Genomic DNA, 204,008 nt, shown 5'->3' with positions numbered 1-204,008 from the left:
TACAGCTATTTAAATATCACCCAATGCGATAATAATCCTCTGTCGTTTTGGACATTGGAATATCACCAATCAGTGTAGAGTGTTCCTTTCGGTTCAAAGCTAACTACAATAATTGTTTACCCTTCCCTGTTAAAGTCCTTGCAAATATATATATATATATATATATATATATATATATATATATATATATAAAATAGTTTCAATTCCTGCTACTCCTTGTCACTTTTGGTGATCATGCACTGAAGAAGAGCTAGTTTTGCTCGAAAGCTCTGCAAAAACCAAACATGGCTTTGACATTGGTTTTACTTCCAATCACTCACCTAATTTAAATATTGTACCTCACTCAAGATGTAGACAATGAGACCCAAAAAAATGAAAAAGCTAGATGATATTTCATGTGAGTACAGCAACATTTATTTGTACAAAATACACTTTTGATTTTCAAAAGGAAGTGCAAACTTTTCTATATAATAATGGTTTTAAGTAATAGCAGTAATCAGTGGGTTTGGTGTTATGGAAGAAGAAAAGTCTGTGAATACACTTGATTTAAGAAAAAAATAGTAATAATAATAATATAAATATTCCTGAAGTTTAGATATTCTCACCAAAATAAAATTGACTAAGGTCTTTGTTATATCATTAATCAAATATGTAACAAATTTCCCTAAAATTATTTATTACAGAGAGGCAAAACGGTGCCATATCTCGTCAGGAACAAGATACATAATAAAAAAAAACTAAGGGGTTCTAACTACCTTTCAGTATGGGTCACATGTGATATCAATGAAGTACCTCAGGATTAAACAAAGTATTCAGATTGTGCCCTTGTCCCACTGAAGTCACATGTCTACTTTCCATCCCCACCAAGCACCCCCCTCCACCCCTCGCCTTACCCAGAGGGAAGTTAACAAAAATATATTGAGAAATGATCTTGAAGACCATTTACCCAGACGCCATCACAAACCACCCACTGCAATTCATTGCTCGCCGAGTCACCTCCGAAAGGATTATTAGCAAAAATGTTAAGCAAAGGCCTTCAAACAAGGATACCCACTGTTTGATAGGAACGAGATTGAGGTGGGCTTGACAAGCAGCAGCAGTGCAAAATATTTTAAGTCTTTTTAGTCGTTGCCAAAACTGCCTCTCGAATGGCACAAATATCAGGGTTGGCTTTGACTGTTTTGGAAGCAGACAGACTGAAACACAAAGTACTGTTCTATAAAGAAATCATTACTTGAGCTGGCAGAAAAGTACACCACTGAAATACAGACAACCATTAACTGGTTCCTATCTATTGATCTCACCAATTGATTCACACTTTTCTATCCCTTCCCTTCCTTCATCCAATCTCCACATCCTCTAACTTTGTATGGCATTTGATATTCCACAGCCTTATAAATAAACGAAGAACTACAGAGGGTTCTCATTAAATTATAGTAAAAAATATAGATAACTTCAAACATAACTACACCACAAATTTCCACAAGGGTTAGAACTGAACAACAGCTTCTGTGGACATATGATTAATTTGTCAGATATGAATATTAATTAGAACTTATCTAGACTTATCTAGTCTTATTAGACTTATCTAGTCTTGCCTACATGATGTGCTAAATATGACTTACATAAGAACAAAAGAAATGTAATTTACATACATAATTTAGAAAATATCATTGTCATAAAAATTAAACAAAAAATTACAATTTCAAGGTGTACTTATTTAATTTCATCACATTGCTAGTTCATCAATAAAGTTACCATATTATTTTCAAATTGCTACCAAGAAATAAAAAAAAAAATCTAAATAACAAACACACAAGAAAACATGGAAGTTCTAACTGGCAGATCTAATCCAAAACTGTATTCCATTTTTAAAAAAAAAATGAAAATATGAGTTAATGCTTATTTGTTATTGCATATTTTGGAGCAATGCCGACCAACTAACTATGAACCCATAACTAACTAGTCTACAATCTGACATGATTTAGAGAAACAGAAATGTTGTCTCTCTAACACAGTTTTTCAGAACCTATTACAAAACCTCTCAGAAAAAGACAAAACTAAACATGAAACAATATCGATAAAATCACACAAAAAAAAATTACTGTGATCTGAAAGATGTGAACAAGCCAAGGAAATGTGATGTGGTTGTGAGTCCAAGAACTTAGTCCAACTACTAATACTTGCTCTCAATTTCATGACGATATTTGAATATTTTGTGGAAAAACAAAGGTTATTCTCTGAATACGAAGACTCCTCTATCCAAACAAAGAGGTACACATGGAAAAAGTTAAGTCAATCAAATACTAATAATAGCTTCCAGTCATAGCATGAAATAAACAGAAATGAGCCTCCGAATAAAATAACAATAAGCAAGAAGGCAATGATCATAAACAGAGATGAATGAACTTATCTTGTAATGTTTTTTTTTTCAACTTTTTGGAGATGTGAAAACTTGCCCCTGTTTTGGTGTGGGTGTTTGCATGTGTGAATAATTCGTACATTTTCTACCTCTTGAAAGCATTTTTATAATTGCTGTGCTCATATCTCGGACGTTTGGTTCTTCTTCCTCGTGATTATCTCAAAATAAGATCCATTCGGCTTTTTCTCAATTTCAAATTAAATTTATTTCTGAGGGTCAGTACCAAATGGACTAGTGCTTCCTTCAGAATGCGAACACATCACTAAATGAATTAATATCCGTAAGTCTTGCAATGTTACCAAAAATGCTAGATATTAAAAAGGGATGTATAAAACGGTTAATGTATGCAGATATGCAAAACTTCAGAAATGATTCGTAATCAGCGTGTCGCGAACTGCCAGAAAAGATACACATTTATCGCCTTCGCGACAAAATGTTTTTTTCACCTGAAAAAAACCGTTCGCAGTTTTTCCCAAAATTTTTCCCGAAATTTGACCCATTTATTCATAAATGTCAAGATAAAACTCAAGATGACAAACAAAGGTTTGATTTGACTGCTTTGAAATCACGTATCACTGGCAAGATGCGTCGAGCGCCCTCATCTTTCGCTCAATTTGCAACTTCAGATGAACAAAAGAAAAGCGAAAAACTTTTAGGGACAACAAAAGATTTTAATCCTTTGTTCGTCGTAAAAGTTTTTCGGTCTACCTTGTTTTTGAGGGGAAACATTTTTTTGTCGTAAAAGCGATAAATGTGTATCTTTTCTGGTAGTTTGCGACACGCTGATTACGAATCTGAAATTTATTTTCGAATTGGGTGTTGTGTGGGGGCGTGGGGGGGGGGCAGAAAACTGATTTAAAAAACAACCGTAAGGGTATTTATCACTTGCAATTTTTGCAAAAAATTGACCCAAACTCGATTTCGCCCAAATGACTCAACAGGGGGTAATCGATGCTCAGGAGCCCAAATCTGCAACTCCCAGATCCATATCTGCTTCCGTTCGGGAGATACGTGGTCCCAGAGTACAAGATAGAAATACGTGTTCTTTATAAGACTGTGCACAATTTGGAAAACATCCTCTTTTCAGCCCCCTCGCTTGTCCTCTCTGAAACATCCATCGACATTTAAATAGGACGTGGAGTAGAAGACACCCTTGTCTTTGTTATACACCAATTTCGTGTAATTATCTGACCGGGAAAGGCTTTTGTCTATATTATTTCTATTTGCGCCAAAAATAGGTGTTTTGTCTTTCAAAGTTAAAAAAGTACCTCATTTTGGTACCCAATTCGAAAATAAACTTCAGATTCGTAATCAGCGTGTCGCGAACTACCAAAAAAGATACACATTTATCGCCTTTGCGCCCTCTTATGGCACTTTTTTCGCTCAGTTTGCAACTTCAGATGAACAAAAGAAAAGCGAAAAACTTTTAGGGACAACAAAAGATTTTAATCCTTTGTTCGCCGTAAAAGTTTTTCGCTCTTCCTTGTTTATGAGGGGAAAAAACTTTTTGTCGTAAAAGCGATAAATGTGTATCTTTTCTGGTAGTTTGCGACACGCTGATTACGAATCTGAAATTTATTTTCGAATTGGGTGTTGTGTGGGGGCGTGGGGGCCAGAAAACTGATTTAAAAAACAACCGTAAGGGTATTTATCACTTGCAATTTTTGCAAAAAATTGACCCAAACTCGATTTCGCCCAAATGACTCAACAGGGGGTAATCGATGCTCAGGAGCCCAAATCTGCAACTCCCAGGTCCATATCTGCTTCCGTTCGGGAGATACGTGGTCCCAGAGTACAAGATAGAAATACGTGTTCTTTATAAGACTGTGCACAATTTGGAAAACATCCTCTTTTCAGCCCCCTCGCTTGTCCTCTCTGAAACACCCATCGACATTTAAATAGGACGTGGAGTAGAAGACACCCTTGTCTTTGTTATACACCAATTTCGTGTAATTATCTGACCGGGAAAGGCTTTTGTCTATATTATTTCTATTTGCGCCAAAAATAGGTGTTTTGTATTTCAAAGTTAAAAAAGTACCTCATTTTGGTACCCAATTCGAAAATAAACTTCAGATTCGTAAGCAGCGTGTCGCGAACTACCAGAAAAGATACACATTTATCGCTTTTACGACAAAAAGTTTTTTTCCCCTCATAAACAAGGAAGAGCGAAAAACTTTTACGACGAACAAAGGATTAAAATCTTTTGTTGTCCCTAAAAGTTTTTCGCTTTTCTTTTGTTCATCTGAAGTTGCAAACTGAGCGAAAAAAGTGCCATAAGAGGGCGCAAAGGCGATAAATGTGTATCTTTTTTGGTAGTTCGCGACACGCTGATTACGAATCTGAAGTTTATTTTCGAATTGGGTACCAAAATGAGGTACTTTTTTAACTTTGAAATACAAAACACCTATTTTTGGCGCAAATAGAAATAATATAGACAAAAGCCTTTCCCGGTCAGATAATTACACGAAATTGGTGTATAACAAAGACAAGGGTGTCTTCTACTCCACGTCCTATTTAAATGTCGATGGGTGTTTCAGAGAGGACAAGCGAGGGGGCTGAAAAGAGGATGTTTTCCAAATTGTGCACAGTCTTATAAAGAACACGTATTTCTATCTTGTACTCTGGGACCACGTATCTCCCGAACGGAAGCAGATATGGACCTGGGAGTTGCAGATTTGGGCTCCTGAGCATCGATTACCCCCTGTTGAGTCATTTGGGCGAAATCGAGTTTGGGTCAATTTTTTGCAAAAATTGCAAGTGATAAATACCCTTACGGTTGTTTTTTAAATCAGTTTTCTGGCCCCCACGCCCCCACACAACACCCAATTCGAAAATAAATTTCAGATTCGTAATCAGCGTGTCGCAAACTACCAAAAGAGATACACATTTATCGCTTTTACGACAAAAAGTTTGTTCCCCACATAAACAAGGAAGAGCGAAAAACTTTTACGGCGAACAAAGGATTAAAATCTTTTGTTGTCCCTAAAAGTTTTTCGCTTTTCTTTTGTTCATCTGAAGTTGCAAACTGAGCGAAAAAAGTGCCATAAGAGGGCGCAAAGGCAATAAATGTGTATCTTTTCTGGTAGTTCGCGACACGCTGATTACGAATCTGAAGTTTATTTTCGAATTGGGTACCAAAATGAGGTACTTTTTTAACTTTGAAAGACAAAACACCTATTTTTGGCGCAAATAGAAATAATATAGACAAAAAGCCTTTCCCGGTCAGATAATGACACGAAATTGGTGTATAACAAAGACAAGGGTGTCTTCTACTCCACGTCCTATTTAAATGTCGATGGGTGTTTCAGAGAGGACAAGCGAGGGGGCTGAAAAGAGGATGTTTTCCAAATTGTGCACAGTCTTATAAAGAACACGTATTTCTATCTTGTACTCTGAGACCACGTATCTCCCAAACGGAAGCAGATATGGACCTGGGAGTTGCAGATTTGGGCTCCTGAGCATCGATTACCCCCTGTTGAGTCATTTGGGCGAAATCGAGTTTGGGTCAATTTTTTGCAAAAATTGCAAGTGATAAATACCCTTACGGTTGTTTTTTAAATCAGTTTTCTGGCCCCCACGCCCCCACACAACACCCAATTCGAAAATAAATTTCAGATTCGTAATCAGGGTGTCGCAAACTACCAGAAAAGATACACATTTATCGCTTTTACGACAAAAAGTTTTTTCCCCTCATAAACAAGGAAGAGCGAAAAACTTTTACGGCGAACAAAGGATTAAAATCTTTTGTTGTCCCTAAAAGTTTTTCGCTTTTCTTTTGTTCATCTGAAGTTGCAAACTGAGCGAAAAAAGTGCCATAAGAGGGCGCAAAGGCGATAAATGTGTATCTTTTCTGGTAGTTCGCGACACGCTGATTACGAATCTGAAGTTTATTTTCGAATTGGGTACCAAAATGAGGTACTTTTTTAACTTTGAAAGACAAAACACCTATTTTTGGCGCAAATAGAAATAATATAGACAAAAAGCCTTTCCCGGTCAGATAATTACACGAAATTGGTGTATAACAAAGACAAGGGTGTCTTCTACTCCACGTCCTATTTAAATGTCGATGGGTGTTTCAGAGAGGACAAGCGAGGGGGCTGAAAAGAGGATGTTTTCCAAATTGTGCACAGTCTTATAAAGAATACGTATTTCTATCTTGTACTCTGGGACCACGTATCTCCCGAACGGAAGCAGATATGGACCTGGGAGTTGCAGATTTGGGCTCCTGAGCATCGATTACCCCCTGTTGAGTCATTTGGGCGAAATCGAGTTTGGGTCAATTTTTTGCAAAAATTGCAAGTGATAAATACCCTTACGGTTGTTTTTTAAATCAGTTTTCTGGCCCCCACGCCCCCACACAACACCCAATTCGAAAATAAATTTCAGATTCGTAATCAGCGTGTCGCAAACTACCAGAAAAGATACATATTTATCGCTTTTACGACAAAAAGTTTTTTCCCCTCATAAACAAGGAAGAGCGAAAAACTTTTACGGCGAACAAAGGATTAAAATCTTTTGTTGTCCCTAAAAGTTTTTCGCTTTTCTTTTGTTCATCTGAAGTTGCAAACTGTGCGAAAAAAGTGCCATAAGAGGGCGCAAAGGCGATAAATGTGTATCTTTTCTGGTAGTTCGCGACACGCTGATTACGAATCTGAAGTTTATTTTCGAATTGGGTACCAAAATGAGGTACTTTTTTAACTTTGAAAGACAAAACACCTATTTTTGGCGCAAATAGAAATAATATAGACAAAAAGCCTTTCCCGGTCAGATAATTACACGAAATTGGTGTATAACAAAGACAAGGGTGTCTTCTACTCCACGTCCTATTTAAATGTCGATGGGTGTTTCAGAGAGGACAAGCGAGGGGGCTGAAAAGAGGATGTTTTCCAAATTGTGCACAGTCTTATAAAGAATACGTATTTCTATCTTGTACTCTGGGACCACGTATCTCCCGAACGGAAGCAGATATGGACCTGGGAGTTGCAGATTTGGGCTCCTGAGCATCGATTACCCCCTGTTGAGTCATTTGGGCGAAATCGAGTTTGGGTCAATTTTTTGCAAAAATTGCAAGTGATAAATACCCTTACGGTTGTTTTTTAAATCAGTTTTCTGGCCCCCAACACCCAATTCGAAAATAAATTTCAGATTCGTAATCAGCGTGTCGCAAACTACCAAAAAAGATACACATTTATCGCTTTTACGACAAAAAGTTTTTTCCCCTCATAAACAAGGAAGAGCGAAAAACTTTTACGGCGAACAAAGGATTAAAATCTTTTGTTGTCCCTAAAAGTTTTTCGCTTTTCTTTTGTTCATCTGAAGTTGCAAACTGAGCGAAAAAAGTGCCATAAGAGGGCGCAAAGGCGATAAATGTGTATCTTTTCTGGTAGTTCGCGACACGCTGATTACGAATCTGAAGTTTATTTTCGAATTGGGTACCAAAATGAGGTACTTTTTTAACTTTGAAAGACAAAACACCTATTTTTGGCGCAAATAGAAATAATATAGACAAAAAGCCTTTCCCGGTCAGATAATGACACGAAATTGGTGTATAACAAAGACAAGGGTGTCTTCTACTCCACGTCCTATTTAAATGTCGATGGGTGTTTCAGAGAGGACAAGCGAGCGGGCTGAAAAGAGGATGTTTTCCAAATTGTGCACAGTCTTATAAAGAACACGTATTTCTATCTTGTACTCTGGGACCACGTATCTCCCAAACGGAAGCAGATATGGACCTGGGAGTTGCAGATTTGGGCTCCTGAGCATCGATTACCCCCTGTTGAGTCATTTGGGCGAAATCGAGTTTGGGTCAATTTTTTGCAAAAATTGCAAGTGATAAATACCCTTACGGTTGTTTTTTAAATCAGTTTTCTGGCCCCCACGCCCCCACACAACACCCAATTCGAAAATAAATTTCAGATTCGTAATCAGGGTGTCGCAAACTACCAGAAAAGATACACATTTATCGCTTTTACGACAAAAAGTTTTTTCCCCTCATAAACAAGGAAGAGCGAAAAACTTTTACGACGAACAAAGGATTAAAATCTTTTGTTGTCCCTAAAAGTTTTTCGCTTTTCTTTTGTTCATCTGAAGTTGCAAACTGAGCGAAAAAAGTGCCATAAGAGGGCGCAAAGGCGATAAATGTGTATCTTTTCTGGTAGTTCGCGACACGCTGATTACGAATCTGAAGTTTATTTTCGAATTGGGTACCAAAATGAGGTACTTTTTTAACTTTGAAAGACAAAACACCTATTTTTGGCGCAAATAGAAATAATATAGACAAAAAGCCTTTCCCGGTCAGATAATTACACGAAATTGGTGTATAACAAAGACAAGGGTGTCTTCTACTCCACGTCCTATTTAAATGTCGATGGGTGTTTCAGAGAGGACAAGCGAGGGGGCTGAAAAGAGGATGTTTTCCAAATTGTGCACAGTCTTATAAAGAACACGTATTTCTATCTTGTACTCTGGGACCACGTATCTCCCGAACGAAAGCAGATATGGATCTGGGAGTTGCAGATTTGGGCTCCTGAGCATCGATTACCCCCTGTCAGGTAGGTAGGTAGGTAGGTAGGTAGATAGAGAGATAGACAGATAGGTAGATAAGATAGATAAGATAGATAGATAGATAGATAGATAGATAGATAGATAGATAGACAGACAGACAGACAGACAGACAGATAGATAGATAAGATAGATAGGTAGGTAGATAGGTAGGTAGGTAGGTAGGTAGATAGGTAGGTAGATGGATTGATGGATGGATGGATGGATGGATGGATGGATGGATGGATGGATGGATGGATGGATGGATGGATGGATGGATGGATGGATGGATGGATGGATGGATGGATGGATGGATGGATGGATGGATGGATGGATGGATGGATGGATGGATGGATGGATGGATGGATGGATGGATGGATGGATGGATGGATGGATGGATGGATAGATGGATAGATGGATAGATGGATAGATAGATAGATAGATAGATAGATAGATAGATAGATAGATAGATAGATAGATAGATAGATAGATAGATAGATAGATAGATAGATAGATAGATAGATAGATAGATAGATAGATAGATAGATAGATAGATAGATAGATAGATAGATAGATAGATAGATAGATAGATAGATAGATAGATAGATAGATAGATAGATAGATAAGACCAAAAAAATGAAAACGCTAGATAACATTTCATGTGAGTACATCAACATTTATTTGTACAAAATATACTTTTGATTTTTCAAAAGGAAGTGCAAACTTTTCTATATTATAATGGTTATAATAGCAATGGTAGTAATCAGTGGGTTTGGTGTTATGGAAGAAGAATAGTCTGTGAATACATTTGATTTAGAACAAGAAAATATTAATAATAATAATAATATAAATATTCCTGAAGTTTGGATATTCTCACCAAAATAAAATTGACTAAGGTCTTTGTTATATCATTAATCAAATATGTAATATATTTCCCTAAAATTATTATTACAGAGAGGCAAAACGGTGCCATATCTCGTCAGGAACAAGATACATCATAATAAAAAAAAAACTAAGGGTTTCTAACAACCTTTCAGTATGGGTTACATGTGATATCAATGAAGTACCTCAGGATTGAACAAAGTATTCATATTGTGCCCTTGTCCCACTGAAGTCACATGTCTACTTCCCATCCTCACCAAGCACCCCCTCCACCCCTCGCCTTACCCAGAGGGGAAGTTAACAAAAATAAATTGAGAAATGATCTTGAAGACCATTTACCCAGACGGCATCACAAACCACCCACTGCAATTCATTGCTCGCCGAGTCACCTCCGAAAGGATTATTTTCCGAAAATGTTAAGCAAAGGCCTTCAGACAAGGATACCTACTGTTTGATAGGAACGAGATAATGAGGTGGGCTTGACAAGCAGTGGCAGCGCAAAATATTTTAAGTCTTTTTAGTCGGTGCCAAAACTGCCTCTCGAATGGCACAAATATCTGGGTTGTCTTTGGCCGTTTTGGAAACAGACAGACTTAAACACAACTACTGTTCTATAAAGAAATCATTACTTGAGCTGGCAGAAAAGTACACCACTGAAATACAGACAACAGTTATCTGTTTCCTATCTTTTGATCTCACTAATTGATTCACACTTTTCTATCCCTTCCAATCTCCACATCCTCTAACTTTGTATGGCATTTGATATTCCACAGCCTTATAAATAAACAAGAACGAAAGGATTTTCTCATTAAATTATATAGTGAAAAAAAGATGACTCCAAATATAAATACACCACAAATGTCCACAAGGGTTAGAACTTGCAAACAGCTCCTGTGGACATATGACTAATTTGTCTGATATGAATATTAATTAGAACTGTTATCTAGTCTTGCCTACATGATGTGCTTAATATGACTTACAGAAGAACAAAAGAAATGTAATTTACATACATAATTTAGAAAATATCATTTTCATAAAAAAATTACAATTTCAAGGTGTAATTATTAAATTTCATCACAGTGTTAGTTCATCAATAAAGTTACTATAATATTTTCAAATTGCTACCAAAAAAATATAAAAAACGCTAAATAACACACAAACAAGAAAACATGGAAGTTCTAACTGGCAGATCTAATCCAAAACTGCATTCCATTTTAAAAAAATATGAAAATATGAGTTAATGCTTATTTGTTCTGGCATATTTTGGAGCAACGCCGACCAACTAACTATTAACCCATAACTAACTAGTCTACAATCCGACATGATGTAGAGAAAAGTAAATATTGTCTCTCTCACACAGGTTTACAGAATCTACTACAAAACCTCTCAGAAAAATACAAAAGACAAAACTAAACATTAAACAATATCGATAAAATCACACAACAAATGAAAAAAAAAAGATGAAAAAAAAATGAAATGTGATTGGGTCGTGGTTGCGAATCCAAGAACTCGGTCCGACTATTGATAACATTCCTTTCAATTTTACAATGATATTTTGTGGAAAAACAAAGGTTTTTCTCTGAATACGAAGACTAATCTATCCAAACAAAGAGGTACACATGGAAAAAGTTAAGTCAATCAAATACTAATAATAGCTTCCAGTCATAGCATGAAATAAACAGAAATGAGCCTCCGAATAAAATAACAATAAGCAAGAAGGCAATGATCATAAACAGAGATGAATGAACTTATCTTGTAATGTTTTTTAAACTTTTTTGGGATGAGGAAACTTGCCCATTTTGGTGTGGGTGTGTGTGCATGTGTGAATAATATGTCTACCTCTTGAAAGAATTTTTAATAATCGCTGTGCTCATATCTCGGACAGACAATTTACACACACGTTTGGTTCTTCTTCCTCGTGATTATCTCAAAATAAGATCCATTTGGCTTTTTCTCGATTTCAAATTAAATTCTGAGGGTCAGTTCCAAATAGACAAGTGCTTCCATCAGGATGCAAACATATCACTAAATGAATTAATATCCGTAAGTCTTCCGTTGTTACCTAAAATTCTAGATATGCAAAAGTTTGCAACACATTTTCCAGCCATCTTTTATTATTAAGGACTGTTTTTTAAATATCCTTTCAAATGGGATTCACAAATTTGTGACAATCAAGTTTTCATTGTAACTAAAACTAAGCAAAGCAGTATTAACTGATATTCAACCATTGAGACACAATAGTTCACTTTATAGTCTCAAAACCTTAGTTTCTTTTTTTTCGATGGATATTTGTTCTTTCTTCTTTTTCGATGGACCGTATTAGACTAGCTGAATTCCTCAGCAGAATTCAGACATTCCCATAACTCTCTTTCACTGAGGCGAGATCTTTTTAAGGTGGGTTTCATTTTGATAAAAAGAGAAAAACAATATATTGGAATGATTACATTTACTTAACATATAAATTGATATATTTATCCAGACTAGAGCCAGTCAATAATATTGGCATTATTTTAAGGTAATTTATAAGTTTAACTGACCATCTTAATACATTTTTTTGCTTTTATTACTTTCCAATAAAATTAAACTATAACACAACATAACAAGACTTTCTTTTATCATTACTGGAAGACATCTTTACACTACAATAAGTGTAGCACTTGCAGGGGGTTATTGCTTCAGTTCATACAATTATAATTTAATCAAATCAACACAAAAAGCAAAAATATTAACACCACAAAGATTTAAATAATAAATCAAAGAATGATTTCTATGTACCACAACATAAATCAGCCAAAGGTTAGATAAAAATTTGATAAAAAAAAAAAAAAATGATAAAAATTCAATGATATAACGTTGTGAGCTTAAAACACAAGACTTAACATTAAAAAAGGTTTCAATTGTTATCTCGGAAACAAATGTAAACCAAGAGACTAATTACTTTTTCTTTTTGTTCTGAGCGATAACAAAATAAACAAAATGGAAGTTAGTAAGCGGTATATATATAACTCTATAAGTAATATTGAATATTCATGAAATATATATATATATCTATATATATATGCATATAATTGTAGGCTATATGCATGGGTCTAACATAATGTACTAAAAGATCTGCTATTCATACTTGGACTAAGCAACAAAAAACCACCTAGAAACAAAGGATACTTGTGGAAAGTAATTCATCCAATGTCTGAATACAAGTTCGATGCTGGAAACCAAATTTCAACTGGCGAAAAGCGCCTGATATTTACATTCATTCAGACCCAATGTTTACAATTTCTTTTGGATCTATAGTTTACGTAATCTATTCAACCAATTATTATTTTATTTTTCTTTCATCTTTACTCTCGACTATGCTACAACAATATTGTATTTTAATAATGACTTCACTAACAGCAAACAGGCTTGTTTTTGCAGAAAAACAAGAAACCTTTTTTTCAAACAGTCATAAAAATAAGAAGTGTTCATATAAGGATTTTCCTCACTTTCCCAACACTAAGCTAACCTTCAACAATTCAAGGACTTCCAAGACCCAGAAAAAAAGAGGCTTTTTCTTTTCATTTTTGTTACTTTTCCCGTTCTATTCCCATTTTCCAGATTTCTAAGAAAGCTACTTGAAGATCTGGGCAATTATGATCATTGATCACACATAGCTTGAATATTCCATTCTCAGCATGACGTTTGTACAGCTGCACAGGTCTGTGCAGTGTACAGATGAATATATTTATAGAATATATATATATATATATATATGTATATGTATATATATATATATATATATATATATATATATATATATATATATATAAGCTGTATAGCTAAACCTTGAATGTGTGCCACAGTATAAGATTGTTCAATTGATAGCAATAATTTGCAGTCTCTCAAATCTGACAGGAATGTGCAGTCCAACCTGAACTGTACAACTCAATTCCTTCACAAAATTGGTGTGTTAAATATATAACTTGTGACTTTCAAAATGTTGATATTGCTAGTAAGTCTTTAGAACGAATATCAACTACTTTTCCCTCTCAATTTATTGAAGTTTAATCTAAAAGCATCTTCTCTTTCTTCCTATGACAAGAAAAGTGAGGAAGTGGGAAATGGGACATAAAATCCAATTCTTGTCAATAGATATATGAATCTAAATCAAAGGTATTCCTCTCAGATGTAGGGGGAGGAGGGGGGTAAGTGGGTAGGGTGAACATATGAGAGGTCTCAACCTAGAGGTCTCTAGTAGGTGCTTAGAGGGATGTGGGATGTGCTTGTGGTCATGCCGGTGTTTTGGTAGGTGTTCAGCTCCACCATCTCCCTGGACTTGCGGTCGTTATAAATCTGCCACTGGCTACTGGTTTTGATGTGAGCTAAGTTAGCGCTGTGACACATGGTAAGATTCACCTGAGAATAAAGAAAATATAATTACTAATTATTAATTACTAATTATTAATATTTTATTTATGTATTTATTTATTTATTGAATAATTAATTAATAAATTATTAATTAATAATTACTAATAATTATGATGTCATAGTTCTCACACAAAAATACAGTGTATTATTAAACAAGTTCTTATTTTTTGTTATAAAGAAATATGCTATAAAGAATAAGAAGGAAAAAAATATATAGCCTATAGTTATTGTAATAGGTCCAAAAAAAAAATAATAGTAATTATACAGGGTAAAAAAAGTTTCTACAGTGACAAGGAAATTATGTGTGTATTGATTTTTAAAATGTAACAAAATAATGCACAAAAAAAACAGAGAATTTTATAATTACAACAACACAATTTACTTTACCCAGAGGTGGTGCAAACCATAGATAACATTGAGTATTTTGAAATAATTTTTCAAAGAAACAATTTGATAATGATCAAAAATTGAAGTGTAAGTGCACTGTTTTTTCTCATATCAAACTGTAAACATCACAATATGCGGCTTTGGAAACGGAAAATAACACACAGGTGACATTTGACATCAAAATCACTCTGGGGACACCACTTACCATTCCAAGGAGAACGATGAACGAAGATCCAAAGCAGATGGCAAACATAGTGTACGCCTGCTTCATCTATAGAATGAAACAAATAGAGATGAAAAGTCTATTCAGAAGAGCATTTAACAAAGTGTACCCCTGCTTCATCTAAGAATGACACAGATACAGATGAAAATTCCTTTCAGAAAATTCCATCAAGATTAAGAAGAGCATTTAACATCGTGCATGCCTGCTTCATCTAAGAATGAAACAACAAACAGATGAAAATTCTATTCAGAAGAGCATTAACATGGTGTCCGCCTTCTTCATTTAAGAATGAAACAAATAGAGATGAAATTCCTTTCAGAAAATTCCATTAAGATTAAGAAGAGCATTTAACATAGTGCTTCATGTAGGAATTCCCCTTCCATTCTTAGGTTTAAGTATTAGAAACGAGCATTATTTCTCAACAGTTACAGTGGCGCAGTTGGTAGTGCTCAAAAACGCAAAGATTCAGATAAATGCCATATCTGCGGTTCAATTCCTACTTGAGGCTTTTAATTTTCTGATTGTAATTTACCCTTCCATTCTGAGGTTTAAATATTAGAAAGGCGTATTATTTCTCAACAGTTACTGTGGCGCATTTGGTAGTGCTCTGAAACGCAAAGAGTCAGATAAATGCCATATCTGCGGTTCAATTCCCAATTGAGGCTTTTAATTTTTCTGATTTTTTCATTCCTTCCATTCTGAGGTTTAAATATTAGAAAGGAGCATTATTTCTCAACAGTTACTGTGGCGCAGTTGGTAGTGCTCTGAAACGCAAGAGTCAGACAAATGCCAAATCTGCAGCTCAATTCCCAGTTGAGGCTTTTAATTTTCTGATTTTTTTCATTCCTTCCATTCTGAGGTTTAAATATTAGAAAGGAGCATTATTTCTCAACAGTTACTGTGGCACAGTTGGTAGTGCTCTGAAACGCAAGAGTCAGATAAATGCCAAATCTGCAGCTCAATTCCCAGTTGAGGCTTTTAATTTTCTGACCTTTTCTTCCTTTCTTTCGGAGATTTAAATATTAGAAACGAGCATTATTTCTCATCAGTTACAGTGGCGCAGTTGGTAGTGCTCTGAAACGCAAAGAGTCAGATAAATGCCATATCTGCGGCTCAATTCCAGGTTAAGGCTTTTACTTTTCTGATGTTTGGAGAAGGTGGAAGTATAAATATAAGAAACAAAGTTTTTCCAGTGGGAACCAAAATGGTGAAATGGGTAGCTCTGCTACCTATGAATCATTTGATCAATCCTGCCAGTGTGAGTTCAAGTCATAGGTGAGCAATCGCTGCAAAAGGACTTCGCTGGATAGGTTGGTCTGGTACCCAAAACCCCCCCTCCCCCTCCCCCTGAGGTGAGTTGCGCGAACAAAGTGAGTTGAGCAGACCCCTTCCCCCTGACAAGGTTCCAGCGCGGACAAGATGAGTTGCGCGGAACCCCTCCACCCTGACAAGGTTCTAGCGCGGACTAGGTGAGTTGCACGGACCCCTCCCCCCTAACAAGGTTCCAGCACGGACAAGGTGAGTTGTGCGGATCCCTCCCCCTGACAAGGTTCCCCCCGAAGGCCCCTGACAAGGTTCCCCCCCCCCCCCCCGAAGGGGAAAATTCTTTTAATGAAAATATACTAAGTACCAACAATTGGATGTTTAAATATTTCTAATGAAATCAAAATCAGTAGTCCACCTTATGGTCTGGTGGTAAAAAAAAAAATTTGGATCATAAGATCCCTGGTTCAATCCCTACTTCTGCCTTCTTTTACTCTGTTAAAGATCACTTGGATGCCACATTTTGGTGGTTGTATGAAGTTCAATGAAGATGTACTTTTGAGTTACCGTGTTTACAAACTTATCAGACTTTGAAATCTGAAGACCTCAAATGACCTTTGACCTTCACAGAAAAGAATAGGAACATCGTACTTAATAAGAATGAACCACATGCCCAGTATTTAGTTAATCCACCATGAACTTTAAGAATTACCATGTTTACAAGCATAGGTCACATGCACACACGCCATCACCATCACAGAGATTCCATTCGCCTCCGGCAAGGAATCAAAAGTCTAAAGAAATGTAACAAGCCACTTCAGTTTAAGGTCAAATTGGACCCCCACATGTGATTTTTCAGACTCGCGTCACTTTTAAATTTCTACGACAGGAAGCAACACAGACATACTGGGAGTCTCTCTTTGATTGCAGATAAAGTGGTTCCAATCATGACGATATTACCGAACAATTGACCGCAAAGTTCTCACGTTTACAACACTTGTTCACGGCAAGTTACAAAAGCATGAAAATGTCAATCATACATTAATGACACCAGGGGCGTCAATCCGATTTGAAACGTGGGGGGGACGGAATCGATTCGAGTATTCCGGCCGTAAGTACTATCTAAGCGGAGCGCCACCATCGGTTGGCGCGCAGCGTACAAGAAAATTTTTCTTCTGGCAGACCCCTCAGATTGCAGGAAACGGCACTTCCCGTGCATTATGGCAGAAAGCAACACCCCTAAAATTGATAAAAATTTCCGGCAATTTTTTATTTTGGGAAATATTCTCGAAGGAAGTCATCGCCATTTATTCCTAAGTTTACCAATTCCTCGTCTCCCAGAAGCGCCCAAAATTTAAGATATCGAAACATTTTCGTGTTGGCTGATATCCATGATCACCGCCCATCAAGGGCTGCGGAAGCACTTTTATTCTGGGGGGGGGGGGCACCGACATCAAAGGGCACTTTGCAGCAATTCGATTGGACTGATGCAGCCTTATATTTAGTACGGTACCCTTTACAACTCTTATTGTATTATCTTATTTGTGTACACACATCACTCCATCAACGCCCCCCTCCCCCCTCTCAAGGAAAATATGCATACTAGCACTGCAATATCCAATGTGCAAATTGGGAAACAAGGAACAAGTTTTCTTTTGAGACAGAATGAGGCGAAATCATGCTAATTGTAATGTAGGAATCTTCCGAATTAGAGTTTATTTCTTGTTAATATCTTAACAAATTTGTATCATTCGAAATAGCTTTGAGTTTGACCCACAGAAATTCACTAAGAGTCAGAGGCGTAGCCAGGAGTTGCAAAGTTGTATGCACGACTATCTGAGCGGAGCACCACCATCGGTTGGCGCGGAGCGTAGTAGAAAATTTTTGGTTTTACAAACCCCTCAGATGGCCGGAAAAAGGCCCTTCCCGAGGGTTCATTCTGGTTCCCTGGCCTCTCGCTAACTTGAGACACCTCAATTTTTATGTAGAAAATGGGCACAATTTTAACCTGGGGAAAAGTGGGGGCACATGCCCTCTGTGCCCCCCGGTTCCGCCGCCCATGCCCGTGAGAAGTGGTGACTGGGTGAAGAAAAAGCCATGCCGTTTGAAAACATGGGCAGAAAAAGTGAAAGTAGCGAAACCTAAGGTAAAACGCGCGATAACGAAGTGAATATTTTCCAGGTTAATTGAGACTGTATCAAACGCGAGCTTAGGACAAACATATTCAAAGGTAATGGCATTACTAATCCCGATATGTCGTCTTTGAGGTGTGTGGAAAATCCGCAACGACCATCAAAGAGCAATTGAATATTTAGTCTACTTTTCGATTTCGAAAACACTTTTTTTTAAATTGTGACAAGATTTTATGACACCTTTGACAATTTTGGGGGGGGGCTGTGCCCCCCGGGCCCCAATGGGCACGACGCCACTGACCCCAGGGCCTCAGATATAGGCCCATTGCAGGGGTGGGCAACCTTTTGAATGATTGGGCCAGATTTTAGGAGTGAAAGATTGACAGGGCCGCACCTAACCAACGACCTGCTGCTGATTTCAAACCTTTGATTCCGAGGACGTTCAAGCAATAGGTGTGTGTACTTAATCTGTATTCACAAAACCATAATGTCAATACAGTCCTGTCGATAATTAATGGTGATAATAGACCAACCTGACAGCATCATAAGTGCAGATAAATTCTAAGCAGCTAGCTCGTTTTTGGTGATGATGCAAAATAGATTGATTTTTTTCTTTTTCTTGAGACATCTCACGGGCCGCAAAAAAATCACTGGCGGGCCGCATGTGGCCCGCAGGTTGCCCACCCCTGGTCTATAGGAACGATGTCCCAAAATTTCCCCGGACATGTAGGCGAAGGAAGCTATCCGCCGCGACTGCATGTGAGTTTTTCGACTTTCTGTCCTGGGAGTCATACCACAAAATGGTGCATTTCCTCCCGCCATTATTAATAATTTAAATAACTAACTAATAAGGCACAGCCCATATCCGAGTTCGTATAGCGAGCTTAGCGCAAATTTGGCGCCAGCATGTTAAACCAGGTTGCTAGGTCTACGAGAATACATTTACATGAAATTTGAAAACAAGGATAGCAAGACAAACAACTTTTATTATGTTTTCAGGACCTCACACATACGCATGTATCGTCAGACTTAGAATAGGTCCCATGTGAGTGGTGGCTAAAGTGATGAAGGCATGAAATTAAATCAGTGGTTGTTCGTTGGAGTCCTCAAGCAAGTTACCTCGGTTGCTAGGTGGATTTGCATCTGGTTATCGGGTGAATTCTGGTCGGAGCGTACTATGTAACCACCATGTACCCAGGGACGTAGCTAAGGCCTGATGATTGGAAGGGGGGGGGTGTAGTGGCTGAAAATCGGTTTTGAAGCCAGAAAGTTCCAACTGCTGCTTTGTACCCCTACCCTCCCGCTACTCGTCAACGATACGGTCAGTGTCAGTCAGAAAACCCAATCTTTCGCGACTGCACTTCTGTTACGAACTTGTTGCGATACATTTGTACCCACTGGCACTCATTTCAAAAACTTATTGCCCCCCCCCCACCCCAAGCAAATATTTTTGTGAAATTCGGGCAATATGCTGATAGCTTTTTTGATAATTTGCAATGTGTTTTTCAGTGGTTATACTGATATTATTATTACCCAACAATTATCACCAATACGGAAGGGTAATAAGACGGAAAATGATTGTATGCTATTTGCATGCGATGTAAAAACCAATGCATGCCTGTATGATATGCACATGATGATGAGGGATGCGCGCGTAGCGCGCGAAAAATTTTGGTTATATTTTTCGGGCAAGTCGTTACAACCCCCCCCCCCACAAAACAAATTGGGCTCCTACGCCTATGACGGTAGATCTATTAGGCATTTTTTTGTAGTATTCAAAATCATAAGAAGGTTTGTACGGTGGAGTATAAGAATCGCGAGAAACAATTTCCCAAAGTGGCAAGGAAAACGTGGTAAATATGACAGGTTAAAGGTCAATTTTGACCAAAATTTAAAAAAAAAAATTAGGTCATGCACAATCACAGGGATAAATGAAAAGGCCTAGATAAACTAGAGTGCGACAGTCGGAAATTCCGACTGTCGCACTCCAATTTTCCAACTAGCGTCAGTTTTACCATGGCTTGGGGTGAGACACACCCGACACCCCCTCTAACGACGTCCCTGCGCGGTGAATATGGAACACGATCACATGGTTCAGCCTCTGTTGAGTCATGGTGCTCCGTAGCCTTGTCTTCAAACGCCTCAAAGCACTAAAAGATCTCTCGGCTTCCGTCGAACTGGCGGAGGAGACGAGGAGCAACCGCAAGAGAGCTTCGACTTCACCAAACATAGCCGGTACCACTGGATTCATCAACTTGAATATTTGTCTATACCCTTCAACCGACGACGAATGGAACTGGCCTCGAAATAAAGGCAGACTAAGCTTAAGATTGTTGGAGAGCTCAGGGTACCAACTCACGAGATCTGGGTGGAATTCTCCATTCAGCAACATTGAGTGATATTCGAGGATATGAATCCTAAGATGTGTAAGCCGTAACCAAATAGAGCCACGACACTACTCTTTATCCAAATGTGTGGGGGGGACATTTGATATTGTTTCCCCCATCCATCGAAATGTGGGGGGGACGTGTCCCCCCGTCCCCCCCTGGATTGACGCCCATGAATGACACAATACCAATACCATCTCCAGCAGGGCCCGGGAGTCCAGCTTAGACAATAACTCCCTCACCATGCACTGGCATAATTTTCAGCTTGGATACCACCGAGGTAACTCAATCGCAGTGTTCAACCGAATGAGTCACAGATTACTTTTAATTTTGCTTGTTGTCAGTGAATGTTACAAGATGCTGGCCAGTCTGGCATGCCATGGAATAGAAATTTGTCCAATATGGGTCCTCTATGATTTGAAATGTTGATGACTTTGTCATGACCAAATATGATGGTATCATTTCCCACACCTAAGTCAGTCATCCCCTTTCTGATGCTCGTTGGGAACGGACATTCACCATTTACAGTGGTACTGGCATATCTACCGAAACTGATGGAGCAGTCCTGAGATAAAACTTTCCTTAAGAATATATCAATAGTGAAAATCAAAACAGACAAACTAAAATGAGCACTTTTCTTCTTTTCAATGACTAAACCCCCCCTTACCCCCACCGTTCCCCCCTCCATATCCACCCCCCAGTAGGAGAAAAATATCATTTATTAATAAGCTTTCCCATAAACGAATAGATTTTAACCAGATGGAATATTAACCATCCATTATTGTAAAATTAAAAGTCTGTAACGACAAAAGCAACCACAGTTGTGCAATATATCGAATCTGATTTATTTCTACTCTCTAACCTCACAAGGTACTAAAAATAAAAAGAAGTTGCTTACATAATCCCTGAAGGCTTCTGCTTGACCATCGCTGGAAAACTTCAACTCACCGCCTTTCAATCCTACAACAAAAGAAAGAAATACCAAAGCCATGACGAACTCGATCAGTTATCAATTTTCATAGATATAAAAGTGGATTCTTCAACTTCAAAAGTAAACCTCAAGCTAGGTCACTACTAAGGGGTATATAATATTCAAATGCTAGGTATTTTGGTTTTCAAGACCGGCAAATCATTTTAATCATTTAAGTGATAACAATGTCTGTGCATTAAACTATTTCAGTACACTATTTTAATAATTTGCTTATCACAAACTTTGTGAAATGAGTAAATTGTTGTACAAAGGCAGTAGAGGAGGAGCAGGTCGGATATTATTTTCCAATTAACTGATTTAAACCCCCTTAATTCGAATTCCCCACCAGATTAAATGCAGCAGTAACTTTGAAATTGTTTAGTTGGAACTGAAATCTCTTCTAACCTCGATATTAAAAGAGCAACAAAGTTTCCCAAAGAGATAAGAGGAGAGAATGAGCGAGAGACAAAACATAAATTGCAGAGCAGCGAACTTTTCAAAATGACATGAATCTGGACAATTCTGGTTTCGCAAATTAAGGTGTTCTGAACATTCATTACTGGCGCAAGCCCCAAGAACTTGTAATTATTTTGCTCCATGGTGTTTTCCTTGTCTGTCATAACTCTTTCCAGCCATGCTTTTCCTTTAAACGTGATTTTAACATATTCATCAACATGTCATCCCAAATTAATCTAACAATTCCAAAAGTTTCGGAATATTTTAATTTACTCTCTGGTAGCTTCTGTATATGATACTATCTGTGGATATAATTACTGCAAAGTGTATGTATGGGGCTTGCCGATAGCGATAAGTAATGGCATATGATCCTGTAATAGCGTTGTGTTTGATCGTTTTGGGGGTGCTTTTATGTCGCCGACGCCAAACTAAGAAAGTAGACTAAGAGTCCGTCTTAATTGTTATAACTCTTGATTTATTTCCAAGAAAACATCTCTCTTCCTTCTTACAAGCACACTTGTCCTTCCTCACGATTCTTGTTCCACCCCCTACCTTGCACTCTCGGAAACTCGTCACGTAAAACACGCATATGATTGGACAATGATTCTCACATGAGTAGGGGAAATACCCCTTACGTACAACATAGTATAAGACTAGAGTCCAGAGCGCATAAATATCCCCTGTATATTTTTCGTACCGGAAGTCCGGCTAGCTTGGTAGTACTTACCATAGGCAGACCAAGCGTAGTCTGTACCTTCATGGCTAGAGATCATGTAGGTAACCAGGAAACAATAAAAGGAGCCAGCAAAGATTAGCATCCAGAGAATGGTTAGTAGGTAAGATAAAACAACAGACTGGAAGTCAAAGAAGAACGAAAGAATGATTAGTTCACCACCACCGACAGAAGAGCAATTAAGAAGAAGAAGAAAAAGATGACCAAGAAAAAAAAAAAGAAAGGAGACAGGACATCAGTTATCGTCCATTCACGCCTTAAAACCATGGTTTCTACACTTAAAGGCCATCAGTAATTATCCATTCACTCCTTAAACCACGGTTTCTATACTTAAAGCCCATCAGTTACCATCCATTCACTACTTAAACCACGGTTTCTACACTTAAAGGCCATCAGTAATTATCCATTCACTCCTTTAACCAAGGGCTCTATACTTTTCATATAGTTACCAATTATTGTGACTTTTCTTGGTCGGAAGTTGAAAGGTACCTTTCCAAACTTGATTAAGAACAGACTGAAAGGCAATGACACCGAGTATAACAACCACGTTTAAAATGGTTATTGCAACCTTTAAGAGCAAGAAATTGGGATTGTCCCACTAGGTACTCGTTTCTTTAGTTAATCAGCCCTTTTTCCTAATTTATAAGTCTCAGAAAAGCTGCATGAATTCAAGAAAAAATTTAAAAATTAGCGTTTAAATTTTGTGTAGAGGTTTCGAGGATAGTAAAATAGTTGTTTTTTATGAATTGCTAAAATAAGCTATGGTTCTATGAACAAAATACAGCTCCCTCTGCAGGTGTGTAGCAATCTGTCCCTTCCATATTAAAACCACCGCATTAAATTCCAAAACCTTTTCAGGACATTTTACCTGCAATGAGCTCACCTCTGACCTCATGTATGCATTAATGCAAAAGAAGAGGCATGGCATGAGTACCACAGGTTATTTGTGCAACCAGAACCTGAACACACAAACAAGCCAAAAAACCACACACAAAATTGGGAGCCATAACCTGGCTTAAAAATATATTTTAAAAAAAACTTCCCCATTGAAAAGCACATGTCTTTACCAAGCTATTACACCAAGCGATCTCTAGTTAATATTTGATTAGAGAAGGCCTCCCACGAATATCTGGATCCTAACCCAGTGATCAAAGATTCTTAAAGATAACATATCTAAATGACAAACAACTTCTGTCCACATTGGGTCGTGAGAGGGGAGGCTTATTCACCAACAGTAGGGATAAAGGGTGTACAGTACTAAAATCGCTAACCAGAGTGCTCTCCGCATGTTAGAGAGAGAGAGAGAGAGAGTGCACAACTTGTGGGGTGACAGGTAAGTAATAAATCAAAGTAAACAATCAAATTATCATAAAATATCCAACAGATGTCAATAGAGTATTAGTTGTAAATTAAATCCTTTAATTTAACTGTTTTGCAACCTATTTAGTTTTTCATTCACTGTACAGGTAACATTGTTGAGAAAGAAAGCATCTGGATCTCTGGATCTTTTGAGCAACTTTTTGTTTTTCCGATTAAAAGTTGGGAAATTTCTGTAACAAATGTCTTGCATTAGAACTATTTGTTCAGAGTGACATACATTTCAGAATAAGAGGATAATCCACATTCATGTGACTTAAAAAACCCTTTTCCTTTTTTTTCAACCGAAAGTGGGGAAGTTTCCCCAGAAATTGTCTTGCATCAGAACTTGTTTTGACAGACTGACTGACATAATTCCAGATAAAGGTTGAACAATTACTGAGATGGTTCAATCCTACTTCCTAACCATCATGGTCCAAGGTTTAATAATTAATGAGATGGTTCAATCCTACTTCCTTACCACCATGGTCCAAGGTTTAATCATAAATGATATGGTTCAATCCTACTTTCTTACCACTATGGTCCAAGGTTTCATAATTAATGTGATGGTTCAATCCTACTTCCTTGCCACTATGGTCCATAGTTTCATAATTAATGAGATGGTTCAATCCTACTTTCTTACCACTATGGTCCAAGGTTTCATAATTAATGAGATGGTTCAATCCTACTTCCTTACCACCATGGTCCAAGGTTTAATGATTAATGTGATGGTGCAATCCTACTTCCTTACCACCATGGTCCAAGGTTTCATAATTAATAAGAGGGTGCAATCCTACTTCCTTGCCACAACGGTCCAAGGTTTCATAATTAATGAGATGGTTCAATCCTACTTCCTTACCACCATGGTCCAAGGTTTAATGATTAATGTGATGGTGCAATCCTACTTCCTTACCACTATGGTCCAAGGTTTCATAATTAATGAGAGGGTGCAATCCTACTTCCTTGCCACTATGGTCCAAGGTTTCATAATTAATGAGATGGTTCAATCCTACTTCCTTACCACCATGGTCCAAGGTTTAATAATTAATGACATGGTTCAATCCTACTTCCTTACTACTATGGTCCAAGGTTTAATGATTAATGTGATGGTGCAATCCTACTTCCTTACCACCATGGTCCAAGGTTTAATGATTAATGTGATGGTGCAATCCTACTTCCTTACCACCATGGTCCAAGGTTTCATAATTAATGAGAGGGTGCAATCCTACTTCCTTACTACTATGGTCCAAGGTTTAATAATTAATGAGATGGTTCAATCCTACTTCCTTACTACTATGGTCCAAGGTTTAATAATTAATGACATGGTTCAATCCTACTTCCTTACCACCATGGATCGAGGTTTAATAATTAATGAGATGGTGCAATCCAACTTCCTTACCACCATGGTCCAAGGTTTAATAATTAATGAGATGGTTCAATCCTACTTCCTTACCACCATGGTCCAAGGTTTAATAACTAATGAGATGGTTCAATCATACTTCCTTACCACTATGGTCCAAGGTTTAATCATAAATGATATGGTTCAATCCTACTTCCTTACCACTATGGTCCAAGGTTTAATAACTAATGAGATGGTTCAATCATACTTCCTTACCACTATGGTCCAAGGTTTAATAACTAATGAGATGGTTCAATCATACTTCCTTACCACTATGGTCCAAGGTTTAATCATAAATGATATGGTGCAATCCTACTTCCTTGCCACTATGGTCCAAGGTTTAATAATTAATGATATGGTTCAATCCTACTTCCTTACCACTATGGTCCAACCTTTGGTGCCACAAATCATCTTCTGGGAGCTGTAATCCTCTCGAGTGATCGCTGCCGTTGCCATGAAGGCTTGGAAGAGGAAGAAGATGACGATGAAGACCATGAAACCGGAGAGGCAGCATATGGAGATGCCAACTGGATTCGTGCTGGAAGCAAGCAGGACGAAAAAAGCAGAGATTTAAAATAGTGTCTACAGTTTTGCATCTTTCGAGGTTTAGAGGTAAGTCAGTGAAAAGCAACGAGCTTGTGAAGAATTTTAAGCTGTTTTAAATCTTTTACATTTTGCGTTCTTAAAGGAATAACGAAGGCTGGGATCAAAGACAATTTACGTTATTCAGTAACCTTAAAACTCTCTAATATTTGATTTTTAAGTTAACCGCTTCTTGTTTGACTCAATACGCTCGCTTTGAAAATTGGCTCCTTAAGCCTGAGTAGTGCCTGACCACAATGAACAGTAAGCCGCTATTGATTACGTAATATGCCTGAAATTCCATATCTCAACATATTCAACATATATATACTTAGAATTTCACCAAAATCTTTTTTTGCTTTTTTTGGTTTGTGGAAATACAATTTTCTGCTTTAATATACAGTGAGTCAAATATATGAAACCAAATGCATTTTCAGCTGAATTGCTGTTGCTGTGATGAAATCAATCTCTCTGCACTGTTGCCAGATGCAATAACTACTAAGCCAAAAAGTAAAACCAAATTCATATCTTTACTACCATAATTATGATGTCTTTGTGTGACCTCAAGATGCAGGAAACTTTCCAGCATTTTTTGTAAGCAATCAACTTCAGCCACTGGGATATATGTAGGTCTTTAAAACACACTGTCTTGTTTGGAGATCAACTGCGTGCTAATGTGGACACAATCTCCAAGGAGGACCTGACATCTGTGGACATACTATATACCATCTTTCACTTAACCTGACTCTGTGGACATACTACTTACACATCTTTCACTTCACCTGACTCTGTGGATGTATACTACTTACACATCTTTCACTTCACCTGACTCTGTGGATATACTACTTACACATCTTTCATTTCACCTGACTCTGTAGACATACTACTTACACATCTTTCACTTCACCTGACTCTGTGGACATACTACTTACACATCTTTCACTTAACCTGACTCTGTGGACATACTACTTACACATCTTTCACCTCCCTGACTCTGTGGATGTATACTACTTACACATCTTTCACTTCACCTGACTCTGTGGATATACTACTTACACATCTTTCACTTCACCTGACTCTGTGGACATACTTCTTACACATCTTTCACTTCCCTGACTCTGTGGATATACTACTTACACATCTTTCACTTCCCTGACTCTGTGGACATACTACTTACACATCTTTCACCTCTCTGACTCTGTGGACATACTACTTACACATCTTTCACTTCACCTGACTCTGTGGACATACTACTTACACATCTTTCACTTCACCTGACTCTGTGGACATACTACTTACACATCTTTCACTTCACCTGACTCTGTGGACATACTACTTACACATCTTACACTTCACCTGACTCTGTGGACATAGAACTTACACATCTTTCACTTCACCTGACTCTGTGGACATACTACTTACACATCTTTCACTTCACCTGACTCTGTAGACATACTACTTACACATCTTTCACTTCACCTGACTCTGTGGACATACTACTTACACATCTTTCACTTCCCTGACTCTGTGGAAATACTACTTACACATCTTTCACTTCACCTGACTCTGTGGACATACTACTTACACATCTTACACTTCCCTGACTCTGTGGATGTATACTACTTACACATCTTTCACTTCACCTGACTCTGTGGACATACTACTTACACATCTTTCACTTCACCTGACTCTGAGGACATACTACTTACACATCTTTCACTTCCCTGACTCTGTGGACATACTACTTACACATCTTTCACTTCCTTTGGTAAGTTGTCCAATTTTTTTCCAGAGCTGTTGGTTGCTGTGAAGCCAGTTGACGTTGAATTAAATGCATCATAGACTTGTTGGCATCCCACGTAGCCTGTGCCACAGAATAGCCCAATTCCAATACAGATCAATAGAACTGCTATCAAAGATGAAACGGGAACTGGTCCAGTGCCTACAGAAAATAACAGAAGAAATAAGTATATTTGTGACCAGAAATCCAACAGGCTTCTAGGCGATTTCTTGCCAACATCTAAACATATATCCACAAAACTTGAAACCACACGCGTGGTTACGTTTCATTGACAATATCTTCATGATATGGATGTCAGGACCCATGGTGACAAGGTGAGGCAAATCTAACACTCTTCATCAAATTTGTTTCACCAAAACAATCAAATTTTACTGAGCTGATTTTTCGAGACATGACGTTTACTTCCTGGACACCACTGTGACCCTACAAAATGGCTCCCTCAAAACAGACTTGTTCAATAAACCCACGATTAAGCACAAACGACTTCCTCTTACCAAGCAGTTGCCATCCGCCGCATTCCATGCATTCGGTTTTGATTCTCGCACCAAAGAACTGTCACAACACCTCCTTAACAGACAGTATTTTCGGGGTACTATTGAAAATGCCATCAAACAGGCCGATAGCAAACCCCGTACTGAAACATTGACGTACAAAACTTGTCAAACCAGTTCCAGAGGGTATCATTGGTTACTGAATTCCACCCAGGTCTCCCACCACTGGCAAATATCATTCAAAAGAATTTCCCCACACTTCAAAGCACAGAACGCCTGAAATCAGTTTTCTCAGCACCACCTGTCATTTCATTTACAAGACCCAGATACCTACGGGACATTTGCGTTTGGATATCTTTACATGATGAAACCCCATCAGAGGCAGATAAAACAGAAACTACAGGATCACGCCCTGTACACAAACTTGCAAGACGTGCTTACTTGTCGATTCTACTACCTGTAGGGCTTTTCAGAGCAACCAACCAAACTACATGCACGTTCCGAAACAGGCAGGGAAAAAAACGGCCTACTTAAAAATGTCATTTAAGTACTGCAATATTTGCAACTTACGATATGTTAGAGAGTCACAAAAAAACATGCTAAGAATGAGAATGAGTCCAAACAAAAATGGCAGTGAGAACTTGAGTTATAAACCTGGTGCATTTAGTAGAACCTACATCTAGATATTTTCTCAATGGCAGTAAATTACAAGATATTTACAAAACAAGTATGAATACAAAAACAAGGAAAAACAAAAAACAGTACCATTAATACTTATAATATTAACATGCTTGATACAGCTTGGTGAAGATCACAGGGTGGAGGAGGAACACCACATGTATGTAAAGGTCTTCAGTATTGGCGACCAATTTTAAGCATCCTAAAATTGCTGCAAGTTCTCAAAAGTACTTTTCCTGGTAGGGCTGCATAAGCTTCAAAATTACTTCCAGACATGTAGGATCTTTTAAAATAAGACATTTTAATGTTTCAGTGAGGAGGAGGGATGAGGGAAGGGGGGGGAATACTTGAAGGCTAAGGCTGTTACCCCCCAGAGCAAAAAAAAATTAAGTATATAAGTAGACACTTCACTTTTGATTGCAAGACAAGTGTATTACTCAAGATACAACATCACACGGTGGCTGTAATTTACACTCCACCCTAAAACCAAACTTAGGAAACTTTAAAGCTTGTTATATTATACTCTCTAAGTATATATGGGCAATTCCAGGCCAGAGGAGACAAATTCATCAAAACTAAAATTGAGCAACTGCTATGGAAATTGGTATCAAATTGAAGCTAAAAGTGTGAATTTTTCAGATATGTGTTTTATTTCCCCATAATTTTTACATAAACTACCCAAAATTAGGGATTATGTGAAAATAGGCAATTTTAGAAAAAAAATCACCATTAAAATTAGCTTAAATTTAATCCCCACAAATCACCCCTGTAACAATAAATGTGGTGACTTTAAATACTGATGGATAGTATGAGACTATGGCTAAGTGTATCAAGCCATTTTAGGTGGTTTGCACGTTGTCATGCATCGGTGCACGCACATAAATGTTGATTTGCTGAAAAAGTGTCACACTGTAACCGAAAAATGCCATTTTTTCTTAATATTTCCAAAAATTGGAATTGAAATCAACTGAATGTTTTTCTCAAAATCAACTGTGTAGGCACTTATTAAATCCACATGATAGTTTTACTGTAGTAGCATCTGGGTGGGAATAATGGGAAAATGAAATGTGTCACACTGTAACTTTTTGGTTACAGTGTGACATTTTTTTGGTAACAGTGTGACAGCAACAGTGTGTTTCTATAGGGGAAACCAGCATTCAATTTAGAACCTTTCCTCTATTACATCTGTGACATGAACTTATACACCTGGGTCCCCATTAGGCTTGGTTGGCATGGTGATATTGATTTATTGAAAGCTCAGTCCTAGATAATTCTTGCTGCAATTATAGAGAATCACTAAAACTTTCATATCATCCAGCAAGACGAGATCCAGAGTGCGCACTGGGCCCATTCACAAGTTATACTGTTCACTGCATGTGCTAATTTTTATGCGAATGCACCCCCCCCCCTTAAGGACTCAAATGGACTGCTGGCGCCCTTTTCAGCTCTTTACCACTTTTTACTTATTCGCGATTATTGACTTTTTTATTGCGCTCTCATCTACATATTGACATTTGTCACATTTTGTAAGTGTAATTTGGCGATGACACCTATAGATTTATTCTTCGTTTATCTGCAAATAAGCCAGGCCCGGAAATGGTCATTTCTGGCGATCTAGGGAGTATCTTTACTCAAAAAAAATTCTGTACGCTACGCGCCAACCTGTGGTGGCGCTCCGCATAGAAAGTGTCGAAAGCGCCCCTACAGACCATTCTCGCCCCTCCTGACCAATACCCCTAGATCCGCCACTGTCTTCGATAACATCACCCACTTCCGAGAGACATATGGAGTTCAAGCATCATGGAACTTTTTTGCCACAAGCCATGGCAAGGGTGTGGTCCATGGGATCGGTGGTCAAGTAAAGCGGTTAGTGTGGACAGCCATGAGAAATGGCGCACATGTGCATGATGCTGAGTCATTTGTGGAGGTAGCAGCAGCTAAGGCGAAGGCAATAAAAGTGATCTTTGTCCCTTCCCAAAAAGTAGAGGATGCTAAGGAAGCTTTGGATAACCGATTGGAAAATGTCAGTCCACTACCAACAACCCATACTACCCACATTGTCATCGCAGTCAGGAAACATGTGCTTTGCCATGCCATGTATGCAGGAAGAGGGGAGTACCATGTGAGTTCGCTGAAGTCAGATGTGGAGTTGACTGATTCCGATCATATATTTGCTCGAGCCTATGTCAATGGAGAAGAGAGGGACAAGCAACTACCTGAACCATTGGACAACAGCGATGTACTTAACGGTGACAAATTACCCACCAGTAGTGATCATTCTGAGATCACTCTACAATCAATCAAGCTCGGGGACTTTGTGTTGGTTGAGTATATGGGAGCAAAGAAGACCTCTGGCCTATGTTGCTCAAGTTCAAGAAGAAAATGTGGATGATGGTGTGGTAGAGTTTTGCACAAATATGACAGTGATCTTTGTTGCTAAGGATCATATGGATAAGCATGGATAGGTAGCTATTTCCCAAATCACAAGGAAATTGCCGTCACCCACAATGGATAACCGTGAGAGATACCACTTCCAGGACCCTATTCATGAGGCCAACGAACAGATATCGTCCTGTCTTGAATTTGCATACAAACAATATGCAAGTGTAACCTGTAATTCCTAGTCCATGAGACCGTAATGGGATCACTTATAGACGTTATAATATCAGAATGATTTGTCTATACTGATTAAAATTAGTTTAATTAGAAAAATTAATATCAAAATTAATACTATTTTCAGGAAATTTGAAAGCTTCTAGTCAGATTATAACACTAACAGTTCCTTCTTTATTGACAGATTTTCATTTTATCTTTCAATTTTATTATAATACCTACTCACACTTGTTTCTAGGGAACATATAACTTGATGTTTCATGCTTTTGTGACATACATCTTGTGTTGCAACGTTTTGTCACACTGTAACCGTCACACTGTAACCATGCATTGATATAGTTATGATATAATATTTCAGGTTTTAATGGTCAGTCTGTCAATTTGCTCATATCACATGAGAGTTAAGACTATGTTGGATAAAATGTATGTATTTCCAATTTGGGTACACTTTTAATTTCAGAGGGTTTTAAGGAAGGGTATTTTGGTGAAAAACCTAGGTATTTTTCATGTCACACTGTAACCGAAGCATATTTTTATTAATATTCAAAAATTGACATTGAAATCTCCAAAAAATTATGCATGTTTCAAAAGTTAATTGTTGCCCCTTTTGCACTGATAACCTATTCTGAAGATATCCATTCGATATTCTGAGAAAAAACAAATTGAAATGACTAAATGTGTATTTTTTGTCACACTGTAACCGTGGAATTGCCCATATGTACACCCACTGTCCACACCCACAATTTTTTTTTTTATAACTTGAGGTAAAAGATGAAGTCCTTTGTTCTTACATTATATGTATTACAATCAAACATCTAACTACAGTAAAGAGGAGACTAAATAATATGTTTGGTTTACACAAACATTTTCTCACAAGTGGACAAAAGTGGGAATCAAACCCTTCAAGATGTCAGATGTCTAAATACTCATTATCGAAGACAATGATTGACGACTCTTTCAACAACACTTGAAAGAAAATGATCACTGGTCTTCGTGTTAATGGTGTCAATTACCTAAAGACTGTACTTTGTGGGAAAGTTCTGCTTCAAAGTGTTGGTAAAAACATAATGTGTTTATTGGAATAAGTGTAAAAATCTATTGTGTACCAACTCTTACAGCATTCAAAGACGATCTTGATGCAATATTAACAGAGAGTTTGACAAAAAATGTTTTTAATGTTCCCACCCACCGGTGAAGGCAAGGTCAAGGCGTGGTGTACAATGGGGTTTTAGTGCAAGGCGTGGTACCGTGGTGAGGTGGTTAAAATGTCTGCTCCACAACAGGTACCTGGTTCAAAACCTGCCAGGAACAAGATTCTCATGATGACCTATTCAAAAACGGCTTCTTTGTAGCATTTTTTAGCTCTGGTAGTCTTCTGTGAATGTGGTTTTTCTGGTTTGGGAATTTAGCATTGAGGTTTTGTTCTGCTCTTTCAATTGATGGTTTTGTAACAACTTCACTCACCAATGCTAGTACTACATACTCTACAGTGATGGTGAATGAGATGCCTTTAATACCTCCCTCAATATTTGAGAGCGTTGGTCAGATGTGAGGTACACTCTCTTTCATTGGTTGGGGATATTATGTGGCAGTCCCAGGAGTAGGAAATAGGTGTTTGTAACACCTGCCTCATAACTCCCCCCCCCACTCTCATTCAAAATGAGAAGGCTTAAGACATATAAGCCAGTGTTTCTTCCATGCTCGACACCTTGACAGGGTTTCAAATGATTATTCTGTTGGAATCCTTGGGAAACATCCATCTCTGTCAGAAGTCTCAGCATATGTCTTAATTTTACAGTTTACTTTTAATTTTTAACTTTTAATTTTACAGTTTACTCTAAACATAAAGCATTCAGGTCTATTCACTACGCTACCCCGTGTGGATGCTACTAAATCACATAAACCTGCCTCGGTAGAGCACGGTTTCATGTGCATTACCTCATTTACATTATGTATGATTATACAGGGAACATGTTACGTGTATGTATAAAGTAAAAAAAATTCGACACTTGAATGAATTTCCTCAATTAACTCCCACCCGTCTTTAAACTACTGTACCAAAAAAAATATATGTGTATATATACTGTAACAAAACTTTAGTTTCATTTCCTGGAACAAGGGTCAAGATACATTTAAGTAAAGTATAATATTTGCTCGGTTACAGAAAACTGGAGAGTTTACCTCGCAAAGTTGCTACATACAGTATATGTATCAAAGACTATCCATGGATACTGCAGTAGGCTACTACAATGCAGTAACCTATATTAGAGCCTGATCATACTGCACAGCTCTATGGGTGGCCTATCCTCCAATAACCTGTACAGTTCCTCTTGCTACTGTTGTTACGGCGATATACGGCATCAGGACGATTTCAAATTGTACTATATATATTTCAACTTACTGAAAAAGTGGGAAAAGGTTACAGTATTTGCTTTTGTTTTTTTAACAGATGCACACTTCTATTGGTGTTTCCACAAATGATACCAAAAATGCTATGTACAGGCAATCATTTATCTGATATTACAATTAACACAGCAAAATGCTACTGTAAGTTAGCTCACCAAGCTGCTATACTGTAGACTCGAGTCAGGCTTTTATCATGCAAAAACCTCAATTTATAGTTTAAAACCACTGACCATGTCAGTGGACTTAATGTGGTCACTCACCCATTCTGAAGAATTTTCAGTACTGCAAAAGAATGTTGATAAACCTAAAACCCTCAGCCTCTCCACAGAATTGCCTTGGCAACCACTTAAACAATGGTCCTGGAAAGAAAATGCACAAAAACACAAGTTTAAAACATATCATGTTACTGATCGTACAACTAATCTTAATACTGATACAACATATCATGTTAACTTACTGATACAACAAATCATTATTACTGATAAAAAATCATATTACTGATAAAACATACAAATAATATTACTAATAACATATCATACTACTGATAAAACAAATCATATTACTGATACAACATATATCATGTTACTGATACAAAAAATCCTATTACTGATGAAACATATCATATTACTGATGTACATATCATGTAATGATACAACCAATCATGTTACTGATACAACATATCATAGTACTGATTAAACAAATCATATTACTGATACAACAAATCATACTACTGATACAACAAATCCTATTACTGATGAAACATATCATATTACTGATGTACATATCATGTAATGATACAACCAATCATGTTACTGATACAACATATCATACTACTGATTAAACAAATCATATTACTGATACAACAAATCATACTACTGATACAACAAATCCTATTACTGATGAAACATATCATATTACTGATATACATACATATCATGTTAATGATACAACTGATCATATATATTACTGATACAACATATCTTGTTACTGTACCATTGAAAAAAAACTAAATGAAAGTCTACCAAAATCTATCAAATTTCCGTTGCCACAGTGACCAAATGTTGTATCTCCTTGGGCAATGGGAACTACTGTACAGATACTAACAGTGCAACAACAATTAAATTTGAATTTGTAAACTTTGCCAAACCTTTAGTTTACCCGCTTTAGAACAACCATAGGAACCATGTTTAAGAACAACAATCTAAGTTGAACACAAAACCAATTACACTGAGTTAAACCAATCTAATACGTAAAATGTAACACTGACGTTCCACTTATAATTGCCTCGATAACCAGTGCACAGCCATATAGTACAGTAGTATCCAACCCAGAATTAATCATAGAAATTTCCCGACTGGGAGTGTTCTACAAATTTAACGCATTATTACAGGTTTATGTGGTTCGACATCTATCCCACCTGCGTACTAAAAATAGCATGAACAGCACGCATATATGTATTTAGTGTATGCGATTGCAGCAGGCAAGAGTTAACTGTTGTAACAGAATATCACTTACGTACTTACTAATTAAATAGCACCAGGATCAAAAGTTAACAGAAATGAGAACTGTTAAGAATTCTTCAACAATATAAACCTATCAGTAAGGGACTAAAATAATGCCAGTACTCACAGTACAACTTCTCCAAAAATGTCTTCAGGAACGAGAACTGTTAAGAATTCTTCAACGATAAAAACGTATCAGTAAGAACTAAAATAATGCCAGTACTCACAGTACAATTTTTTCCAAACTGTCTTCCTTATTGTTTCTCTTGTTTTTTTTGTGTGCTGGCTAACAGACAAATATGTCCTTCGTAAATCAGCTTCTCAACGAGTCCTTTCTGAAGATGTAGTTGAAGCTCTTAACCCTAACTGCAGTGTGCAATTTAATTTGTAGACCACCAGCCAAAAGCTACCACACCTGACAAGCAAACAATGTAGAGGGCAAAGTCCCAAAAGCTATCAGATGAATCACATACAGAGCAATATAAACAGTATCTAGATACTGCATCATAAAGAGACAGTCATTTCACATACCAGCAAATAAAACAAAAAATTACCACCAGAAAAACCTCAAACTGTGTAGGGAGCCTATTTTTTTTTTTTTTTACATATTTAGCTTACAATATAGTGATTTAGAAAATGTCAGAATATTATGGGCAAATATTTGGCCATTTTATTACAGGGCTTGGCCGCCTTCAGTTCAACTTCAACCACAAGAAGTCATTTAACCTTTGTAGCATTTTCACTTAGCATTTGGTTTAGACATTTTTTTTTAAATGACTATCTAGGCTGGAGACACAGTAGTTTAGCTAGTGGGTAATTTACAGGGACTTATGGAACAAGAAGTAGGTAAATCTCTGAGAATTATTTTAATTACTCACAAGTTCACATCACTGTAATGCCAGCTCATTTTACAATTATGTAGAAACGATCAATCACAGATACTCATCAAAGAGGATGTGACAAAAAAAAAAAAAACCAAATAGAGTCTGTGGTCTTGCCTAGAAACCTACAGTAAGTCTGTAACTGTGGATTTATCAAAAGTTCCTTTTCCACCACAAAAGATACTGTGTGTGATATCAGCAGTTTTCTCTCTCTTGCTGTCAGTAATGATAATAATAACGGCACATGTATCGCTGAACATTATTCAGGATATTTAGGCAGATCTTGCCTTTATTTCTCCTCTGTGACTATATAGGCAGTCATCACTGGCATCTGTATTGTTTTTAATACATAAACTTCCTTCCTGTCACATATATTTGAACTGACACAGTTTATACACTGTTTAATGGTGCTGCAGTTGTACACATTGGCATTTTTACGATGTTTCAATAGTTTAGCCTTCATTTACGAGGTGAATCTTTGCCAAAATCATAAACATGATATACAGTCTGGATACATTCATCATAGTGGAATAATTGTTCACCATAAATAAACAGTAGCTTGGCTTCCTGAAGAATAACTGCCAGATTTTTGGATAAACTGATGGGTAAAAGATTTCCAACATTGTTCAACAAATTATGATAGAAAATAAAAAGAATTGTGGCTACAGTGTAGTTTGGATATGGGTGGCCATTATTTGATTTGCCCTCCTCTTTGCCCTATGATTCACCCTCTTATTTCCCCTTTGATTGGCCTGCCTCTTTGTCCTTTGAATAAATTGTATCCAAACATCCTAGACATGAATTTTGTAACTACTGTAGTCCACAAATTTGATTACCCTAATGATGACCAAATTCAAAGAAGCTTTTAGTGCGATGTTGATATATAATTCTCTAACTGCTCACAACTTCTTAATTTATCCCATACTTTTATACTTTTTATCCCATACAACATCACTAAAACTATAACTTATTGTCTAATTATTCCAGTCATGTATATTAATGGTGAGCCATCTTCCATATATGTAGAACATTTAATTTGTTATTATAGTGTAACATGTATATTTGTATGAATATGTTTACATTGTTACAAATTTACATATATTTTGTTTATAAATATATATTTTACATCAATTGGTATTTCCTTGGCTCGACAACAATCGATTAGATTCCAACAGAAATGGCTATTTATTACAACTTCACGTGTTCATACAGATGTTTGTAACAAAGTCTTACACTCATACTCCACTCTTGAGATAATTAATACTATTAACTAACAAGATTGAAGAAGAAAGCTCCCAGCTCTCCACTGTACAGACACTTATTTTACTTGAAGATTATAACATTCCCTACTGTGAAGAGATATCAATTCTATTTGCTATCTGAATCCAGCAACAGAATGTCCTGGGTTTACCTATCTCATTTGTTATCACTGTCAACAAGAAGCTCTTATCTTTAAAGCTTCTTATGGTATAGCCATATTTTGGGGTGAAAATGTACAGCACATACAAACCAGATGTGCCGGTTACAGTGCATTTTACTGCAATGCTGATCCAGGGACATAGTAACCCCTCAAAAAAAAAAATAAACAGTTATCTGGTTATATAAGAAACCAAGCTGCTATATTGATGGATATCTTATACCGCTTTCATCAAGGAGCACTAGTACTCTGTTTATCGGACATATAAAAATAGAGTAATTATACTAATGAATTAACTTGTACCAATTGCACAAGGGTTACATAATCATAGTACTATATATGAAGTACAACCGACTGCCTGAAAACATCAAACATGAGAAAAACACTGGTCAAAGGGCTAGAATTTGGCCAATTTCATGATCTGATCTAGTTACTAGTATGTGAAAGGTACGTTTGTGACCAGTAAATGCGAACACGATTACAGAACATAGAGTAAATACACCTCTCTGCTTCAAGTCACAACACAAGATGACTATAAATACTATATTACGTCATTTTAAATTGCTTTTAAATCTTTAGGAAATCAAAATCAAAAATGAATGTTGATGAAGTGAAGATGGTGTGAAGTTATATTTGTTAGCGTTCTGAAAGCAAGAAACTAAGGAACATGTGTATGTTTAACTCTTTTCTAGAAGTATACAGGTCTCTACTGTATCGGTATGTGACTCAATCAAACTGTACTGTATTATATATGTACAAAATGCCTGGGTATAAGGGTTTCAGACTTTGAGGTACAGGGTGTATCTCAACCTCAAATGACCTTTGAACCTCCACCAATTTTCAACAGTGGTCTTGTACTCACCAAGCAGGATCTACTGTACATACTAAGAATGAAGATCAATCAAGATGTACTATTTGAGTTAACGTGATTACAAGGTTTTCAGACTTTTGACCTTCATTGACCTCAAATGACATTTGACCTATATATACCAATTTCAAAAGGGTTTCTTGTACTGGCCAAGCAGGATCTGGATACCAAGTATGAAGATCAATCTTGAATGATTGAATCAAGATGTAGTTTTTGACATACCGTATCCTATTTACAAGCGGGGGTCGCATTTACACACACACACCCACCCATACACACACACCATCACCACTGCAAAGATTCCTTTTGCCTCCGGCAAGGAATAAAGAAACCATTGACTTAAATCAGTGATTTACATCAATGTGATTTAATGTTGGGTTGTATGGCCAATGCTGATCATGCTAAACCATATAAGGTACCTATGAGTAACTTCTGAATACTGACACAAACTATGAGAAGTCTTCTGGTGCAAGGCATTCTTGTTCTTTGCTAAGGTGGAGGAGAAAGATTGGGGGGGGGGCTCCTGAGACAGGGATTGAGAAAGTCAAATTCCCCTTTGATCATGTCACAAAGTAGTTAGTCTTACTCTAACTGCAGGTCTGCTTCATTTTCCACTTTTTATGAGTTCTTCACCTTTTTTTCCAATTTTAGGTAAAACCAATGATTCCTGGCCACCCTTCATGTGAGACCATACCAGTGTTGACACAACATTCCTGTAAGGTGGATCCACACACAGAGTATGAAGTCCAATCATGTTCTTGTTTGTAATTTAGTATTGTTTACAAAGCATTCAGGCTTTAACCCCACTTCTTTTCATGCCATTGCACGTCAGCAGAGAAATTTGGCAGAAAACCTTTTCTATTCTGTTACTTCATCAGAGACTGTAGCTACACTCATATTTGGTCCTAAATACCAAAACAAGCTCCCCCCACTATATGTACTAATTCATATATTGTGTTAATTGAATAAACTAATCAAAGACCTACAGTAAGTGATAACTCACTGTACTGTGGAAATAATAATACACTCAACTTCCCCCAAAATGACTATAACTTAAAATAATATCATAGATGATTATGAAATACGTAGACCACCGTTTTTGCAGAGTACAGTACTCTACAGTTGCTCTTAGTGTAATAACAGGATCCACTCATCATTGACAATGCTCCTTGCGGTCCAGTCCTCTAGAAGTTCATCAATGAAAAATGAAGTGGTAGGCTACCTACCTCCATGATGATCAGTTTAATACAGTTAGGGGTAGAGTGGGGTAGTGAGAGAAGCAAAGAGAATCTGTTCACACTCTGAAGACTGGATCAACTCTGTTTATTCTAGATATTATCAACATGTACTATAACAAGGTACATTAATTAGACACTTGTGACCTAACCTGGGCAGGTCACACAGTAATACAATACAAGGGGAGCATAACGCATGATCATAAAGTTAACAGTAACCTCACCCAGTGAGTCAGTACAGCATACAGTAGAACATATGCCATAATCCTAAACAGCACCAGTTGTACACCTACAGTACAATACTACATGGTGTTACATACTATTACACTATATAACAGGTGAATGTATGATATGTAGAAAACTTGTACATACAGCAAAGAGTAACAATCCAAGATTTTGTCTGTAAATTATGTAAGGCATAGCCTGTCTGAACAGATACTATAGAGGAGTGTTAGCTAGGCTGGTTCCCTACAACAAGAATGTAATGCTTATTTCTATGAAGATTGGATACTCTGTGCACTTAACTATTTAAATGCTTGGATAATCAATGGTAGATAAGTAGCATGAGTGATTGTAACATATTGGACTCATTCTATACTTATTGTATTTTACACCACCCTTTAGCAACCACAATATGTCCTGTTATTGTAACCACCAACCTACCCTAAGAAGCCTAGGGCTGTGGTCACTCTTACAGTAGGAATGTTTGTATATGACATATGACGCATGTTAGTAGAAGTAGTTAAGAACAATGAGTGTGTATAATGAGACACTCTGAATACAGAAGTCAAAGCAATAAAACCTCCTCTTTGAATCATCTCTTGTATCATTATCATCAAGAATATTACATGGTGTCAGAAGTGGGTAATGAGACACTCTGAATATAGAAGTCAAAGCAATAATAACTCCTCTTTGAATCATCTCTTGTGTAAAATTTTATTATCAAGAATATTACAGTGATCACCCTTACAGGTATTTAACAAATCCTACGAACAACAACTATGATAGGTTAGGTAAAAGTTTATCCTAGGCTCTATGTTTAGCTTTTCATTTATAAATTAATTTTAAGACTGTCAGTTACAGAAATAAACTTCAACTTTGCCCAAACCTGTAAATTAATAACATTAGACCACTAAAAGTATCAAAAACAAAATATTTTCGGAGAAGGCCTTACTGTAACGTTATGCTATTACAGTACCAGTGCTTGCACAATTTACAGTTGCAACAGTTGCAACAGTTGCAACACAGTGGACCTAAGAGCTAACAGTAACAGTTAGGGCTACCATCAAAAGTTTGGTCTAAATGAGGTATAGAACTGGCCTACTATTTGGGAAGCCACATGTTTAACTCAAACTGGCATTGCGCCCCTGTCATTTTTCAGGTATTCTTGTTAGTTTCTTGTTAGGCCTTACTCAAGCTACATATGCCTAGATACAAATCAGCGAATAAATTAACCTGGACCGACAATGTCAATGAGGAGATGCTCAAAACAATGGACCGACCATGGAGAGTCATGTGACATGCTCCCTTGTAGGACTCAACTCTTATACGTAGTACCCCTTGATTGTACATTCTACAACAACTTATGTCATGTTTTCATACAGGTAGCTACCATATTTTTGTGAAGCTAAGCAAACATCTAGTCTAGTCTAGCTAAGTGGTACATGTCCCCAATGTTAACCGCAGTTTTCATTTCCAAAATTGTTAGTTTGAGTATTTTCTTTCAAACAGTCGACTGCAGCTGGAACACTAATCAGGTCTGTACATAAATTACAGCAGATGATGGGATTTTTCGTTCCTTAGCAACACAAGGATCCTTGCCGTTTTTGCATGTAAACAAGCGTGTATGATATGATAAGACTCTGACAGTACTGTAGATGTTCGAATAGCAGCCAGGGTCCATGCAGATCAAGATTTTTATGAAACTGAAAGTTAATCTCAACAACATTATCATCCAAACCTATGCAATTATTCTCAAACTAACTGTAAATGCCTGTAACTACTTGGCGTTCTGTTGTCTACAGAATACCTATCTTAACAAACTGATAAAGGGTTAAATATTATGAGAGTAGCACCTGGGAGCACATCAAATGATCGTCGATGCTTGGTAAAATTTTCCTACTGTGGAGCACAGAAATTAATGAAACATAGAAGCCAGTTCCGGATTGTAGCTTGCAATAAATTGAAGACCAACAGTTCACGCAAAGACTTCAACCAACACTACTTCTTTACGTAGAGTCTTAACATAAGGCAATGAAGTGTCCAACTAATTTTCCAGATTGTATGATATTCTTAAAATATATAAATAAAAATAATACACAGAATTGTGAGACACATCTAAGGGTATATGTATGCGGAAAAGAAAGCAAAATTTTTAACATGTTCAAACAGTCTGTTGCTGCTCCATCTGTACTGTCAGTACCATCTACTGAAAACATACTGCGCGTTTAACGTTTTCAAGGTGCCAAGAAATTGATATTTAACTGGACAAAGATACAACTCGTAGGATGTTACCGAAGATTTCATCGTTCAGTATTACATTACCGCTAGACTGCATCTGTCCTTTTGTATTTCATTGGCAGTGACATGACAGGCAATAGCATAGACCTAGCTACAAGTTAACTTGTAGTAGTAGTAGTACTAGTTTAGTACAAAAAAAGGGATCAGGAAGGACACTCAAGTCCCTATCATGGACCATATAGGAGTTGGAAAAAAAAGGACACAAAAAATCAGACCCGATTACAATGCTTTAAGCGCTTGTCCGAAGCATTCTTAAACCCATTCACACTTTTTGTAACTTCTGGAGTTTAAGACAAAAACTACTGGTACAAACTACTAAGTATTAGCAAACATGAAAAAGTCATCTTCTAGTGCATCGATAAAGTTAACGTTGTATTATGTTAGTACTGTAGTAACTAGGCCTCTAGAGGCTATTGCTAGGATGGGAAAGTAGAACTCAACTCAAGTACTGGTGATAACAAAATTTGTTGGGAATGAGATGACAGTCTGCTCTTGCTGTTTGTGCAGTAGGCCTATATGGGCCTAACTGATTTGAAATTGCCAAGTAAGAATCTAGTGCGATGCAACACGACAGAAACCTTGTACATTCCAAGCAAATTAAATGTTTGTGGTAAATGTATGCATTCTTTTTGAGGTTATGAAGTGATAAATTGTCATTCATGACATCTTAAAGTATGCACATGTGAAAGGTATTTTGACGATAAGATCAGGATTTCTTTGAACCGTCATTACCATAACGTACTACATAGGCATCCTTTGCGCGAGTCACTGTTTTGGTATCTTTAAGTATTGAGACATACTGCTAAACCAGTAGGAAGGCCCGTGACTGGGATTGTTTTTGGTTTTGTTGACCTTTGGTCCGTGTCCGTTTCTTTGCACGTAAAAAGCACACAGGCCCGTGACTACCTTGCTTGGAAAAATAAAGTCTCAATTTAAGGACGTTAACATTAATAATTTCGAGGAAGCAATAAACCTTGCGCAAGATCGTGATACATAGTGGAGGTTAATCACTGACAGAGCATGTCGGATAGACGAGACTCAACTTTACGACTAAGATGGCACAAGAGACCGTCAAATAGCTGCAAAGCGTAGTGTTGTCAGCATGTGCGATATGGCAATTCTGTGCTATGGAGCACAGAAATTCTGTGCTGTGGAGTGATCCTTCAAGGTCATTTTAAATGGATGCCTGCACAAGGCTACAGCCTACAGTACAGGTAGTGTTATTGTTAGGCTATTTCGATTCGTCGAATTGGTACATGTATGAATGCTGCCGTAGAAGGTCTGTAGACCAAAGCTTAACTTCCAATCAGTAACCATACGATAACTGTCAGAAGCTAAGGAAATGATATGCAACCTTAACCAAAGCTTTAGGCCAAATGGCGCTCATACTTACAAGGGAGATTATACGATACCCTAATTTCATGCGAAGTCAGCTACATCAAAGATCTACATTGATTGCTTGAACAGTGCCAGAAACTAAGTTTCGAGTCAACGTATAAGTTTGGAACGCGAAAAACGCAACAATTATTTATATCATCTGTATAATTGTATCTTGATGATTTTTAAATTGAAAATAAGATCAAGTGTTCGGCCTATGTTGTATTGTTGGATACTTCCTTATGCTATCTGTTGCTTTATAAAAAAAAAAAAAAGTCACCAAAGAAGATAGAGCCTGGAAAAATGGCGCTGAATAATCATTCAATCGTGCTCAGACTGTTGTTAATATGACGTTCTAGTTGAGGAGCTGATGTCATCATCAATTAATCTTAATGGAGCATTGTAGAGATAAGCATATGTTAAATGTGAAAGTCTTGAAAACCAACATAACTGTAAACAGTTGCGTACGCAAAGGCGGCGCGGTTGAGTGATTAAAGATTCATGCCCCTACTCTCGGGAAGGTTCGAATTTCTCTCCCAGCACCCCCCCCCCCCCCACCCCGCCACCATGCAACCAATCCGCCACAACTTTGAACTCCTATCAGTTGCCACTGGCTCAAGAAATATTCTTGGACTATTACATTTAAAGGGTATCCAGTCAAAACGTCCCTTTACCAAAACGTCCCCGCTTTTTTTAAGACCAAAACGTCCCCGCTTTTTACCAAAACGTCCCCGCAGTCAAAACGTCTCCGTGAGTCAAAATGTCCCCGCTTTTATAATCAGTTGGAATGCAAGTGTGGATGTTTTTACTTCAAATCAAAGAGTAAGGATAAGTATAGTTTAGGTTGAAAACACAGTTTTTAGGAGTGGGAAGTGCCGGGTATGAGGGCGGAAACATTTCTGAGTATAATTTTCTGAGGTAAGATAATATAAATAGAAAAGGGAATGCAAGAGGGCTGTAGGGTAATAGGATTTTTTAAACACGAGTTGGTTTCTGAATGAATATATACGATATTAAGGGAAGGGAATAAAAAAGATTTTTTTTTTTGGTTTACGTACAAAAAGTTCCTTTTGGAATATGCGAGACGGGCTGGATGAAAGTGATATATATTTTCCTACAGCACATACGTTTATTTTTTTCTGAAGACACTTTATATTTTTGATTTTGGTGATTGTTTGCCTACTTTTCTACCTTTTCCAGAATTTATTCTGCCTTCTTATTTTTTGATGGTCTAGAAGGGGGAATACGGTTAAAGCGCCCAGCCCCCTTTCCCGTCTCTGCCCTAAACGATATAGTCCTTCATGATTTATTTAGCGCCTGTAATCCAATGCATGCCGTTAACTTAGCCAAATTAAAACTTAAAATTAATATATATTCACAACTGTGAATGAATGTGATAGATGGGGACGTTTTGTCTTACGGTGACGTTTTGACCAACTGGGACGTTTTGATCAACGGGAACGTTTTGACCATAAGCGGGGACGTTTTGATACGGGAACGTTTTGGTAAAGGGACGTTTTGACTGGTAAGCATTTGAAGACTAACTCTGCCTTCAGTCATCCTTTAATTGACAACTGTTGGCAATAATTTCTATGGGTGTAGATCACTTTTTCAACCACACACAAAAAGTCAAGATTTAGAAATTATATATGCCTCAGAATGCACCATTTGAGGTATTAATTTTACCAAGCAACGGAAAGTTAACTTTTTCAGATGGCCACACACGGTTTGGGGCGAGTCTTCAATGCCTTAAACCCAGGGAGTCGGTTGATCTTGCCTGAATAACAGCCCTAGTTATGTAAAGATTGATAAACGCCCATCACTTCCTTTTGAATATTTCAATGTTGGGTGGTACTCATACAATTCGCACATTGGCTAGCTGATTGCCACGACTGCCTGGTGCAAGGAATGTTTGGCACGAGTTTCATGGTTAAATATGTAAACGATTGTGAAAGGATTGCGTATCTGACTCACGTAAGGCTTACACATGAAGACCATTTGTACCCAACATCAGTCAAAGCGATTGTTGAAGAAGTCACCATCGTTCTTACAAACCACGTTCTTACAAACCACGTTCTTACAAACCACAAAGTCACCACGTTCTTACAAACACCATCGTAAAGTTTACTCTCGGCGTTCCATACTGAACATCGTTCCTAACCTCCTGAACCCCAACTTACATAGTAATAATAGTTTAGTCCTGACATTAGTATTCTATGTAATAATACAAGGAATGGCAACCGCTACGCCAATGGATGTGGATCCTCCTTCCGCGATTGCTGGTACAAGTAGTGCAAAGGGTGAAAAGAAAAGATTTGAAGTTAAAAAGGTGTTTATTGTCGATGTTTCAAACAAGCTTGTATTGGGCATATCCTACAATTACTTGAAGAATTTATCCCTTTTCATATTCTAGTAATGGTCTATGTCAGGCATTTCGCCTAACACTGTAACACGTAACATTAGGCCGTATAGAAACACCTTTGTGAATTCTATTTTTTCTTTATACTGCAGGAATGGGATGGATAACACAATAATGAGCAATATAAAATTCTCTTCATCGGTCAGGGAACCAGCAAAATATGTAGGCCTGTGATATCTGTTAGTGTTAAGGAATGTGATGTTACCAGGATGGTCGTTTTTGTAAATACTTTGAGTAACTTTGTAGCCTAGCGTGTAGTAATGTAAGTACAAGAGATATGCATGAAGTATGTATACAGGTATACATGTTTTTGGTGCTCTCATTCTTACATTCAGCCCTACACCACAAGGCCTAGGCATCTTACTACCGGACAAAGGATGATGCCTTGGTCCTAACGTTGGGGTTGGTACAAGTTAGACCTTAGTGATACGTATCAAATGCTTAAAAGTATTAGGGACTGCTTTTGAATATAGTGGAATTGTTGCATGTAGAACAAAAGAACTGCACATTTTCCTATCATCCACACTCCACAGAGAAAACTGTGAATTGAATTGAGTTCAAGTAATTTACGTGAACAAACTTAATACCAGGAATGAATTTCCATACGTGGAATTTCATGTTCCAGGGGTGAACAACATTTTAGGTCTTAAGGAATGTAATACCACCTACCATACTACCTGCATATAAATATATATGTCTGAATGTATTATATTAGCAAAGTATTGCATACTACTTTAAGTAGTTCAGTGATAAGAGCACCAGAAACGGTCCTTTCTCCATCTTGTGGAAGAAGAGGTCTTGTGTGCCTGGTGTAGATGTTAAGTAGTTTCAAGATATATGTGAATGAGTTCTGACTGTCCACCAGCTTTATGGAATAATTGAAACTATCAAGTACTTGTTTGTTTTATTTCTCAGTGGAATGCTGTTGCTCTCTGGGCATGGGATATTGTCGTCGACAACTGTGCTATTTGTAGAAATCACATTATGGACCTATGTGAGTACTTTCTTCAAACAATTAACAAGCTAATATGTTTCAAAATTTTCAAAAAGGAATGGTTAGGATTGATCTGTTCATATCAGAGTTCAAGAATGTCAATGTAAGTTAACTCTTTCCTCAAGCCTTTCTTTAGATTTTAATTTGCAATTGGTTTCTTTGTCCTTAGTACTGGTTCATGCATCTCAGAAATATTTGAAAGTGAACTGTGGGTCTCTTAAAAAACAGAGACAGGGCATGCCATGTTTTATATCGATGTTTCATTTGCTCACTCTTCAATCAAGGTGGTAGTGCTCTTGGCAAAAAAGCACCTCGTCAAAATGTTTATTATGGAACACAGAATGAGGCTTTCGATCACAAACTGTTTTGACTGAATCGACCACAGCTCCTCTGTGTAGGTATCAGTAACATCTGTCCCATAGAAAGAAAATTGTTCCTCCTTCATAAATTTTGAGGTATTTCATGAAAGTATTTTGTTGTTGTTTTCACGCAGGTATAGAATGTCAAGCAAATCAAACCTCTGCTACTTCTGAAGAATGTACGGTTGCCTGGGGTGTTTGTAATGTAAGTAAATTCCTACCTGATGTGAACATTGTGAAATTGGTAGAGGTTGCAAACTCTTGAATGTTATCTCTTTCATAGATTTCATCTTAGATTGTAATTTCTTTTCAGACTATTGCTTTGAGGGTTGCTTTTTTTATTTTACGGCAGCTCATCAAAGCAGTAGTCAGAGAAACTAGTTTGATTTTGCATTTGTATAGATTCTGGTTTTTCTCACCATTAGGAACAAACCCTTATATTTGAGTTGAAGATGCAGTAGCTTTCGATCGTTGGACAATGATGGCCAACTTAAGTAACAGTTTTGGTTTTCTGTCGAGAATTTTTTTGTAGGATCCTAGTATTCCAAGTTTTAGGGTTATCAAAAATGTGTGGAGGGTCGCCAAAATGTTCAGCAGGAAGAAGAAAGAAATAACTGATATTTGTGGCAAAAAGTTGAACATCGATACCTCAAAAGGTGCAAAATATAACACCATTTTGCAACTAGGGATCCTTATCCATGTAAAGCTTACTCAAATGGGAGGGGATACTTCCTCTATGTAGACCCCTTCTCCATGCCACAACAACATCCCCCCCTTCTCCACTGAGGGGTCACCAGGATGGTGAAGGTGAAATTGGGATCACTAAGCTAAAAAATACTGAACACCACAGATCTAAGGCCTTAAAATTCACTAAGCTAAAAAATACTGAACACCACAGATCTAAGGCCTTAAAATTCAGTCCTGTATAACTGATACTTCATCCTCTTTACCCTACTTTTCCTTCTTTTTAGCATGCTTTTCATTTCCACTGCATTTCAAGATGGCTGAAGACAAGGCAGGTCTGTCCATTAGATAACAGGGAATGGGAGTTTCAAAAGTAAGTAGCATTTAACAACATTTTAGAAACTGTCAGGGTGTTAAAGAGAAAACTTGGATGTAAAAAATGATTCATTATGTTTCTGTGCATTTCATTTTCATATGTGAAGAATGAAAGTATTATAGCAGTATTATTTTCTGCACGATGTTGCAAATAATACTTTTGTACAAAAAGTAAACAATGCAGTAGGGTGTTTATGTTTACTTTGTTTTTAAGTCAAATTAGAAAAAGAAAAAAAGTTTCATTTAAATACATATATCATGCATGGAGAAGGGATATTCCTGTTGCAGATGATGTGAAAAGTTGACAGAGACAAACATTCTACATTGTAAGTTGAAACCTAGCATGTGGTTGTTTAAAGGAAAAGTATATTACCAGATGAAACCTTCATCATCACTCCAAGAAGTGGGCCACGGTAGGTAGATGTTTGTGAAAGGCTGTTCTTTCCTTTTTATAGAGTTTGCTGTTAATTTTCCAATGAAATGTGATGTAGTTTTGCAATGTTTGGTTAGCTGCAAATTTTCTCTTCAGTTAGATTTTCATTACTAAACAATTTGTTTGTAAGAATTTTCTTTTTTCTTTGTGGATATTGAAAAGCGATTTGCATTGTTAAGAAAAGTAAACTCTTTTTATCAGCTTCATTGCCCTAATGATATCATTCATGCTGTTGCCAGATGCATAATTTACAAACTATCATTAAATTAAAAAAAGTTAATACTCGTCTTCAGCTACCAGAATATCCATTAAACACTTATGTATTTTCCATATTTAATAATTTGAAATTTTAAAACTCTTTTACAGATATGGAAGATAGCTTTGCAGCCACTTTCTGCGAGCAATCAACAGCAATGGTTTACGTTTTGACGGAAATCTTTGGATTCATGTGAGGTTACGTATCATCCTGTTCAATGGAGAGATACAAGGCATTTGGTATCTTTTTGAACGAAGTTAAAGAAAATAGACACAAAATATATTACCTGCCACCTTACTGAACTCGTAGTCAACAATGGTCAAAATTTAAAAAATGTTTGCATGTGTTACGTTAAATATTCTCATATGAAATGTGGCAAGGAATCACAAAAGTCTGGGGGCTTTCTGGTTTAATAAGGATGCCCAGATGTTAGGTTTAAAACTTACTAGAGCTCTTTAATACTTATAGTGATACTAGTTCACCGTTTTCTTTTACTTTCAAAGGTAAATTGAACCATTTCCATAAACCTTTGTATTCAGTAACAACTTCTGTTGACATAGCAAAATGTTAGGCAATCGACCTTCTAGTGCCATCTCATTGACTGGTTTCATATCAAACTCTCGCCAGAAACTTGGAACCGTTTTCTGGGTACACTTTAGGAGAACATATAAGCAATTATTTTGCTTTTGGCATGGTGCTGGATAAGTTCACAAGTATCAGGTCTTTTTCTCCTTTTATTTTTTGGTGCAGACTTTAGCATAGTTCAGAGATCCAACAGGTTTAGTGTTGAATTTGTTACTATTGAAGGAAAACGTTGCTGTTAAAGGAAAATAAGGATATGCAGCAAAGAGAAGATGGAAACGCACAGATTGATGATCGAACCACTGTTAAATTTCAGTAAATGCTCATCAGTGGACCAGATGAGTTTGTGTGGTTATGAGGGCTCATATGGTATTAGTATGAATATATGTATGTTTTGTACATATATAATAACTGAACTGAATCCATGGGGTGTTAACATCCTTGGGATTTCAGCAATCGCCTTGGGGTGTTAACATTTTAAAATTTTCTTAAAAAAGTTTTCAAAAGTTCAATTCTTAATGGTTTCAAGGTTTGAACATTGTTGAAGAGCATTGAGAAGGTCCAACTAACTTGGAGAGCCCCAGATCTTGCGAGGGTCTGATAACAGTTAATTGCTAATTTTTCAACATTTCTAGCATATATTCAAATTGAACTGTCAGCTAAAGATCAGCAAAGTATCATATTTGATACAAATATGTTTGTTTTTTGGAACAGTTTTGGACTGAAGGCAATCAGTAAATTGTAAACATGCAAAACAGATTGAAAAATGGCCATCACTTTTCCTTTTTAAGCTCTTAACACCTTCTTGGCTGACTGAAGCATTTTTCTCATTAAATATGTAGTTGTCCAACTTGATCCTCTACCAATTCTGAAAGGTTTGAGGGTTAAAACCTACAAGAATGAACCTTTGGAAACTTTCAGCAATTGTTCCCCAAAAACAGCCTAAGTTTTAGGGTAATGAAGATGATCTTTGAGGACAAGTTTAGCTGAAAGATTTTTGATTGTAAGAATACTTTTGTTTATATCCATTACTCCATCTGCTTGTTATACTTCAATGAGAAAATCAAATGTTCATTCAATATTTTGTTGAAAACAGTTAACCCACAATTCTGCCTTTGCTTCCTTTTTCGTCTGATATCTTGTTTTGAAGATACATTGCCATCTACCATTTAACAAAACCATCTTTTTGCCATAAAACTAAGAATCCTGACATAAGAAAAAACAACTGAGATATCTTTTAATATTGTTAACTTTTTACTATTTAGTTTTGGTAATATGTACTGTAATGTAAAAGACAGCAAATATCAACATTTACAAGACACTACAGAACACATGTGACCAACTTCCCCAATATGACTCCTTTGGGATCCAGTTTTTGCAGGCTCAGTTCTTCACCCATTGAATAAATCAAAGCCATTAGGTCAACTACATAAATGTTAAAAACAACATTTGTTATAATGAAGTAGGAAAGATATGCAGTTTGCCAATTTGCACATGTAACTATTCACATTGCACCCAGTTTACTTGTGGTACAAAATGTGACTTCATCATTATCTTAACACTAAACAGTCAAGTGAAGGAATTGAGTACATTTGTTTCCATGGTTACTGTAATTGTTCAGAACTGAAGTGTACCTACGTGCTATTCCATTAAATGTTATCATTCCCCCATGCCTGTGTTTGTCTTTTGACGGACAATGAAAACAACCTGGAATGCAAAATAATGAGAAAAAGAGGCAAAAGCATATTTTTATAGTAAACTTGTATTTTCACAACAAGAGGTAAATACAAAATAATTAAAAAATGTTGCACTTGCACCTTATAAAGAAAGGAATGATATGAAGAGACAAATAGGCAAAAACTAATAAAATATTAATACAGATTAATCAGTGTAGTACATCATTTCTCGACTAAATACAACTCCATGGGTGCATTGTCCATTTAACGTCTCCTTATAGGCATCAGGCTGGGTAGTTAATGCATACGCAAGGTAATTTATGAGTGAAAAACAAAACCCCTCTTTGAACACAGCCTATACCTGTAAAGTAAACAAAGTCCACAGAATTTACATATGTTGTTAATCTTGGGTATTTCTATGTCCTATGTGTGTTCTGAAATTACCTTGGCCAGCACGAGGGTGAAACTTGCTTTTTGAGGGTTGAAGGACCAGATCCACCAAACCTTGACCAGTTCTTAACTGAGTTTAGGATGAGTATGTTGGAATATATATGTCACAGATTGTAAAGCTGGGATATACGATATAGTTTCAAAGACTTTTCCTTACGTTTGTATGAATCGCATAACACGATTAAAGGAAAGACAAGGATTATTCAGCGAAGATAACAATTGCTCCATTCATATGCAGATGAGATCTGCTCGATTTATAAATGGAGAGCATGGTGGGGGCTCTCTGCTGTACCTCCTATATTCTACATTACAAGCTCAACCCTCCCGTCAAATCAATATACAGCATCAGAATATTGCATATAGTAACATTGAAATCATTTAAAAAGAAAGTTTCACATGAAATCTTATTCACAAAGTACAGTCTAGGAAATGCTTATCTAAAACTCACACTTTCAGTAAAAGACTAGCAAGATGGAAGTTACCAATCAGATTACAATGATACCTGAAACAAGGATATGTGTCATGTTTTAGGGTGGTAGTTATTTAGATTGTACAGAAGCATGCAAAATTCATGCTTTTATATGATTGTCTACCAAGTATAATTCCCTCAGCAAGATTATACTCTCTTCTATCTTGGACTTATCAAATAAAGCATTGCAAAATGAGTCACTTTCAGAACATTATAATACAATTATATCTAAAAGATGAATTTCAGTTGGCAAAAAACATAGGCGATAACATTCGTGCAAATTATACTGTGACATAAATCCACAATAGTCATACACTATAAACAAAATAAGTTTTGCAGAAATCTCTACCATATTTCCTCCTGAAGTTTACAAACCTAAAATATTTCTATACACCAATGTACTCATTATTTTGTTCATCAATCACAATGTATCAAACCAAAAGATATTAAATGTTCACTAGAATACCCCTATATATGCTCCTTGTCAAGTTATAACATTTTCCAGTATGAAACAGTTTCCCCTGGATTTACTTGTTAATTACACAATTGTTGTCAACCGAAGAAATTAAAACTTGTAGAACTATGCGCAGAGCATTCCAAAACCGACTGAAGGCCAGTATAAGAGTAAGTACAAGTCTTAACTATATTGTTCTTGGCAAAACCAGTGCTAAGATTAATAAGATAAATAAAATAGTGTTCAACCACCATGATGTATACATATGAGAAATGATTACAACTGTTAAAATCTAGTTTGAAAAGAATATGAATTGATGACTATGTTGCAAGTAGACCCTGGTCTCTATATTTAGTTGAATACGTCCAGCGATTTACTGTCATTATTGAAAGATACGGATACTGTACTATTGTTCTTTAAATGGATCTCTAATTGCCTACATAACTCTCATTGTCTGAAGCAGAGTCTCTACCATGTAGTGTTACTATACATACTAATTAAAAAGGATTGTCCCGTACTTTTGCAAAGTAAACATACTGTCCCTCCGGCAAACTAAATTGTCCCGATTTTCTTTGTGACGATGTATAAAATATCACAGGATGAATTACGATATGCATACTGAAGAGATTATGCTATGCATCACAATGCCATTTCGGAAGTATGATGTACTCATTTTTCACACAAATATGACTGATGATGGCATATTAGCAAACAAGCTTGGCACGAAGAGGTGATTAACGTGGGCTACATAATTGCAACAAGTAAACGTTAATATAGCTGTTTTGCAATAATTTAAACGCACATGTAATGTGTGTTTAAATTATAGGTATAACAGCATATTGTGGGATGCTTTATATGATTTGAATAATCAAGTTATCAACAAATTAGAAAACAAATTTTGAAAGAGCAAACAAATTATTGGTTGAAGGAGAATTCATACCAGTGACCTCTGACCTACAAATCCTGTTTTCTACTCACTGATGTAAGCAGCCCATACAGTTGGTGGAATTTCCTCTTTCAACTAATAACATTTAAATCTGTCTTAGAAACCCTAGAGGAATGTTGGAAACAGCCATGGACAGCAAGAATTCCTAACATATTTGACAAATGACATCATGCAAAATATAATACCAATCATATATATATCACCTAGGGAAACATAAATGAGAAAATTATCTTGATACCAAAAATATACAGGATACATTACATTGCTGTTTCTAGCTGCTAAGGTAATGATCAATTACAACAGTTATTGCCCAACCAAATTGAAAGTACTTCCTTCGTTAAAAAAAAAAGTGCATAAAGGTTTTGCTATGGTCTTCTTGTGTATCCTATTTGTAACCCTATCCTCCACAATACATTAATACTGTCAAAACTATTACGTGTTAAGAGTTTTTTTAGTTAAATTTGAATATAAAGCAGAACTCATGTCTAGAATGAAATAGAAACTGGTGACCGAACTCAGGCCATGGCAACTGTGCTATCTGAGACTGAAGTTGAGGCTTATACCTTCTTGAGGGATGCTATTGACAGGCCATAGTTTTTCTTTTCTTTTTTTATTTGCAATGTGCCACCAAGATTGTATCCATTATGCCCTTTTTGTGTAGAAATAAATAAGATGGAGTACTCTTGAAGCAAGCGCAAATCTAGTTACGTAAATTATTGCAAAATCCTCTCCACACTTTTTGATTGAGTGAAGTCACATTTTGATATAAGGTATCCCACTATCCCATAATAATAATAACAATAATTATTCTTATTACTAAGGTATCCCATAGTCATTTGTTGAGATGTGAATCATATTTTTGAGGGCAACATTGGAAGAAGGACTGATTTTCTGATGCTCAAAAGTAAGCATAATATATCTTCATGGCCAAACTTAAGCTACTTTAAGGTCGCATTACAACAACCACCGGTTTCATATAAATGGTCATACCTATTCCAAGAGTATTACTAGAGAATGATTACAAACATCAACTTTGATCATGATAATTCATTTCATATTAATGAGCAGAACCCTGAGATCTTCCATGTATCATGGCTGCTGCCACAACTAACTCCCAATTACCATACTATTGCAGATACCAGAGTGTTTGGTTCACACGTTAGCATCAATCTGCTAAGAATTCACTGTGTAACCTCATTCCTGGTGTTGTCAGTCTTGACAGTAGGTGAACCTTGTACAGCTCTAGGATCCTACTGAATTCCATTACACTCTCTGGCTCCTCAGCGAACCAAAAATCATGGAATTCACAAAACACGTGACCTGCACAGGGAGGGGGGAAAAAATAGAAGGCAAAAACATAGCCTGTGTAAAACTGTCATGGCATACAAGATTATTCTCTTTCAAAAGATATTCCGAATAAAAAAAAAATCTCCTAAAATGACATTTTTTTATACGCACTATACTTACATGTCCAGCTTCAAAGTACTTGTACTGACAGTATGAGCAGTATGCATGTCCTGTTACTATCAGATATAGGTTAGGAACTGTTCATACTGACAGTATGAGCAGTATGAATATCCTGTTTCTATCAGATAAAAGTTAGGAACTGTTCATACTGTCAGTATGAGCAGTATGAATGTCCTGTTACTATCAGATAAAGGTTAGGAACTGTTCATACTGTCAGTACGAGTGCTGTGAGGCATACTACGAAAGGACAGTACAGAGTGGTATTAGCATTACAATCATTGTCCCAACCTGAAAGGTATATATGGGATATGGTATAACTCAAGCAAGTTACTTGACAGATTACGTTCAGAGTGTCGGCTGGAATACTCGCTGTTTATTTATGAAAACACCACCTGATTTGTCAAACTGTCTACATACAAGGCTAGACCTTTATGAATTTATGAACTTATGAAGCCAGCGATAAAATGTATTGTATGCATTTACATAAACTAATATGTAATGCCTCAGTCACCCTCAAATAAATTAATTCAAGAAAATGTATCCCCAGATGAAATAAGCTGTGTTACTCACAATAAACTCTGTGAAAATGATACAAAGAAGGTTCGCCTGAGACCGAGTTATAAAAATGAGACTTGAGTTGTTCCTTGCAAAGGAGTTCCAATATGAGGCTAGTAAGGTTAATGCCAACCACAGCAAATGAATACCTTTAGACGAAAGAGAAAGCAAATATCATTTAGCTTAAAATAACCACCCAAGCTGAAAGCTGTAGATTTCAGTTAAAAATCATGTCAACTGTTAATGGACATTATAATACATTTTAATTAACGTAATAAATGTGTGGTTTCCACAAATGATACTATTTATGAGGGAATATCAGTCGATGAATCATGATAACGGCTAATTCAACTACACAATAGTAGCATGGGGGAGTGGATAGGTGGGTTAGGCTAGAAGGGGATGATGGGGAAGAGGATAGGGATTTACAGAAAGATGCTCTGCCTCTCAAAGATCGATAACGGTGCATAATCAGCATGGAGAAGATGACTAAATATTCAATTATTGGAATAATAACTAACAAATGCAGTGATTGAGAGAGAGTCAACCCAACGGAACATACTACCTTTGATTGGAAACAGCTGGTAGCCATTTTGTAACCAAATTCCACTTCATGACAGATTCACCAGAGTCACCTGACCAATCTTTAGTACTAGCTGTGTCTCTTCTGTGTTTTTCATCCCCTTGGTTTAGTATTTTTTTTCAAAATTATGATTTTTCTCTCCAAACAGTCATAATATGCCAGTGTTGCAGACCAACAATTTTATCTGTCAAGTTTATACCTTGCTCAGGTACCCTTGTTATACAATTGCTGTCGGCCGACTATTTAAACTGCATTTTTGAGTTTAGACTTGTTCAAGGTTTTATGCACCATTTTGTCACAAATTATGTTACTAGTTATGTTATGATGTATTTGTAAGAGAGAGAGGAGAAGTTCAACTACACATGCTACCAATTGCTTTAAGTATTGTGGTGGCAGTCCACTACAGGACACTATTAACTGGGAGTTTTGAGGGCAAGAAATACATCATAAGCAGAACATTTAAGGTTCGTAATGCTAGGCAACCTTTACAGGAAATACATCGATGCAGCCCGCTTGAGTTTTCTCAACATCACATCCGTCTCTACCCAATACAGGGAGAGCAGGTTTTGTTTTATATGAGAACATTTCATTTATAATAAATTAACAAAGTTAATTAAAAATGAACAACAACGAAAAAGGAACTTAAAGGTACATAAGCCTTCCACTTTCAATTTCATTGATGCCGTGTCAATATCATATTTGCTATTAAAAGTCCAGGTGAGAGCAATCATCAGCTCATAATGGATCAAGTTTGGCCGATTCGATCGCACACTCACCCAAACTTGGGATGAAAGGATTCTGAAAGCACTTTTCTGGCAGATCGGTTATAGTTTTCAGCAAAAAACCTGGGAAAAAAATAATGGGATAGAAAGTGAAATATGTTTCCATGTTTTTTGTTTTGCATTTGTAAAGAGCATTTGAGAATTCTGAAGGACTTTCGTCCTCTTATCGTGACTACGCTACTGAAAAGAGATTTATACTAGCTAATGGAATTTTAAATGACATCAGACAACAAACCATTAACACACAGAATGGGGGAATAATTTATCCGACTCACAAACATACATGTATACATACACACATACATACACCCATACATACATACATGTAATACATACATACATACATTGCAAAATGCTATCCAAAATGGGCAACTTGCTATACTAGTGCAAAGATGTAGCACAGTTGGTTTTTACACAGGAATAATAGTAGTTTACAAGTGACAAAATTCAGAGCTTCACAAATTATTTACTGCAGACGAAAGAAACATACTGTACCTAAACATCGATAGTTTGTAGCCTTGAATTACGTATCAACTGTTTATAAATGTATTGTGATGTACTCAAATGTTTTTAGATTGAAGGAATTAAGGCATGTCTCCTCTACAAACTAATTCCACTCATAGGTTCATTTAACTCTTTCATTCAGATTGCTGCAAACTACCAGACTGAATGCGACCTGGCCCAAATCAACTCATTGTAATCTGTGTAATCGATGAAGGTTGGGCAGTTTGTATGTGTGTTTCTACACACTGTGGTTCGGGAAGCATAACCTGAACCATTCTCAAAATGTTGGCAACGGTTCTGCAGTTCACAGCGGTTCATGACTAAAACTGAACAGTTTTGACAAACGTGACCAATCGCAGGGGAAATCATGTTGCATTTGACTTAAACAAGCACCGATTCATTAACATGAATAGAAGTCTTTCAGCTTGTGTTATATCAGTCATTCAGTGTATCAATATATACTACTCTGGGTATTGACGACTATCAAAACCAACCTCACAAAGAGTGAGTTTAAGTTGCCGAATTTTATTCTTCTTCAGTCGGTCAGTGTGCTGCCTGCTTTAGGTGAAATGTTTGAAGGATGACAAGCTAACCAGAGGAAGGACACGATGACCACCCAAGACTATTGTTCTTTCAACAAAGAGTTATCAACAATAGACCTACCGTTTGCCAGTGAATGATGACAATGTCTCATCAAGGATATTAATAGGCCACTAATTATCAACACCAACATCAACATTAACAACTCACAAGCCTAATTCAATCAACTGAGAAACCTGGTTATGTCAATTTTTGTCAACGATTCCTTCTGAACATTTCTCTATCACAAGATCACCAAGAAAATGGTGCCGCATGTCATGACAATAAAATATATAGAAGAAAATTGAACTTACACCAAATTTTGGAGACCAAGTAGACCTGACAAAATACAGAGGAAGAAGGAAAGAACTTTATTGGACAAACATTATCAGCTTTCTTGACTAGGCAAATATATTGAGACATGCAAGTCATACTACACCTAAAGAATTTTATAGCCAGAAATAAAAAGTACATTTCCACGACATAAAATAATAAGTACCGCACATCGGAGATCAAATTCATGGGTAGATCTTAAATAGTGAACTTAAAAGAAAGGTACTTTCAATGCACCTATAAACTATATTAAAAACTTGAGTGCTTTCATTGCTGAGAAAACTTGAGAACCACATGCCAAGGTTGAAATTATAACATAAATCATGAAGTTTTACAACCTCCAATAACCCCCCCCCCCCCACTACCTCCACAAGTCATCAACAGAATTGCAGTTACAAAAGGATTATAATGTTATAATACATAATCTATTACTTTGACATGAGCTGTGGAAACCATAGCAACCAAGCCTCGATGCACTATTAACTTTCATAAGACACTTTGCCGGGTATGAAACACTTTGTAATGAATATACATGTACTGTGTGGAACAGTGAGTTACATGCCATTGTGAAAGGTAAGCTCTTTGTCCCCAAAAAATTCCTCATCTTTATAGAGTGAAACCACAAGGTCGGAGAGAACAAGCGATTGCTTTACAAATGATCTCGGTTAAACTTTGATCTCCTTGTTCAAGATAATATCATAGAGTCAAAATGAATGTGAGAAAATTTCAGAAGCTCGTCTATGATGTAGTAGCAAATAAAGGGTTAGCAAAGTCACATTCATGGTCTAGGAACAAACTAAGGGGGGGGGGGGTGGGGTAACCAATTGATATAACAAAAATGTCTTTTGTTTCGAGTAAGCATGGCTAATACCAGAGTAAGTCAACAATTGCTGATGCTGAGCACAAACATTGTTACAATGAACATTATAGGCATGAAAACCATGACAATGAACAAATTCTGATTCCTGACATGTAAGTAGTGGGATTCATAATAAAGGGTCTCTCAAAGCTACCTGAGTGAATCTAGGTTACGTTAAAGTTAGCCAACCATGACTAGTTTTTTCGGGGTTTATGAAATTCTGACCGTTGTAAATGCTCACCCATTCCTCTAAAGTCTGTTGCGGGGTCGTTTCCCTGGAATCCGAGCTCACCCCACTGCTTGGTCTTTCTTGCTTCTAACGGCACTCCAGGTTTGAGCAAACTCCAGAGCTAGAGAGGAAAGTTGAAGCATTCCAGGTTACTGCATGTAATTACAAATTAGTCAAGAAATGCTCCGTCCAGACACAGGGAATGATTTATCTGGTATTGGGACTTTCGTATCATAAAATGCTATGCAAAATGATCGGATTGCTACACAAGTTTAAAGATGTGTAGCAGGTTTCTTACCCGGGATCCACCAGATTTTATAAGGAACCAAAGTCATATCCTGCAAAAATTGTGAAATTAGAAGACTAAACAACAGTACCTCTATTTGGATGTCATTGTTACTATTCACATATATAATCCCTATAACACATATTGTCTTAAGCAGTGGAGCAGTAGAGCAGTGAATCACACATTCTCTATCAATGGTAAAATTCCAAGCTTTTCATCATAAATTTATGCCCATATATTTGGCAAAAAAGGACTCTTATATTTCATACTGAATTTTCTCCTTGTTTTTTATTTTTCTATATTTTTATTCTTTTTTATTTTTTATTTTTATTCTTTCTTATACTTACTCTTTTATTCCCTCTTCACTTTTTATTTTTCTCTATTTCCACAGTTTGACAATCATTAATTTAGCTGAACATTTTTTTAAATTTTTTTTCTATCCAGTCTCCATGATCAAATGTGTCAATTATGTTCATCTTAAATTGGTAACAAATTACTGCAAAACATTCTTTACGATGTGAAATATATTTCACATTTCAAGTGAAACGAATATAATCATCACTATGTTTTACCTTTAATAGTTGTTGTTCGTGGTCGTCTATGGCTGTTGAATACTTCTCCTTCTGGAGACGGGTCACCTCCGATACAAGCTTCTGGTAGCCGCTGATGTGACGCAAACACTGCAACAAGGCTGGACGAAAACTAAACGAGAAATAAAACAAGATATCTTTGCTGAATAGGAAAGAACATCACATGCAAATTTTGTTCACAAAGATTGTATGCCAGACATAAATTAATGGTTTTTCAGCTTCAGCATCTAAAACTCTTGTCCCTTCACTGTCACCTCTATAGCTCTTTAAGCATGGCAAAAGTTGCTTTAAGGTTACAACAATTCAGAAATAGTTCAATCTTTTCTACAACTCTTGAGGGCAAACATTTATATCATTCTCATCAAGCAATTTTAAAAAGACCTGTGGTCCAAACTTTGAGAAGATTATAGAACGAATGTATCACATGCCTTTGGAATTCGGACTGTTTTCTAGATGATAGATTGCTAGATGCCTCACAGATTTTGCCATTTGCCAGTGGCACACAAGAAAAGGACGCTGGTCATTTTCTGACAGTGGAGATTCACAACTTAAAACACATGCTAAGTCGGGTTAACAATCGTCGGTCAGAGAGAACTGGCCTTATTATCTGTATCTAACATGAGCCCTGTAATACTGCTTATTTATCAGCAAATATTCATGGACAGCTCCCACAAAAGCCTGTATGCAAGTAATTGAATGGTTGTGTGTTGTGATTCAAAATAAATGCCAGGGAGAACTTGGTTTTTGTCTTTAGATTGTTTTCAAGCACTGGCATTGTGTCTCAAATTGTTTACAACTGTGATATTCTATACCTGGTAACTGAAAACTAACCCTTCGTTTCTAGTAATGTCGACGCCCTTCAGAGTGATAATGTTGTTGGCTGCATCAGAGGCATTGAGATCGTCGGAGACTAAAAGGATCTTCAGAGCTGCCAATTTAGACTTGCTTAAAGAATATTCTGTAAAGAGTTGAAGAGAAAAAGAAAGAAAGCTAAACAATTAATTCACACCTGATGCCAAGCGGGATGGGGGGGGGAGGGGATGGGGTGGTCGGTATCTACAAGCACAAACTGTCTTTCACAATTTTTCTTCTTCTCCTCTGCTCCTGTTTTCCTACTATCAATTAGTAAACACACTTCTTCCTCATCAAATCATCTCTTAATCACAATTTGTGTCCATCCACATTAGCATGTTATTTTCTTTCCAAATCCTCCCTTATGTTTTATCTTACTCCCCATTAACTTTTATTAAATAACTCCCATTTATTGTGCTCAGTTACACAATTATCTCCTCAGCCCTTTGATCTCTTGTGGCCAGTTCATATCCTGCTTCCTTTCATATTATTCCCCTTATGTGCTGTCTTATTTTACGCCACTCATCGTTTGGTGGACATCCAATTGAATTGTCTGTCCTGAATTAAATTTAAGAATTTAAAAAAAGTCTAAAATTAACTGTGTCATTACTCTTTTTTAATATCTGAAAAGAAGATCCTGGTAGGGTCGATACGTAAGGCCCGTGAACTTTTGGTACAAACTGTATCAACTTCAAATTGTGGTATCCAGGAACGAACAGCAACTTTCGAGAGGATGTTAAGATGATATACTCTTCTTTCAAGATCTGCTATCGATTTACGCTGACAAAACTTCACATTTTGGTAGTTCTGTATGACTTAGAATGCATTTCACTTACCAACTGCCCGAGTTCTTTCTGCTCCTGCTGGGTAAGATGAGCAGATTCGCTCAAGTTCACATTTTCCTGTGGTTCTACGTAATATCCATTTCAGCATTCTGTGCAACCAGCCATAGTAAAAGTACCACCAGAGCTTAAAGAACATCATGCAATTGATAGGACTGCTGCATTAAAAAAGGACCTAGCTGGTTTCCTCCGGGTAAACTATCCTCTGTATTAAATGAACAGTATCAAAAAGAAACCTTCAGCTTGCTGGTATGCTGATATCTCTGGAAATCCTTATTGTAACTCTTATCACATATTTTAGTAAAATTCACATTGGTCAAGAAGTAAAGTTTCATCGAAAAGTTTCAATAATGTGAAAAGGATGGTCTTCTGTACAGCGATGTTGGAAATGTAAGGGCATGGGATCTGGTGCCCCACCCCCCTCCCAAATGAAATTTGCCATGACCTAAACCTTATTGCTGATTTGAATGTAATATATATGTTTTGAAAATTATGAAAGCAAAAAGTTTCATGGGACTTGACCCCAACCAAGAGGCCCTAATGTCCCGCTCACGCCACTAACTTTGAACAGCATGCATTGCCCAAATTCTGTCCCCCTCCCCCCCCCCCTCCCAAAAAAAAGGTTGCTCTCATTTTGCTTTGTTGGGTGACAGAACTTATTCTTTACAATATTTTATTGAGCCATAATGCTCATGACTTGAGCCAATCGAAATGCATGACCTTTAACAAATGTGGTAGCATAGGCCTAGATAGAATCATACGGTTATGTACAAAATGACGTTTAATGACTTTTTTTGGTAAAAAATTTAAATGACTGGAAAGAAATTTTGTTGCAACAAACAAAAGATAGAATACTGATTAACATTTCCTGATGATATCTTGATCACAATTCAAAATAAAAAATGCAACAAAATATGGATGCAAACTGTTAATGATCCTCAACGGTGGTCGAACACCTTCAACTGAAATGATATAAACACTCCAATAATAAAAGAATCTCAAACACAAGTGAAACTAAAGAAAGACTTCCACAATGTAAATCAGAAACAAACAAAGCCTTGAGGTTGTGAATTAGAAATTAAAAATTGCCAGAAAAGAGAGCTGAACATACATTAGAAGTAAAAAGGTTTCAATATCACAAGTAAACAATGTGAAATTAAACAGCTGATGATTACTTCACATATTAATAGGACACTGTGAAACTAAAACCACTCTTGTTACCTCTGCCACATTAAGTTAGGTTATGCCTAAATTAGGCTTTAGCAGCAGTAAAAATTCATCAGTGTCTGCTCACTATCAATTTCACTATCAATTATCAAAGTCTGGTTATCCCTTCCCCCCCCCCCCTGCTTTTTTTTTGAGAGAGAGAGAGAGGACACAATGTTCAATAAAAGCTGCTAACTGAAAAGGTCCACAAACTTAAAAACAAACTGTCACTAACTTTGCAGTGTCACAGATAGACCTAATGTTACCCCAGGCAACTAGTCTAAAGGTTTTTAACTTCAACAAGAATTAAATTGTTGGATAATACTTCACAAAATCAACAACCCTCCACAAGATCAATTATTCCAACCCCCCACACACACACACAAACCTCCCCCTCAAAACACACGTACACAGAATTCTGCTCATCAAGAGGATGAGACTTGGACTTGGATCCTATTGAATACTCAGGTTACTTCAAGGAATATGATAGCAACTGGATCTAACTTAGGAGAAGGTGTGATTAGATTGATCTGGAAGTGTTGACTGGGCATTCACGCATCCAGATGCTAGGAGAGATCACCGAAGTGGTCCTACAACTATAGTTACATCTCTTTATAGAACACTGGGCATTTCTTACAAAAATCTTAGGCCTAGTCAAGAACTAGGTCTAACGTTTGTTCGGTCTCAATGGCAATATGCCAAACATTTAGACCTAACAGTAACACTTAGTACTAGTATAGTCAGTATTGCGAAGTTCGGCATACTGCGAAAGTTCGGACACCCTAAGAAATACACGATTTCACCATGAAAATCTACAGGAAGAGTCAAATTTCACCAAAAAGTACGAAGCTACAGTTATTTTCTCTCCAAAATGGCAAGAAAATTACTTACATATTTGTCAATAAAATGCCGAAGATCTATGAAGTCTGTTATAATTACTGAAAGAGCAACTGCGCCACCAATTTTATCACCAGCGCCACACTGTGGGTTGCGTGTCCGAACTTCGCAATACTCTAGCAAAGAAATACCAGTTCCACAATCACGAAGAATCTTCTTGGAAAACAACGTGAAAACAGTTTGCAGGAAAGAAAGTTTGGCCGTGTATTGTACTATAACAAAATTCTCCCACCATATGAAGTATATTTTCAAATGATTTATACCAGAAGATTTAGTTTTGGGGTGTTTTAAGTCTTAAGTGTCCGAACTTCGAAGTCACCATGCTACTTTAGTACACGAGTAGCAGTTAGGGCTCAACTTAGGCCTAATTATCTAGTAATGCTAAAAATAACTTTGAGTTGAAACAAAGGCAAAAGCCTGCATATTCTGCACACACAGAACCATTTTAGATGTCAATGAGTTGCAATCAGTTAAGGTATATTGCTTCACATAATTGGTAACCTTAGTCCTTAGTTTAATATAGGCCTAATGTAGCCTAAGCCATACTTAGCAACACGGTCCGTACCTTATGGACCCTGTCAAGTACTGTAACGATATCGATTGGGCCTAACTTACTGTTACTTGTGTTACTGTTACTAGTGTTACTGTTAGCCCACACAGTAAACATTGAAAAGAAATAGTAAAAATAATTATAATACAATAAACACAGCAGCGACAATAAACCTTATTTTTAGATAGAAGAAGGCTTAATACATTACAGTAACAACAGGTGCAGATGACAACATGATAACCTCGTCTGTAGAAAGACCCTCGATTATTAATTTGTTGTTTATTTTCTCTTGTTGTTTCAAGTGCTCATTTCCAAGGGCACGTATACACGTTAACTAGCTAGGCTAGTATTTTTTAATATATCGCCCTGTTGATGTAGAGCGCCACCTTTTCCAAAATCAGGCCATGCCAGTTGATGTTTCTTTGATCAATCATTTTGAGAATTTCTATGCCGTACGGCAACCGTTTTACTTTTTGCTCGTGAATTCGTGATATCAGCAATTAACTGCCATCATTTACAACAAATGCAATGAATTTTAAGTAACGTACGGTATAATAATTCCAATCTATATGACCTATCGAACAAGACTGGAAAGTACAAGTGATATATATGCTGTAGGACAAGGTGTGTAAAATATTACAGAGAGAAGATACAGAATCAACTGAATGAGATAAAAAGTGTTTTTATACTATCATTCATAAAGGCTGCTATAACTGTTGGGAAGTAGTAAATAAGTCTTTTGAGAGATAATTATGAAATGACTACAACATCTTTAGCCCACGCATCAAGTTCCTGCCAAAACCAGTGCATAATACACACAACTCGATTTACCCAGACGTCCTCACTTCCCCGAATTGTATATTATCATAACTTATCAGTGTTCTTATCTTGTTTTGGTGTGTTCTTTGAACTTTGAAACTTATGGGAATACAAAGAGAAACTTTGTCGCAAAATCAATAATAAATCTTTACAATGCCTTTTTTAATGCTTTACAATGCTTAGTTTAAGAAATGCAACAGTATTGGAGCTTTCTGTTTTGCTATGATGGAATGAAGTAAACAATTGAACATTTTTTCATGTGAGCGATAAATAGCCCCAACCCCCTTCCCCCCAAAGAAAAAAATATATATTAAGTGCGCCAGGAAAAAGCACTGTATTTTTTGGCAATTCACTATGTCGTCGAATATAATTTGTTGAAATAAAAAAGTGTTCCTATTTGTTACATTAACATAGCTTTTGTAGTTAGTAGGCCTAGTCTATGTAGCCTTCAAGCAGATAACTTATACTAAGTTGCTTACTTGCTTATGATTAATATTTACGGCAATTTTATTTTCGAACTTCAATATTGCTTCAGAGAGCGTTCACCCTTCAATTGATGAAATTTGAACTTGGCCAAAGAGATTCAGAATTAGTCCTCCTAAACAACTTCCACATTCTTCGTTTTTGCCTAATTGTGCATCTAACTTCTTCTTATTTACCTTTATCCTTTTGCATGTTTGGCTACGATAACGTGTAGCATTATGTTTCCCTTCTAGCCTGGGTCTATTATACATTGTCTTTTACCTACTGCATGGTGAATACATCAACTTTGCCACAACATTTTCATTCTCTCTTGGTCAACATTTCGTTAAGAAAAAAAAGGATCAGGAGGGACAAACAGTCACCATCAAGGAGGAGGAGGAGGAGGAGGAGGAGGGGGTGGGGTGGCGCAGGGACGTAGCTAAGGCCTGATGATTGGGGGGGGGGGGTGTAGTGGCTGAAATTCCAACTGGATGGGCAGTGAAGCCTGAAAATTCCGACTGTTGCCTTGTACCCCCCCCCCCCCCCCCCTCCGCGCTACTCGTCATTGATACGGGCAGTGTCAGTCATACACCCCATCTTTCGCGACTGCACTTTTCTTCCGAACTTTTTTCGATACATTTGTACCCACTGGCCCTCACTTCACAAACTTATTAAGGATAACCCAAAAGCCTTATGTCAGATCCAAGCAAAAAGTTAAATCGATGCGGTTGTTTCTCTGAGGGCACCACAAGCAGATAATATAGTTACTGTATTCTGAGGTCTCTTCCAAAAGCGATTCTGAGAAATTTCAAATTAATTTTGGATAAGGTTTTTTCCTGGTCTCAGGAATGGCAAATGCTTTAAATGTTATATTGAGAATTTCAAAGTGATGCACATTGTTAGTAGTAACCAAAAGTAAACACTCAAATTAACTTCGGTGGGGAGTTGCTGGAGGTCTTTGTTGAAAGACACCTAGGTATCTACATAGACTCATCTCTGCAAACTTCTAAACATTGTTTGTCGAATCTGCTGAAAGAGGTAAAAGGATTTTAGATATGATCAAGAGGAACTTTTCTGAAAAAGGACATAGTTGTTAGGCTTTATAAGCAATTGGTTAGGCCACTTCTGGAGTATGCTGTGCAGGCTTGGAACCCATATTTTTTTGCTAAGGATAAGGAAGTTCTCGAGAAGGTACAGAGGATGGCTACCGTGTAGATGATCAGTTCAATAAAGGGCGTGTTCCTTACTATAGGCGGTTACAGCTGCTGAATCTCACCACACTGGAGCTTAGGAGGTTACGTGGTGACTTGAATCAGGTTTCAAGATTGTGTATGGTTTTGACAATTTATCTTTCACTGACTTTTTCATGTTTGCTATGTTGCTAACATATGTACCAGAGGTCTTAAACTGTAGAAGTTAAGAAGTAGGATTATTATTCGGCATACTTTTCATATAGTAGGGTTGTGAATTAGTGGAACGGTTTGCCTGAGAAAATTGTACTTGCAAGTAGTGTAAATGAGTTCAAGCATGTTTTGGACAAGCACTTTAATTGAGCATTGTAATCGGGTCTGATATTTTGTGTCTTCGGTTGTTTTTCCTTTCACAAGAATTGATTTGACTTGACTGTCCCTCCTGATCCGTTTTTTTCTCTCTACTAAACTGAACTGAACTGAATTGAAATGAACTGAACTGAACTGAACTGAACTAAACTGAACTGAAATAAACTAAAACCTGTCTCATTTTTAGTATCCGTTTGGGTTAGATCGCAACATGCATATGTATTTTGGGTAAACTGGGGCGAATATAACTTCCAAATAAAAAAATTACTGCATTTATTAGATTATCAACTGATTTCATTCCTTAGATAAGTCTGACCAGGGACCCCCGTTTCTTCTTTGTTCTTCAATCAGTTTTTGTTACAATCAGTGTCTTGGTATTGTTAATAAAAAACGTGATTTTGATGGTCGAAGGACCCAGAAAGTTGTGTTTACATCGTTTTTTGTTAGCATATTTGTTCTCTCTCTGAATAACGGTAAACACGAGCCAATCGGAGTTGCAAGTTATCAGGAAACATGAATATGTATTACGAAGAGAAGGTGTGGCGTGATTACCAAGGATGTAACTTAATTAACTGGGAAAGTTCATTAACATAGTCACATTATCACGTTATTTTACTCATTCTACTGACGAGGCTGATGTTGAATTACAAAGTTGAACCGTAAAGATACTTAAATATTATTATGTTCTGTCACACACAATAATGATAAATCGATGAAACTAGGGTGATACAGTGTTATGCAAATTTCTTCAGTGATGACAACTTCAGTTACGTTATTGAGAAGCATGCGTTCAGTTTGATTGTGTACATACCGTACCGAAACTTACTGAACTTGGTACACAAACGTACACAGGTACAAACGACCACATAATACTACTACTACGTACGTACACATACTACATGTACAAAGTTAAGAAACGATGGCGGGCTGCTCACGATCGGACCCGACAGGCCTCGCTCAGATGTGGCTCACCCTGGCCTTGAGTATACTGCAAATAATACCCACACAGTTAGATAAAGCAGAGGCCCAGACGCCAGGTATTACTACAAAATATGGACAATTTGTATTTATTTTGGGGAAGAAAACCAAAGTAGTTTCTGGTGGAACTTAACTCTGAATCACCACACTAATATAGGCTAACCTATACATACAATATAGGCTTACCGTCTGTAGTACTAGGACTAACGCTAACCATGTTTCCAATAATATCACTCATTTCCCCTTATACGGTGTAGTAATAGTCTAGACTGATACATTATTGAATCTTAAGTTTCTGGCAAAGCTACTAGGAAATATTTAATAAAATCCGAAGGATGTTTACTCCAACATAGTTACCGATAATAAACGACTCGGCAGTGTTCATCATAGTCTACATTGAAAATGACTAAATTGGCACTGTCACTGCTAGGTTAGGCTATGGACATACACTGACTGCTGTAACAACAGTGTACATCATTTATCAAACTAATTCACTAATGAGTACCAATTATAAACCTATTGGCCTAACTTATAATCGGAACCAATTTTACGAATAAAAATTCGTATGGGATTTGGAAATGATTCTTTGCCCCCCAATCTATATTTGTGTAGTTTCAAGGTGCCTTGTGTTTCATTTAATTCCATTGCCAATGGTCACAGTCTAGGCATAGGCCTCAGTTCCATACTGTTTATGGTCAAGTAGGCTATTAATATTAGGCCTCTCCCCTGCCAAAAACAATTTCATTCCAATGAAGTGAAGATTTTTCATGATAATTTGTGACAAATTAATCACAATTATTTGCTATGGCTATGTATACTTTTTTTGCTTGTGTTTCTGGCACAGTTGGCCAAAAGGGTAGATAAGAAAATGGTTTCACAAGATTTATATGGTGCTGCTGCAGTAGAAATCAGCAGTAGGCATTGCAAAAACAGCTCTACCAAAATGTACCCAACATTTTACAAACTGAATGTCAGTTAAATTCCCTTCTTTTCCGAGATATTGATCATCATTAGTTGAGTTTAAGTGTTATATGTTAGTTCAATCACAAGGTCTTTCCAGTTGTTGGTTGACTTGTATCATTGGAACCTATGTGAATTGTTTTAGGCTCCACACCACTAGTGCAGACTAACCCAATTCCCACAGTTAGTCCAGCTTACACGCATTGATGCATAGGCTCACAGCCGAGTAGTAAGACATTTAATCTAAATCTATGGTAAACTATATTGGACCAAATTTTCTGATGTCCTACTTTCTTCTAAAAGCTATTTCGTCTTCTTACCTTAAATAGTAGTCTACATAATAGGCTTAGCCTATACTGTAGGATGGTTAGTATTCATAGTAGTTAGACCTAGGGCCTATCCTATTCTCTGTATTGCCTAGGAGAGAAGTCCAAATTGTTTTGATTGAAACTGACCAGTTATAATTGTAATACCAATAGCTCAAACAGGGTTTCCTGCAAGAAGGTTATACCCTTAGTTCATACTTCCATGTTGCATAAGGGCCATTCTCTGGAAAATGAAACTGGCATGAAAACATTAAAGTGTTCAGCAGGACCAAATGCTATACTTTTTGTTTTAGAGGGATTCCTCAAGTTTTCTGTTTCATATTTTTTTCATTAAAATTACAACCATAACATACTAATTTGCATAAATTTGCATTATTGTAAGTTGTAGCCAAAATTTTTAGTTTATAACTGTATATTTGTTTTTTCTACATGAGTATCTAGAAATAATATTTCAGTTATCAACTGTCACATGGAGGCAGTTATACATGGGTTCATTTATTTCATTCCTAAAGCAGAGATTCCTGATCTTAAATTCTTCGTTAATAATGGGTGCTAATTAGCATAATTTTGATGTCACACACGTGACCAAAATAACACAAAAGTTTTCGTAAAAAGTAACTGACGTGCCTTATGATGTCCACACTTGATATGCAACCGTTCTTGGTACAGACTGTTAGTTCTGCAAAATATCCAGTCAAATAATTATTCCTACGATTAATTAATAGCCTCTTATTAGTCGTCACACACGTGACCGATGGTCACGTGTGTGACAATTATCCATTGAAATGCAGAATGTCACACACGTGACCAAAAAATGTCACACACGTGACCCTCCAAGTAATGGCAGTAAAACTGTTTTAAAGTAATTCCTATGGAATATCAACATCAGTGCTGTTCTTTGGTCATTACTAGAGTCACATTTGCACTGCAAAAATTGCATATTATGGACTGAAAATTCAGAATGTCACACACGTGACCCAACAATGTCACACACGTGACCGGATTTTTTTAGCTTATGTAGTATTATGCTAATTTTAAGAAGTGAAATATTTAGGTGAAATGTCTTGTTAGAATGGAAACACATTAAGGTAGAAACATGATAAATTAGGGTTATCCAGCCCTGTTAGAAACTGAGGAATTTGCCAATGTTTTTTTGTGCAAAAAAGCCAGTTTCATTTCACGTCACACACGTGACCGACCTTTATATGACCTCTGCCAGCACATGAATGTTCTGAATTTGGCTAAGCTATATGGTTTTGTGAAAGAGTCCCCTAGTGCATACTTAAGTACTACAATCAACCTAACTTTCTTTACCTTAAAGTAGTAACTTAGTGGTAAAGTGCAAATCTCCCCATTTTTCCGTCACACACGTGACCGAGAATGGCCCACAACAGTTTTGGGATTTCTGAGTTGTATTTATTGTTACATATTGCAAGTTTGTATATATGCTAGAACTACATCTTTGTAATTATATAGGGATGTGGATGTATTTGTTTGGCAGTTTTCTGTGCAATTATTACCAGGTGTACCAATTGAGTGATAGGTATTTGCCATTCCTTTGGATATGAAATGCTGTCAGTTGAGAGAGAGCACAAGCATTGCATTCTGTGATACAGTATCAGATGCAGTACAGGGAATAATTTATCCTGTGTTGCATAGCCCAAAAATGCTATGCAAAATGTTCAAGTAAGAGAGAAATGCAGAGCCCCCAAAACTGCTACACAAAATGTAAACATTAACATCTTCTCTGCAGTATATGTTATAATCTGAGGAACAAAACCTTCTGCTTTTGGGAAGGTTTGGAACAGGATACAAATCAATTTCAATGATTAAATGCTTGACTTGTTTTGTTTGTTGCTACATGGACAAACATATATATACAAATTTAGACTATGTCTAGTTCTATCATCACTGTCGTCCTCCGTCACCAAGACATGCATACATATAATTGATTTATTCACAGTTGTTCACAGGATGTTTTGACAGCCATTGAAAGGAATTGGACCATCAATTGTAGGATAACTCGTAACACTGAAATGGTTGGGATCGAGAGGTCCCTTTGCATAGCCACATAATGCTTGAAACACATGTCTTGACGTGACATTACATAAAAAGCATAGCATAACATAAACATTTACCAAAAACATTCTGAGAAAAGCAATGCCTGGATTTCTGAGCAAAGACTATGTATGCAATTGTCTGTACTCACACACACATTGGGTATTTTGACAACTCCAGTACATTGTTAGGGACTTCCAGTCATAATCTGTGAGATTCAAGAGTCACAGCGTAATCTGCAATTAAGCTCAGAAATGTACTGTATGGACTGAAGTTCAATGCAGTGCGCTTAATTGAAAATGTGTGCATTGTGTGTTTACTGTGAATTCTGTATCTATACAGTGGGATGGAGCAATGCCCAAAACAAGTGCTGCAAGTTTTTCAAGGTTCCCTGGAGTCTTGTATAGTGTATACAAATGTATGTTACATTGTTGGCCGGTTGAACATTTTTGAAGAAAGTGCAACAAATTTGATGCCATCTCTTGTTTCTGTTATTTCCTCAGACATTGTGCAAAATGAACTGATGCAACTGATGGAAGAAGTAGCCATAAAGGTGAGAGATTGAAGCCAATTAAGAACTTTGAACTTATGATTTAATTAATTTTCTTTAAGTTTTGTTTTCAATTGCCAACATAACAACCTTTTCTGCAGTTACCAGCGTATAGTAGTACTTAGCATTGTAATGTATCAAGATGACATCATTTGCTAGTGAGGGAAGTACAGTAGCTTGCTCTAACACTAACTAGTACACTTTACATACACACATAGTGGCTACTTGAAGGTGTTTTTTCTTTCTTCCTTCTGGTATCAACTTATATGCTGTCATTTGCCTCTTACGTACGCAAGCACCGACAAATTGTCGTTTTTCAGTAAGTAATTGCACATATGGACTGTCTTTCTTTTTTCATTCAGATTAACAAGTTCTTTCTGAAACATTTTGTTTACGTTGAAGATTAATAAAGACCAAAGCTTGGATTCGTGAAGTTATTTTGCTAGCCAATGCTCCAAAATGAATTCAATGTGAAGATTACCACACATTACAAAAAAATATTATGAAATTTTCAAAATGATGACTGCCCGGCAAACTTATACCAGAGTCAGTATTGATACTTGTTGTTCTCCAGTAAAAAAATTGAGAGCAACTCTATATTGTACATATCTCACCTAAATGGGAGGTAACTTCAAATGGCTTAATATGTTGAAGGAATGTGAGTGAGGTTTCATCGGTTCCCAAAGTTTGCTTTTGTCCTCGAGAGGAAGACCAATTGTACGAGTTGGTACTCATAATTCGTGATAATCAACAAAGTCTGCTGCACTCACACGATTAAGTTTGCTGCCCAGATAGGTTTTTGCTAAGTAACATTTCTAAGGGCTGTTAGCCACTGTACTTTGTCAGTTACTGTAGGTGATAGAAATGATATGGACTTATATTAAAAGGGATTGACTCTATATTTATGTTAGATGGTTCCAGAATTCTGGTTTTTATTCGTAATGTCAGTCAAACTTTAATGGTCTCTTTCCCTCCTATTTCTTGACAAAAAGTCCTTGCATTTATTTGGTTATTTAAGTTTATCTGTTAAAATGGTGTGCTGCCTGAAACAATTGATGCTATGATGGTATACCTTGCAGTTCTTGCTGCCGTTGAAGACTAATTCTTGGTTAATTTCAACAAAACAGAGCTTGTGGGAATACTAACCTCTTATCGTACGATACGTGATAGATTGCGTTTCTATTAAACCACAAAGCATATTGTATGGTTCAATTTGAGGTCTTTCAAATCATATTCCAACTTCTTGCCTATCCTTTTCATAGGCAAAAATGTTTCAATTGTGAATATTTTTTGCTTCCTTCTCGAAATTATAAAGGGCTTTGCTTTTCACACTTGTGTGAATGAACAAAAGTTGACAAGTTTATACAATGCTTTAATGAGAGGGTTTTTTCCCCACCAAGGTCCCATAGACTAAGTGTCTTCCCTGAAATGCCACTGTCCACGATAAGTATTAAAGTCAAACATTGTCTTTTGCTTAAAGGCTCTTTAAGTGTACATGTTATGTAACAACCAATTTTATACAATTTTTTAACCTATTAATTCAAATTTAGGCAGTCAATTCAGGTCCAAAATTGTGAAGTCTATTATAAAGTTCTACTTATCGGTATCATGATCATCTTCATGAACTCTCTTTGATCTTCTATGGAGTAATTGAACAATTGAAAACTGACTGGGAAATGATTAATTTTATTAATTATTGTTAATTAATTGGAAAAGGGCATTATTTTGTGAAAATATTTTTTGTGTCGGAATACCAATACACTTAAGGTGGGCAAATACCTCAAATGATTTCTTGAGGCATTTTCAACATACCATCGGTCACAATTTGCAAAATATACAACAATATAAGGAGCTTTGAGACAAGATCGCTGTTATCGCTGCCATGATTTTTGCAAAGATTTTCATTTCACGCTATGACCCACTAGAACCCTATCCTTCAGAATCTAAGACCCACTTGACCCCTTTCCTTGAGAATCCATTAGACCCCCACCCTTCAGAATCCATTGAAAGGTAGCTTGGACGATATGTCTTGATGTTAAAAAAAATATCATAGCTAATCCGGCAAGCTCCGAAAACTGTGGATAAGTTTTCTGACATTTGTAATCATCCTGCGATCCTTTGAACAAAACATCAGAGACCCACTTTGGGTTACGTTCTCAAACCATCATGTTAATACAACATATTATTCACACATGTATGTGTACTCAACAGTTACTTTACCTCTAGCAAATGTTTCAGACAAAATGCACAACTCAATTACTAATTATTGAATCAAAAAGGAAAGAAGGAAAAGTAAAACAGAAATACTAGGCACTGGAAATATAGTATCTATTGTTCTGTTCTCTATGTTGTTAATACATTATTGATAAACGGTTTCGTTTTAGTAATGTAGTTACGGTCAACAGACAGTGCAATGTTTGTGTGGACTTTAACACCATTAAAATTGGTTTCCACACGGTATAAAGAGGTTATCTATAGTTAATGTGTATATTCATATAACCATATATCCAAAAGTAACCAACCGTGTATCATTAACTTGTTTCATTACGTGGATGTGTACACTGCACATACTCTCGTTTGCTATACAGCACGCAGAGTGTGCAGTTGAACTTCGATCGGCCTTCTATACTCTCTGCAGACAATTGACTCCGATGGGTGATTGTTGGTAATATTTAGCAGATAAAAGAAAGAAGCCTCCCAAACTATAAGATGAACAAACAAATAATAAGAGAAACATCAACAGATAAGAAGAGAAAACATCAATTGTGCACATAGAGAGAAGGCTCTCTTTGTCACCATGGAAACTAAAAGTAACCAAGTAGAAGTGGTCGACGACGCTGGGAAAAAATCTGATAATTGCCATTTAATTGAAAAGTGGGTATATCAAGCAGTGCTCTTTATTTGAGATGTAAATTTAAAGGTTTCAATCAAAAGTCAAGGCTTAATATAAATGGTAAAAATTATGCAAATAACTATATGAGTCTTATAGGCTAACTATAGACAGGTATATCTTTGCCAAGTTATGGCATATATTGTAATTTCCCAAGCAAGCCAGCCAGTCAAAAATAATTAACGGATGGCTGTTATGACCAATTTGACTGTTTTATACAAGGTGTCGATATATACATCCCTTTTGTATTGTCATGAAATTTGGGATATACTGCTTTTAAGAGGGCAAATTAAGATTCTCTGTGGTATGTGTTCAATGCAGTGTCATACGTTACCACCGTAATCTGCTACTTGCGATTGATGAAAGAGATATTACTGTGATAGAATTTTTAATCGGAGAACCTTAGTACACGAATAATTAGCATTGTCTTAAAAATGGACGATTTTGTTAACCCAAACAATTATGCATGCGACCCTACAGTATACGATATACTGTACTATACTGCGTAATGATATTGCACATAATGAACTTGCACATAATGAATTTGCACAGACTACATGTATACTTAGCACTCGTCAATGCGTGACGAAATACCGGTCGCTACTATTGAAATTTCTATTCGCATCTAACCTTTGTTCTCGTCTATAAGGATTCTTTTCGGTAAGCAGGTTAAACGTACATTTGGCCTTCTTTATAATCCCTGGTATGTTTAGAAAATGCCTCCAACTAGGCGAGGGTACAGAAACTTTAACATGTTGTTCAATTTTACCAATCAGTATCCAGGGACTGGGTTTTCTGTCACGTCAGATAAACACATGATTCTTGATAGTCAAAACGTTAAAGTGCTGGGTTTCTCAGTTAACTGTGATGCTTTTAGTCATGATTTCTTCGTTTATATTGCAAATTTTGTGAAGTTAAGTTTCATTTTACATTTTGAAGGGTTAAATTTTGAACTGGAAAGCCGGAATAGTGCGGCTAAATGAGCCTACATTCAATGCAATATTGCCCTTCAATGGTCAATAAACAACTTACGTAATACGTATATTGTGAACGGTGATATCATTGTGAATTTTTATAGTCACTTTAGACTGATTGGTATCCGATTCAGTGTGGGTATGTCATTATGGACGGCTGCTCAGTTTATATAGTAAACGTAACACTACTTGGTCAATGTAATTGCACTTGGACTCAAAAAGTGCAATGTTATTAAAGTCCCTAGATTAGTAAATCCTTTTCCAATTCTTTGCATCCTCTCTCCCATTTTAACCATACTCTAATAAGAGCTCACATCTCCAGTCATATTATATCATATATGTGCAGTGTGCTCACTATATAAATTGATTGAATAATTATTAGGCTCACAGTAGCCGTGAAGCAGAAACGAAAGAGAGATAGATGTAATGCTACTACACAAAGGAAACATTGCTGTCCTTCTGTCATTGGCTGATCCATTTACAGTGTGTGTACGGATATATTTGATATATATATATATATATGTATATGCAATATGACCACCAAGTGCTGGGTACAATTTATACTAGTATAGTAGGCTGACATTATATCAAGGTACCAGGAAAATATTGGTGTGAATTTTATACTATGAAGGGCAGGGTTTAGCAGTTATTATTGTTGTGTTGTTGTTGAAGGAAAAGCTCGGTAGCTGGGGAGTTTTATAGTACAGTAGTAAAACACATTGCTTGTACAGTTTACAAAACAACAGGTGTGTGTAGTTAATAGCACTGTACCTTCAGATGAACACAGGTCAGAGGGATCTTGGCATGAGCTGTGAAATGCAGTAAAGATAGAACCGGACATTGGACAAGGATGCAATAAAGCCGTTTGGAATTGAAATGAAATGTAGAACCCATTGTAGATTTAATAGTATCAGGACAATATGGTTTTGCTTTTCTTTATTTGGACAACCAAATCTACTGTTCGTCCAACCAAATTGTAAGAGAAGAATTTTAGTTCTATTGTTGTGATTCTGTTTTATGTATATGTTACAACGTTAAAAATTGGTTACACAGAGATAATTCTGTCCAAACCCTGGATTTTAGTTCTATTGTAGTTATTCTGTTTTATATGTTACAAAGTATAAACGCAGTTATATACACAGAGATAATTCTGTCCAAACCCTGGATTTTAGTTCTATTGTTGTTATTCTGTTTTATATGTTACAAAGTATAAACGCAGGTACACAGAGATAATTCTGTCCAAACCCTGAATTTAAGTTAGAATTGTTGTTATTCTGTTTGATGTATATTACAAAGTATAAACTCAGTTCCACAGAGTTAATTCTGTCCAAACCCGGCCTGCATTTTAGTTCTATTGTTATTATTCTGTTTATAGATATATCTATGTCACACAGTATAAACTCAGTTATTCAGTGATAATTCTGTCCAAACCCTGGATTTTAGTTCTCTGTTTATGTTATTCTGCCAGTTACAATATGGATTACACAGTATGTCGTCAGTTACACAGATAGCTACTGTACAACTGCTTGTTTGGATCAGGGAGCCTGCTTAGTAGCGGCTCCCTGTTTGGATCTGGCATACAAAATGATCCCATTCAAAGAGGGACAGGTCTCATTGTGATTTACTCAAGTGTGCAGTACTTGGAACAGAACCAACTTTTTGGGGTCTTTGCTGTTTATGTGTGTCACAGTTGAGTGGTGATGAGAGGGCAAGTGCCAAACAAACTGTTCACAGGTCTTGATATGGTCCCTGGAGAAGTTTTGAAGAGCTACATGGTGTAATATGAGTCAGAAGAAAAAAAAATCAACAAGTTTCTGAGTATTAACAAGTTGCCTTTGTTGCATTGATAACAATGTTGAACTCTACTGGTTTGCTGAACCTTGCATTAAGTTAATAGATCTATGGGTTGAGCTATAAATGATGCTGCCTTGCAACTTTCATTGATACAGTCATTTTTCCTTACATGAGGACTACAGTGCAGTAATGCACAAACTACTATGCAGTGTGTGTAGCATAATTTTGCTGCCACAGTATGCATATTGTTGAGCTACCAACATCGATCATTTCAAAAGCTGTACTGTAAATTGTATGTCTGCATGTACTGTACCCATACACTGCAAGTATACCCATGATACACTGTACCCACACAGTGCATATACTGTACCCATATGTAGCAGGAACCTTGCAAGCAATCCTGTTTCCTGTAGGCAGACATTAGGCTGCCCAGATCTGTATAATGTGGCTTTTATCTATTGTTAATTTACTTCAAATAGTACTTAAGTAATTAATTAAAGATATCATTTCAAAAGGTAAATAATAAATGACTTTGATATTTCTAACTTGGTGATACTATACATCATTTTTCAGCTCTCTGATATATCATGCCTACGTCTGATACATATTTGAATATAAATAATGCAAAGAAAAAGAAAATTTATCATGTATTTCAAAAGTAATGACAAGTTATGTATACTCAGCATGTTCTGGCTGATATTCTGTATTAAGTGTCACTCTATGTGACTATGAAGGGAAAGAAAAGTTAAGTACCTGGAAGATACCCAAGAGGATCATTGGTAAAGTCTGTTCTACATTTCTGATTCAGTCTTTACTAATTAAGAAACGAAGAAGAGACAAAGTTAAATGTACATTGGGAGAACTTACTGACTACGAAATTTTCATAAGCAAATTAATGAAGTCATCTGGCAATGATATAGGGCTGAAGGGCCCTAAAGGGCCCACTAAAGGGCTTTAAATGGCTTTTTAATTCTGGGCTTAATAATTCACTAAAGGGCTTTATAATCCAGGTTTACAACTTGTGCAGCAGTACAGGATTTCTAAATCGTGCGGTCACCAGTTCGAACCTTGAGCTTAAATTTACTAAATAAATAAAGTACTCTCAGATAATATGAAGGAGCTAAAGTATGCTACTAGTTTTTGCAAAAGGAATGCTCCACAATGGTTATGGTATGTTGCACAGATCTCATTTGCCAATTTTTGTTAACTGGTGTCAAATGACACTTATTTTGTTGAAAAGAAAACAAATATGACATATATACACCATTTAGTGTGCTGGTAATGGAGGAAAAAAGAAAGAAAATAACACAGACAGTAGGTGTGTACTGTAGCTAAAGAAAGATTTAATAATTTTTAATTTGATCCCATCTATATTTATACTATCCCATCTATATAATATGATATCCCATGTGTATAATAATATCCCATCTATGGTTCCACTTAAATTGTATAATATTGTTCATCGAAGCAATTTAAAGTTCTCTCTTTCCCGAAAAGATTATAAGATATTCACAAACGCATTGTAACTTGGCTTACTATCCTTCCATTTACAGTTATAAACATGATATTTTGCATGGAGAATCACAAAATTATACTTTGAAACCCTCAAGAGTTGGAAAGAGCCAAAATAATATCCCTTATATTAAGATTACATGGATTCTCAAGAGGATTTGCCTCTAAGAAGGAACTAAATTCAGTATAATCCCCCAAAACAAATATGTTGAATATCTTCAGTCTCATCCTAAAACAAAGGAAACTTGAAAGTAAGCTGAAGGATTCCCAGGCCAAAACAAAACACTGTAGATACAAACATTTCTACTTAATTATTACTTGTATGATTTATTTTATTTTATGTTTGTTTGTCTTTTCTTTTCCCCACAGAATGAATTTGCAAGCCAGGGTTTTCATATAGAAACTGAAAAAGAGTAAGTATACTGTACTGTTATTTGAGTTTATTACTCTAGAGGAAGTTTAGGCTATACTGAGATGGGTGGAGTTAATTGGCATACGTATCAGTTGTATACATACTTGCTGTCAACGAGCAAATCGATAAAACTCTTAATGTTTCCGTTACTTTTGAATCACACATATCCATTGCCAAGTCAAACATTGGCAGCGCTTACATTACCGCCAAAATTTAAGAGTCCGTTACAGACTGCTTGGTACTGTAGCTGAAACTGCCCGGAAATGTTGGTTCCCTTATACTAGGCCTGTAGATAGGTGTGATGAATTGCTTATAACATTTCAAGCAAATCACTATAATAATAATAGGTTTGGTGAATTGCTTATTACATTTGAACCAAATCACTATAATAAATGATAAAGGTGTAGAAAACATCCCTCTCATTGTAGCCTTTGGAAATTTTTCTTTTAAATTTATGAACATAAATAGAGTTTGTATTCCCCGCGAACAATCAATATTTTTGGTCGCTGATTCCATGCTAGTTTTGGTATGGATCTAATGGATGAATTGAACACTTTGTTTTCTGCACACATACTGTATGTTAGAACACTGTCAGTCCATGATGATGAGCAACTATATATATATATCAATAGTGAGACAGCAGTGCTACCATCAATTTGGTAAATTTTGCTCTAAAAGGATTCTTCCAGAAAACTCCAGAATTCACATGCAAGTTAGACATGTCTAGACAAAATTGTACCATCAGAACTGAAATATGTGTTTGCACACAGTATCCTGTGTTGTTGTCATGTTTTGTTTTCTCTTCACAGTTGATCAACAGTTATCAAATATCCACAGTTTACATATAGATACATGTACAGTGTACATGTGAGTAAGAGTACGGTGCAGTTTATGCTGTACTATATGTATGTGCATAGTATCTATGTTGGGATACATACAGTGAGAGCATTACAAGCTGCGTACAGTCTTTTGCTGTGTCTTACCCAAGTTGGGTTGTCAACCTTGGCAATGAAAGGAATCACATCTTCTAAAGTACTTTTACTTTCAACCAGACAAAATGCATGGCTGGAATATTAATTCTTTAATGGTGATGTGATAATCTATGTACCAATGATGACCTATAGACCTGTTGATTCTGTCAGGGGCAGCAAAGTTCACCCCACATTTATGGGAAGCTTTCTGCCATTTAGTTTGACTGATTGGTCTGTTCGCTCTGTCAAGGGTTCGAAGGTCTAGCCTTGTTGTAAAGTAGCTAGGAATCAGGTGCCTGTGATTTGTGTCTTACTCAAATTGTGTATACATACATAAATTGTGTATACATACATAAATTGTGTATACATACATAAATTGTGTATACATACATAAATTGTGTATACATACATAAATTGTGTATACATACATAAATTGTGTATACATACATAAATTGTGTATACATACATAAATTTTGTATACATAAATTGTGTATACAAACATAAATTGTGTATACATACATAAATTGTGTACATTAAGCAGTAAGCCATTGTTTTTGGTTCACTCTTCTTGATTGACTAGAAGTTGGATTGTAAATTGGAGGCTCACTGTACGTATGTTAAAGGAAAGGATACTCCTTAATATTACAAACTTCTGATTAATTTTGAGAGGAGAGACTGAGTTACTTGCACTGCAATAATAAAATCACTTTTATAACACATCCTCAGTCCTTTGTTTATATCTTCAGTAGTCCCAAACCCGTGTAAACACAGAAAGTGTGAAGTTTGCGTAGTCTTTTCTTTTTTCTTGGGCAAGTCAAACTTGATTAACCCACATATCCATGGTAGCATCCTTGAAATTGATTCAATGAAAAGTGAATAATAAAAAGACATTTTCTATCTAGTCTGTAGAATGTAAATTGTACCTCTGCTCCAGTTTTTCATTCTCTAGTTGGATAAATGGCCATCTTCATTCAGTGTGCTCTCTTGTCTGGAATGCAAAATGCATTGCACAATAATCCCAAAGTAGCTGATGTGAACATATCATTGCTACATGTTTTAACAAAACATATTACTTTTTATAGCACCTGGCACTTAACAAGTCTTTAAATGAAAGACCATGTAATAAACTAGCCCATATATAGTTATATGGTGTCTCTTCCACAGGAAGATGTTTGGTTGTAATGACATGATGTAGGCAACAGTGTATCAGTTTGCAAGCAGATATCTGGTTACTTCATGTTTACATTGGGAAATCTCCTGGCATAGGAATACATCAATTATGGAAAAAAAATATACAGTGTCAATTAATACATGTCTGAATTATAGTAACAATATGTACATGTATGTGTAATGCCTCCAGGCTTAAATTTACTATCAGCTGTATGTTCAGTATATACGTAAAGTCTGCTTAACATAATTTACATATACAGTAAATGTATCCCTGTATGATTAGAACATTTGGCAATCAGTGTAGAGATGAGGGTACTTAGACTAGAATAGCTATCAGTTTAGAGATAAGGGTTCTTTTAACATTTGATTGTGGTTAGGCCAGTGGGGAATTCTGGAGAAAGGACCACATGAAGCACCATTTACTTTAAGATCTTTGCTTACAGAGTACAATATAAACCCACTAGTCATATCAGAGAAAAACAAAAAAGTATCTATTAAGGGGAGTGGTTGTATGTGCCCTAAAAAATAATACTCCTCTGGTCTCTGGTACCGTTCTACAAGATGAAGGACACAGCATCCTCTCAGAATGTTTTGTTGTAGAGTTGGTCGCTGTGTGATGTTCATCCAATCGAGCTAGGCTTTAGTGTTGGTTGGTTACCAGCTAATGGTACAGTTTCTCAGATCTTCAGAGAACTTTTATACTGTAAGTAGATCACAAATTCAACTCTGTCATCCTAGACTGGTACTAGGAAGTTCTGCATTACCTCTATATTAATATAGAGTATAAGTTACTGTGCAAGGAACATAGTAGTAAGCTTGGATGGGGGGGAAGGGGAGGGGTAGGGAGGTGATAAACTTGACATAATTGTACAATTGGGTTGAAATTCAATAGCTGGGCGATAGGCTTGGTGGACTCCTAAATTTTGGACGATACAGTGCTAACAATGGTAGGATGATGTTCATTTGTTTAAGATTTGAAGAACAAAGTTTTGTTTGTGTCAGCGACCAATGTATGTTAAGAGGTGGTCAAACTTTCATATGATTGTTTTGGTGACGGCATTTTCTACAAGAAAGGAGAAAGAAAAGACAAAACTGAGTGGATTTTACAAACACAGCACTGGTTTGTCAAAAGTTATCTACTCAAGTGCCAATCCCCATCTTCATGAAGCGACTGTAGGCAAGGTGAAGACACAAGATGCAGTATACGTACATGTACATGAAACATTTATACAGAACAAAATGAATGTAACCTGCTGTTCGTAATATGGTGGGTCACTTTGACAGACTTCAGTAGGCTAATTTCTAAATTTATTTGAGCAAGAAATATACCTCTTTGTTTGCAGATCATCCTTAAAGTGGTGATAAGAAATATTAAAATAGTAATATGGTTCGTTGTTATTTCTGGCTTGGACTCTTTGTCTCTCTACAGAGGAAATGAAAACTGAAAGCCAAATATTAAGTCTGGTTCAAAAGTTTATTGTTCTAGCCAGGTAATTCAAGTTCATTGTTTCCCCTGTGACTACAGACAAGTTTTACCGTTAAACTGTACTAGATTCAAACTTTGTTTTCAGCCAATCGAAAATGTCACTTGAATTCCAAATAAACAACTTTAGCTGTGTGAAATGTGAACAAGGCATGGAGTTATTTTATCAGTTATATAGCATCACAAAATGCCATGTCAAATGGGCAAATCGCTAGATACAATTGCAATTATAAAGCAGTTTTGTACACAGCAACCATAGTACATGTATCACAATGAGGCAAAAATTCAGAACCCTCAAACTGTTACAGCAAAGTTGAATGCACAGTTATTCCTTGCTAGGGTCCTTGCTGCTATTGCACCTGGTATATATAGTTAGTAAATTATAACTTACAAACATAGACCACTGTATAGGTAGGTTATAGGTACATTCAGACATTGACTTTGGTCCTTAAAACTTATAAGATACAGTCCGACATGTCTCAGCTTTTGATGTTCTACAATTGAGAGTACTTGTACAGGACAGTGTATAGTATATATTTACTTCGCTCCCTGTTTACCTGTCTCCCCACAACCTTAACACCCTCTTTCTCCTTTGACTAGAATGAACTGGTAACCTTGTAACGCTGTGCGCCCTCTATGACTGGCCCCTCCGGTCAATGCCCTTCCTTCTCTCTCTACCATCCAAAGTGCCAGCATCGTGGGATTTTTTCGTCTGGATTATTCTTAACGTTATTTGGTACTGAACTGTGACCTAGGATTTCAGTTTTTCCATCTATTGGATACTGAAGTAGTTACTAAGCGTGCACAGCCCTATAAGTATCCTTTTTTTTTGCAGACTTACAACCTGGAAGTGAAATCTTGAAATTTTCCTCATTAAGAATCTCATTGAAACTGCTCTTTATTGCTCTTTAAGTATAAACAAAGCATGGCATGAAATATTTGCTAGTTTGTAAACTTTCAAACTCAGATGCAATGTTCTCTGGAATAAGTTTGTTACATAGATATGCTATACATACAACACTATGTTTAAATGCCTCATGAAGTAGTCAGGGTATCCTTGGCTACTTTCAGAGTCAAAAGATCCAACCATTTGACACTCAATCCCTGGATGATACAGCCCGGTGGATTACATGATATGTAAGGACCTAGCTGAGTCTATAGCTCTCTGCAGTTCAACTACTACTAGTAGGGACAGCATCTTTGTGCATCTCTGCTAACATTGTTAAGATGCCTAGGTAGTGTTGTAAGGTACTGGTATCATAAGGTGTTCAATTACAATTTGACCTTTCCAGTGGCTCTCTCATTCATGGTCGCAAGTGTATCGTTGAAGTCTTTACTGGTTGCTGTACTTTTTCAGTCAGGGATTTTCATAATCTGCTCTGATTTCATTCATGTTTTTTGGTGCACTGTGTAAATTTGACTCAACTTTTGTCAGTTCTGGTTGTTCATAGCCCAGGCTGCAAATTGTCAACAGTCTTATATGCAGTGTAACCTGAAATCAAAATCTACAGCAGTATAAATGTTACTAGAGAAAAAAGTTTGCTGCCTAGGAACGCGAGCTCCCAAAAAGCTTGCATCCCGTACAAAAAGCTTTGGTCCCGAGCGAACACCACTTGCATTTGTAGATCTATTTTTACTAGTGTACAGTAGTTGTAAAGATAGGATCGTATCACTGCCCATACTTTTTTAATGTTCTACACAGTATATAGGGCAGATTGCCCAGTGCCTTAGCTTCGCTGTTATACAGGGGCGGCCTGGCCGCCCCTCTTTTCGCCTGCCCTGCTCTTTCAACAAATTTTAACCCCCAGCCCTTATTTCATCTGCCCAAGTTGTACTTCTCTATTCGCCAACTCTGTAGTAGCTCGATGCTTTGTCCTTGCAGCGCGGTTCCAACAACCAACTCTTCAAAAATCCCTGTATCTACATTGTGCATACTGTATCTCTCACTAAATTCCACACAGTTCACTAAGAACTGCATACATCTAGGGCTCTTCGAACTTCAGAGTTTCAACTACACATGCACAAATCCTCAAAACCTAATTGCAGAATCCAGTGTCCATAACAATGCTGTAGTATACAAAGTAGTCCATCAAAAATGACAACAGGAAGGATGGAATTACTCTTGACATCAACTTCAAGGGTTTACGAATTAAACAATCAGACACTGTTACTACTGTATCTAATTGTTGAAAACATGATAATTACAGGAATGTGTTTCTTAGTAGTGGGCTAAATGGTTGTGCTTTAAGGTTGTTATTAGAAAGTACATTTCATTTGTGCTCTGATAAACACCTAGTTCACTTCAAATGGGAATATGTTGTTATCATACTTCATTATCCACTTTATTTATATGGACAACATCACCTCATGTTGTTGATTTATTGCATCTATCAAATATTTACAGTTATTATTTTGAGACAGAACGGAGAGTTCATAGTACAAGGATCAATTTGCTGTAGATTTTAAAAGCACACTTGTTGAGTTAACAACTTACACGCAGACTAGTTTTATGATGCAGATTGTTTGTTAACTCAATTAATACACTTAATGATCATTACAGTATTTGAATATATGCTGCACTTATTACTGTAGCACGGTAAGAGGTTGTCAGTGTGCAGTGACTAGGGACTGTCTTGTCTAACTGTTACAGTTTATCCCAAGTTGCATGTACATGTGTATTTGAATAATAATGTAACAGCCAGTGGCGGAGCTAGGGGTATTGGTCAAGGGGGACGAGAATGGTCTATAGGGGCGCTTTCGACACCGTCTTAGGGGAGCACCACCACAGGTTGGCGCGGAGCGTACAGAAATTTTTTGAGTAAAGATACTTCCTAGATCAGTGGAAATGACCCTTTCCTGGCCTTGCTAATTTGCAGATAAAAGAAGAATATGGGTGTCATCGCCAACAAAATGTGACAAATGTCAATAGGTAGATGAGAGCGCCATAAAAAAGTAAATAATCGCGAATAAGTAAAAAGTGGTAAAAAGCTGAAAAGGGCGCCAGCAGTCCATTTGAGTCCGTCAGGGGGGCATTCGCCCCCCCCCCCCCGACTGTATGGATGCTCTGCCATTGGTAACAGCCCAGTAATAGCACCATACTTTCTACCTCAGTCATGCTATGTGCAGTGTATACACACAAGCAGGGTGACCTACAGTACAATAATACCATATGATGTACCTCGGTCATGCTATGTGCAGTGTATACACGTGCAGGGTGACCTACAGTACAATACCATACTATGTACCTGTCATGTTATATGCAGTGTATACACACAAGCAGGGTGACCAACAGTACAATAATACTGTATGGTGCTTGCCAAAGTTAAACACAGCACATTGCTAGTGTAGCATTGTGAGAACCTGTATACTTTTGTGATATTTGCTGACACACTGCTTTAGTGTTTCCTTGTACACCTCCATATGAAGTATGACCAAAAAATTGTTTATTTTGACAGAAAAATGTATTTATATCTAAATCGATGCTTGTGAGTTACATTTAGAGTCCAGCACTTACAGTACATACAGTCTGTGCCTATACTGTAGAGAGAACACATAGTGTGTAGTATTTCCTATGCTTCTCGCTTACCTGTCTCCTCACAACCTTAGCACCCCATTCAACCGTGCCAGTAAGTTTTGGAACATTGCTTTAAAATGTAATACTAACAAGAGGGGGGGGGGGGGAGATCAGATGCTAAAAAATAATGGTAACAAAAAAAATTTTGTTCCTTACTCAATACACTTACGGCATATATTTATAAATTGGCTATCATCCTGAAATGTAGTCTTCAGACATATGTACAGATGTAATTTTACGTTTTTACAAAATTCCAAAGATGTGCAGTACATTGGCCTACTTAGTCTATTTTTTGATGTGTACCATACTTATTTATAATCTGAGACAAACTTCGGAAGCTTCCTGAACTGGTACACAAACAAGTGAATTATTCCCTGGTATATATTGAAGTATAAACGATATTTATATCTAATTTGATGGATTTTGTATGGCACAGTCATTTGAAATTGATTAAACAGTTTTGGTCTCTGACTTCTGCTCTGACTGATTTAGCAGAGCCTGCCAAATTCCCACTTGTATGATGAATAGTGATGAAAAGCTCACAGTCAGGGGATCGTCATAGATCTGACATAAACAGTGTAGAAACTGAACAATAAAACTCTCCTCCATTTGGCATTATATATACCAGGAATTCTCAGCTTGATTTCGGAGTATTTTGACATTTTCAGACAGGAATGAAGTTGAAGATCTGTTGAAGATTCATAAACAGTAATAATTATGCAACCACAGCGATAGATATTAAGAGGCACTGGGTATCGTGTTATCTAGAGCAAATATGCAAAAATAAAATAAAATAAATGGGTTGGCAAAGAGCATAAAATTATCAAAATTATCAACTTGAGAGATAATTGATAGAATGTGAAATGTGTAAATTGGGACACTGGTCTGCTTAGATTTTCCTACCATCACATTGATACTATTCCATTGTTACTGGTTTGCTTGTCTTACACAGAATAAGATTAATTGAACATAAAGTTTTTAATTGTTAATGGGATGAGACTTGTCATACCAAGAGAACAAACAGACTGTTAAATGTTGTCTTTTGTGTTCAGTCTCTATGAATGCACTTAATAATACAGTTGTATATTTCTATAGCACAGTATCCCCACCCTCTCCCACCCTCCCTAAAAGAACCAAGGAAAAAAACCCCTATAGCTCAAGAAACAACTTCCCTCCACCTACTCATCCCCAATCCCCCCTCACCAAAAAAGAAGTTCCAAACAAACAAAGAAGATCTCAATGCAATATTCTGTTTAAACTGTTGCCACTCCTAGGTCCCTGGTTTTATTCTTGTTCACTCTGCAAATTAAATTGTGAGTGAGATAATTTTCAGAGAATACATGTTAACTTGTTGTGTTTTTTTGGTTGACCACTGTACACATTGGAAGATCAGCATATCGAAGAGGTCAACAAGCCTATACCTGAGGCCTGGAGAGGTTTAAATTAATTTTTATTGAACAAGTTGTTTTTTGTAAACAACTAAAATGGCAAATTGAGCTACAGTATACTTGTTAGTTATGAATACTGTACAGGATTAGTACTGTAGTACTGCAACGTTAACCACCTTTTAGTATTAAAACTACACTGTGGTTCGTTAAGAAAGACAATGCCGTAAGCTAATTAGTTCATGGTGTGATTTTTTTTATGTGGGTCATTTTATGATTTATTCACATACAGCGGAGATGCTTCCCGGAATATACAACTGACTTAATATAGCAAACATCCTCATAATAATGTTCCAATAGAATAATAATCATGAAATAATAGTGAAAAATTATGGTGAAAACAGCTTACCACACTATGGGTACAGTGCATGGATTGAGGGATCATAGGTGTTTGGATTGTGGGAGACAAACTTTAGAGAGAACTTAAAGAACAGGTTTACATTCTTTGAAAACAGTTATATAATAAGCTCTCATTGTACTTGTAGCTTTGATGGTGGGACAAGTTTATTGAGCTAAAAGTTGAAACACACTCACCACCATAGTCATGACAAGATTTAACTATAAGGCCTTTGGAATTTTTGTATGGATTTGTAACCCCCCCCCCCATCTCCCATGGAGATACTTGTATAAATAAATTGCTTCTTGAGTTTGAGGTTCAAGAAAAGAGGTCTTTTGTCTTCTTTGGATTGTACGTGGATCTTCCCTTTCTTCATGTTTGATCTACTGTGTCTTTTGTATTCCTTGATGATATTGATTTTGTCTTTTTTACTTACAACTGTTCTCTTTTAATATTCAACTCCTCAATGTGGAGGACAATACAGTCTCCATGTCTGTAAGAGCTGAAAGGTGAACATGTTGTTTATTGGAAAGGATTTTAATATGATTCCTTCCCAAGGATACTTGAAGAGGAAGGGAACAAAGAGGAAATTTCGTGGATCTTATCCTGGAAGTCTGCGGCTCGAGATGCTGCACACAATACCTTTCTCAAGTAATAGTAACGTGTAAAACACGGTGGACTTATTTGGAGCGAAATAATGTTTATAGCTTCCGAAACGGTAAACCTGGAAGGTCATGCTCTGAGCTGTAAAGATGGGGATTCATTTTCAAGTCATTTTCATTTTCACAATTTAAAAAAAAAAAATTATTGAAATTTGATCAAAAGCATGCATGACGATACAAGATATGACAGTAGTGGCTTTAAAAGAAGAAAAGAAAAATTTGCATTCGATATAAGCAGATTTCTTTACCCGGAATAACGATGTTCAGTAATTAGCTATTAATTGGCATATATTGAACGGTAAAGTTGTTTCAAACGATCCATGTGAAGTTTGTTGGTCTTTGAAGCAGAGTTCAGTTAGGCTTCATTGACTGCACGTACATACAATGTAGAAAACATGGTCTGGATAGCAATAACCAGAGAACTTATTAGACTTGAAAAATTTATACAGTTTATATTTGTACACAAAATATTCTTTGATTTGTGTGAATAGGGTTGGAAATGTGAGCTAAGTTGGATCAACCACAGTTCTACAGTAGTTTGAAGAGTAGAACAGTAAAAAGTTTGCAAATGGCTAATTTTGGTGCAAAATATCCATGAAATGCGAACTACTGCCTTATAAATTCAACATCTGACAGTGGTTTTATGGTTTACTTGCTATACTGTAACTGTAGGCAGTAGGCATGCAAGTTAGCGATAAGCAATGCAGTCAGGTCACATGGTTTGCAAGCCACTTTAGTATCACTGTAGAACTGCTTGTGACCCAGCACCCACCCATCTCCCTCCCACCCCCTCCTTTCACCTCCTTCCACCTCCCCCTCCTCTGTACAAAAGTGGTTGATAGAAACCATGTTCAGCTACCTGACTGTATAGCTTGATTAGCAGTGCATAATGTTGTAGGTCCTATAGGTTCTTTGCTCAGGATTCAAACTAACTTTACAATAAACCTTGTCAGTTCTTTCTTGATCCAGGTTAGTTCAAAAATTGTAAAGAAAATTTTGCCACTAAATACTGTACTTTGCCCTCCAAATTTCAAAATATTAACCTTGTCAATTTGTATTCTTTGCTTCGAGGAAAAAAAGAACAACAAAAATATAGAGAAATTTTTGTCCAAAACAGGATTTGGATCAGTGATCTCAAACGTGTCTTGTGAGCTGCTCGACCAACTGTAATATCCAGCCATGTACAGTAGTTGACCAGTTCCAAATGCTCAATAATTAATAAAAACAAAGGGGAAAAAAAACAGGTGATATGAATTATGAGGCAGTGTCACAAAATTCACGTCAGTGAGATGGTTAAAGCATACCGTACATGTACAGTACTGTATGTACTGTAGGGATTAAAAGGGAGACTTGATTAGTACTGTTATACTATACTGTAGTCATATAGCACAGATCAGTTTAATAGTAAAGACGTCACCTTACATAATTAGAGAAACGAAGAAGGTGTATTTGTTTTGATCTCCTCGTTTTCAACATTAGTTTGCACGCCCTTGTTTTGAGTGTGTTTCGTTGACTGTTACAGATAACTCTTGGGTTACAGACGATAATACTGTGAATGCTGAATTATAGCTTAAATTGTGAATGTCTGTTTCACTTTGAATATTTCCTGGAAATAATATGTTTGTTGATGAATAAGTAGTACCCAGTTCTCATGAATCCCCCCCCCCCCCCAATAAAAAAATTAATCTGGTGGACTGCTGCAGTATATTTGATATTATGACCACTGATTTGGTGAATATGTACATCTTTGATATTATTACCACTGATTAGCTAATTATATGTTCATCTAACAATGTTATGACTAATGATTTGATAATATACCGTTGATATTATGACCACTGATTTGGTGATATGTACATCTTTGATATTATTCATTCATTCATTCATTTATTTGTTTCTTCACAATATATATACAGAGAAGTTAAACTAAGTGACAAAACATATCAACAACAGGGAAAATTGTGAAAGGAAGCACTGCAAAAAATCCAGAGGGCTTGTGTAGTAGAGCACTCCCCTAAGTAAATAGAGAGAACAATACAAGAAAACAGTAACACTTATATCCACCCACATACCAACCCAACTCGTATAACCCACCCACTCCACCACCCTCAATACATGACCACTGATTTGGTGATATGTACATCTTTGATAATATGACCATTGATTTGGTGATATGCCCTTGATATTATGACCACTGATTCGGTGTAACATCTTGGATAGTATTACCACTGATTTGGTGATATGAACATCTTTGATAATATGACCATTAATTTGGTGATATGTTCATCTTTGATATTATGACCACTGATTTGGTGAAACATCTTTGATGGTGTACCACTGATTTGGTGATAAGAACGTCTTTGATATTATAACCACTGATTTGGTGAAACATCTTTGATGATATTTAACCACTGATTTGGTGATATGAACGTCTTTGTTATGACCACTGATTCGGTAAAATGTACAGTGCAAAGTGATTGACCAGGACGTCAAGAACACACTTCCATAAATGTTCACAACTTTTTTTTTTCCCTCTTCACTTTCAGCCATTTAGGAATACCAACACAAGTAAGGATCAGCCCGTTAAAACCTTGGCAGGGTGAATTGAACTTTGACCCGCCGTTACTAGACTTTGGTGAAGTGTGAGTCCTTTCATTCTTTGTTTGTCTTTACAGAATTAGCGGTATTTTAAATTTGGTAGGTGTGAAGAAGGAAGTAGCATGTTGAATGGATAACATGTAGGAGACCTGAAACTAATCTTTGTTATGCCTTTGTGTTCTTAGTTTCTTTCATATATATCATATAATAGAAGTAGGTCTATATTCGGTATTTTGACCTCATATTCTTGCTGATTTGTGTTTAACAATTAACATACTTTACAACCCTTGGATAGTTGCATGGAGGAAGTCATTTTTAGAATGGGATACATTCAGACATACATGTATGCATGTAACTTAAATTATATCTATGCCTCCTTAGATTAGATGATGGATTTATCACAAAACCACCAACATTTGGTATTAATGTTATGTCCTATATGATGACACACCACCCCCACACACCATATACAGCAATGCTACTCTGGCTGATACCAAAGGAAACAATGTTGTACACAGTAAAAGTATTGTGACATGTTTTTTGAGAGGACAGAGCGCTATTTGATCATCTACCTATCTGCCATGTCCTCAGAGATTTCCTGATATAAATTTGTGTGTATTTATGTTTGAGGAGTCGTTCCTCGCACGTGACACTCAAATATTACTGAGCAGCATGATGGTCAGAGATAAATATGAGGCTTGAAATGATTAAATATCCTCAAGTCGGGAAGTGCGGTTTCGTCCGTCCAGATGTACCTCAAGTCTCCAGAGGACGGAGATCAAATGCATCGTCGGTTTGGTGGATGGAATTAAACGATATTAAAAGATGGAAGGTTAAAGACGATCTGCTCAAAGCATCTAAAAAAAGAAGGGAACAAAAAAATGACTTGGATACTTCAGAGCTTTCAAGAAATGAAGTTCAATAAACGTAGAGTTTCGCTGAGCATGAATTAATATTTTATTTGAGTGTGGAAGATGTTTTCCACAAATATTTTTAAATGAATCTAGTTTCTTGTTTCAATTATTATTTAGAGGTTAAGTTTATGTTGTAATGGAAAAGCGAAAACATGGACGGTAAATTGAGGGAAGCAGAAAGTTAATGATAAGATGTTGCTCTTATTTAAAGGGAGTTGAAATTCAGCTGTTGCAAGCTGTTCTGGTGTTCTGCGTACATAGACTTTGTAAACCTTATTTTTTGTTTAGCTTGTTAAGGTTTTTTTTAAGGTTTTGTTCTGAGCACCTGCATGTACAGTACAGTAGGTTGTGAAATAAATCAATCCCCTGTATAAATTTAAAACCTGATGCAGGGTTCAACACTGTGCTCTGTGTCTTATGTACACAGGGCCTCTGCCATTGACTATGAAGTGTTACAGTAATTACACCTTGGATAAATAATAATAGTTTACTTATTTATATAGCACATTATATCAACGGTCTCAATGCGCTTTACAAGATACAAAATGATGCTCATATACTAATCATTGAATATCTCAGCCTTAGCCTTAGGACAACTTACATTGTGTAGAGTTGAGTATATTTGAGGGGACGATACACAAGGCATGGTTGATTTTCTAGAAAAATATCAGATGACTTATGGTTTCTTAAACTTACTATAAAGGAAATCCTTGTGTGTGATTGCATCCTGTAATAAACTACAGTACTACTAGAGTCAATGGTATGCTGTCATGTGTTACAACAGACTGGCCTTTCCACTGAGCATGATATACTTGGTATTGGCAGCTACACATGAATTTAAAGGGTGAGAAGACTCGCGCAAAAAGAAACTAATGCCGGTAATCTGACCTAGTTTCGAATGAGGTGTAACAGAAGTGTTAGACACCACCATCGTTCCCAGAAAGTACACACACAGCTTGCTACCGTTGGTAATTAGACACTATTGTACAGTCAGTACATACAGCTGCGGTCAATACCCACAGCAAAGTGTAGTAAACGATACAGCGATGGACTTATCAGGTCCAGCTAAAGATAACAAGGTATCACGTTTCATTACTGTCTGCATTTTGTAGGGACACAAACAGAACGTCACTTGCAAGCAACAGAAAGTTAACTTTTTCAGATGGCCCCACTCGGTTTGGGGCGAGTCTTTAATGCCTTTAATACTTGGCCATTCAATAACTTCTAAATTGACTCTTCCTGAGGTTTTCAGAGATGCAGCAATTGGCCCCCCTCTCTCTCTCTCTGTCTATTATATTGTGGATGAGACTTGAGAGACTTGCTGTTTAAGGAATAGTATTCTGCATGATCCTGTCCATCAATGTATGCTAAAAGGAAGGAGAACAGAACACAAATATGATCAAGAAGAAGGATTCAAGGAAACAAAGATTACAAGGGGGGGGGGAGAGAATAGCAGGGAAACTGAAACTTTCCAAAATAAGAACCCAATGTAATAAAATGTAAGAATTACACTTCCTGTTTGGGAGGATGTTGTGGTCTGATGTTGATAAACCTCTAAAAGTTAGACTTTAGGAAATAGAGTGGGGTAGTTAACAGAATGTGGCTTCTATTTCCTTATAAATGAAACATCCTTTTGACTTTAACAATTTGCTGGAGCATTGCTAAAGTCTGTGCATATATTGCAAGGCAACTTTCATTCAGTTAGGAAGTGACAAGCTTTTGTAGATGGATGGGTATGGAAGAATGTTGTTGATGTATTTTTATTTTGAGCACAGCATGATATGACCATTATCTGTGTACAAGGGTTTGCTATTAAAAGAGAATGACCTTTGGGCATCCATGCTTTAGTACATAAGAAACAATCAGTGCATTGATGATTACTATTGGTTGGTAAATAATTTGCATGGTAATCCATCAATGGAGGTGGTAATGGATGACCAGATCGGTATAGGGAATGGGATGGAGGTGCTGAGAGGATTTAAGAGATGGCATTTAATGATCGGATTATAAAGATAAGCAACAATGTCAGGGGCTGATATGGTGTCTTTTTCATCAAATTTATGTCAACTGTTGTTAATACTTTGAGGCAGCTGGGAAACTTGGGAAGTGCTGTATACATACGATCAAATCTCCTGTAACCAAAGATAAACATTAGTTGCTAATTAATATTTCCTGATAGCTTGAGAACTTATAGTGATGCCAGTGGAAAGTTAATTGCTTTGAAATGAGATACAGTAATTTGCTTATATATTATCTAACAACTTACGAGATTATACAGAGTATCATAATAGAAGTGCCAATTAAATTAAACTACTTAGTACAGCAGTCAAACCTATATTGGTTTTGCATAATTCATGAGCATGAATACATGTATGCAGAGTTTGGAGGCCTTCTTGATGCAATGCCCTCTAGAGTACCGCAGATACGTTAAGTGCTATGCACTTTGATAGTTGGAAGGGTGTGAAAAAGCCCAATCAAAATACAAGCCCAAATATGACTTGTGTAACTTGCAAATTAGATCTCTGTAAGCAGGAAATTCATAAACTATACATGAGGGACATATGTTGGCCCCCCACCCATCTCCCTTGTAGGGGGGTTGCGTTTATGGCGGTTCACAAGTATTGGACTGATTTTGATTACAGTTCTCAATTTAAATGGCAATTATTATATTCATTTTAAATTTTTGAAGTGAGGTAGGTGGGGTTTGGGTTGATGGTCTGGTTGACGAAAATAGGGGGACGAAAATAGGGGGACGAAAATAGTGGGACGTAAATAGGACAAAAGTAGGGGGACGAAAGTAGTGGGACGAAAAAAGTTGGATGAAAGTAAGGAAGATGATAGAAGAAACGTTTAAAAAGGCTCAGATTTACTTTGCTCCTCTCCTACCCGACTCCCACTCCACATCTGCACTTTCCCATCTACCTAACTACACTTTTGAACGTTTTAGCACTGCGCCCTCGCTTCCCCAGGCACTTCCAAATCTACCACCCAGGAAGAAAACTAAACATTTGTTTAGCAAAATTTGCAACACGTTTTTCGACCAATTTTTTTACGATTTTCGGGAATCACATCTGGGACACATCAGGAACACTTCCCGTCAATTAAAAAGTATCGTTTCATGTTCCCCCTTTTTTTTTCACTTGTATACTTTGCTCTCCCTATCTGTCCATTCTGGTCCGTATGTACCTGTTATACGTATGTTTGTATACATGTACGTACAGATGAATAGTAAACTATAGATTGGAACTGTGTTTCATAACAGTTTTGGTATTTTAGTTGTGAATGCACCAATGTACCCCAAATGTACCCAATCAATGTAAACATTCTTTTGTTTCTCTTCTTGTTTACTTGCAGTCCAATTGGTATGCCACAAATAGCAACAGTGAGGGTGTTCAACCCACAACAACAGAGTTCTTTAAGAATGGTTTCAATATCGGGAACAACACCACATTTTCATTGTTCATTTTTTCAAGAAAAGGTAAGCAAAATTTTTTCTGCTCTATCCATTTTCTATATTCTGACATTTTTTTTCTTCACCGGTTTTCATTTCCAACTGTGCAATGATTCACTGCCGATGTGTATGAATTTGTTGCGTGCTACTTTAATGGATCTACGTGTTTTGGTCCCCAAAGAAAAATAATTGGTTGTATGCTTCTGAAATTGCTGATAGCTTCAAAATGGTTATATATATAATAGCACCCTCAAAATAATTGCATTTGGTTTTAAAGGTCATTTATATATGTTGTCTGTGCACAGTTTAATCACCATGTAGAAGAAAAAGAAAATAGAATACAATAGAAATATGAAAACAATAGCTTTGGCATAGAATTTCCCCAAGCTCTACCATAATTAGTGTCTTTCATTAGTCCTATTATCTAGCTCAATTGTATCAATGTTTGGAAAAAAGGCGTTGTTAAATTTCTTCTTATAATCCTGATATTTTGCTGCTGTAATGAAGTGAAATGTCTTGCAACTCATTCATTAATAAAACATAGATCTAATAAATCTTGAATAATTCTGCCATACTTTCTGATAAATTACCATCTGCAATATATATATATATAATTGAAATTGAAGTAAGTTGGAAAATCCAGAACATCATTTCTTGTGGGTGGCATTAAAATGATTTTTAGCTGATGTAAAAGAAAAAGTGATTCTGTAAGAAGGTATCAGATTAAGTTGTACAGACTTCAGAGTGTACCATCCTATTTGTTGGAGCCTTCTGGTGCACATGGATTACTCAGCTCCCCAAATACGATGATGTTTTGAAGATGTGTATGCCGCAAAAGTGACTAATAAGTAACGTGTGTGTTTTGTGCATTTGTGAACATGAAACTTGGTAGCAGAAACTTTCACAAATATTCTACTTATATCAGCCTTATATATCAATATTTACATTACTGGTGCAATATTCTTCTTAACATTGACTATTCTTTGAGAACATAACTGGATCACATTTGGTGAACCTTTTGGCAATCTACAAAGTCCGCTGCTTAATTCAAACAAGAATACCTCCCATATCATCATTAATCAAAATTTGATATTTCATATTTTATACAAATGTCTACAATGCCTCTCTGCATGTGACCAAGTTTTTGTGGTCTTCCTAGCATTATTATGGATCAATAACTGTGCTAACTTCATTATCAATAACAAATTATGCTAATAGAGCTGCAGGTAAATACTTTTGGTTTCTAAACAATTTCCGGGTGTTGCTGGTCTAGTCTGTGTAGTACAGTTAGTCTCAATGCCAAGTTCAGTTTGGCAGCAATATTGATCTCAAGGCTAGCATCCTGGCAATGTCAACAAAACATAGTCCCTACTAGCTGTACACAGTGTTCTATAGATCATGTATATAAAGTTTACAGTGTAAACAGATGGGCAGGAGGTGTTATGTGACCTTAGCTGCACATGTGATTCATCTGTGTGTGGTGGTTTTGGTGGCAATCAGTATAAAACATTGCACAATTTGTTTATAAGTCATAGATGCACTGTGGAAAAAGGGCTGAATGAATTACCAGTACATGCAGTATAGTGGGTGTTGTAATGTACAGTCACCTACTAATAGCGAAGAAGAGGGGTCCTAAGAGGTGTAAATATCATATGCAAATTGCAAGCACCCGTAACAGCTATTGACAGGTGTGTCATTAGCTTAAAATCAATTACAGTGCATGTCCATGCATTGTGTAAGATGGGACTGTATTACAATCATATATGTACAGTACATGCTAGTGGTACAGTAGTGATTAACAAACAGCATGTGAATGGGGCTTACATACAGTAGCCATGTTTTAATAGCCCTGCAAGAATACAACAATATTGTTTGCTGCTCTAAAAATTCATTGAAATCTGCGATGGAACTTCCCCAATTTAAGTTTAATTTACATCCTTAGGTTTGCTAAATATGTATGCATACATGTAAAAATTTGTTTGTTCTAATAGGTTAATTGGTACTGTAGGCTGATGTGCACACATTACAGTAGATTACTGCATATAAAGTTCTGGGGTGGGCATGGTGGTTCGGGGATCCGAACAAACTATACACTATATACACAGTAAAGCTATAAATATTTCTATTCAGAGTTTCAGAGAAATAATTTGTACATGTTTTATTGAGTCAAATCCACAATGGCACTGCTATTGATACTTGCATGTATATATTTGTTCCAACTTTCAAAATTCTATCTTAACCAAATTCAACTCCTAAACATCACTATATAGTCTCTAAAGAGAAAGTGCCAATATTCAGCACCAGTGACCACTGGTGTACAGTCTTGCACTACTGACCCTGACAATATCAACTTGCATGTATTCCTCATAGTCACCTATTGTGGGGACAATTTACACTGCCTAGTATATGAAGCAAAGTATTCAGTCTCCTTTTGTGAGGACAATTTACACTGCCTGGTATGTAAAGCAAAGTATTCAGTCTCCTTTTGTGGGGACAATTCACACTGCCTGGTATATGAGGCAAAGTATTCATAGTCTCCTCTTGTGGGGACAATATACACTGCCTAGTATGTGATTCTTAGAACTGAGTACTATAACTGTACTGTTCATAAAGTTGTGTCCTGAGCCCAACTATCACATTCTTAACTGTACTAGTATAAATTTGTTGTTTTAGAAGGCAAAAAGTATGTATGTTCGCACGCACCCTTCCTACTGTACCTAGGGCTCCGCAAAAATGAAACTCCCTTTCTCTGTTTTAAGGAACTGAACTGTAGCTTCAATAAAAGTTTGGACATGAACATTTACAACATTTAGAATACAGACGCATTTTCAATGAAAACTTATTTGATGCCGTTCCTGCCTCGAACCGCTCACTTCCTGTTGTATCATTGGTGTAATGTTCACACATTAGCTGTAACAATCTTCCGTTACTCTTAACAACATTGAGATACTGCACCGCATTGTACATTATATACACACATATATATGATTTCTATCATCATTTTCTCGACGGAGGTTCCGGACTGATCACTGCTCAATCAGGAAGTATCAAATTATCTTTGTCTGAGCCGTATGTACAGCTCTGGCTTAGCATACAGGTGAATATAAGATGGAAAGGTTAATTTGTGAATTCAATCATTGACCATTCAGCAGTTGACAGCTCTTTTAAATCTCATGAAATTAAATTGCCGTGATAGAGATCAGGTGGACAGAGAGTGTGTTTATTTAGTGGCGAGCCCCAAAGCATCAAGTTTGAGAGCGGTATTGACGTTGCATACAGCGTACACACTTCATTACTAGTTAGTTCGCTGTCGAATTGGGTTTGGGTGGGTGAATGTAATGTAGGTAGGTCTATGGGGTTTGTCTGCCTTGAGAGAGTGGGCCAAACAGTCTTTGTTATTATTAGTTCATTTCATGTTAAAGAAAGGAAGAGGAAGAGGAAGGGGATATTAAAGAAAAAGTGAAAAATTTGTAGATGTGCAAACTGTGTGCTTGCTTGAAGCTGCAATTTGTGTTTCTGATTTATTGCAGCACTGGAAATATCTCCACTTCAATGATAAAACAAATGAGTCATAAATTGTTTACATTTTACAAAACAATATATTAATATTGAACATAGGATTGAAGTTTAATTACAAGCTAATTAGGAGTAACCAAATCTTTGTCAAGTACACCAAACTTCCTGTCTTACCTGTCTATCCTGTCTCCTACACATATGCACTCTGATCTACCTACAGTATCCTACAATCTGGTAACCCACGTTATTACATTGCGCCCCGTTATTACACTCTCTAAGTTCATCACCTTCTTCCATCTGAATCAACCAATCAGAAGCTCTGTAATGCAGATCTTTGACCGACAATTTTCATCTGTTTCAATTCGCTTGGTACCATTTTTTTTTTGTGGATGTTTTGAGTAACTAGGACCGTGTCTGATTCATGCGTCACATCAACAAATCTTGCATTATTAGTTATGCGGTATCCAATTACAGAACCCATGGATCACACAGTTTGTTCAGAGTGACACAAATTATAATCCAGTGCAAACTACGGCTTTTATGGATATGAACATATTTCTCTGTGCCATTCTGCTTAATAATTCCCAACTGTCTGTTATCCTGATGGCCATGTCGTTAGAGGGAATTATGAACAAGAAAGTTTCCCTTGAGGTCAAAGCTGTGTCTGTCTGTTTGTGCGTGTGACGTTTGGATTCGTTTTATTTCTATGTGACTCTGCTTCCCAAGAAGATATTCTACAGGGATGGAAACTTGAGGCTCTTCAACTTTAAACGTATTTTAATTGGAAGAAAGCTGTCTCTTTTATAAAGTTATAAACATATCTTTTTATTTTTATTTCAGGCTATACCAGCTGGCGGTAATACTACTTTTGAAATTGTGTTCTTACCGAGACTTCCTGGCAACGTAGAAAATACCATATTTATACATTCAAACAAAGGCTCCGCGCCGTATCAGGTATGTAGTATAGTACTGTAGAAGACATGTGTTTGCTTTACACAGTGCAGTTTGTTCCTGAGTTGAGAGCCTGTTACCTGTGCATAATAAACAACCCTGGAAGAAGAATAGTTTCTTATCTTTGTTAAGGCCCCCCCCCCCCCCCCGTCAGCTTCCGAGTTCAGGAAACAAGAATGGAGAGTTTTGTGCTAGAAGGAGGGTTGATAAATGGGTTACAGTGTAAAAAGATTGCCAGTAATCACACATGTGGTGAATACAGGATTCCCGATTATATTTGTATACATGTTAAAAGTAATACATAAGGCATTACATGGTCAAGTTTGGAGGATAATATCTTCCTGTTTAAATACTGCTCTGTAAAAAGGCTAAAAGATGCTAAGTGGTCTTCCTGTCAAAATCAATGGGTACTAAAAGTTGGTTGTTTGACAAACTTTGTCTTGGATGATTGGACTCTGCAAGGCCTTGGAATTCTGGCTTACATACGGGATACGTGAAAGTTTTATTTCGCACTTTGCCAATTGTAGAAAGTAAAAGGCAAGTCCGCTGCTAATAGACATTGAGTAAATGAACATCAAATGCAATAGTAATTTATCAACTAATCTCTGTTTTATAACCACTGTCATGTTTGGGTTACGAAGCCGTTTATCACTTGGCACAGTGCCAAGATGTCCTTCCCTCCATCCTGTGTCGCGCTAATCATCTTCAGTAGAAGAAAGATGATCAATATATACAGGTATTAGAGAATGCTGAGATATTTAAAAAAAAAAAAATTATCACACTATTCTTTAGATCATTTCCAGAGAGTCTCATCAAAACATCCAAACGTCATTAAATGTAAGGCTGCGAATGAAAGTGTCTGTTTCCTGGAACTTTGTAAGCCAAAAATATGTCTTCTCTGGAACTAACCGTATGGGTAATTAGGAAGGAACTAGGAAAATTAACAATGGGTAATAAGGAAGGAAACTATCCTTGTGCTACTGCCATATATGTTAGGATATACAATGCACAAATAGGTAGGATAGTGAGGACCGATTGTAAACGTCATCATAATAATAATGCTGTCAGAACAGGCTTGTCTGATACCTGCAGATGTTATGTTATGATATCATCTTGCATTGATATAGGTATTACTGTGTTACATCTAGATCTAGGGCTCTACAGTGTCGGCAACAGTGCAATATTATATATTTGACCGTGGTGGTGGTTAAGATCAAGGCTGTGGTCTGTGCTGTGTACGTGCAGTTTACCGTACTTGATCAAATAGGAACACAACTTTCTATAGTATTATTATTATGATTATATGTTTGTAAAACTTGGTTAATTATTCACGTGGTGCTGACCCTCTATAAGTGTATCCAGACTTTTAGGGGTAAGACAGTTTAAGTGAGGAAAAGACATTTGAGCCTTTGAGTCTAGGATTAATAATATGCTTGCTGAAGCTGAGCATGGGTGACCAATATTTGACTAGCTAGCATATTTCACAGCAATTCTGATGAACCTGTTAATACCTGATGTTTGGAAACTCACCTTCCAGTAATCTACCGCTGAAAAGAATGACAATATTTACAAAGGAAAAAAGAAACTTTATGGCGCTTTTTTGCTTACATGTCTCTCCACAATCTCAGCACTCTCACTGTACGGTGTCTTAGAGTGCTCTGGTAAACTTTTAGCGCTGTACATCCGCATGTTGATGCATGAAGAGGATTTGCAACTGTCTTCTTGATTTGGCTTTAGCAATATAAGTGAACCGTTGTTAAATTGTGATAAAATATAATGAGATAAAATGTGAAAAACTGTTATTTAGAATGTTAAAAATGTTAGTGAATTATGTTGTTGGGAGGCAAAAAGAGTTAGGAAATGGGAAAATACGAGGAAAATAGAAATGATAGCAGGTTTTTTTGCAAAAGGTTCATCTCATAACCTGTTTTCTTTCTCTTTTCTTTCTTCCATTCCAGGTGTTTGGAATAGGAGTCCCGAATCCTTACAGACTAAGGCCTATTTTAGGGGCCAGGGTCCCTTTAAATACCAGCTTCTCACCATTAATAAATATGCATAACCCTTACAGCTCAGGGCTTATGATTACTGAAATGTACTCCAGTGGGGGTGACCTACATCTAGAATTACCTACTGGTTCCCAAGAAGCTCCACAAAATCTATGGGTAAGTCAAAAAAAAATTGTTCCCAATTATAGGAGGACCCAAACAAAACAGTAAATTGACCGTTTTATTTGATAAGGGATAACTGTCAGGAACGACTTGCTCCAAACAGCTAAGGAAAGAAAAAGAAATCTTATTCCAATTTGGGAGATAATATTACAGATTAGTATTTTTAATTCACAATCAAGGATGCAGATTTGATCATGTTTGAATATGACATTATAATCAAGCCATATTTGCTTCAATGATTCATGTTCTGGCTCTTTTTTATTACAATGTTAATTCTCTCTTAATGGAGTTTTTCTTCACAAAGATGTCTTTCATATAATAAGCCAAAGATGATGGTTGGATTTGTGTCTCCAATTAGATTGTGGATAAATTTTACAATATCGCTTCAGTATTAGGTTGTATGGTTATTTTCAAGTGGAATGATCAATGATATTTGATGCTTGACAATTAGTGTGTGAATTATCATGTGTGTTTGTTATGGGATTATGAAATGGGAAATCCCCTTTGGTAGTGTTGCAGTTAGCTAATCCTTTAATGGAATGATTCTCAGCCATAAATGGGACTAAATCACACATGTTGAACTAACAACTTGGTCTGACCTGAGGTGTTGCCAATCATACATGCAAAAGTGAAGAAGGTCTGTTGAAGTTGTTAAAAAGTCTTTATTTTGAATGTCGATGTTGTCAAAATGTTTCATTTTAGTGGGGTTAATGGGTAACTTGCAGAACACTGATTCAAGGGTAAAAACAACTTTGGAGGATTTGCCTTTGTTTTGAGAGTATGGTTGGGAGTTACTAGTAGAGTTACTAGTGTTAGATGGGACATTGACGAGTATTCAATGTAAATCTTGATATTTTATGAATTTAATCAGTATTTATTTAGTAACGCTTGAACACCGTGAGGTGAGTTGCAAAACAAAGGGATAGAACTTTCAGAGTTGCAGAAAGCAAAACGGAAAAAACTCTGTTAGTATACTTTATTACAAATTGGCCCGGTCAATATTTTATCACCATCTAAACCAATTTCACCTCAAACTCGGGGCATAGTAAACTCAATTTTTATCTCCTGTCTTTTAACTCCTATAATTTACAAGTTGATTGATTGTCATTTTGGTGATTTTTTAAACTTGCAAGTGTTTGTAAATAGAGCTTTAAAATGTATATCCGGTTCCGTTTTCTCGTGGCACAGGAAATTCCTCCTTACCAAACCAGATCTGTGATGAGGGCGAGTTTTACCGGTAGAGTGGAGAGCAACCATACAGCTTTCATTCGAATAAAAACAAATCATTCGGCCACGCTAGGGGTGGAGGGAGGAGAGTTTCTAATGCTTCCTGTGGAGGTTGAAGTTTCTTCTGGTAAAGCTCTATTCTCTTTCTTTTTTCTTTTCATGTATCTTGTTTTCTTACATTTTATTTATTTATTTATTTATTTATATTTTAGGCTAGGGTCAGTTTAGGCTTAATGTTGAAGTTGCTTTTGATATTTCATAGGTTTTGTTAACAGGATGTGCTGGATGAACTATTGGGATTTTCTTCTCTTTCCGAAGAGAGACCCTTTCTAACAAAGTGAATGAAGTAATGATAAGCTCCACCATTTAATATCACTAGCTAGTTCAGCACCATTGTTATATTCAAGATAGGCTAGGCTAGGCTTTGCCTATCTGCTATGATGATGGGTTATAAAAATGTTAGCTAAGTGTTGAGGTTCATTTTGAAAAGCAACAGAACTTCCTCAGAAGCTCTTCATGCCTGCTTTTGACATTAATCCAACAATCCCAAGCAGCAATACAGTTTCCATTCAAGTGTCATTTCCAATCCAAACAACTATACACTTTGGAAAATGCTGTTTTATCTGGCAATAATATCATGTAGTCAGACAGTGTGCAAACATTGTTAAGTGTATATGTTAATGTCAATGGGGAAGTTTATATGTTTATGTCAATGGGAAGTTTATATGTAATACTCTTGCATTCACGGTGTACACAACCATGCATAGTTTCTGTTGCCATACGGTAGTTAAACAGAAATGAAACTCTGTTTTCCTTTCTCTTTCTCTGACAGCGCCAGGTCTTTATACCTCTCTGGAGTTGATAGACTTTGGAACCCTCCGTTCCCTGGATGAGCCCAAAACTATTCAATTGTACCTCCTGAACACTAGTCCAAAAGTCATGCAAATAACAGTAAGTCATCATATATGCTGGCTCTTCTAGATCATACCAATGTTATGGCACTGACTTTTAACCTGTGTATATACCCTCAAGGGATGTAGAGGGTAGTGGGTCTGGAATTTGAGTTAGTTGAAAAGTTTTATTGGCTGTAGTCATCATCTCTTTGGCCGTGAATCGGTAAAGATTGGAAGCTGCCGTCGAATATAGAAAGTGATCTTGATCATCTTCTAGTTTGAGGTAGCGACAGTGAAAATGTTGAAACCAAGGAGGAATAACGGAAATGAATAAAGACATCAAAAACAATAGACTTTTGGAAGTTACCTGTTGAAAGAGGGAAAAAATTGATTGTTGAAATGCTGTCTGACATTTCCTCTGTTGCTGTTGTATTTATTGCGGATGAGGTGGGATGGGATGAAATGGGATGGGATGGGATGGGATGGGAGAATATTAACTAGTTACAAAGTCCATTATGTTATCAGTTCCTAATCATGTGGCAGAGATTGTACCAACAAATGATACAACCACTGTATTGTAGTTTTGGTTCCCGAAATGTTAGCCTTTAGTTATATTTATTACGGATGGGATGGGATGGGAGGATATTAACTAGTAAAGGCCCTTTTGTTATCAGTTCCTAATCATGTGGCACAGATTGTACCAACAATGATACAACCACTGTATTGTAGTTTTTGGTTCCCGAAATTTTATCCTGTAGTATTTATTGGTGGGTCACCTCCTTTTTTATTGTACCTTATATCCTCTCTGCACTTTTGATCTGGAATTCCATCACATTGTCTTTCCTTTTTCCTTTTCATTTACAGAGTGTCTCCTTAGTTCGTACCAACCAAGCCATCACGATAGATTTTAAACCGGTAGAGTTGTCGTCTACGCAAAAGCACAAAAACGTTGCAAACATCACCTTTCATCCCTTAAAGGCCAACTGTTCTAGGTTCTGGTCGGGGAAAATAATTGTTAAAACGAAGGATAAGAACGTTAAGATGCAGATACCGTACCAAGCGCATGTATTACCCGGGTGAGTATTGCGAGTCTTTTGTCTCAAACGAATGTTGAAGCGGTTTTCGTCGGTCTCTTTGTCTTTTACGGTCATCGCTACCCTGGTTGAGGGTATGATTTCATGTGGTGTGGTGTGGTTATTGCTCAGGACAAAGTGACGAATGTAAACAAATTTTTTGAACTTACCTGTCTCCTCACGAAAATGCACTCCCTTAGTTGGAAAAATTTGGATGAAGAAAGAAATTGCCAATATTTGTTGCAAAAAGTTGAAAACTATAACACCCATTTGCAACTTAGCACCCCTAATCGTATTAAAATATTTCAAATGAGAGGGGGATAATTCATCCATGTTGACTCCTTCCCCAGGCTGCACTTTTAGCCACTGGAGGGCCCCCGATATGAGGAAGGTGGAAATTAAGTCCACCACGCAAAAAACTTTGAATACTAGGCTGTATAGACCATTCTGATCCACCTGCCTCTTTGGCATACTCATCACTTCAGTTTTATGTATATTTAGAAGCACTTGTTGTGTGTTTAATGTGTTACAGATTTTCAAAGATTGTAAAAATGACCAACATGGTTCGTAGCTCTGACATTTACAATTAGCATGCGACACTCATAAGAATTGCCTACAATAGTTACATTGCAGTAAAATCATATAGTGAAACTTCTACACTTTGCTGTGATATTATAGTCATTGACACTTATACCATAACATATGTCTAATATTTTTTACTAAACTGGTGTTTTTTTCTTCCCTCACAGAACCTTGAGTGTGATAAAAAACAGTACATATTTCCATCTCCTGGATTCGCCGCCTCAACGACAAGCCGAAGAGAGGAAGCTTCACCTCACTAATTATTTCAATTTCTCTATCGTCATACACCAGGCAAGCCTAGTCAACAATGCCCAAGGAACGTTTGAGGTAATGCTTCCCATATTTAAGTAGACACACTCATTGTCGGCAAACAGAAATCAATCTGATCATTTTTTTATAAGGTAAAAGGGCTAATTTTAATGAGACAGTCAAGTTTATAGCAGTGCATTGCTTTTCCAGCTCTCTTAAAATGAAGTCATGAGGCCACTGCAGTAATATGATAGATAAGCACCTGCCAGGTTTCACCAGGTTTCCTGTTCCAAAAGGGAAAACTCATAAATATCCACTTCCACGAAAATGCAAATGAATCCAAATGTAGGTCTCTGTTGCATAAATTACAGATTCTGTCTGTTAAACTCAGGTCGATACCTACCACCCATGTATAAACAGGTTTTGATTTGCCGTCAGCACAAAAAACGTGACAGTAATCAGACATATGATAAATTGAATATGGAAATCATAGCTAATATATCATTTCTAAAATGGTTGTATTTAAGGCTGGGTTTATCATTGCACTTCTCTGTTAAGAGTTTCTGTGTTGCTAGGGAAAAAAGACCGTACAATGTTGTGTAATCATTGTATTGTAGGTGTGTATTGGCTGTTGTATTGTGTATGTTTGGCTGGTACATACATATGGGTGACTAAACACCTCTCCCACCCACACACACACCCACTGTGGGCGTTTCCTTGTATAAGTGGTTGAATAGTAGTCACATTGTGGTTTGGCTCTCAAGTTAAGGCCTTTTCTTATCAGTGTTAAATCTTCTAGTTTTTTTTAGTCATTAACAGGTAAGAAAAAGATTGTCCTTTGTTCCATTAGTTTCAATTGTTCCCTTTTCTTGTAACTATCATTATGAAGGACCTTTTAACTTTAATCATTGAAACAGTAGCAAACAAATATTTGATAATTTACATTGGAGGTGTATCTCCTTCATATTAATAATGAGAAAGTACTGGTGTGAAAGTGGCCTTCATTTTGTCAATGAGTATGTTTTTGTAGGAGTGCCTCTTGGCCTTGAGGCAAAGCTTCTGTTAAGTTAGGATATCAAAGCACCCCTTTGCTTTGCAATAAGTGTATAACTGTAACCTACATTCTCAAAGCATCAAAACAAGTCCAAAAAAAAAAATCAACGTTTTGTGATTGCTAAATATTGCTTAGCATTTTATTTGCATTTGTGCATGACCTGACCTCTTGTAAACACTTAAAACATATGGGAGGGATAGTACATTTCTTCTGTCATTCTTTAAGCAAGAGGGAAAAAAGAAAAAAAAGGTGAGAATTGCACATTCATGTACTGTCTTAGTCTGCAAGGGGAGTTTCATAAACGGTGCCTTATTGGATATTATGTCTGTATTTTAACTTGAAATGCTCCATGAGAGAATGTGAGCCAATGGAATGATAACAACACCATTCTAAATTATGATATTGTGTGCAGTAACAGTATTGCTGTGTAAGTAATGGCATATGAGTGTATTGGTGTGCAAGGATCAGTATGTAAGTGGTGCATTGGTGTATAAGGATCGGTGTGTAAGTGGTGCATTTGTGTATAAAGATGGTCTGTAAGTGGTGCATTTGTGTATAAAGATCGGTGTGTAAGTGGTGCATTGGTGTATAAAGATCGATGTGGTGTGATGCAATGGTGTATAAAGATCGGTGTGGAAGTGGTGCATTGGGGGATAAGGATCGGTGTGTGTAAGTGGTGCATTTGTGTATAAAGATGGTCTGTAAGTGGTGCATTTGTGTATAAAGATCGATGTGGAAGTGGTGCATTGGTGTATAAGGATCAGTGTGTAAGTGGTGCATTTGTGTATAAAGATCGATGTGGTGTGATGCAATGGTGTATAAAGATCGGTGTGGAAGTGGTGCATTGGGGGATAAGGATCGGTGTGTAAGTGGTGCATTTGTGTATAAAGATGGTCTGTAAGTGGTGCATTTGTGTATAAAGATCGATGTGGAAGTGGTGCATTGGTGTATAAAGATCGGTGTGTAAGTGGTGCATTTGTGTATAAAGATGGTCTGTAAGTGGTGCATTTGTGTATAAAGATCGATGTGGAAGTGGTGCATTGGTGTATAAGGATCGGTGTGTAAGTGGTGCATTTGTGTATAAAGATCGATGTGGTGTGATGCAATGGTGTATAAAGATCGGTGTGGAAGTGGTGCATTGGGGGATAAGGATCGGTGTGTAAGTGGTGCATTTGTGTATAAAGATCGGTGTGTAAGTGGTGCATTTGTGTATAAGGATCAGTGTGTAAGTGGTGCATTGTTGTATAAGGATCGGTGTGTTAGTGATGCATTTGTGTATAAAGATGGTCTGTAAGTGGTGCATTTGTGTATAAAGATGGTCTGTAAGTGGTGCATTTGTGTATAAAGATCGATGTGGAAGTGGTGCATTGGTGTATAAAGATCGGTGTGTAAGTGGTGCATTTGTGTATAAAGATGGTCTGTAAGTGGTGCATTTGTGTATAAAGATCGATGTGGAAGTGGTGCATTGGTGTATAAGGATCGGTGTGTAAGTGGTGCATTTGTGTATAAAGATCGATGTGGTGTGATGCAATGGTGTATAAAGATCGCTGTGGAAGTGGTGCATTGGGGGATAAGGATCGGTGTGTAAGTGGTGCATTTGTGTATAAAGATCGGTGTGTAAGTGGTGCATTTGTGTATAAGGATCAGTGTGTAAGTGGTGCATTGTTGTATAAGGATCGGTGTGTTAGTGATGCAATAGTGTATAAAGATCGGTGTGGAAGTGGTGCATTGGGGGATAAGGATCGGTGTGTAAGTGGTGTATTTGTGTATTAAGATCAGTGTGTAAGTGGTGCATTGGTGTATAAGGATCGGTGTGTAAGTAGTGCATTGGAGGTTTATGAGGATTGCTGTTTAAATTAGTACATATAAACCAATATGAGAGTTGAGCATTATATCCTTTCCCTGTGTTGTGACCTGGCTGATTTTACCATATTTTTCTTATCCCTCAAGATTTGGATGTTTTGTTTCTCTCTTTCACAGATAAAAAACTTTAGCAGTCCCATTGTCATTCCACCGCATGAGACAGACAGTAGCCTCTCTCTGGCTTTCACACCTAGTGACACCCTGACATCGTTGTCTACGATGCTCAGACTGGGAACCAATGCATCACTCTTTACCATACCTGTGCATGCATATACTGGCAAATTAAAGGTAAGCATTACTACAAATTTGTATACTCAAAGAGGCTTTTTTATCCATTCCCCCCCTTTCTTGTTTTGCCCCAGGGCAACTGATATACACAGGAGGTGAGAGGTACATTGAATAGGTATATAATACATCTAAAGAATTTGGTTACGGTTTGTGGCCACCACAATTGGAACAGTTCGAGATTTAAGTTCACCGTTCTTGTCAGGGTTTAAAAGGTAAAGATATGTTTAACATTGAAATGAACAATTGTGTCCTTTGGATGTCTGCCAAGTATTGGGGGAGTCAGATTTCAGGGTTTATTTCCAATTTTAAGTTTAGTACCATTCATTGTGTTTAATCTTTTTGTTATGTTGGATAGTTGCATTTGAATACCAATCATACTTTTTTGATCTTTTGAATTTTTGTTTTATGGCAAACAATGAAGACCACCAGACTTCTTTTAATGGAAGTATTCAATATCACATATTTAGTTTTTTTTGTACTTGTTGATATTGTTGTTTAATCCCTATATTGGAAAGATTCAGCAGTTAATAATTATTAACAGTCTGGCCTGAAGCCATCGTAATGTTTTTTTTTTCAAATTGCTTCTCTTAAAATCATAACTGACATTTTCTTCAATACCAATAATTTGAAACAACATAAACTGTAGAAAACATGACCTGCACTAGAAACAATACATTTTTTGTTGTTGCTTAGATCAAAATGCTGTGTAGGAACACCATAGTATTGCAATTATCTTACCATTGTGTAATTACAGAAAGAGATGAACACTAAGATTGCATCTCTTAACCTCTTTCATGTTTTCTGGCTGTTACTATTTTTGTTTTGTAGTTCTTTATGTACGGTCAAGAAATACAGGACAAGATCAACTTAGGTACTGCTGGCCTTCAGGATAGTCGAGTGGTCATGATGTTAGCTGTTAACGATAACCCTGTGGAGGTGAGTACTTATCATAATAGGGAAAAACTTGTTGCATTGTAAGACCCAAAAGTTCCCTCTCTCTCAAGAAAAAAAGAGAGAAGAAAAAAGAAAAAAAAAAAGATTATTAAATCCAGACTTGAGGAACTTGAAGATGTATTGAGGTAAATCGGTTAATGCTTAACATTACTTAACGACAGTGCGTTTTACTCTGTCAAATGTTTGAATCCTTTCCAAGATAATTACAACTTTCAAGACTTTGCACAACACACATTTGCATGCATGTACACAAATTCTAACCATGTGTGTACAGATCCAAAAATATGCACAATGGATACATAAAAAACTGATTAAGCTAAATTTAGATGAGGTAACCAGTAATGGCTGTTCCTGTTTTTGCTACAATTGTGTGGTTGTATCTTTGTGCAAGTATTGGTACATTAGTGTAGAACGATCGGTGCATAAGTGGTGCATTGGTGTATTAGTGGTGAATTGTTGTATAAGGCTTGGTGTATAAGTGGTGCATTGTTGTTTAAGGATCAGTGTATAAGTGGTGCATTGGCGTATAAGGTTTCCTGTATAAGGATTGGTGTTTAAGTAGTGTGTTGTGTAAAAGTATAGTGTATCAGTGGTGAATTGGTGTATAAGGATCGGTGTATATATGGTGCAATGTTTTGTAAGGATTGGTATATGAGTGGTGCATTGCTGTATATGGATCGGTGTATAAGCGGTGCATTTTGTATAAGGATCAGTGCGTACGTGGTGCATTGCTGTATAAGGATTGGTGTTTAAATAGTATATTGTGTATATGGATCCGTGTATAAGTGGCGTATTGGTTTATAAGGACTGTTATATAAGTGGTGCATTGGTGGTGTATAAGGCTAGGTGTTTAAGTATTGTGTTGTGTATATGGAATGATGTATAAGTGGTGAATTGGTGTATAAGTGGTGCATTGTGTTGTACAAGGATCAGTGTTTGAGTGGTGCATCAGTGTACAAGGATCTGTGTACAAGTAGAGTATCATGTGTCGGTATTCTATTGGTGTAATAATTTTGTGATATTAATAGTGCATTGTTGTATCATCTGTCCTACAACTTCAGTGGCTGATTTTGATTGTTTTGACTGCTAGACCGTTTGCCATTCAGTTCTGTGTACAACCGTGTGGATTTTTTCTTGATTGCTCGACAGGTTCCTGTTACGGTAATGAGGTGCACTCTACCAGACTGTGAAGTAGTCATTGTGGAGGTGAAAGAAGGAAACACAACCTATTTAGGGGACGAGTTTCTGGAAGCAGATTACCCTCCAGTCCGTTACAGTAGAGTAAGTTTAATCAATACCCTCTCTGCGAGCTATTGTTGTATTGCTTCTGTTGTGTTGCAGCTCCCTGTGGTTTTTAACTCTGGCTGCTAGCATTCTTATGAGTCATACAGTTATGTATATTAAGTTATGTAGTCACTTTTTCAAAAATAGCTCTGATTCGTCTTTGTTGCCCCACCCCTATTCTGTTACTCTTATGTATCTTATGTATGTATCTATGTATTGTCCCCAATCCTGTTCGAAGCGGGTGTCACCCTCTTCCTCTGTTTCCTGTGGTCTCCCCTTCCCCTCCCCCTGTTGTTACTCTCGTACATTTGCCCTTCCCACACTTGCCCCTTCTCATAACCCATCTTCATCACTCTTCCACCAAGAGCAAAAGCACCAGAATGAGGTTAAAATAGAAGCAAAAACAAATGAAAAAGTAGTGAATTCCATAAAATACATTCATGGAAAAATTCAGAAAAGTTTTTCTTTCATTTGGTATCTATTGCATATTGAATGTACTTTTGTTGAAGTTAAATCTCCCACTTCCCCCCCCCCCCCCTCTCTTCAATAGATCACAATTCCTGCACACCACTATGCCCTTATGCTGCTACGACTGAAGACGCCAGAGGACGAAGGACTTTACAGCGGAGTTGTCCATCTAGAGACACAGTACCATATAGAGCAGTACGAAGCAATATTAAAGGCGGTTGAGGGATATGTTACCATCAAGCCGGAGAAAGTGGTATTCGTTTCGGCGTATCCGGTAAGAATACACACACACCTCATTCTCAGAGGTTTGCTATCAGTATGTCCTTTGTGCAAAACAGACTTTTTTTAACTAGTTCCATTTGTTGGTTGCAGAACTCTAGAAGCATTTCTCCCCGGAAAGGATTTGTTAGCCCTAAAGGGCAAGCAAAGAAATTATTGTCTAAGTTTAGGATCGTCCACAGACTCAGGGCTAAGATCACTCAGTTGATAAAGCAGAGAACTTGTAATTCTTAAGTCACACTTTCGAATCCTTTTCCAGCAAAGATTTCTTTGCTTTTGTAAATTTGTGTTTTTTTGTTGGTACTGTTGTGTTCTATGACCTTGCTCCCCAAACCTATTCGGGTGACTTTGCTAGCCATATTGTGACTACCCTGAACCTCGAGTCATAAATCTCTGAGGCCTAAAATCACCCCAAAATATGTATTTACTCTCTGGTGATTGATGCTTATTTACTGATCTGATTGATATTGATTGATTGATGGATTGATTGATTGACTGAAAGTCAGTAAACAACAACACACATACACAGATTTATTAAAACTTGATAAGACAAACCACTGCTTGACACTGAGGAAGTTTGAGCTCAGATTTCATCAGAGATATCATTAACCAATTAAACGTCTCTTGCTTTTTGACGACCCAGCTCATGACCCACCGTGAATGCTTGGCAACCCATTTTTATGTAGTTTGGGGGAAATGTGGTTCTAAAAGAAGGAGCATGGCAGAATGTTCATTTTTTAATTTCATTCTCATGGTATGTTTTTCTACACGTTCTCCCTCTTCCAGGGCTTAGTGCAGACACAAAGTATCACTCTACACAACAGCTTTAGCCACAAAATGACAGTGGAAAGTTTAAAGTCTCAACCACCGGATGAACAGTTCTACTTCAAGCCTCCGAAAAAATCCGTCAGCCTCGAGATTGAAGCCTCAAAGAAGTTAAAAGTAAGCTATGGTCCATGATTTCCATTCATTATGGTACCCATCTAACAGCAGTGGCCTGTGCCTGCGATGGAATGTACTACAACATTTGTCGAATTTTTAATTTTTTTTAATTTCTTGTCGTCAAAGAAAAATATCTCTGAAAAAAAATGCAGGAGAAATTGTGTCTTATTGACAATGTGGAAAGCTGTGATATCATTGGAATATTATAGCAAAACTAAAAAAAATATGTTATGGGTTAAACTAGTGGTGTGTAAGCTCAAGGATAGACATGATCTTAGGAAGTGAGACATGTTCATGTAATACTTACTGAAACAGAAATGACAAGGGAGTCAGCAAACACGATATATCATTGGTTAAGCATTAAGCAATGAATCATTACTAACAGAGAGGTAATAATTAATCCTCTCCTCGTCATTAATTTGAAGCAGACTTGGGTCGTATTGAGCTGGTCATCATTTTCCATCTGTTTCCTACAGTGAGTGAGGTGAACTGAAAGATGGCATTTTGCATTGAACTTGCCAGGTTTTGAAGCGTTCAAAAGAGAGATAATAAGGGTACCTGAAATTACACAAAGTTTGTCACTTTTTATGGAAACTGCATTGACGATGCTGAAATTAAGTTTATGGAATTTCACAGGTTTTGTAATTGAATCCATGAATCCTAATAAACTCAATGTTTTCTGGACACAAAATGGTCTCTTTTGCAGTAGACAATTTCATAAATCATTAACCCATTAGGATTAGGAAGTCAGCCACTAGCTAATTGGAAGCCATGTTGTTTTATGAGGGAGCATGGAGGAATGACAGCTAACTTTGCAGTCTTCTCTGTTCTATGAGGGGGTGCTGAGAATTATAAGGCATATGGCAATATCGTATCAGTCTCTTACAGGTACTGCATTTAGCTTCTTTCATGCATTCATGGTTCCTCTCGCTTCCTTCTACTTCAGATCGGTAAAATAGCTTTCGACGTTCGAAAACGATGTCAAGCTGACTGTTACGTGGGTCTGCCGACAAACACACAAGGTAATTTCAACATCCCGTAGGATTGCAGAATTTCAGAGATCTGTGTTTTAGATCGTATCAAAGGGAAATTTGAAACATTCAGTAAATGTCAGAAGATGTTTGTGGAAGCCGGGTTTTTTTTGAGAGAGAGATTTATGCCATCAACTGCAGATTGGATCAAAGCTGGAAGGGATGATGACATTAAGCAAAGTAGAAGCTGCTGTTAGTTACATTCAGTGATAGACTGTACAGCCCATGGCACTGTGACAACATAGTGAACGCTAAGTGTTCTTACAAAACTGTAAATTCCTGGAAAATGAATAATCAAAAGTATTCAAAGAAATGCTTTTTAAGAGGATAGAATCAGTGTTAATATCTGTGTGATGTCTTGGCATTTTCCTGTTAGCATTTGACTTACAAAACCGCTCTAGATATCTAATGTATTGTAAGGTCACTACTCCCCCTTTCTTGGTTTTTGCTGTGTGTTTGAGAAGAGGGGGGTGAATGTAAGGAACGGAAGGAGTCAATCTTGTATCAGAGGGATCTATAACAACCTTGTCATATTCTTCTCATTTTCTAATTGCTTTCTAAAATTTTGTTGTGTATTTTCCATCATGAACTCAAGAATTACAGAGTTTATCTTAAAGGGCTGTCTCTGAGGTCTTCGAGGTAATTCCTCTCTTCCCAGAAGGCCTCCTTTTTATTTAACTTGTCGTGTTGTTCCATCTCTTCTTCCGTTCACAAAAGAAAAAGGTGATTGAAAAATTGAATGAAATATTTGAATTTTCTCCTGCAGTAACTTTGCATGCTTCCTTTTTCTGCACCAATCTCTTTTCACACAGATGGACAGATGTGGCTGGCCTCTCTCAAGTCGGACGATAATCAAGAAGTTGATAGACTCTTTTATAATTTTAGGAGAAATAAGTGGATGGAACTGCAGGAGGCTGGTCAAGTCCAGTAAGCACCGATACATTTTTATTGGTTCACGAGTGTCACAAGTTTTAGCTCAAGAGTAAATGATGGTTAGGAGAAAAGAGGATGAGGGTGTTGGGGGGGGGGGGTGGGGAGTCCTTTGTAAAGTTCAATAGAAGTTGATATCAGCACAGGTCTGATGCTGTACAACTGGATGAGGACATCATGTAAAGTATTTTTTAGCCTAGTGACAGCTGTGGAGAGTGAAGAAAAAAATAAATAAAACACAGAGAGGCAGACATAGCAATAAAAAATCCTCTGTATATAGTGTTTGTGAAAAATGTTTTATGAGCATTCCATATTTTCACCATGTAGGGTCAACACCACCATGAGACTTGCCACAAACCTTGTCCGAGATGTGCCAATTTCTGTCAGCGCCGAGCTGACTTGGCCAAAGCTAACCTCTAAGGACATCGTCAAGTTTCCCATGACTCTGGTCGATAGTGGAGCGGTGAGTATTTTGCTATGGACGGTCGTTTGTTTTTTATCACCTGTACAAATTAAGCATTATAATGTAATTTTGAAGTGTCATTGGTATTTGATTGTACCAAGCATGACTTTTAATAGTGATTGCAAGAAGGTTGGAATGATGTGTTTATGGCTGTACTTTTTACCAAGTGTGTGTACCAAGTTCAGGCAAAAAATAAAGGAAGTTTATGTACAAAGTTTGTGGAGTATATAACTGTTGATGGTGTGAAGCCTTGGCGAATTCATATGTTTTCTTGGAAGAGGATTTTTTTGGTGGAAAAAAAAAATATGAAAAAGTTTGTTTGAAGGTATATTACTACAAGAAAGTGTTTTTTTTATAGTAAAGTACATTGTGGAAGTTGTAATATTTTACCTTCAGTTGCGCTTGTATTAGAAAATGAGACAGAGTTTATATTTGATATTTGCCGTCTTCCTTGGTATCAAGGACCTACTTGAGAGTGTATTTTGTGTTCTTTTCCCGTGCCCCTACAGAAGAGCATAGTGACCATCATGAATCCCACAGAATCCACCATTTTGCTACAGCTAGTACCGATCACTGCGTACAAGGAACCCTCAGCCATCCTGGATCTCTTCTCCGATAGGTCAGTTCAAAATCCATTGTTCAAACCAACGAGTTGCATCTTAGATACTTGATATATATTTCGCCACACCAAAGAAACAAATAGAAAGGAGGAAAGAAAAAAATGGTCATAAATATTATATTGATAGTTTTGATGTGCTAGTGTCATTATCGGTGGTTAAACCACAAGAAAGTAACAATTTTCTTACAAAAAAAAAAAAAGCCTCAATAACTTAGACTGGGTGTCCAAATATTTAACCAGATTTATGCAGGTTTTCTTTCCATAAAAGAGAACTCCACTTCTTGAATGGATGGACTACAACACGTTTGAAAACTGTATAGAATTGTTTCGAATAAAGTTGTATTTTCTAGAAAAAGATACTAATATGTGTCACTTTTTATTTTTTATTTATTTATTTTTCATTCTCAGGTTTAACCCAGAATCAATTGATTTAAAAGATCCCAACCCATTTTCAGTCAAAGATATTGGAAGAAAGGTAAGTGATGATGATTTGATGAGTTGTGAAGTCAGGCTACAAAAATACCATTTTGGATATTTTGATTGGGAAAATCCATTGGGGAAAATGTGATTATATTGACAGATTGTCAGTGCTTTCAACATATGAGAACCTATTTTGATAAAAATGAAAGCAGTTCAAATGACACTTTTGAAATTCATTGTTGTTTTGACAGGACTGTCGAGGTAATTGTGTCAAGTCTCATCTAGCCACAATCGAAGACACCTTTGGAGTCAAACCAGATCCATCGTTTGTTGCTATGTCTCTCAAACCCAAGCAGAATGCTACCGTTCATCTCAATTTTAGGCCTTACGATAACAAGGAACGGGTATCGCTGTTCGTTATCAGGTAAGATGGCGCCACTTTTATTTATTTATTGATTGACGATTTGGGTTAATAAAAGGAAAGTGAATGGGAGTGGGAGAGGAAGGAAAAGGGTAATGGGAGGGGAAGACAGGATTAGGATGGGGGAGAGAAGGGGAGGGGAGGGGTAGGGTTTTGTGTTATTTTGTACAGAAAACTGCAGAATTGATACTTACTGCTTTAATCAGACAATGCCAACACTGGAAAACTTGGTCATTTACTTCACCTTTATGATTCTTTCTTTCCTGTTAGAAATAACCTCTCAGTGGTTGATGGTTTCCTCGTTCAAGGTATGGGCGCCAAAGCAGAGCTGAAACTTAACAGCAAGCTACCTGGTGCCAACAGCAATATTGTCTTTGATATGAAAGTGCAACATTTAAACGATTGTAACAGTGAGTCTTTCTCCTTTTAACTGGAATAATTTGTATGCTTCTTCTATGCTTGATCTCTCTAAATATTATTTTTTTTTAACTCTTCTACATGTTATTATTATCAAACAAGTGTGTTTGTCATCAACAAATGAAAAATTGAACTTTCATTGGGGGAAAAAACTTCTTCTAACAATGTGGTTTTGGAAACAGAAGGAAACAGACAACACTCAAGCAATGACCTGAAGTTAATAAGAATCCAAAACTTGAATAGGCTTACCACTTCTCAAACAGACTTTTATGTATTACTGTGGTATGCTTGCTCTCTCTAAATATTCAAAGGTTTTTTGTTTGTTTTACTGTTCCACATGTTATTTTCGTCAACCAATTGTGTGTGTCATCAGCAAATAAAAATTTTACTTTTCATTGGGAAAGTAAAATATTGGTAACAATGTGGGTTGTGACGGCATAAAGAAGCAAGCAGACTACAACAAAACATTTTTTACAAGTTATTGCTGTATCTCCATTTTTGGTCCACATGTATGGCTGTTATTAACATCAGCCAGTGCATGGTTATATTTAACTACTATCGTTGCATGTTATGGACGTACCAATCCGACTCAAGGCAGTACGTGTTAAGTAAAAACAGCGAAACAATACGCAGTTGAAACAATAGCCCAGATGAGGAGAAATGTTATTGTGTGCAGTAGATAGATAAAACAGAAGAAATAAAAATATTGGTTAAATTGCCTCATAAAACTCTCAACGCCAAGACTTGAAGTGATGTTTAGGGTGAGCTGAGCTATGACTACTAACATTACTGGTCATGAGAAAATATGTACCTTATGGACAGTGACAAGGTATGCATTTGTATCAGATTTGACTGATATTTCATTTTTCTCCGTTTGTTTTTTTTCTTCTGAAGGATCTAGCCCCACGGCTAGGACTCCACCTCACTTCACTGTCAAGCGGACTCTGAACCTGAAGAATACTGGTCAGATAGCTTTACACGTTAACTCCTGGTACATCAACGGCCAGCAGTGTGAGGGTTACGGGTTCAGGGTGCTGCAATGTGAACCTCTGTTTGTTCAACCCAACAGTACGGCTAGACTGGATATTACGTAAGATGTCGTCACAACTCCTTTGTAGATTTATATTGTATCTCTTTCAAGGCATGAATTTTGACAAAGGGGAGATTGCATCGCTAAAATCATTTAAGAAAAGTCATCCCTGAGAGTAGGTTTTTTTTTGTGCTACAGTCAGGTAATACAGTTAATCTTTTGTGTTGTAGTCAATGTTACAGCCAGTGGTACACAGGTTAGGTGGGGAGAGGGTGGGGGTGGTGGGGGGCTTTTTAGGTTTACTTACCGACAACTTACTTCACAAACACCATTTTCAAAAAAAGAAAACAGCAGTGTCAGGATGTTATGTTTTATGTGTTTGATTGATGAAGACTGCCACCATCAGTTTAGAACCTTGTATTTCATGCAGTTTTGTAGAATCTGCCGCCTTAATTTCCGATCAGGAGACAAATTTAATTCTATGTATACATTATTCATAAGGTGATTGATTATTTAATTGACTGGTGGATCAATTTATTGAGATTGACAAGGTGTAACACAACCAAGACGCTGTTTGACCAACCAACGTATGATTTGCAATAACTTTTACAATTTTTTTTCCCGTGTCATTTGACAGGTTTTGTCCAGATTTTTCTCTGGCCAGGGTGGTTCGGACACTTCAGATCCAGTTGGCCAATAAGGAAATCTTAGAGTACAACCTGATCGCATCCCTGCCCCACCACTTACTCTCAATGTGCGCAGCCGCAGTGCCTCGACCCGCCTGGGAGTACCCCATGTACTTTGTCGTAGCCGCGGTCATGTGCTTTTTCCTGGTGGTCATATGTATGGTGGCCTACCTGGAAGCAGTGCATTTCATGGAGCCACTGCCTGCACAGACCGCCAGCAACAACAGCACCCCGGATGGTCAGACGTGGAAGAAGTTGGACCTGAGATCGATCGGGGATACCGGGAGAGGCAAATCTGGTCCGTCAGGTTCTGGAGAAGGTGGTGGGGCAGCTGCAGACAACAATAAAAAACAGAAAACAAGGTAAGGGTTACGGAACTTGAATTTGTTATCCGACATTGCAAATATTGATTGGGTCTGTAAACAGGAAAAAAGAACCTGGGGTTTCACACTGACCTGATTGTTGTTACATCATGTAACCTCAGTAACTGTACGCATGGTATGAGTGTGTGACCTATAGGCCAGTATGTACCATCAATGCATATAACTAGTGTGTGATCTATATCCTAGGTCGTATTATCAATCGATGTACCTAGTGTTTAGCCTATAGGCCAGTATGTACCATCAATGCATGAACCTATTGTGTAACCTATAGGCCAGTATGTATCATCAATACATGTACCTAGTGTGTAACCTATATGCCATTATGTATCATCAATACATGTACCTAGTGTGTAACCTATATGCCATTATGTACCATCAATGCATGTACCTAGTGTGTAACCTATAGGCCAGTATGAACCATCAATGCATATACCTAGTGTGAACTATAGGCCAGTGTGTGGCCCATAAGTCATTGTTTACCATCAATGCTTGTTTCTATTTTGATCAGGTTACTTGAATATTTAATCTCTTCTTTTCTTCGATAGTGTCCTGGGAAACTTAAGTAGCAAACTTTCATTAAGACAAAGGTCCTCCTCCCTAAACAACAATAAGCAGTTAGATCCTAGACACACAGAATCCAAAATAAACCTCCCTCGAGAGAAGATGAAAATCAACGACCTCCAAAACAGTACTAGCAATAATCGATCGACAGGAGCCGGTCGTAGTGAAAAGCAGACACCCTCATCGAATGAAACTTTAGTTAACCAGGAAACGAAGACTGGTAATCGTACCAAGAAGAAGCAGGCGGCAGAAGAGACAGAAGTACCCGATATCAAAGAAGACCAGATTCCGGAAGTCCAGCCACCGGAGGAACCCACACAGCTGGAAGAAAACGTCTCACCGGAACGCCCTCTAGAGTCGAAGAGCAAGAGCAAGCGTAAGGCCAAAGGAAACGTAGGGAAGCAGCAATCCTGGAAGGATTTCAAGAGCTCCCTCAAGACTTCACAAAATTACGAGACGAAAGAAACCAATGATAGCGACGATATCTCCTCGACAACGACGGAAGAGTCCACAGCCGACTCTGAACAAGCCGATAGAGGAAAACGCCAAGTGAGTATCGTATAGAGTACATAAAGGGGAAGAAACTTCATCCTTTCTGGGAGATAAAATGATGAGCAACATATTTGAATTTTGAAATTTTGAATTTAATTTCCAAGTAGTCTGCTTACTCATCTTAAAAGTATCTGACTGCATTTTAAAACCATGTTCATTTCCATTTACTTCAGTTACGTTACCAGTATAAATGTCCATGGGGACCCGATGAATTCATGTTAACAACACCCCCCCCTCCCCCCTCCAAAAAAAAGCTGTTCATGAGCCTTACCAGTGAATGGCTAGAAGAGCTACAGCCTTAGATTACTCATATGTGAAATAGGCTAGACAATGTACACTTGCCATGAACTGTGGTAGTTTGGACCGAGGGGTTTCCATTAACTTTTTCCATGGGTCAAAAAAACAGTGGTTGGAGGAAAGGGCCAGAGAGAACCAGAATCTCACTATTCCTAACTTCAGCTATATTCAGGGGTAGTCTTGTTAGGTACTAAAGTTACACACTATGTTATTACTACGTTCACCTTTCAGACTATGAATCAAATTGACGACATTCAGCTGTTGCCGACCAAGTCCCGACAGACCAGCAAGGGTAACGCTGCCGTGGACTCGGCAGATACCGAGGACAACAGCTTTGAAGACGTCAAGAGCCGATCATCGAGACGAAAGTACCTCCCAAAGACTGGTGACGTAAACAAACCAAGGTAAGAAGATTCTTAGACCTGCAGCAGCAGCAGCAGCAGCAGCAGAATTTGATGAGAAAAGATTAAGACCTGATATTCATGAAATAATATACAGCATGCAATATTTCACTCAGAATGTTTTACATCTTGCAATGAGCCGTGATCTTTTTGACCAGGGTATCGCCCTCTGTCACTTTGGAGATGGTTGTAGCAGACAAAACTAGTCAGAGGGACAACTAGAACAAATCCTAAAGGTTGGCCTAGATTAAATATATGGTTGCAAGGATTGATCAGAATCAGTAGGACGGTGACATCTTTGCTGCGTCTTTTGTAGTAATCTCCTTGATATTAGAATAACATCCAGTACCGTTAACTTACATTTGGAAGCAACAAGAGACACTTGTACCATGAATACCAGCTCAACATTAGCTTATAGTGAAAGGGAAGGCTCCTTATAACCATAAATGAACACTGTATTCCTTCGACCTCTATTGTTTTGACAGCATTGCAGGTAATATATGCTTTTAGAGTCTGTGAATAAAGTTTTTCTGAGTGGTGTTGAAAACTGTCATAACATGTCACGTCTTCTCTTCTCACATCAGTTCTTTGGAACTGCCGTACACCACTTCTCTGGAAGCCGGGCGTAAGAGGTACCACCCTGCCTCGCAACACCCAAGCTCCAAGGAACCAACCTCGCCTCATTCATTGGCAGCCAAAGCTGCTGCCAAGGCAACCAGAAATATCAAACTTAAGAGTAAGTCATGTTCTTAGTTCTCTGGTCGATTTTGACGGCTGATCATGAACTGCTTCGGCAAAGAGCCGGGGAAGGTTTAGTTGACCTGAAGAATGCTGTAGAGTGTTGTATCATATCGCTATTTCCTTGTTACCATGGCAACAGTCGGCATGGCTTGTGAGTCGCAGCTTAAGTATGTTAAGTGCTGCCTATATATATATATATATATATATATATGCATTTATTTGTGATATAATGAGTATTTACTTAGACAGAATGGTTGGCTGTGAAAAGCAAGCTGATGGTGGTCTTACCTTGATCGAGGACAATCGCAAGGGGGAATAAAGACGTGTTTACCGTCATATCATATGTGCACTCAATCTGCTGGGTTGAGGACCTGTCGATAGTTTTCACATGTTTTAGCTTACTGTTTTGATAGATCTAATTTGGCATTTCCCAGCCCCTCACCCCCCCATCCCATCACCCCCCATATCCCAAGCCCTGTATTGTCTTGTTTGTACTTTATATGGGCTGTCATGTCTTTTCATGGAACCAATACCTAAGCCTTGTGTGTGTCAAAGTGTAGGTTGCAATGTTGTTGTTGTTAATCATGTAATGTATTCTCTTTCCTTCTTGGTCTGAATTTTATAGGATTTGTGTTCCAGTTTGCCATTGTTTGTAAGCTACTGTTAGTATTAACATACTTACTCACATACTTGTAAACATACTTAGTTGCCCAGATAACTAAAGTTAATTTGCCCTCGTTTGATTATAGCTAAACCATCCGATAGCGACACGACCAGCACTGCGAGCAGCGAGAGAGAGAAGGACTCGCCGCCACCTCTGTGGGAGCTGCCACGGCCCATGCCACCGCACATTCCTCAACATCCCGTGGCCTTTACCCAGAAGGCTTCCTTGGTCCAGACACCGACCAGAAACCCCTTCATCGGTCAGAGTAACCCTGCGAGTGGTAGCGGAGCTAACGAAACGACCAAGAAGAGCGGCGGAGGAGGAGCAGAGAAAACCAACAGTTACAGCAGTGTGGTCTCCGGAAAGTCATCCGACGTGAAGAAGCCCAGACTCAGCAAGACCAACTCTACTCCTAACAGCAAGGTATCCGCATTCTCAGCCGTACAAGGTGAGTTCTGTCATTTATATATATATATAAGATAAGATCAACTTGATTAAACTCACTCAGCTTTTTACAAAACCACACATTTTCCAAAATGTTTAATTTCTGCTCAGTTCCGTAAAACTAACTCGTTAGCGAGAGCCCACAATACAAAGCTTTTCATATGTAATGTCTGATTAGTTTATATGCATCACGACAGTTGGGTTTTAGTTTAATAGTAGTTTGTCTAATCTGGTTCTCTCTTTCTCTGTGGCAGGAGTCGGAGGCAGTAAATCTAACATTGGACTGATGAGAGGCCGAACTTTGAAGAACCCTCGTGATCCGGATTCAGCTTCGGACACAAGCAGCGGAACGTCCAACAGCCCGACCAAGTAAGATTATTCTATACTCCACCTGTCTTTACCGCTTGGCACTGCCATTGTATGGAAACCAAAGACTTGAGTCATTTAGTCACAGTGAAAGTCTGTCTTTCACAGACAGAGTCCGTTAGTCACTATGAAAGGTTTCCTCTGTCTGAGTGAGATAGGCCATAATGAATTTTACTGTCAGATAGGATAATACCCAGTGAACTTTAACCTGATGGTGGTTAATACTCACAACCAGTGATCTTTACCACTGGCCCACAGCACTGGTGGTCACTCGAGTAATCACCATTCGTCAAACTCTCAAATTATAATGGTACTTTCTCTTTGGGAAAAGTTGTGGAAATAATGGGAAAAAATTAATCACTTTTGGACAATTATATTTAGCTGGATATGACTTGATGTTACATGAAGAACCAAATACAAAGAACAATTGTTAGTGTATGAATGGTTTGGTGAAGTCCTTCATTTTTGCTTCTGTTTTGATTTTCCTTTCCAAAGCTCTGGAATGTTTTCCAAGATAAAGCAAATGGATCAGGGCCCTGCAAGACTGAGAGCATCTTCCGGGCTGCAGCCGTCTTACGGATATTCCGCAGGTGAGTGGACGCTAGATTGGTTGCAGTTGTTGTTTGTTTTGTGGTTAAGTACCTGAAATTGCAGTTGTATTTGGTCAAAGGCCATGGAACAACAGTGTACATTCCTTTCAAGGCTTCATAGCTCTGTGGAAGCACATAACTAATTTGTAAGCATAGTTTTGGCTCAAACTTTTGTTTTTGTTGTTGTTGTTGTTAAATATGAAGTTTTTTGAAGCAAGTGTGTGTCCACTACTATTCAAAGACTTCTGAGAGTAAGCTTATTGCCTTTTCATGAACATTTCCATCTCTCTGGGGTGGGGGGAGGGTTGAGCGGGGGGCAAGGAAACAAGAACTTCATCTCTGGGAACTTCATTAAAGTGAATACATGAAAAACGTCGTACTGGGTACGGCTGGGGACAGGGGGGAGAGGGGTTGGGGTTGGGGGATGTTGGAGTGTATATTGAATATCCATATAGCTATCCATATATCTAAGACGTCCTAGGGTAGAAGCCAAATTGCAGTTTGCTTTTGTATTTGTCACAATCCACATTGCCATATTGTACTCTTATAGGAGATATAGCATGTTCTTAGTACACTGTTAGATGGTGATTTGATTTGATTATTCATCTATCTGTGCCATTATCTTCTGTATGGGTGCATTTTCACTTCTCATCACCCTTTTGTTTCTTTCCCCCCCCCCCCCCTCATTTCTCGGCAGATGACTTTGGAGTGGGTGTCTGGGAGCAAGGGCCAAAAGGAGATGCTTCGTCCCTATCCTATCCCCACCACCACGAGGCTCCTGGTAGTCGGTTCTCCTCAAGTGGAAGAGCAGGTAGGACCGCTGTGGATAAAATACATCGGACGGGTGAAGGGATGATAGAGCTGGGATGTTTGAGTAGATGGATGGTCGAGGAATAGGATTGTGTCTGTGAAGGAATAAGGATGGATGTCGGAGGGGAACTGGATTACTTTTTAAGATAATTTTAGGGGAGGGGGTGGAAAGTTTGATTCTTGAAGGTTCAATCGGTTTAGGGATCAGGGGGATTAGTGAAATGATAGAGGTGGAATTAGTGAAGGAATAAGGATGTATGTGGGAAGGGCATGGATTAATGACTGGGGAGGGGGAGGGGGGTGATATTAATGAAGGTTCAATTGGTGAAGATGTCAGGTGGATTGGTGTAGGGATAGAGATCATCTAGTTTAGAGAATGGATAGATCTGGATTGGTGAAGGAATGGATCGGATGAGACAAGGGATATGTGTGGTTAGTGAAGGGCTAGGATGGACATCTGTTGGGAGTATATTAATTCAAGCTCTTCAAGAATAGCAGGTTGCAACCATCGATCTGTTGCTATAGTGCTTTACCTTGGCTACTAGACTGATCAATGCAGTGACTCTGTGTCATCTATGTAAGTAGTGGTAAAGTGACCTAATACCCTCTCACATCTCAAAATCCCATTGATTCAGAATATTTTGTTGTTGTTGTTGACAGCTTTGAACTCCTTGGGAGGAGAGAACTGGAAGAACTTTCCTATTAGCAAAGCGCCAGGTTCAAACAGCCTGTGGAAGTCACCCCCTGGATTCCCTAACACCCCGATTCACCATTCGCCACCAAAGTGGTCTACCGGACCAGTGAACAACCCTCCAAGCTCCCAGCCGGTGAGTGCATCACAAGAATCACTTTGAGATCTCTCTCTGAAATTCTTTTCATGTTTTTCTATCAGTTGTTTCATTATCTGTACAAATGCAAAGAGAAAAGAAGATGTAAATCTGGTATTGGTATAAAATGCCAAAAATAGTTAACCTTGCAAAAATGGAACAACATTTAAGTAGTGGAGTCTAGTACATGAATGAAGCCTCTAAGGGGCAATAAATGACATACTTGGTTGCTTGAGAAGTTACCTGTCACTTTGTACTGAAAAATGTGAATTTTTACTTTCCTCATTCCTGGAAACTTCTGCACATATTCTATTGAAAACAAGCGTAATAGTTCCTGTCCTTGTGGAATCACTCTGATATAATGTGTTGGTGTTTGACTGTCTTGGATAGCAAAACAGATCATTATATCATCTGTTTTAGAAGTGATGAAAGTTTGTAGGAAGATAGGACTGTTTATATGGCCTCTTGTTAGATGTCATTCATGGCTCCGCTATTGTCTGTGTGAAAGGGACTTTAAATTTGTTTCCTCAGTTATCAGAAATGTTTAAAACAATGAATCAACCTCAACGAGTTGGTTCATACTGAGGAACCAACAGCATCTTCGATCTGAATTTCAAGGTTCACATCGTTGGACATTGAGCATATCGTTAAAGATGAAGGAACCATGAAATAGCAGGCAATAGCTGTCGTAACGTCAGCCGCATTCCAATCTAAACCTCTGATCGGACTATGGCATCGAACACATATCTTCTGTCCACAGGCTATCCGTTAACTTTTGACCCTGTTGCTAGGCAATACTTTTTGCAACAGATGCATCTATGCATTGTCTAATTTGCAGTGAAAGATTCTAGGTGGAAGTAGCTACGGTCGTCAAAGGGAGTAATTCACAAGCAATTTGACAGGAGATGGTTCAGCATGTCATCCATCTTGTTTTCTCTTTTCTCTCCTGTTCCTTATTTTTTGCTCTCAGAGCTTCTACACACCACCACAAGGAGCCTCCTCTTCTTCCATCTGGGATCACAATGGAAGCATCAACCCCCCTACAAGTCACATGGGGTCTCCGATGGGACCTATCCCATTGCCTCCCAGCAGCAGTGCCGCAAGCGCCAGCGACTGGAGCAACTCCAACAGCAGTCTGTTCCCTATGTGGAATTCACCAGACAACAGTGGAGGGTCCTTACTGGACAACAGCGGAGGATCCTTACTGGACAACAGCGGAGGGTCCTTACTGGACAACAGTGGTGGACTGGGTCTGACGACTCAGGCTAACAGAGTAAGGCATTTTGTTTTCTGTTTGAGGAGTATTAATAGTGCCTGGGGATAGATATCGATTGTAATTAACCCTTCTTAGAATGTGTTGTTGTTGTTGATCAATGATTGTTTGTGATCCAAGTTCTCAAATTAATGATTCAAAGACCACTTCTTGAATGGTTTACAGGGAAAGAAAGGGATTGCGAAGGGGTGAGAGGGTAAGTTTGGTTAGGGAACAAATTTGCTGCGGCCCCTTATCTAGTGTCTTGTTCCCCATATGATAAGTTGGAATTTTTTCCTTTTGCTAGATATTCTTAAAGTCCGTTTATCAAAGATCTTGCTGCCAATGGGATCCAGGCTAGTTAAGTGGCTGTTTACATGTGGATGGACGAGACTGGCAATATCTCAATCAAAAGTTTTCAGGCAAGGCTAGAGTTTGAAGTGTAGGCTATCATTTCTTGTTTTTTTATTTATTGACAGGAACCGGACCGTTCATTCGGGGGGCTCTTCAGTAACAGCATCTGGAGCAGTCCATCGACCAACGGCGCTGGAGGGGGCTGGAACCTTTGGTCCAGCGGTCCCAACAATAATAACAATGGTAGTAACTTTTAGAAAGGTCAAAGGTTAAACACGTTTTAATTGTACACCACAATTCTTCATGATCTCTCTCTGTAACAGTTAAAGCACATTACTTTAAAAGCTACCGTTGAATTCAGTTTTTGGTAGACCATATTCTGGTATGTTTTTATGGCCTCTGGACGAACATTCATTCTCCTGGACACTTGATTTAATGATTGATACCCTGGTGTTCACAACCCTGATTTGTGAAATTATCAAGTACAGGGTCATTCCTTTTACAATAATACGTATGTCCATTGGATGGCTGTCCAATGTGCAAAGTGAGTATTATGTTTTCTGTGTTAAGATTTAATCAACAGTCGTAGCGATTTAATTAAGGTTTTAAGGTCAACCCAACTGATAAAAATCTAATGAAAGCAAATCACTTTGTTTGCCATGTCTGGCATAAATTTTGGTACTATTCGGAGGAGTATAAATTAGTAATAAACTCCTTTTTCTTCCCCTTTTTTTTCGGGAGATGTCAATATTCTTTCCTACAATTAAACGAGAGAGGGGGAAAGGTCCTTTTTATCATCTAGTTTTTGATCCCATTGGCATAAAATGCTGCAACCCTATTAGTTATTTAAATTGTGTAAAAACAAAAGAAGTGTTTTCTGTCTTTGTAAGTAGTGAGTATCTCAGAGTATTTATTTTTTAATTGTCTTTTGTTTTTTTCTCACCAAGACAGACATTGGTTTATATTTGTAATGTTTAGAGAAGTTTATCATAGTTGGTTGTGTTTTTTTAAAACGTTAAATAGAGAATTATATATCTATATATTTGTATATATGCAATGCTAGTGTGTAGGATAATTTGTAACTTTTCTTGATTGGAATATTTTTTTCTGTTTCAACACATGCAAAACCTCCTCTTTTGAAAGTAATTTATCTCTCTCCCGATTAACTGTTTTGTGGGTTAGGTTAATAGAATATTTTGGATGAGAAACAGCCGTTTCTTCAAATTCTCCAATCCTGACGTCTTCTCTCTACCCTACGTTTTCACATACAAGAAAAGCCGAAGATTGAATATTGGAAACTAGGTAGATACTGTTCGGTCCTCTGCATATTTTCAAAAAGTGGATGTTCTTCTTCTGCTTATCCAGCTGCGTATAGCTATGAAACTTGTGTAATTTCCTGAGTATATTTTTGATTTATTTTTAATTTTTGGCAGTTGTACTTAAGATCTTCCATGTATTATTATGTCTTGGATGATTAACAATGTGGAAGAAGAACCCTTCTCTGCTTGTTTTTAGAAAATGTTTTTTTTTAGTTCAATTGTTCAGGAGTGTGGTTACATCATGATACGGTTTATTGATGGATTATTGATTGATCAATTGTACCCTAGTAGTTGTTATCAAGCTAAAAACTAACCCCACTAAATGGACGGTTGTACAACAAAATGTATAACCCATATTGAACTGTCAACTTTTCCCCATGAACTGATTCACTTTCCTTAGGAGGGGAATATTGTTTTTGCATCCTAGAATGTTTTGAGAGATGATAAAATTTTATATATTCGAATATTCAAGGGGGATGGGTGATGGATGGGTGGGGGGAGGTTAGTTTTGTTGCCTAACAGCTTTATAAAAGCTTTCTCGATCCTTGTATTAGATTAAAGTAAAGTTACGACGATTGATTGAAATCATACCTTTTGGAAGATATTTGCAGACTGGGTCAAGGATGTGGTGTTTAATATATTTTTTTTTCAGTTTACGGAAGAGATCATGAATGAATTGTTGGTGTACAAAGTAATTAAGTTTCATTGCTTGATGTATTAATTAAATGTTTTGTTTTGTGGTGTTATTTTTCTCTTGACTATTATTAATCTTTTTCTGATATTTATCACTACCATTGCTTAATGTAGAAGATGTAGTCTGCGACTCATCGAAAGACGGTCAAGTTTTATAACTCTGACAAGTCTAAAATTTTGTTACCCGAATTCCAGCGTGAATTTAGTGGTAGAGGCATGTTGTTTTTGTGCCATCGAGAATATTTTCTCTCTGGATTCAACGAAATCCAAATCTTTCCGTGAGTTGTAAGTATCGCTATTTTATAGCATACTCTCTCATCAGTCGAAAGAAATGATTATAAGAGAGTGGACGCCTGATTGGTCGAGTTATCTCCCATGAAGCACACTCCTATTATACCCGACTACGACTTTTAAATGCCATAAACTTCGTTTACGAAGTGCGACTATACGCCTCTTTCGGCAGCGCACCACGACTGGGTGCGGCTGCTATGAAATTGGCCCAAGGAACCGATTCTGACACTGTGAAGCCTCTGCGAGTCTCCTTGTTTTAAAGCCCAGAGTGCTAACTATCAATCTTGACAACTTTAAACGTCAAATTTTCAACTTTTCTCATAAAACATGCAGTTTTGAGGTGGTTTAAGGTAGTGTTTAAACATGGTTATTATTTAGCCAGACTAAGTTTGGAGAAAGGCAACGGTAATCGGGAAAAGAGTTAAAGAAGAATGCTGCTGACAACCCAAAGGGAAAAGCTAAAGGAGTGTAAAAGCATTTTTTATTTTTCAATTAGAATTCTGCTGCTATCCACTCTAATGAGTCAAAAATTAGTGATTTAGTCAATTAAAAAATCAGTAGATGTCTGCTTGGACCAGCCCCAGTTACATCTGTTTTCCACTGCGTATAGACCGTTTGTCAATATCTTTGACAAAACTTTAACCAATGCAGAAAAAAGCTTTCATAGTTTGCCCACATCTTGCTTCAGATGTGAAATAAAAGGATGATAAAAAAGACAGATATTCAGTGAAAAGATAAAAGCTCTAATTCCAAGAGATGTTATGGTTCGTCAATATTGACAAACTCTTAACAGAAAGGGGGAAAGAATAATTCATAGATTGCCCAAATTTTTGCTTCAAATTTGATAAAGGATAATCAGGTACAGATATTCAGCGATAAGATGAAGTTTCTTTAATGACATGATGGAAATAGTACTGATTAAAATGCTTCTCTTTATTTTCCTTCGTTTTTTTGCACCGGTATGCTATGCAATAATTATTATGTCTGTTTGTTGATGGGTCACTTTGCTCCCAAATATCACAAAAATAATATCACATCACGGATGGTAGGATCACTCGCATTTGTTGACATTCACCGTACGTGTTTTTTTTTTTTGTTGCTCTCCAATCTTAGTCTGAAAATTGCTTTTAATTGTGTACGATTGTTGGCCTGATTTTAAGGTCTGGAAGAAGTTAATGCAGCGAGGAGGTTAGCCAGCAGAGGAAGAAACCTGCATGACTCTTTGAGAGGGTGTTACCTTTAAATAAAAATCGAAGAAGTGCAAACTTCTGGTTAAAAAAAAAGAGAAATAAAAAATATTACAAAAAAATGTCTCTGGTCTCTTTGTTTTGATTTTGTCTTCTGTTCATCAATTCTTTTTATGCAACTTCTCTGAACCTGTACCCTCAGTTTATGAAAATGCAGGCGTTTTGTCATTCGAGAAATACGGAAATAATATTTGCATGTACCAAATAAAGTGATGAGTTTCATTTTGGAAAAGCGCAGTCACAATTTAGGACTTTGGAATTTGATTCATTATCATCACTGTTCCAGGAAACTTTAGGCAAGATGAAACATTTGTAATGTTCTTTAAAATAATGAAATATTGTTCTTCCAGTCATGGGGCATTTTTGGGTTTTGTTAGATAGTCATGGTTCATTTGTTACCACAGCCATGGTGAACTTGTTTATATTATAGTTGAGAGTAGTTCTTGTGTTTCTAATTGGGTTTCTACTGTTTGTCTAAACCAAGTGAAACCCTTCAACGAATTAAAATTGACAACTTGCGGTCATTGTTATTATATTTATATGATCTTATGACCCAGTGGTCATGAGCTTGTGTATGATTTGGTTTTGTTGAAAGTACAATATTGTCCCAAAGTGTAGCATTTCAGGACTTACAAGACAAATTCAACATTTAGAAAGGAGGCAAAAGAAAATATTCATCATTGCTTTTATAAAATCCTAATTTTGTTCTTTTGTCATATGAAAATTTCACAACTTTCTAATAAATTTCAACAATTTCACAACCAGAAATAATTTGTGCAGGCTCTCTTAAAATCTGAATATTGAGAAAACCTTGTTTAAAAATATGATTATGAGAGTAAAGATGAATCAGAAACTAGGTAAAAAATTTGTCTGTCTTCAAATAAAGAAAATGTTTATTATCGGTCAAATGATTCTTTATACAAATACTTCAATCGTGCAGTTGAGAATACTGACATACATACTGAACATTGACATACTGACCAAATGATATACAAACCAAGTTTTGGAAAATATGATAGTATTACCCTAAAATGAAACAAAACTGTACATTACTTTCAAATTAATCTCTTATTTCTCTGTCACAATGCAAAAAAAGGAAATTAAAAAATCTATCAGGAAGCCCTATAAGTTCTCAGTAAGTTCATACTTTATCAAAACAAGTTAATTTATTTATGTAAAAATTGCACACATCATAATTGCAGATAAAATAAATCCATCATCAGCAGTGATTATAAAATGATAGGTAAACAAATATCCAAATTCATTATAAGAAACAATTTTTACTTTCCAACTGTTACGTTTAAAACTTGGAACGATGTTTTGTTCATCTTATAATTGCCTTAACCATCTCAAAAAATTCTTTGAAGAGGATTTCTATGTGATGGGATGAAACCTTGATGTACACTACTTCATACTGCTAGTATCCAAAGTGGTTAAGACCAAAACTTGTGACAATGTATTTGTAGGAATTGATGACAATAGGCGCAGTTCTGTTTCCTTTTTGGTATTAACAAGGGGGCATGCACAGCCCCCTTGAAATGGCAAGCTACTTTGGCTCAGGAAAAAGCTAACCTGAATATGTATCAAATTTTGAAGATGTCATAACGAAATAGTACCATACATTACCATTAAATCTGATTATACAAGATTTTTACAAGATCTATTAAAGCCGTCAGTCAAGATAATTCCTGTAATTACAAGTTTTACTGTACAGTGCTACACCTACTGTGCTGTTAATAATGCCAATAGTATTTAAATAATTTCTGCTACAATTTCAGATATATGACAGATATATCCTATCAAATGCATTGTTTTACTCCTGTTTCCTTTCACAATTCATTTCCAATCCACCAACCACAATTCGTCTCCTTTGCCAATCCACCAATCACAATGAAGTTTTATCCTATAATTTCTCTGAAAATTGTCACTAATATTCATTTCCTATATTTCTTTCATTACTGCTAAATTGTCATTTAAACCCCTCTACCAAAGTTGGAGGACCACAGCCCAAATTCATGTTTATTTAAGTAGTAAACTGAAAGATTGAACATTCATTAATAATATATTATAATAAATTCCCATTAATGTAGAGTACAATCTGACATGTAGTTCCTGTAGCATACTCTCAGAGTACCAGACCAGAACAGGTCATATATGTGAATCTCCCAGTACTCAAACACTTTGGGTACCAGATCAGAAAATTTTAGATATGTTAAACTATTCGGTAAATTACTGTTGTACCAGATTATTATTCTGCGGGTACATAATCCTTTCTAATGTTTTCCAAGACTTCATAACATCCCACACGTCCCACATAGAAAGAGGTAGAACAGACTATAAACAGCGCACCTTGTTGCGACTACAGTGGCTGCGGGCTATGCAATGCAAAGACCTCTTCATGCAGCTCAGGCACATGTTTAGCTCTGGGAGGACCCCAGTCCTTGAGGTCTGGCCTAGGTGACATACGGTTAACGATGTGATGTCTAATACTGTAACCGGTCTCCACACACTGAGAGAGAATGATCACAATTTGCCTGCAAATAGAGAAAAAACAAGAAGGGGGAGATGAAAAAAAAAGTTGGATTAGTCCATGTTTCTTGAAAGAAGGGGGAGATGAAAAAAGAGATGGGTTAGTTAGTCCATGTTTCTTGAACTACTGTGTGTCTGTGTGCCAGTGTTGCAATGAGTCATGACTTGTATCGCTAATGTGAGAAGTGAAGTGACTCTACCACTCTTTCTCTCTCACGAAGATGTAACCATCTGCGATTGGTGTCCATGACTCGACCAGAGTCTTTAAAATGAAGTGATCAGTTACAAATATGCAGTATGACTCAGTTCGAAATGTTCTAGCAAATTTAAAGATAATTTCATAGTGATAACTGGAAAGGAAGCAACACATGCTAAATACTGATTCGACTTTAATAATGCTGGGCTCTGTTGCTGGTGCTGTTGGTAAAACGTGGACTGCAGGAGGGAATGGTAGATGGATACATATCGGCTTGTCAAATGACATCATGTGAGCTAAAGGTTACTTCCAAATTAATTTCTTACCTATGCAACGGTGGAATGCTGTCAGCAACGACTAATGTTCCTCGTGACGACACAACGTTAAAGCTTCCGTTGCAGTCACAGCGTACGTGAAGGTGATGGTCGGGATACCGATTCTCCACCACGATGATAGCACCGGACCAGCCTTTACTCAGGTAGTAGCATGTGACACCTTCTCTACCCTACAATGGAAGGACAAGAACAACATTAAACAATCAATCTATCCAAATCAGAGATGTCAACCATAGAATAGCATCTTTATGATGGAATCATTGAGACTCAACTTAGCTATGTCGGAGCTTGAAAATTTTATAATGCCTTGCAAATGTCAGACATGTTGATTGACCAATTTACAGAATTTTGGAGAGAGTAATACAACATTATATTCTTCAAACGGGTTCACTGGAATTTGAAACCACACAAAAATACAGTTAAAGCACTGTGGATTTGTTGCATTGCACAGCATGTAACCAGGAACAGGTCAAAGCATGGTACTTCTTTGATATCCTTTAATATTAAGTCAGGATACAAGTCCCTGCTGCAAATCCCTTACAATGACATCTCACGTACTCCATTCTTACCTCATGCCGATTGCCTTTCTGAACAGCCAAAGCTATGATGGTTTGGGCGATGAGAGAATACGGTCTCATTGCTGAGGTGTACATCAATGGCCTTGAACTGTGCATAGCTACGACGTAGGGAAGAAGAGTGACTCCTGGAATATAAATCCAAGAAGCAAATCATTTTGTGAATATTGACTTCCACCAGTGGTCAGGCCGAGTGGATAAATGTTGGAGGCATTTGAAGCAATGAGGCTAGCAATCAGGAGGTTTGGGTTCGATAACTGGCTTCTCCTACATACGTGGTTCGCTTCAGCGTCGTAGAAATAACTGCCTGATTATGATTATCATTATTGTTGTGAGGAACAATAGAAGACAATAAAGCTATAGTGATTTGTTATTGTGATTTCAAATGTTGACTGAATGATATACACTCCAAGATGAAGGGGCCTCTTGAGATGAAATAGAAGAAATCTTACCAAGGATATCGAGAGAGAAAATCCTGAATGTTTCTTCAAACTAACATTGGAAATGGGAAGCAAAAGCAATAACATTAAAAAAGAAAAGCAAAAAAGAACAACAAACAAGAGGTTACCTGTGTACTGTTGATTAAGTTTTAGATTGTTAAAGCTACAGCAAAGCACAATGTAATCCCCGGGTTCTAACATCGCACTGCAGGATACGAAAGCTCTCAACTGACGGCGAGCGAAGGCGACTACTCTCGGCTCGCCGATGACTTGGTCTCCATTAGCTCTGACGACCATGATCAAGAGGTCGGATGGGACGTCTGTGAGTTTCTCGGATTTCCTAGAATATTAACACAAAATTAAAAAACCAGAATATTGATAAAAGTTTAGTTTGGTTTATAAACTTAAGCAAAGGATGATAGGTAGGACAGAAGAGAGGGAGGTAAAAGAGCAACCACTCTGTTGTCAATTGTTGCTGAGATTTAAGTTGGTGTTTATAGGAACCAGACAGTTGTACATGGTAACTTCCGATAACAAGATAGATATGCTCAGCTTAATACTATTGGAGTGTTAGCTCAGTGGTTAACGCCGGGTGCCTTTCAATCATAAGGTATCCCCGGTTCAAGTTGCTCCCAGATTAATGTATGTCGTCCTGTTACAGAGTTGTTGACAATTAACAATTCATAATCATGGACGTTAAATATGAATGTAAGAGACTGACTTCGGTCAGCGTGCGGATTTGATAAGCCAATGAGGCTTCTTCGCGAGTTCCTGCTTGCAGGAGGATCTAATATACATACATACACACATACATACATACAAACATTGTGCCATGCAGTTAGTGAAGTAGTATAAATATGCTGAAAGCCCTTCACCAGCCTTTGTTATATCTCTTAGGTTTTATAGGAACCAGACAGTTTTACATTGTAGACACTTCCCATAACACGATAGATGTCCTCAGCTCAATACTACTGTGCCATGCAGTTAGTGAAGTAGTATAAATATGCTTGAAGCCCTTAACTGGCTTTTGTTATACTTCCTATTCGGATATGTGAAAACTCATGAAAAGTACTATCATAAAATGTTTGAAAAATGACCAAAACCAAAAGTCACTGTTACCCAATTTGCACAAATGATATCTGTTGGCTTTAACTATAACCCTGACAAGAACCATATTAAAACTTAAATTTCGCAGCTTGCAAGCAAATCCTGGTACTAAATTGCTGTCTGGCTAAACTGCTATTTAACATAGTTGAAAAATCCCCTATGTCCGTACACAGGCTGATAGAAGATGCAATTATTACCTCCATGTTTGGTAAAGTGTAAAGTCAACCTCCGTCGGCCTGTCCAGTGTCACCACGGTAACCTTACAGGGATCTGAGGCGGAGGCTGGAAACGAACCGTCCACTCTCACTTCAGACCAGCCTGGATGAAGTTTGCTGATATCGATGGTGTCAAAGTACCTGTTAATGGGAGACATAGCTACACTTATAAAGGCATTTTTATAACAGAATCATGTTTACTAGTATTAAGGGCGAGGAAAATTCCCCAGGCGAAATTACGACTGCACTTCAAAATTTGAGATTAGAAAATGGAAACAGCTTTGAACCAGGTTTCCGAGTGATTGTTAACTTATTATAATATTTTCCTCTCAAGAGAGGCTTCTCAAAGTATCCCCAGAGGGAACTCCACTTTGGTCTGTTTACTATTATATTTAATTATAATGGAGTAGATAAACTGGTCGGAAAGTAATGTCTTACCAAATGCCCTGAGAACCCTGGTGAGATAGCCAGGAATGTGCCTGAATGTCGAGCAGGGTGAGAGGGAGGGTGGGAGGTATGGGAAATCTTTGATGCAAGTAAGATTATATTGCCAGCTTTCACAAGGTTAGAGGTAGTGTGCTTAATCTACAAGATATTTTAACTTCATATGACTAATAGAAATGAAATGTCTGACATGTCTTACTTGAGGATATCTGCTAAGGATATCCAAAACACGCCACCTCTTGCTTCGTGGGCCCCAAGGGCATCTCTGAGGGCAGGGGTCCACTTTGATGAGTTGTCCGACCAGTCTCCATTCCACGAGAAGCGGCCCCATGGGTTACGAAGCCTCAGGAGTCTGCATGCAAACAATGATGACAAAATACAAAGCCAATAGTCAGTGTTGCCTCCTCATAAATGCAGCAGGCTAAAAACTTGATGAAAGTTTCAGAAGGATCTGAGCTATCGAAGAACTAATACAGTATTATATTAAAATGATTTCAATGTCTCAGTGATATAGATGCTTTGTGAATGGGAATATTATATAAGGCTTATTGAAGTCTGAAGACCAATGGCAATTACTGCTCACTCTTACACATCGATCTAGTTCTCCGCTGAGCAAAAATCTGCTTATATCAGACAGCTTCTTAAAAATTGAAGTTTATGAAGGACTAACATTGCAGATGGAAGTAACAGGAAAGTAGGACGCCACTTTGGCTATGTGATTCCTTTCCTTCTTGGCATAAGAATAATAAACGGTAAAAACCGAAAAACAAGATTTTCTAAGTATTGGTCATTACTGACTTTAAGTGATCAGTAAGGTTCTAGACTTAACTATCAAAGTATGAACTTCATCCAAGCTTTACTTTGGAAGTTATCATGTTTGTCAGACTTTGACCTCTGTTGACCTCAAATGACCTTTGACCTTCAATAAGATTCTTGTAAAAAGCAAGAGCCGCACACCAAGTATGACTGTTCAACCATGTTTACGACTAGGTGTCACACACACACCATCACCATCGCATAGAATCCTCTTGCCACCTGGAAAGGAATAAAATCTGGTTAAAAATATAATAAACACAGGAACAAAGAAATGACAAACCTGTTTCCACAGATATCCTGAACATCCAGAACAGAATAGGAGTGTCTACGTCTCAGTCCCAGCGACTGGTACAGCTGTTCATCCACCTTCATATTGCCCCCACCACAGGAGGCACCCATCAGGAAGCTGAACCATCAAAAAAAGAAAACGAATTGTGAGGCAAATACCGCAGGAGAATATAGATATTACAAGCTGCTTGTGTTCCCAATGCCACATCTTCTACCTGAGCACAAAACCTTTTTTTAATTTTTTTATTCTAGCTGATATTACTCTCTCGATTAAAAAGTACTGAAGTTTGTAACTTTGCGCTTGGGGAAGGGGGTAGAGGGGGGCATCTGTAGAAGAGAAGCATCCATTTATGGGTGTATGATTGACATTGAGAGAAACATTTGCCTCATAGGAAGCCCTCCTTTCTTGAGAGCTGTCACTACATAATTAGAGTTATGAAATTATGAAACTCAATATTTTGGATGTCACATGTCCTGAGTCAATGAGAAACATTTCTCACACTTTCCAAATATCTTAATGAATAGTCATCATTATCAAATTTCTTTTATTGGCCATTGGAGAAGCTATAGAAATACTTACCCTGCTTCCTTGGAGCTGAGTATTGTCGCCCAAATCAGACTTTCATTAACTGAGTTTTCTTCGCTACCTAGTGAAAAGAAATCACGATAGAGATTGTCGGAAAACATTTAACTAGACGTGCATAAGGGACGGTTTGTCCAACGTCTATCAAAGCTGCACTGTGGTGCTGATGGAGGAGTTTGAATCCTCTATGATTGAATCATAATCGAGTCGGTAAATGACAAATCTTCCACGCTGGCGATAATCTGCTGAGGATTCTGATGAAGGACAGGAGCAGGGTAATGTGAACAAGACGTTTAAGGAGTTACGAGCTGGCATACGGCTTTTTATAGTTTCACTGGTACAAACAAAAATCTGCATAGCACAGAAGTGGGTAACTGTTTGAGACATAGGGAGCCTTGATTGGTTTAGCAATTGGAAAAGCAAAAATGAATAATTCTGAATGATACATCAAGGAGTCATTTTCAACAGTGAGTAAAATTGGGACGTTAGCGAATTATTCAAATGGTTAGCAAATGTTCAATTTGACATTTCCTTAATCCTCCTGATACAGTTCACTTTTGAGATTTAATATTAAGAGCGTGTGAGAATCATTTCATATCAAGGTGAATCCTGAGTGGCTAGCAAATGCTTAACTACTAATTATTTCCGTTCAGGTTATTTCCTCTGAAGAAATAAACACCTGAACACTGGGAAAGCCAACTTACTTGATATAAAAATTTAAAATAAAAAACAATTTAAAAAAATTAAAAAGAAAAATTTTGGTCAAATTTGACATTCTCGTGGGTACTGACTTTGTAGTTTCACAGTTTCGCAAGAAGCTCCTGTTAATGTCGCCAGACCCTCCCAGCAACGACCAGAGATGAGGGCTTCGTACGAGCCGTTCATCTTGGCGAGCGCTTTCTCAATCAGGGGCACCCAGAGCTGTTTCCTTTTAGCCTTGAAGTAGAGAAATATTGATCATCAGTGATGCAAATGTAACTGCAATCTAGTCAAGTTGTAGTTGTCTGAGATCTCTGCCCACAGACATTTCTCATAAAATTTCAACAGTCGTGCACGGGCTCGTGAGAAATAACTAAACATGATACAAGATGATAAAGATCATTTTCTTTGTGAAGCTGTTACCATCAGGGAATGATATGGTAGTCTTCAAAGTTTGCATGCAACTGGGCTGCCCGTATTTCTCTTAACATGGTATCTGCTCAATTGCTGTTTGCATTTATGAATAAACTGAATGAATGAATAATATAATGTAGGCCATGTTTTTAACAACTAACTTCCAAGAAAGTTATCGGTTTATTACATTAATAGACTACTGTATTGGCAGCTGTTTTTAAGTCTCAGAGCTAAAGAATATGAATGTTTCACACTCTAAAGGGGAAATGCCCTTTAAGAAAAACTTTAAGGACAAAATAAAGAAAATGGAAAATAGATTGCTAAACAATTACAGCATGATACCTTTGAGCACACTAGCAACCCATGATTAGTTGCTGGTAGCAAATCATCAATTAGTATGGTTTGCCAGCGTCCATCGTTGCAAAGGCGAACTTGATAGGCGCCCTCACTATTTATCTCTTTGGTTATCATGATCTGTTCCAGCAACTCAGGTTTTTCTGCTAGAACTGAAAGGGCACTGAGAAACCTGTAACATTCAGAGAATTTCCATTGTCAGATGAAAAACAAAAAAACATTCTTGTAATATTAACTGCATATTAACTGCATAACAACCTACAGTAATATATAGAAATTAAAGGAAATATAGAAATTAAAGGAAATATACAAGATAAAGGAAATATACAAATCAAAGGAAATATAGAAATTAAAGGAAATATAGAAATTAAAGGAAATATACAATTTAAAGGACATATACAAATGAAAGGAAATATAGAAATTTAAGAAATATACAAATTAAAGGAAAAACAAATTAAAGGAAATCTACAAATAAAAGGAAATCTACAAATTAAAGGAATATACAAATTAAAGGATATAAACGAATTATAAAGGGAATATACAAATTAAAGGAAATATATAAATTAAAACACCGTAGATATCTGCTGCATCGTCTACACAGTTTGCAGCAATACCCAGTCGTTCGCAACTTGATTGTCATTTCAGTGACAGCCTCTGAAAACAGTGGCATCAAACAAAGCAAGTCAACCTAAACATTAAAGAAATAAATGAACAAAATGGTGACATAACCTCTCAATCTCTTCTAACTCACCAACAATCCCCAAGAAGTCCCTGCGAGATGTCTGCCGGGGACACCGGTAAACGAAAGACCTTCCAGGGTGTGGTGGGGTTGTCTTTGTGCTCGTGTAACTCACTCGGTCTCAACCACTTGTCCACCTTTCCTGCCAGCTGGGTGCCAGGGGTGGTGCCGAACAGTGAACTTGGCGCTGGTTGGAAGGAGTCGTCGACGAATGGCAGAGCATGCTGACATAAAACAGAGGTAAATTAGACTACATAATGTCAACAGGAACTAAGTGATCTTTAAAGTGACTGCTAGTAAACATAGTCAATGGGTATACAGTAAACTCAGAACAGTGTAATAGAAAAGTCTGTGTTAAAAGTGCCTTTCAAGATACATCACTCCTACAACAATAGCTTGGGTTTGCAACAATTTGTCTCCTTCCCTCCGCATCCGCCCCCCCCCCTGGCCCTTCCACCCTGGCCCATTGAGAAAAATTACATCATCATACTTTCTTTTCTTGTTGAAAATGCTATGAGAATCAATCTCTTTCTCTTGTGGTCAAAACTAAAGATATTTTAGTTCAGTTTATCCAGGGACATTGCTCCATCTATAAGAGCTGTCATATTCTTACTAACAAGTTACTTGTAAAGAGGTAGAATTTTCTTATTACTTTCATAAATGTTACATTTATGACCATAATAAAGGCAAACTGGTTGTGTTGATTTAAAGTTAACTTTACAGATGATAATTCTTTCAAATGAAGGAAATGAATTTTTGTGTCAGGGGGACTGCTCGTACAAGCTAATGCTTTTTCAGTCCTGCTCTACCACCTTGTTTTATCTTGACTATGTACTACTCCTCTTTTATTGTTGTGGACATCTCAAACTAAAACTCAAGAATAGTCACTACTCACTACCAAACAAAAACCAACAAATTACATTAGATGACAATAGTCAATGTGATACAGAATTTATAAACAGATGAAATTTGAGCCAGAGTTTTGAAATCCCTTGCTCTGATAGTTGGAATCTTTACATACCCCCTGGCAGATAGACCTGATCCTCTTAAATGTTTCATTTGCTTCTTTGGCATCTTGCTGTCTCCTCCACTCCATAGTCATACTTTTCTCCTTCTCTACACTGTATCGTTTCATTTCCTCTTCCTTATTTTCGCCGGTCCTGTTAATTTTGCACACAGAGCAGGAGAGAGAAGTCAGACTGTTTTCAAAACTGCAATGTTTGCAAATCCACGTCTCCCTGTTTTTCTCTTTCTGGCGTTTACAAATGTTACATTTTCCATCGTTGCTCTTGTTTACAAATGTGCACTTTGAGCAAGTCCACTCTGAATCTGACCTAGGCTTTACTGGAGGGGGCCACTTGATACCTGTAAGGGATGGCTTTGGAGATTCGACTGGTGTAGTTACTGCGGTTTGTTCTTGCAAAGGTTGTGACTCAGGCTGAGGGGTGCTAGCTATTTCAACAACATTATCATTATTATCTGCAAAGGAACAGATCGGACAGGCTTTATTCTCATCAGTAGTGTACGGGTATCCGCAGCTGTCACAGAATATCTCAATGGCGCCCTCATCTTCGTCGGTGATGGTTATCGAGTCAATCGTACTTGCTGGAGGATTTTCCTCCTTTGGAAAGGAAGTCTTGAATCTCTCTGGTGCTCCACACATATTGCACTGCTTAGCTCCCGCACCGTTGATGTAGGTGCAACGACCACATGTCCATTCTGATGATTGCATATTCATGTCATTACTTTGGATTATCTCAGGAGGAGGAGAACTAGTGGTTGGTGCGGAATGGAAGTTAGCTGACGATCTTGGCGGAGAGGACTCGGGGGAAGATGAGACAAGATTCTGTACTGTGTTAACAGCTGAAGAAATCTGGTCTGGTATGCCAGAGAAAAAGCCTTGAGCTTTGTCCAGGAACTTCCTTGGGGAAAATGGTTCCTCTGGATTAGGTTTTGGGCAGTCACAAGCCACACATGTATTGACTGTTTGCTCATTGATAAGGGTGCAGTTTCTACAAGTCCAAACGTTTTCTGGCGGACCAGACATTTTGCTTTTGGCAACTTTCAAGGGAAGCCGGCTTCGAGATGCAAAAGAAAGATAAAGATTTATAAAAGTCACTCATAAATTTGCTTTAAAATCCTAGACATGTGTGCAGTGCAATATGCATGCTATAAGACTAACACCAGTAATGTTTTTTTTTAAATTGTAACAGAACACAAAATAAGTTTACAAGAATGCAGTAACACAATGCGAATTTACTTAAAACCTTGTAAAAGCATTTGTTCTGTCCAATGCACTACAGGTGCAAAATACCAGTTGGTAAATAAAAGAAATGGTCCGCAGAAATTTTCTCATGTAAATTGGTTGGCAACATTTGTCACATAATGATATCGTTGAAAAGAATCTACAAGGCTACAAAAGTGGAATTTGTTAAGTAATTTAGGTTGCCTGTGGAACTTCCAAATATTTTCCTATAATATTACCCATGTTATAATGTTGATGTACCTATATAAGAGGTTTTAAAGTTGAAAATACAAAATAATATCCTAAATGTTATTTCATGTACATAACAGTGCAGCTAAATACAACACAGGAGGCAAAGTTAGGGATACACAAATTGCCTAGTAGCATGGACACTTCGAAGTTCGGACACCTAAGCCTTAAAACACCCTAAAACTATAACTTGCTTTTATTGACAAATATGTAAGTACTTGCTAGCACACGGGTCATTTTGGAGAGAAAATAACTGTAGCTTCGTATGTTTTCGTGAAATTGGCTCTTGCTGTAGGTTATCATAGTGAAATCGTGTATTTTTTAGGAGTGTCCGAACTTCGCAGTGTTCCGAACTTCGCAATACTGACTATATAGTAGTACTTACTACTGGGCTAAGGTTATAACTAGGCCTAACCTAAGTGTGAAACACTAGGTACTGGTAAGCCTACATATACAATCATTACTGTGTTAGGACGCCAGTTCGGCTCGAAAGTTTATGCTGTGAGATATCAGCTGAAATTTTAATAGCTGGAAGAAACATGTTGTAAAGGTGGGTGATTGATCTCGATGTAAGATGTATTGTTAATTTCATACTTATGAACAAAACCTGAGACTTGAACAGCTAATTCGTTGGTGTTTATTTGGGTAACCGAGAGCCACTGTTTACCAGTTTGCCTTTGGCAAAGTTCGACGACTAAATGCAACGAGGTAAATGAATCTGGAGGATTCATGTCAATTGGGTGCGCGCGTACCATGTATGGAGGGTCATGTGATGTGTTCCAGGGTGGTACTATACTGATATTTCTCTGTAGCAGTTCGAGAACAGTGTTAGTGACTTCGTGAAAGATTGGTCGGTTCGGACATGGGAACTAACGGCATAAGAAGGTACTGGTACTTCAGGCCTACGAAATAGTGCTAATGCTAACGTTCAACCTTATTCTCTTGAATGAAGGCAGGCATTCTACATAATAGATCTTACTTATTAATACAGCTCTAGAGGCAAGCTTTGTCTCATATGGCCTAACGTTATTACAACACGCTATAAGTGAATGAAATGTGGGGAAATGTTTAGTTCAGTGCAACCACGGAATTCTCCATGGAACAGAGCCTAATGCTGCTCGACGGAAATATAGCTATCACGTTAGGCTACAAGCACGGTTATTGCTAGGTAACGGGTGTCGTCTGCTGCTCTAAGCACGCAAACACATTTACGTACTAGTTGGGTGAAATCATCATGCGTAATAGGGAGAGTAGTATATTAGTACCACCCTGGAACACATCACATGACCCTCCATACATGGTACGCGCGTACGCTCGTATTTACTGTGTGATAGTTTCTCCAGATTCATTTACCTCGTTGACTAAATGAGCAGGCGGTAGCATGTAACAATTAGCAAACTCATCAGTCATGTGTGGCTTCGCAGTGTGCGGCTTCAGTTTATTCAGTTAAAAGCGGGGAGCGTTAACGTTAATTTTCTAGCTACCAAGAAATTATGTTTCTTGGTAGCTTTTGAAGAATTGCCATATCGCGTTGAAATTTCAGGATTCTGTCCTTAGATCGTTAACATATTCTTTAAATGTGGCAATATTAGGCTGCTGCAATGCTAGGGTATTGCATGTTACTTTCAACAATATATTCAATAAATACCATCTACAATATATTTGACAAAGTTACTAAAGTTGTGAAGACATGAACAACCACAACAAATATGAAAGTGCAATGTAAGTTGCCTCCTACGAATTTTTATGGCTTTTTCACAACAAATACGATTTTTTTATTTTTTTTTGGTTCAAAGATGCTATGATCAGGCTCTCAATGTTTTCATCTTCTCGGGGTTTTCAAAGCCACTACAATATTGATGATAAGCCAGTTCAGTCACAGATTCACCAGCTGCATGGTGACCTCTTCTCTAATGAGATAAAATAATAAGGAACTACTTTATATTCATAACTGGTAGACTTTAATTCTTCGTTTGAATATTCGTGCACTATTATACCGAACTACCCATTAGAGGGCAAAATGGAACCATACTGACAAAGTGAGTTCTTATTCAACGCGGCATTTATTCAGATCAATATCATGGATGCAACTTGTCATTTTTAGCAATTAAACGTTCATCTAAAGATTTGAGCAACTTCTGAAGCAATCATTTAAGGATATTACAACAATTCATTTGTTCATTAACCAAAGACCTCATGTATCTTATTATTTTAATGAACACATAGATAATCATTTAGTTTTGCCTTACAAAAAAGTTAAGACCGAACACATGCGTACACACACAAGTCCTAAGCGCTCTGGCAAATCAGAAGCTGCATATTACATACACTTTCACTGTGCTTCTTCATTCAGTTACGTTATATATATATTATAACAAGAAAACGGAGGACTTTATAAACTGTTAAATAATAACACTTAAACAAACCCTTCAGCTAATTGCTTGCAATTTCGTTGTTTACTTATTTCTATGATTGACAATTGAATTGAAAACGAAAGCCAATGAAAGCATATTAATTTATAAGTGTGCTTATTTACCGCTTGACAAGAGCTTGTCTTGAATTGGCATGACGTTATACATACCGAATATATAACGCTTCTGTTAACAAAATCGGTGAATAACTTTACGACACGGACAGAGGATTGAATATTTATCACCTACTAACTTTGATTTGTAAGTATTTTCCTACATTTATTATGATTGAACAAATACCAAGGAGCACAGCGTCTTATAAACGAAAATACGTCTAAAATAGTGCTATAGCTTGTGCAAGTATTTCTTGTTACTCAAGTTACTGTTAGGAAATCATATTTATCTTAACGTTACGCTGGACAGGTATATGACTCATTAACGTTTGAATATGGAACTTCAGTTTCGAAGCAAAAATAGCAAAACCTCATTATCATATTAAGTTCATATTTTCAAAACGGATAATGTAGAAGTCGCTCCTTAATTCACTGTTATATGTCAGTTCAAAACTACCGCTATAGCTTCACTAGAGCGCAGTGGTGTAGCCAGGATTTTTCAGTGGGGGCGCTGGGGGCTTGAACATTTCCTGGGGGGGGGGGGCTTGACCATTTTTTTGTTACTATCTAAGCGGAGCGCCACCATGGGTTGGCGCGCAGCGTACCGAATTTTTTTAGCTAAAAAGGCCTCCTAGATCGTTGGAAATGACACTTCCCAGGCATTCTAAGCTGCTCTAAAGTTTTCCGAATATCCTTTATTTTGAGATCCCAGTTTTGATATGGTCATCAAATAGTTTAGTGAAATAGAAAAAAAAACAATCTGGTAAGTTACTCTGAAATATCATGACATATCTTTTGTGAGTTTGACACCGGCATTGACATTTTTCGACAAATCTGCAAATTGTGCGTGGAAAATAAAGAAAGATGGACTGGGCTTTCAGCCAAGTAACATACTGAAATGACCGAACTATATGTCAAACTGACATCAAAGATTGCGTCTGAAATATTATTAGGGTGATAGACTGATTGGCCGGCAGTGGCGGAGCTAGGGGTATTGGTCAGGGGGCGAGAATGGCCTGTAGGGGCGCTTTCGACACTAACTAAGCGGAGCGCCACCACAGGTTGGCGCGGAGCGTACAGAATATTTTGAGTAAAGATATTCCCTAGATCGCCGGAAATTACTCTTCCGGGCCTTGCTAATTTGAAGATAAACGAAGAATAAATATGTGTCATCGCCATTTGTGACAAGTCGGAAGTTTATATGGGTGGTGAAAGTACATGCGCTTCATCACAATACCGGTGGTATCTTTGTGAGTGCTCATGTTTTCGAAAAAATAGATCGAAAACCCCCGTACAGTTCTTGGAAAGAGTTTCGTACAACAGAATTAAGTGCCGATAAATTAAATACCGCCGTACGTTAGAGCATTTTGTCAGTAAATTACACCAACAAAATGTGACAAATATCAATAAGAAGATGAGAGTCAAGAGAGTCAAAAATCCCGAATAAGTAAAAAGGGATTAAAAGCTGAAAAGGGCGCCAGCAGTCCATTTGAGTCCGTCGGGGGGGGGGGGCATCCGCCCCTGACTGTTTGGACGCTCCTCCACTGTTGGCCGGTAGTTCTCAGCGATAGTGTTGTCTCCTTTCTTGAAAATTTGGTGTTTTAGCGGTTTTAAGAGCATCAGGGTACGTCCCAGAAGTGAAAACCCGATTGAAAATGTAACAGGGTATCGGGGCAATGACGCGAGCAATGATGTGAGAAACATGTGTATGATGTCAGCATTTTTTACCTTTTAACATCTTCTTTGGCATTCAAGTACCTGGAAACCACCTTTATATAAGTAAAGTATAGGGTATAGTATTGCTCACTAGCTTGTTTGATCAGTTAATGCGCACTGGTTACAAGATACTGATTGGCTGTTTGTATTAGTAATAGGCGTACGGGACCATTTCAGTTTGGGGGGGGCAGAACTTTTTGTGCCCGAAAGTTCCCGTGACACTATCTAAGCGGAGCGCCACCATCGGTTGGCGCGTATACGTACAAGAAAATTTTGGGCACACAATGCCTCTCAGATTGCCGGAAACGGCACTTCTGAGGCCTTGCAAGTTGCATCTAAACATTCTTTATTTTATAATCTCACGTTTTAGAAATTTACACTTCCCCAAAAATTTGGTATATTAGAAGAAGAAAAAATGGTAACATCACTTTGAAGGGGAAAAATGGGACAGTATATTTTTTAAGCTCCTATTTAGTTACCTTATTTATTATTTTAACACAGTACTCAGCTACCTCCAGAAAAACATACATTGTTCAACGACACGTAGGCTGGATAATGTCGCTGTGTCGGGTGAGACTGCAATTTGTCTCACAAAAAAGTATAACTTATAACAAAGAATATGATAAACCCGTACTTCTATGCTTGTAGGCACCCCCCCCCCCCCTTCCACCATCCATGAAAAAGAAAATGTTTCTTCTATATACACTCATGTTGGGGATATCCAGGTCAAGGGCGGCGGAAGCACTTTTAATCTGGGGGGCACCTACATCAAAGGGCACTTTGCAGAAATTCGATTGGACTGATGCAGCCCTATATTTAGTACCCTTTATAACTCTTATTGTATTATCTTATTTGTGTATACACATCACTCCATCAACGCCCCCCCCCCTAAAGGAAAATATGCATACTAGCACTGCAATATCCAATACGCAAATTGGGAAACAAGGAACAAGTTTCCTCTTGAGACAAAATGAGGTGAAATCATGCTAGTTGCTAATGTAGGAATCTTCCGAATTAGACTGGTTTTTTTCTTGTTAATATTTTAACAAATTTTCCATTCGAAATAGTTTTAAGTTTGACCCACAGAAATTCATTAAAAGTCACGGGCTTAGCCAGGATTTGCAAAGTTGTATGCACGACTATCTGAGCGGAGCGCCACCATCGGTTGGCGCGGAGCGTACTATAAAAAATTTTGGTTTTACAAACCCCTCAGATGGCCGGAAACAGCACTTCCCGAGTGTTCATTATGGTTCCCTGGCCTCTTGCTAACTTGAGGCACCTCAATTTTTATATAGAAAAAAGGCACATTTTTAACCTGAGGAAAAGTGGGGGGGGGGGGGCACGTGCCCCTGTGCCCCTCGGTTCCGCCGCCCTTGGTCCAGGTAAACAATTGACTAGTTAGAAGAAAAAAAATGATCTTGCAAAAATCGTGGTAGCCCAGATGAACTGCGCTTATACGGTGGTGTTACACGGAAATATTCGGGCATAATGATGCTGAATAAAGAAAATCATGGAATTGTCGGGCAAAAATTTGAAAAAGATTCGGGAAAGCTACTGCATATTTATATTCCAGATGACAAGAAATTCGGGCAAAAGTCCTGAAAAATTCGGGCAGCCTAAAAAAAAATATATATATATATTTTTTTCTCCTCTTAGGCTGCCCGAATTTTTCAGGACTTTTGCCCGAATTTCTTGTCCTCTGGAAATTTGGGGGGGGGGCAGTATGCCCCCCTGCCCCCCGCCTCGTACGCCTATGTTTATTTAGCTCCGCTGAAAGCTCAATTGATCGACCTATAGCGATCGTTCGATTCAACCGAATTTCATTTCATTCTCTGTAAAAGGACTACTTGGTAGATTTGCAATATGAACTTTTCCACAGTTTGTGTGTGTACGACATGTGAGAATGACCTACTTTGTTGGATCCGATCCCGATGTCCCAGTGCTCTTTAACGTTTCTCTGTGGTACGTCGATGGTAAACAAGTTGTAGGTCGTTCTATTATTTAATGGGTGCAGTTATCGCGAGCAATTTTTTTGGTTCACCACAATTCAAGCATTATATCTACAACCTTTTAGCAGATTTAGCAGAGGAATACTTTTTCTTACGTTTTCTTTCTATTATTGCATGAATGAAACCTAAGAAGTCCATATACTGTTGGTTCTTTGTTTATGCAAAGGGACCTAGTTCATCCATATAGTAACAAGTACAACGATCTATAACATCCAAAATAAGTTGGTGACAGTGTCTCCACTTTGAAGGAAATTTCCCGAAGTGCGACAACTTATATTTCGAAGAGCTTTTGATCATCCAAATTATTTAATCCATCAATTGGATGTATAAAAAGAAATTAAATATCTCAGTGACGCAAAACTGCTTCCGGGGTGGACAATGTTTGGGATTGGGTGACAAGGTTAAGGCAACAAAGCAACAAGGAAATGAAAATTGTACATGTATTCGATAGAGCATGCATATAATTAGTATAAAAGAAAGAGAGAAGTTAAAAGTCTATCATTTTCGCTTCTAGATATACAGGTTGTTTTATAGAGGCACTCATTGATAAACACGTCAGTGAAGATGCTTTTGGCAACAATTGCTATACTGTGCTTTCCTATTTTCCATGTGTGCTCGACAGATAACGGTGTTCACCTTACTAAAAGTAAGTAGGTATATATCTCCATCTATCCATCCATCTATCTATCCATCTGTCAATCCGTCCGTCTGTCCGTCTGTCTGTCTATCTGTCTATATAGATACAGATATTCAGCGATAAGATGAAGTTTCTTTATTGACATGATGGAAATAGTACTGATCAAAATGCTTCTCTTTATTTTACTTCTTCTTTTTTTTTTGCACCGGTTTGCTTTGCAATAATTATTATGTCTGTTTGTTGATGGGTCACTTGCTCCCGAATATCACAAAAATAATATCACTTCACAATGGTAGGTAGGATCGCTTGCATTTGTTGACATTTAACTATCATGATTTTTTTTTGGGGGGGGGGGGGTTGTTGCTCTCCAATCTTAGTCTGAACATTGCTTTCAATTGTGTACGATTGTTGGCCTGATTTTAAGGTCTGGAAGGAGTTAATGCAGCGAGGAGGTTAGCCAGCAGAGGAAGAAACCTGCATGACTATTTGAGAGTGTGTTACCTTTAATAAAAATCGAAGAAGTGCAAACTTCCGGTTAAAAAAAAAAATTATAGAAAATTCTCTGGTCTCTTAACGATTTTGTCATCTCTTATCAATTCTTCTTATGCAACTACTCTGAACCTTTACTTCAGTTTATTAAAAGGCATGCGTTTTGTCTAAAATGCCTCATTCGGGAATTACGAACATAATATTTGCACGTACCGGATATAGGGACAAGTTTCATTATGGAACAGTGCAGTCACAAGTTAGGACTTTGGAATTTGATTCATTATCACTGTTCCAGGAAACATTTGGCAAGATGAAACATTTGTGATGTTCTTTAAAATAATGAAATATTTTCCCTCCAGTCATGGGACATTTTGTTTTGTAAGGCAGTCATGGTTCATTTGTTACCACAGCCATGGTGCACTTGTTTATACTATAGTTGAGAGTAAAACTTGTGTTTCTAATTGTGTTTCTACTGTTGTATAAACCGAGTTACACCTCCAACGAATTAAAATTGACAACTTGCAGTCATTGTTATTATATTCATCTGATTTAATGTCTCAGTGACATGAGCATGTGAATCATTTGTTTTGGTTTAAAGTGCAGTATTGTCCCAAAGTATAGCATTCAGGACGTACAAGGCAATTCAACTTTTTGAAAGAAGGCAAAAGAAAATATTCATCATTGCTTTTATCAAAAACAAATATTTTATTCATTTGTCATATGAAAATTTCACAACTTTCTAATAAATTTCAACAATTTCACAACCAGAAATAATTTGTGCTGGCTCTCTTAAAATCAGAATATTTAGAAAAGCTTGTTTAAAAATACGATGATGAGAGTAAAGATGAATCAGAAAACTAGACGAGGAAATTGTCTGTCTGCGATTAAAAAAATGTTTATTTGCGCTTAAACGATTTTTTCCATATAAAAAAGTCAATCGAGCAGTTGAGAATACATTAACGTACTGACAAAGTGAAAAAAGAAATAAAGTTTTGGAAAATATGATAGTATTACCCTAAAATGAAACAAAATTGTGCATTTCTTTCAAATGAATCTCACATTTCACAGTAACAATGCAAAAACGAAATATTAAACCTATCAGGAACACTGTACAAGTTCTCATTAATTTCATACTTTATCGAAAATAGTTATTTTATTTATGTAAAAATTGCACAAATCATAATTGCATATAAAAAAAATATCCATCATTAGCAGTGATTATAGATGAAAGGTAAACAACTTTTAACATTTATAAGAAACATGTAAACTTGTTTACAAACGAAATTTTAAACCTATCAGGAAGCATTGTACAAGTTCTCAGTAATTTCATACCTAATCGAAAATAGTTAATATATTTATGTAAAAATTGCACAAATCATAACTACATATAAAAAATATCCATCATTAGCAGTGATTATAGATGAAAGGTAAACAACTTTTCAAATTCATAAGAAACATGTAAACTTGTTTACAAACGAAATTTTAAACCTATCAGGAAGCATTGTACAAGTTCTCAGTAATTTCATACTTTATCGAAAATAGTTAATATATTTATGTAAAAATTGCACAAATCATAATTACATATTAAAAATATCCATCATTAGCAGTGGTTATAGATGAAAGGTAAAAAACTTTTAAAATTTATAAGAAACATGTAAACATGTTTACAAACGAAATTTTAAACCTATCAGGAAGCATTGTACAAGTTCTCAGTAATTTCATACTTTATCGAAAAATAGTTAATTTATTTATGTAAAAATTGCACAAATCATAATTACATATTAAAAATATCCATCATTAGCAGTGATTACAGATGAAAGGTAAACAACTTTTAACATTTATAAGAAACATGTAAACTTGTTTACAAACGAAATTTTAAACCTATCAGGAAGCATTGTACAAGTTCTCAGTAATTTCATACTTTATCAAAAATAGTTAATATATCTATGTAAAAATTGCACAAATCATAATTACATATAAAAAATATCCATCATTAGCAGTGATTGTAGATGAAAGGTAAACAACTTTTAACATTTATAAGAAACATGTAAACTTGTTTACAAACGAAATTTTAAACCTATCAGGAAGCATTGTACAAGTTCTCAGTAATTTCATACTTTATCGAAAATAGTTAATATATCTATGTAAAAATTGCACAAATCATAATTACATATTAAAAATATCCATCATAAGCAGTGATTGTAGATGAAAGGTAAACAACTTTTAACATTTATAAGAAACATGTAAACATGTTTACAAACGAAATTTTAAACCTATCAGGAAGCATTGTACAAGTTCTCAGTAATTTCATACTTTATCGAAAATAGTTATTTTATTTATGTAAAAATTGCACAAATCATAATTACATATAAAAATATCCATCATTAGCAGTGATTATAGATGAAAGGTAAACAACTTTTAACATTTATAAGAAACATGTAAACATGTTTACAAACGAAATTTTAAACCTATCAGGAAGCATTGTACAAGTTCTCAGTAATTTCATACCTTATCGAAAATAGTAAATATATTTATGTAAAAATTGCACAAATCATAATTAGATATAGATTCAGCAGTGATTATAGATGAAAGGTAAACAACTTTTCAAATTCATAAGAATCCAAAGTGGTTAGACCAAAAGTTGTGACAATATATTTGTAGGAATTGATGATCATAGGCTCAGTTCTGTTTCCTTTTTGGTATTAACAAGGGGGCATGCACAGCCCCCTTGAAATGGCAAGCTACTTTGGATCAGGAAAAAGCTAAACTGAATATGTATCAAATTTGATAGATGCCAAACTGAAATATTACCGTACAATACCATAAATCTGGTTTAACCTTATTTTACATGATCTCTTAAAGCAGTCAATATAATTCCCGTAATTCCAAGTTTTACTGTGTACTGCTTAACCTACTGTGCTGCAAATAATGCCCACATTATTTCAGCTATAATTTCAGATATATGACAGAAATATCCTACCCATTGGCTTGTTTTACTCCCCTTTCCATCACAATTCATTTCCAATCCACCAATCACAATTAGTTTCCATTTCCAACCCACCAATCACAATTCGTTTCCTTTGCTAATCCACCAATCACAATGAAGTTTTATCCTATAATTACTCGGAATATTGTCACTAATATTCTTTTTCTAATGAAGAAATAATTCTTTCATTACTGCTACATAGTCATTTAAACCCCTCTACCAAAGTTGGAGGACCACAGGACCACTTAAGCCCCGCCCCCTAATTTATATGCATGATATCAACGTGAACATATATTACCACGTTCCCACTATCTACCAACACATTAATACCAAGTAAGAATAAATTCTGACTGTCGGTTGTGGAATTATAAGCATTTGGAGATTTTCACGTTTGACCGTGACCTCATAATTATTCATGAGATGAGCACCAAAATCAATAGGGTTCTTCCACTCACTATGGCGCATTTATGTATCAAGAATGACTTCAAGTGTTTACAAGCTATTTTAGTGAAAATAGACTTAAGCCCTGCCCCTAATAAATATGCATAATATCAACTTGAACATAAATTACCATGTACCGACTATATACCAACACATTAATACCAAGTATGAATAAATTCTGACTTTCGGTTGCCGAGTTATTAGCATTTGGAGATTTTTACGTTTGACCCTGTGACCTCATTATTTTGCATGAGATGAGATGAGCACCAAAATCAATAGGGTTCATCTACTCAGTGTGGCGCATCTATGTACCAAGTATGACTTCAATCCAAGTTGCCATTGTTGAGTGTATAAATGTGGTCGGAAAAAGTGATGTCCAAAACACTGGTCCGATTTCACAATAATTTGCATATTCATTGGTGAAATTTTCTGAAATCTTTATAAGAGGGAACCTATAGCCATAGAGTTTGATCATGACGAAATTTGGAATAACCCACTTTTGGAGTTGAGAATAGCTCCAAGATGAAATCATGCAGTTTCAAAACGGCAACATTTACCGTCCACATTTTGGCACCTCTGGGAGTATGGCATACCATATGCATATATTAGGAAATTGTCTATACTATGGTAGGTACAGCTAAGGGGACTCTCTCGAGGGATATAAAATTTGTATCTCTAGAACCTCTAATTATTTTGTTACAATGCCCCAAATGGCATGTATCCTAATTTGGGCGCTTTAACGCTTTAACTTGAACAAAGTTTACATTTTTCGTTGTTGCTCTTGTTTACAAATGTGCACTTTGAGCAAGTCCAGTCAGAATCTGACCCAAGCTTTACTGGAGGGGGCCACTTGATACCTGTAAGGGATGGCTTTGGAGACTCGACTGGTGTAGTTACTGCAGTTTGTTCTTGCGAAGGTTGTGACTCAGCCTGAGGGGTGCTAGCTATTTCAACAACATCATCATTATCATCTTGAAAGGAACAGATCGGACAGACTTTATTTTCATCAGTAGTGTACGGGTATCCGCAGCTGTCGCAGAATATCTCTATGGCGCCCTCATCTTCGTCGGTGATGGTTACCGAGTCAATTGTACTTGCTGGAGGATTTTCCTCCTTTGGAAAGGAAGTCTTGAATCTTTCTGGTGCTCCACAGATATTGCACTGCTTAGCTCCCGCACCGTTGATGTAGGTGCAACGACCACATGTCCATTCTGATTCTGAGACAGGATTCTGTACTGTGTTAACAGCTGAAGAAATCTGGTCTGGAATGCCAGAGAAAAAGCCTTGAGCTTTGTCCAGGAACTTCCTTGGGGAAAATGGTTCCTCTGGATTAGGTTTTGGGCAGTCACAAGCCACACATGTATTGACTGTTTGCTCATTGGTGAGGGTGCAGTTTCTACAAGTCCAAAGGTTTACTGGCGGACCAGACATTTTGCTTTTGATAACTTTCAAGGGAAGCCAGCTTCAAGATGCAAAAAGAAAATAAGATCAATCAAAGTCACTCATAAATTTGCTAACGAAAATAGTAGTGTTTACAAGGGTCAAAAATCGGGAACCGTTTACTCAAGGGCCGTTACCCGTCAGCATGGGCGGGATTACGGGGGGGCAAGAGGGGGCATTTGCCCCCCCCACTTTTTCCCAAACCTTAGTCACTTTTTTTGTCGCTTTTGCAGACAAATGTGCACAACCCTAGTCGAAATTATTCCCCCACAACAGCTATCCAATAGGCCTATTTGTTTCGAATCTAAGTCAAATTTGTGTTTAACATCGTAACATGTAGCATGAATAACTGAAGCTGGAGCTAGCACATGGTCCGCAGCACAGGTTACGAATCCTGGAGCTAACACACTAGCGATTCAATTCTGCATGTGATGAATCCACGGCATGTGCTACAGTGCTAGCTTCAGGAATTGATTTTAAACGTTGCTGCTCTACTGAATGCGTTGAATAACTAAATCCAGAGAAACGATTTACAAAGCCAGAATTGCATATCGGGTATATCAATAATTAAATGCAATACACTGACACATGACACACTCCCCACCCCACCCCACCCCCAGTGGTCTAGCCCTTCATTAACAGTAAGTAACATTCAAGTATTTATTATGAATTTCTATGTTGCCTGATAATCTGGCAATAGTTCAAACATAATGCTGGTACTGCCAGGTAATAATTTCATTTTCAAATCTCAGCCAGTACTATGAAATGACCCGTAAATATATTGCTCCATGTTGCACCTAGTCGCATTGTAAAATCCAAAAAGTCACCCCGTCTCGACTTCAGTGGCGACGGAACCGGTGAACTTGAGGGGCTTATCCCCCATGAAAAAAGTTGGGGGGGGTAAAGGTATGTTCGTTCAGCCCCCAATATTTGCCAAGTTATCCAAGAAGTGGGGACCGCGGGGAGAATTTCAAAGTGGGTGCTGAAAATATTTTTGATTGGTCCAATGCACAATATACTAATAATTTTAGGGGGAAAGAACTGTCTAGATGCGATTTATTGTTACCAGAGGTGTCATTTTTGCTGATCTAGGATTTCCTTTCTGCTTAAATTTCGACGCGCCGCGCCAACTGATGTTGGTGCACCGTCTAAATAGTGACGTATAAGCTTCAGTTGTAAATCACCATATAAGTTCTTCTATCCGTCCTCCCTAACATTACACACGTTCATTAATTGTTTAGATGCAATTTAAAGCCTATATGGGTGTTAATTTTACCGATCTAAGGGTACCTTTCATCGAAAATTTCGACGCTCCTTGCCAACCGATGATGGCGCTCCGCTTAGATAGTGACGTATAACAAAAGTTGTACATCACCATCTGACCATATGTTCTACTATCAATCCTCTTCAAATTTTTAAACGATAATTAACTATCTAGATACAATTGCAGACATGAGATCCATATTTTAAGGATGGGTACATGCAGCTTAGAGCACTCGGGAAGTGCCGTTTCCGGCCATCTGGAGGGTTTGTAAAGCCAAAAAATTTCTTGTACGCTCCGCGCCAACCGATGGTGGCGCTCCGCTTAGATAGTCTTGCTGGCAGGTTTGCCCCCCCACTTTCACAACTCAAATCCCGCCCCTGCCCGTCAGGTATCCGGAAAAATGTTTTTACCCTTGTGTATCACAATTTTCAAGAAGTTACATATTGGATGCTATAATAAATGAATTATATTCTCCACTGACAATTTTTTCATGTTCAAATAGTGACAAATACGTAGGTGTAAGAAGTAAGATAAGGCATAAAACCTTCCTAAATAATTTCTATTTGCTTTGTTTCTTTCATTAACTTGTTAATAACTTCATATAATCAACATCGCACTGCTGCTGCTGCTTATGTTTCCTCTCCACCTCTTTGTATCAGACCATATAAATATCCAGTCTTAAACAGTTTTTACTACTACTATCTATTATGCAGGCCCCGGGTTTGCATTAGCCGGGAGATTGCGCCATTCGCGCAATTTGATCGCATTTGGAATAAACTTTTAGTTAAAAGCCAATTGGATTATTATTTTTTTGTTATCCTGTCTGTGATCCATTAGTAACATCCGTAAAATTCCTTGTCAGTCTTTTCTTCTATGAAATAAACGAATGAATCAAAAATAATTGTAAGAATTCTTTCAATTTCTTCCACATGGTAGCCTAACACTAAGTTAATGGGGAAATCTAGTCTAACCATTTGTTTATTTGCTGAAATTGTGATGCAGTTATACGATATCCATGGAATACTATCATTGTCTGTTATATTCGACCACATGGTTACCTAACACTACACTAAGTCAATGGGGTAATCTAGCCTAACCATCTGTTTATAAGCTGAAATTGTGACACAGTTATGAGATTTCCATGGAATACTTTTGTTATTGCTGTTATCTTCGACCAAATGGTAGCCTAACACCACACTAAGTCAATGGGAAAATCTTGCCTAACCAAGGGTTTGAAAAAAATTACAACTTTTTGTAGGATTCGGGTGATAAATTAGGAACTGAGTAGTATCGCTTGGTGTTACTAAAACGAATGACAATTGCGTTACACATAACGAATGACAATATGTTGTACACACTAAAAAATTGCGTTGACTGAAGCGAATGACAGTGAATGACAGCACAGAGATTTGCTTCAACCGGATTAAAGTTCAGACTTCGTGGGTACAGTATATTAAAGCCAAGCAAACCGAGTGCACGCGAAGTGCGTATGGCTTACAGATCTAGTAAAGTACGGACAAGATACAAACGCACCTTATAGTGAGCGAAATTGTAAGTCTGATTTTAAAAAGTAAATTTAAGGTAAATTTTCCGATATTAATTGTTAGAAACTAACAATACTATAATCTTGAAACGGCTACAATTTTTATACTTTAATAGTACGATATCATAGCATTTCCACCCAAATTAATCGCGGATATATCAGTTTCAAACATACCAATAAGCCAGCACCTAACAATTACTCCAGTTATCTTTCTATATAAATCTACAGAGGTAAATGTCAAAAGCACAGCACTCAAGCGCATTCTCACACAAAAACTTTCCCTGTGGTTTCTATCCGTAAATTACACCAAAACTCTGCAACCACGTAACATGCGATTTTCCTCAAATCATTTTTGAGCAGAAAACCAATAACCACATTTACTCCACTGCGTTAATGATAAATCAATCTCCATTGTCATTAGCTGTCATTCGTTGTCATTCGCTGCTATTGGTTGTCATTCGCTGTCATTCGCTGTCATTCACGAATGATAATTAACCCTGTACAAAGTCAATTGTCATTTGGTCATTCACTGTCATTCGTTTTAGTTTGTCCCGTATCGCTTCAGGCGGGTACCTGGGTACCCTATGCAAACACAAGAAATTAGATTCCTAGACATGTGTGCAGTGCATTATTCATGCTAACATTTTCACACCAGTGATTTGCTTGCAGTAATTACCTTATGTTATTATTGGAGTTGTGGTGAAATGTGAAATAACATTTCTGCAATCCTTTCACTTTATTATTTATAGAACATGGTCACCTTATGTATGAAGGGAAAAGGTCAGTCCTCAGTGTGGCCAATCTAAGATTGTGTCATGACACATTTGTAATTTTCAAAAATGCAGTAACACAATTCAACTTATTTAAACTTTGTGAAGAATTTGTTCGGTCCAATGCACTGTGCAAAATATCAGCAGCAAAAAGAGTAGGCCTGCAGTGCATCAACTGCTTTGGGTTTCTCATGTGAACAACATGGCAAAAGTTGTCACAGTATGGTATCTTTGAAACAGATTTGCAAGAATGTTATAATGGAAGTTTCAAAGTAATTTTAGGTTGCCCGTGGAACTGCTAAATATTTGCCTTAAAATATTAACCATGTTAATGCTTAATAATCCTGTATTCTGTGTTTTAAATTTGAAAATACAAAGTAGGCCTAATAATAATTTCAAGGACAACCGTGCAGTTACATATAACACTATTATTAATATTAACAGTACACGTTAGGGAACACACAACCATTGAGCTATACGATCTCTATGCCAGGCGTTACAAGTCTTGTGTTACTGGTACCTCGACAATTCTGTAGCTTAACAAGGTTCGGTTTAAAGCTGAAAATTTTAGATTTCATGTCTTTGCTTAAGTTTTACAAAGTCAGCACAGATGAAAAGATAAGGCCGTGGCTATTCTTACGACGAGTCGTAACAATTATTTATAAACTATTCTTACAACAAAGGCAAATTCAAGTGCAGTAAAGTAAATAAAGCAACTGCCATGTAGTAGGGGTAACCCTAACCCTAAACATAACCCTAAACCTCAATCCTAACCCTTACCCTAACCGCAAATTATTGTTACTCCTCGTCGTAAAAATAGTACTCCTGGTCATGAAAATAGCAACTGCGCATGCGTAGTCAGAAATTATTCTTACAACTAGTCGTAAGAATAGCCACTTTGAAAAGATAACTAGGCCTAGCCTACGTGTGACACTTTTGGTAACTGTACAGCCTACACCAATATATTAGTATTAATGTTTTAAGTGTTAGGGCGCCAATTGTGCTCGAAAGTTTATGCTGTGAGGTATCAGTTGAAATGTTTAACAACTGAAAGGAAAATCTCGATGTGCTTACAAACAAAACCTGACGCTGGAAGAACCAATTTGCTGCCGTTTATTCAGTAACCGGCGTGAGCCACTGTTGACTTTGACAAAGTTCGGTGAATAACTGAACAGTCGGTAGCATGTAACAATGAACAAACCCATCAGTTCATGTTTGAATTCGCAGAAGAACGTCACGAAACTAAGGTGGACGAAACTGCAAATAAAATTGGCGTAACACAGTGCATAATTATGTACATTTTCTTTGTCTAAAAGTAAGCCGATTCTTTTCTGGAGGGGCAACTACCGCAGAAACTGAATTGAGAGATATATGAAAATATTTTCATCTTATTCTGAATCTTGATATTCTAATCTTGATATTGCTTCGGCCTGCAGATGCAATAATAATGTAATCGGATAATAGCGAATCAGGTACTAATTGATGTGTAGGACCTAGAATAATGAGACGGAGAGCAAGAAAACACGTACGCCTGCATAGGTGGCTGTAAGGCGTATCTATTCAATTTCAATTGTCTGTTAGTTACGTCACTATATACACGTTATACAATATACAAAGTTACTTATGCATAACTAGAAGAACTGTTTGTCATACTCTTAGCAAATGTCACATTTAATAATAAATGTGACATTTATAAATGATTTAGCCTATTCAGGCGCGTAGCCAAGGGGGGGGGGGCGAAGGGGGCAGCCGCCCCCCCCCCTTGAGCCTATTTTTAATTTTTTTTTTTTTAATGTTTTTATGATATCGCTAGTAATTTCAAAAGAGTAAATGCTAAGATGTAACTTACAAGGCCTGGGAAGTGCCATTTCCAGCGATCTGGGAGGCATTTTCAGCCAAAATTTTCTTGTACGCTTCGCGCCAAACATGGTGGCGCTACGCTTACATAGTATGCAATGCCGTATCTACGTCTCTGAAAATTTTTCTACATTTTCGCCCCTCCCTTGGCAAATTCCTGGCTACGCGCCTGAGCCTATTAACAGATATCACAATACTCTCTCGGCGTCTACTACAACAAAATGCTTTAATGAGCTATTACAATTACATATAACTTGCGTCCAGCCATCCATCAATCCTGAATAGGGTGCATCGAGGTGCCGCAGTCATCGTCACCCATGATGGACTTTTGATAACATTCCCTTTTCAGAACACAATACTGCCCTCAGAAATTGTTTACGAAAAACTTGTAGATTTATCCATTGTACTTGATATAATCACCAGCCTAAAGCGTTGTGATATATGGAACTGTCGTTTGCGGCATCCAAAACAGTGTTTTATACCGTATCGTTATATGAGGATGTTTTTAATTGGGAATGTTTCAGTATTCCTTGGTAAGGGTTACCTTATCATATTTCAAGATGCAATGGATGTACCGGTGTCTGACACGATGAAAGTACCCTATTGACGAACTCTCAAGTGTGTATCCATATCGTACACGTTAATAAGAGAACAATGCACCTCTAGTAAATTAGATGTTCCTTTTATGATTTAAATTCACGTGGATTTTACCCATAGGCGTACGGGACCATTTCAGTTTGGGGGGGGGGGCAGAACTTTTTGTGCCCGAAAGTTCCCGTGACACTATCTAAGCGGAGCGCCACCATCGGTTGGCGCGTAGCGTACAAGAAAATTTTGGGCACACAATGCCTCTCAGATTGCCGCAAACGGCACTTCTGAGGCCTTGCAAGTTGCATCTAAACATTCTTTATTTTATAATCTCACGTTTTAGAAATTTACACTTCCCCAAAAATTTGGTATATTAGAAGAAGAAAAAATGGTAACATCACTTTGAAGGGGAAAAATGGGACAGTATATTTTTTAAGCTCCTATTTAGTTACCTTATTTATTATTTTAACACAGTACTAAGCTACCTCCAGAAAAACATACATTGTTCAACGACACGTAGGCGGGATAATGTCGCTGTGTCGGGTGAGACTGCAATTTGTCTCACAAAAAAGTATAACTTATAACAAAGAATATGATAAACCCGTACTTCTATGCTTGTAGGCACCCCCCCCCCACCATCCATGAAAAAGAAAATGTTTCTTCTATATACACTCATGTTGGGGATATCCAGGTCAAGGGCGGCGGAAGCACTTTTAATCTGGGGGGCACCTACATCAAAGGGCACTTTGCAGAAATTCGATTAGACTGATGCAGCCCTATATTTAGTACCCTTTATAACTCTTATTGTATTATCTTATTTGTGTATACACATCACTCCATCAACGCCCCCCCCCCCCCCCAAAGGAAAATATGCATACTAGCACTGCAATATCCAATACGCAAATTGGGAAACAAGGAACAAATTTTCTCTTGAGACAAAATGAGGTGAAAAAAAATCATGCTAGTTGCTAATGTAGGAATCTTCCGAATTAGACTGGGTTTTTTCTTGTTAATATCTTAACAAATTTTCCATTCGAAATAGTTTTAAGTTTGACCCACAGAAATTCATTAAAAGTCACGGGCTTAGCCAGGATTTGCAAAGTTGTATGCACGACTATCTGAGCGGAGCGCCACCATCGGTTGGCGCGGAGCGTACTATGAAAAATTTTGGTTTTACAAACCCCTCAGATGGCCGGAACAGCACTTCCCGAGTGTTCATTATGGTTCCCTGGCCTCTTGCTAACTTGAGGCACCTCAATTTTTATATAGAAAAAAGGCACATTTTTAACCTGAGGAAAAGTGGGGGGGGGGGGGCACGTGCCCCTGTGCCCCCCGGTTCCGCCGCCCTTGGTCCAGGTAAACAATTGACTAGTTAGAAGAAAAAAAAAATGATCTTGCAAAAATCGTGGTTGCCCAGATGAAATGCGCTTATACGGTGGTGTTACACGGAAATATTCGGGCATAATGATGCTGAATAAAGAAAATCATGGAATTGTCGGGCAAAAATTTGAAAAAGATTCGGGAAAGCTACTGCATATTTATATTCCAGATGACAAGAAATTCGGGCAAAAGTCCTGAAAAATTTGGGCAGCCTAAAAAAAAATATATATATATATTTTTTTCTCCTCTTAGGCTGCCCGAATTTTTCAGGACTTTTGCCCGAATTTCTTGTCCTCTGGAAATTTGGGGGGGGGCAGTCTGCCCCCTGCCCCCCGCCTCGTACGCCTATGATTAGTATTTATTTGTATGTTAGGGATTATGGATATTTTTTAAAAGAGTGACAAAGGCAAAGTTTGCCCGAACAGTCGAACACATAGATTCAGTAGTAAACATTATATGTGTTGTAGTCTTGTAGAGCAGGAATTATATTATTCGACGGTCGTTAACATGCGTTTTCATCACAGTACGACTACTGTAGACTTCTCGGCCTATGCGCTACCGTATGTCACGTCAGGTTTTTCAGCAACTATAGCCTACTGCCGGTCCGCGGTCGAAGGGTCGCTCATGAGTGGTACATCGTGGATATTGGAGACCATTCAGACCAATGATGGTCTTCGCACATGTAATTTTTTTCGACACCCAAAATCCCATTGTGAGGGGGGGGGGGGCGACAAGCTTTCATGGGGGACTGTCGCCCCACGCCCCCGTAGCTACGCCACTGCACAGGAGCATGCCTTTTAATTACTCATTTCACAATACTTTTATCAGAGAAAATGTTTATTAAGAATATTACATTTGATCTTTAAGTGAGGAGTATTATATTTTTGAACGTGTCGATATGTTGAATATCAACATTCCTGTCGTGTGTGTCTGTGGGAAACAAGATGTATTGTGACTATGAAGTGGGGGCTATCGCCCCCACGCCCCCCGTAGCTACGCCACTGCTAAAGCGAAAGATAGAGATATAGTTACTGCTGAACTGCTGACGTCATTTGATAATAGAAACATTCAACATGCGTAGTACATTAATACTTCCTGTCACTTTTTTTATTTGAAAGACTACCAGCAATGTTGAAATAATGTTTTCTAAGATTTATGAAAGTTTTTTGATAACTGTAATGATAAATGTTAACATTTTTAAATTGTGGTACATTCATTAGATTAAAAAATGAAAGAACAAACTCATAATTTATTATATCAAAAATTGCAACTCACATGTGGTCACATAAATTTGACAAAAATAATTTGTTATTAAACTTGGTACAGTGCATGATGCGACATATTTAATTTAATTCATGCTTAATATTCTAAGTCGATCTTACACACCATTGGTCTGATTGCTATCCAAAGTAAGCCTTTCTTGTGTCAGTCATCACAGAGGTCCAAACACTATAATTGGTTAATGATGCCAGGCTTAGTGTCTGGGTGGGAACTGTGACAGAACTTGCTAATTGCTGTATGAATGAAAGATATATCAATTCATATTTAATATGTGCTGATACAGAAACGCAGTGATTGAAGATATTGAAGAGGAAAACGTTTTTTAAATCATGTTTTGTGTCGTCTGCCACAACGCTCCCACAAACTTAGGCGAGAGTTTATTGGAGTGAAAAAAAACTGCTTAACATTTATAGCCCCTCTCCCGTTATAATAGGTGTGGCAAAATTACTGTCGATCCCTAAGAGAAATCTGTATTACCCAGTTACACCGTATATACCGATCCCAAACTATCTATATTAAGAAGAAATTGAAAGAAGTTCATATACTGAGTTATCGCTCAGTTATTCTGTGATCAATTTGTGTTGGAAACTATTACCGATAAATTGTGTGAAAACTGTGTGATGCAGTATGAACCTTAAATCCTCACTGTCTTCCTCATACAGGATAAATACAGCAATGGCGTTCCACATGGTATATCTTGTGTCACTATTAGTCCTGTATAGATGTGAGAAAACGTGCGCTTACAATGATTCGTTACAAACAACTAATGACAGTAAGTGTCCATATAAAGAACGAATTACAATCAAATGGTGTTGCTCTGGGTCATGCAGGTAACATTTTTGTTACCCTTTGACGTAATCTTCTCATTCTCATATAGAATGAAACTGCCTTGTAATGAATTCATGGCAAATAGCTTCATATTCGATTCCTGTTTGCAGAATGAGATAGCCCATGAATATGAGGAATGGAAAAAGGTTAGCGTGCTTTCCCAAGACACAACGCATATATGTTTTTGCATTAATGTAACAGAGTAGTATGCAATGTAATTCACGGACAAGTGTATTTGACAGCTAGAGGACTGCTGCTACGGTAGCATGGTGATAATTTAACATTAGCTTCTGTATGAACAAAAGGACATGGACCGTCTACCAAATTCACACAGGATTTATATCTATTAATGTTCTTTAGACTTTTATTTTAAAGTAGAAATTATTCCATTGTAACAAGAAATATTTTAGCCTACAAGACGTAATGGATAAAGTAAGTTAATGTAAGACGTTTCATCTAATTGAATAGTTTATCTCACGGATTCCCCGTTTATTTAGTGCCTGACGCATGTGGAAAATATGGCGTTTGTGTTTGTGGCAAATTCAAAGTAGACTGCAGAGGCATGATGCACGATGTTCCTCGCAAGATTCCAACAAACACAACAGATCTGTAAGTCAAAATTAAGTTAAATGTAGGCTAATCATATAGCCAATTATTTCCAAGTGGTTGTTTTTCCAGACAATTGTTAATACTTCATTTCACCATTATTTTCAGACTATTTCAGGAATTGTCAGAGAGAGCCTTGATCACCTATTAAATAACTTCTTGTCACCTCAATCAAGTTAAAATTGTATTTATCAAGTACAGTTTTCTTAGTAGTACTCTTAATTTCTTCGTTTAGACTGGTGCACTTTACCAATATAAGTGAAATACCAGCGAAAGCGTTCAACGGTTTGTCTAAGCTTCACATCCTGTGAGTATAAACTTTTTTTTTAAAGCGTAAAGTGGAAAAGAGATAGAAGTAATTCCTTCGCTCAATAGTGACGTCTTGAGATGGGATTAGATGATAATGAGATTACCACAAAATTTGAAAATGTAAAATACCCTAAGTGCTCCATCATTAGCAGACTTTCTTTCCATGGGTTTTATACCTTAAACATGACATAGATATATCATTCGTAACATAGTAAAGGAATTGTTGAATTCTACTTTCTGTTTAAATAGCCTGTTCAATCAATGGATAGTTACTCTTCCTATACGACAAACCGGTTTGGTTTCATTCCCAAATTAAATGTATCATTAAATTATTAAAGAGTTCTGTGAACGAATGAAAGACATATAATAGATATTTAAATGAACCTTAGAAATTCGCTTTTAACCAAATGAATTAAACATATGAATTACATATATATATAAGTGACTGAAAGATGTCCTTCAGACTGGAAATCTCGTTGCAATGAATCATTGAGAAACCCAAAAAGAATGGAAGTAAGGCAGAGCTTGATTAACACCAAGTAATATGTGGTCCCTTTACGTTATACTAATTGTCTATCAGTTATGGTATTTGTCAGATAAAGATTTGCAATGATTTCTCTCAAAGATCTCTGACTAACAACGACATCGATGTTCTGCACACCGACAGCTTTTATGGTATCTCAAGTACTGTCGAACTGTACGTTAAAACATTTTATCCTTATTGGTCTCTACTTTAATGGGATGTATAGTGTAATGTTTAACCAATCTGCTACCAAGTTGGTTATAACCTGATAAACAGACTAAATGTTAGAAACCGTATATCTTGACTAATCTGAATAAAGGTAAATGTGAGGAAGCCATGGGCATATAGCATTATGTGTCACTTATTGAAATCCCTAAGTAAACGCCAAGCCGTATCTTCTGTTATAGAATAGATCGCATGAGTTCCTTTTTAGTATTATGAAATGTAGCATAACTATATAGACTGATCCCAACTTCAATCCTAGTCTTGATTTGTCGACATCCATTCTATGTTTTCGGTTTCCCATCTGCCAAGCTGCGACTGATTTTCTGAATTGTAAACCTCATGTAAAACGTAAACTGGAGTAACCATGTGTTTTACTTTGAACGTTGCTTTGACAGCCATGGTTTTGATGTCGTACTGCACGGATGAACTTCGAGCGATTTCCATTTTTGTTTTCAGCAATACGTAGCATTCCATTCTTTATAGAAAATAAATGTATGCTCCAGCGCTACTGCTATCTATGTACGTACCTTTGAGCATAACTCTGACACTGTACGACGATGCTGGTTTCCCTAAACTTTCATTGTAATGGAATTATACACAGCTGTCACATTTAGATTTGATTTGTCTAAACTACAGTCAAGGCAACGCAATTTACCAATCGTTTCCGACATAAATGTGTCGTTTTCTCGGTATTAATTTATTTTGCAGATATTTGGGCTATAATAAGCTGAATCGTTTACCAGTTAATGTATTTGACGGACTACGATCCCTACGGCTATTGTAAGTTATTTTAATTGAACTATAATAATATTGCCATCATAAGATTACTATCCTATGAGCTGTTCCTCTCACAAATAAATGGGGGAATTTAAACTCTTTAACACGTTTGGGGTTATACCAAAGTTTCAATACTTCCTAATATACAAGGAAAAGACTTGATTCAGTCACAGACACCATAATATTTTCTGGATTCACTGATATTGCTAATCGTCTTCCTCAAAACAGTATTCGCAAATTATATTGTTAATAAACTAAAGCTGGCCACAGTACTTAATAATGACATTATTCTAAGTAACGCCACTGAATAGATTCATCATGAACATATGAATTAGAACTACGACAAATGTGTGTGAAAGTTTTGAAAACGGCACAAGAAACCCCAGTTTGTTGTAATTGATTTTGCTTTGAGCTTTATCATTAAGAATTCCTTCTTTTTTTAGAATGTTATATGATTATGACTAACAAGACAAGATAACTATCCAGTCTGTGACACTATCTGCTATTTATGTTAAAACAGTTTCTTGATATTTGACACCCCAGTATTAAAAACGAATGGATTGCAAATGAATTGTGATATCATCGTCAAATATTAAACTAAGTTTAGCAAACTTCTTCCAAAGGAGCTTCCTAACGCAAGTTGTATTTGCAATCGCACACCGTATGTTACCTACATCCTTTGTGGCCTATATGCTTTACTTCCTCTCAATAATGACATAGGCTGAATACCAGTTAGCTAATATCCGTCAGTTTCTGTTACAAAATTATGTTATAAAATATTAACATCAGAATCAGGCTACTAGTCACCAGTTGTATATACTCACAGTTGATAAGACCAACATACAAAACTCTATTCTAATTAAACGAATGAATGCTATATGTTTACCGATTTCTTGTTTACAATAGCAATTATTTCATTTTTCATGACAGAAATTTAGCGTTTAATAAATTGACGACGATCACTAACAATCTTTTTCACAACCCGTCGAATCTTAACTATCTGTAAGTACCACCATTACATGATGTCGTCATTTACGATTTCCCCGATTGATTAAAACTGTTCATTTAATTCTTGTCATGCTGATACTGAGTTGCAACCTGAATCAATGTTATTTCTGATATGCTGATATTGAAACATTATACCACACGTTGTGATGTGGCTTCTCTGTCCGGTGGGACAATCAAGAGATGTGGTTGTAATGCGGAAGATAATCTCATCGAAAAGAGAACATTCAAATTGTCCAAGCGAAGTAGTTGCACTTATCGAATCTGCATAGCTTGGCCTAGGCTACTTTAAAGTAACAATGCAGACTGACTGTAACGTTAAGCATATACATTATGCCTTGCCAGACTTAGGCTTACTTCATATCCAATGCAAGTGGCCGAATGTTCCTTGCGTGGCCACGGGTGTCGCTCCTCATCACAAAGGTAGCTCTTAGTACCGCTGTATTCTTTGCAAACGGTTTCAAAGTCTGTATTGATTGTTAAACAGCCTTCTGGGGATGAAAAAAAGCTTCGCAAAATTACCTACTTCGTGGCAACAAGCGCACTCCACCTGCGTCAGGCATTATATCGCACAGTTGCCACACGATGATCCTCTTCTTCCCTGTTTACTCTTACGTTTTCCCTTACCTTTAATTCCTCGGCTGTGAATATAGGATCAAAATCATTAGGCTGCGGGCCTGTTATTTAACCTTCTTTGATTTCTTTCGTTTTTGTTGAGAAATTATCATGGAATTGTTGTTTATTGACTGTGCTTTAGTACTGCATTTGTACGGAGAAATCGCTACGGCTCAATTGAGTTGTTACTCCCTGACGTCATCAAGATGGAGTGTTCAGGCGTATTGCGTAATCAATGGCGGCTTACTGTGCACTGGTTAGTAGCCAATTTTTAAGCGAGCGTACTCAGTCAAACAGGAAGCGGTTACCTTAAAACTCGAATGTTAGAGAGTTTTGAGGTTACTGTATAATATAAATTGTCTTTGATCCCTGCCTTCGTTGTTCCTTTAAGCAAGATTGTGCGTCTAATGTACAAATAGTTTGCTTATATTACGCACAACGTTAATTCTTATCAAAACAAGTGCAGCAATGCGCATACGCTCAGGTAAGCTTCTATTTAAGAAATTTTGTTTGTGTGAAAAATGTAAGACAAATGCGGGATAATGGTGTTAGTCCCGTTCTTTCCAACTCCCAGTTTCCTTGCCTTATGCTCCTCCTAAGCAGACTAATTTGTTAGAAAGTTGTATTCCGTCAAAGTGGAAACACTGCCACGAACTTATTTATGACATAAAACTTGTACCTATTACTAGGGTTAAACTATGTCCTATTGCAAGAAACAAATAATCAACAGTATATTTGCTTCGTAGTTTTCATTCATGCAATAATAGAAAGAAAAACTAATCTATGTCTGCTAAATCTGCTAAAATGTTGTGGATATCACGTTTGAATTGTGCTGACCCAAATTGCTCACGAAAATTGCAAACACACAATAATAGAACGACCTGCAACTTATTTACAATCTACATACCACAGAGAACGTTAAAGAGCACGTGATAAGGCATCTGATCATTGATTGGTTCAATATTAGCTAATGCTGAACATAATAAATATTTATGCAATCTATACTGTATTAACCAATCATGAGGGAGAAAGAAAACAACGCCTGGTCCTAGTTGTTTTTCCTGGTCTGAACTTACGGGCTCCTAAACTAGACGTCTGAAAATGGACCGAACCATTTCTTACATGTTTCTTTATTCTGGAACAGTGGGAATTAAAACGGAGCAAATCTGGAAGGTCAAAAGTACAAAGGGTTAATGACCTTGCTGGAGATGGAAAGGAATTTAAGGGGGTGTAATAACAGTTCATGACAGTATTGTTGACTCGGTTACAAATTTGAGAGAATTTTGTCAAGCGTCAGGATCAGCTGTTTTTATACCAACCTAAAATATTTGAGTCTGAGATTCTAAGAAAAAGGGGTGCCTTCAGAAATTTCAACTTCAGAGAACACCGGACATTTCCTATCTAAGGATCTAATAATTAAGGTGAAGTTTGATTAGGACTGCTAAGCTGGCTGCACGCTGCCACACAGAAAGCAACTGACAGAACAGAAAGAATGTTAACACTGTAAACGTTGCGCTGAAAGGCCACACTCGTTTCCGACGTGGAACTTCGCCAAGAAGATAGCTGAATTAAGATTGCTATGCCAGCAACGTACTGCATAACAAAGGCGAATACGGAACACAGAAGTCTTCGTTTACCAGGTGGTGCGAGCTGCACTAGCAACCACCCGTAGGTAATACACAAAATCACAGATATAGAGGCCAGATAGCCTATGTGTTCTCTCTGTGTGTCCGGTTGGTTGACTACATCTCATGGAACCCGAAGTGTTGCATGATGGCAGGTAAAATATAACATTAAGTTCAATAACATTTTATACAAGCTGAAACAATTTAAACAGCGTCACGAACGGCCTTTAAAAAACATGACTTTCATCTGATCAATCCTGATATTCTTCCTAACGTACTGATAATTGTTTCGTAATATTGTGGAAGAGATGTCGTTCCGTTTTATTGTTCACTTTTGAATTCAAGTTATGTTTCATCATGGTGATGAATTGAATATCTTTGGTTTTGCAGATACATAGATTGCAACAGTATCCAGACCATACAGAATAAAGCTTTTAAAGGACTCGGTAACTTGATAGTATTGTAAGTTAAATACCACCACTTTTCCGACCTACCCTCGCCGTGTATATGACAAAAAACATCACATCACTGACGTTTTAAGAAGGATATCCACTCTCCAAAGTTTGCAATATATATTTTGATTTTCATATTCACACTGTTATGCATGCATGTAGATATCGCTCCTCTAGAATAAATAACGGTACATATATATGACATAGATTTAACAAAATGCTGACCTTAAGACATATACCAGCTTCCATACCCCCCACCTCCACCCCTCTCTCAGACGAATATATATATATATATATATATATATATATGTACATATATAAGTGGTAATATATATATATATATATATATATATATATATATATATATATATATATATATATATATATATATATATATATATATATATATATATACAATGAATGCATATTTCGTTTATTTCACTTATATAAATTTATATAGTTACTCTTACTTGCAGAGGACTGGGTTATAATGACCTACACACTTTGCCAGCGATGGTATTTGAAGATCTCTCTTCACTGACAGAATTGTAAGTAGCGTTTAATATCACCCCGGAGCATTTTTTCCCTGACATAGGTCGTGTACAGATGCTATAAAGCTAAACGGACTCAACTGTAGTTTATGTGGTTTATAAATATATATATATATATATATATATATATATATATATATATATATATATATATATATATATATATATATATATAAATATATATATATATATATATATATATATATATATATATATATATTTTATTTATACACACATATATATATTTTTTTAAATATGTAAAATTCGGTACTTCGATTGCATGACTGACAGTACTTCAGGATGCGAGAGTTTGTAAAAAGAGTGATGTAATTGTCTGAATTCACAGGCATTTAGAACGAAACCAGATTAATATGCTTCCAGATGGAACTTTCAGAGGACTTTCGAAGCTCACGAAAATGTAAGTATTTCGTTAACTGCAATGAACGAATTGCCAAATGCACTACAAGTTATGAATCTGGTAAAACTTGAAGAGATGTACACAAACATTATACTAATCTTATAGAAATGTCGGTTCTTGGCAAGTTATTTTGGCTCCATTAATCTCTATTTCTTACACAAATTAAGGAAAAGAAATGAAACTATATACGTATCACCGTAACTCTATGATACATACCGAATAACATATGTGAGGAAACAATCAACGGAACAAACAAAACAACGCTAGAAAAGAAATAACTTTTCCACTTATACTCTTTTTTAGAGCATATCTATTTCTGGTTGTATTTCATAACGTTTTCCATTCAACCCTACTACCCATAAAACGCTGAAACATTCATAACTGCACGAGTGTGACTCAGATTCGTTTCGAATACAAAGCATCTTGAAATGTTCTACATTTCCTGAATTTACAAATTTTAAGTAATCGAATTAAAATATAAACTGATCAAGAAGTGGTTGCGTAGTGTTGAGTGTTGGTTGTTACCGATTAGTTCACAACACCATTATAAGTAACTAGTCAATATCTATACGGACACAATAACGTTTCCTTTCTTTTACTAACATGTGGATAAGCCTCCAGAACCATGACAGGAAAACATTTGTACATATATAATAGGCCAAGCTCGGGACGGTTGGCAATAGCTAAGTGGTGATATTTCTCTTAGTGATTAGCACGCGTTTCCAAGACTGTAATGAACATTGTAATCGTTATGCAATGTCGCCACGAGGCAATCACGGAAGCAAGCGTAAATTAGATTAATTTCATATCGCCCGTTTTTTAATGATAATTCCGAAACAGCAATTACGTTTGTTGAAACATTTTTATGAATGAATTATTTATTTATGTCGTTTGAAATATTTTGGGATGTGATGATGTTTAATTTCTTTGAGAGTGAATAGAGCTTTGATATCAATTTGTTGCCAGAAAAACATTCTGAAATTATAACTTGATTTATGTCAAGTAATACTATTAAATGCATTTTCATTTATTTCACAGACAATTAAACTACAATAACATGAGCACATTGCCAAATAAGTTATTTGAAAGTTTGCGGTCCATTACAATTATGTAAGTATACCATCTAACAGTGGAAACAGTACAATCTTACTTAAACATCATGATATACTATTTCAAATATATATATATATATGTGTGAATATATATATATATATATATATATATATATATATATATATATATATATATATATATATTCACACACATATATATATATATATACACACACACACACATATATATATATATATATATATATATATATATATATATATAGGTAAACAGACTCAAATTTCTTCTAATTTCTTCTCCAATGCTAAAGGGACTTAGGATTTAATGAGCTTCTAACGCTGTCATCGGGTGTTTTTGATGACTTATCGACGCTTCAGGAGTTGTAAGTCTTCGACACTTTTATATATATATATATATATATATACTTAACCATGGTGACATGGTCTATGCAACGTTCTGCATTTCACAAGATCTTACAACGCAGGTCTTATATAAATTGGCTATTCAACAAAACCGGCGGTATATTTCAAAAACAGACAGGGGGCGGGGCACTCTAAAGCACTACGCAATCAGTCATAGATTGCAAGAAATGGATATATCCCTTAGGCTTACCGTTTATACTCATCATGGTATAGCTAATCGTTACCAGTATTTCCAATATACATATACCGCTAATGACCGGAACATTCTGAAACGGGGTCTTTAGTCTTCTACCATACATATAGTTGTTATGGTAACACAAACACACTTGTAGTTGCATGACCGGCTTCAAAATTTCAGGATAAGCTGTGTGATAGTCTTCATATTACGAAGATGAGGAGAGTCCGTAATATACGTTTCCTCTTTCAATAGGCTTCTTGATAATAACAAGATAAATACCCTTCAGAGAGGAACTTTTCGGGGACTTTCGGACGTGACATATCTGTAAGTTATTATTCTGAGATCCATTGATATCCAAAAACTACGGTAGACGTAATTTGCATGTAAAGAATAATATTCAATTACCCCAAACGGATATCCGAATATCAATGCAAATCGGTTATCGATATGAGAACATCTCACCTTTCAAGTTTACGCTAAGTAAACTTGTGACGTACTAGAAATGGAGATACCCTGCATGTTATATGATGTGTGGCAACGATAGAGATGTGATACCTTTGGTGTAATTAAAACAGGCTATCAGAAAGATAATATGAAATAATTTCATTTGTATCAACGTTATAGTATATAATTCAAGTACTATGGCTTTTGACACTTCCATATATCACCGTATTCCACACAAACATTCTTAGTGATAAATTACCAGTGTTTATTGATACATTCAAAGCTCTATAGCTTTGACGAGTAGTGATGGAGATTGAGCACGTCGTTAAAGTTATTATATCTTTTAATTATTACTATAGTACACTATGAAATGTAGCCATGTTTTCGTTTCATATTGCAGTGACCTGAAGAGTAACGACATATCGCATATAGTGCCTGGATTTTTTAATGAAACAGGCGTTTACAAACTGGAAATACTTTTTCTGCAGAGAAACAAGCTAACTATCATCCATCGAAATTCATTCATTGGCTTGGAAATGTTGACACACTTGTATGTTTCTTTGCTATAATAAATATTAAAAATATTAACGTTTAAGAATATGGAAAGTATACAAATATTCTACATGTATAACTTTACATGACGAATTACGTCTTGTAAATTGCAGAGGAGAGACGAAAGAGCAAAGGATATTTTCCTCAAAGTTAAATTTCACATTTGTTGGTAGTTTGAACTATACGAGACGACATGCCTCAGATAGTTACCTGTATATTGCATTTCAATTCATTCCCTCAATTTGGCGGAAAATGTTCTAGCCTATTGATGGCCTATTGATGTGGGTTTATATACTTAATTGTTCAACATATAGTGCACGTCCTTTTGCGGGTTACGGACTTATGCAAATTAGTTCAACAAACGTTCCATGTTGACACGGTAATTTGTTGCAAAAGTCATAGCAATTTCTCTTTTCTTTCAGATGTTTATTCGACAATTATATACATACTATTGGTGATAACGCATTCGCTTTGATGAATCTGCGGTACATGTAAGTAAGACAGAGATGGTATTTACAAGAGTCGTACTAAATATGTCTCTCTAAATCACTCATTAGTAAAGCCCTTATAACTATGACGACCTTCCATTCCACAAATTTGAATATTGTGAGTTCCTTTCAACTATTTTTTTCTTTTTTCTTTTTGTTTTCGAGTTTTGTTTCCTTTCACCAATTTCTCTCCAGTATATGTTTATATTTATTATATTCAAATTGCGCTTCTTTTTCTCCTTTCCATGCTTTTGTTTATCTTAAATATTGTATATCAATTTACATAATAAATGTTTTATTTTTCTTTTTTCTTTGTACCTGCCTCTCTAGATTGTATTGTATATCAATAATTCGTTTATACTTTGTTAAACATTCATGTACTGTACACAATTGAAATAAAAAAATAATAGAAATAAATTGTTGTCATTGTCATCGTCATGTACCTTTGTCTAACAATGCTAGTTGTTAAACATTGATAAATGTGATTCAAACGGCTTTCATAGATATTCCTTAAAACATTTTCAGCTTTCTCTTTACTTTCTCTTGTCTTTGAATGCAGATACCTGTTTCAAAATAACCTCACTAACATCACTGGAAATCCATTCGGAAGCAATGTAATGGAACAGCTGTAAGATCTTCTTACTTCAAATTACAAATATTCAAATGAAGAATTCCACATAGGCGTAGTCAAATCTCTTCAAATAAAATGACATATTTGGAGTTAATTACAAGTCTGTGTACAAGCACGTGTAGTGACCAACACGGTTTGCATTTAGCATGTATCTTTACTTGTGTATTTATTGTTAAAACATAATCGATAGCTGTTGGATCCCTCAATACTATATATCTACTCAATATTTTATCTCCAGACACCTTTTCGGGAACAAAATTGGCACATTTGACGCACAATCCCTTATGGGGATACCAAGCAATACCAGCATGTGAGTATCTTCAAAGCATATTTAAAATCAACAGATTCTTTCATCCTTTATCCAAAGCATCCCTTTGTCAAGTAAAACGATTAAGTGAAGGAAATATTGTGTGATCAAATAGTTATGACCCACAAAGTGAAGTCAATCATCAGCAACGTAGTAATCATTGCGATCTGTTATGCGAAGACATTAATAACTTCATTGATAGCAAAATACATGGAACAAACCACAAACCATCTTTCGTATCACTGAATATAACTTTGTAAGACCAGATCTTACTGAGAGGATATGCTGAATCTCGGCTAGTGATTATATTCAGTATCAACAAAGAAAAAAATACAATAAAATACTATAATATATGAGTTTCAGTGACTGTTTCATTTACATCTTCGCCCACATTTCATATTTGTCAAATCACTTTGATCAAAGTTTCCCGTCAAACATTTACCTATATGAAAATGATCTGTGAGTTTCCAGATTAATCATATACTCTAAAATCTTCTCATTCACAGATATGTCAGTTGCGATTTCTTGCTTACCTTACCGATAAATTCAAAACACCATAATATGTAAGTTCTATTTTACAGTAAATTTCCTCTGAAATTAGCGATTTTTTGAACAGAGGCTCACAGATGCAATATCTACTTAGTATTTCTGTCTCATTCAATGAAACTCCCATCGAAACTCTTCAAACAATTATTTACTGTTCAAAAGCATTATGGCCGTTGTTTGCTTCTTTCGTTATAAAGCTGTTTATAAGGGTCTCGAAAACATCACTTAAGATTTTGAAGGACGGAAACTGAATTATGCACTTTAAACCGTCTAATATAGACGACAATTAATAAATTTAAAAAACAACAACTTTAAATCAATTACTTAACGATTTCTTTTATGTTTTTGGTTTATGTTGGAATGCATACATAATCGTGCCGTAATGTTTTCTGGATGCGAATATATCATTCCACAGTAGGTGTGTGACTCCCTCATCTTTGCCATCAACAAAACAAGGAAACATCGCTGTAGTCTTTGCACTTATCACAGATGGCTTTACATGCGACATCTCGACCTCAACATGTACACCGTGCGGATCTGGTTCTTACGGTAATGCAGTTAAAGGTGTATGCACCCCGTGCCCAGCTGGTAAGAAGATTGATGTTGCAAACTATTATTTCCATTTGAAATGTATCCGTGATGAAATGATTTGTGTCGACTAACAGTACATGTTACACAAGTTTTTCTCGGCTAAAGGCTATGAGCGTGTAAATTTTCATAGCTTTTTTGGACACTGCATAGACATTACTGTGAGCATAATATCGTAAAATATTTTGCTAAAGCTGAATGTAACACTGTGTTTGTATAAATAGGGGTCACTTTTAATTTTGTAATCAATACAGGTGGCTTTTATCAGGATGACATCGCTCAAGTAACGCCTTCTGAATCCAAGTGGAAAATACCATGCAAACTATGTAATAATGGGACTTACGTTAAAGAAGGTCACGGAACTGCACCGAGAGATTGTGAGGTTTGCCCAGAAGGAACCAACCAGACAATATTAGCTGGACTTCGCGCATGTTACTGTAAAGCAAATTATGCACGAACAGATCGGTACGGTCCTTGCTTTCTTTGTCTTCAAGAAGGATTGGACTGTAGCCAGGAGTTTCAGGCACTTCTCCCCGGGTATACATGGAATTGGAGCTTTCCTGACGCAAATCTCAGTTACTACAATAGCTTTGTAACAAATCTAATCGGAGACGACATTGAATCGACACCTGTCAATTATGACGGGGAGTTGCCACGCGTGTTTAAATGCCCTCGCTCTACGAGCTGCTCCAACGACAATGACAACATAGGCGGAAACTGTGCTAGAGGATACACGGGGTGGTTGTGTACCAACTGTCTTCCTGGGTACTATTCTGTACTCGCTTCATGTGTCCCCTGTCCAAGTATCACCATTCTTATAGTAGAAACTTGCTTATTTGTGTTTATTTGTGCATTGGCCTGCGTCTTGTTAACAAGGCAAATAAAACAAAAAGACGAGGAAGAACAAAACAGGCGATCTTTTGTCGACGTCGTGATTGCTAGAATCAAAATTTTACTTGGGTTCTATCAAGTCATTGGGGAGATATTTACGTCTTTGCACGATATAAATTGGACTGGACCCCTAGTCATCGTAGGCAAGTTCATCTCGGCTCTAGAAATTAATATCTTGCGCCTATTTATCCGGCCAAGGTGCTACGACGAGAAACTTGACCTAGACCCTAAAGTTCAATTCATAATTGGAGCGGTTTTACCTTTAGTGATCATCTTTACCCCTTTCATATATTACCAAGCAAAGAAATTGTACGTGCTCATTAGGTTCTCACCTATCGTGCGCATGTCCTTTCAATCTCAATTCCAAAACCTGAAAAGGTGTCTTTTTGCATGTGTTGTCGTTCTGTTGTTCATAATTTACCCACCAGTATGTTCGGTTATCTTCAGCCTGTATCCTTTATCCTGCAAAACATTTTCTGTAGATCAGGATAGGAAGTTTAACGTCACACGACTTCGATCTGACTTTGATGTAGATTGCACAGGTTTGCAAGTCTACCATGTATCCGCATTTATCCTAACGGTTATCTATGTAATCGCATTCCCAGCAGCACTTCTCTATCTTCTCTGCAAGAACTTTTGTTTGCCTACTCGCAAAAAAGATTCATTGATTGATGATCTTCCACCTGACAACACCGACGACCCAACTGATCTTTCAGCTCTCACCAACTCACCAACATACCCATCTCCTCCGATATGGTTGAACTTCCTCAGTGAAAACTACAAGAGGGAATTCTGGTTCTGGGAAATTGTGGAACTGGCTCGAAAAGTTACGCAAACACTTCTCATTACTCTGTTCGGTTGGGAGGACAGACTGACTGTGATCCTGACAACTTGCATTTCTGTCCTATTCCTTCTCCTGCACGCTCGTTACAGACCGATGAATAGCTCGTACGAACAGGGACTTCAGGTAAATATCGGTGGCTGATATATGCTCACTATTATCATTCAAGTTCGGTTTCAATGAAAACCCTCGCCTTATATTTATGTAATGTTGTAATCCAATAATATTTCTTCTAAATACGATTTATAGTTATTCAAAGCATTTTCTGTTCTTGGGGAGGGTCACTTTGGAGATAAGTAAGAGAAACGTAGAACAGATTTCGGATTGCATTGAATCTTTATCTTAACTTTCACATATTTCAAAAACTGTGAATTGATTTTGGTATTTGGGATTTGATTTCAGATGTTTTCCCTGACGGTAATTTTCATCAATGTCATTGTTGCTGCGAACGATTTTCCAGATGAACACGAAAATTCCATCTTAACTGTCCTTGTTGTACTGAATGTTATCGTTTTGGTGATCATTGCAGGTAAAAGGAGATATGTTGAACAAACACTGTGACCATTAACGACAAATGGAATTTATTAATTTTGTGAACAACACTAGTCATCCATATCATCATAATACAGTTATAAATATAGTAAAGTTCGTGCCAGGTAGTATTCGACGTCAATAATATCGAAATAAAGTTAGAGAACTTGCATTGATATTTACGACAATTAAGGAAATGTGTATATTTTGTGCAGACAGGCTTGCTTAAAGTTTAGAAACAAGTTGAGACTAAAAGAAATATAGAATGGAACAATACACTTTCCCAAACATCAGTAATGTATGTCTTTTTTCATTTCCACAGGGGAATTCATTGTGACAGTAATCATTCATATGAAGCATATCGCAGTTAGAGTCATGACTATTGTATCAGCAAAAAGATACCGGACAACAGATATGCTAATCACCAGTGACTGATACAAGAATTTCTAGCTTCCTATCATTTGACATCGTTTTGACACTTGAACTAGAAAAGTTCTAGCATGTTGATAACAATTTGCATGACACTTATACTACTAAATATTTGTTTAATTAGTTTTGAACTCATTGTAAGTATCGATAATATGAACACTTGAATTAGAGAGTGACCACAAGTGGCATATTTTAGCAGGAAATGTCATGGTGTTCCAAATGTAATTGTTTGATTTATATGGGAGTCTCTGGGTTTTTGCTATTTGAAATTGCTGCTATATAAAGTAGTTTAGTTAACAGTTAATTATTCAGAAATTCATTGATTGAATCTTTTTTTTACACGCTTAATACTCTTCTAGTCAACGGTGAAGAAGGCATAAAGGGGACCGAAATTTATTTATTTATATATATATCTATATATATATACATACATATATATATATATATATATATATATATATATATATATATATATATATTTTATTTATATATTTATATATATTTATTTATATATATATATATATAAATAAATAAATTTCGGTCCCCTTTATATATATATATATATATATATATATATACCTTTACAATATTCTGTCTAATAAGAGGGGAGAGGTTGTATCAATTTTGACAAAGGAATTGAAAATGAAAGACAGGAAGACCAGGTAAAGGCGTTGTAAATGAAAATGATTTAAGATTTCTTTCCACTACGATTTCTAAATTAAGGTACCGGATTTGCTAGCCGTTTTCGCTTTTATCTACTTCAGTTTTTTTTTTCTGTCTCCTTTAGTAGCAATGACGCAAATGAAACTGTGTAGGAGTTTCTTTTACATAGTTTATAATTATTGTTTACAGTAAAAACGATTATCTTCTTGTAGTCGTATTATGTATATATTAAATATTGACCTAGCTTAAGATAATGAAAATGAAAGGTTAAAGATGAACGATAGTGATTTTTCAGCATCGACGAAAAAATACGATTTTATTCAAGAGTATTCTAGTTGGTTTCCATATTACACATGTGAAAATTCAAGTCAATCCGATGTTGGGAAAGGCCTTAAAAAAATTCCTAAACTCGTTGATTTTTTAAACAAAAATTGGGCTTTTCGCGAAAAGCGATTTGATGATCACGTGATCTACAGTGACATGTGACGTCATTTTGATGATAACAAAGTGAAGTGTACTTCAGCAGTGTGCACTTAGTGCGTAAGTTTAGTTGCAACCTACTCTGTATTGGACTCGACAAACAACTTAAACCACTAGCAAAATGCCAAGAAATTGCGTTGTAGGGGGATGCAACAGAACGAATGTGGACTCTACAATAAGTTTTTTCAATTTTCCAAGCGGAAAAAGTGGAGAGAGATATCGGAAACTCTGGATACGATAGCCCCTCATCGATTTTTTTTAACTTAAACGTAAACGTAACATTGAAAGGGAAGAGAGGAGATTTGATACACTGCTTGAAACAAAGGTGTTATTGTTCCTGCTTTTTCTTGTCGTTTAAGTGAAGCTGACTGCCCCAATGTAAATTACGGAATAATCGGTCATAGAGCCATCTCGGGCCAAATTGAAATTTGCGTGTGGCAAGGTCACTAAAGTAAAAAAAGTTTGAAAGATTGATGCTTTTATGCCGCATTATTTATATATATCCCGATAAATGCAACAGTAGGTGTTGGAATTGGAAGACATGTCAGAAGTGAACAACCTAATGACTATGTGAGGAGAGAATCAACGTGCAAATTTCAATTGGGGCATGGACGTCGCTTAGGCAGTTTTTTTGGGCAGAGATGTGTTCATACCCTCCAAACCACTTTAAATGTAATACGAATAGGAAATATGTGTATGCTCGAGCGAAACAAAACATCGTGTAAGTATTACTATACGGTAGCGCACACTGTCACTTATGTTTGCACAGTGTGAAAGTACCGTTTGCGGACCTACGTGAAGTTGGGCTAGATTACGATTCCTCCTAAGCCCAAACCACGAGGCATGCATGTGAATAAACGCAAAAGGCATTGCATGTAGTGAGAAAATTTTTCGAGCTAGACTAACTACTCGATTGAGTTCAAATGCGGTTGTATTTCAAGCTCAATGAAACCTTTCTGTTGGATTTAATGACGCACGGAACAAGGAACGTTTATGTTTTACAGTAGGCCTAGTGCATACAAGCGAATCTACTTTGTTTAGAACTTTGGATTTTCTTTCGGATGTTATACTAATCTACGTTTAGGCGTGAGACTATCATCACTATTGTTATTGTGCCAGTTTGACTGGTAAGTGAGCACATTCATACATCACTCTGTATAAAACCCGCCAAAAACGTGATCTTGAGATTTACGTTACTTTGGGTCAGCTTGCGAGTTACCTCTTCAGATATTGGGAAATCGTTGCGAAATCGCCGCAAATTTCGTAAAAACAAACTTGTAAACACGTGGTGAAGAAATCAAGAAACACCATGATATTCATTATCTATTTATGACTTGAACATTACGCCGGAAAATAACAGTTATGCTGACACGAAATGCACGCACAGCACCGTACTGAACAGTTCACAACAGAAAAGATCATCACAGTGACGTCATTCACTGACCTGAGGGCTGTTCAAGGTCGTTTCAGTGTTTGCAAATTCCTAAATTACGGAGACGAAAAAACCACGTTATAATTCCCTTTTTTATAACTTTCCGGTGTGCTATTTGGAAAATTAAAAAAATGGATTGCTTGGTAACATATGAACTACATTATATATGAAAATGAGAGATTTTTTTTCTGTCACTATCGTTCCACTTTAAATATAAACAGAGTAAAGCCATTTTAAGTTTATAAGCGAAATGATCTGGGGGAAAAAACACACAGAGAGCGACCCTTCACATAAAGCATATCGCGGAACAGCGAAACCTTTGAAAAAATATAGTTTCAATGATTTTGTTTTTGTATATTAAGTAATCTTGCGATCGTGATATCAGACCAGGTGAGTTTTGAAGCAGAACTTACATTTTTGGAATGTACTGTTGTTTAATTATTTTGTTTTTGTCTGATAATCTTTCAATTGGTAAAATGACAGAAGCTTCTACTTAGTACCACACAGTTCTTTATAGGCTGTACATATACACGTTATCCTAACACCAAAAAGTAATAATAAAGGAACACACCAGTGACAGACTTGTTTGAAGGTGATTAATTCTTGCAAAGTATCGAATATTATGCGATATTACCATTAATCATACCCTTCAAGGCTTTCCCTTTCTTCACAATGCTGTTCATTTATCTTTATTTCGACACAGTTAGGATTTCAACTTAGCTATCAATGTAATGGATTCCATTCAAAAGGCATTTTTAAAGACTTTTACTTTCTTCTGTAGGCTATTTTGTACAAAAATAGAAAAAGAAGGACCCCTTCTTTTCATGATCGAGTCACTCACTTTTGTTGTTGCTAAATACATTTCTAAACCTTCACCAAACTTTAAAGCGTTATGTTTTGATAATGATGTGCTTTACGCTGTATGTGGAAAAAAAATGTGCACTTTTTTTTTGGTATAAACCGTAAATCTTGATGAAAGGATTTTCAAGTGCAGTTTCCGCCACATATTCTGATTCGGCTCCCAACAAATGGTAGAAAACCGTGTAGTACATTACTGGCTTCTAAACATAAACTACTGAAAAAGAATATGAATATGTTGGCAAAAGATCAATCAAAATAACAAAAGCACTACATAGTCATTTCTTAAATCCGTTTATAATGAGAGTTATACTATTGATTGTATTCGAAATTCTATAATGGGACACGTATAAAGCAAGTTGAGAGATCATTGCAATTGAAAAGAAAAAAACGCTCACCGATGCTGTGTTTAGCCACTGAGAGTCTACTATCCGAACATCATCACAAGGCATGAAATATTAGTACAGGTTTGTCTGTAGTACAGAATCAAAAAGGTTCTTAATATTAATCATTCGATGTAGAAGTGATGTCCTGCACAACGTCCACCCAGCCCTATAGAAATTATCGTGCATTACCGTACCCACACCACAACGGAGAACCGAATGGATAAAATCCATGTTATTTTGACAATAGAGAGAAAAAGATTACGAAATATATTAATCAGCATATGTACCTTCAGAAATATGTTACCATGTTTCTTGGACAATACTTATGCTTATTACCACCAAACGTAGTATTTCAGGGGAAACAAAAACAAAACGAGGAAGTTCTCTTGCATTTTTTTTATTTGCTTTTGTAATCGGAGTTTATATTATGTTTACTACACTTCTTGACTTAGTGGTCTAATGACTTTGCCTAAAGATCATAGACTAATTGTTAGCAACCCAACTTGTTCTTTAACTCAAGGTTCCTGGGAAAAATATCTTTAAGATCATGGAGCCAAAGTAATATGATTCGCGCCGGGGTCATGCAACTGACGTTAAATTTCTTGCTCTTTCTCCCATATCCTAGATCAACAACCATGGGTTTGAAGATATTATTTCGGATTTTCCTGGTGATCATGTGCAGCTCTGAATGCATTTATGCATTTAATGAAAGTTTGTCACAAGAAAGTAAAGGTGAGTCGTTCAAAATACCAAACTTAATTTGATGCTCCTTATAGTTTTGTTACTCTTTCTAAGCATGGATACTTTGCAATCATAGCAGATAATAAGGTATGCCATTTGGTTAAACAGTTACGTACTATTTCTTACTAGGCTAGGTAGGCAAAGTATAGTCAAAAGTACTTTATTCACCAATTATCTAATGGATAATGTTCATAAACGAAACAAATAACGTGTTTTCTACCTTTACAGATGCCTGTGGGGCACATGGAGTATGTCACTGTTCCAGGCTGAAATATAGCAAATTCGAAGTAGATTGCTATGGCAACATACACAATATTCCTAGTAACATACCGGCGAACACCTCTGTATTGTAAGTTGTTGCAATCCTATTTAGCCTATTCACACCGTCTGCCTATATAATAGCATTCTGTACATGATCCATTGATGTCAAATGTATAGGATGCAGCTATAGTAGGCTACACGTTCGGTACAAGATACATATTACCTCTCTCTACAGAAACAATCGAATTTGCGAGTTGTGAGATCTCAGGTAATACATATGACAATCATGAATTAGGATCAACGTTTTAAGGGTCTACATCTAATTTCTTGCAAAGAGTGTTATGTTTCTGATACAAGGGAAAGCAATTGTTCAGTCTGTATAGTGCGACTCAAAATAATGTCCTATACCCGGACCTGCTGGACTCGACCATCAGCATGATATATTCATTTATTAATCTGAAGCTCCCTCGAATGCGATGATATCAAAGCCAGATAGCTGTGTTAATCATGCACTTTTATATTATTTATTATAAATATTAACATGATTATTATTATTTGTTTGACTTTCAGGCTTGAAAGAAAAGTTTCTCCTATAAATGATTACTTTTTCATGGTTCATAAAAAGCATGATTTTCTGCAAGTAGCGATTTCTATGGTTATGCTTTGCTTATCAGTGATTCTTTCCCCCCCTTTCTTTTTCCTTATACAGACTGATACAAAACACTCCGTTACGTGACATTCCTGCAAACGCGTTCAGTGGACTGTCAAATCTTCAAAATCTGTATGTTTTTATACATTTGTGATAGATATAATAACATAGCTCGGAATCATTCCTGAGAGCATTTTTGTTTAAAGAAAAAAAGTTCAGTAAGAAAGATGTTTATTTAATAATGACACCTTCCTGTTTCTTTCATAACGTTTACGACTATTTGTTTGCTTTAAGGTAATCATCTGACACGTTTCTCCTCTTCTTGTCCCAAACAAACTATAATGACTCACAGTTATATCATAATGCTTTTCGTCATTTTTCCCTCTCAGGACACTGAGCTACAACAGTATTGATCATCTTCATGATGCCAGCTTTCACGGGATCACAAACACGGCAATTCTGTACGTTTAGTACAATGTATTGCTTAAATTGTATAAAATGTGAACTATATGTAATTTTTTGCTGTTCATTAGCGTGCTACTATAACAATTTGATCGCCACATTCTTTTACTTAAACTAATTACAGATTTGTGTGTTACCAATACTTCCCGTGAAGGTAGAGCACGGTACTAAAGTACCTCAGTAGGGGGGGGGGGGGATTCAGGCTGTGTGCTGAATTATGTTGCATTCATCAATCAACAACTATGTCATAACATACTTCCGTTTTTGTAGCATGTGTTAAGTAGTATTTTGTGTCCAGGTTATAAGTTTGTTGGACGTATCATATGTCAATTGCTTAAGCTTTGTGAAAGGCTACAGATGTACGGGGAAAATCCCTCACCGAGACCGCAGTCTGAAGAAACTAAATCGAGGCAATTTGAAAACATCCCAACCCGCTTAAGTATCCATTGCAAGTCATTTACCAATGTAAAATAGAGTAATAGTTTGGTTTTATTATCTATAATTAACCTTAAACAATATGATTTTTACACTTTTCTTAGAGATACAACTTCTTGACAGAGAGAACTCTCTATGAATAAGTCCAGATAACATGTTAAATAAACTCAGAATTTGCATAATTACATTAACTCCTTACATCGTTTGTCTTTGTAGATCACTGAATTACAATAATTTGAGGATTTTACCAGAGAAGGTTTTCGAAGGACTACCGTTACTCGTCTTATTGTAAGTATCCCAAAAAGCCCCTTGCAGTCAAAAAAGTTTCGAGTTACGTAATAACATTTTCAAATACGGCAAAAATGCATACTTCTATTTGATCATCATTTCGTCACAAATTAACTACAATTGTAGGCGAAGGCTTTCAATATTGATAAAGATATTAACTTTTCGTAATACTTGTTATTAACCACCTCTCCTTTCAACTTGTTGCGTCATCCTTTTATCATGAGTTGATATGCTAACATGCTCTACACTATGCTAAAACGAAACTTCTTAAGAGTGCGTAAGGTAGTGCGTACAAAGGCCATTTCCTCATAGGTGTATTAATACTATAGCTTCCCGAAAGCTTATAACCGATTCCCTCTATAGTTAGAATCATCAATGTGTTATTCGAGTGTTAATGTGTTATTGTATTATAATATTGGTTATGTCTCTCTGTGCTTACAATATCGAATGGGGTAAATATTTGAATCTATGATGGCAAGGTCGAATGGCGTGCTGGATATTAGAAATGTTTATATGTAAAGAGTGGCTCTGTACTATCTAATAGTTTTAATTTCATAACTAGTAAAAGGGGAGTGGGAAGATGATGGGGATTAGGCCAACATTTAAAAAGTGTGAATTGTGCAACAAATTGACTATAGAAATATGTCATCTTTTGCAACTCAGTTCACAACTTTGCTCTGTAAGTTTGGTTATAGAAAATGCACATAATTAGCCAAGTTTATATAAGCCTAAATGTGCTAACTAGCTTCTGTATGAATACAGTATATTTAACTTTATTTCAGAAACGTGGAATCGAGTTATCTGAAGACAATTCCTCGCAACGGTTTTCGTCAGCTTCCAGAACTGATGCAATTGTAAGTAACTTATACATGAAAGAGATAACATAATGTTTTTGTCAATTTAATGACGGAACTCTATGTGTATGATTATTATTTAACATTTAACAATAGTGAAAATTTTGTAAACCTCGAGCATTAACGTTGCCATTCTAGTAAGCATTGTGTCTCGCATTTATATGTTATTCATGTCTTCCGTTTTCTCTCGCAGAGCTTTTGGCAATAATTCCATAGACATGCTTCACCCTGGTACATTTAGGAACCTCTCGAAACTGGAAATATTGCAAGTCAACATTTCTTTCTGTTCAATAAGTACTTTAAAGGCTGGAAAACATGTGTATATGATACTATTGTACTGACCAGTAGTTATAATCGTATTCGAAAACTGTATATAAGAAAGATAACTATAGGCCTACACTATACAAACATAGACACCAAAACGCGAGTTTTATAAGTAACGTGATAATATGTATCATCATAGCTGTCAATTGACAACACTAGTGTGTTTGCTCACACCATGATAAGTGATTTCGGCTGCTATATAATTTAGAAATCAAACATAACCATTAAATATAGCAAGCTTTCCAGTATTTCTGAAAATGACATGCAAAAAAGTTCGAATTATTCCAATATTGGAATGTAGGCAGGAAGAAAGACCAATTCCCTTCGTTCTATTTATTATTAATTTAACAAAACTCCTTGCGGGTACGTAGAAGGCTAATATGGAATTTATAATGTATAACGTTTGTAAAACGGTACTTTGCAGATCCATGGGACTTATTTCTCACAGGGCGAAATTCGCTGTGGATATAATCATTAGTGCCATAACCAGTTTAAACAAAGCAGCGGACAAAATTAAATGTCCCATCGTGTTAATTATTTCTTTTCGCTTAACAGTCGTTGGTTGACATTTGATTTAATGATATTACACATTTATTTTTAGAAATGTTTAAAAATTACATGTGATGAATTATTCCCCTTTTTTCATAGGAAATTGGATTACAACAAGATCAATTTGATTCAAGAAGGAACGTTTGAAGGATTGTTGAAAGTAAATCTACTGTACGTTGTCTTCTCTATTAGCATATTACAATGTTCAGTTTTGCAATTATGGCTAGTACTAATCTTGAAAATTAATCCATCATTAAGTAGTTCTTTCATGTAGACTCTTTTTGTCTAATAACTCCTTTGGTATTTAGCATGACCAGAGCGTTACCCAGAGAAGGGTAATAACCTTTTCGAAAATAGTTTACCAATGTGAAGCAAATTTATGGAAAAGTGAGAAGAAATTTAGAATGTTAGTGAAAAGATAGATCTTAGAAAATTTCATTCTTTTTCGGTCAAATAGTTTAAATAGGTTCTATTGATCTACTGATTGATACGGTTATTACTCGCAAATGTTTTGGTTGCTTACATTTATAATCTGTCTGGAACATTATGATCAAATAAATATTTGTATGGATAAGACACATTTCAAACTAATGGAGACGTATTATATATATTATCAGTGCTGAATTCTTTCATGAACCTTTGATAGGTGTCTACGCAGAAAGTTCAAGTTAAGATCAATTCTAAATAATAGAAGCAACTGAAGAGGGTTTGCATTCAGATAATTTGGATGTTATTATAACATAGTAAATAAGTATCAGACTTGTTAAATAGAATTGAATTAATTTCTCTTCAGCAACGTTTAATTTATAATTAACAGAAATAGTAATACTGAAGTTATTCCTTGTTATTTGTTTACCCCAGCTTGATCATATTATATAAACGCACCGCACTATTTCGGTTACATAAATTGTAACTAAAACTCATTCCTTTTCAGTTACTTGAGCAACAATGAATTAAAAACCTTGTCAAAGAATGTCTTCAAAGAACTTGTGCTACTTGAATACTTGTAAGTATCAGAACAGAAACGTAAGACATATTCAAATACTAAGCTGTGATAAGTAAAGTTTAAACAACATCTAAATTACTTGTCCCTGTTTTTTTCATTTAATATTATTTGTCATAAACGTTACAGTACCATCCGTAGTTGTAGATAATATAGAACCCATTCAAATTCGTACACTTAACTTTTATGCATGAAAATGTTGACCTGTTTATTTTAAAGGTACCACAGTGACACAAACATTGACTGTCGCAACTTTGGCTTCACATCAGTTTAATTGTTATGTAAACAATCACGGTTCCCGTCTTCTTTAATGGGCCCCTAAGATTATATTTAAATTATGACCAAAAGATTTAATATTTATAAGAACTTATGCCCTCTCACAGAGAACTGAGTTACAACATGCTGACAGATATTCAGGTTGGCTGTTTTGAAGGACTTCAGTCGTTGCGTGTTCTGTAAGTACTTCAAATTGATAACTAAACCTGTTTTATATATAATTCAAATGACCGACTAAAATCTTAAAATGTTGGCCCTATTACAGAATTGAGAGGATAACATGTACCTTTATCATGCAACATCATTTAACATGACATATTAGGCCAACGAAATTGAAGTATTTAATGTTAAGTAACTGATACAAGTTGTGGTAGAATTAGATTTTCTCTGTCACTTACTATGTAAAATTTCCTTCAGACTTATAAATGTAAGCGTATAAGGAAGTATTTCAATGTTATGAAATGAAAATATGAACAACGACGGTAATATATTTCTTAAAGTTTATAACATGTTTAGCAGTTTTTCAAAGAGAATTTAAAGTTTTCATTAAAGCATTTACTAAGAGTATTCTTAACATTCAAATGTACCACTATATTGTTGCTAGCAAACACAATGTATTTCTTGTCATCCGATTCGCATAGATCTTAGATTTAGAGAACGGCTGTATTTTATTCTAATTTACTCAGATTTTTGAACAGAAATAAATTACGCAGTTTGTCAGCAAGATTGTTTGAAGGACTCTCCTCGCTTGAGAAGTTGTAAGTAGCTCTGTCAATCACAGATATTGTTAGTATTAGGTAAACTATAAATTATACTTATCAGCTAATGGAAGTCTGTCTGCTCGTATGCTACTTTCTACATCATGTGTTCTTATTCAAATATACATGAAAAGGTGTTTGCTACAATTAATTACTACTGTCAATATGGAACGATAAGAAATACTTTGAACATATCAATATTCATGACGGAAGGACGTCCGTGTCATAGCCATATATATATATATATATATATATATATATATATATGTATATATATATATATATATATATATATATATATATGTATATATATTTATATATATATGTATATATATATATATATATATATAGGAATAACGACCTTTCTTACCGGTTTCGAACCTCTGGACATACAATCAGCGTCCATAGCGTGGTGTTCGTTTGTTTCCTGCAGAAATCTTAAGGACAACCAGATAACTATACTACAGGAGGGAAACTTTGTAGGACTCTCAAGCCTGTACCAACTGTAGGTTTCCTTTTACTTTTAAGTTACTCATAGAAACGTACGTTTTAGTATATTTCAGCTTTCTTAATGCTGGATCTTAGTTCTTAGTGGACTCTTAGTTAGTTGACCAATGACTACAACACTTTAAGCTTAACTTTAGATCACGGTCCTCATAATAAAGACTGGAGGAGGAGTATAAATCTGTCCACACACACATATATATATATATATATATATATATATATATATATATATATATATATATATATATATATATATATATATATATATAGGGATAACGACCTTTCTTACCGGTTTCGAACCTCTGGACATACAATCAGCGTCCATAGCGTGGTGGTTAGGTTGTCCGCGTACAGAGCGGAAGGCCCGGGTTCAAATCGCGGTGGAGGCTGGAAGGTTTTTTCACTGTTCTTGATTTTCCAACTCATTACGATTTTCATTTATATATATAGATTTATATATATATATATATATTTATATATATATATATATATATATATATATATATATATATATATATATATATATATATATATATATATAGTTGACTCTTAGTTAGTTGACCAATGACTACAACACTGTAAGCTTAACTTTAGATCACGGTCCTCATAATAAAAACTGGAGGAGGAGTATAAATCTGTCCACATATATATATATATATATATATATATATATATATATAAACCTTATCTCATTACGTCAACATGATGTTCGTTTGTTTCCTGCAGAAATCTTAAGGACAACCAGATAACTATACTACAGGAGGGAAACTTTGTAGGACTCTCAAGCCTGCACCAACTGTAGGTTTCCTTTTACTTTTAAGTTACTCATAGAAACGTACGTTTTAGTATATTTCAGCTTTCTTAATGCTGGATCTTAGTTCTTAGTGGACTCTTAGTTAGTTGACCAATGACTACAACACTTTAAGCTTAACTTTAGATCACGGTCCTCATAATAAAGACTGGAGGAGGAGTATAAATCTGTCCACACACGTTTTCCAACTAGGGATGTACTTCACGACAGTGCTATGTCATGGAGCTATTCCGTAATAACTGCATGACTTAATGATCCAGCTGGATCTTTTGTATTAGCAGAAAGGTTGCCAAGCAATCAAGTGATCAATAGTTTGTGTCTTATTCCTCATAATCCATTCCACATTTTTAATTTAGTTCTCACAGTTTTGACAAAAAAATCGAGGTGCGTTGACATGTCAAATCCACATTTTAATATTGTGATCCATAAAGTCAAATTTCGAAACAAAAGTAGTAGAACCTTTCTTAGACTTTAAGAAAATGGTCAAAATGAGGAATAAAAAATGAGTATCAAAATTTTGAGTGACAATTGTTGATATATAGCTGAAATTTCTAGAAGAAATTTTGGTGCTTAGCTTAGTCGAGAATTTAACATTGGACATAAATAGTCGTCGATTGGTGCAATGATTAGTATGAGCCAACGTTATATCTACGAAGCTAACACATTTTAGAGACGATCGCCTTCCGAACTCCAGTGTTTTGATCCCTGACATTTCGATAATTCATTTTACATACTTCTTACTCATTTCCATGTTGTCTTTCCTCAGGAACTTGAGCTGCAACAGCATTAGTACGATTGGGAACGGGAGTTTTCATGGACTCCAGAACTTACACTTAATGTAATACATATACTTGACATCTCTTCACTTAGCCATAATTAGAGCATACTGACATCAACTTGTTTTGTGGAAGTACTACCTTAATTTCCATAGTGAAATACGAGATACCGATATGGCAATTGAGACAAAATATTGCATGACTCTTCTTTGAATATTTAACAAAGAATCGGTGTCTACGATATCTTCATTGTCTTGTGTGGGTAGTATTGAAGATATGTTATTTGACTAAAACGTCCCTAATGTTAACTGAGCACAATTAGAATGATGATATATATATATTTAATAAACTATATTACCTTTTTGTGCCTTAACATTAATACTGCTAAAATAGGGAGAAGTAAGGTTGAATTCATGTAATCATGAATGCTGATGACACCAAATTGTATATCTACATTGACTCATCTCTGCAACCTTCTAAATATTGTAATGAAGCTGCTAAAAGAGGTATAGGGTTTAAGGTGTGATCAAGAGGAACTTCAGTTTTCGGAGAGAGGACATAGTAGTTAGGCTGTATAAGCAGTTGGTTATGCCTCATCTGGAGTATGCCCTGCAGGCTTGGAACCCATATTTTGCTTAGGATAAAGAAGTACTTAATTGAAAAAAGTCTAGAGGAGGGCTACTAGGATGATTAGTTCCTTAAAGGGTGTTCCTAATTATAGGCGGTTACAAATGTTGAATCTCACCAGACTGGAGCTTAGTGTGAATGGGTTAAGAATGCTTTGGACAAGCACTTTAAGCATTGTAATCAGGTCTGAGAGTTTGTGTCTTCAGTATTGTTTCTCTCCTATAGGGTCCTTCATGGGGACTTTAGTGTCCCTCCTGATCCCTTTTTTTCTACTTAAGGAAACCAATTGATCTTTCTACTTTCTATGCAATCCAATTTATAGTTTGAAATTCTATTTTTTTCCATATCAATCTGCAGTGATCTGTCAGCAAACAACATATCCCAAATTATTCCTGGAACTTTCAACCATACAGACGTGTTCTACTTGGAGACTCTATTCCTACAGAGAAATAAACTTACCATCATCCATAGAGACGCTTTCATTGGATTGGATATGCTTATGTTTTTGTATGTAGTTTGTTAAATTATGTATGCAGAATTTGAAATCAATTTTTTTAATTGCAGCAGTAATAAATACCTTCATAAAACATGCGGAAGAAATTTCACATAAATTTCAAGTGCACAGAAAATGCAGAAAATAACATGATAATTGATAATAATAAAATAATTGTTTTGCTCATGTTATTAATCACACGCTAACGTAAAACGATCGCCAATACCATTTATTATCTCTTTCCAGATGTTTATACAGTAACCAAATCCACCAAATTGAAGATGACGTTTTCTTTCTGAGGAATCTACGGTACATGTAAGTGACCTGTAAAGAGGCTTACACCTGCACAACCAGGACTCTATGCAGCTTCAAATCGCTGCCCATTATTCGCCATGGACATTTTTTACTATTAAAATATAATATGTACATATAATGTTTATGTACACATTTAACAGAGCAAACTGAGGCTAGACCATGTTAGCATTACTGAAACCACGAATATTGACGTATATCCATGACCAAATAAGGAATCTAAATTGATCACTCGACAATCATCAATTTTCTGGTCGTTTCAAAGGATTTGGTATTTTTGTTTTGCATTTCATTACGTTCCTAATAGAATTAAAGAAAAATAGTAGCCTGCATGGATAGTTTTCTTCTCGGCTTGCTTTGTAAGAAAGACCACTTTTATTCTATCATGATTGTCAACCGCTTCAATACAAAAATGTATTAACCACTTAATGTTCCATTCTATTTCAGTTACCTGTTTCAAAATAACTTAACCGACATAACTGGGAATCCATTCCGAAGCAAAGTCATGGAGCAACTGTAAGAAATTTCTCTCTAAACCATAAAAGTTTCATGTAACGGTGTAATAATGGTTATGAATCTCTACGATTTTTCTGATATTATTAGGGAGTTGTTAGGGAAGTTGATCATCTTTCTAATAGAAATGAAGCGGTTCAAGTGTGATATCCAACCATTCATTCGTATCATTGATGATGAGTATTTAAGATAGTTTATATCATTAAATCAATGCTCTTAACATTGATCCGCAGGCATCTTTATGGCAATGAAATACGTACTTTTGGCCCAGAGTCTCTCACGACGATACCAGCCAAAGCAAACATGTAAGTATAGGCCTAACCACAGATTGAGAAAATTCCTTCAAAATCAAAGTAATATTGACAGTTTTCAGTCAACTATAATACAGGTATTTATTTGGTAAGACATTCTATGGCTAAAAAAGAAAATGTTTATGAAATTTCCACAATAAATTCAAAAGGTTATTCCTTTCAACAGATTTTGTGTGATAGCACAGCACATTACTGCGTCGAAAGCGGTCAAATGTTATAATGTTATCAATAAAATTTCGAAGTCATCCTCACGGCCTCTACTGTGGGTCATATTCTTACAGGGCCGCTGCTCTCTGCTCTTACACAATCATACAGAGCTTAACATACAACTATCGGTTGGGTGTCCTCTTTGCCTTTTACCGGAGCCCACTTTGGTATTCTCCCATAAGATGGTGGATTAAAGTATTTAGGAACTTTGCAGGTTATCAATTCCCATTTGTTTCTTCTGTAGCTAGTAAGAAATATTGGCATTTTTATGGTCATTAACGATAAATATGAATACATTATCGCTTGACGTAAACAACGGCGCATGTCATCTTAATTGTATCAATGAAGATGACGTTAAGACAGGTTTTATCATATTCCTCTTACCATACAGAGTTGAAACTTAATGCAGTTTGAGTATGGTATAAATGATTGTCATAGTTTGTATTTATAATCCTTTCCTCAACAGATACATCAGTTGTGATTCCTTGTTTTCTCTACCGATAAACACAAACCATGATAGAATGTAAGTACTAAGCCATTCATTTGACCTAGAACTGGGATATGGGCTCCATATTAACCGGACGGGGGGTGTGTATCACAAGTCTGATCCAGAGGAATCCAGACAAAAAAAGGAGAAATTTATAAAAATTGCTCTGATGAGAGAATATGTCAAAGAATGCATCAACAATCCATTCAGGTTCTGTAATTCCTTATTAAGCTTCTTAGATTTATACAACATAACAAATAATTACAAATAGAATACAAATAAAAGCACAAGATGAGTAGCTCTTATTAGCGTTTTCAGGTCAAATACAAATATCAGTTTAAGTTATTCCTTTAAATGAGTTTTAGAAAACATAATGATTTCACTGATGTTAGCGCTAACCGAAGTTTCTTAATCAGAGAAGGTTATTCATATTTTATGTATTTTAAATTCTATATAATACCAAATGCCACAATGGTCTTATTAAAAGAAAAAATGTCTATCTAACATTATTGTCAATATTTACATTTTTCTTTTCTTCTACTTCATCCCATTCTCCACAATTACATTTTAAATTACTATGAAAGCCTGTCTTTACCCGCATAAAATGGCTGTGAACATTTTAACATTTTCATAATGCGTATGGAAAATGAAAACATATGCCTCATAATTTGATGATTTTGAGTAGGCTACTGATTATTGCTCTTCACTATATCTGTCAACAGTCAATGTGTGAATCCTTTGTCATTACCATCTATAAATCAGAGCAATGTCATTGTCAATACTCTTAAAATCGATGGTTTCAACTGCACCAGGTCCCAGATCATTGATCGTTATACTTGCAAACCATGTGAGCCAGGTACCTATGGAGATACACTACTAGGTGGTTGTCACTCCTGTCCTGTGGGTAAGGAAACAGTGGTATACACATAATTTCATTTAACATCACCACATTACAAAACTATAGAAACCAATTAAAGCACTTCCAATCTCAGTTAAAGAACGTTGCAATTCTCTGTCAGTAATAGTAAATGCTTATGGGTATGTGGCAGAAACAAAATGTTTTCTTGTATGTGCGTTATTCAAATTGGTAATAAAACTAGTTATTCAATGTAGCTGGGTGATGCTGTTCATGACTGTGAAGGCAGATGTAATGTGGTTCAATTCTTACCCTTACATATCTCATGTGATTTTGAGAAACTGTGAGATGAATTAAAAACTAAGTAATAAAAAGATGTATTATTTCTTTCTTCTCTTTCCCTAAATTCAGGTGGATTTTTTCAGGATGAAATAGCCCAAACAAAGCCATCCCAGCCAAATTGGAAAATAGCATGCAAATTATGCAACGAAGGGACTTATGTCAAAGCAGGACACGGTATTTCAGCAAAAGATTGTGAAGTTTGTCCAGAGGGAACGAATCAGTCTATTGCTGCTGGCTATCGTGCCTGTTACTGTAAAAAAAATTACGCGCGCAATAGTCGATACGGACCTTGCTATATTTGTCTCGAAGAAGGACTAGACTGCAAGCAGGAATTCCAAACTCTTCTTCCAGGGTACATGTGGGACTGGAAGATCCCTAACGCAAACCTTACTGACTACAAAAAGTTTGTAGAAAATTTGCAGGTGGAAAATGACTCTGTGGCCACACACACAAATTACACAGGGGAAATGCCTCGCATATTTGAATGTCCTCGCACTGAAAGTTGTCCCAACAACAATGATAGTATCACTGGGAACTGCGCCAAGGGTTACACAGGATGGTTGTGTACCAACTGTGAACCTAATTTCTATTCTGTCCTGACCTCGTGTGTCCCTTGTCCAAGCAAAGCCATTCTTGCCATAGAAAGTTTCGTTTTCTTCTTTGTATGTGTCTTAATCTGTTTCTTGTTATCGTGGCAAATTAAGCGCAAAACCGAAAAAGAAATGGATACGAGATCATTCATTGATGTTCTGATTGCTAGAGTAAAAATATTGCTAGGATTCTATCAGGTTATTGGAGAGATATTTATATCTTTACATGACGTCAATTGGACCGGGCCATTAGTTATCATGGGGAAATTGATCTCAGCCTTTGAAATTAACATCGTGCGGCAGTTTGTTCGACCGAGATGCATTAATGATAAACTTGACCTCAACCCCAAAATACAATTCATAATCGGGGCGACGTCACCGGTAGTCATATTTCTGATCCCCTTCTTATATTATCAAGCTAAGAAGCTTTATGTCTATATAAGATTCACGCTCGCTTTCCGTTTATCTTTTCGATCCCACTTTGAAAACCTGAAAGCTTGTTTTTTTGCATGTGTAATCGTTTTATGGTTCGTGATTTATCCACCAGTGTGTTCCGTCATCTTTAGCCTTTACCCTTTATCTTGTAAAACATTCCCTTTAAACCATGATAAGACATACAACATCACACGTCTCCGGTCTGATTTTGACGTCGACTGTACAGGGCTACGGGCATACCATATTTCTGCGTTTATTCTTACCGCTGCTTATGTTATTGCATTTCCAGCGGGGCTTCTGTTGGTGCTCTGTAAATATCATTTGCGTTCTAGTACTGACGAATCATGTGGTACAGATGATCCTTCCTTTGGCAACGATGACAGCACAACTGCTTCCTTAAACATCAACAGTGCTAATCACCTCCCGACGACGACGACGACTCCTCCTCCTCCATGGCTTAACTTTCTCTCAGAAAACTACAAAACTAAATTCTGGTATTGGGAAATCGTGGAATTGAGTCGTAAAGTTACACAGACACTTCTTATTACTCTGTTTGGTTGGGAGGACAGACTGACGGTCATCATAACAACTTGCATATCAGTTTTATTCCTCCTGTTGCACGCAAGGTACAGACCAATGAAGAGTTCATACGAGCAGGGTCTACAGGTAGGTGGACTTTTTTAAGCTACACATAAAATAGAGGTAATGCGTCTTGGTATCATAACAAACAAAATCGGATTTACTATTTATCATTACTATTTATCATTTCAGATGTTTTCCCTGACGGTTATTTTCATCAACGTCATTGTTGCCCCAAACGGGTTCCCAGAAGAACACGACGACTCCATTTCAGTGATCCTTGTGATACTTAACGTCATTGTTTTGGTGATCATTGCTGGTAGGAGGCAAAATTTGTATATTTTTTTGTATATTTTTGTATATTTTACAAGTAGTGGGTTCATAGACTAACTTTTACGAATGGTACATTGCACATGACAAATGATGGGATGGAACTTGATGGAAATAGTAGCAACTGTTAGTGCTCAATAAGGCAGCAAATATATATTATTTTCTTTGTCATGATCACTATGTTTTTCAAAGAAAGTTAATCAAGACGAAAATGGTAGTTTAGCTGTTTGTGGCGTCACGAGTGTTGCTACTGCTCACTGGTTCTACGCATTAGGAATCTCATCTTGACTACTAAATGCAACAAAATGCAAATCGGTACTTCCGTAATTTCGAGACTTTTATTGCCGTCATAAAGACAACATTCTAGCAACCACGAAGGGATGTGCTCCTTTATATACCGACAAACTTTCGCACTGTCAAGAAATCAATATTTGTATATATGACTGAATTATTAGCTTGTCGTACTTTTTGGTGATATTTATGTGTTGGTGTGTTGAAATTCTATTTTAATGTACACTTGTTCATGAATAAAATTGGATTGCTTAATACATGGTGTCAGCTGTACAACTGCCAACAATGCATTTGATAGTTTTGCAAGTGTAGACCAATTTTAACATTGTGATACATGTTTCCAACATACAAGATATATACCCCATATAAAAACATAACCCTATGTTGTACATCAGGCCAGAATCATAAAACTGGAAGAAATCAAACTCATTGTCACGAACCTTTGTTTACACGTCGTTCATTGAGTAGTTTTAAAACGATACGGATGCCCACACGACCATCGCCTAAAGACAATATTATGTTTATTGGTAACTAACGACAGGTGAACGGTTTGTTAACTTTCTCCAAGGACGTGGTATCATGTTCTGGTACAAATAATAATGTTTTTGAATATTTATGAAACAGTGAATGGCACAATTATGATTCTGATATTTAAGTTCAGAGCTTATCTTGGAGTATATTGGAAGTCATACTCGTGCAGTTTTCAGAGCATTCACATACTGAATTCACCGTACTGATAATATCAGTACTAGATATCCTTAAATTAATAAGGAGATTTGCTGATGTGTTAACGTCTTAGATTGATGACAAAGATATCATTAATTGCATTTTCTATATATATTTTTCTTTCACAGGAGAGTTGCTTGTGACAATCGTTGTACATATCAAGCATTTCGGAATAATTTCCTTCGTCGTTGTGTCAATCAGAAGACTGCGAGCCTCAGCTATGAGTAAGAGTGACTGACAGCACAGGTCTTACTGCACCATTGAAGAAACCTCTCGTGGAGCTGTTAAAAGCAGATATGATTTAGCAATCATCCTTCGTTTATGGACTGTGCCTTAATCACTTCGGAAACTGTTGAATAATATATGGTTTGCACAAATAGTTCTGTAGTACATGTTGCACCTAATACTATTTGATCACACACAGAACATAATGTTAGTTAATTAGTTGTACGTTAGTTGACGTGAATGATGGCATTTTAATATTAAATGTAGAAAACAGATTGAAACTGCCTGAGAAAGGTACTTTGTCCAAATCTGTCCGTGGAAGCTTCCCTGAAGTGAAGTGTGCATTTTTACTTTTCATGTTGTAAAATTGACCGTAATCTGAATATAGAATATTGTATAATATTCATTGTAAATTGTTTGAAATTAACTGACATGTTATACTGCACTATCGCACGTGTATATATTCTTATGGTAGATAATAGCGGATGTCAATTTGACAGGCTTTTGAATTTGTTATTCACATTGATATGGAAAGCAAACAGTTGATATACTTTGCATGCGCTTTAACAGAGATATTTCGTTTTGGAATATTTGTCAGTCAAACTCTCGTTTGGATGGCATAAAGATATTCATAAAGATATCATGTGTTTGCAAAAACTCAAATTTTGATTACTGTTAATTTGATACATTAATTTTTCAAGTAGATAGTTTCATTCAAAGTTAAAACGATAACAAGATGGTATTGTACAACACGTCTTTTTTCGTCTCGATCAAGGCATGAGAAATTGAATGCCAGTTGGTTTGTCTAAGTTTTACTCGTATTGAGTGGACTAAACTGAAATCCAGTGAAACTGTATCTTCTGTGGGGCAGGGTGGACGATTTGATGTGTATCACCATGTCGCTAATCTACAGCGAAATGCATTCTTTATTTCCACGAAAGATACCCAACCGTTATATCACGTGTCTGAACCTCAATGATATACATTTTCATGTTATCAATAGGTATAGCTTACATTTATAACAATAACATTCAACACGCTGTTACATTGTTTGTTATAAACAATTAGTTCAATTTGATTAACATGAAACAGTTTCAACTTAAAGTAAAAGTATGGTAAAAGTATAAGCAAGCTGAGATATTGTTATATACCAACGTTAGACAATATAAACTATCAGAACTTATATCCCTCTGTTTGATCTTGTCTTCAAATAACACACAGCAGTCTTTATACCAACGCTTTTCATTAATAAAAATTTAAGCCGAATCGAAAACATATTTTGTATGGAACGCAAAATGGGCAATGACATATAGTTGTTGCATAGGAACCCAAAAATATCGGCATCGCATCAATATCAACTGCATGAACAGCAATCGTAGCATCAAAATAAAATAAATGATTTAGGGCAGATGTTGGTGATTATCGTTCATGTAAAGCATATCCGATTGATGGGTTGCTTGTTCGCGCTTTCCATATATCTGCCAGCATCAAGGAGTGCCGAAGAGTGACTACAATATCTTGCACCTGTGTGTTCCACCTAGATTAATGTTGAACTGTTCTCAAAGACAGTTTACGCATAGATAGTTACATACATTTCCTAACAACGCAACCAAGACTATTTTGATACGTAATGATGTTGACTTTAGTGATGCGGCACGTACAAAACAACATCTTTACAGAAAGAATCATATTAAATTGAAGCACTTACGTAAAGAAGTTGAATATATTTGTTGGAACACGACATTACTGAACGAAGAGACAATGAGTGCTCTTCCCAATGCATTTAGGTATCAAAACCAAATGGAAGCTTTATATTCTTGTACCGATTATCAGAAAGTAAATAACGTTACTAGAATTGACTGGTATGGTTGAGCTATTGTATTAATAAAATCGGCAACGAGAAATATTTATCTATATTTGTTGAAAGATAATCAGAAAAACAACACCTCACAGTGCAAGGAAAGCCTCCTCATTCGTTACTCCTAGCGTTTTATACTAATATAAGGTGATGCCTTTTGGGACGCAAAATGCCCCTGTGCAAATCCAACGTTTGTTAATATGCAATATTACACTTGACCCGCAAAATTGGGATGTATTCGTGTATGTAGCTCATGGGATGAGTATTTTCAGCAAATCCGTGCACTTTTTGTGAAGTTAACAGAAGTTAAACTATCAGTAACTTGATGGTGTTGATCATCCATGCAGTGTGCAGCTACTTTTCGAAGACGTTTCATTCAATCCAAAATATTGACTCTACTGTTGGGACAGAACTTTTGACATTGGTGTTGGGACTTTAACTTTTCGATGTTTATTTAGGTTTTCAACAAAAAAACAATCATTGAGCACAGATCAAAATCATATAACTTTTTGTTGCAGAAAATTAAAGATAAGGACCTATGGTCGGTTCGTTAAAATTTGTTATGTATCTTACAGAGCAAAGGGGGGAAAAGTTATTCTCGACATCCTGTAACGGTTTTGATAGTTATTAAAACTTTAATAATCAGTTTCTCTATGCTTAGTAACTTAA

At 36.8% G+C, this 204,008-nt stretch overlaps 8 protein-coding genes across 18 annotated transcripts; 4 read left to right on the top strand and 4 right to left on the bottom strand.

Annotated features, from left to right (window-relative positions):
- Positions 1-9,617: 9,617 nt before the first annotated feature.
- LOC139979343 (neuronal membrane glycoprotein M6-a-like) lies at positions 9,618-44,095 on the bottom strand. Of its 2 annotated transcripts, none has more exons than XM_071990035.1 (8): positions 43,945-44,095; positions 34,389-34,487; positions 27,889-28,081; positions 25,936-26,095; positions 22,797-22,923; positions 21,542-21,603; positions 14,844-14,909; positions 9,618-14,239 (listed from the first exon to the last, which is right to left on the bottom strand). In XM_071990035.1, the coding sequence occupies exons 2-8, from the start codon at positions 34,390-34,392 to the stop codon at positions 14,075-14,077; spliced, it is 777 nt and encodes a 258-aa protein (XP_071846136.1). In that variant the 5' UTR covers positions 34,393-34,487; positions 43,945-44,095; the 3' UTR covers positions 9,618-14,074. The 2 variants fall into 2 exon arrangements, with proteins under 2 accessions (XP_071846136.1, XP_071846137.1); XM_071990036.1 differs by lacking the exon at positions 43,945-44,095 and adding an exon at positions 35,652-35,927.
- Positions 44,096-46,097: 2,002 nt separating this feature from the next.
- Positions 46,098-51,137, top strand: LOC139979345 (E3 ubiquitin-protein ligase RBX1). Its single transcript, XM_071990037.1, has 5 exons — positions 46,098-46,257; positions 47,263-47,341; positions 47,835-47,905; positions 48,672-48,757; positions 49,559-51,137. Exons 1-5 carry the CDS (start codon positions 46,162-46,164, stop codon positions 49,569-49,571), a joined length of 345 nt encoding a protein of 114 aa, XP_071846138.1. The 5' UTR covers positions 46,098-46,161; the 3' UTR covers positions 49,572-51,137.
- Positions 49,691-65,501, bottom strand: LOC139979342 (ELMO domain-containing protein 2-like). 2 transcript variants are annotated; one of them, XM_071990033.1, is made up of 9 exons: positions 65,348-65,501; positions 62,481-62,691; positions 61,624-61,750; positions 60,775-60,904; positions 59,929-60,037; positions 58,810-58,834; positions 57,407-57,475; positions 56,063-56,196; positions 49,691-55,345 (listed from the first exon to the last, which is right to left on the bottom strand). In XM_071990033.1, the coding sequence occupies exons 2-9, from the start codon at positions 62,626-62,628 to the stop codon at positions 55,191-55,193; spliced, it is 897 nt and encodes a 298-aa protein (XP_071846134.1). In that variant the 5' UTR covers positions 62,629-62,691; positions 65,348-65,501; the 3' UTR covers positions 49,691-55,190. The 2 variants fall into 2 exon arrangements, with proteins under 2 accessions (XP_071846134.1, XP_071846135.1); XM_071990034.1 differs by having other exon boundaries at positions 65,343-65,482.
- Positions 65,502-68,809: 3,308 nt separating this feature from the next.
- LOC139979912 (transmembrane protein 131-like) lies at positions 68,810-132,702 on the top strand. The gene is made up of 35 exons (XM_071991132.1): positions 68,810-69,016; positions 72,805-72,854; positions 80,391-80,434; positions 92,622-92,717; positions 96,942-97,065; positions 101,395-101,508; positions 103,464-103,667; positions 104,862-105,027; positions 105,733-105,851; positions 106,658-106,869; positions 107,616-107,775; positions 110,732-110,902; positions 111,731-111,838; positions 113,006-113,137; positions 113,691-113,882; positions 114,674-114,829; positions 115,776-115,851; positions 116,673-116,787; positions 117,118-117,253; positions 117,763-117,872; positions 118,281-118,347; positions 118,544-118,716; positions 118,984-119,123; positions 120,025-120,220; positions 120,798-121,208; positions 121,775-122,339; positions 122,871-123,043; positions 123,625-123,776; positions 124,531-124,893; positions 125,144-125,258; positions 125,751-125,845; positions 126,543-126,656; positions 127,316-127,482; positions 128,453-128,755; positions 129,214-132,702. The coding sequence occupies exons 1-35, from the start codon at positions 68,899-68,901 to the stop codon at positions 129,343-129,345; spliced, it is 5,769 nt and encodes a 1,922-aa protein (XP_071847233.1). The 5' UTR covers positions 68,810-68,898; the 3' UTR covers positions 129,346-132,702.
- Positions 132,703-133,503: 801 nt separating this feature from the next.
- LOC139979913 (calpain-15-like) lies at positions 133,504-145,561 on the bottom strand. 2 transcript variants are annotated; one of them, XM_071991133.1, is made up of 13 exons: positions 145,461-145,561; positions 143,394-144,450; positions 142,385-142,596; positions 141,622-141,805; positions 140,958-141,102; positions 140,164-140,230; positions 139,576-139,701; positions 138,679-138,831; positions 138,018-138,176; positions 136,842-137,053; positions 136,268-136,401; positions 135,690-135,868; positions 133,504-135,172 (listed from the first exon to the last, which is right to left on the bottom strand). In XM_071991133.1, exons 2-13 carry the CDS (start codon positions 144,417-144,419, stop codon positions 134,998-135,000), a joined length of 2,772 nt encoding a protein of 923 aa, XP_071847234.1. In that variant the 5' UTR covers positions 144,420-144,450; positions 145,461-145,561; the 3' UTR covers positions 133,504-134,997. The 2 variants fall into 2 exon arrangements, with proteins under 2 accessions (XP_071847234.1, XP_071847235.1); XM_071991134.1 differs by having other exon boundaries at positions 145,474-145,541.
- A 1,834-nt stretch (positions 145,562-147,395) lies between these two features.
- Positions 147,396-182,026, top strand: LOC139979908 (uncharacterized). Of its 7 annotated transcripts, none has more exons than XM_071991124.1 (22): positions 147,396-147,538; positions 166,454-166,563; positions 167,117-167,228; positions 167,461-167,532; positions 168,160-168,231; positions 168,991-169,062; positions 169,990-170,061; positions 172,695-172,766; positions 173,233-173,304; positions 173,654-173,725; positions 174,764-174,835; positions 175,107-175,178; positions 175,649-175,720; positions 176,241-176,390; positions 176,815-176,883; positions 177,440-177,508; positions 177,750-177,821; positions 178,325-178,381; positions 178,780-178,952; positions 179,207-180,810; positions 181,087-181,213; positions 181,538-182,026. In XM_071991124.1, the coding sequence occupies exons 2-22, from the start codon at positions 166,467-166,469 to the stop codon at positions 181,648-181,650; spliced, it is 3,363 nt and encodes a 1,120-aa protein (XP_071847225.1). In that variant the 5' UTR covers positions 147,396-147,538; positions 166,454-166,466; the 3' UTR covers positions 181,651-182,026. The 7 variants fall into 7 exon arrangements, with proteins under 7 accessions (XP_071847225.1, XP_071847226.1, XP_071847224.1 ...); XM_071991123.1 differs by lacking the exon at positions 147,396-147,538 and adding an exon at positions 151,623-151,761; XM_071991125.1 differs by lacking the exons at positions 147,396-147,538; positions 166,454-166,563 and adding an exon at positions 151,599-151,761.
- On the bottom strand, positions 152,110-162,248 carry LOC139979911 (nuclear pore complex protein Nup153-like). Its single transcript, XM_071991131.1, has 2 exons — positions 161,760-162,248; positions 152,110-157,130 (listed from the first exon to the last, which is right to left on the bottom strand). The coding sequence occupies exons 1-2, from the start codon at positions 161,888-161,890 to the stop codon at positions 156,413-156,415; spliced, it is 849 nt and encodes a 282-aa protein (XP_071847232.1). The 5' UTR covers positions 161,891-162,248; the 3' UTR covers positions 152,110-156,412.
- A 2,406-nt stretch (positions 182,027-184,432) lies between the features above and the next one.
- Positions 184,433-202,666, top strand: LOC139979907 (uncharacterized). 2 transcript variants are annotated; one of them, XM_071991120.1, is made up of 23 exons: positions 184,433-186,195; positions 186,433-186,553; positions 187,175-187,246; positions 187,504-187,575; positions 188,228-188,299; positions 189,082-189,153; positions 189,347-189,418; positions 190,126-190,197; positions 190,961-191,032; positions 191,413-191,484; positions 191,992-192,063; positions 192,497-192,568; positions 193,297-193,368; positions 194,148-194,219; positions 195,142-195,291; positions 195,524-195,592; positions 196,037-196,105; positions 196,336-196,407; positions 197,087-197,143; positions 197,830-198,011; positions 198,375-199,996; positions 200,102-200,228; positions 201,385-202,666. In XM_071991120.1, the coding sequence occupies exons 1-23, from the start codon at positions 186,027-186,029 to the stop codon at positions 201,492-201,494; spliced, it is 3,612 nt and encodes a 1,203-aa protein (XP_071847221.1). In that variant the 5' UTR covers positions 184,433-186,026; the 3' UTR covers positions 201,495-202,666. The 2 variants fall into 2 exon arrangements, with proteins under 2 accessions (XP_071847221.1, XP_071847223.1); XM_071991122.1 differs by lacking the exon at positions 193,297-193,368.
- The last annotated feature ends 1,342 nt before the right edge of the window (positions 202,667-204,008 follow it).

The sequence above is a fragment of the Apostichopus japonicus genome, chromosome 14 (genome assembly GCF_037975245.1).
Source record: "Apostichopus japonicus isolate 1M-3 chromosome 14, ASM3797524v1, whole genome shotgun sequence".
NCBI classification, from domain to species: Eukaryota; Metazoa; Echinodermata; class Holothuroidea; order Aspidochirotida; family Stichopodidae; genus Apostichopus; species Apostichopus japonicus.
The sequence above is the reverse complement of the archived record's forward strand: the minus strand, read 5'-3'. Positions and strand labels throughout refer to the sequence as shown.

Bases quoted from the DNA above. Each gene is read 5' to 3' on its own strand.
- LOC139979343 (XM_071990035.1), bottom strand. The intron at 26,096-27,888 runs GTAAGTAGTATG...GCTTGCTTCCAG, and splicing joins CCAAAGGAAGTGAAAGATGT to CACGAATCCAGTTGGCATCT. The intron at 14,240-14,843 runs GTAAGTGGTGTC...CTTTATTCTCAG, and splicing joins TCATCGTTCTCCTTGGAATG to GTGAATCTTACCATGTGTCA.
- LOC139979345 (XM_071990037.1), top strand. From the start codon at position 46,162: ATGGCAACCGCTACGCCAATGGATGTGGATCCTCCTTCCGCGATTGCT. The intron at 46,258-47,262 runs GTGTTTATTGTC...TTTATTTCTCAG, and splicing joins AAAGATTTGAAGTTAAAAAG to TGGAATGCTGTTGCTCTCTG. The intron at 47,906-48,671 runs GTAAGTAAATTC...CCTTCTTTTTAG, and splicing joins TTGCCTGGGGTGTTTGTAAT to CATGCTTTTCATTTCCACTG.
- LOC139979342 (XM_071990033.1), bottom strand. From the start codon at position 62,628: ATGATGTTCTTTAAGCTCTGGTGGTACTTTTACTATGGCTGGTTGCAC. The intron at 60,905-61,623 runs GTTAGTTTTCAG...TTTCTCGTTTAG, and splicing joins GACATTACTAGAAACGAAGG to TTTTCGTCCAGCCTTGTTGC. The intron at 55,346-56,062 runs GTGAGTAACACA...CTCCCTGTGCAG, and splicing joins TCATTTTCACAGAGTTTATT to GTCACGTGTTTTGTGAATTC.
- LOC139979912 (XM_071991132.1), top strand. From the start codon at position 68,899: ATGGCGGGCTGCTCACGATCGGACCCGACAGGCCTCGCTCAGATGTGG. The intron at 110,903-111,730 runs GTAAGCATTACT...TTTGTTTTGTAG, and splicing joins CATATACTGGCAAATTAAAG to TTCTTTATGTACGGTCAAGA. The intron at 123,777-124,530 runs GTAAGTCATGTT...GTTTGATTATAG, and splicing joins CAGAAATATCAAACTTAAGA to CTAAACCATCCGATAGCGAC.
- LOC139979913 (XM_071991133.1), bottom strand. From the start codon at position 144,419: ATGTCTGGTCCGCCAGAAAACGTTTGGACTTGTAGAAACTGCACCCTT. The intron at 137,054-138,017 runs GTAATAATTGCA...TTAATATTCTAG, and splicing joins ACACTTTACCAAACATGGAG to GAAATCCGAGAAACTCACAG. The intron at 135,173-135,689 runs GTAAGAAATTAA...CTCTATTTGCAG, and splicing joins AGCATTCCACCGTTGCATAG to GCAAATTGTGATCATTCTCT.
- LOC139979911 (XM_071991131.1), bottom strand. From the start codon at position 161,890: ATGGGTTTGTTCATTGTTACATGCTACCGACTGTTCAGTTATTCACCG. The intron at 157,131-161,759 runs GTAAGCACATCG...TGCATCTTGAAG, and splicing joins TCCAGCGTCAGGTTTTGTTT to CTGGCTTCCCTTGAAAGTTA.
- LOC139979908 (XM_071991124.1), top strand. From the start codon at position 166,467: ATGGCGTTCCACATGGTATATCTTGTGTCACTATTAGTCCTGTATAGA. The intron at 176,391-176,814 runs GTATGTTTCTTT...CTTTTCTTTCAG, and splicing joins TTGGAAATGTTGACACACTT to ATGTTTATTCGACAATTATA. The intron at 178,953-179,206 runs GTAAGAAGATTG...TAATCAATACAG, and splicing joins ATGCACCCCGTGCCCAGCTG to GTGGCTTTTATCAGGATGAC.
- LOC139979907 (XM_071991120.1), top strand. From the start codon at position 186,027: ATGATTCGCGCCGGGGTCATGCAACTGACGTTAAATTTCTTGCTCTTT. The intron at 187,247-187,503 runs GTATGTTTTTAT...TTTCCCTCTCAG, and splicing joins CTGTCAAATCTTCAAAATCT to GACACTGAGCTACAACAGTA. The intron at 194,220-195,141 runs GTAATACATATA...ATCAATCTGCAG, and splicing joins CTCCAGAACTTACACTTAAT to TGATCTGTCAGCAAACAACA.